The 208,644-nt window shown below is 35.2% G+C and overlaps 2 protein-coding genes across 8 annotated transcripts; both read right to left on the reverse strand.

The window, feature by feature from the left end:
• Positions 1–1,313: 1,313 nt before the first annotated feature.
• LOC140750197 (mannosyl-oligosaccharide alpha-1,2-mannosidase IA) lies at positions 1,314–98,600 on the reverse strand. 2 transcript variants are annotated; one of them, XM_073083610.1, is made up of 10 exons: positions 97,746–98,600; positions 15,439–15,657; positions 13,134–13,313; positions 6,403–6,505; positions 5,923–6,030; positions 5,200–5,427; positions 4,365–4,503; positions 3,331–3,475; positions 2,865–2,981; positions 1,314–2,167 (listed from the first exon to the last, which is right to left on the reverse strand). In XM_073083610.1, exons 1-10 carry the CDS (start codon positions 98,355–98,357, stop codon positions 2,012–2,014), a joined length of 2,007 nt encoding a protein of 668 aa, XP_072939711.1. In that variant the 5' UTR covers positions 98,358–98,600; the 3' UTR covers positions 1,314–2,011. The 2 variants fall into 2 exon arrangements, with proteins under 2 accessions (XP_072939711.1, XP_072939712.1); XM_073083611.1 differs by lacking the exon at positions 97,746–98,600 and adding an exon at positions 17,484–17,964.
• A 1,134-nt stretch (positions 98,601–99,734) lies between these two features.
• Positions 99,735–185,643, reverse strand: ec (ubiquitin specific peptidase echinus). Of its 6 annotated transcripts, none has more exons than XM_073083743.1 (5): positions 185,467–185,643; positions 132,126–132,218; positions 104,748–105,050; positions 104,519–104,638; positions 99,735–104,389 (listed from the first exon to the last, which is right to left on the reverse strand). In XM_073083743.1, exons 1-5 carry the CDS (start codon positions 185,626–185,628, stop codon positions 100,115–100,117), a joined length of 4,953 nt encoding a protein of 1,650 aa, XP_072939844.1. In that variant the 5' UTR covers positions 185,629–185,643; the 3' UTR covers positions 99,735–100,114. The 6 variants fall into 6 exon arrangements, with proteins under 6 accessions (XP_072939844.1, XP_072939849.1, XP_072939848.1 ...); XM_073083748.1 differs by lacking the exon at positions 185,467–185,643 and adding an exon at positions 142,238–142,463; XM_073083747.1 differs by lacking the exons at positions 132,126–132,218; positions 185,467–185,643 and adding exons at positions 108,231–108,603; positions 113,943–114,141.
• Between the last annotated feature and the right edge of the window lie 23,001 nt (positions 185,644–208,644).

Genomic DNA, 208,644 nt, shown 5'->3' on the forward strand with positions numbered 1-208,644 from the left:
AAGTACCTTGGAGAGAGTATGTACATTAGGTAGGTACATATTCTCCTCAAAAGTTATATAATTTTATAATTCACTCCAAAAAAGACATCGACTTGACGATATACGTTGACATATATATTTATTTGCTATATTTTCATAACAAATAAATGATAAGATATGTATAGCTATAGCATAATTCACTTTTACAAAAAACAAAACAGATTTTCCTATTAATAATATTCATTACGACACAACACACAAATGTCTATGTCGTTCAAAGCATTTATTATGACAATAACAAATAGTGATTATATTCAATAAATATTTATTCACTAAAACATCACATCACAAAAAATTTTAGAGTAACGTTAGATATATTTCATGTAACTAATGTCTAGCGTCGAAACCTATCGAGAACATTCGACCTAGCTTTGCTACCACAGCGGACGTTACCAAATCGAATAACTGTAAGGGTATCGTCACATAATCGATTGATGAGTTCGATCCCTCGGTCGATGAGATCGATCGATCAGTCGATGAGATCGATCGACGGCTGAATGAATCGTTCGACATCTGTCACCCGTTATTACTACAAAAATCGATCAATGTCGTCGATGGACGATATAATGGATCTGTCGACGTCGATCGTGTCCGCAGTTTGTTGATAGTTCTTCAAAGAACACGTCGTAAATGCAGTCATCGATCGATGTTCATTTACGCCTAATTTTAATAATCGATCTATCCATTTTTTTAACATATCAAAGATCTAAATATGACTATGTCTAATATAAGAAAATTTTATCCGTTCAGCAGCCAAAGATCGACAATCGATCGACGTCGATCAAATGTAACGATACCCAAACATACATTACATTACATTTGTATCTAAAAATCACTAGCAATAACAAACTCCGAACCGTAGCGTACAATCTGATATATACAGGGCAGTGGAATATCTGGCGTTTGAGTACAATCGCCGGTGTCCGTCTCAATGAGATCTACGTTGACTCTTACAGCAAAATGCATTTGATACGTTACTTACATTTTAAAGCCCGCTCCACATTCTCGCGAGAAAAGCACGAGATACGAGAATGCGAAGCGGATACGAATCGGGTTTTTCTCGCGATCTCGCGATATTCTCGCGAGAATGTGGAGTGAGCTTTAGATTTAAGGAGAGAAGATCTTACTTGATGTTAAGTTATTCCTGCTCCTAAACATCTGTAGTCAACTTCAAAGAGTAAGTAGAAGTCAGTTACTGGTACTGGTTACCTTTTACCAAAGAGTTTAGACTTAATTGAATCTTGCAAATTGCTAGAAGAGAGATCTTTTAATTAAAAAAACTGTCTTCATTACCAGCAAACTAATTGAGTAGATACGACACACGAGAATATCATAAGTATTTCCATGTGAATATAATTGTTTCGTGTTTTTATTCAATCGTAAAAGCCAAGTCTTTATGGGAAAATATAGTCGAAAAACTTATGTAATACGGTAACAAGTTTAAATTAAAATGAACATCTCAATGGAGAGATTAGCTTTTATCGTATGTCTCGTAATTACCATACATGAAAATTTAAAATTCCGAGATTTTAATACTTGACTTTATCTTACTCTCTAAGAGGAATGGCTTTTTACCTCTAAGTTATTCATTATTCAACACGATTACACTAGTCGAATATCAACAAATTTTAATGCCGATACTTGCGAAGAATCCAAATAAATACCTTGCAAATTTACCTGTACTGGGAGAGTACCTTAACATTGAATACCAATTTTACGTAATTATTACTAATCGAACTATCCATTTTGCCTACGAAAGATCGCAATTGACAATCACCTAATTACTTCAACCTTTGGTTGAAAAAAAGAACATATAGGTATATACGGTCGAATTGAGAAACATCCTCCTTTTTTGACGGTTAAAAGTATCATTAATCGATTTTAATAACGTAATTTAACGTATCGCATCTACTCAACCAGCCGTAGCACTCGTAGCACACGTAGCGCTCGTAACGCACGTAGCGCGTAGCGTCTACAGGTTCCGCGCGGCGGGGGCGGGGCGCTCGGGGGGCGTGGCCTCGCGGTAGAGCGGGTTGCGGCCGCGCACGGGCAGCGGGTGCGCCTCAGTGTTGAATACCCACTCGTCCAGGGGGAGTAGCGAGTCGTCGGAGAACAGCAGGTAGAGGTACTGGAATGGTTGAGATATATTATATAATAATTAATTATGACTGACGTAAGTAACGATGTACCTACTTGATTATAAATGTACCAATTAATCTGAAATTTTCTATAACTGACTATATTAACTAAATGTATAACAATTATTTTTTTCTTACTCTAACGCATTAGGTATAAATCTGTAATGTTAGCTGTAATTAAAGTTTAAATAAATAAATAAATAAATATTTATTTAAGGTTGTTGCTGTTGGTAAATTATTGATTTAATATATTTTTTGGTGGTATCTGATCGAATTGCAGGTGTATCGCATAGCAGACATCAACCATAGATATCTCTTCCTCCTGATTTACACTAACAGTAAGTAGTTTGGTTTGAAGGGTATTGTGAGAATAATTATATGAGGAGTTGCAACTTAATTCTAAAGGCCAGCATCAAATCTGTGATCACCTTCAGGAAGAAATGTAATCCTATTTGAGATTGATTTATATCTTGAGAATAGATAGCAGAGAGTATTTATCATCAATCTGATTTCATACTTGTGCTTATGTGTGCATATGTGAGTCTGCGTATATGTATGTGCGCGCGTGCGTTAATGTCTGTTATTGTATGTGTGCGTGCGTGTCTGCATGCTTGAGTATATATGTACGCGCGTGCATACTGGATGCATATATATGAGCGTGTGTGTGTGCGAGTGTGTGCGTGTAACCTTGAGCGTCTCGGCGAGGAAGTAGCTCTGCTGCACGTCGTCGCCCTGCGCGTTGGCGTGGTAAACGTTCACGATGCCCGTGTAGCCGCCCTCCACGCGGCAGTGCTTCTCGATCGCCTGAGATTCAACACATATACATGTTATATACAGATATAATACTAGTTATATTATACAGAGAAAAAAATACGAGAGGAAAAAACTATACTCTCAAATTTGTATGGGTGGTAAAACCCTTTGTAGTTCGACTCCGGCAACACCACCGCCACACCTATTTCTACCTAATAACAGCAGTGTTAAGCGCTGCTGTGTTCTGGTTTGAAGAGTGTGGTAGTGTAAGTGAGGCAGAAGTAAGTGTGGCAGTGGTGTCGCCGGAATCGAAGGGTTCTACCACCTTCAAACTTACACTTTTCTCACTTAGAGCGAACTTTCCTGCCCATCAGTGGGCCTTAATAGGTAGTCAACATACCTCAACAGCCTCCCAGCCCCAGTCGCGGTATTTCTGCTCCTTGGTAAGCCGCCACATGATGAAGTACGACTCGAAGGTCTCCGGCCGCAGCAGGTATACCTTTTCGTTGCTCTTCTGCGCGCGGGCTTCCACTGCGCCCGTGAACCTGTACAATGTTTGAGTTTATTGACGTGTCTGATTCGATTCCCGGGAGGACATTTGATTGATTCTCAATTTTAAAATAGATATCTTATCTATTTTAAAGTTGAGAATGTCTACTCGGAAATTGCAATCTTTTCTAAATAATAATCAGCATTTTAATGAAAAAGATAAACACTATAAAATATACATAATTATTATTTATTATTCTACGGGAGGTCCTGCGAGTTCTCTGTAATGATGTCTATATCATTTGGGATTGATTACAGATTAACTGCAAGACTCATTGCATGATCGTTTGCAATTTCCATTTTGCAAAAGAAAGGTTAGAGCGGTGACTGTGTCTAACCAAAACCTCCTGTTTATTCTAGTCCGAGGATTCATAAATGATTATTATTATTATTATTTACTTATTTAAATAGAATGGTTTATTATTTACCATTTACACAATTAATAATAGAGTTATACTAATCATAAAATAAATCATACGTCAAGCAATCATTTCACAATATCACAGACATTCTGACATAAACATAATCATCTTCCATTCGTCCACAAACAAATCGCATTCAGGTGCACTGCCTAGGAGAGCATTGATGTTAGCTTGAATGGTAGAACCTTCTGTGGTTCGACTCCGGCAGCACCACCACCACACCTATTTCTGCCTACTAACAGCAATCTTCAGTGCTACTATTTTCTGGTTTGAAGGGTGTGGTAAGAAAGACGTGCTTATCCAAAGCTTTTCAAGCAAAAAATTTCAGCTTAGTCCTCAGTGGTAGCGTCGTAAACGTATCTGGTGTTGAATACAGATGTCCAAGGGCGGCAGTAGCCACTTACCATTAGGTGGACTGCATGCTCGTCTGCTATTCTTGTTCTTGTATTATAAAAAAGCATACCTAAATGCCTCCGGTCCAAGCTTGGTCTCAGATCGGTCGTAGCTCTCGTGGCAGGTGTGGGTGAGTTTCCGAGCGACGTCCATGTAGCGGTCCGACAGCGAGTTAGACAGCGTCGTGGACGCCAGCGCAAACATACCACCTGGAATTACAAACATGGATTGGTTATGTTATTTTATTGGTTCTACAACTATCCATTTCCAATGCTAATTTTGGTTTTTAAGAACGCAGAAAAGGTCTCTTACATGTTACGAGTGTTAACTCACATCTTGTCAAAAACTCACCAGAGAAGCAGGAAAAATTATCCATCTTCTCCTCAAAGACCTGTCCGTAGTTCAGCTCAGCGAGGTAGCTCAGTAATTGCGAGTGTCCCCGTTTGGCCTGACAAGATGTTTCTTGTCAAAAACTTACCAGAGAAGTAGGAGAGATGATTCATCTTCTCCTCAAAGATACGTCTACACTTGAACTTAGCGAGATAGTTGAGCCCGTAGCAGATACTCTTAACACCTTGTCAAAAATGCACCGGAGCTTGCTTCTCGGAGGAGCTCTCCATCTTCTCTGCACACCCGAGTTCAGGGAGGTAGCTAAACCCGCAGTGAGAAACGTAGATTCTTGACAAAAACTCACCGAGAAGCACGACAGATGATCCATCTTCTCCTCAAGGATGCGTCCGTACTTGAGCTCGGCGAGGTAGCTGAGCTCGGACGGGGACACTCGCACCATCTTGTTAAAAACTCACCGGAGAAACACGAGAGGTTGTCCATCTTCTCTGCACACCCGAGTTCAGGAAGGCAGCTAAGCCGGTAGTGAGACACACATATTCTTCACATAAACTCACCGGAGAAGCACGACAGATGGTCCATCTTCTCCTCGAAGATCCGGCCGTACTTGAGCTCGGCGAGGTAGCTGAGGCCGGACGGGGACACGCGCAGCATCTTGTCGAGCGCGGCCTGCATGGCCTCGTCGAACATCACGCGCGCCTGCTCGTCGCCGCCGCCCGCCACCAGCCACGCCTTCAGCAGGTACTCGTAGAACGAGTCGCCCAGCGCGCCCAGGGACATGTGACCTGGGTCATATATACAGACACAATGAAAAATCTCTTTAGATGCAATGATGTTTTATATTAAAAAGGTGCGAACATGAAGCGGTTAAGATGCTACAATTGTTGCCTTTTGGCTCAGTCGCTGTTACGCGACGTTGTACTGTAAGTGTCCTTGTTCCTCATAGACTTTCGTTGTTCTTTGTTAAGTCTTAAAATCCTTCGTGTATATTGCGTATTGAGTATAATTATTATAGATCAACGCTTTACATTTGCATACATTTAAACGCAAATATCAAATACTAGCTATCTTTTAATGATATTGTTCTTATAGCTTTTACAATACATGGGAAATGTAATGAAATTTAAGTAAAATGAAAAATATTGCAGTGTGCTGCTAATATGGTTCGGGTCATTTTTGTCTGCCTCACAGATCCTTATCTCAATAAAGTAGAGGCCATCTATTGAATTCTGTTAGTACATTAGAAATATATATGTTTTATTTGAAGTATATAGACTTACGTTGTCCCCACTGTCCGGTGCGCGGGTTGATGTAGTTCGGGTAGAGCCCGTCCGGCTTCGATACGTTGTTCAACACGTCACGGATACGGTTCGCCTTCTGCCTGTAAACTGAGACACGAAAATTTGTATTAAAATATTGTTAACACAGCTTTATTATAATTAATTAATTGTTCTTTGGATAACTTTTCTTTTATGTCTTTATTCTTTGTACTATAAAATAATAATATGCTCACACTTAGGGGATCCACCCTTCAATCAATCGATCGATCGTAGAACGGTTTCATCGATCGATGGTAAAATCAATCATTTACTGTTAATTATAGTTTCATTGATCAGCAGTATCCGCAGAACAGCTAAGCAACCACACCAATCGATCGACATCGGCCAAGGGCATCAATTAACGATCGATCGAGTGATGTTTAGGAACAGTTCATAACATTGATCCGAAATATAAAAGGAATAAATTTTGGATATATTTACCTTCGTTGCCAGTGACGTCACTGAGGTACGTAAACTCCAAGTGCAGGGTGCCCACTTCGGACAGGATGCTGTTCGGGCCCGCCCAGTGGTACTGGCGGCTTGCCTGGAATTCATCAAAATATACATCTTAAAGGTGTAGTAATCATAATTTAGGTAGCATTTCTATTTTCTTCTCGCTGTGTATAACGACACTTTATGTGAACGAGAAACATACAAAATTGGTCAGTTTGTATTTCATTTATAGAAACTGGTTGTAATGCTAAATTGCAGTTTTTTGACAGTTTCTAACCATTTTAAACACGCTTTTCTTAGCTTGGGTTGTATGTAACAGAATCTTTGAACTCAATTTTTTACCCACTATGAACGGTCCGATTAATTTATAATTTTGACAATTATCAAGAACCGATGACAATACACAATTTTAATATTATGTGGATATAAAATAACGCGTACATACACAAGTTACAATATACAAAATAAAGTTTATCATCATGGTAATAGACCATCAAAGTTACGAAGTGCCTACTTTGTTCGTACGTAACTACGTAGTGTACCGCGACGTGTAATGAAATCAATTTACCAACAATAAAGTTGCGGTGACGGGCGGTAAAGTGCATATTTACTGTAACACAGTGCAGGTATATCTATAACGGCAATTTTAACATAGTACCGGCACAATAGGCACGGTTCTGATATACTATATAGCTGCTAAACAGTTTTCATTATTATATCACATCATATCATAACGATATAAAATACATATGATATCGATACTCTGAACTAGTTAACTGTTATATAAAACCAATGAATCGAATATATTATATGGTTCATTCCAAATTACTAAAAATAAAACTAAAACGGTTCTCAATGTGTTATATACGCTACCTCTCTATTCTTCTTTAAATACTTGATGAAGTGAGAAAGAGACAAAGCGAATATCTAGATGTTGAAACGAATTGGTATGTCAATCGAAATACTACCAACTTTACATCAGTAATAAACTGCTTAAAATATAGATATGAAAAACGGTTTTCCCATACGGATATGCAACCAAATATCGGCAACGTAACCGTTTTTAAACAGGACGACTATAGCTACAACGGTCACTTGTGCCCTCTCGTAATTGGCTTAACCTCCGCGCGTGCCACTGTTCATTAGTACCTACACGCTGTGTATACAACAAAGGTTGATGTTACAAAGCGCAAATAATCGGCCAACTGTGCAAATGCAAGGTATAATGATATGAGTAATTATTGCAATATCCACATAACGTAAGTTCATCGACACGACTGGTTAAAGAAAAAATATTTAATTTACTTCGTTGCACATGTTGTGCTAATAAACAATAATACATTAAAACATTTTAGAACTGGGCTTTAGAGTTAACAGCATTGAGGGCATTGAGTCTGATGGGTAAAATATAACACTTTATATTGTCCCTGTAGTTCCGGGACCAGAATAGGGCTACGGTATCCCCTGCCTGTCGTAAGAGGCGACTAAAAGCGGGCCGGGCGGTTCGAGCTCCCACTCTTGCCGTCCGCAACCCCGGGATGGACGGCAGTACGCGTGGTCGCATACCGTCGTGAACACCAGATGGTGTGGTGTCAAGCTCTCCTGGGCGGAGCCCGACGGGGCAACGCGCCAAGTGGACTCCGGTTGCGTTCCGTTGGAGATCCCGGAGTCCTCTACGCAGCGCCGAGGACGGCCACCGGGGGGGTTTTAGTGCGGTAAGAATCCCACATAACCCCGTGCCGCTCCCACGGCATAGGGAGGTACCCTAGTAGGTAAATTGAAGGTTTCCCCCTCGTCAACAAAAAAAAAGGGTAAAATATAACACTTAGGTATATTTTTGTCACTTATGTTTGTCTGTCTATCCATCTGTCTGTCTGTCTATGACATCCATGTCTAGAGGTATCTACTCTACTTATGGTGGGGGATGAAATAGAATAGTACATGTTAGTGTAACCGACGGTATTTTTACAAATACAATACAATACAAACTTTCAATACCTATGTTATGTTATTTTTTATTAAAATATGCAATAGTGATTAAACAAACTCCTACTTAATATTAGATATCATATCATAGCGGATCATTACCCTATTTCCATAAAAATCATGACAAATAATCATTTAAATAGTGCATATTTGACGACATTTTATAACTAAAACTACCCACCAGGTAGCTCTTTGCAAGTCAATGACAAATTAAACTAGTAAAAAACAACAAGAGATTGATGAACAAATTCTCAGTTAGGAACGAGCATTAGCGTTTGGAACGGCAGTTAAACCCAGATGCCGGCGGAAGCCAAACAAAACGAAACGCCGAAACAATGTCGAAACAATTAACATTTGCTTCGGGTCTTCTCTCAGTTCTCACAAAAAAGGGTGTCATTTTAAAAATTCTTGCTTGTGGTTGAACATCGTCTGTTTGTTACTTAGTAGCTTGATGTTCACCTTTTATTATATTAAAGTATCAATTTTCAGTGAGCATTTAAGCCAGCAGACCACCTAATGTTAAGAGTCTACTGCTGCCCATGGACATCTGTGATCAAACTTAAGATAAGATTAGATTATTTCCTGAGGTAGGCGACAGATACGTTGCTATCCCTGGGGATCACATCAGAACGCCTCGCATAAATATGCTTCTCTTACCACACCATTCTAAGCTGAACACAGCAGCGCTTAACACTGCTGTTATTACGCAAAAATAGGTGTTGCGTTAGTGCTCTGGTGTCGAAGCAGAGGGAATTGCGTAGTGTCTGTTCGTTGCATAAATATTGTTATTACCGGATTAACGATTTTAATAGCAGTTCGACCTCAAGTATTTTACGAAACTTATAAAAATATTATAAACAAAGAGTATAACGTTAAATCTTTACTTACAATTAAATAATACATTTTTAATAACTTTTATTTTTTTAAAACAGTTCTTGTGCATGAGACATATAATGCTAAAACATTTACATTAATTAGGACATCTATTATTTAATGGAGTGTAATTATCCACAACTGATTACAAACACGCCACCAATTACAAGAATTACAGTCTCCAAGGTTAACTGCATGATAAACCTTAATTTCCAATGATTCCAATTTATTATTGTATTGTCGTCATTTCCTTTTAAACTTAGTTCGTTATCATCGTTTTCTGTTAACTGCCCACTAATTACTGCCCCACTGCTGGGCATGCGTCTTCTCTCAGAATGACTAGTATTAAGCCTAGTTCACCCAAGCTAAGTGGGCATTGGTAGATTTCACATTCGTTTTACAACTTCTTTTTTATTCGCGATGTTTCTCATCGCCGTTAAAACATAATTAATGGATGTAATAATTAATTGTGAAATATCAGATATGCCTGGAATTTCAATTGGAAATGTATTCGATCGACGTAATTGATTTGACAGTTACTTGAACTTATGTTCTATGCATGTTTAATTATAGTCAAAAAATAAATGCGTACAGCGGAACAGCACTTCCTCCTTTTTCGCAGTCGGCAAAAAAAAAACTCAATGTTATTTCAACTTCACGAAACTTCCGTAATCTAATGCGAATATTAAGTTGTACATATCAAATACATCTTCAATACGGAACCATGTAACTAAATATGTAAGTTCTATCTATCGAAATCTAATACATCTGAACTAAATTGAACCCAGCAGTACCTTCTGCCGTCGTAATGAAGAACGCAGTATTTGCAAAAGTTCCGAGAAAACGCGTCTAAATTAAAGATTACTATCTGAAATACTATCATTTTTCGTTGCGATTTGACCGAGTTCCAATTGAAAACATTTTTTTCTACCTATCATAGTCTTCTGATGCTATTTCTGCAATACTCAATTGCGCCAAAATAGCAATTACCTACTGCGTTATTTATTACGAGGGCAGAGTACAGTCCCTTCAGTATTTCCATACCTTTGTTGTTCACATAATCCGTGGTCATCATAAAGACAGTGGGGTCTGCCACGTCGCGACTAATTAGTAACGTCCAACTCGGAATTATAACGAGCCTGTTTGCGGCACCTTTGTATTGATAGGCTTTAGCCGATATTGCGGCTTCGACCACAGAGTATGAATGAGTATTAATATTAATGTACTCTATTAATTATTTATACACATAGAATATTATGGTTTTGATGTAATTAAAATGGTTAGTATTTATTTTCGTTTCACATTGCCCTGAGAAGTTATGTGAGGTGTGTGAAATCGTATCCTCACTGGAAAGGCTAAAAGTCTAACATGCAAAGGGGCCACTTTGCGTGTTAGGCTTTAGCCTATCCATTGACGATATGTATAGCCAATTAAATCAAGTCCAAAATTTAGTCTATCATGAAATCTGACACATCATACCTAGTCTACTGCATTGACCAAGTGCGAATTGGTACACTTTATAAATATACACTTTGAGAACTTTTTAAAGAACACTCAGACTTGTGGGTTTTCCGATCGCTAAAGAAAGTGAAAATTAATTTCTAATTTACATATAATTTTCAAAAATCAGAGTCAGATTGAGTCTCGGATCCTCGCATTGAGAGGAGAGAGGTATTTTAAAACACCAGAATATAACTGCTTCAGGTTTACGTTCATATTAATCAATACTGAATTGTTGATATATTTATCGCGATTCAAATTTGCTTACATGTGCAAATATCACACTTACCGATAGTTATCAACGTGGGAATACGTAAGACGGATAAGAGATACCCAAACAGATACCCAGTATCAGTATTTTTCCTGGGGGCTACCAAGTTGACTAATTGTTTTGTCATTATCATGCAAAACATTAAATTAAGGTACCTACTCCAGGTCTTTAAACTTACTTAACTAGTAACAAAATGCAAATATAAAAAGGCTTGTAAAATTATATGAACCCAAGAAGCACTCTAAGTCTTTATTATAAGTATCCGAAACGAATAAACGAACACATTTGCACAACATTGAATATTTCTAAAATCAGACAGATGCTTGGGCTTTAGTGAGTATATTTGTCTCTCTATTTAAAAAGATTTATTCTAATATAATATTTAGGGATTCATTCACGTAGCACAAAGGCCGATATTATTGTTCACTGTATTTACGAATTCTATAATGATGCTTTATAATGGGCTGTAACAAAGAAAAGTCATTATGGCCGAATTCCCTTAAAGCGACTTTTAATTCCATTTTGCTGCGTTTGCTTTCAGAGTTCGTGTAGCAGAATAATTATAAACTATAATTAGAGCAAACGAATTTGGGTATGAACAGTGGACACAGGTGAGAACTACATTTTATGGGCGGTATCGGACCTAGCACACTTTTAGTATCTCATATTAGCGTCAATGATGCATCATATTTTGGGATTTGCTGCGTTTTAACATATAATTTTTCGCAAATAGGTAGTTATATCAAAACTAAGCGCTCAAAAGTGATATCTCTCAATTCTCGCCCGATACTGAAAGCAGCATGTCTGCTGGAGCTCTATTGGATGAACAGGCATATTTCAGGTTCATGTGTAGTTCGCAATTTCGTGGTTTTAATAGCAAATACATTATGTTAAAAGTGTATTATGAAAATTTTAGTTTTTAGCAGCAGTGTACATTACAATTTAAACGACTTTTCAACAACTATAGCTTACGATTCGTACAAAAATGACGTCATCGACGCACTCCATTTTAATTATTACTCTGAGGTTCGTATAGTTCGGAACAGTCGATTAAGTGTCGAGAGCAGGAAGGATTACGGGAATTCGTGTTTAAAAGTTTGTAAAACACCAAGTACCGACTCGACGCTCGACGGTTTAACAGCTAGGCTGGCCAATGCCGATGAAATATTCAGGCTTACGTAATGGACTTAGTGCTAAACTTCCACTTCCACTTCCACTTCCACTGGGTGAATATTACTTTTATTTAAAAGAGGTTAAGTGATTCAAATTTATATTGGTTTGTCTTCATGGATAAATTTTGGAAACGAGCTAATTATAGGAAGTCGCAAAGGCTATATTTGTGTCCTATTGTGTATGTGAGTACGTAATCCATCTGATAGTGTGGGGTGGTCAATACTTGGCCACCCATTGACTTTAATTAACCCCAGATAGCGTAACGGAGCAGCTTGATCGTATCCTGATACATAAGAAGGGTTGTAGTCAAGATGTGGTTCTGGTAGCTACAAAAGTTCTAAGTACATTAGACAACTTATGATTTTGGACTAATATTATCGCGGATTTGAGATTGATTGTCTTAGGGCTCGAACACAAAACTGCGATGCGACGCGATGCGAATTCGCAACGCAGAAAATTGCGACACGAATTTCTGCGATGCGATATCGTGCGGCGTAGCGTCTCCCAGGGTGACCAACAACAACAACCACTGCGTGATGCGAATCAATTCGCAAGTTCTTGCGATGCGTTGAGGGAGCTCGCAGATTGTTACGATGCGACGTCGCATCGCAGTTTTGTGTACGAGCACTTAACATTTACTGGGACATTGGCGAACTTAAGTTCAGTGCGTAAAGATACAGTTAGTGTTGTGTGTCGGGATATGGAATCTAAAAAAGCAAAACGAATTAGACCTTGGCTAAATAGATCAATCTACCAACGGTTTCTTCCCGCCACCGCAGTTCTGCCGTGACCACGACCCATGCAACTGGTTCACAAATATCCTCAAACGAAATTAAACTCCGCGTATCGTGAGTACCCGTTACATATGAAAATAACCTGAGTAGGTACCCGTTACATATGAAAATAGTTAACTTACCTTAGTGGATGGGTTGATCAGAGCGTACGGCAGGCCGGTTGGGGTTTCGAAGGCGGGCAGCAGCGCGTCCGCCACCTCTGCCGCCTTGTCCCTGAACAGGGTGTCTCCAGTCAGCGCGTAGCAGGACAGGAGCCCGCCCACGAAACGGATCGTCGTCTCGAACACAGACAGGTCGGAATCCTGGGGAAGTAAATAAAAAGGCATAGTAGATATGATTGAAGGTGGTAAACCCTTTGTGGTTCGACTCCAGCGGCACCACCGCCACACTTATTTCTGCCTATTAGCAGTAGTGTCAAGTGCTGCTGTGTTCTGGTTTGAAGGGTGTGATAAGGGAGCTTAGTCCTGAGGGGTAGCTGCGCAACTGTCGTTGACCTCAGTTCTCAATGTATGTAAAGTCTTCCAATCCACATTTATTTATTTATTTATTGAGTCGCCAATATACTGCAATCTTTACATATTAAACATATTACAGATATGGTTCTAAGTGACAATTATAAGCGACGACAACTTGCATTTGTCAGAGGGGTGGATTTTTGCCTAAATTATTTTCATTTTTAAAGGAGTCGCGTGCAGAGTAGGAAAGTACAAATAAGACAGTAGTAATAACTAAATAATTATAATCATAGTCATCGTCATCCAATTAGCTTTCCAATGTTGAGCACGGGTCATCTTTTAGAAGGATTTGGCCATAGCCATGCCCAACCATCGCTCTGGCCAACTGCGTATTCGTAGACTTCACACACCTTTGAGAACGCACATAATTAAAAAAAAATCAGAGGTACATAGATGGGATTCGAACGTCGGAATCGCCATCGAGCGTCTGAGTTCCAACCATTAGCCTCTCACTAGTATCACTGTAAAAGTACTAGTAATTAAAAGTATACTTTTATGCCGCACTCATGTAAGCCTTTAATAAATATTGTTTGCAACTGTGTGACGGCATTTACCTTTTATTTATATTAGCGAGATGTTAATGTTTCGCTATTAATTTGGTGTAACTTAAACAAACAAGGACAATAGTGTTATCAGTAAAGAACTGCCTATACGTAAATACCAGAACAGATTTCATACTAGTACATACTACGAAATGTATCAGTACACAAGGAAAATATTAAATTTCAACAAAACAGCTGTAGTATATTTATATTATTTATAGTTGATATCTAAGAATATTATAATTTTTTCAGTTTAATTTAAGAACGCTTTCTACACTCACAGCTACGTTATATTCGGAAATTTGTTTATATACTATACCTATACCTTGTAGTGAAATACGTTTTACATAAAACTTACTAACCAGTTATATATTTTTTTTAATATCATTTTATTAAATTTAGTTATACGAAATAGTTTTAATGGCATTAGTGGAGGACTAATAAAAGGCTTTTAAAATTATATTTGGAGATTCTGCGTGTGATCCTACGGGTGACACGTCGCCAAGTTCATATAAAATTACTATAGTAGATATTACCCATCTACATAAAAATTGCAATACATTAATTTTTCGATCAAATACATACGGTATTTCAATTACATTTTAATTAGTATTTCACAGAACGTTTGGTTCTTATCTAAATTGTCTTTGTATAAGTACGTAAATAAAATTACACGAGAAAATACATTCAATGGATTCAATTAATAATTAATTGATATTTGTCACATACGTATGAACGTGTATTTTTTATACCGTTGAAGTATTTAATGAGCATGTAGTCTACCTGATGGTACGGTCAACGGCAAAAGTAGATGATCAAAATCGGACATTCAATACTAATTACATATAATCGTAATTTGCGTTAATATAGTGTGATGATTACGATCATTAGTATTGAATGTCCGATTTTGATCATCTACTTTTGCCGTTGACTGTACTAGTAAATAGCTACTGCCATCCATTGACATCTGTAATGATCTTCAGATAACATTCGAGTCCTACAAGTACTATAGATCACAGATGCGTTATTATTCCTTAGGACGAAGTTTAAACGCCTCGACTTACCGATGTCTCACTACCACACCCTTCAATCCAGAACACGGCAGCGCTTACAGCTGCTGTTATACGGCAGCTGATGTTATATGTAGGTTATTTTTCAACGCCATATAAAATTACATTTCTACCAGAGGTCGGCCACTTGTCGACTAAGCTGGAACGCCTCGGAAAAGTATGTCTCCCTTATCCCACCCTTCAAATCCGAACTCGACAGCGCTTAACACTGTTATACGGCCGAAATAGGGTCGTTGGCGCCTGCTGAGACTATCCATATAAGATTCTACTGAATATATTGAAAATGTCATGTGATCTTACAATTTCGCTAATACGAAAGTGCTCCGCGATCCAGTCACGCCCCTCCCGGAACTCGTCCATCATGCCCATGATGTAGAGCGTGTCCAGGCCGTCCACGATGGTGGCGCCGAGGTCCCCGCCGCCGAACACGCTCGACAGGTGCGGCCGCTTCGATATCGGCTTCAGCTCGTTCTTGCCCCACGCGTACAGCTTGTAGTTGTTCCACGCGTGCCTCATCATCTGTAAAACGGGAATATATTAATATTCGAACGTAATATGTGAGGTAGTGACGTTATGGAGGTTTAGCACGATGGGTGGGATCCGTACCACCAAACTTTTATGTATTTTTTTTATTTTTGTAATTGGGTAAATGTGCAAGCCATAGAAGTAAACACATTGTGAAAATGTTAACTCTTTACCTATTAAGGTTCAATCTTCGATCAATAATTATTGATCGAACAGTTGAATATAATTATTGATCGAAGAGTTGAATATAATAAAGGAATACACCGAAGAAAGTAGTTTTTTTTATATGGCGACTCCCAAATATTTTTAATTTAGAATTTTTTATTTAGAATTAGAGATTTTTTTTATTTAGAATTTGTTGAAATGGCAGCCACCGTTATACATGTTCTGTAAAAAATTTCAATTGTCCATTACGGTTCAAGAGATAGACCCCTGTGGGCTGTGACAGACGGACAAACAGCGGATGTTTAGTAATAGGGTTCCCTTTTTACCTTTTGGGTACGGAACCCTAAAAAGATCGGGTAGAAAATAATTCACTTGTTTAATTTAAATAATAATAACACCATGAATAAAAGCGTATAACATTATTTCAACGTGTTAATCCATGCCTTAGTTACGTGGTATCGATCAGCAGCGGCAACTAGGTATGCATATACACGATATATCAATTTCGATGCGTCCGCAAATAAATCCGTACGCGTTGCAGATTCTCCATTATACCTAAGACGAGTTTTACTTGAGCAAACATTTTTCTATGACCACATTTCACGTTTCAAAGGCGTGTCGCAAGTCGTCTTTTTACAAGAGCTTGCAAAGCCTTCGCTCCGGGCGCAAGTTTTAATCTCGGCGGCTCTGTGTGGAGACCGAACAGTAATGAAAGGATATCGGACTTTCGTCGGGACCATTAATTATTATTAGGTCTCGGAAACTTTTCAAGAGACGCCAATGACTTGGAAAAACTGAGACTACGCCAATTACAGTTTAAATGGACCGCAGGAACATGAACGGTGATGTTGCGAAGGTTTACTCGTAGTAGGTATTTAGTTTCGTTTTATTAGTTGCTACTTAGTTTTCATACGCAACATAAGGAAATATAATAATACAATTATTAACTATATATAGAACAATAAACACGTAATTATAGGTTTTTTACTTTTAATGGGGTTACTTAAAAATTAAAATCTTTAAAAATATTTTGGAAACATTTTAAATATATCTATACTATATAATTATCTATAGTATATTAATCTCAGTTTTAAATAATAAGAAAGCCTCATGGTATCAAGCAAACGTTTTGATATTCGGATACAAAAAATCAATAAAAAAATAAAAAAAAGGTTTTTTGGACATAGACTACAAAGAATTAATGCAAAATAATCTGATTATTAAAATCCGAGTATGTTGTATACATCATTTTGAGTACACGTATATGTAGTTTACATCATTTTGAGTACATTACCGACATTAGTGGGATAAAATTGATATTGACCAAAACAGTATAATAGAAATGCTTCCATAATCAGTGTAATGACCCAAATGATTAAAATAATGCATTACATAATTAAAAACAATTCAAGGATATTTATCTAACGCCTGACATAATTATTACTTTTGATTAATTGAAAGGTTCCCATAGTTCATAATGTGTGAATTCAGCGATTTATTTATTATTTATAAAGTAGAAATAATTCTAAACAACCCATTTTAACGTCTAACAATAGGTACTCAGATTCAAGAGGCTAAAGCCCTTCAAAGTTGTTTAGTCTATAGTCAATGCATAGATTAGTCAATGATATATTTTATTTTTGATATAAGAATACCTCTTTGACTTTTATCCGCTTAGGTTCGATGATGGAACTCTTCCCTGATGGTGTTGGCTCACTCGAGGATCCTTGATTGAACACCCTGAAGGAAGGTTCCGCTTCTCGGACAACGCGAGACATCCGCTCTTCCTTATTAGAAGTCACCATCATGAGGAACAACACTGTTACCAGAAACGCCCCGGCACCGGTCAACAAACGCACCAATTTACGCATAATTGCCGGTATTACGTTAATTAGAACGACAGATACTGATATACGTTTTAAATTTCAAATTGATTATTGTTGTATATTTTTGCAAATATATTATTTATTGTGTTACATTTAACACATTTCCGCGATAACGTCCGCGTACGTACTCGAGAGGCCTGCGATTGATAACGTAGTGATCGCGCGATACACGGCAACAGCTACGTTTAGATTAAAAGAAGGGGTTAGGTATCGATAAGGAGTATTGGGCAACTACCCGAGCGATGTTCGCACGCGACGATCGGCCACACACTGACTCGACCGTAAACCAAACACATGATTAATCGATCAACAAGCGCACACGCTTGTAAACAGCTGAATTGTTGAACGTAGATGTTTTGCACATTGTAATGGTCATCTCATTACACATATATTTATCCAGGTTACGTGGCGTCCACATATGTACCGTATTAGTGTCGCTACGCTTTGTTAAATTTTTGCTAGCATAATATTATGCACATGTGCTACATATTACGTTACAGATAATGCGTTTAACATCTGTATGAAAATTCCACGTTCATTTTCTATACGTACATTTAAAAAAATGTAATGAATTAAACATACACATGCCCGTGTACTACTTACTACTTAAAAAAATTGTTTGAAAGAAGAGAAATAATTAACTGAACTATGGAGAATGGACATCTTGACATTTTTTTCGAATATATCATGAGGTAAATTTATGCCCCAATTACATATGATTCTGAAATAAAAATTAGGGCTTTATTTGGAGTAATTTTAGGACTGATTACACAGTAACTGGGTTACTTAATCGAAGATACGAGGGTTCAAGTTCAAATACGGGTGAGGCCACGCGTGGAGCTAAGTGGGGCTTAGGAAACATGTTAGCCGTATCTATCTGGCGAGGGATAACCTTTGTCAAAAGTTCGCCTATGACACAATTTCGTAACATTATATTGTAATACACTGATAAATAATATTACTTGTATTTAGATAAATATTGTCGTTTAGGTAAAAGTTATAATTTATACGTAATTATAATATTATAAATGTTTCTTTTTGAAAAACCTTTAAAAAAAGGAACAAGACTTTTTTCATATTCTTTAATTTATTTACACGTACAAATACACTGTGCACATATAACACTTCAAGCAGGGAAAACCAAATTTAAATAAAAATAAACTTATAATATTAGGTACATGGAATTTAAAATTCAAATTCGGATTATAATCGACTATTCTTAATTTAAAACTCTAAAAGATTTTTCTTAGCAGATTTCATTCGTCATTAAATCTAATGGTCGAGCCATTTGTTTCAGCGTGAAATAATGGATAATAAATCAAGACAAATTATGGGCGAATATTTAAAGGAGATATAAAATAGCGAAGATACACGAAGATGTCCATAAAATTAATGGATAAAATATGTTTGAACCATCCGCTGCGTTGGAAATAAGCAAGCGACGATAACTCTAGGTCTCTATTATCTTTTAGTTAGCCTTAATAATGTGCGTTTATATTTTTTTACTTGCACTTGGCCAGCGCGGTGGACTATGGCCTAATCCTTCTCATTCTGAGAGGAGACCCGTGCCCAGCAGTGGGACAGTAATGGGTTGATGATGATGATGATGATGATGATATTTTTTTAAGAAATTGAAGTACCAATGCAGGCCAACTGATGGTAAGGGTTTCTACAGTTAAAGCAATAAATCCGTAATAACATTAGTACTGTATGTCATGGTTTTGTATGAACAAAGCGGATAGTTACAAATATTTCTTAGTATAATTTAATTCAATTATTTGGGCTCATTTAAATCTATCAATCTATGTCTTAAGCCTATGAAGTTCTGGTGTATTGCGACCTGTACTTTTATTACCTATATAAATGTGGTCGCCAGTCTGGGTCTTGCCATATTCATCCCCATCGGTTGTCAGTCCTACGAGTGACGTGGCTCATTTAAATATTTATATCAATTTATTCTGCACTTTAAAATATTAGAAACGTAGACTTCTGTCTAGACAACATTTGGTCAAAAAGACTTAAAATAAAGCCTTTAACCGCGATATATATTTCAAAGTAGTTATATAAAGTGTCTACTGTCTATCGTTTCTATAGATTTAAACCAGTAACCGCAAGATCCTTAGAACGTGACCTTAGGAATATGGTTCCCATGAATGTCGAAGTAAATAATCAATACCACGGCGAGGTACCGACTAATAGATCTGAATATTTAATTCATAATAATTTTTGGCCTTGACAACGTTTGTATATTGTTGTGTATAATAAGCGCTATCTTAATAAGCAATCTCCAAAAACTCGGTCGGGCTTTTCCTACCTAGATTGTTTGAAGACTTGATGCGCAAAACCTTAGGTACGTTAGAATTCCCTGAATGAAGGAAAACTAATGTAACAAAACTACATTCTGATATTTAAATTTAGATTGGCCTAATCGAGAATCGAAGCCCCAACCTCCATGGCAGACCAGAACGAATAATCACCGTGCCATGGACCTAATTCTGATGTTTGGGCTAAGTTTGAAACATTTATGTTTATATCATACTTATATTATTATGGAATTAGAATTTTCGCAAAGAAGCTTGTTTATCTTATTTTATATTATACCGTGCAATGCATAAACATTAAGGATATAATTAGTATAATTACCTATCCCTTATTACGCTTAAGAATAGTTGGAATGGAAACTATTATAATTTGAGACAAAATCAAATACCTAAAGAAAAGAAGTAATTTTCATAATAAACGTGGAACACACCTATATACCTAACTACTACCAGAAAAACTCAACACAAGGAATATTCCACAGTAACATAGCGCAAACTAAACACGACTATCTATCCAACTGAGCAGTAAGTGGAAACCATTATCTTAATCCTCAAAGTTGCACATACAAATCGCCGGCGAAACAATTCTACCGAAAGCTTTTTATTTCTCTCCGTTGTGTGTTGGTATTTGTAGAGACGTCGGCGTACTGTAGAGGTATTCACGGATATTTTTTGTTTTAATAATATAGAAGTAACAAACGTGCATGTAGTCCACTTTATCGTATATAGCTACTGCCGTCCATGGACATATAATCAGCCCCATAATAGATTAAATTCCTCCCTGAGGTTTGTCAGATGCTACTCTGAGGACTAAGTTACAACGCGACGAATAAGTATGTGTCGCTTACCACAACACCCTTACAAGCGGATCACGGCGCTTAACACTGTTACCTACTAGGAAAAAATGGTGTGGAGGTGGTGCCTCCGGAGTAGAACTCAAAACGTTCTACCACCTTTAAATACTAGTTTAAGGAGATGCTAAGAAATGCGTGTTTGCGAATGAAATCTGTGACTTACAAAGTAAGCCGAATTTCATTCCACTAGGTTATCGATACTACGCTATCACTGTTTAAACAACACAAGATAACCTCCCATAACATCTAATACATAAGGTTTTATCTCGTTGGTGTAAACGTGTCGTGTGGAGCTGTAGAGGCCGATAGTTGTTGATAGGTAAAAATTAGCTGCGAGTGAAGCGGGGTTGGGTCGGTCGCGAGTAACATGTGCGAGCGAAGTAATCTCGGCGCGCGGTAATTAAGTGCCGCCGCCTGCACTCTGCTCCGCAGTAAATCCTCGCCTTCTTCAGATTTACTGTTATAGTCGAGCAGTCAACATGACTATGCCCGATTGACTCAGTTCTCGCTTTCCTCGGAATGTCTTACCGTCAATGTGGAAGAGAAACTGTAGTGGTCACTTTACAGATAGTTGTTGATAGTGAAGAATTAGCTGAGAGTGAACCGGGGTTGGGTCGGTCGCGAGTAACATGTGCGAGCGAAGTAATATCGGCGCGCGGTAATTAAGTGCCGCCGCCTGCACTTTGCTCCGCAGTAAATCCTCGCCTTCTTCAGATTTACTGTTATAGTCGAGCAGTCAACATGATTACCCCGACTGACTCGGGGTTGGTAATCTTCAGTGTGACTTATCGTTAATGTGGAAGACGATTACTATAGTTGCTTGTCATGTCAATGACATTGGTGACAAACTAAATCCCTCGAACCCCCGAGTGCGAGGTTTGATCCTACGCACAGGTATTTGAACCTCAGATTTTTTTAATTTTTATTATATTCGATGTTTGAAATTAATTATTATTTTCTTTAACGATGAAGCAAAACATTACTTGTATGAAGTCTACCAATTTACACTTGACACGTCAAACCGACATCTTAATGATTAATTTCTGATATAATATGGATAGTTAAAGGCTGTATATAATATGTGTATAATATGTTAAGGATGTATATATTATAAATATCCGTAATATAATAATACCTGTAATTAACTATTGCACGTAGTTCTCGAATAAAATGAAATATTTTGCCCATAAATTCATACAAATTAGACGAAATCAAAACATACAATCCTGTGATTGATGTTTGCTAGTGGAACATAACATAAACACGGCATATATTGAGCAAATGACAAATGGAGACAAACACGTAAGCGACAAGGGTACGACACGGTTATCTATCGTGACGGCGTAATGGCACGATGGGCGTCCGACACGACCGCCCACTGTCCGCTGGACGCGTTAAATCGAGCCTTCGACGTTAATGGATTGATGCTCCCCATTACAATCATCGTTTCACTACGAAACTGTATATATATTACTCGTATTATATCGCTAATTATCATTACAATATTATATATACGCTAGGCTTGCCTTCTAAACTTTTGCAGGTCCTTTGAAAGATATTCCATTAAAGATACAACAGTATATTGTATTTTCTATTTAACCAAAGAGAAACATATAACCTAGAGATTGATGTTTGCTAGTGAAACATAACATAAACACGGCATATATTAAGCAAATGACTAATGGAGAAAAATACGTAAGCGACAAGAGTACGACACGGTTATCTATCGTGACGGCGTAATGGCACGATGGGCGTCCGACACGACCGCCCACTGTCCGCTGGACGCGTTAAATCGAGCCTTCGACGTTAATGGATTGATGCTCCCCATTACAATCATCGTTTCACTACGAAACTGTATTGATATATTACTCGTATTATATAGATAATTATCATTACAATATTATATATACGCTAGGCTTGCCATTCTAAACTTTTGCGGGTTTTCTGAAAGAAATTCTAATAAAGATAAAACAGTATATTGCATTTTCTATTTAACCAAAGAGAAACATATAACCTAGAGATCGCCAGTCAAACAACATAAATACGACATACATTAAGCACATGACAAATGGAGACAAATACGTAAGCGACAAGGGTACGACACGGTTATCTATCGTGACGGCGTAATGGCACGATGGGCGTCCGACACGACCGCCCACTGTCCGCTGGACGCGTTAAATCGAGCCTTCGACGTTAATGGATTGAAGTGCTCCCCATAGCAAACATCGTTTCACGGCGAAACCGTATCGATATATTGTTATATCGATAATTATTATTAAGCTATTAAATATGCGGTTTGCCTTTAATCTCTTGCGGGTTGGTTGAATGAAATTCCTATGAAGATAACACAGTATATTATATTTTCTATTTAACACAAAAATATAGAATGTAGTGATTGATGTTTGCTCGTAAAACATAACATAAACACAGCATACAGTTAAATCGAGCCTTCCACGTTAATGTTTGAAAAGCTTCCAATGTACACATAACAACCATCGTTACACTGCAAAACTGTATCGATATTCCTATAATTATGCTTACGATGATAATTATAACGATAGTTATAATTACAGTAACAAATAATTATCAAAAGAGCATGCTATCCACCTAAGGGTAAATCGTCACTGTTGTCCATGAACATTCGTAATCGAGTGAAAATTCAACAGGGGTTCTTCCTGAAGCCGATCACTATTGCGTTGCATCTCTCGAGGACTAAGTTCGCCTCATTTGTATGTCAACCGGCATCCAAACCCCTCTACTGAAACGTAAGAATTAGGTTACGTTAGAAATAGGCGTGGTGGTGGTTCCTCCCTTGTCAAACCATACCGGTTCTACAATCTTTCGATTTCCTTTTAAATCTACCACCAGTATTGGGTTATTCTTTAGTTTTTCCTTTTCTTTCAACTCTCCTTTAAATATAACGGTGTACTAGCCTACAGTTTGGATGAGACCGAAACTTGACAAATCTTCGATGGATTTACACAGTAAACCTCCAGAGTTATGACAGACCTTTGGTACTCATATTATTAGTGTTATTAAGTTTTCTACAAAATACGAGTATAAACATGCATAATATTTAACAATTTTAATCAATTTAATATCCGATTCCATAATTTATCATTAACACTTACAAAATTATTAACACATGTGCATATAATACGTATGAAATGCATATAAATTTGAAAACGTGAAACGTGCGACATGTTTATCTGGACTCAGCTGTGACGGTACAATGGCTGTTTAACCGTCCACCGTCTGCCCGAAGCGTTAAATTGAGCCTCTGTCAGTGATCGATTGGAGTGTGTGCCAAACATGTGCCTATTTCAGCCTTCGCACTATGTTTCGCAATGCAAAGTTTGTCTTGTGCTCTGTTTAGATGGAAACAATGAATCGATACATTGAGATGTACTCTTACTCGACTTAATGGGCACTACAGCCCTTGCAATATATAATCAGATACATAGCATGCTCGTTTGTTACTTCAATATTATAAGAAATACACATGTAAAATAAACTTATTCTCAGTAACACAGTATTTCGATTTAGTACAGCCGCAAGTGTAGTACAACGTTCGAGATCAAAGTTGCAGAGGTTTATCTAGAAGTCTATACCTTTAACATATCTTTAAAATGTATACCTTACTTATATTTGTACCTATATAACTTACAAATAATTAGCGTACAGCACAGCAAAAGCACTTTCTGTTGTAAGCTAGCAATCATCGTAGAAAATGTTTCACAGCAGTGAAACCATGAGGACAAATTTGACTTAATCGACTGAATATAATAAATGCTACTACGTCTGCTCTCTGTTTACACTTTCTAAAGATTCTCTTTAATCCAAACCTTATAAAAACCGTGAAATCTCGTCAGAACATGATTGCAAGCGAAATATTATATCGTCAGCAATTTCGTAATAATACGTTTGTCTACGTCAAGGATGAAGATGTTAGGAGCGAGACGCGCGAACTAGCAATCCGTAAAATTAAAATTCACGAGGATAAGAATGAGAAGTACAAAAATTGCCTAAGAGCGACGCGACTCCCACACGGCGGGTTCCGTTCTTTCCGTTTCATTCATTTTTTGTCGAAAGTGTAGGATAATGTTTTTCGAGCGCACGTGTGTTCAATTCTTTGGCACTAATTACGATAGAACGAACCTAAAGCCAAACGGTTCGCTAGATTTTAAGTGCCAATGGACTCGTCTAAATTGTACGAGCGATATACTTACGCTATATTTTTAAATAATGAGATTTTTGTTTTAAAAATATTTCTGTAATAATGTTTGTTACAACGACGCCCATGTTTTTACGCACGTGTATTTAAAAAAAGGTCTCGTATGTTTGAAGGTTTAAGAGATAGAGGATTAAATAGATAATCCGAAAACGTTACGGACCCCTAAAAATGGCTCGAACGAGGGAACAAGCGACATCGATTATAAGACGTTTCATCTCGTTAACTTCGTTTGATAGGACTGCTTTAGTTGCTTCTTTTTAAACGAATTTTCGTAAACGTTGTATTATCATACTTAACGTTATTTTTTGAAAATATCACAATATAAAATAGGTAATGGACTCACATTTAAGGCTCTCGCTATTGTTCTGATTAATTAAGATGGATTCATAAAAGATTTCATGCTATATTATACAAAAAAGTCTATGAATACTACAGTATTATATCTAGCCCTAAACAAAATTAAGTAAAAGAAGTAGGATAGCACAATAACCTAGACCTAGAAAATGCATCTAAATTTATTATTAACGCATCTGGCAGGGAATGGAACTTGGAAGCCTTTGTCTGCCAGACGTACCTATATATTATCGTCAGCAAATAGATAATACCTAGATAAGATTAGTTCTACCTGGGTCGCTCACAGAGGTGTTGCTACCCCTGAAGTCTACATTGGAACTATTAAGTATCTATATCACTCTAGCCAAGTAACCACACAAACATAAGTGATGTCAACCTTGTCATACAGCCATCAATGTTTAGCTTAGTTCATGAACTTAAAGGGACATCAACTTTGATAGACGTCAATGTATTGACTAAGCTCGGAATTGGCAGCGCACGTCAGGACACTAAGGAACAAGTACACAGGCGAGGGATAAAGGCGAGTTTTTCGCTAATGGAAAATCTGCATAATGGGCCTCTTCCCCTCCTGATTCGATTTGTTCGGAAAATCTTATCCAAGACCCGTCCTCTAATGGACCGCCGCTATTTACTCACGGAGGAAACGAGGAGACGACTCCTCCCGATTTTTTATAAAGTGAAACTCAAGTGCCTTGTAAGTTAACTTCCTTTCACGGGACTCAAACGGTTGTTCGGTGGAGTGAGTATCGCTGACAAATATGGGCCCTTTGTAAACGATATCCAATAATAATGTAGAACCCTCGGGCCGCGCCGGGTCCCCAGTCCATTACATGGCCATTGAAATCAATAGGTACACGTATTATGATAAGATACCGAAGATTTTTTAAGTCATAATTTTTATCAAAACAAGTTTTCTTCATCTTAAGCACATCGTAGTGATAGCTGACAAGTTATTAATTTAAGATAATGCGGAATTGTAGTACCTAATTATGTATTCTGGGGAGATTTTGCAAACGTATTAGAATTTCTCATTTTACTTTACTTCCGATCAAACGCTACCTGAATAAATGGAATCATTTTTTCGTCATTCCAAAAAGAAATAAATAAAATAAATGGCGGATATACGTTAACCATGTTTCTATTACGGTTCGGACAATGCAAATCCAATTTCGTTTTGTATTCCGGCCAGGGCGGAGGGTGGACTCAAATAAATATTTTTGATGGAAGCAAACAGGCATCATTTATCATTATCATGTCGACGTCGTGGCAGGTCAACCGCCGCGCCTTTTTCCCTTCAAATATAAATTCGGCGACAAAATGAATATCGCAGAAATATGTAAAATCTAGAGCCAAGTTAAGCTGCATAAAGCTGGGAATGGTACAATGGTAATACTATTCCTACAAGTTCATAGTAACCGAAAGTATATATCTAGAATGCTTAAGAAACCCCTTTTTATTGAATTATTCATAGCTGCTGTGTTTTATATTCGAATGTGTAGAAGCTAATGTAGTAAACCTATAAATTTCAAACAAATTTAAATTATTACTTGATTATGAACAAAATATTAATAAATACCACAGGGATAATACTGTAGGTAGACCACATTAGTTTTCATTTTTGATATTATTATAATCCATTGGCCGACGTCCAAGCGATTCACACCCGTTACGAATATGTATATAATAGGAGTAGGTATACCATTTTAGGCTACGAATAAGGTTCTTTAACTACGTAAGACCTTTTACGTACATAGTAAACAAGGGTTTGAAAGGGTTAGGAATTCCAGTGAAATGGTAACAATCCATAAAGGCTCTGTTTAGGATATTTAGGCTAGACTTGAAGAGCAATGAGTATCTATCTCAACATGACTTCTTACGATCGCAAAATGGGATAAAAAAGGATAAGCTCTGAACAACGTTATCAGAATTTGGAATATTAGTCATATTGGATCAAATTAAATTAAAAGCATTGCACGACTTACGTACAAATGCTTACTTACTTAAATAATACTTTACATTTTAAATATGAGGGGCTTAAAATCACTAAATTGGGTACTTTCTTTGTGGAAGTCGCGAAAATATCTGCTGTAAAAAACAAACAGGAATTGTATATGACATATAAAATGTATTTTTTACTAAAAAAAGGTAGAGACAGAAAACGTTTTCAATTCTCACTGATAACATAAGAAAAAGTCTTATCGCGTGTTTAGTTGCTGCCAAGAATTTACTGAAGGTAACTCCTTCAGTTGTCCCTTCAGTTTGTAGGTGGCACAACACTTTTTTGTTGTGCAAATAAAACGGTTGTAACATAAACGCCATCGGAACATTTCAGTGGCGTACGAAAGAAACGTTGACTGTAGGGCAAGTAGTTAACGTGCGAGACGGCAGGTGTGAGAAGAAATATTTCCCCGCTACCCACCGACGGAATTCGACGCCGAGCGGGAAAATGTTGTACCTACAAGATAAATTCAGTTTATACAAGCCAATTTGTTATACCTACGAGGGATGATTTATGAGAAGAAAATGGTTCGTGAACAAATAAACACCTTGCAGACATTTTTATTGTTTGACTACGTAGTTTAAATATATAATGTTACAGTAAAGAATTTCTTAATTTAATATCTCTGCAACAGTCAACATTTTGTCGTGTATAATATGGCGTTAATATGAACATTATTTCAACTAAGGAAGTGAGAAAAACACCTATCTAAATCACTAACAAAATAAGTAACACTAAGGCATGAGTTGGCCGTCGCTAAGTATTAATCGGACAATTTCACTTAGTACAAGTCTTTTCTCCTGTGTGCCAATAAAACAGTTGTAAAATAAGCTAAATTGGAACATTTCAGTTGCGTATAAAAGAATTGTTGACGTACGAAAGAAACGTTGACTGGAGGGCATGTAGCTAACGTGCGAGCCGGCAGGTGCGAGAAGAAATATTTCCCCGCTACCCACCGACGGAATTCGACGCCGAGCGGGGAAAATGTTGTACAACATAAATTCAGTTTATACAAGCCAATTTGTTATACCTACGAGGGATGATTTATGAGAAGAAAATGGTTCGTGAACAAATAAACACCTTGCAGACATTTTTATTGCTTGCTTGGATTGAAGGTTTAAATAAATAAAGTCACTTGAATATTTGTATTAGAAACTTTTTTATACAAAATTGAACGAAGCGTGCCGATCGACTGATGGTAATTGGTTATTTCCTTGTCTTGCCTTTGAATCTTTGCAACGTCAGAGGCCAATCGATCGCTTTGAAGATTTCTTTTAGATCATTTCTAAAAGAGGTCTTTAAAAGTTCCTCACTGTTCTATCAGAGGCCTGTCATAAGCATAACTTACTTATAGTATCACGTTTGTAACCTTTCGGTGGGAATATAAATGTAGAAAATTTTATTAACTATTGTATGTATAATAAAGTATACTTGCTTTCGAGAATATGACGAGAATATCACTGACTTGCAGCTGTTTTCAAATTGCCTCGTGATCACCATCTGTTACTTTGCTCCGAGGAGCACTAAACGTTATTTTTGTTTGCTTTATCGATTTCACCTTATAAATTATATCACGCAAGACTTTATAGCGCAATTAAAGTTTCCAAACAGTACAATTGCAGCTAATCGTTTAATTTACATATAAATTCGGGAAAACCCGTTGCCAATATACGTTGCGAACAATTTACCGATAAATGTCGTTCAACTATTAACGTGAATGTGGGCTTCGTGTGTAATTGTGTTCGATTGAGCAATACGTTTAAATCGTCGTTGTAGGGGTGGGGCTAGGGCTGCCACTCGTATAGTATAAAAATAATATAGTACTATATTTTAGTCAATTGCATTCTAATTAATTAAAAATAAAAAAAAGTACGAATATCACTATATTTTCATCGGTAATTAAGATATCGTACGGTCCCCAATAATCGTTTCGGGAGCACCGGTTACCAATATTTCCAAAGTACGTTGTCTAAAAATTATCGCCTTGACCTATTACTATATTAAAGTGAATTATGTCAATGAAACAAGAGTCTCAGAGAAATTAATGTTCTACATTTTTGGAATGTTTTCGAATGTAATACTATTTCTTCGAAAACAAAGGTGGGAACCCTAGGTAGGGCAGTGAAGTGCTCGGTCTCGGTACATTGTGCCAGGGACGTTCATTTGAATTTATAAACGGTTGCATGTAAGCGCAGGCAATGAAACGCCCATTCATAGGCTGTGGCAGCACCGGTCTATTTGTTCAGGACAGCGCGCACGGAAGTTCGTGTGGGCGCGATCGCAACATTCACAACACTAGCGTTTCCGTAACGGGAGGTCGCCGTAGCCGCGACGCTCTATAAACGATATAAATTTTAAAATGCCGCGACAACGTTATACATTGTTTATATTTCAGAAAACGTTAGAAAAAAATAGAAAAAACGTTAATTCGGAATATGGTAACACACGCTGCTCCTGGATAAGTGGATTCAGGAATAAACGCTATTTTACACCATTGCTATTCATTAACGGAAGGCACTTTGCGGGGAACACAATTTATTCCTCTCAAAATTACAATGCAATACGTGCAAAATATAATTTAATTTTGATGCGTGGGTAACATATATACCATGTATACCTATTAACATACTCGCAAGATTATTTTGGGTTTCGAAATTCTACCCGTCGAAGAAACAAAAATGTTTGACTTATTGTAAATACAAAAACATTGTTATACAGCTATCACTGATTTGATTTCAATCCGAGACAGAAACAGGTCATAGAATTTCAGCCGAGAGGCCATTTTGCGACAAAATGTTCGGTGTGTACTGTATTCGGGACTTAGGAAGCAGTGATAAATCTATCTAGATAGGTGTAATCCCGGCGAACACTGCCTTTCTGTGGCCAAACTCACTAGCCTACCACTATATACACACCTAATCTTGAGCAGAACTCTGTTCACCACCAGCTAGCACTCAATTTGATGGAGTATTATGTTCTATTTCTCAAACCTAACTATAATTACTGCCGTCTTAGTTCAATTATACAACAAATTTGTCGATTGAACACTGTCTTATCTAATATTCTGTCAAAGATCGTAATTTGATAATGTTTGCCTACCTAAGCTGCTAAATTTTGAACTGTGTAGGCAAAAATTGGTTAAAATTAATTTGAAAATTACATATTAGGTCTCGTCTACAGACGTAGAGCATCAAATACGGGCCGTTGGACAACAAAACAGTATTTTTCTACAAAATATTTTGATAGGCACGGCTCGTATTAGCGTTTCCTTGCTACGGTAGATATAAATACGTGAATACAGATTGTACTACTATTTTGTGTGTTACGTTCACGCGTCTGCCACGTTCTACGTCTGATGTCAATAAACCCTCCGTCGTGAATTTGGATGTCTTGTAAGTAAAATCCTAGCGAGGGGTTGTAAGTGTAAAAGGTCTTTATTATAATATCCCATAAAGTTCCACCAACAGGCAGATTCGGGGAGAAGTGAAACACCTGCTGCACCGCGTAAATCACGGTGTCGGGTGTCGACTCACTCAAACGGAGGCATGGGCTTCACGTGTCTCGGGAGGAAACTTCCAAAAGTATTACATTTTACTTTTACGACTTACCAATGTTTCAATAGTAGGTATATTTTCAATTCGATGTGAGTACCATTTTTGTGTGACATAGTCCATAAAAAAATCCATGAGAATTTGAAATTATAAAGACTGAGCATCTTAACTATAGTAATGTAATTTTTATTCAATCAAAACAATAATTATGAAGTAACACATGAAGTTTCATTTTGTAAGCTCTACCCATTCATTACTCCTCCACAAAACAACAAAATAAAAGGTCTACTATACGCTCAAAACGTAAAAAGGAAACACCTGCTTGACGCGTAAAAAAAAAATCAATGCCCAAACATAAAAACGTAAGCTTTTTTTTTTTTATAATATACGAGTAGCAGACGAGCATGCAGTCCACCTGATGGTAAGTAGCTGCTGCCCATGGACATCTGTAATCAACTCCAGATAGGATTAGATATTCCTACCTTAGGTCGGCCACAGATGGGCCGCTACTCCTGAGCACTGAGCTGAAATGCCTCGGAAAAGTCTGTCTCCTTTACCACACCCTTCAAACTGGAACACAGCAACGCCTAACACTGCTGTTATTATGTAGAAATATGTGTGACTGTGGTGCCGTCGGAGTCGAACCACAAAAGGTTCTACCACCTGAGAAAGCTATTGAAGCTACTTGAAATGAAAATATTTACGCATACTTGTAATGTAGTGTTTCAATCTTTGCGTTTGGATGTACTACGAGTATATTAATTATCGCAACATTCCCGGGTTTTCCGTGAATGTAGCAGGATTAGGGATTTTGGAGATGAGTCACAGCATCTTACTGTGAAGTTATTCATCTATTGCTGTTACCAACAGTCAAGCCAGAGCACTTTCTATGAGACCTTTCAGTATTGAAATTGAAAAGGCTAATAGGGCTATGTTACAAATATAATTACAACTATATCAGAAAATTGGGAAAAAATCGTGAAAAATATCGTTTATATTTGAATGATTTTTCTTTTTTTTATAATACAAAATCAGTAAACTTTCAAAACTGGAAATCGTGACTCCAGCAACTTTAGTAGTGAATGCTTCAGGAGTCCCTAATATTTAAGAGCGCTACAATTACTCTTAGACATCAATACCTATGTATCGATATCCAACGTGAGGAAGTGTTCATACCATTTGATGAGTGTACGATTTTGTTGTATGTAATCGTATTATAGTGTTAGGGGCACAAGGGTGAGGGGTCAATTACGTTCAGCCTATATCCAGGGGTGAGCTGAAACACCTGTACCGTGCGTACCGTAAATTACGTGCCGGCTCGAAGCCAGCTTTAATAGATAGTTTCCCTTTGAAAAATGTTTGTTTGTTATGCTTTGTTATGTACATATTTTCTTTTATCGATTCTTAAGCCTGCATATTTCAAGTTTTCGACAACATATCTCAACATTCTCAACCATTATTGAAAACGTATATTTTAAACGACAGTAAAAAAGAATTTGGGCGACCGCTATGTATATAATGTACGCATGTTTGTACGTCCGCGATTTTCTCAAAAACTACTAATTCAATTTTCATGGAGCTTTGGCTATTATTGGTAACACTTAGTGAAAAACGATGATTATAACTTTTTTTAACACTTTCCTAGGAAATGACAGTAGGATATCCATTTGATACATATAAGTCAACAAAGTTTAAACCAACAACATATCAAAACAGCAATTTTATTTCACTTGTAACAGTAGTTAAGCTGTAGTGAGGTCGGGTTTGTCTTTTGCCGGTGCATTGAAGAAAGTGCGCCTTTTGTAGGGAGCGGGTCGCGTTCAACTGCGCTGAATTGGGGTTTATACGTGCATTAGTGCCTTCCTCCTAATATTATAAAGGCGAAAGTTTGTGATGATGGTTGGATGGAAGTTTATCGCTTCTTGTAGCAAAGACTGCATAACGAATTTGAATGAAACTTTCCAATACAATAGTTTGTACACCAGAATAACATATAGACTAAAATTTATAAAGATTTTGCGTGATTTGGCTTTAATATAACGATAAGTATCAAAAATGTTTGCCCCCTGAGAGCTGTCTGGGTGAACGCTACATAAACCGTTAGAGTTACACAAAAGTAATGTATGTCCAATGTATATCCATTTGATACATATAACTAAGTCAAAATTTAAGTTTGTTAGTTTAAACGTAAATTTTGACATCAAATTCACATTCACATCAAAACTGCAATTTTATTTCACTTGTACGAGTAGTTAAGCTGTAGTGAGGTCGGGTTTATCTTTTGTGTAAACTTCCATTCGCGGTGCTAAGTCGCCGGATTGCGGCTTAAGGCGCACGGTGTAAGCTCCGTAAGTGTGCCGGTGCATTGAAGAAAATGCGCCTTTTGTGGGGAGCGGGTCGCGTTCAACTGCGCTGAATTGGGGTCTATGAGTACCTACATACATTCTTGCTCAGGTATATTTTACAATAATGTATGTTTGAAAAAATGTGGCGTGTAATTATTAAAGTTTTTAAAGGGATTTATTGAGTATCCTAATTATTGAATTAATTGCCGAAAAGATTATTGTTATGTATCTCAATAAAATTAGGTTTGTCTGTTTGTCCGTATCAGCCAATTCGTTTAAGTGGACTAGAATGATTGGATGAAGTTGAAATTTGGTACACATGTTTTTTCTGACCCAAGCACAATGTGAACTGTAAATATTTTTTTTTTTGTAATGTGGCGGGTCCATTTAATTATTATATAACGACTGTTTTGGTGTTTAATCTTTATTTTTATTACTTATTACCTTAGATTTGTGAAGATTTCAGCTAATGAATCATTGACAACCCTATATCTGCGTTACAACAAGTAATGTTTACGCAGTTTGAATGATGTTGTATGAAAGGCCGCATTAGCAATTAGCAAGTGTATTCCAAGTAATCTTCTCGAAATCAAGGCCTATTGTGCGGTCTTATGGGTCCAGCCCCATTTGAGGTTAGTTTTAAGTATCCACAGATTATATTTACGACTTCGCGGGATGAACTCTATCCTACCCATACAATATGTAATCACCATAACTTTTATCAGTATGTAAATTACCCATTTCATATAGAAATTAGTAAGTGACGATTGTGTATAACCAGACTAGTGAACATTAAAGTTTTTATTAACTTGTTAAATTATCAAGTATGGATGTAGCAATCTTGCAATAAATTTTTAATTTTAAAAATTATTGAATTAAAAGAATGTGTGTAACTGTGTATATCACAAACGAACTATTACAAAATGACACGATACGACCTATCGTATCGTATACTAAAGGTATCACACATTTCTTAATAATTAAATTTCTGCAAAATTTGCAATTTTTACTAGGCAATTTAATGAAAACAATTTTTTAATATTTTTGCAAAAAAATTACTCTCATCATTTTCCCAACAGCCCTAAAAGAAGTATAACTTCAAAAATACAAGTCCTATATTATTAAAAACAACATAACATCGTTTTCCCGAAATTCATAGCTACTTTTGAAAATTTCGTGCTTCGGTAGGATTAGTATTGAGGGTGCATCGTGGTGTAAAAATGCAGACAGCGTCTCGCCCGGCCCAGCGTACAAGCGTAATTTGCAGTTCCCTTAATAGAGCCTTAAATTCTCGTTACTAGGATAAACTCATTTTCTAGCGTTGTAACACGAATTTTACACACGAAAAGAATGTCTGTTTCTACACAATAATACCTAATACTTTTAAATTTGTATGCAGACTTTATAAAAAAAAAAAAACTATTTATAACAAGTCAAATTAGGTAGAGAAAAAAACATTCAAACAAGAGTTATAGACAAAATATTTCAAAATCTTCAAGATATTTAACAACTTTTACAGATTAAGATGTAAATGGCTCGTAATTAGTTACAGAAAATATTTAGTAAAATAACATTACACAATGTCTATAATTGAAATACCTACACAATAATATGTGTCCTTATACCAAACATTTTCAAAATTGTAGGATTTCTTTATTATTAAATAATATTAATATAGCTCAATTGTATGAATTGTATAATTATACTGTAAATATTATGTAATTACATTAGTTACATTTTTATTCAGCATCTAAATAAACATTTATCTACATTTATAACGCATTATTTAATCAGAAAGATAATGTGACTTGTTTCAATATTTACATATGATAGACTGGTATGTTATACTACTGTGACCATAGATTATTACTGTGACTATGTATATTCATAGTATAACTTATCGTTTTTAGTTAACATAATAAAAATAATCTTAGATAAATAGTTTTCTACGTTGATCTACATGCGCTAGATTTAGTTTTATAAGATTGAAGAATTCAGGAGTGCCCAGTCCATCTGATTATAAGTAATCAGTACGCTTAGTATGAGTTTTTACAAAAATGACTGTTTTTGTATTTGTTTACGTATTTGCAATCAGCGCCCCTAGTGGACTGTATCAGAACTGATTGGAAATGTATGGGAATAAAAAAATACAAGATCAGTCATTTTTTCAAAAACGTACAGACTCATAAGGGTACAGTGCCGCCCATGGAAATTTACAACCAACTCTATTTATAATAGAGGATCTACGTGAAGCCGATTCTGCGTGAGGAGTAGCAACATATCTGTTTGCTTTGCCACTCTTGAGGATTAAGACAGTAGCCTCATATGGCAGTTAGGCGGCATCCACACCCTTCCACCTAAATGCAGAATTGCTTATCCCTAATAAAAGGCATGGTGGTATCTTCTGGGATCAAACCATGATAATTCTACCACTTTTCGAAAAAACAGCTCAACTCGAACGACGCCTTCTACTATTTTTCGAAAAAAACAGTAGACCTTATAAAAAGAGATGATACGAATATAATGAACCTTTGGAAAGGTGTTGCTGATGCAAAGCGCCAGTCTGCCAAGATAAGAAACATCGTTATCACTGTATCGAGAAAATCTGTTAAACAATCGCATTGGGAAATGAGAATATCGGAATGAGAAAAATAAGATAGCATCTTCTCCTATTCGTTTCTTCATTAAAAAAACTTATTACTATTTATTTCATTGTTTTACCGAGTTGGTTTATTATACGACATTTTTATTATTCACTTTTATATATTTGACATTGATTTATTACTGTTTAAGTGGAAATTTAACGATCTATTTATTGCCGATTAAAACATTACAAGCTACGATATTTAAGTTCTATTGTTATAAATGCAACATGCTGCCCATACATGGTAGTTTTGTTCAATATTAATAGTATGTATTTTCCTCTACTTGTCATTAGTGAATGTTAGATACATATTATATGTTTAATATACAGGGTGTCCCGTAAGTACCACGACAAACTTAGGGAGAACATAGGTGAGGGTCTGACCTCTCTGGGAAAAAAAAATTACCTTGGTAAAAGTGTCACCGTTTTTGCACTATCAATTGCTTTAGATTTTTTGAGAAATTCAGCCCTCTTCATCTTCTTTCGTTAACTGCGTGTACAAATTTGGTGTTGCAGTGTTAATTTTTTCTGATAAATACTATCAGATAGTTGGTCTATCATATTGAAATGTAAATTGGTTAAAAGATGTAAAGGAACCATGAAAAAAAGAGGGATGTTTTTAGTTTTTATTTTTTTTACTATTTTTCCCTCAACTTTGACTCGTCGCGGTGAAAAAAAAATGTACTGGACTACAAGTGTACGTTGCACCAAAAAATTTGTCCCGTTAATAGAAATTTTAAAAAGGTACCACACTTACTATTTAAAGTTGAAAACAAAAAAGTTAAGGCCGTTTTTGCATGAAAGGGACTGAAACCAACTAAAACGTAATGATAGAGTTTTTATTTAAATTACGGTTTCTACCGACGCACAACGTGTCAGGCAGTACTAAATTACATTATTACCTAGTTACACACTTAAAAATATCATTCTTCATTTGTAAAAAAACAATTTAGTAACTATCTAGCAAACAAAGTATTACAATTTATTAAGTCAATTTTTACCTACTTTGAACTGTCGTTTCGAAGTGAAACTTCGTACATGTATGTAATTTGAATGACAATACCATAATTTGACATCTTGGAACAGATCTGATATATATGATCTCTCCGGTATAACATACCTACACAGTGTGAACGTGTCCTAATGGGCAGCTCGTAAACACTCACGCACAGAGTCCATTAACAGGAGGATCTCCTTTCGGTGACGGTCAGTCGCCCGCTACACGGAAGGGGCGGGTAGAGAACCTCGCGAAATGGACGTTACGTTTTTATTTACCAATCCAAAAACTGTGACGTTTCAAAATTCATCATATGTCATACGGACGTACCTACAAACGTGAAAAATAGTATTTTTCATACATTTCCAATTAGTTCTGATACTGTCCGCTTGGGGCGCTGATTGGAAATGTAAGGGCAAATACGTAAACAAATACAAAAACAGTCATCTTTGTAAAAACGTAAAAGCTCATACTAAGGTTACTGTTGTATAGATGGTACTAGAAGCACTCCCTGGGAAATGTCAGACATCAGTTATGATTTGAATATAGATAAAAAAATACTTAATGAAAAATCTTACAAACGCACTAGTCGCCCCTACGATTTTTGAAAGTTCCCCTCGATTTCTTTGGTCTGTCATCATCAGACCCTGATTTCCTTATACTGGACCACCTTGGAAATATCTTTTTTCAAACAAAAAAAATCACCAAGATCAGTTCATAAACGACGAAGCTATCTCCGAACAAACATAAAAAATAAATAAAAAAGCATATATACGCTGTAGAATTGAGAAATCTCCTCCTTTTTTGAAGTCAGTTAAAAATGGTTTGAAAATATAAAAGGCGTTTTAAAAATATAAAACCCCAGATAGGATTAAATATTCCTACCTGAGGTCGGCCACAAATGCGCCGCTACCCTTGAGGACGAAGCTGAAACGCCTCGAAAAAGTACATATGTCACCCTTACCACACCCTTCAAACCAGAACACAGCGCTTCACACTGGTGTTATGAGACAGAAATATGTGTAGCGGTGGTGCAGCCGGAGTCGAACCACACCACGGGTTCTACCACCTTCAAAACTGATAGTATGTATGTGATCTTGAAGAAGATCTTTCGCAAAAGAATCGAAACGCTTAATTGCATTATGAAGCGCTTTGCAATGACGTTTTCGGGTACAAAAACAATCCCCGCGACACAATTATCAACAACAACAACATCACAATTATCAACAGTAGCAAGTACCAAGTTTCGAGGGCTCGTGTCAATGATTGCTCGTCACGCGCAACACGAAAAGGGTGGGTCACGGTGTCTAATACAAATTCTTCAATGACATTATTTTCCTTTTAACGTTGTATATACTACATACAAAATATATAGTTTTAAAAATATCCCCATAATTAAATTCTGAGGTACTTAACACATATTCGATAAAACGTATTTATCTTTGCTTGAAAGAAAACTACCTACATTTATTCTATAACAAGATTCACAATATGAATTAATTGGAAAATAGAAAAACCTACATTACTCGTAATAAATAAAATTCAAGTACCTACTTTCAAACGAAAAAAAATCTAAGTCTATGGTTTTCAAACATCAAATGTGTGCAATAAATATTATAAAGTAGATTTAATATTCGATTATGACGTTTACAGCGCAAGTACAGTCAGAAAAAAAATATAAATTTATATTATATTTTCCACGATCTCGCATTTCAAACATTTATTTAATCCCGAAGAAGAATCATATATCACGCTGGCACTTACGAGTCTACGGCTACTTGTCATAGTGTGAGCTACACTCACGACAAGGAGCCTATCCCTCTATGCCGGCCGCAGTCCCCGGCTACGAGGAAAGGGCGGGATTGAAATGTAGTAGTAAAACAAACGGCGAACATTGCGAGGATACATTTTTCTTCCGTTTGATAACGGTTGTTTTTTTTACGAATCAAGAAATTGCAAAGCTCGGAGATTTGCTTTTATCTCTCTTTCCTCTTCAATCTTAATCATCGCTAAGTATTTCTGAAAGCACGTCTTTCTATGTAGGTTATTTTTTATCGCTACTTTTGAAGATGTTATCATTATAAGGGAGGTAACACATGAGTGTTAGTGTTTATATTATCGCGACCGTTAGCGACAATGGCGATAATCGTCGTCATGAACTGTCGCTTTTTTTTTCACGAGGGGGAAACCTTCAAAAGGTACCCGATGCTGTGGGAGCGACACAGGGTTATCTGGGACTCTTACCGCACTAAAACCCCCCCGGTCGCCGTCCTCGGCGCTGCGTAGAGGACACCGGGATCTCCGAAGGAACGCAACCGGAGTCTTAGCGCGTTGCCCCGTCGGGCTCCGGCCAGGTGAGCTTAACGCTCGCCGCACCGTCCCGCTTAGGAGTGATTTTTAGGATTCACTCTAAGTCTATTACATCATAATCTTCTTTATTTACGATAGTGCGTTCATTGAGTAAATATACATATTGTACGTATGTAAACATCAATAAATTATCCATGCATGACGTGGCGGTCCCACGCCAATCACGAAAACATCTTATTGATATTAATCTCACTCAGGCGTGACGTGATCACGTGAGCTATACTTTACTCGCGTGATAAGATTTTTTTCATAATGCATGCAATTCACCTCACGATTAGTGGCTACTGCCGCATATGGACATCTGTAATCAACCTCACATAAGATTAGATTTCTATCTGAGGTTGGCCACAGATGCGTTGCTATCCCCAAGGACTAAGTTGGAACGCTTCGATTTAATAAGTCTCCCTTATCACACCCTTCAAAGCGGAACATAGCAGCACTTAACACTGATGTTATTAGGCAGAAATAGGTGTGGCAGCGCGGTGGTGCATTCAGCGTCAAATCACAAAGGGATCTATCCTATCTACCCTAAAATAAGAAAAAAAAACCTCATAAAGAGAGCATTACTCCATTTTACAAATCCTCAGATAATATATACGACGATCGTTCCTGCAGCCTTAATTTCGTCTGCAGTCCGCACCACAGAGATCGTGCATCGAATTGACTAACTCTAGAGAAATCGCCTTAAAGGAATACGAAATAGCTCTTTCAAAAGGTTTGGCGAAACGATGTTGTAGCTGAAATTTATTTAATCTGCCGAGGTTTGTAAAAGCGTGAAATGGTCGTTGCATTCCGGAAAACTTTTGAATTTTCATTATTTATTATTTCATAGTCATAGATTAATAAAGATTACTCACTCCTAACAAGAAAATGTACCCAGTTTTGAGAATAGAAACAGTTGCGTAAAAAAGTTTTGCGACGTCTTCGGGCTAAAATGTCCCTGAAATATTTGAAATAATTATTTATGTATTACGTAATTACTACGTAAATTAGTTATTTATTCGTAAATTTTCTCTAAAAAAGTTTTTATTTGTCTAGGATTAAAAAAAAGAGCTTACTAAAATAAGCCGTTTGTGGCTTCATTCAATTTCAAGGCGGCGAAGTATCTTTACTAATCTATGTTCATAGTTGGTACTATCTATTTGTGATTGATTCCTGAGACAGCGTCACACCAATTTCTGACTACTAACAGAAATGTTAAATATCGCTGTTCTTTAGTTAGCAAAATGTTGCAAGGGTGAGTACTTGTACGAGTTTCTAATTTAGCCTCATGGATAGCATGAAATTTATTAAATCTGCCGAGGTCTGTAAAAGCGTTTTTGTATTCCGTAAAATCTTTGAATCTTTATAGTATATTATTTCGAAAGTGATATAACTTTTGAGACTCTTGTGACAGTAGCGCAGTATTAAGCAGAAATGGTGTGAACCAATTTCTGCCTGATAATAGCAAAGTTAAATATTTCTGGGTTTTAGTTTGAAAAGTGTTGCATGCGAGACTTAGTCCTTATGGATAACAACGCATTTTCGGCCGACCTCAGGGTAGGACTTCAATCTTATCTGGTATTAATTACATACGTTGATGGCATTTATCAATTCGATTGCATGTCTGCAACTCTACATATATCTAATATATAAAATTCTCGTGTCACAGTTTTCGTTGCCATACTCCTCCGAAACGGCTTGACCGATTTTGATGATTTTTTTGTGCTTATCCGGTATCTATGAGAATCGGCCAACATCTATTTTTCATCCCCCTAAGTGATAAGGGTTGTTCACCCTTAACATTTTTTTATTTATATGGCAACACGACGTTTGTCGGGTCAGCTAGTATTATATATAACTTTCTGTGTATATATGACAGACCTTTCATTCAATTAACGCATTGATCAAGATATTGGTTTCGTATTGTCTACGCGTATTGTCCGTAGTCCCTACGTAAGTAAATATTTGAATGGCACACAAACTGGGACGACAAACATGCGGGTCGGAGCTTTCGAGTTGTTTCCAGATATATTTATCCCTTTTAAGAGGATTAAATATATAGTTAATCTGAGGGCACCGTAGTATTAAGTAAGTATAGTACGCATAAATCTGCTAGTCCGCTCTGAATATAGAAATAAATTACGTCACCATATCAAATTGTATGACTAACAGTTTGGCGCGGACTATACATCTATAAGTGTATTATGTTGCCTCTAACTATGATACTAAGGTTGACCCTAACTTTTAATTTACCTATTTATGCAAATTTTATTTAAAAATATTAATAGGAAAAATAAATAATACATGAACGTGCTTTTTTAATGTTTTGGCTTTTGGTTTATTTGGTTTATACCTAATTTGAACAAAAGACTTAAAAAACTTCCGTTGAATATAACTACCAAGTACTTAAAATACTACTTAAATAATATTTAGATATTGTTTCAGTCCACGTAAATATACAACAAATTACGAACTCGCGCAAGGCACACCTTGTTAAAGCAATTGTAATCCCACAAAATTTACATAACATCATAAAATACGGGTGTGTAATGCAAAACACATTTGGAAAAGTCCCTCTGTGGTTCCATAAGTCCACATAGGTAGCTTACAATTATAACGCGCACGAAGCTAATACGAGCTCGTATTCGTACGGCCGGAATATTTTAAAAACAAACTCGGCATTGTGAGAGTTTAATTAATTCCGCTAGTTCAAATGCAGCCCGCGTGTAAAATACAAAAGGATTAACTCGTCCCGTGCTAATCTAGGCGCTGTGGAGCTAACATTTTTTACAGTTTTTTTGAATAGCTGTCGACTATTTTTCGACTGTAGGGCAGAGTAGGAAAGAGCCTAGTCTGGGATAATGTTATATTTAAGTTAAAAATTACCGGCATTTCTTTTTACCCGACTGCGTAGGGTAATGTTTTTAAAGCATATGTTTGCATGTTTTTTTTTTATAATATAGGAGAAGTAGACGAGCATGCAGTCCACCTGATGGTAAGTGTTTACTGCCGTCCATGGACATATGTAATCCCAGATAGGATTAGATATTCCTACCTGAGGTCGGCCACAGATGCGCCGCTACCCCTGAGGACTAAGCTGGAACGCCTCGTAAAAGTATGTCTCCCTTACCGCACCCTTCAAACCAGAACACAGCAACCCGTAATGATGCTGTTATAAGGCGGAAATAGGTGTGGCGGTGGTGCCGCCGAAGTCGAACCACAAAGGGTTCTACCACCTTCATAATTTTTTATTATTTTTTTTTATATAATATAGGAGTAGCAGACGAGCATGCAGTCCATCTGATGTTAAGTGGCTACTGCCGCTCATGGACATCTACAATCAACCCCCGATAGGATGAGATATTCCTACCTGAGGTCGGCCACAGATGCGCCGCTACCCCTGAGGACTAAATTGGAACGCCTCGGAAAAGTATGTCTCCCTTACCACACCCTTCAAAACGGAACACAGCAGCACCTAACACTGCTGTTATTAGGTAGAAATAGGTGTGGTGGTGGTGCCGCCGGAGTCGAACCACAAAGGGTTCTACCACCTTCATAAATGTATGTTTCATTCTTTGACACAACCGTCAATGTAGTCCAAGCGGTTTCATGGAAATTAACATATGAAAAGTACCTACTTAAATCCGTCTAAATATTGAGAGCGACGTATTTCTTTTAAGCAATTGGTTTTGTGTTTTTACAGTAAATATTTGAATACAGACCTCATTATAAGCCCTAGTAATGTTACTTATAAGTGTCCTAATAAATATGAATGAGCAAATATTTGAACCGGGAATGAACACAAAACCCTCGAAACATTTACATTATAAGCGCCGCTTCCCTTACTAGCATCATTAAGCTAGTGTTTGTGTTTCAATTTAAAATTGAGATCTGTTTCTTCAAATTAGTGTTTATTTACCTAGTTAGTCTTCAGGCGACTCTGGATCAATTAAAATTGCAGTCGCTGAAAGTAAAATGTTTATGTAGCCAATTAACGACGATTAACGACTTTATTTAACTTTTAATTACCGTCCGTACTGCACGATAATGGCAAACGATATAATTATGTTGCAACATAAAGAAAGTTTTCATAGATTATTTTATTTAAAAATTATAGTGGGTAATTTTATAGTTTATTTTTAGGAATTAAAATTAAATTAAATGTACCTAAGTATTGAATTGAGCGACTGCAAATAAAATATATGCCAAAACCGTGTTAGAAAATGTGTTAGATAAGACAAACGAAAAACCCAAAATTATTATTGTCAACAATCGTCATTTGTTTCGAAAAGTGTAGTCGATAATTTGCGAGATACATTTACTTTTCAGGGCACATATACACCGAAAAATACCTACTTATTCGTTATTACTTACTTATACTATACATGTCCAAGGCAGTTGGGAAAACAAATCCATTTGTGTAATCCTATACTTGTCTATCACAAGTAGGTCCTATTAACAGTCCAACTTGTCAAACCGTCATTAAAACAACAATTATTAAATATTTATGACTGCAGCAGTGCTAAAAGTGTTACCAAAACAGTCACGTAAAGTTGTATTAATATGTTTCCACGAGAAAAGGTAAAGAAACGAGAAAAAGACCACAAACTTAATAGTTTTTCTAGAAGCGAAAGCAATGTTAGTTCGCAGACGACGCTGAGTTAATACGTTTTTGTCACTCCGAGAGTGGATTGAGGGAATAATATATCTTATATCCGCTTGACAGAACGAACTCACTTTACGTACTTTTTGTATAGATAAGTTAATATATATTTTACACATCTGACACTTCTGCCTAATAACGTCAGTGTTAAGCAATGACGTGTTCTGGTTTGAAGGGTGTAGTAGAGGAGATATACTTAATCGATCTAACTTAGAGTACAAGGGTATCAGCGCATCTATGGCCGATCTAAAATAATACTCTAATCTGATCTGGGGTTGATAATAGATGTCCATGCGGGCCAGTGGCCACTTACCATTAGATGGACGGCATGCTCCTTTACAAAATGAAATACTCAGTTCATGTTTGCGTAAATACTGAAAACGCTGACGTTTCAATGTTCCGTCACACATGAGGAAACCGAGCCACATGGACAAGGTACAGCTAATGGCACACCGCTGGCTAGGCACGGGTGTGCCCAATTGCCCAAGTTAGCATTTGGCACGTACATTATCCATTCTGCACCAATGAGGAGCGACCACGCTCTCGAGCACAGCCGCCACTCGACCCGCACCAGATACAATTCCTCTTTGCATGCAATTACCCGAGCCTCTTACCACGTTTTCGTTCGCCTACTAAAACTTACTAATTGTCTAATTTACAACGAAAATACACACAAAACACTACACCACGAACATTTCGCGTACAACTGCAATCCGTTTAGTGTAGTTCCGAAACAACTTCTCGCGAACGAGCGGCATAATTGTTTTACTTCGAGCCGTTCAGATAATCGGAGGCTGTATTTTCTAGTCGAGGTTACATAAATTATTGTTCGGCGGATAGATTCTCTTTCCGTATCGATACAATAAATATAAGGGGATTTATGTCAGCGTATTAATCTGAAGACAAAATCGCATCTGGAGTCACGAGTCGCATTGTTGTCGGGCAATACGGTTTTCACACGACTCTCGCGCGTGCAGCCTTGCAACCAATATCACAAATACATATTTCAACGATTTCATCTTGATAACAGTACGCCATTGTGAATTCTGATCGCCGAGGCATATCTAATAATGCTTTTAAGAACCGAATACCCGCAAGCTCGGTACTTCGGATCGCGTATACCACTATGATTGCGGGTGTATTGTTCGAAACTTTTGTGAACTATCGAGGAGGTTCGATTTACCGGTTTAATTAACAGTGCTCGTGAGCGGCTACAAAAGACCGCGAACGGAATGAAGAGCAAATAGCGCCAGCTAAGGTTGCACCCAATTCGGAAAAGACATCTCATTCGAGATCCAATTTGCGTCGGCGGGAGCAAACCGCACATAATCCAGTCACACAGTTGACTCCGCAAACAATTCATTTCAATTTCAATCCAAGTACGCCAGCTGCACTGTCCGCGGCCGCCATTTATGTGGTTAACGAGCTGCCCGCCTGTTTACAACGCTCACGGTGTATGTAAAGCGAAACGCGCCGACCACGCGTGTATTGTATGCGGTATAACGTTTTTTAATTTCAGTCGCCGCTGTAATTTGACTGTAGCTGAAAAATTACAAGCTTCGTGGCAGCTTACACAACGCCCTTTTGTTTTCCTCCTGACATGACGTTCGCAACGCGTAGGTTCAATGACTATAATTATAAAGCGATTAGTGGTCATGAAAGAAGGAAACATCGTAATTTTTCATAGCATTTCCTTTGAAATAAAATCAAAGTTCAAATTAAGCAATCAAACTTTTCCTAGAACGTGAAATTAAAGGTCAGAAGAGGTCGTGGAAAATGTTATTTGAATTCTACAAGATTTGGTTCTTTGACATCAAGTTTTAATGAAACTCAACCGGCGATTTTATATTTATCGTGGAAATACTTAAGAAACTGCCATAATTTTAATGTACTTATGTTACAAGTTTCAAATATGTACGTTGCTGATTTTTTTTTTTCATCTATACCACTTTTTGCACTAATAGCCATATGTCGTATATATCATGGATACACACATAGACGAAAACAGAAACACCTAGAGCTAGTAAAGAACCTAGTTTAATTATTTAAACTAGGGTCTTTACTGGCTTATTCAAAGGTGGTAGAACCCTTTGCGGTTCGACTTCGGCGGCACCACCGCCACACCTATTTCTACCTAATAACAGCAGTGTTAGGCGCTGCTGTGTTCCGGTTTGAAGGGTGTGGTAAGGGAGACAGACTTTTCGGAGGCGTTCCAGCTTAGTCCTCAGAGGTAGCGGCGCATCTGTGGCCGACCTCAGGTAAGAATATCTAATCCTATCTGGGGTTGATTACTAATGTCCATGGGCGGCAGTAACCACTTACCATCAGGTGGACTGCATGCTCATCTGCTACTCATATATTATAAAAAATGAAAAATAAAAATCTGTCTGGCCGGAAATTAAACTAGGATCCAACCACATGTCAGACTGGTATGGTCATCGCTTCGACATTTACGAGTGCAGTAAATTAAGTTAAAAGTGATATTATGCTTTCGTTTTTAAGCAGAAAAGTTGTATCTAAACTCACATACACGATATTATACAAAAAATACTCGTATATACCAACCTTTACACTCTTGACGAGTGGTGAACCTTAAAGATAGCGCTTATCACAAGATTCTCGACCTTGCAACGAGGGAGGGAGGAACTATAATTCGTAGTGTGTATTCACACGTACCTACCACAACAATACAGCGATGACAAAATGTCAGCAAGGTGTGGTTGTGTTGTGGTAACTAACTACAAATGTTTGTTTTAGTCGGTCTCTCATACGGTGTCTTTTCTGGTATTGTGTAATTTGATCAGTATTATTTATTAGAAAAATCTATGCATTTTCACCCGCCGTATTCGCATCCGCCAAAGCAGTTGTGCTGTGTTTGTTTTTTTTTATTATATAATATAGAAATAAAAAAACGATGATATTTCTGTCCACGGACTGTGGATAGTGTGTAAAGGATTTTTACCTGAGGTCGGGTGCAAATGCGCCGCTGCCCCTGAGGACTAAGTTAGCTTTTTTCAAACCAGAAAAACTCTGTTAATACTGATTTTATTAAGCAGAAATAAGATCCTTTGGAGGTCCTGGAGTCCTTTACGCAGTACCGAGGACGGCCACCGGGGTGGTTTTAGTGCGGTAAGAATCCCACATATCTTAAAAAATACCCGAGTACCTATAAAAGGTTTAGCCTCAGTAACAAAAAAATGGTATGATTATGATACGTGTGAATAGACACTGAGAGTGAATACAGCGCACTCGGAGGGCGCGGGGGTGCTCGTTTTATATGTAAATCTCCACGTTCTTATGAATATGAAAATTTTCTATTAGAGCGTGCCGTTGTCAGCGATCCCTCGGCGTACGTAAGCGATGCCTCCTTTCATAGTTCTTCACGTTTCAGCATTTTTCACATATGCAAATATGATAAGTGTGTTCTTGTCCCAGTTTTCTGTTGTATACAAATTGCATAATATGGTAACGGATGGGAACATTTTAAACTCTTTTGAATATGACGATATTGTGTCGTAATTGTCTAATACTAATTGTCTAATTTACAACGAAAATACACACAAAACACTACACCACGAACATTTCGCGTACAACTGCAATCCGTTTAGTGTAGTTCCGAAACAACTTCTCGCGAACGAGCGGCATAATTGTTTTACTTCGAGCCGTTCAGATAATCGGAGGCTGTATTTTCTAGTCGAGGTTACATAAATTATTGTTCGGCGGATAGATTCTCTTTCCGTATCGATACAATAAATATAAGGGGATTTATGTCAGCGTATTAATCTGAAGACAAAATCGCATCTGGAGTCACGAGTCGCATTGTTGTCGGGCAATACGGTTTTCACACGACTCTCGCGCGTGCAGCCTTGCAACCAATATCACAAATACATATTTCAACGATTTCATCTTGATAACAGTACGCCATTGTGAATTCTGATCGCCGAGGCATATCTAATAATGCTTTTAAGAACCGAATACCCGCAAGCTCGGTACTTCGGATCGCGTATACCACTATGATTGCGGGTGTATTGTTCGAAACTTTTGTGAACTATCGAGGAGGTTCGATTTACCGGTTTAATTAACAGTGCTCGTGAGCGGCTACAAAAGACCGCGAACGGAATGAAGAGCAAATAGCGCCAGCTAAGGTTGCACCCAATTCGGAAAAGACATCTCATTCGAGATCCAATTTGCGTCGGCGGGAGCAAACCGCACATAATCCAGTCACACAGTTGACTCCGCAAACAATTCATTTCAATTTCAATCCAAGTACGCCAGCTGCACTGTCCGCGGCCGCCATTTATGTGGTTAACGAGCTGCCCGCCTGTTTACAACGCTCACGGTGTATGTAAAGCGAAACGCGCCGACCACGCGTGTATTGTATGCGGTATAACGTTTTTTAATTTCAGTCGCCGCTGTAATTTGACTGTAGCTGAAAAATTACAAGCTTCGTGGCAGCTTACACAACGCCCTTTTGTTTTCCTCCTGACATGACGTTCGCAACGCGTAGGTTCAATGACTATAATTATAAAGCGATTAGTGGTCATGAAAGAAGGAAACATCGTAATTTTTCATAGCATTTCCTTTGAAATAAAATCAAAGTTCAAATTAAGCAATCAAACTTTTCCTAGAACGTGAAATTAAAGGTCAGAAGAGGTCGTGGAAAATGTTATTTGAATTCTACAAGATTTGGTTCTTTGACATCAAGTTTTAATGAAACTCAACCGGCGATTTTATATTTATCGTGGAAATACTTAAGAAACTGCCATAATTTTAATGTACTTATGTTACAAGTTTCAAATATGTACGTTGCTGATTTTTTTTTTTCATCTATACCACTTTTTGCACTAATAGCCATATGTCGTATATATCATGGATACACACATAGACGAAAACAGAAACACCTAGAGCTAGTAAAGAACCTAGTTTAATTATTTAAACTAGGGTCTTTACTGGCTTATTCAAAGGTGGTAGAACCCTTTGCGGTTCGACTTCGGCGGCACCACCGCCACACCTATTTCTACCTAATAACAGCAGTGTTAGGCGCTGCTGTGTTCCGGTTTGAAGGGTGTGGTAAGGGAGACAGACTTTTCGGAGGCGTTCCAGCTTAGTCCTCAGAGGTAGCGGCGCATCTGTGGCCGACCTCAGGTAAGAATATCTAATCCTATCTGGGGTTGATTACTAATGTCCATGGGCGGCAGTAACCACTTACCATCAGGTGGACTGCATGCTCATCTGCTACTCATATATTATAAAAAATGAAAAATAAAAATCTGTCTGGCCGGAAATTAAACTAGGATCCAACCACATGTCAGACTGGTATGGTCATCGCTTCGACATTTACGAGTGCAGTAAATTAAGTTAAAAGTGATATTATGCTTTCGTTTTTAAGCAGAAAAGTTGTATCTAAACTCACATACACGATATTATACAAAAAATACTCGTATATACCAACCTTTACACTCTTGACGAGTGGTGAACCTTAAAGATAGCGCTTATCACAAGATTCTCGACCTTGCAACGAGGGAGGGAGGAACTATAATTCGTAGTGTGTATTCACACGTACCTACCACAACAATACAGCGATGACAAAATGTCAGCAAGGTGTGGTTGTGTTGTGGTAACTAACTACAAATGTTTGTTTTAGTCGGTCTCTCATACGGTGTCTTTTCTGGTATTGTGTAATTTGATCAGTATTATTTATTAGAAAAATCTATGCATTTTCACCCGCCGTATTCGCATCCGCCAAAGCAGTTGTGCTGTGTTTGTTTTTTTTTATTATATAATATAGAAATAAAAAAACGATGATATTTCTGTCCACGGACTGTGGATAGTGTGTAAAGGATTTTTACCTGAGGTCGGGTGCAAATGCGCCGCTGCCCCTGAGGACTAAGTTAGCTTTTTTCAAACCAGAAAAACTCTGTTAATACTGATTTTATTAAGCAGAAATAAGATCCTTTGGAGGTCCTGGAGTCCTTTACGCAGTACCGAGGACGGCCACCGGGGTGGTTTTAGTGCGGTAAGAATCCCACATATCTTAAAAAATACCCGAGTACCTATAAAAGGTTTAGCCTCAGTAACAAAAAAATGGTATGATTATGATACGTGTGAATAGACACTGAGAGTGAATACAGCGCACTCGGAGGGCGCGGGGGTGCTCGTTTTATATGTAAATCTCCACGTTCTTATGAATATGAAAATTTTCTATTAGAGCGTGCCGTTGTCAGCGATCCCTCGGCGTACGTAAGCGATGCCTCCTTTCATAGTTCTTCACGTTTCAGCATTTTTCACATATGCAAATATGATAAGTGTGTTCTTGTCCCAGTTTTCTGTTGTATACAAATTGCATAATATGGTAACGGATGGGAACATTTTAAACTCTTTTGAATATGACGATATTGTGTCGTAAGGAACTAACTCGAATATTTGGTGAAATTATTTTTCATTGTAAAATTTATATTTCTTTCTACACGATGTTTTCCATCACCGTTAACCTACACAAATGTATATTATTTTATAATGCGCACATATCTTCGGAGAAAAAAAGTCGAACGTGCTTGAGTTCGAACCTCGGACCCATTACTAATATTAGACTGCCTTTGCCAAAAATCCAGGGCTGTCAAACAAATTTAAAAGCGTTAATATTATTTAAAAAAGAAGCGATTTTTACTCAGTATGATTCGTTAGTAAATAACCCAACGTATAAGATTTAACTTATCAAGCAGTAAACCTACTAAACAGTACATAAGGGAAAGTACGCCGAGAGCGCTTCGCCGCATAGCGTTCACGTTATACTCAATGCAGTGAGATTAAATATAAAGGTTGCTCGACGTTCGAACTCCGACGTAAGTTTGGTACGCTTGGGAGTTCCGCAAACTTTAAATGGTAGACGACTGTTAGGGACCGGAGCGCCTGTGAGCACGTAATCATACCCTGGGGGCTTCGGCGATTTTCACATACGAAGACCCCCGATAAAGGTCATACGTCCTTTATTATTTACATAGACGACCTGCGAAGTTGATACTTCGCTCTTTTTATTATTTATTACTACCCTACCAAGTGCCGTTAGACAGGTGATAAAGATTACGTGATAACGGTAAATTAGAAATTGTCACTTACTTAACAGTGAAGAAATATATTGTACGGGAATCTGTGGCTTCAGTAAAAAGTAAAGATTTTAAATGTGTGAAGTCCACTAATCCTCACTTGAGTAACTTAGAGGACTGTGGCCTACGTCTTTCTCATTCTGAGAGTAGACACGTCGGCCGAATTAACGTAGAAGGTTATCTGAAAAAACTTCAGTGACTGTGATTTTTTTGACATAATTTTTTTCTTTTATGGCGTACCTCTTAACTTTGGCCTCTTTTCCTGTCGTGCGTGTTTAGTGCCGCACGCTTGCCTCACACGCATGCGTGCCACTTGCACGCTATCGTTACACAAACACACGCATACGGTTCGCGAAGAGACTGCAGTGAGTTATTTCATGTGTGCAGGTAACACGCGCGTGAAAGCGTTAGGGGAAAATACGCGTTACAAGAAAGCGTCCATTATGTCGAATTGCCATGCGGGTAAGCTTGTATCAAATAAAATAACTATATATTGTTTAATTTATTGTTTTTACTTTCCCGTAATTTATTTTCCTGAATACATATAATTATTATACATGACATATATAAACACAGAGCAGACTTTACTTTGAAAATAATGATTAATCCGGTCTACGGTTCCGTCAATAAAATTAAATAAATTTCAATAACAAAGGAGATAAATGAATACAGCTGATACAATAAAAGATATTGAATAGTGATTGTTGTATTGAATAAGTCACCATAATACGTAGTCATTCCGGTAAAGTAAACAAAGACGGTACTCGTTAATAACAATTGAACATTGCTGAATTGTTTAATTACGATTGTACAGTGTAATGAATATTTGAATGCTCTGTAACGTGTATAATCTCTGAACTAACAGTATGAGTTTCGATCACGACAAATATTATTTTACGGATAAATTAAAATAGGGTTGCAGTTAGGTATTTATGCAAGTGTGAAATTACCGCGACTCTACCTTCAAGTATTTTTAATAAGGAAATCACTGCTACCCGTCATAATTTATTTATGTATAATAGTGGTGTAATATTATCCGAGGGCATTTAATTGACCCAAATAGGGAGTATTACAAGATTCTATCCGTTTTTTTTTCATGTATTGGAATTATTTGTGTGCTATCAACTAATTACTATGATCAATGCCGTTATAATTATAAAGAAAACGATTAATAATTGATAACAAAAGTCTCACAGAAAAATGATACTAAGAATAAAATAGAAACAAAACAATTTCATAACAGCAGAGACGTGCGTTGTGAATTGTGATGTAATCTTATCTTGCGCTACTTCAACTACCTAAACGAAATGCATTACCGAGCGGTGGTAACATAATACAGACAGTCTGAATTACTTCCGTACATAATCCGCTCGATGTGTTAATAATTTATTTTGATAAATAATTAGTGAAGAAGAATGGTGGTGTGTTACAGTCTATAATGAGAGCATTATACCAGTTATATAGTCCTAAATTGAAAATTATTTACTGATCCAATTTGACAGGACTATGTGGGAGGATTCTTTTTATTCGGAAAATATCTTAAGATTCCGGGCAAAAATAGTTATAATAGGAAATGAAAAATATAAAAAATATTTACCTTGCTACATATAGTGCGTTTTTTCTAAAAAAAACTAATGGAGCATCTTTATTACAGTCTTTAGGGAATAAGTGCCCGTGAAGCAATCTCAGCGGCTTCTTAAAGCTCACACATGCGCTGCAAACACCGACGTGAATTTTAATACAAACGTTATGATCATTACTTAATATAAGTGGAATTTTACTCTAAAATTATAAATGAAACAATCCTTATAACATTCATTTGGCAAGATGTATCCGTTAAGCAATCTCAGCAGCTTCCTAAAGTTCTGAAAAGCCTGCACGTATCAGACGCATTCAACGACGTGAATTTTAATACAAACGTTATGATCATTACTTAATACAAGTGGAATTTTACTCTAAAATTATAAATGAAACAATCCTTATAACATTCATTAGGCAAGATGTATCCGTTAAGCAATCTCAGCAGCTTCCTAAAGCGCTGAAAAGCCTGCACGTATCAGACGCATTTAACGACGTGAATTTTAATGCAGACGCCGTGATCGTTACTAAATACAAGTGGAATTATATCCTAAAATTATAAATGAAGCAATCCTTACAACATTCATTAGGGACAACGTATCCGTGAAGCAATCTCAGCGGCTTCCTAAAGCGCTGCAAAGCCTGCACGTTCCAGACGTATTCACTGACGTGAATTTTAATATGGACGTTGCGGTAGTCTGGACGCTAACATGATTTTTATTACATTATGTTAAAAGTCTAAGAAGCTTGTGAGCTCAAAGAAAAAGTAGTAGGTTTATGTAATTTAGAACATATTAAATAGTAGGTACTTATATTTCTATTGCTATAGCGGGAAAAAGTTTTCAACAAAACCTACAACAGATTGCATATCGCTGTAAAGTAACATAATTATGTTATTTTACAGCGATATGCGAAATGTCGCGAAACTGTTTTTTTTTTAAATAATATAAGAGTATTAGGTAGAAATAGGTGTGGCGCCGCCGGAGTCGAACCACAAAGGGTCCTACCACCTTCAATTTGTCAACATATTGTCACAACGTACATAGCCCGCTGACTTACGACGTAAACTGTACTGTGTCTAATACGATCGCAGACTTTTTACAGACAGATGAAATACATGCAACGAATAAATAAATAATTCTCCTGAGATATTACTTAAATTAAATTTAATATGATCACTGTTTGTAACAATAACATTACTATATTAATAAAGTAGTGCTGCAATGTTTACCATAGAAGTTAGGACTTTATAATATTCGCATATAGTAAAAGACGAAATTGATTTCGAGACGTAATACTTAATAACGATCCATAAATTCCTTAATGGTAATGTGCAACGAGTAGCCATAAATAGGCATTATGATCGAGAGGCATACAATCTGCAAGATTACCGTAGATAATGCCGCGCGATTGCAATATATGGCACGCTTGTACTTCTGCTTCAGAACACACTTCTAACGTATTGAACCGGAAGCAATATAGAGATTAAGTTTACATTTATCAATATTGTTGAAGGAAATATATTTTGTTAACGTTTATTTTCATTCTAATTTTAAATAAGATTTTAAAATCACCATGCAAAAAAATAGGAAATTGATTTCGAGACGTAATACTTACTAACGATCCATAAATTCCTTAATGGCAATGCAAGTATAGCCATAAATAGGCATTATGATCGAGAGGCATACAATCTGCAAGATTACCGTAGATAATGCCGCGCGATTGCAATATATGGCACGCTTGTACTTCTGCTTCAGAACACACTTCTAACGTATTGAACCGGAAGCAATATAGAGATTAAGTTTACATTTATCAATATTGTTGAAGGAAATATATTTTGTTAACGTTTATTTTCATTCTAATTTTAAATAAGATTTTAAAATCACCATGCAAAAAAATAGGAAATTGATTTCGAGACGTAATACTTACTAACGATCCATAAATTCCTTAATGGCAATGCAAGTATAGCCATAAATAGGCATTATGATCGAGAGGCATACAATCTGCTAGATTACCGTAGATAATGCCGCGCGATTGCAATATATGGCACGCTTGTACTTCTGCTTCAGAACACACTTCTAACCGGATGCAATATAGAGACTAAGTTAACAGTTATCAATATGCTTGAGAGAAATATAGTTTGTCATCGTCTCAACTAGGATCTTCTAATTACTAAGTTAGGAGTGTTTACTTTTATAATAGTTGAATATAAAATAAAAATATCCCTATATTGTCTTAAGTGACATTTCAATTATGTAAATTACGTTACAATTACACGTCTAGAATATTTTCGATGTACTATTAATTAATAATATAATATTAATAAAAAAGGGATCAAATAATTAATTTGAAGGTGGTAGAACCCTTTGTGGTTCGACTCCGGCGGCACCACCGCCACACCTATTTCTACCTAAAAACAGCAGTGTTAGGCGCTGCTGTGTTCCGGTTTGAAGGGTGTGGTAAGGGAGACAGACTTTTCCGAGGCGTTCCAGCTTAGTCCTCAGGGGTAGCGGCGCATCTGTGGCCGACCTCAGGTAGGAATATCTAATCCTATCTGGGGTTGATTACAGATGTCCATGGGCGGCAGTAGCCACTTACCATCAGGTGGACTGCATGCTCGTCTGCTACTCTTATATTATAAAAAAAAATTAAGTATCAACTGTTCCTTATAAAAGCATTAGTAGATTAATATATTGAGAAGCTGAAGATTCATATATTTGAGATACATTGTCATATTTTTTTTTATTTTTAATAACGAGTCAATTACACTGCCAAATTACAAAATGATTCCACCACATTACATCAAAATCTGTGTAGTTAGAGGACATTTAACTGGTTTTCACCCGTACAATGTGCTTGTAGCTCGCTCCAATTATGTCGAGGGTAGCTTTCGAGACTCTTCGATCGCGAGATATGGGTCGTGTTTTGCATCCCTTTTTTATATTTACATAGATTATACGTTTATAAGTAATTTTAATGGCTTATCGACAGAATGTTGTACAACAATAGGTGCTGAAAGCTCTCGTAAAATCGACTTCACGCCTTTGAGTTTATCATCAAAGAAAGTACGAAGATCCTTTCATTTTCCTTTACCTGATTTTCTGGAAAAACTTATGAATTCTATTGTGATTTTATGTTGACTTTGTTAATCCTAAATATTTTTAGCTTCTAATTTTTAAAATGATCTGTATAAAATAGCTTGAATTCTCAGATGTCCACTCCAAATAGAAATGTTTAACGACTATACTAGCGCTCACTTTAAAATAGTTAGAAAAGTTGCAAAGATTTCGAACAAAAACCCCGGGTACATGGAATCGTGCCCAAGATGCTAAAAGGGTTGCCTCCTTAGACAGCATGCTTAACTCGTTCGCTCTCTAAAATACGTGCCAGCTCCGGATTTCCATTCTCGAATCACGAGCCAGCCGATTCTCTAATTAAATGTTCCTTTAATTAGAGAACGTTTACTCTTTTCTTGGGTTCACGTAATTCGTTTTATTGTTTTGGTCTGAGACGAAATTTCGACAGATCTTTGCAAAAGATTTTTATGCAGGAATTATACATTACAGTAATATTTAGGATATTAATAAGTCTTATATAATTAAAATTTGCAGTTACATATGTTTAGCGACGAAGCGAAATATACTTATATCATTCTAAGATTTAAGAAATCCATACTTTATTTTTAGTGCACAAGAAAAGTATAAGAAAATCTTACGTACCTACGTACGAAAATAATGCTAATCGATATACGACGACGCATTGAAATGGCGAGGTGGGTACAGATGTCGCAGCCGAAGTCGCAATGGGACCAACAATTCGCCAAAACAGGCACCGTGCCAGAAAATGCCTCGCGTCCTGAACATTTAAGTTGCATTAACTTACAGAAATGCGCCCCCGCCGCTGGGGATTTTAAAATTGAGACATTCTAGTGTCAGTTTGTGTTGTCACATTCAGCAGCTATTGAGAAAACAAACCGACTTTCATACCCAATAATCCTCGTCTTTGAAAACCACTGCGCTTTTTTCCAAAAATAAATTTCTCTCTTTCAAAAAGTTTCGAAATGCAGAATAATATTTCATTCTTCCTTTCGACATGTAATTACGGCCTTTTGTACGAGATTAAAAGGCTGCATCGAGTCTAAAATTTTAAGAGCATTTCCAACTTTTCAAGACACGTATGAGAGAACTTTAGCAATAAAACGGGAAAAAGAGGCTTCCCGGGCCATAGCTTTTACCGAGTTAAAGTTGCTCAAAGTGGCGCACTCGGTGGGAGCTAAGTTAGCGGTGGTCAATAAACTTGACGCCACGCCCGCGATGAGTCTTTTAACAATAAACCACTTTTACAATGCTCTCAAACACTGATCATTTTATATGACTTTAGCCTTTAGAACTCTTCTATGTTTACTTACGTCAAAGAGTAAGAAATAAGAAACAGGTCTTATTTGTAAGATAGTATAAGGCGAGTATATGGTTACTTGGATGCGGATATAAGCCATGAAGTTTTATACATTCAAAATGCTACTTATACATAACGATGACCTGTCAAACCAGAAATCATAAAATAACCTTTGGGAATTTATTCTTCCACAGATTAGTTTGGCAAGAGCTCAACCGTGAACGAGCGGCGACGATTTGCTTTCAGAACCACCTGCAGCGGTTAATTGAGCTATTAACGTATCTGCACGAGTAATTAATGAAAGCAAATGGTACACCCGATTGCTATAAGAAGGTAATCGCTTACGGAGAACTATTTCATTTTGAAGCGCTCGTTCTATAAAGTACGCATTTTGATTCTTTATCATCAACCCATTATTGTTCCACTGCTGCGGGTCTCCTGTCAGAATGAGAATGATTAGGCCATAGTCCACCGCGCTGGCCAAGTGTGAATTGGTTGACTTTACATTTTTTGACCTTCGAGACCTTTGTAAACTTCTTTCATTTTAGGCTAGGTTTGCTTTTCAAATTTAGAAGTTATATTGCAAACAGACCAGTAAAAGGATTATCGAAGGATTATCCTAGGAGAAAATATAAAGTAAGATAAGAAAGGTTTAGTAACAGGAGAATTGAGAGCAAACGACACCAATGTGTACTGGAAGCCGCCTGAAGTGTTTAATTAAACCATCAACGTATCTGCACAAGTAATCTTGGAAGACAAATAGTACGTCCGCTTGCTCGAAAAGACGGTCGTTAATAGAAGAGCGTTTTAATTTGGACAGCCAGTTGGATCTTCTATCTAAATAGTTTTAATGAAAATCTTTCGGAAATAGTAAGATTGTTTTTTGTTGCCTTACCCCTATAAATTTTCGCAAATTTGAAACAATTTAATTATTTCCCTAGAAAGAAAATCTTGTGATAAAAGGGAGCAAACTAGAAGTAAAATCAGTAATCTCATTTGACAAACAGCAAGCCAAGCCGCACATTTGTATTATTGTTATGAGGGATCTGCGCCAGCATTACGAGGGACCGTGAATGTTGACAGCTGTTGAATAAGAAACTCGTCACGAGATTGGGAAAATCTCCGTTGAATCTGAGCTAGTAGGCGCAATTTAATTTTAAAATTCCCCAGATTATAAAATTGTTCCGACTTCAATCGAGATACATTTCCATATTACACCGCCACCTTGGAGAGTAGATTTTTTAAAATATTAAAAAATGTAATATTTTGATAGCTTTTAATTTTAAAAATATTACAACTACTTTGTCGGTCGCGTTAGTAATTACATATCTGCAGTTAGTTGGACTGAAACTCATTTTATTCTTATTTCCAGAAGCTTTTCGTTTTTTATCCTGAAAAAAAACGACAAATAAAAACATACACGAAATGAAAATGTTAGTACGAATTTAACCTGCTTGTGATATTTTAGACATAGTAAGTACATGCCATAAAAACTTAACAAAGTATGTAAAAGATTCTACTTTTTTTCACAAATAATTCAAAAGTATTTTCACTATTGACATACCATTTCGGTGTCTACGAAGAGACTTTTAAGGTATATTGCGTTAGAAAAGATACTTAAATGTAGCAGAATTTTCTATTCCATCTAAAACAATCAAATTCAGTTTCCTGAGTTTCCACATCTAAAACTAAACTAGCCGTCTTGAGTGCCACGTCGCCTGTTTAACTCACATAATCAATCAATGTTTTGAAGTTGCGACATGTACACTACACTAAGAGCTTATGTCATGGAATCTATTATTCTATTGAGCAAGTGGAACCATTATAATAGATTGATGTTTTCGATTTAAATTTTATAACAAATACTATTCTTCTGTTTAATCAATTTCTAAGAGTTTTCACATCAAAGATAATACTAAAAGAATAAATGTACTAATTAATAAGTTGATCTAATATGAAAGCATACTTCCGGATTAAAAATCGATAGTACCAATATCGATATCAAAAGTAATATAGATACGTGTAAAAGTTAGGACCTAATACCTTTTTAATGAGTTGCAGGCAGCGAATGGACAGCGCGATCGGTAAAAACGTTGGCGCACACTCACGCACGCCCTCTGTGACCGCGCTTCGATATTGTACGAGGCTGCGAGCCGCCACATCACCCAACAATACATGATTAATGCTCCAGTGTTCCTTTAAGCATGATTAATTTAACAACGCGACAGAAACGTTGTTTTAACAAGCACAAAAACCAACGCGACAAATTTAATCTGCAGCCACCATTACGGAAGAAGAGAATTCGAATGGATGTGTACAAAACTACAAAAGCGGGTCCGAGAATGAACGCGAAATCGCAAACGCTGACTTACTCGATATAGATGATTATGATAAACGAAAACACGGCCCGACGGGGGGTAATGTTTAATGTAACTCGACGGCAACGTACAGCGTATTTCATTAAGAATTTCTTATCAAAGGGACGGATTAACTTTAATCAGAGCGATGAGGGAGAATATTGTCTCGCTGAGTGCTTTATTTTTAGGAATATCAAGTAAGACAAAGTGAAGAATTCGGACTGAGGACGCGTTTAAACATTAATCAATTTGTACGGATGGAAGAAATTCTGTAACATTAAGTAAATTAAGGTTTTTTCGTTATCATGGAGTCTGTTTTAATTTTCCCACGCAGGCCATTACTAATTCAAAGCTCATGATTAAATCTTAAAATCTTGCTTAAACGCAGGTCATTGTGCGTTTGGGAATACGTTTTTGTAATTTTAGACTCTCATTTACGTTAAATATTCTGTATTGTCATGAAATTTAATTTATAAGACTTAATCGGCGTATAATAATTTACAACCACGCTAACAGTACCATCTGTCATTAGCATACAATGTAATAATTACCTTCCATTTAATTAGTATCTCCAAAAAGTCAACGAAAGCGTAATTAATTCTTTTAAAATGTATATTGATGACACCTATCAACACAAAATTGACAAGTGAACCTTTATCAAAATCATTACCAAAGTCTATATCACTACAAAACACTGCAGCTACGATAAAATATCACACAAAGGTACATCAACGCGGTTCAGGTAACGTATGACTACGGAATACCTAACCGCAAAAACAGAGCGAGTTATCAGACTCTCGTGGTATCTGTACCCTTACCATGAGTTTTCAAAACATCCCACAATTTTACGTTACGTTTGCTCAATCCATTATTCTGTTTCATTTGCTTAGTAGACTAAGTAAACGTAACAATAAGTAAGTGCTCAAGTCTTTTTGTCTACCTCACATGTTCCCAAAAAAGGGAGACAAAACATAAAGCGCCATTTGTCAATTTAGACATTTAATGTTACGTTACTGACACTATAGTTTGTTACAATCTGCTAGGGGCGCTGATTGGAAATCGTACGGGCAAATACGTAAACAAATACCAAAACAGTCATATTTGTCAAAACGTAAAAACTCGTGGTAAGGGTACAGACTCTCATGGCATCTGGCCGTTCGACATATCGGACGGCGGCCCACATCCATCACCGATGACCATCGCGCCGTGCTAACGACACAGCGACGCTTTCGTATGTGAAACGTATCCGATGACGTATTGCTTTGGAAAAATGACGTTTTTGTAAAATGCTCTGGTTCTACGAAGATGCATCGGCGTTGGTAATGCATGATGTAATAGTATAAGCAAAAAGCCAGTGATCCTTTGCAATATTCGACGTATAAGACGATGACATCGATCACCGATGAGTACCGAAGCGGTTGACTTGATAGCGTGACGCCAACGAGTGTTTTCACTCATGTAGCAGCGCTGGCAAACTTGGATACATATTAAAGTATAAAATATGAAGACGGTATTTCTTCAAAATCTTTTCCTGTACCAAAAAATTTGCATACACGTTTGGTTTGGATAACAAAGTATTTTTGGCTTTGTAACGGCTTTCTAAATTCAATATGGCGGACGCTCATGATGGTTAATTATTTTTTAAGCATCTTCCATTCCAGGATATGCTGAGAAATTAAACACTTTTCTCGGTAACATACGATAAGCTTGTTTTAAAAAACTCTTGTTAAATAAAATTATTTTGTACTTCGATGTTTTAATCATCACTTTACAGTCATAAACTCAGCATGTTTTACATGCCTAAACTGATTCGTAAATCAATTCGGTATGCTATAGCAATTAAATAACGATCGCTACAACGTATAATATCACTTGAGGCAAAATCAAAATCCATGGAATTTAATTAAAGAGGATTTTATGTTCAACTCTAATGGTATGTACTGCGGGCAGACCACAATATAATGTATTGATCACATCCACAAAACGAAACAGACCACAAAATCTGTTTCGTTTTGTGAGAGATTATTATATAATATAAGAGTAGCAGACGTCCTGCAGTCCACCTTATGGTAAGTGGCTACTGCCGCCCATGGACATCTGTAATCAACCCCAGATAGGATTAGATATTCCTACCTGAGGTCGGCCACAGATGCGCCGCTACCCCTGAGGACCAAGCTGGAACGCCACGGATGTCTCCCTTACCACACCAAACTAGAACACAGCAGCGGTAATTTTATGTTATCATTATTATGTCATCGCCGGAACATTTCGATGTTTCCGAAACCGCTCTCACCAACATTTGCGAGAGCATTGGAAACTCTAAGCGTCGATAAATGTCATTTGGAAACGTTTAATGTAGGTATTGCCGATGTCCGTTTGATAAATAAGCAATGTTTCGACAAACTCGGGGCTTTTGCTGACAGAAGGATCTGTTGCAAGATAGATTTCGGATTTATTTCGCTTCAAATGTATTCGGCACGGGTAAATTAAATTTGAGTAGATACAAATACAATCTTCTGATCACATTTATTATAATATAATAATTTGTATTACGATTGACATCTTGTGGTTAAAACTTGGTCTCTCAAGCGGATACAGTTTCAGGTACGCGCCTTGGACTTTTTAAAGTTCTCATAGATAATTTAAGTTGATCGATTTGCACTGACTCAACGGGGTGGACAAAGTGCCTCTAATTCTCTAGTGAATCCGAGCCCATCAGTGGGAAAGAAATATGTTGACGATGACGTAATACATGTCGTCACTGGAAAGGCAAAACACGAACACGCAAAACAATCTCTGTAACGTGTATATTATCGTATCTAACTTCCAACATTTTACAACAATTATTTATATGATAATACGCGCACCATTAAGATTCGCATCCAGCTGAACCGCATACAAAAACTAACAACCACAAACCCCGGGTTATTTAAGAACTCATTTGTGTTGATCATTAAACAGATGGAGAGCAACATCTCTTGCACAGAACGAGGTGTTTGAGAACAAATGGTGCATGCCCCGCGCTTATTGTTTCGTTTAACTTGATACATTTGGCCGCATGGAAATAACTAGCGTCATTACAAATAACGTTTAACTCAAATTGATATTAATTGCACTAACAATGGGAGCGAAGGATAAACTTTCGTGTTATGTGCAAATAAATGCTGTTGAAAATAAAATGCCTGGAAAGATGGAAAAAGTAAGGTTCGGTCACACTTATTTCTAATGTGAAGGAGTTCTGTTCCTCCGCTTCGGTGTACATGTCAGTTCACTTATACCAGCAGCTTCAAATACTTACTATCAGGTGGACTGCAAGGATCATTTGCTATTAAATGTAATTTAGTAAAATATTTATTTTTAAACTCTATAAACACGTTTCGTGTTAAGATTACATTTAAGTAGCGTTTAAATTGTTACAGATTTTAGATTCACAATACCAGACCAGTTACAGTTACAGAGACCTGTGCCCTGTGTCCCTTGATGTAACAATAGATAATTATAATCGGAATCGTGCGTAATTCCGGCCGCTTAACCACGCTCAAGCGGTCTTAATCGGTAAAATTAGTTCATTTAAGCTCTAATAGGGCCATTTTTCAATTATTACCACGTTAGTCATTACCCGCTTGTTACTTGTGATTCATACTCCAATTTATAAACAGCTTAAGAGCGGTAGGGTATAATTAATGGAATGTTCATTAAATCTTTTTACGTAACCGCCATTTACACTGCTATAAAGATAACGTTAAATTTATATTGTTATCGAAAATACGTACTGTCATTAATGATATTCGAGATAGCTTTTAGCCTTGATCTGCAGATTACTTGTTTCTTAGATGTTTAGGGTCACGAATGTTTACGTTAACCACGCTATCGAAAAGTGGAAAGTGACCAAACTATTATTGCGAGCGAAATATCCTTCTTAATAACCTACTACGCTGTTTTTATCATGGAAATGTTTTTATTATTAAATTGATACAACAGAAATTGTATGTTACGCTTCATTTTAACAAACAGTTTCATTTTTTATGAATTGATCTTTGTTTATGACCATTCACAGCTCCTTTTCGAAATATATAGCTATCTGTACCACTACACTCAGTTGTGGTCGTAATGCGTCACTGTAATAGCCAATCCTAGGCGTATCTCCAATGGACCACAATATCTTTGTTGTAGGTTAGCCCGCCGTAAATTCTAACTGAACGGCACATTACACATACCTACCCACTATCCACAGGATCGTAGTTATGTATACAGCTTTTGAAAACCACAACACGGATCACGATTGAAAATTTGACATATTATCACGTATATACGAACCCAAAATTATCGCGTATACGAAACAAACCGATCACATACATATCTTTATTGCGATCATGCTAACATAATAGCGGGAGGCAAATTAATTCATTGCACGGAGGCCGGTGCTATCGTCCGAGATAAGTTCGGGCCCCGGGACCTCGAATATGAGAACTATCGTAACGAGATCGCGATTTCTCGGAACATCACGTTGGATCCCTTGAATAGTGTCCACATGGCCGGGTGCGGTTATCACGATTTTCGCATCATCATTTTCGGGTCTAACGAACGGAGCTCGTTCGTTAGGAGTTCGTTCACGACAAAGAAACGTGAACGTCCTTTAACTTTTAAAATTTTCTATTTTAAATGAATTTGAAGTATATCGATATGTAGTTGGTAAGTTACGGAGTGATCGGAATGTGGTTAGCCCAATAACAATGCAAAATATTTACTTAGCTCAAGTAAGTTTGTTTTAGTATCGCTAACAAGGATCGGTTGGGTAGTAATAACATTTGTTCAAGACTTCAAGGGTACACGATTACGCAGACTTCATTGTCATAGAAGCTTCATGTCTCATTGATAATTCCCCAACTGTATGTGGTAAGCTAACGCACTAAGACCGGATTCCGGTCAAGACATATATTTGTTCCGGTCTGAGTTTCGTCTAGGAAGATAGTGAACTTAGCGTTTTGGTATGTTAGCTGTTGACTTATTTGTTATTTGGCGTATGTACAGTTTGTCCAATTTCAATATCATGCAAACATATTGAAAATTGTAAGTGTATGTCATATTAATAATGTCTAAAGTTTCTTATTTTAGTTTTATTTGCAAAATTCTGCCAAGTTCCCCACAACACTAAGCCGTGACTCTATTTTATCTAAATAAAAACTCCTGATATGAAAAACAATATTCTAATTACCTATTTCCGTGTCTGTCCGTATGTTACAGCCATTTTAACGAAAGACTTGTTACTACATAGGTTGTGAATACAAATAACTAATACGATTAGTAACAGAGAAAACTTTATTTTTCTGCGATATACTGAGTAGAAGGGAACCTAATAATTTAGTCTCCTACCAAAGTACCTACGTTCGTAAAGTTATAATAAATTCAGTACTTGTCAATTGCTAGACGCTGAACTTTCATGAAGCCATTTGTTTTCAACGTTCATTTTAGGCTCTACTCAAGATACATTATCAGAATACGTAAGAGATTCCGATGTCAAAGTGTGTTGAGACTATTTTATATTTATACAACGCTTAGAACTCTTAGAAGTCATCCTTCTTAGAAAAAATGCCCTGAACAAGTTTGCTATAAAACTAATTGGTTTTCAGCCGATTGCTCTAGAAAAGTATGTACATACTTTTCCGCCTATTGCATACTGTTTGACCTGTGTATATATTTTGCTATTATTTAAATTCAACTGTAAGTGTGCAATAAAGAGCATTCTATCTATCTATCTATCTATCTATCTATCTATCTATCTATCTATCTATCTATCTACATATATGTGTGTGTATGGAATGTGGCTTTATTTGTGACTGCTCGTAGCACTTTTTGGGACTTAATGAAATTTAAAAAACTTGACCTATCGTTGGTTTTGTGTTAATATCTGGAGTTTCCCTGAGAACTGGAGTACAGAAACTAGGAAACTGAATATAAGACAGTTGCCTATATCTTTTAATTCTTTTTATTATTTTATTTATTTCAAAAACATGGAGGATACCCGTTGGCGTCGAAGACAGGGTGATATAAGGTACTACAGATTTTGAAACGAATTGCTATTCGTAGCACCCGAGGTGGCGGCGGCAGCGCCCACACGTTGACAGGACAATTGGCGATTTATGCTTCCAAGATAGCCGCCAATATACGACTGGCACGCACCGCCCCGTTGGTACAAGATGTTTCTTATTCACACTTATTTATGTGTATAACCGCCGGCTATCCTATTCATGTAATTTTTGTGTCTTTTCTAAACAGAAGGTAGCAAATAAGTATGTAACCAATGTAATGTTACGTGACTGCTGTCGTATTATATGGACATCTCTAGATAGGATCAGAATCCTGTCTGAAATCGACCATTAACTTAACTCTGTTCAAAAATTGTCCAGACCAAGCAAGAAACGAAGGTGCCCTTACGTCATTGGTACATTTGACTATCAATCCTGTGAAGCGTTTCTACGATACTTCCCAATATCGAAAGCGGATTCAATGAATATCTTTTAAGGGCCCAACCACACTATCGTTCATTTGCGGCTCAATTACTTATGACTATAAAATATTAAAACCGAATTCCGTAATTTTAGGGTTTCGTAGGCAAAAAGTAAGAACCTTATCAAGCCTCCGATACTGGAAAAATATGTCAAACCGTGAACCCGATAACATAAAATACGAAAAATAGATAATGGGAATCGGGGTAAATGGGGACGCCATACCAGAAACCACTATTTTATTTTTCGCTTTATTTATTCAGCTTTAATAGTTCTAATTGTTCCTATGCATTTACTCTTATGGCTGCTATACCAAGAAATATTAATAAAAAATGTATGTGGTACGAAACCCTCCGTGTAAGACTACGACTCGCACTTCGTTAATTATTTTCACTCTTCAAGTTATTCTTCCGTCTAAAGCCATAATGTTAGCTGAAAACCTACTTACGCGTCAAACGCCCCAGATACGGTATAATCGATGACGCAATCTTGCACTGCATATTGCCAATTAGGTACACATATACACACTTTACATAATATATTATTATTGGTTCCGCGAATGTAATTGGCGAATATAAATATTTTTATTTACTCAAACGTAACATTTTTTTTATAATATATGAGTAGCAGACGAGCACGCAGTTCACCTGATGGTAAGTGATTACTGCCGCCCATGGACATCTGTAATCAACCCCAGATAGGATTAGATATTCCTACCTGAGAACGGCCACAGATGCGCCGCTATCCCTGAGGACTATGTTGGAACGCCTCGGGAAAGTATATCTCCCTTACCCTTCAAACCAGAACACAGTAGCGCTTAACACTGCTGTTATGATGGAGAAATAGGTGTCTGTCTGTGAAAATAGGCTGTGGTGTCGCCGGAGTGGAACCACGATGGGTTCTACCACCTTCAAACATTATCGCGTTACTTTAAATTCCTATTATACCAATAGTATTTGGCTCAACAATTTAAATCATCAAGGAAATTTTGATTTATATTGCCATTCACGCACATGCTTTCAAACAAACGGCATGAGAATATTTTACGACGATCAGTACCCTTAGTATGAGTTTCTACGTTTTGTCAAAATTGACTGTTTTTTGTTTACGTATTTCCCATATCTAATCAGTTGTGATACAATCCGCTAGGGGCGCTGACTAGAAAAGTATGGGCAAATACGTAAACAAATACCAAAACATTCATTTTTCTACTGAACTGACCGACCAACTGACAGTGGGGATAGATCCTTAAGCTTTCGATTATTTATGTTGGCCAAACGCGACCGCCGACCCTACCCTCCGCGTGTCACTTGTAAGGAGGAGTAATCGTTCGCGGCTGCTGGCTGAGTGAATTTTTCCATTCGGAAAATGGTCCGAGGAATTAGGTAACGGAGCGATTCATATTTCAAGGGAGGCTGGTCCGCGTTTCTCGAGCCCACTTTCTCAGCGTCCTAAAGCTCCGTTCACACCTACAAACATTACTTGACAGACATGTGGTATAGTACACAGTATAAACGCAATTTTCATGTGTAGGTAAATACTCATAGATAGCGGACAGATCTATCAGACAAAGGATACAGTTTATGCCCATAACTGGATTTGTTCGATAGAAGAAATGGTGCAACTGCACGCACACAAGTGTTGCCGAAAATACTACTAACTACGTGAGAAATGACAAAGCCATAGACAACAAATACAATATTATTTCATAGTTTTAGTCGCTGTATACGGTGCCTGTCAGTGTGAATAGAGCTTAGGCCGTATCCCTGAGAGGAACATCGCTTTAAATCGTTTTTTATGTACCTACTTTGTAAAATGTATACGAGAAAACGCCGCCGGAAGCGAGCACATCGTCAAGTGCTTCAATAATGTCGTACGAGACAGTGAAAAATGAGATTAGCTTACAAGTAAACGCCGACACTTTTAGGGTTCCGTACGGGTATAAACGAAACCCCTTTTACTAAGTATCAGCTGCCTGTCCACCTGTCCCAAGGCCCTATTTATTTAATCTTAAGAGACACTTGAATTTTTACAATGTATGTTTTATGGTGGCGCTGTAATAATGAATAAGCAAAACTTGACAATAAATGGGGGTCGCCATACAAGAAACCGCTATTTTTCGACTTTTTCGCTTTTCTATTGAACCGTGATAGGTAAACAGTTCAAATTTTCATAATGCATTTATGGCTGTCATAATAAAAAAATAATAAACGAAAACATGCTAGTACGGAACCCTTCAGGTACGAATTCAACTCGCACTTGATCAATTATTATTCATGCCGGCGATGTCCTAGGCTGCGGCTTAAATTTTGACCCACTTCGAACGCTTACCTGAAACAAGAAATATTTGCATGTTATTTTTGATATTTGGAACAATAGTAATGTTGGTTCCGTTTGTATTATATCAACATTCACATCACAATAGAAGGAACGAGTAAATCGTAGTGAAAAAAATACAGTGAGTGGTTCAACAATAGATTTTTTCATTTTACTAACTAAAGTTGAGTGTATTTTTTATCACGCATTTGTAAGGAAACGTTACAATCAACAATGCAGTGTTAAAATACTGTGAATCCGAAACTTAGTGTACAATATATGATTTTAGACTAAAATTATCGCGGAATTGAGACATTTTATTATGTAACGGGTACTCACGATATGCGTTTTTTACAGTGTACAATACTCGTATATAAAAATCGTTTTATTTTTGGTCGGTGATGTCATGGCATAGAGGATAATATTTCAAATACTATAATAGCGACATATTAAAAAAAAATACATTATAAGTTGTACGTGGCTACGAACAAGTTTGATACTTACATAGTCTCTTAAAGATCGTACCTAAATGTGTTAAGCATATGAATATATACGTTCATGTGTATGTGATAATTATGTTGGCAGAAGCAATAACAGCAGCTGCCGTTATCTTCTCCCCTTACAACATGAGACTAGACAAACGGCTTGTAATTAGCTTCAGACACATTTTCAGTACTGTGAGTAGGTATAACATTAGCAAATGAACTAGCACTTATTTTGGCCCTTATATTTACAGGCATAAGACACGAGAAACGTGTGTCGGGGCAGACGAAATAGTATTTTACTATAAAATGTGTATCAATTCTGTCAACGTATAATTTTATATACCTACTAACGAAACGTGACTCCGCAAATACCGACCGTGCCAATCAAAACATTGGTTAGAAAACTATGTGTGTCGAATATCTGCCATGAAATTCACCCTAAAACATAAAATCCAAATCCCCTGAAGGATAAGAACTTATTTTTTGTAATACCTGATAACTAACTTGCATTGAAGTAGCGTGCTAATATGCTCCAAGCATTCCCCAATAAATTGAAAATCATAACCATTGAAACCATTCGCCAACATTGAATATAAAGTGGGTCGCAGCCAACTTAATCAAATATTTTAAAGTAGATAAAAATAAATTTATAACCACACTGTGTATGTATTTTCCATATAGCAAGATGAGATCATCCTAATCTACAGTTTCAAATAACAATCGAGTAAACCACGAGAAGCGGTAAGCAGCTGATCACGAATTAGCGACGCATCATCTTCAATACGTCTCAAAAGGCCTTCACTCGGCTCAGTAACCCCAGAACATTGACCCCGAATCTATTGGCAAGTATCAGAATGAATGCACGAGCAGTGGCCAACACTGCCTTACTGGCTACCGATGACCGATTGACATAGTAACATTGACTCTTTGATCTGTATCTGTTTGATCAGTCTTATTTAGTACAAGACGCATATCGGGCCAAATAAATGTTGAGGAGTTGAACATTAGAAGGAAAACGGACAGGTATGTCGAATCAATCATAGTGTAGGGTGCAATGACAGCAAGAATAAGTTTTCATTTCATTATACTTCTCAAACACAGCGAAAATCCAATTTATTTTTGGGGTCGCTAAACTAAAATAAGGAACAACCAACAATATCCCACAAAAACATATCTTACACAAACCAATCTATCTTGAGTGTTTTTAAGTTCTATTTTTGTCAGAAATTTTCCAACCCCCAAACCATATATTTTACTGTACGACACGACGCATCTTTTGGGGTGAATTTGAGTAATGTTTTACTGAAGATTTTGAATAAAGTATTTTGATCATAGAAAACACTTGTTAAAAATGTTTTTGATATTTTGACGTGAACAGAATCCTATAATTTGGTGCCATGCCTATAGCGTTCCGTAATCTAGACATTTTAAAGGCAAGAAACCTCTTAGGCCGCAACCCCGGGACTCCGTATCGTAAGAGCTTCCCGGAGGACTAACGAGCCAGATAAGGCGAGAGTACTGCACTCCTCGCAAGCTATTCTCATTTAAAGCTCCATACAAATCGTTTACCTGGTATTAGGATGGATCGTAAAACATTTTATCCAGCGCAGATAAGGTAAGTGTATCGAGTGGAGCGTGCTATACTTTTTCATTTTCGTTATATTTCAGTTATAATTCAAGTATAAGAAAGGTAATTTAGTTACGATACTACTATTTTTATAAGATTAAAATAGCAGACGAGCACGACATTAACCTGATGGTAAGTTATTCCTACCCCCCATGGATATTTTAATCAACTTCATATACAACAATTGTTCTCTCTGAAGCATATCACATGAGTTGTCACTCCTGAGGGCTAAGATGGTCGCCTCATGTGTGTCAGCCGCCAATTACACCTTTTCAACGAAATAGGTCTTCTATTTCGTTGATGATCAACCTTTTTTTTCGTTTACGAGGGGGAACCTTCAAAAGGTACCCGACGAGGTTAGAGCGACGCCGGGTTATGAGGGATTTTTACCGCACTAACCCCCCAGGATGATCGTCCTCGGCGTTGCCAAGAGGACTCCGGGATCTACTACGGAACACAACCGGAGTCCTCTGAATGCGTTGCCTCTTCGGGCTCCGCCTAGATGAGCTTCAGGTCTCACCACACCGTCTGGTGTTTACGACGGTATGCGACCACACACACCGCCGCCCTTCCCGGAGTTGTTGGACGGCTCGACCTCCCAAACTTGCCGCCCGCAACCCCGGAAGCCCCCTTTGTGGCGATGGGTAAACTCTACTGATTTTATCACCTTTCGAACTACAGTAATTTTATTCTATAGGTTTTATTCGAGTGCTAGCACGCCCATCTAGGTCACACAAACCAAAAGTAGGTATATAAAATAAGCCGAGCTTAACCGTCTTTTCACTGAGAAAGTACACGAACCTTACACCTGCTTACTTTATTATTTTGTGATAAATGATGGCTTTATGATCTATAAGCATTGAGATTATTGCCATTTTGTACCTTATGCTGCTTATGAAAAATTGCCACTAATGGCCAATTTCTTTCATCCATTACCTTCACTAAATTACCCGAGTTCGTATGAATCCTTACAAACACTAAACTTTGAAAATATACCTAAATATAAGCGTTAATAGTAGACTTAACGACAAAGTAGAACCTATATTTTATAGATATATTTGAAATATACCCCCGACATAAAGTTTCGCGAAACTGCACATTGAAAGCTTGGAAGAAATAAAGAATTATATCGGGATATGGCTTCTGGGGCAGTTTCGAACTGAACTCTGTTTTCTACGAAGTGTACACAGTCGTAAAGGGGGTCGCTTTTATGACTTAGTGTACGTCGACGTTCTTTGTATACTAGTTTCATGTGGAAACAGCGAACAGCGGAGCACTATCTTTACTTAGCATACTTGTGCTATTCAATTAATAGTGTGTTGCCAACCGATTACTGTCTTACGGCACGGGCCTAAGAGAGCGGTTTTAAGACAGTCCATCGCGTTGATTAAATGCGAATTAGAAAACTTTACACATCCTTGAGATTTTTTAAACTCTTAAGCGTGCAAGTTTCCCTATGTTTTCTTTCAACTCACTTCAAAATTAGAGGGGAATACCCAGTTTTGTAACCTCGGACCCGATTAAGAAGCCCTATATCTAAACACTAGACTATTAGTGCTTCTAGTAATTCCATTAACAAATATAATTATTTACTTTAGATTTACAACAGAATATAATTTTCAGTCTGGAACTGATATAATAAATCAGTTTATAACACGTATCGGGCCGAGAAACATGATAATAGATCATAAGCGTTAATACCAGCTCGTGGAAGTAATGCCCTAAAAAGATTAACCTAAAAGCACTTAATGTAGGATGTAGGCAATGTTTTACGTGTTTATACTTGAGATCTGCCGATAGACATAATGGAACCTTTTGGTGTTATTTATAAAATTTAAATTGCAAACGAGTAAATATACTCAATGGTATATAACCTTTTGAAGGTTTTTTTTAGAAGGTGGTAGAACACTTTGTCGTTCTACTCCGGCGGCACCACCGCCACACCTATTTCTGCCTTATAACAGCAGTGTTAAGCACTGCTGTGTTCTGGTTTGAAGGGTGTGGTAGCTTAGTCTTCAGGTGTAGCGGCGCATCTGCGGCCGACCTCAGTATCTGGGGTTGATTTCAGATGTCCATGGGCGGCAGTAGCCACTTACCATCAGGTGGACAGCATGCTCGTCTGCTACTCCTATATTATAAAAAAAAAAAGTTAACCGCAATAGATTTGGAGTCCCACCAAAGTCACTCTGTTTCTACAGGCTAAGTTAGAACACTTCACGTAAGTATCCAACTTATAACTGTTACTAGTCTTCAAAAAAGAAGACACTATTTCTTAATTATGCTGTTTACTTCACAAGTAGGCGTGGTTGTAATACCACCGCTGTCAACCCACGGATCCAACCAGTTTTAAATGATCAAGAAACATACAAAATTAATAAAAATAGAGATATGCAGTGGGATAGTAATTGTTAGTGCCGTTTGTTGTGCATTCAATGCTGCGGATAATAATACCAACCATGTAATCTCTGCTCGTGATAACATAGTGTTGAGACAAAAGGTAATACACAGATAATAGTATCATATGCATACTTATTATTTGTCTTTGACATTGACCGGCTTCCGTAGAATCGTGGACTTCCAAGGTACATTTAAATCCATTCGAATGTAGAATAAATTAACATTAATAAACGGACCTACAACAAGTTAGTATTACCAGTTGGGCCAGCATAAAAATACTTAAAGTGACGTATAGCAACATCTGAAAATATCATTCTGAATATCTGCCTTTTTAGGGTTCCGTACCCAAAGGGTAGAAACGGAACCCTACTACTAAGACTTCGTTGTCTGTCCATCTATCCGTCTGCCACAGGGCTATATCTCCGGAACCGTAATAGATAGACACATGATTTTTTACAGAGGATGCATAACGGTGGCCCCTATAACAAGTAAAAAAAATAAAATAAAGTTGAATATTAAAGGGGGTCTCTCCATACAACAAACCGGATTTTTCGGCATTTTTCGATCTGACTGTTAAACCGTACTAAAAATAGATTGCGTTGGGTCAAATAATATTTAGGTATTATTGAAAATTTACGTATTATTCATCATCAGCTCAACGCCATCTATTGTTGTGTCATATAACTAAGTATTGTTGAAAATAATAAAATGAATAAAAATAAGTAAAAAATAATGAACATTTGGTGGTACGGAAGCCTTCATGTGCGAGTTCGACTCGTACTTGAATTATTTAAATCGTAATGCAGTTAACTACTACGAGGACAAACAATGCTAAGATTTCAGACAAGATTTTAATGTCTTCTGGTTGAAGACAGTGTAATAAACAACAACTTACTGGTAATTTATATATTTCACACATACATCGCGTTAAAACGGCAACTGCCATTTCCCCTCATTTTCATGTTTATTCCAGTTCGCCTTGGGGAGGACAGAAAATGCTCGGTGAGTTCTAAGCTAAAATTTAAAGCTAATTTAGACATGACATTCATATATGATACTTCGATAAGATGAAAGTACAAGGTATCCAATCTATATAAAATTCTCGTGTCACAATGTTAGTTACCGTATTCCTCCGAAACGGCTTTACCGATTTTCACGAAATTTTATATGCATATTCAGTAGGTATGAGAATCGGCTACTATCTATTTTTCATAACCCTAAGTGATAAGGGTTGTTCACCCTTAACATATTTTTATTTATATGGCAACACAACGTTTGCCGGGTTAGCTAGTATTACTCATACTTAGCTTAGATATAATCGTATTTATTACTGCATATGAATAAGAAGACAAAAAGAAAATTAAAATAAAAGATTTCTAATTAAATGTGAAAGCGTTAATTGCTAATTTGGAAATCACCGTTATTGTTATTTTTACAAAAAATAATGAACGTATAAATAAATGACATTCATTAAATGACGTATTATTCAATTAATTAAATTTAATTATTCATTATTCAGAGTTATGTATTGTTGGTGGATTTAGGTCTGAAAGAGGCTATTGTAAATTACGGACTATTATCTCGACATGACTTGGTTATGAGTCTCATGAGCAACAATCTTAGGAACGACCGGTAAACTTCATTAAACTCGGACAACAATGACGTAACGAGCAATAAAGCGGAGTGTGTCAAAGGGAGACACTATCAAAGGTCGTATTAACATTGAGAGAGATGTGCAAAATGGTCCGTGTGTCCCCACTTCAATTTTAATTATTCTACGGAAAAGTATCAAAAATGTATACCCCGAAAAAATACAAGTGTTAGTTTCATATTTATCGTTAGTGGTAACCCTGTCGTTGAAATTTGACCAATATATTTATTTCACAAAAAAAATACAATCTAAGGAATTCATGTGTTTCATGTATTCATTTTATTTCATTTCTTATTAGATAAAATATAGTTATAAATAAGGTATGACATAGGTCCTATTATAAATTACGGACTATTATCTCGACATGACTTGGTTATGAGTCTCATGAGCAACAATCTTAGGAACGACCGGTAAACTTCATTAAACTCGGACAACAATGACGTAACGAGCAATAAAGCGGAGTGTGTCAAAGGGAGACACTATCAAAGGTCGTATTAACATTTTTATGAAGCAACACAAGAGGGCCTGAATATAGAGATTTAAACCACGGAAAAAAAAAATTACAAGTGTTAGTTTCATATTTATCGTTAGTGGTTACCCTGTCGTTCAAATTTGAACAAAATATTGATTTCACAAAAATTTAAGGATCTAAGGAATTAATGTGGTTCATGTATTCATTTCATTGCAAATTAGATAAAATATAGTTATGATAAAGGTATGATATAGCTCCTTTTGTAAATTACAGACTCTTATTTCGACATCACTTTGTTATGAGACTCATGAGTAACAATCTTAGGAACGACCGGTAAACTTCATTAAACTCGGACAACGACGTATTATTCAATTAATTAAATTTAATTATTCATTATTCAAAATTATGTATTGTTGGTCATGTTGGACTGAAAGAGGCTATTGTAAATTACGGACTATTATTTTGACATGACTTAGTTATGAGTCTCATGAGCAACAATCTTAGGAACGACCGGTAAACTTCATTAAACTCGGACAACAATGACGTAACGAGCAATAAAGCGGAGTGTGTCAAAGGGAGACACTATCAAAGGTCGTATTAACATTTTTATGAAGCGACACAACGAGCGGGGGCTGAATATAGAGATGCGCAAAACGTTGCTATGTACTCGTACCTACACTACAAAGTTTTAATTATTTCACTGAAATATATCTAAAAGCTTTTAACAACACAAATCATATTCGTACTTACCCGCTACATGATCTTTATCACTATCGCCATGTCCAAACTATCTCCGAAACTAATATTGTGTTCAAAATGAAAAACCGTGGAATGAAAGGTGTAACAAAATGAAAGTGCTATGACAGCGTATCTTTATCTAAGCAATGGGTTAAATACCGATAAATAAAAAAATATCAATAAATAATGATTTTGTATGCATCCCCATGATATGGGCATCAAATAAAAGGGTTTCCTGAAATGAATACGAAAAACGTAAACAACTATTTTTTTTGCATAACGTCGTACGCACCAGACAGTGTGGCAAGCTCCAAGCTCACCTGAGCGAAGCCCGACGGAGTAACGCGCTAAGAGGACTCCGGTTGCGTTCCTTTGGAGATCCCGGAGCCCTCTACGCAGCGCCGAGGACGGCCACCGGGGGGGTTTAGTGCGGTAAGAATACACCGGGGAACCTTTTGAAGGTTTCCCCCTCGATAACAGGGATTGAGAACAAAAAGTTTATCAGCACGCTAATCAGTGTTGTTTACAATTATGACGTGCGTTAATTACATTAATTCCGGTTTATAAAAAAACAGTGGTATTTCATATGTGATTCATATGAAATACCATTGAAATTACCATGAAAATTATTTGCAACATCTAGGTAGATGTTTACACCTTTTTTTTATATGCTTCATACTGCTTGATTACATATGCACATAACTTCTACACGCTTTAAAAATAACAAATTGTGCATGAAATTGACATGTGCAATACCGTCATGGTTGGTAATTAATAAATAATTATCGTGAAGTGAAGTAAATGTAAAGCAAAAATATTATTTTACATAACGAATGAGCTTTCTTGTTAACAAATCAGTCTTAAATTTGATTATTTAATTATATACAAGATATGCCATAGATAAAAATATGAAAGAAAAATACCGAAGTTTAAAATTTGATAAAATGTATTTTTCTTACCCAATTTATTTTATTTATTTAAATATTCACATAAACGTTAACGTTTTCAGGTACATTTAAAAATGTACAGTGTGACCGTACGTACGTACGTAAGTCCGTACGACATCTGAATTTATACCTATAGATATAAATTTATTCACCTAAACAGAGGCCTCCGCCGATCTGTACGGATGTAGTGGGTATGTAGCGGGTTAGAGGACACTCGGGTCTCTCCCCACAGCTGGGGGAGGCCTGAACTTCCCAGCATTTTTTTCAGTCAGAGAACTCACAATTCAATACCATTGATCGGATCCTTTAAAGAGGTACATTCAATTTATAAAATTAAAAAACTTACATTAATATATTATGAATCGCTCAATACTATACGTATTGATTAGAAATAATAGATTCGTTTTAACTAACATAGATTTTCCGAACGTCGCACACGAAGTGAAACTAATGTAAAACAATTCGTTCAACCTCACGATTAGAATAAATTTCCAGCGGTGGTCCGCCTGCGACCTACAGACCCGCAGAATATAACAAACCAGGTGTATAAATTAATAATAATCAGCATTAATTCTGTCGTACTGGTAAAACGCTTAGCAAACGAACCACCTATTCTTATTCCATCGTGTGTTCAAAATATGTATTTGAATTGGAAAATAAGCAAAGGTTCTTATCTAAGCATAACCGCTTTCCACAGCTAATAAGCTATTAGTGATAAAAATATTGTAATGGCGTCATTTCTATTGCAAGTCTCTAAAATGATTGAGAATAATATATACGAGTACCAAGGGCGCCAATTTGGATTACATTTTTTAATGAAACAAGTTACATAGTAAGTTTTCTAGATGAACGTTTTTTCACACGAACTAGCCGAGGGGACACCTGATATATTTGTTTTTATAAAAACTTACAGCGTAAGGAAAAAATATGATTAATACAACAAAATATTGATTGCAGATAATTCATTTAATAAATTATTACTTCCTTGCAAGTTGCAAGACTACTATATAATTAGTTTAAAAACGAAAATAATCTGTGTAATAAATAGACGTCGTCGCGGCACAATCAATTATAACTATCAATTTTGCATTAAATTACAATTAGCATTTTTGCTATCAATATACATTTGCAATAAAAAAAAAGCGTACCGGTTTTATCGCCTTAAATAATTTTGATCACGTGCGTCAAAACCTCAAATTATTTAGTTTTTGACTCATTTAACAATTTACATATGAAAATGAAGTATAAGATTCCAATTATTTATTCTTTGTTAGTTATGATTTAACTCACGTCCTATTTTATGTTTTTACGGATTTTGCGAGGATTGATGACCGGATTAAAATGATTATAAACCAGAATTCAAACCTAAACTATCACTAGTGTTAGGAACGTCAATAGAAGAGAAAAGTAATTGTAAAATGAGGGTATTAACTAATAAGGGGCGTATAAAAGGGCACTGTAGATCGCCTTCTGGGCAGTTATTTTCAGACTATTGTAAAGAACGTTACTCTGTCACTTTTGTTGTCGAATCTATAATTTGTGTGCTTAGTTGTTATTTAGTTAACTTTGTAAAGTAAAATTGTGAAGTAAAATGTTCTCGGTTTATAAACGTTTGTTTTTAATAAATTCCTGACAAGTTTTCCTAATACTAGTTTATAACACAAGACTAAACGGAAAACTGTCTAGACAAACCTCGAGGATTGCAATATATAGAATTTTCTGTTTATGTGTCTGGCAGAAAGGAGTCTGTCATATTTTATCATATTAAACTGTTTTTAAAATGTCTATAAGTACGGATTAATTTTGGAAAATATTAAAATAAATTGTACCGGATTTTCAGGACTTTACAGGAAATAACTTATTTTTTTTACGATTCTCGGATTAATTTTATGTTTATGTTTCCGATCGAACCCAACACCACTGAATCCGGGTGAACGCATGCTTGAATGCGCAACGTTTCGCGCACACAATAAGTCAATAGAATTGTCGCTTAGTCGCAAACGGTATCAGGATGACTAACAATCTTCAATAGAGCCGTTATCAAGACAGAGATCTGTCATCCGTGTGAAAATAGGTTAACTGAATTAGGGGAGCGTAGAACGAGACAACAAGACAAGAATGCTTGTCGTTATCCAATTAGGCCAAAAACTGAGCAACAATCTTCCCCTGAAATGAGAGGACTTTAGACCACAGGATGTCACGCTGGCTAAGAGCATAGACTGACATATTTGAGAACTTATTTTTTAACCGTCAGGCGAGTAGTTTACACGTTTACATTTATTTTTTAACCACGAAATACAAGAGTCTTAGATTCGAACCCCGGATCATCAGATTCATCATCATCAACCCATTAATGTCCCACTGCTGGGCACGGGTCTCCTCTCAGAATGAGAAGGATTAGGCCATAGTCCACCCCGCTGGCCAAATTGGTAGACTTCACATACCTTTAAAAACTTTTTTCGTTTTAAAGATTTCTCAAGTATGCAGGTTTCCTCACGATGTTTTCCTTCACCGTTAATGCAAGTGATAATTAATTTCTAATACGCACATAACTTTGAAAAATCAGAGGTGCGTGCGGTGCCTGGGATTTGAACCTCGGACCACTCAATCAAGAGGCCGAGTTTCTTAACCGCTAGGCTATCACTGCTTGAATCAGCACCATCAGATTGAAAGACTAAATTTCGAATAACTAGTCTCTCACTTCTCATTAATTCCTTCATCGCAACTTATTTTTGTAATGTTGTCTTTAACATATTTTATTATATTACAATTAATATTCGTAAACATTACGAGTCATGTGCATGCCGTTAATAATATAATTACAATTATTATAATTATTGTAGATTTTAACTTTTTATTCTATTTACAGTTCTATCGCTGCAAGATTGGTTTATAATTTGAAAGCTAATTTATTTTAAATACCTTAGAAATCTTTAATGCAGTCGAGATCAGCAAAGTAATTAATTTAAGCAAACAGAACCAAATAGAACGTGTTTAATTAATTTATGCAGTATTGGCCCTAGTGGTAGCTACTAACTGTTAACGGTTGTAAATTTTCCTATTCCAGCAGGGTTTGCGATTAAAAGGAAACCAATAATAACATAAAATTTTTCGTTTTCTATTTCAATCTTAATTGTTCGTAGATTATAAATAATTGTCCTGCTGTAAATAATGAACTATTGAGCGGTGTATCAGATTAAAATAAATTTAAGTGACCTATTTTCCAATCGGATATTCCGGTTTGATTCATTCGATTCGATCCAATCTACTAACGCTTGTTATTAATATCTATCCGACTTTTGCCTACCAAAGTTCGAAATTTGACGATTATAAGGAGGCATAAATTATATATTGCAATATTTGCAATGTACAGAAAAACCCAACCAAAATAATTGATATTGCACCATTCTAAATATACATGTTACTCGCCATATATTCCGTTTTAATATTCATCACGTGGGTTTCGGGTTTCTTTGCACCCGACGGTTTTATTAATTGTTTTGACATGCGCCAGGTGTCCGGTAGCCCTAATCGAGGAGATCGGCGAGGGCTGCATAATTGGCGTCCACCGTCCACGACAAACGTTTATCGACGGCTCCGGCTTTTTGCTCGCGTCCCGTCCAGATATCTTCAATGACGCCGCCGTTCACTATGTATCGATGTAATGCAATTTCATTCAATTCAATTAAGGATAAGAATTTTTGATTTTGCGCCGGAGATAAAAGCCGCGCCGGATGCCCGGCCGTACTCCGTAGCCGGTGATGGATGAAGAAAAACAAACAAATTAAATCTACACCAATCTCCGTCGACGCGTACAATTTTTATCTGCTTTCATTTAAATTATTTGGTAATGGAACATCCATTATAGTACGTTATCTTATCTAACGAGAAATGTAATTCTATGCGGAACAACGTCATATTGATAGCTAAAGTGACAAGATTATTCTTTATTATTAACGAAGTCTTTATTTTTAAGGGTAATCCATCACCTATTATTAATTAGAAAGAGCATCCATAATAGAGAGAATCCACATTAATAAGACTGAAAGGTTTTAAATATATAAGAATTCTTCATTTTTTAAGATACACGGAATTTGTACATGTACAGGACCGTTCACTTAATACCAGTTCCAACGATACATTTAATATGAAATTCTTTCCTTATTCGCGATGTAAGCGGGTACATATCACGCATACAACTAAAATATATGAAACTGGCTTACATCTGTGACATCATCTGGGTTTATTGCATTGCTCCAATACTCTTCGTTTTAATGCCAAGTAACGGACGAAGTAGTACGCGTTCGATCGTATAAATCACAGGTTTAAATCTACAGACATTGAACGTGTCGGACACGTGTCGTAGCAGACAAAATGTGTTCTTCAATACAATGTTTCTTTTATTTCCGATACCCGCGCAAACACGAGCCTGGTCTTTTATTTTACCAGGGCACGTAACTGACAGATACTAACTGGGCCTAAGGGTTTCTTTACATCTACTGACATTGAACGTGTCAGACATATCTACTGGCAGAAAAAATAATATTTTTATACAATATACGTTCACATATTCTTATATCTATTGTAACTTCGTAACGGGAGAGTTCAAGCGACTATAGACGTTGTATTTAAAAATATTGGCACGTGTCTGACGCACTCAATATCTGTATATATTAATCTATCAGTAGATAGAAACGACACCTTTAATTCTTTAACAATATCGATTAAGTTATTCCTTTGTATCTTGTGACTATAATAATTTTATGTGCCCATTGTTGTATTGACTTTATTCAAATACTTGCGTGTCAAATCCTAATTTTCGAAACTACAGGTACTAAATATAACTCAAACGTTACGATAACACGAAGTTATACATATTATCGACGGAATGCAAAGTAGTGCGGAATAGTACTGACATAAAGAATGCTATAGCCTGTTCTGTTATGAAACTCATTTGTAGTACTCATTTGTAGTAAACAAAAAAAAAATAACAAAAAATACAACCGACTTCTATGTCACTACAAAGTAAAAAATAATTGAAATAAATGTTGGTTTAGTACATATTTCTGAAGTCTCTATACAATAAATAAAGAATTATTAAAATCGGTCCACTAACGGCGGAGTAATTCGTGCACATACATAAAAAAAAAAAGAAAAAAAGATACCGGCCGAATTGATAACCTCCTCATTTTTGAAGTCGGTTAATGAGTATGGTATGCACCATAGGTAACTACATAGATTGAAAAGCGCGGGAAATCTTGAAGACGGCGGGAGCATTTTCTAGCAGAAATTTTAAATTTTAAACATTGATCAGTGGAGTTTGTAAAATTATCTTTCTTAACTACTTCTATTAGCCTATTAGTTTCTTTTATTTCATTATATTCCTTGGTAAGTTTTTACATTATTTAGTTTCTTCATATTTTTATTTACTATGGACGAACCCCCGGACCCCGGGGGTTCAGTTCCTCCGGTTGCATGTAATATTACAATTTCCAACAATGATTCTAGTGTAGATACAGATGCCTCCATAAATGTAAGCTATCGCAAGCGTCCGAAACATAAGAAAATTTGTAAAAATTGTAATAAAAAAAGGAAAAGCAGTCATTCACAATCACATACAAAGAACGATTGTAACTGTGATAGTGATGAAAATTCATCACATCGTAACAAAACAGTTGAACCTGAATCTGGTACAATAGAAAAATCTGTAAATCCAAATCCTATACAGCCCACAACAATATATCGTGAAGTATTTTTAAATTCAGATATTTCACCATACATAGTTCATGTGCAACGTAATCTTCTGTCCCCTAATGATCCAACTACTTTTCATCCCGTTTCATTTGGAAGGTTCCTTCAAAAATTCTCCTTTAGAAATATTATCAATGGCAGCATTAAAAAGATTGGCAGGAACAAGATCTCCCTAGCATTCTCAAACCATGTTGATGCTAATACATTCCTACAACACTCCAGTTTAAATTCAAATAATTTAAAAGCTTTTATTCCAACATTTTGTATTACTAGAATGGGTTTGATTAGAGGTGTGCCAATAGAATGGTCGCCTGAAGATATTAAAGAATCTATAACAGTACCATTTGGTTGTGGAGAAATAATAAGAATTAGACGTCTTAATTATAAGGTAATGGTCGATGGCTCTCCTGTGTGGAAACCTTCACAAACTGTTGTGTTAACTTTTGATGGTCAAATTTTACCAAAACATATTTATATATGTTATAATGCCCTTGCTGTTGAACTGTACACCTACCCTACCATCCAGTGTTATCAGTGTTGTAGGTATGGTCATACAAAGACCCAGTGTCGCTCCAAGCCACGCTGCTTTAAGTGCGGTGAAGGCCACACTGGTGATTCGTGTGATATTGAGGATGATTGTGCGCTATGTTGTTCATGTACTGGTGCTCATTTTGCAACTGACAAGTCTTGTCCCGAATTTGTTAGACAAAAACAAATAAAATTAACTATGGCTCAAAGTTGTATATCATATGCAGAAGCATCAAAATTGCATCCTCCTATCCCAAAGTCTTACTCAGATGCTTTAAAAACACCTCAGCAACAATATGTTATCCAGGATTCAAATAAGTTAAGTCATGCCAATCATTCAACTGTCCAACAAAATAGATCTTCATATAAGAAAACAGTATTTTTAAAACCTCGCTCCCCTCCTAAACAACAGAAAGGATATGATCAAGTTACACATCAATCTATGATTAGAGAATATGATATTCCATTGCCCAGTAATGGCAGTTTAATTAACACAAATGTAGATGTAAATAAACAAACAAATGTAAATGAAATAATAGTATCTTTAATAAATCTTTTGTTACAAAATAATACATGTTCACCGAACAACGCTGCTGCTCTGGTTGAAATTATGAAACAAATCACAATTGATAATGGATCACAAATCCAAAATCCTGCAGTGGAACTGCAGAAGCATAATAAGCAAGAAAACTGATCTTGCTTATTTAATTAATAAATATGACCCACTACTTATATCCCTTTCGGAGACATGGTTGTCTCCGGGTAGTTTCTTTAAAATACCTGGGTACACATGTCTCCGAAAGGATAGATCAGATGGTTATGGTGGTATAGCCACCCTTGTCAAAAATTCTGTAAATTTCTCTTCTGTCTCTCTCCCTGTTAATGATGATATTCCAATTCTCGCAATATCTATAGATAATGTATGTTATGTGACAGTTTACATTGCTCATCCTTCCCTACTAGTATTTGATACAATTAAAGAAATATTACCAACCCTACCGCAACCAATTTTAATTTTAGGAGATTTTAACTGTCATCACCAAACATGGGGCAGCGCCATAAATAACTATTACGGCGAACAAATGTTAGAAATAATAGACAGTAATAATCTGTGTATTTTAAATACAGGTAAGCCTACACGCCGTACTAGTCCCGTTGAGAATATAAGTGCTGTTGATTTGTCCATATGTTCACCTAACCTTGCCTCGGTATTATCCTGGGATACACTTCCTCTTACATACGGCAGTGATCATTATCCAATTTTAATAAACATGCCTTTACCGTTTAGCCATAACTTGTCACAAAAACATATGATTCGGCCCAGATATAGATTAAATAAAACAAATTTGGCAGATTATCAAAATTATACAGATTCTAAATTCACGTTACTTCCTAAAGTATGTTATAATAACGAACCTCTTTGCAATGATGCTTTTGTAAGCACGTTGCAAGGGGCAGCTAATAAAATATTTCCCGAACGAAATGACATTACAAAAAATTGCCAAATTTCATCTCCGCCATGGTGGGATGAAGAATGTACGGAGGCCGTTAAAAAGCGAAAAGAGGCTGAAAAGCAATATAGCTGTGAAATGACACCTGAGAACTTCAAAATATTATCTGAAACTATTAATAATACACATAAATTTTTGAAAAAGAAAAAGTCTAACGGTTGGAGAACATTCTGCTCATTAGTTTCACCCGACACCCGATCTTCAGTTGTTTGGAAAAATATTAAACGATTCCGTTCAGTCTACAAAGAATCCAATTTCACTTATCTTTCGACAACACTTGCTTTTAATTTTATGGACAAGTTAGCTCCACCTTATGCTCCTGAAAAAGCGGAATGTTTTCAGCATCTTAATAGTTCAATCGATGAGCAAATCGGTCTTAATTCCCCATTTACAATGTCTGAATTAAATAATGTTTTATCAAATCTTAAGGACTCTGCCCCGGGTGAAGATCTTATACCCTATTCTTTTATTGTAAATCTTAATGAATCTATGCGTAGTTATTATTTAGATATCGTTAATTCTGTAATGTTATCAGGCACAATTCCGCCTTTATGGAAGTCACAGATAATTATTCCTATATTGAAACCGGGCAAACCCCCTGAACAACCTACATCATATAGACCTATAGCCTTATCATCCGTTTTAGCAAAAATAGCTGAACATTTAATAAAAAATCGTTTAGAATGGTTCATTGAACATAATAACTTCATTTCAAGCACTCAATTTGGTTTCAGAAAAGGTAAAAGTACATTAGATAGCATTGCTATATTTTGTACCGATATCCGACTTGCATTCACAAATAGTGAGTCACTTGTAGCTGTATTTTTAGACATTCAATCTGCATACGATAGTGTCCTTCTTCCAGTGTTACGCCAAAAGATGAATAATTTAGGTCTTCCGGAGATGCTCACAAACTTTGTTTTAAACCTCCTCACTGAGAGGAAAATTAAATTGTTTGTTAATGACGGCGCCTGTATTGAAAGACTTGTGTGGAAGGGACTCCCACAGGGGTCTGTTCTCAGTCCACTTTTGTACAATATTTATACATATGACATAGTACACTCCATCATAAGTCCCGTAAAAATGTTACAGTATGCAGATGATCTTCTTTTATACACCAATAATGCTTCAATTCCCATTGCTTGTGATTTACTTTCACATTCACTGGATTCATTAAAGTCTTGGTTAGTTTTAAATGGTTTAGACATATCTGCCCCCAAAAGTACTACAGTCATTTTTTCTAGAAAACGAAGCATCCCTGCGGTAAAAATTCTTTTTGACAACGATGAAATCCCGATAAAGTCAGAAACCAAATTTCTTGGTTTAGTTTTAGATTCGAAGCTTACTGGTCTTCCACACTGTGAATATATTGCTTCTAAGTGTGAACGTAATATTAATATTTTAAGGTGTCTCACGGGAGTTTGGTGGGGCGCTCACCCTTATTCATTAAAGCTATTATATAATGCATTAATTAGAAGCGTCCTTGACTATGGTACATTTCTATTAGAGCCTGGATGTTTACACGGTTGGAAAAAATTAGACAATATTCAATCAAAATGTCTGAGATTAATAACAGGTTGTATGAAGTCGAGTCCAATAAACGCCTTACAAGTTGAATGTAATGATCCTCCTCTGCGTTTAAGACGTCAGTACTTATCAGATCGTTTCATATTTAGATCTTTACAATTTTCTGAACATCCCTTATTTCCTATATTACAAATTTTGTCACAAAATGTTCATAAATCAACTTTTTGGAAACATAAAACCTGTATTGTTAATAGTTATCAAAAATTGAAATCTTTTTCATCTCCAACATTCCGGTCAGTTACTTTACCTGTTTATAAATACGACTATAAGTGTATAACCATATCTCCAAATATATGTTCCAATATTGGTGTAAATAAATACAGTAAAGAAATAGATAAACAAATTAATAACGTTCTGGCAACTAATTGGAATGGCTGGCATTCTATTTATACGGATGCATCAAAAAAGTCAAACGCTGGATGCGTGGGTGTGGGTGTGTATCATCAGCAGTATGAGATTGTACAGAAAGTTAAATTACCACCAGAATCTTCTGTTTTTACAGGCGAGTGTTTCGGTTTATTGAAGGCTTTGGAGTATGTATTACTCATGAAATTAAGGAGAGCCGTCATATTTACTGATTCTTTAAGTTCTTTACAAGCTTTAGCTAAATTTCCACTTAAAGCTAAAAATTGTCCTCCAATTATGGAAATTAGAAAATTACTTTTAAATTGTTCCATTAATCATACTGAGGTATCATTTGCATGGATACCTAGTCATTGCGGTATCAAAGGAAATGTTAGGGCTGACGAGATTGCGACTGATGCTATAGAATGTGGTGATATTTGTCCATACATCAATTATACTTATGATTTATTCACTTTGCCTAAGGTTTACCTTCGAGAATCATGGAATGAAATTTGGTTTCAAACTTGTAAATTTAAAGGTAGATTTTATGCACTTATTCAACCTAACATTCCAGCTAAACCGTGGTTCTCTAGGGTTAAACTTGGTAAAAAAGTTACATCTATTTTGATACGTTCACGACTGGGTCATGTCTGTTCTCCCAAACATCTAGCTAGAATTAGTATTGTTAATAACGCAATGTGTCCTTGTGGTGTTGATGAGGGGGATTTAAATCATATATTTTTTGCTTGTCCACTTTATGACCGCTCTTCCTTGTTGCAAAGCCTTATTTCTCTCCGTGTTCCTTTTCCTCTTTGTATTACTACCCTATTAATATTTGATAATCCACAAATATATTCAATCTTAGCATCTTATTTATCTACAAACAATATCAACCTTTGATAATTACTTAATACTTATATTCCTTTCCTATTTATCTATATTTTCCTAAACTTCCCTGATCCTTGTCCTTTTCCAAATTAATCGATCTTTACTTTTTTTATATTTTGAATTTCCCCGTTTTTAAACGTACATCAACTTGACATTGGCAAAATGGTCATAAGACCGAGAAGCCATCGCAAAAACAAAAAAAAAAAAAAACTACATAGATTGCTAATGCAATATTTTCTCTCCTGGCCTTAATACCAGGTAAACAACGACCAACATTTTTGGCGTCTTATCTTAAATTATACTTTTAATATTTGTATTACACTAACGAAGTTGTAACAAAACAAAATTATCTACGAAATTATTAAAAAAAAACTTGTATATACAATTTTTATTTGCAAAACACCGTGATTGCATTTTTCAATAGTTTTAATGCTTTGCTTTACATTGACTCTATCGTCGGCTATATTATAGGGGTGTGCGAATATCGTTCGAATCGAATATCAATATTCGATTCGAAATTCGAATCGAATAATTCGAATTATTCGAAATTCTTCGAATAATTCGAAAAATTTCGAATAATTCGAAAAATTTCGAATAATTCGTAAAAATTTCGAATAATTCGAAAGTTTTCGAATAATTCGAAAGTTTTCGAATAATTCGAAAGTTTTCGAATAATTCGCGAATTAAGGGGGTATTCTAGTCTAGAAGCATGAATTTCAGGTAATTTTTTGAAGTGCCGTAAAAAAAGGCAATCAATATTTTTATCATCCATTTTTTTATAAGTTATTTATTAACATTACAAGAATAGGATCATCCCCAAATTTCAATTTTTATTATTTCATTATTTAAAAAAAAACTATATTAATTGTTCTATTTGTGTAACTATATGGTTTAAATAAAATGTATATTGACTGTTAAATTTTTATTCGAAAATTGAAAATAAGAAACCCTGAAAAAATTCGACTTATTCAAAAATTTTCGGATTATTCGAAAATTTTCGAATTATTCGAAATTTTTCGAATAATTCGAAATTTTTCGAATTATTCGGGAACTTTCGAATAATTCGAATTTTCGAATTATTCGATTCGAGTTTCGAATCGAATATTAATATTCGATTCGGAACGAATAATTCGTAAGTTCGAATTATTCGCACACCCCTACTATATTACATATATTGACTAAGTTTAAATGAAGCAAGATATTATATATCATATTGATTAAAGGAAACAGATAAAATCGTAATCTTGTAACTCTTTAATTCGCCTTCTAGTTATAGCAGCAATAACTAAACATATAAATAAAACGGTATATACAAGACGGTCGCCTATGAATCATAGCATTCCTCGTGGCGTTATTGTTATAGATTCCACTAAGCATGACAAAAACACAATAAGCGTCGTGAGTCTTGGTAATATTTTCTCACGTATGTAGAACTTATGTGTTTATCATTTACTTATACATATCTATGACTATATAAATCTATTAAAATACATCGAAATTACGATGTAATTCACCAGAAGAGAGATATACAAATGTTCCAATAACATTTTAATAAAGAGAATAAACAATTAACCCTCTTATATTATTTGTGTCATTAAAAACTTGTCTGATAAATTACGAGCCTAAAAAATGGTATCTAAAATTGTCTTAAGATTTTAACTGTATTTTTAAATCGAAAATCTGAATAAAATATTAAGGGATCTTAGGAATGTATACCTACCTCCTATATGTACACTATATCTTTTAAGATGCATACCGAGCCAACTGTATTTCCTTCATAATCTCAAGTCAGATTGTTCACACTTGTGTGTGTGGGTGTCCCAAAATACAAGCAGAGCCCACTTACAGTGACGTCGGGATCGTCAACGACCCAGAGTTACTGACCGGTTAGAGCACCTAAGCTTGCTAAGGCGTTGGATCATCGTTTCTGTAGGAGCTCTACAATTATGAGCTTTAATGAACTATTTAAAACTATTGAAGGTGTGAGTACACGTTTATCACTCTATACTACACATACTCTTTAATTTTTGAAATAGTCGTACTAGGCCGAATACCTCAGTAAGTACTAGTGCTGAGTATGTGGTTAGTACAACTTGTATTGTGGAATAAAGATTGATTGCAGACTACATATAGAAAGACAAAGTTAATACATATATACGTCTACTTACAATGTAGTATATAATACCTGTACAATGTTTATTAACGTGTTTATATTTACCGTAAGACAACTGCACAAATATGCGCCGGACTTGTTAAAATCTTATATATAAAATTCTCGTGTCACAATGTTAGTTACCGTGCTCCTCTGAAACGGCTTTACCGATTTTCACCAAATTTTATACGCATATTTAGTAGGTCTGACAATCGGCTACTATCTATTTTTCATACCTCTATTTTTTATTTATATGACAACACAACGTTTGCCGGGTCAGCTAGTTTTATATAAAACGATCATTGTCTAGATATAAACGCTGGCCTATTGGTTATCTTTCCTAATAGCGATTTTCAAATCTGACGAAGCTAAGATACTTAGCTATGTCCAATTGTATAAATAATCATCTGATCCGAGTCCGATCATGTGTTTTCTGCATTGCCATCATGTGTGTTAATAAAATTTATGAAACAAGCAAAAGGACATAAAATATATGTTAAAAAGGAATTAAAAACTGCACTGAAATAAAAGTAGGTAATTAAAACTTCATTACAGAATCAACTTATCATAAAATAGTGGATATAACTACAAATAACTTTACAATATCGCTTACACATAGCAACTTATAGCTATAATTTTCGTGCCGAAGGACAAGGCAATTAACTTAATTGGCATCAGGCTTCGTTATCTTCCAAGAACAAGAATTAATAGATAAATGTACAATTGCTTTGACGTAAGGACAATGGCATTAGAATATAATGGTGTACTTAATTTAGAGCGTCAGTAAATTCGCTTTCTTGCGAAGAGTATTGAGTAGTTCTCCGCAATTTATGCTATAAAAATATTTTTTTCGTTTCTTATAGAAAAAGCAAACAATCACGCAGTCCACTTGATGATATGTTTGCTACAGCCTACACCTTATGAACCAGCATCAAATACACAAAAACGCTACCCCGAGGAGAGTCATAATGAGTTTTTATGACTACCGGAACAAAACAGAAGCTGTTAGATCTTAGATATACCACATAGATAAGACTGCCAAATTCACAATTAATGTGATGGACTACGATTAATCTCCTTTCATTAACGGATCTCCTTTCATTGCTCTTTTTATAGTGCTAATGAAAAAAATGTTCTACATCGTTTATAGACATTATACTACTGAATTCATTTAAACGTGCGGTTTTTAAGTAGTACTACCACAAACCAGTAACGTGCCACTATCCAGTAGCACTTTATTGCGTTATTTCCTTATGATTATGAGGCTTTACGTAACAGTAAGATGATACGTACGCACCAGAGGCATTCGTGTGCTGTATTTCTCAACAGAGAAAGTATCATCTAAAGTGGTTATGTTTTAATTAATAAATGTTTCGTACCTATTCGTAATATTTTTTTTATCTACTCTTTAAAATATATTATTTCTTTTGTTTTATACTCATACACATATTTTATGTAAGTAATGGAATTTTAATATCCTGGTAATTCTCTATTAAAATATGAACCAGTGTATACCATAGTGATCTATCTCAACTCATATCTCCGAATGTGGCCCGTCGCAGCTTAAGATCGGGCCTGAAATATTAAGAGACGGCAAAAGTATGAAACATCGTGAACAGTGTCTTTATTGTCAACGTATTTCCAAGGCGGCAAAAACCTCGCACCCGGGCGGCAACTTTTAGGGGACTGGCAAAAACCATATTTTCAGAAAACAGCTTGAAACTGTTACGCCTTTTTGTTTAAAACTTAAAAAAAGACTGCCCACACCCGATCAAATCTAAAATAGTTTCTACGAAAAAACGGTTTCAACCTCTGATCAATACTCATTTAGCTGCATAGTTGCTAACCAGTTATTTGGTGTGCGAAAGTGTCATACCCACTTGTGGGTGTTTATGGTGATGGGCCGGTAGTTTGTGGGTATGTGTGTCACCGGCTGCGACGCGAAGTGCCGTTACGTTCCTCACGTTACACCGTATCGACGCCCGATACAATATAAACTAGATCTTAACGTTTACCAAGAATACAAAGGCATTTTTCCACTCATTTAACGGTATACTACACAAAAAGCTATAAAAAACGTTTTAGAGATCCGCGTGTAAAAAAATTAAGGCAAAAAATAATCTTAAATTCTTGTTATCATCTGAATTATCAACATGATCGTTCCAACATTTTTGAATGGAGTGTAAAAAATAAAATTAAATAACCACAGTTCTTCATGGTATGGAAAAACACGTAGATCTAAAAATATTAACTAAACCCGTAATTAAGATTTGCCTGTGTGTGGATTTCCCTAAATCCATTTCTGTAGCATTATCAAGGTCGTCCATTCATATTAAAATTATCAAAATAATACAAGATACTGACTTCGTATTAAATATATTGTTTTATAAGGAAACAATACGTTAAAATACATTTTAAAAATTACACAACGAAGTAGTGTTTTATATAAAGCAATTGTTTCAGTACACCTGCGTCAACTGGTTACTTAGAATTGTCGCGCTCTGCACAATATACTTAATTATATGAATTATGTTTGCTCATATGGACGACAAAGCAAGCAATTAACGACAACAATGCTTTTAAATGTACAATCGCATGTGTGCCTACAGGTAAGGGCGCTACCACACTCACACAATCGATAAAGTTCAATCTTCGATCGTTTGTTTTTTCAAACCACATTCACCGAACCGTCCGTCATTGAGCCGATCAACGTCAATCGATTCGAACTTCGATGGTCGGTTACGTGGGTGTGGTGTCACCTTTAAATCAAATATTTACAGGGAGGCTTTCGTGCCCCCGAAATAATACGATACTGATTGGGTATTTGTTTTTGTTCACGCGTCTTTTATGTCAGATCTACTTTTTACTCGGTAATATTCGTGAAGTATTCGTATTGTGCCGTTTACGGTCATTGTAATTCGAATATACCCGAAACAAACATACGTGTGCATCCCTTTACGAGTTCGAACAATGGAATTGCAATAATAATATTCGTGGAACAAGGCAACATAAGCCATTGCAGTATATCGTATATTATCTTAATTAAGCTTATGCAGACACATAACAAAGGGAAGATCTCTCGAAATAGTAAAAGGAAAGGTAATTGAAGCTACCCTCAATATAGAACGAAAATATACAATAAACGCTTGCCATATAAGACGATATGAAACTTTATAGAGAATAACAGGTGCGCGTGAAAGTAGGGTGTAAAGTTTTATATTAAGGACATTGCACCTACAAATATAAAGTTGTAACTTAGAAGTTTGTCTCAGAATTCAGTTTATTTTATTTTTCCGATAAACCAATATCAATTATTACGTTCTAGTTCCACATTTTTATAATAATTACCTACAATTTATAGTTTCACATGTTTTCATTAACATTTATAACAACTATTGCGTGTTATCGGCCTTATTAATTGCATTACAGTCTTTTTACTGCAAAGCAATATGACGGGTGGTTTAGACTGTATTTTAAATTATTGACTGGTACCCAATCTTATTTGTATTCGTCATGAACTCATTAATAATCCCAGTGCTGGGAACAGGTGCCCTCTTAGAGTGAAAGGGGTTTAGGTAATAGTCCACCACGACGGTGGGTTACGCAGTGAAAATTAGCGGACTTCACTCTTAGAGAACTTTTTAGGGAACTCTCAGTCCTATGACTGAGTGTTCTGAGAGAAAGATTATCTCAATATGTTTTCATTCACCATTAAATACAAGTGATTATTAATTTTTAATACGTTTCAAACGTCAGACCCCCAGATCAAAAGGCCGAATTTCAAACCCACCTTGGGTCGTTGCTTTTCGTATCCACCATCGATTTAACGCTGATCGCTCGAGGTCAATGGGGAAAGCGTGACAGATACTAGACATCGTAACCGTGCTATCATGCATATAGGCACAATACCGGATCCTCGACACTAGACCATTGTTTTACAATGGAAACTATTTTAATGGCGCGATTACCTCGTAATCATTATAAATACAATCGTCATTTACTACGGTTAATATTTGCCGCCGTTTTTCCCTAGAAATGAGAATAGGGTAGAGTAGATATGTAACTAATGTTCGGGTTTTTTTTTAAGTAGAAGTAGCAAATGAGCGTGCAGTCCTCCTGGTATAGTTCACGTAAAACTGCTAGTCCCCTCTGAATATAGAAATTAATCGCGTTGCCATAGCAAATTGTATAGCTACACTTGCTCGCAACAACTTCAGAGCGGACTAGCAGTTTGGCGCGGACTATAAGTGGCTACTGCCGCGTCTTGTCGTGTATTCTACACTAAACACGATCGTATTCTTGGGAACTAAATAACTCGAACAATTATATTTATAGCTGTTCAAGTTATAATTATAGCTGTTCTCCATTAAGCCACGGACCATCATAGCCCATAACATACACGGAATGGAAATAACCAAAACCATCTAAGAGATTCAATAAATTTCGACACGTGAATGTTAAAACCCCATAGTTAAAATAACAAACAAGAAGTACAAGAAACTTTCCTTTGAAAGTGCTTAATGTTTGTTATACGTAGATCTTCAGCGTGTAATTGTTTCTAAAACATTTCCTTCCTCAACTTTTCCTTTATTTTTCAAAAACATAAAAGAGATCTTGAACAGGTGTGGCTAGGGTTGCCAATCTTACTGTAACTGTACTTACTGTACTGTATTATATTTACTTATATTTTGTACCCAATTTGTACCTAAGTTATATATAAATACCTACTAGTTTTTGCCCGCGGCTTCGCCCGCGTCTAAAAGAAAATAATATAACATACTAACATACATAAAACTGAATATTCGTACCTTCAACTTTGCTAAAGATCATCATAATTAACTTGATCAAATGCATAGTTTACGCAATTTATGCAATCCTTACTAATATCGATTAAAGTAATGGATGTTTTGGGTCCAAAAGATCGATTCTCCGATTTATCGATCTTAATAAAATATCCTATGTCCTTCCTCGGGTCGCAGACTATCTTTGTACAAAATTTCATTAAAATCGGTTCAGTGGTTTAGGCGTGAAGAAAAGACAACCAGACAGACAGACAGACAGAGTTACTTTCGGATTTATAATATTAGTAAGGATTATCATATCGAAATGCCTACGTAGCATTAATGCATTAAATGAACTAACTCCGTGGAGTACCTGAGCAATTTCACTTGATATGCATGCATGCATAATGTCACAAGCGTGTGGCGATGTCGCCGGCGCCTCGCGGTCATCGACCACGGTGAAATTAATGTCAAACGCGGCAGAGAACTTGAGAGAACATTGTAAAGGGTACAGCGTAATTAAGTACACAGAGTAGAACGGCAATATAGAGGATGTATTAGCTAAATACCTGTTTCAATGTATATTAATTATGACGGATATCACGCAAATATATTCAACATATTGATATTTGCCACTATTATAAATATAATGTCGACTATGGTACCTCTCAAATGTTACGTGGTCAAGGACATCTGCAACGAATCGTACACAAAACGGAAGATCCGTGTAAAAAGACTGACTGAGTTTTGTGAATTATGTTTTCCTTAACAGCAGTTTAAAGCACTTTTATAAGGGCGATAGACTGGTTTAAAGGATGTGGTATAAATGGGACATTTATACGAGGCATTCCAACTCATCCTCAAGGGTCGATATATAACTAGTAAAGTATCTGTACCCGACCTCACTATTTCTATACTTTTTACTACATCTACAACATAAAAAATTGTATCTAAGATTGAAAGCAACGGCGCACGAAGTAACTCTCGTAAAAATATCCAGTAAGATCAACAAGCTTATTAGGATGAAAAAATGGAGTGCGAAACAAGAGCAAAACAAGTAGGAGCGTCAGTACTAAAAACATCTCGGGAACGAAATAAAAGAGCTTGAAAGAAAGCAAGCGAAAGTAAGATAAGTAGCGTCGAAATGACCGGAGTGCTTTCTAGCAAGTAGCAACGGATCCGTTAATTAACTTCTGCCTTGAGTCATCGTACAAACACGTAACGTTCTCAAGTGTAACATTATGAGCTTACTTAACAGTTGAAACAATTATGAGGTCGTAATCATTAACAAATTACTGCCGTTTTTTTTTATGTTCATCAGTGTAACTTATTACCAGATTTTCGCCACTATGGATATTGTATATTGTTTTTACGTAATGTAAGCAGCTTCTACCAACACGCCCTCGCGATTTTAGTTATTAATGTTGTCAATGTACATCTACAACCTACGTCGAATAGTATAGAATTTCGATTTATGACGAACGCAAACGCAGTATGGCGGCGTCGCAGCCGTAACCGAATCCCAAAGAATTTCCTTTTGAGCTTAATGTGACTTTACATTTAGAGATATTGATATTTAATTTCATCTTCAATTATGGAATAGTACTCAGTGTAATCATAGACCTTTTTATACATTGTGTAGTTTTCCCTTTATTAAAGTAAATAGCTTTCTTTAAAGTGGTTTCACTATTAGTTGTTACATTAATGAGAGTATAACAACTAATCGAGAAAATGAACATTAGAGTAACTGCGTATTTGCGACAGTAAGATGATGAAATCATACACTTACATGAGTAAATATTGCGAATCCACGTTTCGCTACAACTAAATGGTACATTAGGAACGCACATAATAAGTAATATGGAAATATGGAATAAGTATAAATATGGAAATTTAATCAAAATAAACCTATAACTACACTGAAAAAAGCAAAACATTAAACTTTTTGTATAAATAAAGGTTTTCTTTGGAAAAGTTTAAAAAGAATCAGCGGAGAAGATCCATATTGGCTCTATTAGGTGAAGAGGAACAATTTTTTTAAATATTTCTTACTATCAGCTTACCATATTTCATTGAATTTGGATTAACTTGTTTATTGGGTAAACAATAAACAATAAACAACACACTATGGAAATATAAACCTTAAAACTACTAAAGACAAGTAATCTTAAAAGAACTATCGAAGTTTAATTTGTATACTAGTATATTTTGTGCTAAATCATAATGAAGAAAGGTGCACATCCGTTTTAGCATTTCATGTCCCATCTATCTGATCTGCTATTAATTCAAAATCAATCTTACACATTACTGCCCACAATTTGATTAGAAAACCATGCATTTTATGTTTTTTACGTATGATTTTACCTGTTAAGTTTATAGTGTGCTCTATAGTTTCGTAAAGCACAGGTTACAACGGATGAAATTAGGTTACATTAGGATGAAAACGGGAGAAAATGTTGTCTACTCACATTAGAAAAAACCCAAATATTTGCCGTATATTAAAGTTGGAAAGATTTAATATATGGAAAAAATTACACTTATATCAAGAGGATATTCTAAAGAATAATTGTAATTAAATTTTAGATGCTCTTTAGATGATATTCAAATTATTTTAAATAAAAAAGTATTCATATATGATAGTGCAAATAGGGGCCTTTTTTGTACCAGAATTCATTGCCAGAATAATTTATTTTATCATTATAATATACAATGAAGTATCAACCAAAGCTATTTTAAATTGTTGCATCATTCACATTGGATAACCCAAATAATTGAGATTACATGTGACAATATGGATACTGTCATAGGCAATTTAGTATTACTGGTGTACCTTAGTACGATATTGATCTATAAAACAAATAATATTGATATTCCTGTATGTATATTATTATTAGTCCAATGACTTTTGTGCATAGACTGTTAAATGAGCAATTTCTTTTATGTATATATTTTGGTTTCTCGAAAATATATCTTATGAACTTAAATATTTGTACAAATATTGTTTTCAGAGTATTGAACACATTGCTCATAGGTATTCAAGTTATGATTGTTTCAGAAGATTTTAATAAGAATATAACATAAGTATGCAACCTGAAGTTAACATGATCATTTTTACAGTAATTTTATGCCTGTAGTATTTTCTGTGGATTTTATCCAGATATAATTAATGAAAATATCTTCTTGTTTGTGAATTGATATATTATACATATTTAGCATATATATAATATTATTCAATCAACAAGTATGTTTAATAATAGAATTCTTTATAAGCACCACAGACTTGGACATCAAATAGTGAACCATTTATTCATTTAAAATGGAAGAAAACTAAAACTTTCATCTAGAACCTTCAAGAAAATTTCTAATTGTTTCATGTGCCTTCAAATTATTTCCACTTTCAGTAGTAATTTTTTAAGGATGTCTTACCACATGACACATCCAGGTATTACACAATGTCTTTAAAGTTAACAATATCACTGACAAATTATAAGAAGAAGTGTACAAATAATGTGCTAGGAGAATTAATAAGCACATACTTTGATTCTTAAATTAAACAATCATTTTATTTTTAAATAATAATAAACAAAACGTGGAATGCTTACCTCTTTAATGGTGTCCAACTTATGCTTGGTATCAATGTCAGTATCTGGAGGGATTGGTGCAATTACATACTTGTTCTCAGAGCCTTCTGCCTTGGGTCCAGCTGGGGACACATCTTTACTCAGAGCGTTATTCCCAGCTACAGGCATCTCTAATGCGTCCACTGGAGGCTTGCTAGGACCGCGAGAAGACGACACAGAAGGCGCTATATCGAACTGGGGCCTTTCTAAAACCTTCATGCTCATGTCTTCTTCAATCTTAGCCCGCAGGCGATTCCTATCTTCCAGCAAATGCGGATCATCACCCTCTTCACCGTGACGGACGATTCCCACCACGGGAAACTCACCGACTTCGTTCTGAGCGAGGGGAGGCGGCATGAGCAACTCTGGCCCAGCTTTCTGGATTCGCTTGTACACATTATAAACACTGTCGTTCACACTGGTTGAACTTTTAAATTCTGGCAAGTAAAACAGTGCGCCTAGCCACACGATTCCGAATGTCAAAAGTACAGAAACAATCAAATATTTCTCTCGAAGTCGAAACGACCTTCGGGATATGGACGGCACGGGGACCCCATTCACGAAGCGCTGGTAAGTAGGCAAAATCCCCGTCATGTTTACGTAAACACAATATTATCTATCTAATATTCTAAATAATAAACAGTGTCAATTTATGATTGACGACCGTCAGCCCGTCACGAGCGGTCGCCATTAAAGAACTGCCAACTTGATGTTTCCCAATCCGCCGTGAGAAACTGAAGAGGCTTGGGTTACCATGAAAATCATAAGTTTACCAATTTTCAATGAATAATAACGAAATAAAAATCCGTATTGTAATAAGATATTAACCTCATTTATTTGTTCAAGTGTTCATTTCAATCACTAGTAATATTAGTTGATCGGTGTCAGGTGTGTTACCTCATTCAAAATAAATATAACTTGTAGGTAGCGCCATCTAGAGCCAGTAGGTAAAACTGTTCTTTACGTTAGCAAAGTAAGGTACAAAGAAAATTACTTTGTAGATAGCAGATGGCAGTGATGGTAGTAATAGCTTGTCCTTAATTTCGTGTATTCATTTAAGGGTATTAGAAATACCGAATACTTAAGTATTCGGTATTTCTAATTTCTATCGAACCAACATAAGAAAGTAGTTTAAATAGTCTCTTTGATGCTTTACACAATCATGTAGAAAATACAAAATCAATTTGTATTTTCCCGATTATGGCTTCATTAAAAAAATACATAGTCCAATAAAGTTTTTTGTCCGTGTGGCAGTTTTCGGAAACAGCTTTGTTCCATTGCTTATGGGCCCTATGTTGTCAGCTTCATGAGCGAATTTTCAATTTTTCTTGGTAAAGTTTTTACGATAATTTAATAAATGTACGCTCATTAAAACTAGAAATTATGTTATTTGTTAATAAAAGCAATATTTTTAATAGAGATTCGTAATAAAATGTAAAAATGATTATTGTACTCATTAATATTATCCACCTTTTAGGTATTTTTAACAACCTAGCAATATTGTAATCACCAGTGGTACCACTGCCATACGCACAGAAAAGTTTGTTGAACTATATTTTTCAGTTGCTGGCCCATTTCTATATGATATCTTCATAGATATTTCAGTATATAATTTTTTTATATAGATAAATAATATGTAGGATATTACTTATTTACTTTAATCATTACAACTTTTGAACTAATATTCGTTAATAATACTTTTATTTTTATGGTAGGCCGTAGGTCTTGCACGAAGACCTCAGCAAAGGATTTTCCTTTGGGACAACTTGGATTCCCAAAGGATGGAGTAGAAGTAATAAATGGTTTCAAGAGTTGAAGATGGGGGTTTGAATCCCATTCCAGCACTTCGGTCATCACTTGTTGGTAGAGTTCTAAAATGCGTTAAAATATTCTTAAACTTCAGACATACTATATTAGGTGCGCTTGAAAACTCATGTTTTATAGGAAGAAGGTTTAAATAACAGACATAAATTAATTGAATTGTGTTTTTATTTTATATTCATTGTTTTCACTTTTATATTACAAAAATAAGTAGTTCATAATTATTTTATAAGCCTACGATTTAGATTCGAGTTCAGTATTACAGTGTATTATCAGGTAAAGGATAGTAGAGATTAAGTTTATGATTAATATCCTCAAATGAGATCATTTCATTCTTATTTATACAATAGTAATATAATTTACATAATTACGAGTAAATTCATTAAATAACTACATGCTTAAATTTAATAACTTCGATATCCCGGGCACCACATTCACTGAACTATTAAGTTCGTCAATGATCATTCATGACCGCTCTACACTATATAATATTTTTAAGTATGTACGTATCAACGTATTAAAAATTAGTGCTATGAACGAGGCTTAAACCTAGACATATAAAAATCGCAGTCGGGGCAATATATTGCCGGAGAATTAACAGTCTTTTTACGACACAAATTACATGGCAACTTTTGACTCGCCGATAGAACACTTTGACTATCGCCACTAGAATAGTTACTGTTCATCTGAGGCGGCACTGGGGATTCCGTTCCGCCCTTAGTGCCTGGTTCGAAAGATACTGACTTTTTCTGTTGAATATGTTTTGGCGGCGGTAAATGCTGGTATGTATTATAAGCATTTTGAGCATATTGATATTGGCCTACTTGTTCGTTGTTCGTTACGCCGTCGGGGTTTACATTTTGATTGTACATGGGACGCTGCTGTTGCTGCGAATTAGCATAATGCCTTACATCTGATACTCGACTAGGATTATTATTCTCTACGTAATAATTTCCAGCGATTTTTTGATAATTATTGTTACTGTAGTTGTCGGCGGACATGTCGCCGTGCGGCGGTGGAACTCTCTGGTACGGTGAATGGGCACTATATTGATTTGCACCATTGGCTTGGGGATATCGACTAGAATAATCGGAGTTAGCATAGCTTGTCGGTGGGTTATGGTAGCTCTGGTAAGCCAACGAATTGGTGGGCACACTTTGGTAAGGCGAAGAGTTATTATTCGATGTAGTTTGATTGTACTGACGGTTTGTACTATAATTATTTGTTGTTATCGTAGGAGTTGCTGAGTGTTGAGGAAGTCTGTGATAGTAAGCATTGTTAGGAGGCTGGTTTATTTGGTGAAGTTGGCTTGGTGGATGTGGATATGTATTAGGTACAGGCCTTTGCAGATTTGGAATGTGTTTTGACATGTAAGGAGGGTTATGAGCAGTAGGAGTTAATCGATTAGCCGGATTTTGGCTGAAGTTCGGGGGGCTTGCACTGTTTTGATTAGGATACGCGTTCGGTGGTTGAGTGTATGGGATAGGATTTGTTGCATTTTGTGGAGTATTAGCAGGAAGAGCTTGATATATCTGGCTGTTATTTGTACTATTTTGATTGATTTGAACCGGGGTACTTGCTCCGTGTGCAGCAGCTTTTTGTGGATTGTATTGCTGCTGTGGCCTTGTCTGTGCAACTGGGTATGTCGGGTATGAGTTTTGTACTCTGAAGTATTCGGCGGGATTAGCATCGTTCGGTACATATGATGTTTGTGATAAAGACGATATTGTAGAACGTGAAGACTGGCTATCAAAAGAATCCTGCCTTTGCAGTGAAGGCTTTTCTGTCTGCAGAGGAACTGTAGTCATTTCAGTTTTATTCATGGCCGATTTAAGAACACGTTCTAAAATTGGGTTTGGAATGTAACTATCATCTTCTTGATCTTCCGCAGTTGCTACCAATATTACTTGGTCGCAGAACGATACCGATTTCTTTTTCGGTTTTGTACGATCACCATATTGTACATTATTGTTGTTTAATTTTTGATCGCTGTATTCATCTTCTATTTGTTTAGTATCGATGGAAGAAGATGATGCACGCCGATTATACATACCCGCGTTTGACTGATTGGAACAATTTATCACATCTCTATTAGCGCTTATCCCTACATAACCAACATGAGATCGTTCATTATCAACAGATGCGTTTTGTGCAGTATTTTCAAATTTTGATGCAATATTTCTCACGTTATTATTATTTTCGTACGCTTTTTGGATATGGTTTTCATTTGGACTTGACAATTGTCCCTCCAAAGAACCAGATCTTTTCAGTTTTAAAGCTGCCTGTTTAGCCTGCAACTCTCTTAGCCAAGTATCACCAGAGGTGTTTATCATTTCTAAAGCGTTTAATTTTGCCTCTTCATGTCTCAAAATTTGATTTCTCTTTTCTTGCAACTGTGCCAATAGCGACCCTTTCGTAATTTCTATATGTTCTTGCTCAGCCCCCTGAATTCCATTATATTGTTGTATTTTATTTAATTCTTCTTGCAATGGTGTTAAGTCTATAGGTGGAGGAGGAGGTGGGAATTCTTCACTTGGCTGTCTTGAGTGATTTACAGAATTCATTGGACTTGGATAAGGAGGTAAATCAAATATTTGTGGTGATCTTCTTACCGGTAAGGCACAATCAACCACATCTACCCCATTATCAAATGCATTTGTAAGATTCTGAATGTTATTTTGTGATGGTTGAATGTTAGGCATTGGGTCTCTTTTGACTGGACTTTGTTCTTGATGAATCATCGCTTTAGTTACAACCGTATGGAAATTTTGAGATGGTGAATCATCTAGTCTGTCGTAATGATTAACCGAATCCCCATCGTATGATGGCAAGAAAGGTAATGATTGAGGCTCATCACCATACTGTTCGGAAAATCCACCGTCTTCTTCGTTATCCTGCACATAACCGTATTCATTACGAGTTGCAGGTAAAGGTTGCTGTGGTCTCATTTGTATGCCATGCTCGACTGCTTCTGATTCTAACTTAGGCCCGCTAAGCTGAGAAGTCGTTCGTAGCGGCGGTGGTGGAGGCACTTTTGCTGCAGTCAACATTTTGCCAGCACTCCCATGAAAACTTTTTCTCATTAGCTTACTTCTCTCCAGATTGGGATTCGTTCCACTCGGTACAGAATACTCTAAATGGCCTTCAGATAAGTAACCGCTCAAATTTGTCTTATCTTCACTCTTTCTTCGACCAACTTCGGCGTCATCAATAGACGATACTCGTTTGTCTTTGTTATTATTATCAGTGTTTGCATCCGCTCCTTCGGTCAAGTCCGGCATAGATCTATTTTTACGACGTATTAATCCACCCATTAATAATTTTCTCCGAATTTTGTGTTGTTTTTTGTTTGCTTTCTTATCTTCAACTGGTTCTTCTTTTTTCTCGTTAGCTACTGGCACTTCTTTCCGAGCACGTACACGATCCTCACTTCTCGAACGTTTTTCTCTAACTTTTTCTTCTTCACGAGATTTATGTCTGGGAGGACGTTCACGTGGTATATTATCAATGTCTTCCTCAACAGTTTTGGGTGATTTTTTAGATGATCCCTTTTTCTTAGGCAGTGTTGCGTAGATTTCAATTGTAGTGTTCTCGAGCCCACCTTTCGTATTTCTCACAGGAACAGTTTGAGGTATTTCAGCTATCCTATTCCCAGCCATACGTCTTTGAAGGCTGCGAGCCCGCATTACACAAGTATTATGCTTCATCCTTGCAAATGTCATCGTATGGGGGTTATTATATGGAGCATCCATTGCAGCACGAGCCTTTGACGCAGCAGCGTCACACAATACAAGTGCTGTTTCATAATCGGCAGCATCTTCTGCGTGACGAGATTTTTCAAGTAGTCTATCAGCTTCCAAACATAGGGCTTCACAGTCACCTCGGGTAGTTAACTCAGGGATCTGCGCTAATTGCAAATTATGTCGAAGACCTTGTTGTAGAGGTAGACTATCTGTCGAGGATAATGAATACGAGTCATATCCTGCATCACACGAACCACCGCTAGATAATTCTCCTTTCCGGGTTGGACTACTTGGGATACTTCCTGGTCCTCTACCACGTGAATACATGTAAGGACTTTCTGCTGTAGATGATGATGCAGATGATGCGCTATTTCTATCCCCACTCCAATTTCCGGAATCTCTTCTAGCTCTCGGCCGTTCTTGTGTATCAGAAGCAGAACTAGTGCTAAGACTGCGTGCCAATTGAGCACGGCGACTAGCTTGCACTTCTAACATATTCTCCACAGCTTTCCTACTAACGTAGTCATTCTCGTTATCAGGTCCTGGTGTAACAGCTCGCCTCGCAAAACCAGCCGCAGGACGTTCCGGCGCAGGAGTTACCGCACGCCTAGGTTCAGGTGCAGGGAATGGCACAACATCTTTAGGAGCATGGCGCGTGTCGCATGGCGTCCCGTCGATTGCCGCATACAGTAGCAATAACGGCTGAAATCGTCCTCTTCTGCATTTTTCAACAACATGTGACCATTCGGGTCCAATTTCTTTGACATCGGCGTCATCGAAGTATATCCATAAACGTAACTTACTATGGAAGAAGAAAGTGGAATAATGTTTGCCATAGTATGTTACGAGACCGACGAGACGATGAGTGGCGCGCGCTGCCCAGGCGCGGTCTACACATGCGTGGAAGGCGTCCGTGGGGCGCAGTTCAGTGCCCAGAGCTGCGTACACTGCTGCCACGTGTTCAGCTGGCGGTCGCTCGGAGTCCCAAACCATTCCAATGGAGACTACTTCTGGGCGATTCATTAGTGTTCGGCAGATCTGTATTTTCGCACCGCATGCATTCTAAAAAGATGAAAAAAATCACGTTATAATCATTATTTCTTAACTATATGTCTATTATTTTTGAGAATATTTATTGGAATTCACCGTTATATACTGTGTATAGTATTATAGTTAATAAATAATAATTACCGGACAATCCCTGATATCGCCCATTCCTCCTGCTTTTCGCAGCAGCAGGCCGAAACTATCGCCGTGCTCACCGAGCGCTGCTTGAGCAGTCAAAGCCGTCGCTGATACATAATGCACCATCTGTAATGACAAAAGACATTCATTAATTTACTACAACTAGTAAAAAACCTTCGCAGTTGCCATTGTGTCAAAACTATCAGAATAAAATGAAAAGTTCGGGAAGTTATACCTGAGTAAAAGGCAATGGTTCAGACGTAGCTTGACAGGCACCACAGACAGACTGTTCAACGAGCATCATGGCGAATTTCCGATGAGGCACACAATGTGGAGCTCTGCAAGCATCGTCGTCGCGCTTGTCTCCGGTACCAGCGGCCACATGAGCGTGGACCCTCAGCAGGAGGTGCTCGAAGCATTCGCTGGCGTCCGCCATGCAGCCCAGCTGAAAGCGAGCGCCGTTGCCGCCGAGAGCGCGCCGGAGACCGTCCGCTGCTGGTGCTCGTTCCGCAGACCATTGTAGTTGAGCGAAAAGTTCCTGGAAATAAAGAAAACAAAGACTTAATTAAAATAAATAGCAAACATTAAACTAGAATAGCTAGTACACCGTATATAAATGTTGCAGTACTTTAGTCAAGTTCTATCGAGGAAAATCAACTAAGCACCGTGTACGTACTATTACTTTCATTTACTAACTGTCTACTTTTAAAATAAAGTGCAAGTAGTTAGACCATACAAGTAAATCGTAAACGGGTCCTTTCTCTTTACTATAGAAGCATTGCACGACCAAAGCGAGAATTAGGACAGCGATTTCATTTCGCAGATGCTTTAAACTTAAAAGTTTGTTTCGAGGAAAGGCTCTCGAGGAAAAATTTAAAGTTCATTCCGGTCATCAACGAAAGCCGCAATCGTAAATCGACTTAATCAGAGTATTGGGCACGCGATAACAAGTTTTACCCGCCTGAGTGTAAGTTTGAATATCATTTTGAGTAACGGAACGGCTCGGGTTGGAACAAAACCAGTATAGCACGAGTATGATAGGTCACGAGCGCGCCGAGACCCAGCCACGCGGTGCGACGTAAGTCTGGTACGTTGTAGTATTCGTTTCGTAACAACAAAGCATAGTGACCAAGATCACATTGAACAAGGGGCTCAACGATAGAAAAGTTATAGATATCATTTTAGAAGGTCAACAATACTGCAACGCAATTGGCGGTGTATTTAAAAACTTGAATATGTCTTGCGTTCTATGGTTGTGCGTAGTGTTTATTTAATTTTTGTTTATCATTTTTAATTCAAGATGTATATGTATTTTATTTACGAATATTTCGGATACCCAAGCATACTTTTATCTTATTATTAATGTAATGTTGGGACTCGCTGATACAGATAAGCATGTATTTGAGAGTAGCGATAAATCCATATTCATTCAATATACCACAAAAGCCTAGAATCATATTACGAATGCCAAACTTCGTGACAATGCTAAAATTAAAATTGCGGATGCGACAATGATTAAAGATGTTAAAAAAGTTATCAATACGAGCAATCTAAGTGATGCCAAAATTCCTGACGATATTAAACTTTAATTTATTTCGGACGCGACAATCCTTGAAGATATTAAAAAAGTTGTCAATATGAGCAAGCGGTGCGTTATCCGGTGCATCAGCGGACGCAGCTTGCGTCGTGTCTTCCGTTACGTAGATGTTACATGTTACAAGCCAGGCAACGGATGAATAAGGAACATTTATGATCAAAACTTCATATTTTATATGAATAGACGGATAAGTGCATTAATAACATAGTAAGTCCAATAAACGGGTTCATCAACAAATAAATTATGTAGAGTTAGATTAGATATTATTATGAGACGCTTATACGACGAAATAATCTTCGCTAACACGTCACAGCTATTTCTTTTTATTCAAGTGTTTTAATAATTTAAAAAGATATATTTCTATAAACAAATACATATGTTTGAAACTGTTATAATATTAAATGTGTTTCTGGCTTAATTTTAATATATTGGTAGGCCACAGCCACCTGTTGGGCAAACAATCGGACCGATAGTAGGATTTATTTGGAATCTAAAATTTCTTGGGAACTATGTATTACATTTAAATCCAGTATTCAATTTTGATTGAACTTCAATGATTGACAAAACTGCTAAGATTTTTGATATTGATTAATTTATTAAATTTTCTTTTATATACAACTTTGTGATACTATTATTTATTCTTACAATTATTTCCTTCATTGCAATTTGTATTATAATTTGTTATACACCAAAATGTTAAAAATTGTCTCGAACAGTCTCCACATTATAATTAGTTTGAAAAAGATAGTGTTTGAAAGTTGGAGAGTTCATGCTCACGTTATCACATAAGAAAATTAAAACAACGGAACTAATGCATCACACGTTAGATGACAGTAGTGGCACAAGCGAACCGGGGTGATGTGAGAACTCGCGGTATCGGCCATTGTTGCGTGAGAATGGTGCGGTGAACGCTCCCAGCGCCACCGCTTGCTACTCGTGGTTTCTGATCTCCTAGTACCTACATTTATTTATTTATTTTATTTTATTTATTAACAAAACGGTAACATGTTTTTATATCTATTGCTATTATACAATTTTCTCCCGTTTTAACTCATATTACTTTACTTTGTTTCTAACGCGTTCAAACTTAAAGTTTTAAAGCTCACTTTATCACACACCATAAAACTTTACTACGCGTCCATAATTTATATTATAAGCTTACGGCTTATACGTCGCACGTGCTTAGAACTTAAATGGAAATTTACCAACCGATATTGTACCCATTGTCTTATTTCTATAGGAAACAATAGTTTATTCAAGGCGCGAGTTGCAGCAGCGGGCGGGCCGCGATTGGCCATACATACTACTGTCTTGTTTTAAATATTCCTCGGACAAATTGCCTTTAAAACGTCCACACAATAGGCTTTTAGAGGGACGGTAACAAGCAATGCATCATAATTTTTCAAACCTTCGTTGTAATTTGTCTGAAATAATAACCGTAACTTTCTACACAAATCTTCTTTTACGAGTCTCACCCCGAAAGTTGCAAATTTTCGAAGAATCTGGAAGTTATTGCTTCGATTCGACTTTCTTCTCTATTTGTATACACCCAATAAGTTTTAAATCAAATAAGTACATATTTATTTTATCATTGAAGCAGCAAATTACCAACATTTAGCAATTAACAAAACGTTATTCAATAGAGTCACGAATTGCATCGAGGTAATCGTCTAATGCCATTTAAGTACCTAATTGGTAAGCAAGATACTTACCTTATTTTACATAATGTTTTACATAATGAATAAAGCTTACTTTTAATAAAGATTAGGAACTGTAAGCAGTTCTAACGACATATTAGCAATGTAATACATTAAACAGTACCTGATTAGATTCAGTCTTCGGAAAGCATTTGTATGTTGTGTATAAATAATTAAACAAACTTTAGTAAGTATTCATTTCAATACATTAAACGCATTGCTCACTATTGGTGTCTAATGTGTATTATTAAACCTTCAAGTGTTCTTAAGTAATCAAATTTTACCGACCACAGAATTAGTCAGCAGTTTAACGCGAATATCCGCACAAACGGTTGAGCTGTCTTCAAATTACAAAAGATTCGCAATCAGCTTAAAGTATAGTTGCAAATAGTACTATATACAGGCACATTACACTTAAACTTACTCTGAATAGTGATAGAGTAGTTTGGCCCAACAAATTCTCTGGCGATTCTCGACGTGCGGCCGAGGGCGGGCGGGAGCGCGGCAGGGTGTTGTGCCGGACGCCGGCCAGCGAGCCCACCAGCATCATATCCTTAGGAGGCAGCAACTCCCGGTCCCTAAGACCCTCGATCTTCTGCTTCTGTATCGCCGTCCCAGTTTTGTTGGCTCCATCGCTCGCCTCCTTACGCTTGTACCGAAACTTTATCATTTCACCGGCTAGTCCGCATAGCTCGCACTGATTACACGATTAGCTCAGCGAATTAAATGAATTCGCCCTGAATCCTCATTTTGATTCCACATACATGCCGGTCGTGATCGAAGACAATGGCTGCGCGCTAAATATACATATCACAATCAGTGTCCGCGAACAACTTCGTATATGGCAATAAGTAAACTAACCACGTACGATTGAGAAACTTTTCATTAGAATTCCACTCGCCCGTCCAAGTTAGCTACGCTCAGCTATGTTCGGCCAATTCGCGTTTTATTAGATAAGCCGCGTCTATTTTGTGTCATGTGTGCACAAAAAAAACTAAAAGTTTCGGCGGGAAGACACCAGTTGCGAACGATCAGGTAGACCCCTCGCGTTAGGCAGGTGTTTCAATAATTAAAAGTTATTAAACAACTGCCGCATTACATCACTGTCTAAGGTAAAACACTGTAGAGTCAACGACACGATTATCACTCCTAATAAAGTTTTTAAAATTACGTAAATGAATAGAGCTTTCGCGGCGTGCGCTCGTCTCAGAGCAGGCTTTCAAGTAGACTGACTTAAGACTGAAGGCAGCGTGCGGGGGCGGGAAAGCCGAGCGCCTCTACCTTCCAGGTAGGTACTATTTTTTGTAGTCTATTGTTAACGTAACTCACGTGGGTTTAGTAAGTTCAGTTCCATCTCTTTCTAACAAGGGGGCCCGGATATAAACGCCTCTCTTTTCACCTCAGCGACACGATGCTTTGTTTATATTTCAATAGTGATAAGTTAAACTCGAAATCCACGGGCTTGGTGGATTTGTAGTTTAACATACAAAAGGTACAATGGAACACGTGCATTCAACGTTGCACGGTAGTGTTAATTTTTGAAAATTAGTTCAAAACTTTTAGCAACTTACGGATATATTAGCTTAGCGTCGAAAGTTTTTACAAAGCTCTCTGCGCGCTTTTATTTTACATGTTTATTTTGCATAAACTATTTTCTATTAAAATAATATGAAAGTAAATTACTTTCAATTACTGTAATTTAATAAAAATAATGTATAAATGTATTTACTTTTACATGACGTAGGTGTACCAACTTTTTTATTCTGTTTGTAATAAAAATCCTGTAACAAGTCCACTACAAAAAATATTATTTTTGTTTCCTCACTAATTTTAATTTCGTTACCAAATATTTATGATACTTAGAAAACAGTTACAAATATAAAAAAAAAAACATTCTTTATGACGTCATACTCTACGTTGTAACCAGAATTATTCTATGAGAAAAGGGTATCCCAATGAATCATCACAGGAATGTAAAGGGATGCATAAACAAATTACTCTCGCACGTCAAACTCGACGTGGACCCAAAATAAAATAACACCCCATAAAAATGTGACCCTTGTCATTACGTATTTTTCATACACACACTTTCTATATGAGTCAGAATGTAAGTATGTCGAAGTCGTAAAGTATGTGGTCAGCTTCCTTCTCCCAACTTCGATTAGGGTGTTGAAACAAACATTGTTACACGTTGCATAGATTCCAAAGTAGAGATGCTAATGAGTTACATTTGATAGTATTATAAGTCTGATGAGATGATATAGATCGCTTGGAGTTTATAATTATGGTACTTGGTGAGTTTTGAGATTTAGAAGATGACGAGGCCTCGGGATCAAAATGTGACAAATAATCATTATCAAAAGGTTGAGATAAATATGAACTTATATTTTTTAACGTTTGTTATTTATATCGGTAGTTACAATGCATTAATCAATGCTTTAAATAAATGAAAGTAATCAACTATTCAAATTATTTTGAGGGCTCAAGAGGGCCAAATAGTTGTATAGTTTTAGCAATAACAACTTTGGTCTACAATCCTAACGTTTCAATGTTAAATGCTCACACAAGTTTAACATAATGAGCTCATAAGTTAACACATAACATTTCTCAGAACTATGTAACTATCGTGACTAATAAAGCTTGCCACTTAAGGAATACATAAAAACAGCGCCCACAACTTTTAACTTTTATTCGGCATGCCCTCTTTAGGTAGTCTCATTTGTATCTTATTTGCAACAAGATAATTAGATGAGGTTTTAATGGCGATGAATTTTATTAGTGAAGCAACCATCATTATACCGTATAATCGAATTTATTGCTTTGATCTATATTATATTTCTTCCCTGAGCAGTGATTCTCAACTAAGTGTCGTGGAATTTAAAAATGCGGCGAGTAAGATTGATATGATCAAAAATGTTGAGGATCACTGGCTTTAGCCTATAAATAGTCTAATACAAGTGTCAGCATCGTATCCTAGAGTCATAAGTACCTGACAAGTCTTGAATTTAGTGCCCTAGTAAAATTGGAAATATACGACCCCGATACGATTCTCGAAAAATGTCTAATATTGTAAACGTTCACGACTTTTTTCGGAGACATAGATAACACAACATGATAATAATTACATAGTCTTTTGTCTTAAGTTATGTCTAGCCTCTAAGTCTATTTTAAGTACAAGTAAACCGATACTTCAACCCATCCAGAGCCCTGATCTAAAAATAGCGATTGATCGCGTATCTTTTACGAGTCAAGTTTTCCTAACGTCGAGTATCTGGTATTAATAATGCGATTCAACAATTTATTCAAGCAGTGTCCATATCCGTGAGACATTTCTCACACTACGATCCAGTTACAGTCTCAGTACTCCATGTATAACGGAGTGTGAGAAACTCTAATCGGTTACAAAATTGAAAATAACTTTCCATCCAATTAAGACTTTAATGAACTTTCTTTACTATGTACTAATTTTCTTTACAGGAACATTGTTTCTGTTTTTGTTGTCGTCTTCCATTCATCGGTGCAGTGTCACAGTTTTCTTACTAGAAAACTCTTACAGAATACCTATACCTACCTTAGTATGGTTGAGCTATTTAATGGAGCTATTTTGTTTAATGCTTTGTAGGCACGAAAGCTAATTCTTTTATCTACGAAATTAAATTTGACAAAGACAATGCAGTGCTTAAAGTTCTTTAGAATGAGATAATTTATAGAACCTTTTTTAATCATAATGAAAAAAACATTTTAAATATTATGAATACGTATAATAGTCGGTATGATATTATTTTAGTAATATTATGCATTGCCGAAATTTGCTAACGCACTCCATGCTTATTGATCATGTCAAGTTCATAATTACTTTTACTTATTTTTTTTTCTTATACATTGGTAAAAAGTAGCAAAATCTACCGTTGAACCGGATGAGGAAAATTCCGTACGTTACCTTTCCTTTAGGCCTTGTAAAAATTTCGTCATCGGTTCTTAGAACAAGGGTTATTCAAGAGGCGGAGCGGCGGCGCTTGCGCATATATCACTCACGATGCTTACCTCTTGCGAAGGCTTTTCATTGTACCCGATAAGATGGGAAAGATAGCTAAAGAAGGATTTTAGTAAAGCACTTGCGTCATATCGAAGCGCTATTGTTTTTGGTTAGAATGCTTTTGTGTTAAAGATAAGTCTGAGTTGCATGCGAAACCTTTAACCGTATCCAAAATATACCTATCAATTTTCATGTTAAAATTTCACTCATTCATTTTTCATTCATCATTCATTCATCAGTATTATGAAATTATAAATAAACAATTGCGGAGAAACGTGGAGCGACTCTACAGTACTTGCTTTCATAATAAATTTATCTTAAGCGACATAGTTTTAGAAAACAATTTTTTACTATAAAGAATTGATAACTCCTTAATTTAACTCATTGATACTTCTGTGAAAGAGAACATTAACACTATTATAGATATTATACATGAAGATAATATTTTTCTTCACGTCCAGAAGGTTAATTTAGAACGAGTTTGATAAGCTCGCGTGTATGTTTCAATTGATTGTACGGTGAATTGTAGTCACAATCAATTTGTTCTACTCACAACGTCTAATTCAATCACAAGAGAAACTGGCAATACTATTGTGCAAGATAAGGGGAAACTAGCAGACAGTTAGTATTGACATTTGAGCCAAGGAGAGTTAAATGTTTGAATCGGAGTTGCCAAACAAGTATACTATTATACCAGTAATGGTGTAAGCAAGCGGCAGATACTTAAATATTTTAAGTGTTTTAAGTTTATTTTTTATCAGATTTCGGCGATAAATAACTGCATTGATTCTATAACGTACAATAGGATTTTTGAAAGGAGCTTTGCTATTGGCAGGCTAGCTTCGTACCTCCAAAACGCAATAAGTGAAAATAACAATTTTAAGACAGAGATCATTGTTGTTGTCTTTTTCTCTCTGCAAGAAGTACGTATTTGAATTTCATTTAGGTATATTTGCATAATTAGTAGCATTAATTTATAAGAAGGAACACGTACTTAAATGCGACGAAAATAGTAGCCTACTAGGTAAAAAGTAATCAGCGCATTCATCCTAACACATATTTATTGGTAGATATTGCTAGAAACTTATTAGATTTTAATGTTGAAGTTAACTTTGGCATTATGCTGTTATATTTGCAGCTGTAAACATGATCATAATCTAGACAATCTAAGATTCTCCGTGGGACGAATTTGCAAACGACGAGGACAAATGGAGCATTTTATGACAAAGTTGTGGGACGATTGTTTGGCAAATGTTCTACAGCTGTACATATACGACGCAAGTGCACAAATATGTCACGCGAAGTGGGCGAACAATGGGCCCCGAATAATGACATGTAATTAGTGACATTACAACAACTGTTCGAAGAATCGATAAGTAACACTTAAACAGTAATTATGAGTGCGCCCAATGATAGAAAACATTTCGAAATACACACGCAACTTGATAGTTTACATATGCACTTACGCTCTGGTCAACGATAATATACGTAACTATTCAGTATATATAAAGCAATATGTTTGCCTGGTCGATTCAGACTGCCTTTGTAGTTTGCTTCTAAAATATTTTTGTTAGAATGATCGTGTGACTACGTATATATTTCGTTATAGTTTTATGTATTTATATTTATATGGCCAAAAATCATTTGTGTTCCATATGGATCGTGTATAAAACAACCATACAATCTAATCATGAAATTTCACGCATACGCACAATACTATACTAAACCTAGTATAGTCGTCGTTACCTATAAAACGGGTAGTATAGCCGAAGTCATTCGCTATTTTTAGCAAAACAAGACGCAAAAAAAGTTCATGAATTTTCATATTACGTCGTAGTTATAGTGGCAGAGGAATTTGGCCATGAAGGCGGCTACATTTATCTATTGCAATAATGAGTTGTCGCAGACACATTTAAATAAATTAACGCTACGGGCTATAAGAAGTACATTCGGCGCGCAGCTCTCGGAGTTGCACTTACAAGGCTAACGGCTAGCCACTGGAAATCACTTCCAATAAATACACTGTCACAATACCGTTCACTCGGTTATAACACTAATGAAAATGATAATGAACTTTGACACTCCATCACTTACACTTACGGGTATAATGCCACAAGTCACTCGCGATAAACTTGCGAAATATCGCGTAAACACTCGAAATCGGTATTACTTTGCGCGGGCACACTTAGCGTATACCAACGTAGCACGGTAGTGTACTATGCGTGTATAGCTGTATATTTTTAGTTTTAATTTATCACGATATAGATCTATACGTCTGCCCGCGGCGGTCGAGAAGCGGCGTGTACGCAAGCGCACAGTGACAGGGCACAGACGCTCGTGTGCATGACAAAGATAAGTGACGGAGGCTCTGGCGCCTAGTTCGCTGTGCCGCGAGAGCGAGCGAGACGCAAGAGAGGCTTTAGCGGGAGTCCGGTTACGTATCTTGTACTTGATATGGCTGAGATGAGGTCTTTGTAAGCACCAAGGAGCTTAATTATTTTTAAATACCCTTCTCTCCTTTAGTTTTCTTCTATGTAAGCGTCTAGCCAAAATATTACTAGATAGGGTGCTTATAGCGATGTATCTAAACTATTAGAGAGTTCGAAACTCTATTAAGGTGATTAGTTGGGTGAGCTTAGTTAATTACCCATTTTGTGTCTATCAGATCATCGACCGCGCGAACGTTAACGTTAGATCACAGATACAAATTTAATTAAGATACTATTACCTATTCTTTTTTGTTTATGCTAATTTAGATTTGGATGCAAAAGAGCAACCATTAATTCGAATGTGTACGTCGTGGTAGAGAACCGTTGTAGTAAACCTAGATCTAGATTTTCAAAAAGAGTAGGTTGTATAGATTTGAGCAGAATACAGATTTTGCGAAAGAGGTCGCCTGGCCACTTTCCAATGTTTATGTTAGAGATTGATAAATAACGTGTAGTATGAAAACATAGCAAAGGTAAATGTATGTAATTTTGTAAAATTGTCAAGTAAACTTTAAAACGCTTAATTTAGTTATATAAATTTTCCATAATTTTCTCTTTCTCAAAATCAATTAAATTTAGTGTTTCAATAACACTTAAAACAGCCTACTAACCTATTAGTAAATTATTTATTCTGATTAAATTTAAAATTCTAAAAAGTATTCTTGCGAAATGTATCCATCTCAAATGCAAGATGTCGCGTACCGGCAACGGTTTGTGTAACGATGCTCTTCTCAGAAGCCACGTATAGGTACTCAAACACATATAATACTGATAGCGTAATACGACGCTACCTTATCACTACGCACATGCATTTCATCATACAATATATTTTTTAACGATAACGGTTCTGCTTTCCTAATGTTTCCGCCAAAGATAAGTTAGCCCTTTATACGTGATTTAAGCCACTATGACCTTACTTCCCATTCAGATTAATTTACAAATAGACGAATAAAATGCCTTAACATCTCAAATAATCCATCTCACAAAGCGTTTAAATAATTCGTTAAAATTGTTTCATTTTCGTAAAACAAATACGACATCAGTAATTCTTCACAAAAATCAATCAATTCTATACAATTTTTTATCAGATAGAGTGGAAATAATAACGTGCTAGCCAAATAGGTAAGTTATTGTTACTTTTTGTATTGTCATTACTTATTTTTAATTTCATTTTATTTACTTTATAAGTTTCTCATACAAAAGTTTATTTTCTCTAATATAAAAGTTTATATAAGTTTCTCGAATAATTAACTGCTGGACGAGGCATGCCTAAAGAAGGCCTAGTAGGTATTCGCGATTGGCTGTGCTTATTGGTGACAACTGTAAATGGATAGGTTCGTAGAAACACAAATAGTTCTTGATTAATTCATTTATCATCACTATGCATCCATGAGAAAAGAAGCACTGGTGGTATTCTGTTACCTACTTCAACGATAGTTGACAGTATGGTTACTACAAGCTCGTGTGTTACTCCAATCTTACTAAAAATCTATATACACTGTGCAGTTTACTTCAAAATACTTTTACAAATACAGCGTGTATTTTAATTTATCACAACAATCGATAAGAACTAAGAAGATGCATAATTATAAGTGAATTTAATGACAATATAATTATTAGTCACATAAATATACTCTAAACTTCACTTCAGTAGGTCCATTTTCGTATTTCAATAAGAGGCAATATAATTTTAATTTGAAGCCACATTTACCCTATTGAAACATCTTCATAACTTCAAGTTACTTCATATTGACGTACTTTACCGCAATCACTTAAATGTCAGAAGTTTAACGTTTGCTTCTCATGTAAATTAAGGTAATATGAGTTATGGGCTAGTATTTTACCGCGATGTAATATTGATTTACATTTGCTTAAGTTTATATTTAAGTTGGCTTTGATAAATAACATGTCTATGATTTTTTGCAAGTGTAGCAAATGTAGAGACAGACCAACAATTGTGCGCTACCTTCTGAAGTCTTATTATTAACTAAGAGAACTAAAGTAGTAAGAACACCTAAATTACGTTGCTATTAATAAAATATAGGTACATAATTGTGTAATGTCAAATAACGACTCATATAAATAATGATAATTGAAGCATATATCTAATTATAGCCAAAGATAACGTGGTCTTATTCTCTGAATACAAAAATATAGAAAACCTTATTTATGTACAGATCGTTTGAAAAACACTCAGCATCAAGATGTTCATTCAAATTTTAAGCTTTTGTAGAATAAAAATCAATGGCTTTTGTACCAGAATGCGATTAGTTCAAACTATAAACGAAGCAGACGTTCACACGGCAATAAAGGCCTTGACAATAGCTAACTACTTGGAAATAGTCAAGAAAAATAGAGTAAAGTGACACATACTTAACTGATCATTTCTAATGCTTACCATAGAACTAGCTATACGTTTAGAATTTGTTTAATGTGAATTTGTTAATGTTAAAATTAGAAATGGGTAGTTAATGAAAGACTTTTCGAGTGACACGTTTACATCCGATCGTGTGGTCTTTTTTCAGAATGGCTAGCCATTTTGTAATACACTACTATTTTGTATACATCACTTAAAGCAATATTTATTTGCCAATTCTAATATTGCATTTAACCATGAACTATCGATGTCTTGTCTACTAAGATCAAAAATTGAAAATTGTAAATCTGTTCTTTTTCAAATTACCATAAAATCTTATCTTCATAGTATATCAGAACTTTTTTAATATCAGTAAAAATGAGAATAATTATGAGAAAAGTGATCATCGGGCACACCTTCACATTCTGTCACTCTCGCCGCCTCAATTGGTGACTCGAACATGTGTGTCAACGGCCTAATTTCCATACACTTGCTCATTTCACCCACTGACCCACGACAGCAAATAGAGCTAAAAAAGATTACCATTTGCAACGAAATTATCAGTATAATTACAACTTTACGTCTAACTGTACTACATTGAGCAATGTACAATAATATGTAGCGATTAAGTTTACGAGTATCATTTATCATTTGAAAATAATGTTTAATTAAATTATTTTCAAGACTTGTTATAATAATAAATACAACAAAAACATTATAATAATTAAAATAATATAAAAAAGAGAATAAATTAATTTAACCATATCAAATTAAATATAAAAATAAAACATAAATTAATAATTAAATATAGATTAAATATACTAAATTTGTCAGTATTTATCAAATACAATAAGTTTTTTGAACGATGAGATTTATAGTTTTGTTATTATATTGGATTTTGTTAATTATTTTTCCTCAGTATTTGGCTACTTTGTAATTCATGGTTGTTTATTTAAAAAATACTAATCTTCAATTAATGATTTGAGAGAGCGGAAGTAAAACGTAATCGAAAAGTAAAATTTCCAAACTAACAGAATTACATAAGAGCCCGTCTAAGGTGGTATGGGAGACCATAAACAAAACTTTCTTTATCGAATACACGTAAGCAATAACTCGTATTTGTACGGTGTTAATTTCTAGCTGTTTGTTGTAAGATCGAACAAGTGCTTTTTTTAGATCACATTTGCACTATATTCGGAAGATGATAATGATGTACTCGTATGGAACAGATTCATACGATAGATACTTGTAGATTCACACATCTCAAATTCTTAACAAAAAATATATTTTTCTCCCAGTGCGTCAGACTCCACAGTCGGGAAGTAGAGGTAATTATTTGACACAATTCCCTTTAAATATTGAAGAAGCATAGATAGTCCGCGCATAGAGTAGTAGAATAACGTATTTACAACTTTTATAACGTGAGATATTTATTAAAACTCTCACCTTCACATGCATATAACATTTGAGATTCGATTATGATTTTGTAAAAATAATTCACGTGTTTAGTTTCGATTACGTTGTAAAAATGTGTGATTAAATAGTTTCGCTTACATAAAAATATGATACGATCCATACGCAATGAAATATTGCAGTACCGAGAAGAATCAGCGATTCATTGTATCTCGGACTGCCTATAATATGTAGGTCTTAGGATTACGAAATAATCCTCCGAGACAGATTGTAATTACAGCCGATAACACCAGCCTGAGATAATGGTTAACAATTTCGCATTCTTGACTTGTGTACGGTTGTTATGTTGCCAGACTTTGGTATGTGCGGGACGTTCCCATATGTCTAATATGTTCTGAAGGAATTGTAACTTTTTTGAGTTACCGTAACAAAACATCTCTACCTAATTCAATATGAGTGTCATCTATCTGTAATATTTATTTTTTATTAATAATTCGAGCTTAGACTATTTTAATTTGGTATGCTAGTAAAACATATTTTGATACAACGAAGTAAATAAGCTTTCATAAATATATTTGTATAAAAAATAAATTAGGACAAACAAATTATATCATTATTCTTTGTTCACGTTTGTTGACACAGCAATTTAATCAATAAAATATAAATTGATTAATTTGTCTTTAAATCAATGTAACAATCCTACAATTTCTAATCGTTAAGTCTGGTAAAACTAGCGTCCAATCACTGTAGGTTGAAGGTTGAAGTGCATTAGAAATAGCTATTGTTCCCCACGGTTTATATTCAGTTATTACATTAGGTATACACGATAATAGATAAGATTTTCTTATTGCATTGAAACAATATGAAAAGTTTATTCATATAATTTTCATAATAGGTATATAAGCACATTCCTAATGTGAATGAACAAAATTCTAAAAAAATATTAAATGTAAAACGACAACAACAATTGCAATATTTACATATTTTTTTATTATTTATTTTGGAAATAGATAAATAAGATATAGGAAAAGACAATTAATGATTAGCTTAGTGACGTCATTCTAAATTCAATATGGTACAGTCCACAAGATGGCAGACCAATCATTTTTATCTACTTCATGATATAGATATTAAATGAAAGGGTTTTCTAAGAAGATACGATCAAAGCTTATTTTTTTCAATAGGTAAAAAAATCCGCATGAGTTACCTATGTTAAAACTTGGAAAAATACTGCAGAACCAGTTTTATAATACACAAGTTAATATTGTTGCAATAGAATTGCAAAAACCATGTGGTATTTATTCTTGCATACATATATTTAGGTATTTGTACAATGCCGTTCAACTAGTTATGTTACATTTATTATAAAGCCACGTTTATACCAATTAAAAACTTGATAATATAGCATTCTGATGAATCGACTTTATCGTAATTATCGTATATTAATATCGTAATATATAGTGTTTTTTATCTACTATTTGAACTAAAAATGTTTTTAAATACATTTTATTTCGTTGGATATTTATAGTTAAAACTTATCGTAAAGATATTAATTATTTATTTGTAATAAAATAGTGAAACTAAATAATGTACAAGTCCCGTGAATAGAATATATAATAAATAAAAGTAATTGAAAATAATTAAGTTTTTTTATATACAGCATGTTATTCTGTCAACAAAGACTACATTATAATTTTGTAAGACAAAAGAATCCGCAGCAGCATATGCGTAAATTGGTCCCGACATGCACAAACCACAGTAACCTTCAACATATGCGTGTGTAAGTCGGCAATGGCGGTCGGAATGATCGACGTGACTGCGCCACGCTGTAAGGTCTCATGCATCATGCACAGTGCACATGAAGCGCAGCATGGCTGAACATTAAATTTTACTACATTCACGAAAAAAGGTTGCAAACATTGTGTATGAAGTTACGTATCAATTCTATTGAGGTATTACTTGTAAAATACTCATTTTGCGTACATTAAGCGTACTGTAGATTTATAGCGTACTATAAAGCCCAAAAACTTACGCAGTCCGTCTGTCCTTAATATATTTTCATTCCTTTCTGTAGTAAACTGAACTGAATGAGAAATGAACTGAATTTTGGACGAAAAAAATAATTAATATTGTACTTTTAATTTTTTTTAAATATAAATGTACTACAATTAATAAAAATAAACTAGAACGGACATACAGAAGAACAAGATATGTTATGTTATATAGTTCTTATGTTGCTATTCTGTATACAAGCATTAATAACGACCATCTATGTCTAGATTCTACTGACATATATGTCAGTTTAAGATAGATGATTTTTTGAAGCCCACTGTTAACGAAACATGTATGTTTAATATATACATACTTCGATCACTAATAAGAACTATACATACGAGTACTCGCGAGATACATACGAGTCTACTCAATCGACTTACAACTAATATCGCGTGCTTAAAGGTAAAAGGGCCTATAGCTAAGGGTTAATAGGGATTTATGCTGAAAGGGCACATATTTTTTTTTTTTTTCTGAAACGTAAAAAATTTTTACGTTTCAGATAATTTCAAACCGAACTAAAATTTTTTTACGTTTCAGATAATTTCAAACCGAACTAAAAATTTTTTACGTTTCAGATGATTTCAAACCGAATGGCAAAAAAAAATTTTTTTATGTGCCCTTTCAGCATAAATCCCTATTAACCCTTAGCTATAGGCCCTTTTACCTTTAAGCACGCGATATGACACGTCCCAATACCGATACCACATGAAGCGACGCACGCTCCCCGTCCTGGCACTTGCGGTTAACAACCATATTCGATTACAGTATATGAAAATAAAACCAGTTACAGTAAATCACAGATTATAACGTAAAAATCTGCCCACGCGCCGCCTACAGCATGTCTGAACCTCCGATGAAGTAGCGATTGCAGCTTAATTACTAATGAAGTATTTGTTCCCCTATTTTTGTAGCAATTATCTATAATTACGCGATACTACCTTAATCTGTAGCTATTATAAAATGTATGGGTCGTGCAGAATTGAGGTAAAAATTAAAAAAAAAAACACCTCTGATAGTGTAATATAAGTGCTAGTACATACTAACAGTTTTAGTTTTCTGAAAGTTTATTTTTATTTGTACAAAATGTTTTATTTTTCCATATTTAAACCGGTTAACCTCAGCCGATTGATTTAAAATGTTGCATACAAGTTTGAGTTGGAAGACAATATACGAGTATGATTGACTTAGTCACGTCATTGTACCTACCTATATATTCTGCAACTACTCGAAGTATGTTTAAAACTACTTCCAAAGATAAAAAACATAGCATGTGAAATTTATTACGTGATTATTTGTAATCGATATTATAATATATGGATAGTAAGATTAGTAAGTTAAGGTTAAGTGAGCGGGGGCGGTAGGCGCCGACGCGTCGCTCTCAAGTCCACGACCGGTCGTAGCACCGAAGCTGTCTTCCCTCGAGAAAATACCATTTTATAACTTAAATTATTTGTATGCGAATGGGTATTGTAGCAACAAACTGCACGATGTATAAGGCTGTGTTATTAATGTGTCCAAACGTCATGGCTTGAACAGGACTGTCATGTTTTCAGCTTCTTTGTCCTGGTGTCCCGAAGAAATCAGGAACGTGAAAATGTCCTCTTTTAAGGAAAATTAATATTGCAATTAAGAGGACATTTTTTGGCGTCAAATTGCAGAGATTCACATTTAAGAGATTATTTTAAGAATTTAATCTCAGCGACCATTTTTTCCTCGACTAATTCCTTATTGGAGGCGCGAAAACATGCTACGCCGCCAAAAGAATGTTCCATTTACTTATTTCGAATTTTTATCCAAAATTGCGTACAAAACAAACTTGTCCTGTTTTAAAAATGGTCAGTATATTATGTATTTATCCGACCCACTCACATTTCATTCAAGTACTTCCTTATTCTTAAGATACTGGTATTGAATAAACAACGTGGATTCTTGGCAATTGAGCAAGTACCTACAGTAAATTCCATACGACATAATTTATACCGCTGCTATTATATTCCTGGAAAATAACGTATAAAATGTTTACTCGTGCAAAAGAAACGGAAAATTTATGTAAAGTTAAATTTTATTTTAGTCTGCGTAAACTGTAATTAATATTCTACAATAAGTAGCTGTATATTGTGAGGTTTATTTTTTTTACTAGACCTTAAAGCTTAAAAGACACTACATCGACGACAACTGAATACCATCCCATTGCTGGGCACGGGTCTTCTCTCATAGAGAGGAGGGAGGAAAGAAAGAAGTCCATCGCGCTGACCAAGTGCGTCTTGGATGACTTCCCTCGCATTTGAGGGTATTCTTTTCAAAAATGTCTCTGGTTGTGTGTAAGTTAGTTTTTTTTCGATTTGTGTAGTTACTGTTGGCCCTAGCGACATGTACAGCTTCACTGGGTTTAGGAGGCGAGCCTCAGGCTCAGCCGGGACAAGAAGACTATGGGCTGGAAGGGAGGGATAGCTTTGGTCACCGTTGCCGGTTCCCTAAGCTGTCCACCTTCGCTGCAGGGAGAGAAGGTTGCGGACCCAGCTACTGCCGGAAACCTGACCATCCACCTCTTGTAATATAGGGATTGCAGCTGACCCAAGGGTGAGGTTGTAAGTTAGTGATAATTTATTTTTAATATAAGCATATAAAATTCTACATTTCAGAGAGGCACCTGTTTTTTGACAGAACCCCGATTGAGCAGCCAAGTCCTGACCACTAGACAACATTACCATTGTCATCAAGGGCATAACAAACATTTTGGTTAGCATTATAGATATCAAATTCTTTATATATATTTCATTAACTTTAAAGCTGTTTATGATTAATAGCCGGGAACCGCGAACTTAACAGATATTGCGTAAAGATTTGATTTATAAACACGTATTAATAACTATGATCTCATCTGACAATATGCAACAACAGTAACTAACTAACTAAGAATAATATAACTACTAACTATATGACTAGGTAACTAAGAATAATAGCTGTTAAATCTATATGCATAAAAACGAATGTTTGTGCGTATGACCTTTTTAGAATCGTAAACTATGCATTTGATCATGTGTTGATCTTTAGCAAAGTTGTTGTGCATGACCTCACGCAGGTTTCTGAGTTGGTACGACCAATTTTCGACAGGTGGCGCCACTGTCATTCCAATAAAGAAAAAAATCAGTTACTTATATGTATGTCATACTATTTTTTTAAAGCGGGCGAAGCTGCGGGCAAGACTAGTTATATGCATAAGATATCAATAGTAGGTACAAAAGCTTTTTGTTGTTGTCTTCAAATGCCAATGTCACGTCATTCAAAACAGATTAACGTTTCTTATATTACTAGCTTTGAGCTGACTACTTTGCCAATGTATGACTATAATACTACAAACATATGACTGAGATCCAAATGAATGAGGTTTCTATATAAAGGTTAGGTTATATTTCTGTTTTTAGAAGTATCAGAATTTTGTTAGTACTTTATCGGTGTATATGGGAGGTAACAGTTAACACAAGAGCATCAGTAAGCTAATATAGGTACGTATAATAAATCGACTAAAAGACTATTACCCGAATATTTGACTCTCCTAATATGCCAAACCTGACCAAACACAAAAGTTTATTGGTGGTACGAAGTTATTTGTGTGTATCCATAGTATACCCATATGGATTCCCACTAATACTTTACTGTAAAAAACGAACAAACGTCTTAAATCCCTTGAATTTATTCCCAGCGAAAGTAACTGGTAGGTTTTTTACCATAGTTACGTTAAAACCTTTTCCAGAAGGTTAAGCTTTGCTACCAACTACTTTATATTCGAGTAGCAAGCAGTTAATCATAGATGCTCGTCGCCAAGTTAATTGTCCGATCGGTGGGTGGAGCCTTGATAACTAATGCCGTGGGAGTAAAGTGGGTACTCTAAAAGCTCTCTCTTTGTCATACAACATTATGATCTAGTTCAAATCGCTAGTGTTTTATTTCCTGGTTTAAAATTATAATTGATGTTTTCTTTATTCTGCCTATTGCAAGGGATTGATAAATTAAAATTAATTGTCACTTGTTTTGCCATTCTGAAATCTGCTTAATAATTCACCATAATAAAATATCTATAAAACTCAACATTAAATTGAGTTTTATAGATATTTTATTTGCCTTGATTATAAAATCAATTATCTTTGATTAAATGTATATTTGATTAAGGTAGGTAATTGATTTTATTTGTTTAATGTACAAAAACTTTGTATGTATACTGTATTACATTAAAAAAAACGTAATAAAACATAAAACATGCCCATGTGAAAACTTCTAGACAACGTCAACAAATGGGCAATTTCAAGAAAGACGTCGAATTCAAACAAACCTACTCCATTGTTGTCCCGTGATTCAATACACAGGATGCTGGGTTCATAAAGCAGGTAAACGGTCATTTTTTGCGATAACAATGCAAAGTACGGTGCTGTACTGCACTTCTTTATCTATACTTTTAGCGCTATTCAATACGATGTCCAATACAATTGTATAATAGGGTAATACACACATTGTTAGGAAAAAAGTACATGTAATGTGTATGATAGATTTTGTTTAAATAATAAAATAAGCGATGTGACGTCACTGCGTTAATAAACAGAAGTTTATTTCCATGTTTTAAGTTATCTAGACACGCGGCAGTCTGTCAGCCAAGTTTTCAAAACATGAAGTAGTGATTATAATGGATACCTAACGCAATGACGTGAACGTAATGAGATAAGCATTGCGAGTAACGTAACTCAAAATAATAAATTACAAGTTGTTTTAGCAATTTTCGTATTTATAAAATTTTACATAAAAGAACTAGCTGACCCGGCAAACGTTGTGTTGCCAAATAAATAAAAAATGTTAAGGGTGAACAACCCTTATCACTTAGGGGTATGAAAAATAGATAGTAGCTGATTAACAGACCTACTGAATATGCACATAAAATTTTGTGAAAATCGGTAAAGCCGTTTCGGAGGAGTACGGTAACTAACATTGTGACACGAGAATTTTATATACATAAAAAATAAGTATTTAATTATTACATTATCGATAATTTAAAACACTTTTACAAAAGACCACAGAATCTCATTGATAGTGTTGTATTGTTGACACAATGAATCATTCCAGAAAATGCGTTAATCATTTATTGTATGTTTATTTTTAGGTGGTGGAATGCACGTAAGACTCTTGATAATTTATTTTTAAAATCGAATACATGCCTTCATGCCTGATTGGATAACTTTTTTTTTGTTACAAATGAAATAGAGGAAACTCTGCAATTGCAGCAACATTCTGAGCCTGGATCATCAGATATGCTCTTCGATAGTCAGGATTGTTTTTTGTTCAGTTGTATGTACATATTTTTTTTCACTTCTCCGATGCCCTCCAGCCAGTCACAACGGATATTTTTTGGATTGAAAGTAACTTTTAAATATAATTTCTCCTCTTTTTTTGCACTTACCTATTCAAAGCTGAAACTGGCCGTATATACATTTCCTAAATCAAAAGATGTACTAACTACAAGAATAAATATAATGGCTTAGTCATGGTCCAGTGTTGATTAATTTTCATTATCTGGTCTACAACAGCAGGTGGTTTCTCATATTGAAAAGTATTTATAATTACATTTCATAACAGTCATCAAAAATTATGAATAAAAAATTGGCTTAATATATTTCAAACAATGAAAAGGTATCAAATCTTTACGTGAAAGAAATTATATGTAACATAAATCTTTGCGCTCATAGATTATAAATAAAACATTTCTTTTTTTTATTTGTAGCGTAGCCGTAATTGGTACATATAGACACCGCTGTTTTTCCTATATTAATAATTTTTTTCAGTTTAGTTTAACAGTAAACTTAAATAAAAGTATTTCTTCAAATGCAACGTACACTTACTAAAACATGATAAAAATTCAACCAACAGCACTCCAAACAAATTCGAAAAGCGGGCCGTTTAAATTCAAAACGTAAACCATAGACACAGCCATTACGTATAGAGTTAAGTGCATGACAGGGCAGAACCTGGTGTAAGCGAGAAGCCGAACCGGTCCTGCAGCTGCGCGTGCTATAGCTATGTACCGTATCCAGAGGGTTACTGTGGTCGTTTTGGTTTCGGGATGGCCGAGGTGCGATTGTCTAAACCTTTATAATACTGGTTTCTGTTACATTTAAAGTTAGAAGCTGTTTCTTGTGAGTTACGTAGCGAGGGTTTATTCGAGTATAGAAAATTAATCCTGTCAAATTTTGTGTGAAATTATGTGACTATTCTGCGTAACGTTTTTCTAAGTAATATTTTCGTAATAAGATAGTACTTACTGAATATTGTCAAGTGCCTGGCTGCGTAGCGATAAAATGTTCGCATCAAATGAGGAAACGACCTATTTATCAGATACTTATGATTAGTTAGTATAAATTTATGCGAGATTTTTTTTTTATTGTTTTAATTGTTTTAACCATGTTTGTTCTATCCTTTCGCGCAGTCTTCGTAAAAGGTGCCTGTTATTTTAAAATCACGTCACAAAATTTATTTATTTTTAATTTTTTAATTTTAAATGTTACATGTTAAGAATATCTACCACCTCCAACAATATATTAGTCAACCCTAAATATCGATTGTTAATGTACTCACATTAACAATGTAGCTATGATTCGATCATCGCGCCACACTCGCGTGATTTGGGCCCATGTATCTATCTCTAACCAATATCTCTAACCAATCGATGCCCACAATCGCTAGTTCACAAACAAAGAAATAACGTTACACGCATCGTTATGTAAAAGTGTTGCTATTAAATAAAGTTTATAGCTCTCATACAAGCTACCAATTACAGCGGGAAGTTACGTCGTAACTCGCGGATTCCTGTCTGAATTACTGTAACCTATTTACGAGTATGTTATTGCTTAACTAAATTAATACTTTTATCACTAAGGACTTTTTACTGGACTGTGGAGGGTATGTGTGTATTAATTCTGTACGTATACCTTACACGCATTGCAGCCCAAATGGCTTTACGGATTTTTTAAAAAAGAATATTTTTTTTAAAGAAAGTTGTTATTTAATAGAATCAAACACATGATTAACTTTACAGAACTGAACAACTGCACTACGTACGGAAGTCAACTGTAGGTACTGCACTGAATTATTGGATTACAGCACTTTTCTTGGTCATCATAAATCGACTCAGGGAATGAAACGAACTCCTTTTTAGAATGTATATTTACTGTTGGCCCTGGCGGCCTTTACAATCATACCGGGTTTTGGTGGTGTACCTAAAGCACAAGAAAACTGTGGACTGGAAGGGCTGGGCTTCGCGTCCAGCTTTTTCCGAAGTCCTGGCGAAGTCGATATCAAATTCATTCAGCCCCAAAACATAATTATAACATAACATTTATTATAAGAACCACATTGCATATTCGTTACAACTATAAATGATTTATTTTATGAAAAAAGTTTTTGCACTTTAAGAGCCTTAAAAGTCTCAAGAGGAAATTTATACATAAAGGTCAATCGCTTAAGGCACACAAAACATAAATTACTAGGAACTAGACTGCAACAAACCAAGGAACACATTTAGAACATTACATTACGTTACTAGGTAGTTAATATCGAGAATTGAATTCTGCGGTTGGAATTGAAGTCGGCGCAACTCTACACCGATTACGCGAGCGAAACCAGTATTTCTCACTTTTTACTAGAAAACATAGATTAGTAAAGATTACTCACTCCTAACAAGAAAATGTACCCAGTTTTAAGAATTGAAATAGTTGCGTAAAAAAGTTTTGCCACGTCTCCGTGCTAAAATGTCCCTAAAATAATTGAAATAATTATTTATTTATTATGTAAATTACGCAGTATTAGTTATTTATTCGTAAATTTTCTCTAAAAATGTTTTTATTTGTCAAGAATTCAAAAAAAGAACTTACTAATAAGCCTTTTGTGGCTTCATTCAATTTCAAGGCGGCGAAGTATCTTTACTAATCTATGCTAGAAAATAGTAATGTAAGAACACGAGCGAACGTAATTATAAACTTGATAAGATTCTGTCGCCATTCATATATTATTTATAGCAGACTTTGTTATAAAGAAACAACCATTTGCTGCGCTACATACTATAATATTTTATAATGATTTCTTGGACTCATAGTAAATAATGGGACAATTAAAATGATAATGTTAAAGATATCATCGCCTTGTACTTAAGAACATTTCTAGTTGAAATTAATAAGGTAGCTAGTAGCTACATTTTCAACTAGTCCATTACCTAAATGAGAGTAGATTTTTTTTCATTTAACAAAATTAATTATTTGAAGAGCTGGTATCGTGTAGTGGTCTTGAGAATCTCCTCAATTGCAACAACAAAGATAGTTGGCTATTATTTTTTGTTTTTTGTATCGCACTATAATACAATATCTACATTGTATATAGAATTCTGTTCGCTTTAAATACCTATTTTTTGTTCATACAATAACGCAACATGTTGCAATTCAAAAATGGGTCTGACTATACACGGCGACAACAAAATCACAAAAAAGCAGACAACTATATTAGAACCTAACATTATCATTTCCTAAACGTTCTTTATGAAACAAGGAATATGAGTGCATACCGTCAAAGTGTCGTAAATGGTAAATGGTGTAATAACACAACCATAATTGTGTGCCCCAGTTAGTACCGCGGTGGGAGCACGTAGCGAGCCACACGGTACTAGGAACGTGCCTAGATCATGGCTAATCTTGCTTCAGTCGTCCCCCAATAGAACTACTAGAACTAGGTTACTCAATCTTCGTTCCACAGGTAATTGAATTAGTAATAAGTTTAGTACAATTTGTACATTACTAGAAGTTATGACTTTAAATTTTGTTTTTAGATTAATTATCACTTATTTAAACAGTGAAGAAATACACGGTGAGGAAAGTACACGCCTGAGAGTAAAAAAATAAGTGTGTGTGAAGTCAACTCTTACTTGACCAGGGCAGTGGATTATGGCCTAAACCTCTTACTTTGAGAGAGACGCGTGGTAAGAAGTGTGACAGTAGTGGTTGACGAAGACTACGTACTGACGACATGACATTTAACATGTGGGAGGGACACACACAAAGCATTCCAATGTAGTCCTCAGGAACAGCAATGCATTTGTAGCCAACCTCAGATAGGGCTCCAATCTTATCTGTGGTTGATTGCAGATAACCAAGCGCGGTTGGCTACGCAACATCAAGTAAAGTCTATGCTCTGCTACTTGTATATTTAGATTAAAAGACACTTTATGAGGTAACGAAACACTATAAATTTTGTTTATATTCCTATTAAATACTGTAATTTGGATTATCAACGAATCACACCGCAATATGCACTAAACTACCGTTACGAGAAAGCGCACATCAAAGTAAAAGTTTATAATTAACTGATGATTGTAATACGTGAGAGTTGCATTGTATTTTATATGCTGTATAGCATTATATCTCATTTGCTTATTACGTGCAGTAATGTGAAATATTAAACAATAACATTGAATTAGTCTTATAATTAAATAATATCTAGTTTGCAATAAATTAATTTATTTAACTCTGACGCTTCAACACCCATCGTGTTATAAGTTTAAAGTGTGTATCCATGTGTGTTGAGCATCATAGCTCATAAGCGGATGAGCCGATTTTGATTTAATATTTTTTGTATGAAAGGTACCTTCATTGAGAGTATTCTTAGCAAGGTTCAAGAAAATTCGTTTATCTCTTTAAAGATCATCAGCTCTTTTCTTGTAGGCGTTTTCTTCATTTTAAATCACGTTTTATTTATCTTTAGATATCCTAAAGCACAGATCTACCATTATCTCCTTTCGTATTACGACTACTGTATTCCATTTTAGATCTTTTATTAAGTAGAGGTTGTTGGCAGAGGAACCTTGAACCCATGTACCCACTTTGTGCAAGATTTAATAAAGCAGTGTCAACTAACCACGACCGTGACTCTAAAGTCTACGGTACAATTGTTTCTTGTCCAAATTTCTCTCTTCCGGATCGTAACTTTAATTGTTCGAAACTTTAACTAGCCGAATTAGGAAATTAATTGACATCTTGAGTTAACTTTAAAATTAAACCATGATTAATTGGCCAGATTTTTGCGGTGGGCAGTGATAGCCGATACAAAAGTTTAATTGTGTCAATAAATAAAAATAACTGTAAAAATATAACTGTAATTTATGTAATCAAAAGGACGAATTATTATCTATTCACATTCCACATTCAAGGCGAATATGTTAGTCTGTATTTTATTTCTGATATTATTAGTTGTGTCAAACGACACAAAAATATAAAATAAACGACGTCGAACTCATTAACATTAATAATAACAAACAGAAAAATAAAGCAATGAATATATACAGTATCAGTTCATGTGGGTGGATGAGTGTTCGGAAACCTATGTAGCACAATAAAAGGAGTGAAGAAAGAAGGCTATATAGTTACATCAAAAGAGTGAAAGAGAGCAAAGGGATTTGATTCGTGAGCTATTTCTTGAAGTAACCTAACAAAAGTTAATATTCCTCAAAGTATCGGGCGTTATTTTGCGGAAATCCCTGGTATAAAGTTAGAGAAACCTTCTTATACATATTTTTTTTTGCATGCGCAGGTAACCTATCTAGGATAGATAGTGGTGCATGCGTCGTGGTTTAAAATATATACCATAATACATAGGTAGCGAATTGTTGCAAAGTAGTTGTATCCCAACTTTATAACCTAACAAAACTTACACCTAGCTAAATCACATCAGAACCAGCCCGGCTAGTAGATTAAGCTTTAATGCCCCATGAATCTCGTCTCGAGCGTAATAAAGTAGCTATTTTAAGCTGCAAACACGTTCATTGTAATTGCTTACATGAAAAACTTGATAACAGCAGAGTTTTTGCAACAATGTCTTCTCAAGCCGCGAAGATTATTTTATCGTTCTTTAAAAATGTAATTGAGGTTTTGTGATTAAGAAATACGAAAATTAAGAAAGATTAATTTAATTAATTTGTTTTACGTTCATAATATTCACACCAATACATTTTCAAATTTGGGTGAATAATATAATATAGCTCAATCCGAAAGGAAATCTAATCCAAAAACTACATTATTTCCAAGTCTGATTGTGACTTACAAAAACGACGCTTAAAGCTGCATGTTCTACATTTGAAAAATCAAAATTCGTTTTTTAATAAGATAGAAGTGTTGAAAGTCGAAACTCATTGCGTCTAGGCGGAGAATAGCGTCCATTGTTCAGAAAGGTCACGCCTGGGCCCGGGTCGCGGCCGAGGCTATGTCGTTTTCTTTTTGTTGCGTTTCGATTCTTGTGCTCGAAATGGCGTGATATTTACTTTGGGTCGTCGCTATTTGTTTTTGTGTAAAGACTTTTAAAAAAAGATATAGCGTTTTCTATACTTATAGACCCACATAAAAATAGACTGTGTGGTGAATATCATTGATAAACCTAGTCAGACGTAGAATATAAATTTATGATTATCTGCCTAACCGGAGATAGAACATCATAAGGAATAGCTGGCAAGAAATTTATTATTTTCAAAATTATTGTACATGTAAAATCAGAGGTAATTTTTACTTAAATTCGAAACAAGAGAAATAAAGATAGGTATTTATATGATATGTGATATTTTACGATCGGAAAGTATTATTTTTTCACAGACTTCGCAGCTGTCGACTAACAAACTTAACAAGTAGTTTAGGTGTTAGTTAAAAAGTGTAATGAGCTTACATCAAAGTTAAATTATTGAGTTTAGCAAGTTAACTTCAAGCAGATGTGTACTGCACCTTTGTTGCAAGTATTGCAAATAATCAATTATACTTTAAGCAGATGTGTTCGCTCTCCATAAGTGCGCGTACAATTACGGTACGTGCTAGGATATAACAACCGTTCAATAATTCAATACCCATTAAATATATAGACGTAGCCACCTGTGTGTTAAATACGGAATTAATTAAAACTTACCTTCAGGGCGCAAAAAATACACGAAGGACCCAAACAAGCGTGGCCGGTGAGCTCTCGGAAGCTGCGCCGGAATATGTCGAGATGCCACAACACCTGCAACAAGTAAACAATAATGTGATTACACGAAATTAGAGATAATTGAATGACATTATAATTGGATTTTTTGCGCCATTGACATCTAAATCGAATTCAATTAAGTGAATAAGTACAATTATTTATTAATTCACGCGAAGTAAAACTAACTTTGCAACAGAAATATAATTTTTATGATATCCATTTTATGTTACATCAACGCGTTTTTTCTTAATAACATTATCTTAATTAATATTGTCAATTAAAGCACCTTGGATTTTATTGGACGACAAAATTTTAAATTACTTCGCACTAATTGACTCTCACAAGCTTTTAATCACTATAGCGAGTACATATTAATATTCAATGTGATAAACGATCGATTTACATATTTATTACAGTAGTATAAATCTATTTAACATATAATGATCGTATAAATTACAAAGCTGAATAATTATTTTAAAACACTATGTTCCGGGGCGTAGCTGTGGGAAAGAGTCCTAACCAGCAATGGAACGCAAGAGTCTCAATCGCAGTTTAAATACTTAGTATATATAGTCTATAGCTTATATTAAATACATCAGCTCAGGGCCGGATTTAGAAGTAAGGAGCCTTTAGGGTAACAGAAGACTGGTGGCCTCAAATTACTTTACCAATTGAAAGAAATATTTTTCCGTCTAGTATTTTAGGAATCTACTGCATACAAATAAAATTACTTCAACACCTCAGAAAATTTTTGTTATGTCTTATTTTATTGTGAGGGGCCCCTCTCTTGTAGAGGTTCCAGGGCAGTAAACCCACTTGCCTTCCCTTAAATCCGGCCCTGCATCTACGTCATTCTTTTCATTCTCAGTATAACAGATTTTTGTTTTTAAAAGGCAATTCATTCCCATGCTACCTGAACGCCCACGTGCGAAAAAATAAGAACATACAAATATATGCACGACCTTTACGAAAACATTTGAATAACTCTAGTCTGTCATATTAGCATAAAATCATATTCAATGTGCGATTAAACATGAGATATATGTTTTACGCTTTTCTTGTTTTGCAAATATAATGAAGTTTTTCAATACTTATACCGTTTTAAAAAAAAATGGTATTTTTAAACATTGTACAATTTATTTATTTATTTATTGAATAAGGTTTGCCAGCACGAAATGTATTATAAATAATTACAAAACAATGGTCTTATGCTACGCGCAACGTAGTACAATAAATCTATTTATAGTACAGACGGTTATATTTTTTGTCTAGTTAGAACATTATATAATTTATATTCACTTTTTGCGAAAACATCAATGAATTTATTGATTTGCAATCGTAACTTCTTATTCTTGGGGCAAATGATATTTTTATGTATTAAATGATAATTTTTGAAGCCGTTGGCACATGGCAAGGTTTATGCGGTATTGTTTCGTGCACGTGGCGGCGTCAGGTGTGGCGACATGTGTTGTGGCAAAAACACGGGACGACGAAAAAGGAACTTGCTACATCCACGTCTGCAAGGATGGATAACGATGACGAGATCGTTTTTAATGTTAAAGGTTTTTTTTTATTTGCGTGGACTTTTTGATAAGACAAATAAAATGCAAACGAAGATGTTGAATTTAAGAACACTTAAAATCCTAATATTATTTAAAAACATCATCTAACTGTAGGTAACTGGAATATTAGAAAGTGAAAAAAATCAATGAAAAATGTCATTTGCACATAAATTAAGGTTAGATAATAAGCATAGGCATAAATTAAATAATTTTGTAATTAAATCTGTTAATTTGGATCCAAATATTACCTATTTAAAAAAAATAAATTACAAATCCACATAAAACTTAGAATTATGTTTAGTTATTTACATACTTAAAATGCAACCTAAAATATAAGAATAAATATTGAAAACAAGGTCGGTTAATTACATAACTAATCAATTTTATGCTAAATTTATTTGCAGTTTAACTTCAGATTACTCCAAATTAATTTCGTAGGCAGCAGTTACGTTTTCCTGAGGAACATTAAATACTAGAGCACTATAATTTGGTGACCAGCGGAATTATGTATTTAATCACAAACGCCAACACACTTCCTGTGCAACCTACAACATATTTTAAAACCGGACAATTTTGTAGAGCTTGTATAGAGTTTACTTAAGCAACGTAGGTGCCTACTTGTTTTTTTTAATCACTTAAATTGTTTAAACCACTTATTTTTTATATTACAGAAGTAGCAAACATAGGTATCTGATAGGTATGTGACAAATGCCATCCAATAATATCATCTATCAACAACCCCAGATTAGATTAGTGCCCTACTTGAGGTCATCCACAGGATCCTTTCACCTCTAGCGAATAAGTTTTAACGTCTCTCATAATTGTTTTATTACAATCATAACATACTATTCAATAAGAGCCTTAGTTAAGTTACCTTCTACTCTACAAAGTCACATTGTCATCTATTTACGTTCACATTTCCAAGGTATTTATCCTTAATAGCATCCAGTTGTAAACTAGTGAAATACTTTGACCCTACATGCGTCATGCGTCCTACGATTATGGGCACCACCTGCTGCATGCATATCGCAATTGTTTTCGGCGCAGGTGCATCTTAACCCGTTTGGGGCAGATGGCCAGACATTGATGCTGCTCCATAAACCGATCTATGGTTTATTCTATAACCTTGCTACGGTTATCTCCGAATATGAATTAGGTTCATTGATTACTGGTTATGCTGAGTTTAAGTGGTATGGAAATTTGGTTCTGGATCTGTAAGAAATACTAGGTAATTATACATGTTTCATGGAATAGCTTGAACACCTGTTTCTAAAATATCGGATTATAAGTAAATAATCCCTTTGCGAGCCTTGTCAATAAAACGTGTTTAAAGAAACTTTCTTAAGCATAAAAAAGTATAATCGCATTATAGGTATGTATTTCACTTTTGTACACTCTTAACATTGTTCGTATTTATTCCAAATTTCTTCTTTAAAACCTTCTATAGCCTTAATTAAATCGCTTTAAGTAATATTTCCACTGGATTTTGTACTATTTTTTTGTATAACTACTGTATACTATACGTCCTTTGTAAAATAAAATATAAACATAAAACATAAAACGCTTTCTACAATCACAGCCCCCACACTAGGATTCCCTGTGTCGTAGGTGCCGTAGACACACACAAAGACAAACACCCAGACCCAGAAACAGAAATCTAAATTCATCATTTAGAGGTCTGTCTGGCCGGGAATCGAACCCGGGATCCTCAGCGAGTCAGACCGATATGGCGATCGCTCCACCAGGCGGTCGTCAAATAATACAAATACATATAAAATAAAATAATACAAATACATATAAGAGCATTATCATTCTTAGATACAAAGTCCTTTATTTTCGCCAAGGTGACGTTAACCAACGGAAGGGCGACAGGTGCGGAACGCATCTCCGGTAGCCGGCAGCGCTCGCCACAGATTTTTCTAAGTCACGTATCAGGATACTGTTAGAATGGCGGATAAAGACTTGCGCGTAACGAATGGAAGTAAATAGGCAAAAACACGTTTCAACTTCGCTTGAATAATGATTTTGCTCTTCGTAACTTGACTGTTGTATTATAACGAATGATTGCGAAATGTTGATTAGTTGTACATGGATCGAAGCGTCTAAGCAGACTTGGTATCATTGAGTAAATCCTAACTAATATTATAAATGCGAAAATGACTTTTCACGTCTTAACTACCAAACTGATTGTCATGAAATTTCGTACTCACGTTGTTAGGGGTCCAAAATAGGACAGAAAGAAATTCTAATTCCTAAGAACACTGTTCCCGAAGAACACATAAAACAACAATCATCAACCTCTGACATCGAACGAAGCTGCACGAAAAAGCTACTATTGAAATGAAATACGTGCAGAGCGAAGTAATATTGAGTAATAAGAGGTTTTGGAGATTCCAGAAAGACGTGATATCAATCCCTAAATATTGAAACAAAATACGTGTTCAAGATAACCGTATCAATTGTTTGTTTTAATGAACCCAAAAAACTCAGGATTGCCCCATGACAGACACAAAGCGATCTTGTTTGAGCAGCTAATTTAAAGGTACGTTAACTGCCTCAAAGGTTTCATTGTATTTAAATAAAACCCACAAACAACCACAAAAACTTGACCCGAAACTTCGGTCGCCTTTTTGGATACTAAGTTTCCTCTGAAAGTTTGTTAAGTGACTGACAGATACATTGCATAAAAAGGCAAAGTTAAGGCTTATCGTTCATTAGGTATTCGGCTGGCAGGTTTAGCGATTATTAGAACTTGGTTCACGACAACTTAGTAGCTTATGCAGACGAAATAACGAAAAAAGTCTCTTTGGTTTAAGCCAAGGAAATAATATTGGACAAATTACGAATTTATCTGTCGGTTCTCTAGGTGGTACTAGGGCTTAAGATTAACAAGTGCTATGCTAATAACTTTTTATTAAATAATTAAGAGACGTGATGTATTCATTCTTTGAATATTACCCTTGAAACAAATTTCTATGAAATGAACGTTGTTTGTCAACTTTGTTTTATTTCAACAAAACATTTTAAAGAAATTAAATTTAATCATAAAACCAGACGTGAAAGAACATACCGTTATTGCTCAAAACATTTCGTAAGTAGATGACAATAAATATATATAGCACGGCTTTTTAATGATGGATCTACTTTAGTCCTAAGCACAATTGAATTTATTAACGATTAGCTGTAGGACCACCATATATCAGTCACGACTATTTTTATCGGTAGAGTATAGAGTGATTTGGTAGAGCGCACGTGCGCATAAAATAGAGAATAGATAGATACATGTATCTATCGAAGCCTTAACGAGTGCGGCGCCGGCGAACATAACGGGACAAAGGCTCTACCAGTCGAGTTATATCTAATAATATGTTTACGCTTACATCTAGCAAACAGCGAACAATATTACACGCTCGGTTTTGCACGTGGGTTTAAAATTTTTGTTATGAATAAAAATTGAATGGAAATACAACTGAGTTATTTTTCTTGCTTTGCTGGGGAACTATCGTAATAGACTTATTTATTTATTGATTTAGATTTAGATACACCGTCGACTTATCACTAGACATTCCTTAATTAATTAATTAATATTACAATATATTTGGTTCAGTGTGATTCATAGAACATACATAGAATACAACATATAATAAAACAAAATGAAAAAGAAAATATCAAATTAGTAATTTCACATCTAAGTTGGAATTAAAAAATGAAACAACTTATTGCCAATGCATGCAACAATGATTTATAAATTTATTTACGTTGTCAGTGTGGACTTGTATAGTATTAACAAATATGAATATTATTTGAAGTGTCATTTGTGTAATAATATAGAAACATATGAGGTGTTTCAATTAGTCTTCAAGGGTAGCAATGCATTTGTCTTCTTATATAAGTAAGAGTAATTTTAATTGGGATTGAAGATATCCGTGAGCAACAATAACCTTCGCATGGACTGCATCGGTGGTTGCGTGAATTTCTTAAAAAAAACTCATACGGATTATATAATAATATATGTGTAATTTCACACTCAATATCCGTAGTCGATTAGGTAAGAAACCTGCATTACTGCATCCGTTTGAACATGACACATCCTCTATAAGATATCATAAGAATAAACGAGTCATAAGAAATCTTACATAAGACATAACGCCTTCTTTCTTATCTTTTGTAAAGCAGTCCTATCCTCCAACTACATGTTGCTTATGCCAATGTAAGTTCTACATACGCTTTATTGTTAAATTATCCATAATAATAATTTCTAGACATGAGTCGTAATGAATTAATATCTTCTTAATGTAATATATAAAAAGGTGTAAAACGACGCCATAAGTGCTAATTCATGGGGCTCATCAATTCAACCATAAACAATAAACGACGTTATTGCATACGCATACTTTTCTCATTACATGTGCCTATTGCAAGAACAATAAATAAGATATTTATTTTTCACGATAAACAATCATTGGAATTTATTCGCTCAATAATTTACACAACAATAAATCTTTAGAGTAATATCTTTCAAGAACTTCAAGTAATTACTTACTCAACACAGTTTTTTTGTGGGAATCTCGAAAAGAAATGTATAATGTATGTAAGGGTCAGTTTACACACGTTTTTAAAAGCGGGGAGCGCAGTGAGGCATCAAACATATTGAATTTATAATCGCAGCAAGAAGCACGATTTGCCGGCTCTTGGTTCGCGTGGGAAGACATCGCACGACTAGCTTTATCGGAACAATTTGTTCGCGGCAAGTGTGCATCTGCCTCTATTTGAAATGTAAATGTAAATATTCGAATTTTAGAATAATCTTCGAAAAATTCAAATTTTAATACGTTGTATAGTCTACTATATTATTTGGCCCGGACATTATTCACTTAAAATAACGAATACCTATTAAATATGTTCTAGTAAATATTCACAGCAAGTAAATTTTAAATATAAGTACATACCTATTTATCAGAAAAATGCTAACGGTGAGCACATAATACATATATTAAACAAAAATTTTATAATAAAAAAAACTATATTCTTTACTTTTCAGAAATATTTTATTTCTAATCTGAGTTATTTTTATTATGTCATGCAAAGGATGCGTAATTCTGATGCATTTATTGTATGTGTCCTCGACCAAAACGGGCATGCGTGCAGGCGGAAGTAGATTTGAATCAAAATATAGAAGGACACTTCCCTTGCGGAAATGGAACGCCTAAAATTTTGTATTAATAACGTTGGACCCATTCGATTACCACTTTATTTTTCTACCATTGTATAGTTCAATCACATTTTTTAAAGAATACTTGTAATGAATAATTAACAAGTGCTCTTTTTATTGATGAATTCGATTACCACTTTATACTTGCACAATTATATAGTTCGATCACACTTTTAAATAAATACTAGTAATGAATCATTAACAAATGCTCTTTTTAATGACAAATAATGAATAATGAAGTTGATATATGTATGGTAATGTGTAATTAATAATCACTGATGTTCTATGAAGCGTTATAAGACAAATAATAATTTATTAAGTAACAATATATTCTTGTTTCTTTTTTTATAATTTATCTACTTTGAGTTTTATGTTCAATGTAAACTTAGGTACACTTACATTCAGATGATCACATGATAAATTATAATGTTGCGCAGTTATCTTCAGTTTCTTTGGCATGTCGCAGAATGTGAAAGAACATCTCGCAACGCCAGTAGGGCAGATGTGCAAAGAAATCTAGGAATTCTACAAGATGCCAACATAGTGACAAGATGACAACATAGGAATATAGGAATGGCTATATATACCTACAGCCATTGCGATATAGGCTCTATAATTATCGCAAAGTATTCTTATCATATTTACTTAAGAAATATCGTTATTATTAAAAAATTTAAAAACCATCATTTATGTTAATCAAACTAAAAAGTAATAATTGTTGCAATATAGTAACTCTGCTATGAACTTTCTCTAAGACGCTCGAACACTGCCTCGAAAAGCCATAATCCTGATGATCCTGATAAAGACAATGGAATAAAATTATTGAAATTGTGTATTGTCTTGTTCTTGACAATTTTTCAAAATTTTAAATTAAACTGTCCGTTTGACGTGGGTAAAAATCAAAGTTTTTGTTATATACATACAGGTCAAGCTAATAAAAGCGTGGTAATAATCTACACTTTATAAGTTCGTTGATTTATAGTATCAAATATTTTGTACCCTACTATTGACAATAACACTTTCTATGCGCGGACTGACATGTGGACTTGCATGTTAAGTGGTTTCTCCTATCCAAGTACATTTAACCAAGTCACTTATATAACAAGATTTTTACATTACATACCTAATATGCAAATGAATAAGGTTTAAATAATAGGCTATATGCGAATCGGAACTACACACAGAGGCTTCGGTAGCACAATATTTTTTTTACCTTGTATATTTTTTTATTAAACTAGTTGACTCGGCAAACGTTGTTGCAATATAGGTAAAAAAATGTTAAGGGTGAAAAACCCTTATCACTTAGGGGTATGAAAAATGGATAGTAGCTGATTCTCAGACCTACTGAATATGCACATAAAATTTGGGGAAAATCGGTAAAGCCGTTTCGGAGGAGTACGGTAACTAACATTGTGCCACGAGAATTTTATATGTACGATATAAATACTTTATTTAGTACATAAATTTAATTTAACCATTTAGATCTACGCCGACGAGGATTGAACCCGGACCTCTGCCGACCAAAGGACTATGGTGTCATCGCCCGCAAAGAAGATACCACACTTCTTGACAAAGAAAACCTTACAACTTCCTATTTAACGAATTTGCCATTTTATGCAAATGTGCTTTAAAAACGTTTTTAAAAAGATTAAAGCAAACAAAATATGAGGTGAAAGAGGTAATACCTCATTCGGTGCCGGCGACCATTAAGAACCGGTCAGTGTGCGCCAGATTCTGAGAACCTGAGATTCTGAGAACTCGCCATATTTCAACCAATTCGCTTTTTACTTTACACCTATCGTCCCAGTGTCACTCATTAAAAGGGAATTAGGACAGGTATAAAGTTTTGCTACCTTAACGACTTCTCAGAAATTGTAACTAGAATCCTAGAAAGAAACAAAACACGCTTATTACACTCAGAACCCTATATTATCTACCCTAGGATTAGCCAGAGGATTATCTGTGTAGTCAACACACAAACACCCAGACCCAGATAAGATATCTAAGTTTATTATTTTTTTGTCTGATTGGCCGGGGATCGAACCCGGAATCCATTGCGAGTCAGACCGGTATAATAACCGCTTCACCACGCCTTGTCAAAAACAACAAAATCTTCAAACCGTAAGTAAATGACGCGTCGTTTCAAACGATTCATGCATCATTAGTATTCAACGAAACGAAACGAAAGCAACCAAGGCCCTAAGTTTAAAAACCGATGCGTTGCATGGTCGAAACTGCCCTATTATAATGGAGCATCCCTTTTGAAATAGGGAGTCCATCCGACCATGCGACCCACTACCTGCAGTTAAACGTACCTGTACAAAATCCCAGTCCATATAATTACGTTCAAGCTATAAACAAAATTGCTATAGACACTTTTCATCTCACTTTCGCACACGAAAACAAGTATTCCTGTCTCACTCGTGCTCGTTGATGTCTTTTACTGCGGGCTTTGACCAATCCAATGTTTAAGTATGAATGTAGGTAGTAATAATAGAGACTGTTAACAAATATTCTGCACCAATTATGTTAATAATAAGATGTATTAACATACGAGGTTGAGAGTGAAATAAATACACATGTAGAAACCTCATTTGCGGTGACTCTACCTACTGAAATATCAAACGTCGAATTTAATTTATATTTAGAGCATAACAATTATATATTTAGTAGGCAAATATCATTATAGAATTTGTGTATTAAATACTATAGAAGTTGTGTATTGCATGCACGTACATATCGTTTAGTAACAAAGTTTAAAAGGTCATCAGATTTATTAGTCGTCTTATTTGTAGGTAAATAAATCCTTGCAAATAGACAATTCATAAACACACCTGCAAAACAAACTATAAAGTGAATTCAAAACCAATTTGTCGTTATTCCGTACAGGCGAGTCGTTTCGTTTAAATCAAAGGGAAGGCTCGGGAGCGCGAGAGGAGGTTCGAGATTCGAGATTCACGGAGGCCCTGCACGAACCGGCCTGGATCGAATTACCCTACACGGCGCTGCTTTATGCGGACATTCGGACAAATAATGAGCTTTCTTCTCTTATATCAAGCAGGTTTTGTATTACAGGTTTCACTAATCAAAAAACATAAAAGAGCTTATTTTTTCTATAAAGTATAGGACATTTACGTAACAACATGCTCTACATTAAGGAAATTTAACTAATGTAGCTATCATTGATATAATTTAAACATGCTCTTTACGTTTAATACCTAATTAACACATGGTTAAGTCATAAAATTGCACAAAAACAAACTTTATCGTATCGCACTTACCTTCGCGCTGTGAAAGAGAGCGCTGCCTTTCGTCAACTTCGTTTTCGTCATTTCGATATTCGTATAATCCTGTACGTCACAAACACAGTTCTTGTCACAACACTTTCAAGACCTTCATCTTGTCAACAATTCATTTAAGTCCAGAGAAAACTGAAAAGTTTGCACGCGGCGATTTCGAACAGTGTTTACAAAGGGAGATCGTACGTGGGAGTGTAGCGATGCGCGTACGCCGCCCGTGACGCCAGCGCCAATTCGAACAGCGGCGTAGTAAGGAACTAACCGACACCAGCGCCTCCAGTGGCTACGATATGAAACTGCCCTACGAGGAGGCTTTAGTTTTGGGACCGCCATTTTGTTTTAAATGAAGCTCGTCGCCCGCGGGAACACGGGAATAATACAAATAAAAAATTGTAACCGAAGATAGGGATGTACTGTCTAATAGTGATCGTACCACGTAATAAGAAAAATAAATAGGGATGTTTTGAAAGACATTTTATACTTAAAATTACTATTATATCTATCGTTATTTTTGTTGTACAATTGCTTGTATACGAAGTAGATAATAATTATTATTGTAATGTAGGTAGGTACTCTATATTATTATAATGGCTACTCAATTTTTATCTTTCATTACCTGCTAATTAAAATTATGAGAATGTATCATTAGATACACGAAACGTAGGCGGTATTGACAACAAAATTATTCGTGTCAATCATTAAAATTATGTTAATATAAAATATATGTAACGAAAATCTTTAAATTACGTAGGTTTTAGTTCGATATAAATTACCAATAAGCTTCTTACCGAAATCCGTAATCAGCGCGATGAAGCACGTCGAAGTTTAGAAAATAAACCGTATTACGTGCTTCGTTTTTTTTGGTGATCGAAGCAGGTGGACGAGAAAAAAGTGCGTCAAAACCTACGAGGGGAGGCTGTTCCGCCAACGATGTGTTATAGAGATATTGTGATGTTTTATCTTTTGTGTTAGACGCACCTTGCAGTTTTTTCACTAACAAAAACTCGCACATTTATGCTTCTTTATAAAGACATGATGTGAGATTTAAAGATATGGGACGAAATTTATACCCATTTTAGATAATACATGCATAAATGGAAACAGCTAGAGGAGGCCTAGGCCAAGAGTCACGTTGAAGTCAGAGACATTATATAGGAGAATTATTATATTTATATTTAATATATATATATATTATATTAAACATTTTTCATTAAATTTTGTAAGATTTTTGTATGTTCTCTACTTCTACGAATAAAGGCTATTTTTATTTTTATTTTATTTTATTTTTATTAGATAATACATATATATACATATGTATCGTATATATGTAGTTTCATTAAAATTAAAAATTAATGCAACTATTTTTATTAATACAAAATTAAAAATACGAACGATACTCATAGTAATTAGGTACATCTGACTTTATTTCCTTTACAGAAACAGTCACACCTAAAATTATAATTATATTGCCATTTCAAACCAGAATGCATCAAACAACGCATTCAACCAAAACTAGATTTTTCAAGGGCAATTGATTGCAACATCATATTTATTTGTAGCTTTACCTGAGCCACTAATAAAGGAATTATTATCACCCAAACAATAAATACATGAAAACTGTTCTTGCAAGCATTCCATTCATATTTATTACAAGTACAAATATTTACTGACCATTACAAAAACGTACATACGAGTATATCGTATAATAGTCCGTTTCAAATTTGATAGCAAAATAACGGTGCAAATACGGTAAAAACCAAAAAACAGAACAAAGACAGACGCCACCCGATTTATACATAGGTACTTCAATATGCCATGTTTGTATTCATAAAAAGTGAATAACTAATTTCTTTTTTAAATCTTACACCATAGATAAATATAGATTGTAATTGAAGGAAGCCATTAAATGGCTTAATCGGCTGACAATCTCTGCTCTGATGATCAACTCTGTTAGCTGTTTAATTTGTGTCATATTGTAATTTACGCAGAACAATAGCGACATGCACAGTTAAGTGGTGCAAAAACTCGAAATCGAAGAAAAAGTGCGGAGAAATATCGGTTAATTCGTAAATGATTTAAAAACTACATTACATTTCTAATATTTTTCAAACACAAAAATAGTTAACAATGACAATTTCAATTGTGAAAACTGGTTACATTTTCTTGTTTTTGAATCGTGAGCTGTCGGTAGAATCGTCTGAATTGAAGGAGACAAATAGGCTTTATTTTATCAGCAGGGTTTTCTTTTTTAATATAACTCTCGAGCTTATAACGCATACATACGCATTAAGTAAATCCATATAATTTACGTATTCTCAATAGACAAATTTTTAAATAGTAGTAATCTATACTAATATTATAAAGAGGAAAACTTTGTTTGTTTGTTTGATTGTAATGATTAAGCTCAAAAACTACTGGACAGATTTTAAAAATTCTTTCACCATTCGAAAGCTACATTATCCACGAGTAATATATATTTTATATGAAATATATTTGATAAATAGATTTTGAGGCGGTACAAAGTTTGACGGGTCAGCTAGTAGGTAATAAAATTAAGAAACTGTCATGCTTGTAGTAATTTATAATAGCCAATTCTTTGCATTAAAAAGAACCAGGACTTTCCAGTATATGAGTACATTCTAATTACTAGGTTCTCATAGTTTCGTCTAAGTACCTATACTACATAGTTATATTTTCCTAAATTAGTAAACAGTGCCTATGATATCATATCGAACCATTACTAGCGGCTAATGAGAACACGATCTAGCTACAATCACGTCGTGGCGCCATGAAACAAAGGTTGCGCGTTCCCTTTGTCTCGAAGACACGTGCAGACCCACGACTATATCTATACCAATAAAATTGAGGTATCTGTATGATGTTTAAAATAACTGTCAAGTTTAAGGTTACTTCCTTATTAACAATTGTCCAAAACTAAAAATAAATAAATGTATGTCATGTCGGAATGAATAGGTTCATTTTGTTACGTAAGTATTCACGAAAGTAATGTTTATCATGCCGATGTTCCAAACCAGAAATTCACCTAGGGTAGATAGATTAATATACCAACAATTTCTCCCCGCAAAACCGCAGTTTTGCCATGATCCCAATTTATGCACGTCGCTCAGTATATCGGCATTATAAAAACCACATCATGAGTAGCTACTCGTTACGTAATAAAAAGTCCAAAACAGGTACATTTTTTAGGTACACGACATAAAGTAAACAAGTAATTAATTTAAAAAATCAAAAACCCGACTGCACCAAAAAGGCTGAAGTAGAATTTCCAAAAGCAGTGAAATAGGCATTTCATTATTTTTATCCAGAAAGCCAAATACAAAGTTTCATAGTAGGTGTCTGCTTCAAAAACAAAAGATGTTCAAACAATATTATCCTATTTTATCCTCTTGTGTTCATTTACGCTATATAAAGAACCTATGTGTAAAATTCCAGCACGCTTAAGTTCAGCGGTTTCCCTTTGCGTTGATCTCTGGCACAGCAACTCTCTCATTTAGTCAGACAGTCATCTCGATGTGTATATACGAGTATATATGTACTAGCTGACCCGGCAAACGTTGTGTTGCCATATAAATAAAAAAAATGTTAAGGATGAACAACCCTTATCCTTAGGTGTAAAAAAAAGATAGTGACCGATTCTCAGACCAACTGAATATGTATATAAAATTTGGTGAAAATCGGTGAAGCCGTTTCGGAGGAGTATGGTAACTAACACGAGAAATTTATATATAAGCATTATATAAGATATATTATATAATGTATATGTAATCTACTAATCACCTCTTAATTTCCTTTATTTTGACACCCTACTCGATAGGTTTGGTTAACTTTTTTTAAAACGTGTTACTTTTTTGCGAAATAATTCACCATTTACGGTCTATAAAATATATAACTTCAGTAAATCAAAGTTTCGGTCATTATTTTACCTCGTTAGAGGTAGCATTTCATTATTTTTATCCAAAAAGCCTGATACAACATGTCATAGTGTTTGCTTCAAAATTGACGATTGTTCAAATGAACTTTTAACCCTTATTTTACCCTCTACGGGGTTGATTTTTCGGAGGGGGATAAATAAGTACGTCCTTGTTCCTATCCAGAAAGCCAAATACAAATTTTTATAGTAGTTGCTTCAAAATTAAAGGATTTCAAAAAAACTGTTTTCCCCTATTTTACCCTCTTAAGGGTAGAATTTCCAAAAGGACTTTCTTAGTACTCATTCAAGCTATATAGAGAACCTATGTGCAAAATTTCAGAACTGTAAGGTCCTTGGTTTAGGTTGTACGTTGATTTCTGAAAAATGAAAAAGTCATTTAGTTAGTCAGTCAGTCAGTCACCTTACTGTTTTATATATATACAAATATGTTTTTATAATCTCCGTTTAATTTCCTTTCATTTGATACCCTACTCGATAGGTTCGGTTAACTTTTAAATGTCTTACTATTTCGCGCCAAAAATCCGCCATTTTGATTTTTTTTTACTAACACCTATCTAAGGACACTCGGGTCGTTGAGACAAATATAATGACACTTTAACTGTTGAAATTCATCCAGCCGTTTGTTAGATCGGATCAAATAAAGAAAGACAAACATACAAGATACGCGCGAAAAACATAACCCTTCCTTGGCAGTCGGGTAAAAAGAGACAATAAGATTTCAGCAAAGATAAATAACATTAGAACCTACCTGCGTAAAAATTGAAACATTGGTTTTTGCAAGAAGAGCTACGACGTTCATTTAATTATGGAGCTAGTTGTGTTTAGCTACTTAGGTATATTTGAAACCTTAACCTGTTCATCTACTTTTCGAGCTGACTGTACATATGTTTTTAAATAACGAGTACCACTCTTCTCATAAAAACCATAGTTGTGCCCATAACATATTCATGGTATATTAATAGCCTGGTTTTGTAACACGAAATAAGTCTATGATTACATAATTAGTAGGCTTGTAGTAATTAAAATTATGTTCATTGTATTGGCTCATTCTCAAAGAACAATAGTATTTCGTCATTTTAACATGGCGTTTAAAAGTCAATCGACAATCGAATGCAAATTGTTACAAATTAAACCTTTGGAATCTCTACGAGAATTCATCGTCAACCCATTACTGACCTACTACTAGGCACGGGTTTCCTCTCAGAATGAGAAGAAGGCCATAGTCCACCGCGCTGGCCAAGTGCGTATTGGCAGACTTTACATACCTTTGAGAACCGTTAAAGTAAGTGATCATTAATTCATTGGTGCCTACTGCGGGTTCGAGCCTTAGCCCCCACAATCGAAAGGCTGAATTTCAACCACTGGACTATCACTGCGTTACAAGAATATTTTTCAAATTATTAAATATAATATTTTTTGTAACAACGTTATTTTTGGGAAAAGGAAATTAAGATAAAACTAATTGTGTCTCAAATAATAAAAGCATTTACTTCACAACAGAAATCCTACTAAGTAGTTAAGTACCCAGAATTATAATTGTTTCGATACAATCCTCGTATTCAATTCGATCCCAACCGGATACGGATTCCGTGCTAAGCCTTCATATAATCTGTATTGAATCATAATTTAATTTCACGCCCGCAATCCCTTAACGGTCGTAAAAAAACAACAGATAAGATGAAAATGGTCAGAGCTTTGAAACACTAGACGTTGAGTGGCCATCAATTTAGTGTTTTTGGGATAAAGCTTGAAAATCCTATTTTCAATTATGCTATTGGAAATGTGTGTAATATTGAATTATATTTTTTAAACGTAAGTCGCTAAGGAGTATGTAATCCCGATAGTAACTGACCTCTGACGCCCACGGACATCTATATTTAGTCCTAGATTTAACTTTCTTATCCGATTGAAATCCTATGCGATTACAATCACAGATGCGGTGCTACCCTGAGGACCAAGTTGAAAGGTTCGTATCAGTGTCCTTACAACGCCCTTCAAACCATAACACGGTAGTTCTTAAGTTTCCTGTTATAATACAAATGTATTGGTGATGTCTCCGAAGTGAAACTTGTCTCGACTCTACCACGTATTAATCCCAGAAATTATATATTTTTAGTTAGTATAGAAAATTTAGGAATCGATTAAAACTTTAAAACGCATACATTATTACAGTAATGGCCCAGGTAATTTGTAATTTGCATTTGTAAACACGGCAGTCATAACGAAGGTCGAAGCCTGAGGACTTTTCTGAATACCACGACATACCACCTTTTAAGGATCAGTATAAAGTATAAAAAAAATATGTTTGATTTGTAATTTGAGTTTGAGTTGATTATCATTAAACAAAAATATTTTACTTTAATTGTCAAACATATATCCAAAACAGGAAAATGTCCTACAAAATTCACAATACCTGGTCACTCGTAGTGATCAAGAGACGTGTTATTTCCATTCCTTAGTAATTGATGTTCCAATTACATACTCTTATATAAGTAGTTAACTGAGAAAAGTGTTACTAACTTGGTAACTCGAGATTCTCTTGCTCAATCATACTATTTCTGTAGTGTGTAGAAAATAACGGGGTTCGTTAGTATTAGACATAAATATTATGTTTTAACGTGTATCGACTTTTGTACTAAAGGACCGGGTTCGATTCTAGATTTTCCAAGAAGCTTTAATTTTTGAAAGTGATGGCTTAGCTCAATACCCAAAACTGGAGGACGCTAGAATCTTTTCCACCACGCTGCTCAAATGCGTATTAGTGGACGAGTACAGTATAAGTGATAAATGATAGATTTTATTATAACTTACAATATGAGTAAAAGTACATATCTGTAGCACTACCATGAGTTGGCATAGAAACGCCACTATAGAAATTGTAAATAGAAAACTATTGTCATTTTGCTAGTGAATAACATAACTACTATCGTTACGGTATTTCTTGACAACGTCTGTCAAATTAATGACTCATGGGACCGAATTTGTATGGCAATAGATCATAATGACATTTGCTAGCGATTTGATTTCGATAGGTTTCTTACGTTACGAGTGGCTCACACTACGGAATTTAGTTCTACGAGTAACCACCAGAGGCGCTGTACAATTTTTCATACCTTTATTTTACGCAGTCGCTAGCGAGTAATACTTTTGTAAACTCATGGCAGTGCTACTGGTATATTTTCCTTAAAGTTATGTGATAACGTGACGTACTACGATTTACTTTTAATCTGGCAATAAACTTAAGTCCAACATTATTTGTTGATAAACCTGAAAAACATGATATAATAATTATAAATTCTCATGCATACCATCACATGCTTTAATTAACACTGCTGTTGACGTTACTCCACGAATACGAAAACGCAAAAAAATAAAAATAAGTAAGTGCTTTACCGCCTTTAATTGTTTAAGTAATAGTATAAGTATAGATAGAAACTATTCAAATTAAATATTGCGTTAAAACTACGATGTTGAAGGCATTACAGCTTCTTTAATTCACGCGACGGAAGCCTTATTTTAATTGGCTCACAAGTTCATAATTTACATTCCTTGCACGAAACAACGTAGAAGGAAATTTATAAAAAACTACCTCCTGACATGACTAGCCAGGCAGGTCATTAACTTACGTAGCTGAGAGTGCAATTAGAAAAATGTGTTAATAACGTAGTACAATCAACCATTTATCAATGCGTAGTAGCTAACCACTCACCATGTCTATTTGGGCTGATGAGCTACTCAAAGAAAATGTAAACGCCACTTAAAAGAATTACTAATCTTATATATAAAATTCTCGTCTTACAATATTAGTTACTGTACACCTCCGAAACGGTTTTACCGATTTCACCAAATTTTATACGCATATTCACCCTTAACATTTTTTTTATTTTTATGGCAACACAAAGTTTGCCGAATCAGCTAGTAATATATAAGCCCTTGTTTATATCTATAGCCTACCTACAGACATTGAAAGTGTCAGACTCGGAGCGTGGCAGACATAATCATATTTTTCTATAAATTATTTTGACAGTGTCTGCGAAGCCGTGTTATGGTAGATATAACTACTAAAGGTTCAATAAGAGAATACTACTTTGTCTGACACGGAACGTGTCTGACACGCTTTATGTCTGCTGATGTACATGATCGCTTATAGCGAAAATATTTGCTTACAAACTGGTTTTTTGCATGGATTAAAATACTTAACTAGAAAATAATAGATAAGAAAATATTTCAAGTTTAGATCAACACAAGAAAAAACATTATTATACCCCTATCTATCCTATTATCCCTGGCAGACACATAGGTACCTAACTCTACTTATATTTGTATGCACAAGAATAGGATATTGTTGTTAAGGGCGCAACGTTTTTTGTTTCGTTCTTTTTACTAAACGTTGCTTTCGTGACAAGGAGTCGTGATGTTATGGGTTTAAAAATGCTTTTCACCCCTAACATGTATTTCACGATTCACGATCTGCGTCGTGTTGATTAAAAACTTATTTCACATTCATGATCAGTTTATACCCTATTGAAGAATCACAATTATCTTAGACAAAGGGTTAAGGACATATGTAGATCACAAAATTAAGCTAGCGCAAATTTGCATACATCTTTATAATCACACTATCTGACCCGGCAAACTTTGTACCGCATCAAAATCTATTTATCAAATATATTTTATATTAAATATAGCCTATGTTACTCGCGGATAATGTAGCTTTCGAAAGGTGAAAGAATTTTTAAAGTCGGTCCAGTAGTTTTTGAGCCTATTCATTACAAACAAACATACAAACAATGTTTTCCTCTTTATAATATTAATATTAGTGTAGATTTATTGGTGAAATGTTCGGCTTTATGCAAATTTACAATCCAATTATTAAATACGAAAAAGACAAGAAATTCTATGATTCGGTGTGTGTATTTTTGCTGAGCTTAAATGACCTTAACTGAAGCTTAGTAATGGTTAATTATTTAATTATTTATTTATTTAGACTTTATTGTACCATAAAAATCGGTACAAAAGGCGGACTTAATGCTAAAAGCATTCTGTACCAGTCAACCTTTGGGTAAAGCAGAAAATAAATAGGACGGTATTTATACGTTCAATAATAAACAATAATAAAATTAATTAGACGGCAATATAAATTTGGAGTTACCAAAAATGTAATTGTAAGCACAACTAATTCAAGTAACATATCTAAAAATATATAATCTAAATATATTTAACTCAAAGGTGACTGACGGACATAGTGATCTATCAACGCACAGGACACTGGACGGGTCAGGCTGAAATTTCGCATGCAGGTAGATGTTATGACGGAGGCATCCGATAAGAAAGGATTTCGATCAATTCTACCCCCAAGGGGATAAAATAGGGGATGAAAATATTACTTCGTAACTCGAGCGAAGCCGTGGGCAAAAGCTCGTCATACATACACTGTCCACAGTGTGTGTGATATGTGATATCTGAGTCTGTATTATATATAGTAAAGGTGGTAGAACCCTTTGTGGTTCGACTCCGGCGGCACCACCGCCACACCTATTTCTACCTAATAACAGCAGTGTTAAGCGCTGCTGTGTTCCGGTTTGAAGGGTGTGGTAAGGGAGACAGACTTTTCCGAGGCGTTCCAGCTTAGTCCTCAGGGGTAGCGGCGCATCTGTGGCCGACCTCAGGTAGGAATATGTAATCCTATCTGGGGTTGATTACAGATGTCCATGGGCGGCAGTAGCCACTTACCATCAGGTGGACTGCATGCTCGTCTGCTACTCTTATATTATAAAAAAAAATATAGTAATAACACAGGTTGTGGCTGTAGCCAGACATAACTTTTCAAACTACGTAGTAGGTGCTCACAGACATAACTTCTCAAAGTAAAGTGTCAAGCTAATGCTTATGGCGCCAGTCTGCCATAATGCGACGCGAAAGGACTTTAAACAACGCAAGATAGAGAATAGTAATGGTTTAAAAAATCCATAATTCGCATCTTAGACAATATGATTTGAATAAAAAAATAATTGTCTCTATGAGCACCACAATACACGTCTTAAAATTTAAATAATATACTGAATTAGTGCCATACAGTTATCTCATTCGGATATAATTTAATAATAATTATCATATTTTTAATATAAATACGCCCTACATATTTAAATTTAGAAATATGGCCTTCTATAGGGCCTTCTATAGGTACACGGTGAGGTAAAATCTGCCCTCAAGGGTCAGCGACGCTTTTGTGTTCGACTTTTTAAAAAATATTCAGTTAATTTCAATGTGATTTAGTTTAGAAGATTTATTTAGTATGATTGATTAGTATGACGTATAAATAATAAACCATTTACAGTATTTTTATTTAAAAAAATAATCACTTCTTATTTGATTTCATTCGGGTACTAACATTATTTCGTTTTGGGAACCATGCCTAACACGGCAATTTTAGATGGTTTATTTAATTAATTATTTCTCTTCTTTTTTTTACTCTTGATTGTATATATTGTAAATTTGTATAGATTTTTAGTTATAACTATTTTATCTATAATTAATATTAGTTAGAAAGTAACTATCTCTGTTTTAACATAATAAAGAATAGACTTTGTTAAGGTAAGGGAGTAATCTCAGAAACGTTTCTATATTAAAACCCACATTAGACCGCTCAAATCACATTATTTTCAATGGGAACATTAATCATACCATTAACCAAAGTAAAGAAAGTAAATTATAATTTACATTGACTATGACATACCTATTTATGTAATAAAGATAAATGTGACGCGGGAACAAATATTAATTTCCATTAAATTATAGTTAAAACACTGACACTGGAATATCAAGGTACCATAATATATGCAATGAGCTACAAATGTATGAGAGACGAGCTTTTGCCCGCGGCTTCGCTCGCGTTACGAAGTAATATTTTCATCCCCTATTTTATCCCCTTGGGGGTAGAATTGATCAAAATCCTTTCTTAGCGGATGCCTACGTCATAACATCTACCTGCATGCCAAATTTCAGCCCGATCCGTCCAGTGGTTTGGGCTGTGCGTTGATAGATCACTATGTCAGTCAGTCACCTTTGAGTTATATATATTTAGATATAAGTAAATCACAACAAAAACAGTAGTTTAAACGCCTACATCCTTCTCAAAATTACATTTTTTGTATAACAAAATTTGGCCCTTCACGCTTCCCTTTCAACCCTTCGCGCTAACAAAAAACCAATTAGTTCCAAGTCTTTTTATTTTATAGAGCTCGTTGCCTGTTTTACCTAATTCATAATTGGTAAGAGTAACGATCAAAAATCGATTTTATAGGTAGTGTTTTGAGTAAAATTATGGTAAGAATCTTAACGATTAGAGTACTTATACGAAGATTATAATATGGTTTTAATTAAGTTTGGATATCTTTAAAGACATGCTTTGGACGTTTTTAGGGTTCCGTACCCAAAGGGTAAAATCGGAACCCTATTACTAAGACTCCACTGTCTGTCCACTTGTCCATCTGTCACAGGGCTCTACCTCTGGAACCGTAATAGATATACAATTAAATTATACATACTTTAAAATTCCATGTAGTTCACGTATCAACAAGATAATAAAAATTAAATAAACAATTTTATTGCCGCACGATGTACGTGTTTTAAATTTAAGTAAGAAAAATAACCACCCAGCAAATTCAGGACGAACTTCTTTGTTCATTATTTATTATGGTCCAAAAATTATATTTGGATTGAAATTATTACTTAAAGATAGTCTATTTTTCCATAACCTTTGTGAGATTTCATAACCATAAGTTAACGTTCCAAGACATTGTGAAAATATAATATTAAATATATATGTATAAACCCATTTAATAAGTCTGATATCGGACCTTGAGGCAATAATTCTTAGGGATAGCTGACGCTGGATTGAAATAATCTATGAATTATAAATTATTCTGTGTACATTTTTTATACAATATATATACCTCCATAAGGCTAAAGCTTATAGAACATCAACAAAATCAAGTTACACAAACATGCTCACGTACACCTCCATAGTACCAATACTACCAAACCGGTTTCCTGTCCACTTAAAATACAACTATCTCCTTCACTCTTATGGATCGAAGCCTTTCTAGAGCGAAAAAAATATACTAAACTGTATAAACTTAGCGATAAGACGAATTTTCAAACTGACCGCGCGGTCTATGACGTTGTTTGAGTTGATAGTAAGCCGTAGTAAAACCAAACGAGTTTTGTGCTAAGAGGCACTAACTTCACTCAAAAAGTCGTTTACCGTTAAAGAAACTTCCAAATATAGGAAACAACAGAGCGAAGTACAATGTAAAACAAATTTACCTACGCGTAGGATCATGGTAATTCAAATTGGAACTATCAATTAGTCTGTTTTTATTTAGGGCATGTTTTGTAAAGAATAATATTGTTCTATTCCAAATAATAACAAGAATACGAAATATACGACAAATTTAGATTGACCGCAACAATACATACAATTTTAATGTGAAAAGACATATTAACATTTATATAACTTTTTACAAAATTTTCGGATTTTGTTTCGAGAATTTATTGGTAACTATAAAATAATATACGGATAAATCATCACATACAATTACATACAATTAACACATTCTGTTAAAGTTATTCTCATACGTCATATCTAAAGCACGAAATAAATAATAGTACGAGTACTAAAGTAAAAGTAGAGTAATGTAGAGTCTAAGTTTACTTCGAAGCTTTAACGCCTGCGAAAATGTAACGGCAATAGCACATTAGTGTTGCATTCACAAATTGTAGGCGAATGTTGGCGCTTACATTAAAAAATAATTTTATGTACAACCAAGCGAATTTTGAAGGCAAAACTTGCTCAGCAGTACAAGAAGTCGAAATATGAAGGCGCTAGTTAAGTTTTCGTTTAATGTTATTGTAATTTTACAGGCAAAACTTGCATTATGTAAATTGGACTTTATTGTTTTACTTTATACATAAGTATATAATAACTAAACTCTATAATTTTGATAAGTAAGTAAAATAGGTTAAAAAATTGTAGTAAGTAGAGCGAACTATTCAAAATAGAAGTATTAGTGTATTATTCAATAATTAATCTTTTCTTAGTAACAGTTAGTAATTTATCAACATCTCTACAATCAAATTTAGTTAGTATTTTTGGCATTTAATAGTAACAATATTTCACACTTACAGCTTCACATTGATTGTATACAAAACTCACTGTTTTCAAACACACGAACACTAACACGAGGGTATGTATGTTTACGGAGTATCCGTGTACATACACATCTCCATTGTTATCAATTTAGAGAAACCTGTCACCTTACAGTTACAGAGTTACCGACGATACATTTAATCACCTATCGTGGTGCTACCGGTCTATTGTTCAATCGCGATTTCTCAGATTAGCAAACTTCCTAGATTGATACCTAACACGCTTTTATAAGAGTCATTTATAGACAAACTGCTAAATGTTTCGGTTTGTGAAAATTAAGTGGGGCATTTTTTATAGATTGGTTTTAGTTTTTTATTTACATATATTTGTAGTGTAAATTAAAAGTATTTTTTACGTTTTAATTAAATGAGGTAAGTAAGTATATATTTTATGACTTTTGTAATAAGGATTTAGAAGATTATATAACTTTGGTACGGTCACTAGTTTAAGGATTTTTATGGATTAACTATTAAAGATCAAATGATAGATCGAACCGTGTGCTTCGTACGATTTCATAAAAAAAAAACACAATTTATATAAACTGTTACTATTTGTAAAGTTATGCCGATGTTTTATTTCAAAATATGACCGAAAGTTTCCTACAAAAGTGACTTACAGAAAATTCATCATTACGCCGGTAAATTCCAACCGGTTACGCTATAAACGCACCTTCGCGCCGCCCCGCGAATATGTAAACACCACGCGGTTCTCACGGTGCCAATCATTTACTATTTTCGTCAATAATTTCGCAACTATGATGTCTTACTTTCGTTATATAATCTTCATAGTTGGGTAATGAATTAAATATTTTATGATTATTAAAACAACCATATGATATAAATTCGTGCGTAAAATACTAAAAATAATAATATATATAAAGCTACTGAAAATAAAAATATTGTTGCAAATAAAATTTAGTTTCCCAGCCCCGAAAATCAAGAAGCATTCATTTATCCGGAGAACTCTACCTAAATGTAAGTAAATGTAGTTTTTTTGTATTATGCTGTATGAGAAAATATCTAGGAATAAATTTAATAATAAACACAATGGTATAGTTTTGATAAATTAGAAACATCTAAAGACCGAAAAAGAAAATATTTAATATGTGGGAAAACAATGAAAGTGGAATAAAAGAGAGCCATTTTTCGGGTTACAAATAATTATATCATGGGTGTTACATCATTTCCGTTATAGGTATGTAAGAAACATATACAACTATTACATATTTACAACTATTTTGATTTAGAGTTATTATGTAAATATAAACCTACTCATCTCTTAATTAAGCGCCAACTACTTTCACCGCGTCAAAGATCTCAAACGTGTATATGTGTGTATAAAATATATTTGATGCACGTCTAGACAACACGTAATAATTATGTATATTACGAAATAATGGATCCTGTAGTATAAAAAAATTGTTTTGCGGATTCCCTCAAAATTATATTTTAATTAACTATTTTACCTATATATTTTCAATTTATTATTATCATTTTTATAACAAAAAAGCAATGCATGCTATGCACCTGATGGTAAGTACCTACAGCTGTGCATGGAAATCTACAACCTTAGATAAGACTTGTCATACCTATATTGAGTATCCCTTACCACACCCTTCAAAACAAATCACAAAAATGCTTAAAACTGGTGTTATATGTCTACCTGATATAACTAATATCTAGTTGGTGGCGGTGCCTCCGGAGTGAAACCACATAGGATTCTACCACCTTCATTTAACAGGAAATATACGTGAAATTAACCATTTAAACGATTTGTTTACGAATTTATACGAATGTTTTTGAATATCGTGCACGACGTGTCCATCCGCGTAAGGGGCTCGTAGGAAGAAAGACCAGCCGAGTCCTGATTGGTCCGCTGCCATATCACGTCGCTTTCCAGTCGCCCTATTGGTTAAACATGACGTGATATTGTCGGTAACCAGTTTGTGGTAGCATTGCATTTTTGTTGATGGCATAAACAAATTAAAGTTACACTAGCATTGCATCGATGTACAATTCAATAATCGATACATTATTTTCATTATTTATATAATTTGTAAATAAGAAAATAATATAATTTGTTTAAAAAATGATATTAAACGACGCTTTTTTCATTCATAGAGCTCACAAAATTTTGCTAAGTTATAGTAGCCATTATAGTTACGATTTAAATCGATCGTTCGGGATCGAATCCTAAACCCAATGCGTATCAGACCGGTATGTTGACACCCGCTTCACATGGGTCATTAAAACTGATATTAAATAACAATAAAGTAGTCACAAAGAACACCGTAAAGTATCTAATAACAAATTAATACCTACTATATAGTACCTATTTAATTCGATAGGGTTATTAAGTTTACCTATTTGTAACAATGTTTATTGCTCACGAATTCTATCTCGGAGACAGGTTAACGCCAAAGCAATGGCCCTAAGAACTCATTTACATTTTATTATCAGACCCACTCAAATGATCGTTTATTTCCAATCAGATACTATAATGGGTCTCCATTGTTTTTAAGCCACTCAATACAAACAGATAAAACGTAACAGTACTGATGGTAAAATTCTCCTAAGTAGTATTGTCTATATATATTTTAAAGCTCCTTTCTATTTATCGTAATAAACTTAAATTATCGTATGGCTCCGATAGCCTTGATAGAAACGGCCTTTCGATCGGGGGTCCAAGGTTCGAAGCAAGCCTTTGATTTTGGTTTTTCAAAGATATGCGCGGCATGTGTTTATTAGAAATTTACTAGCTAACCCGACAAACGTTGTGTTGCCATATAAATAAAATTAAGGGTAAACACCCTTATCGCTTAGGGGTATGAAAAATAGATAGAAGACGATTCTCAGACCTACTGAATATGCATATAAAATTTGGTGAAAATCGGTAAAGCCGTTTCGGAGGAGTACGGTAACTAACATTGTGACACGACAATTTTATATATAAGACTAACATTTGCTTAAATGGTGAAGGAAAACATAGTGGAGAAACCTTAATGCCTTAGTTCTTGAAAAAAAACCTTAGGTGTGAATAGTCTATACCCCGAAACCCTTCTCTGATTGAGAGGATATCCCTGCACACCTTTGGGGCATTGATTAAATTCTCTATTAATTCTCTGATTAAACAATTGCTAGAAACATACATTATTAATAAAACCACTATTACCTTACTACTCTAGTCTATAACTAAGTATACTTTTATGTAGAGCCAATGTCATTAACCTCAATTTGAAAAAAAAAATTATATAGGGCCAATATTTTCCATTCAAAGTACCTAATTGCATGTAATAAATTGCAGTTAAGGGCGGTAACGTATAATTAGTAGTAATATGCATACTGGGTGCGAAAGAACCTACAAAAAGTTAACAATGCTTACAGATCTTTGATAAGTCCATTCAACTGAGAAAAATCTGTGAGAAAATTACGTGCTAATAAGACAAGCAGTCTCATAATATACTCAGATAATCTTATAGATGACTAGCTGACCCAGCAAACGTTGTGTTGCCATATAAATAAAAAAAATGTTAAGGGTGAACAACCCTTATAACTTAGGGGGATGAAAAATAGATGTTGGCCGATTCTCATAGATACCGGATAAGCACAAAAATTTCATCAAAATCGGTCAAGCCGTTTCGGAGGAGTATGGCAACGAAAACTGTGACACGAGAATTTTATATATTAGATATTAAAGTTATAAGTTAAGATAACATTAAATCTATAATTAAATTAATTGAGTTACATTTCCCATTTCCCTTATTCTATGAACATTATTCTCGTGAATTCAAGACTTGTTTAATATCTATAAAATACTACTTATGTATATTTTTATTGACATAGTAAACTGCAGTCCATCTGAAAGTGTAATCACGGCACGATACTGCATCACGTCCAACATATGTCATTAAATCTAAGTACGATAAAATTCTAATTGAGTTCCGACAATAATGCGTTTTCCCCTAAGCACTAAATTGTAACGTCTCGTGCCTTACCGACTTCGAAAAAGGACTACTATATTTTATAACCCAGACCTTAAAACTAAAACCACAACATAGTACCACTTAAAACTACAATTGTAAGGCAGAATTAGAATAATATACCCTATAACACTAGAACACAAAAAATATTGTAAAAAATATTTCCCGCTTCGCACTTAGGGTCTGTTCACACAGACCGAATCGTATACGCTTGGAATTGACCGGAGCGGAGCCGCCAACTATTTCACATAGACCGGCTGGTAAAGATCTGAAAGCGGATGCGCTCGCAATAGGAGCCGATCGGCTGCGCGAGGGAAAATGAGCACGCAGTCAGAGCCGGTCGGCTCCTCTTATTATTTCACACGAAGCGCGTTCAAGCATTCTCAATGACAAAAGAAGTGCACATGCAATAATAAACCCTAATACAATTCCTCAAAAATTTGTTTCCAACGTGATAAAAATCTGCTCTCCTCTCCGAGCCGGTCTGTGTGAACGGACCCTTAGTATTACCACTTGCGATATTTCATGCATCAACGCCACCCAACAGCTCATCACCGTTACACATATTAAATGATAATTCCGTAATGTATTACGTTACGTCAGTATTCCGTGAAGCGCGACTGTCCTGCACTTCTCACGGCGATCTGTGGTTCGCGCCCAGGGTGCAACCGTGGGAGATGCAACTTGCGTTTTCATCATCAAACAAACCACTCACAAATTTTGATAATAGGCTTAACATTAGCTGTTAATGATTTATGAATACACAAAAATGATAGAAAATATTTAACTGTCAATGATACGAATACATAAAAGTAACTATTTTTACTGGAATGAAATTCACCTATACCTACTGTAAAGAATTTACCACTTCGGCTGTACTTTTTCAAATTTTGTGATTATCTTTACAACTAATATCGTAAACCGATATCCAGACAAACTTTTTTTTAACCTGCTGAAAATAATAATGTAGTCCTAACAGCACGGTAGATAACACAGACACAGTATCCTCAGTATTTGTAACAAAATATGGTATTTATCGAAACGTGTATAATTTATCAAAGGTAGGTAGATACACCTACGACATTCCATGTGACAAAAATAATAAAAACATAGCAAATAATCAATAATCTAATTTGAATCGGACCAGTTGCTTCAAGATACCAATATAAGTATGTTAATATGCTTAGTCTTCATAATAAAATGTTGACGTGGGTTTAGAAATTCACACACAACGCTATGAAGGGAAATCGACGGATGTTGATGTACAATTTGAAGTGTTTATATTTCCTTATATCTTGCGATACTACATTTCGCGGATGTTTATGTAGCTCATCTGCTTATAGTTCTGGTAAATAGAAGTTATTACTTAATATTCAAAGATTGTGTAAAAATCCTGATGTTTTATGTATGATGTGTATGTATTATGTAACAATCTAGGTCTGTCTATATTAAGTAAATTTTCTATTTGCAAAGAAATAAATTTTAAAGAGTACAATTGAAAACATTCAGAGTGGGACAGTAATGGTTGATGATGACGAACAAAAATTACTAGGATCCTAATTATTAATATGCCCCCTTGTAAATCTAAAAATAATAAGAGCAATAAAACATTATCACACTTTGAAATGTACTGCAATACAATTAAAAACGATTGTTGGAATAACTGACATAATTTAATTATGATAACCATTTGTATTCATTCCACTTAGCAGTTCAATTCTAAAGAAATAAGGAAAACAAAATAATGTTTATTTTATTTTATTTAGGTGCAAGCAATGATATAATACATTCGGTCGCTACAATTATATCATTGCCTGCCCAAAATTATACGTTTAAAAATTAGGCTAAATTCACATGATATTATATTAACCGCAATATAGATAGATTAGAGCAACCGGGAAGGTGGAAGCAACCGCGATCCCACAGTTCTCCGCCGCCATAAACTGATACGATTGACCATGTCTTTCCATTTCTATAATACCGCCACTTATACAGGGTGCTCTAGATATAGACCGCTTAAGGCGTTTAGATCACTTTAGGGTCTGTCAGATTATTGATACTTTTGATAACAAATCTCTCGTTTTACGTATACATATTTTCATAATTAGTTAAATTTAACAATCTTGTTTAACAGTTACCTTCATTTTTGTTACTATCGCTAATTTTAATGTTATTGTACTTATTATTAATGAAACTGTTGAATAAGCTTAAACTTACCAACCAATTGCTCGATGAAATTCATATTTTTCGGGTGTAAGTATATTTTCATGTAAATTTCTGTGAGACTACTCAGCCTAACTTAAATAAATTAAGAGGCATAAGATGTCAAATTAATTGTATAAAACTCAGATATTTAAAATCCACAATAACAATCAGTTAACTTTTTAATTTTCAACTTGATGATTGATATGATGCACCCTGTATATCGAACTACCGGATTTTTTACACCATAGACATAAAATAGAACATGACGTAACTTAAAATAGTGCAACGTGTTATTTGTTTTGTAGTAAGCAATGTAGAGTTTGTACAGGTGGAACTCTACATTACGTGTTTTTATAATGCAATAATAATTAAAACGTGAGTCTGAAACGTAACGCCGGTTTGAACTATTGAAAAATTGAACCAGATTATTTCAATATTTTTTTAAATATAGGAGTAGCAGACGAGCATGCAGTCCACCTGATGGTAAGTTGCTACTGCCGCTCATGGACATGTGTAATCAACCCCAGATAGGATTAGATATTCCTACCTGAGGTTGGCCACAGATGCGTCGCTACCCCCGAGGACTAAGCTGGAACACCTCGGAAAAGTCTGTCTCCCTTACCACACCCTTCAAACCGGAACACGGCAGCCCCTAACACTGCAATATTTTTTATTACATACCTACTTGTTAACATTATTAGCATTTAGTATTGTTGATAAAGCAATCTTCTGTTTGAAGAGTTACTATATATTTATTTTTCTGTTTGATGCTTTGTTAACATTTTAGTATTGTAATAAAACAAAGTAGTAATATAATATAACTTCAAAAGTTCTCTATAAAACATTATATGTGTGCGAAACAGCCTCAATGACATATACAGTAGACACTAATGATACAGTGACCATCAATTACCACAAGTCCGTATCAATTACCACATCACAATAAAATTATATCCTGCAAACCTTTCCTTTGTAGCGAATGAGAAAACTGACGCTTCCTTATTATGCTATCATTATCAATTGTATGAAGAAGCCACGTTAATATGGCCTGTCACCGGTCACCTGTATAATGACCTGGGTATAGACACACACCGAACCACAATGAAATGATATCCTTTAAACCTTTTCTTCCTTGTGGATGAGAAAACTGAGAAACTGACTCTTCCTAATTATAGTATCGTTGTCAAATGATTAATGTAACACTGTTGTGCACGGATGGTTTTAAAGTGAAAAGTTTTTAGGTCATAGTCCACCGCAGTGGCCCAAATACAGATTGGTAGGCCTCAGATGCCACACACCTTTTAAACCTTTTTTTAAAAATAACTTTCAAGCGTGTTTCTGCCCCACGATGCCTTTTCCTTAGCCGTTTATGTAATTTATAATAATTTTCTAAAAGGCATATACTTTCTGACAGTTAGGGATTAGAACCTCAAACCCCGATAGGTAATTTTAAAACTGTTCGTAGAAGACAATCGATGGATCTAAACGATTTTTTTATAATATAGGAATAGCAGTCAACCGGATGGTAAGTGGCTACTGCTACACATGGACATACCTGTGTTGAACCCCAGATAAAATTGGACTCCTACCTGAGGTCGGATACAGACGCCGTTACCCCTGAGGACTGAGCTGGAAAGCCTCGGAAAACTATGTCTTCCTTACCACACCCTACAAACCATAGCACAGCGCTTAACGCTGCTGTTATTAGGCAGAAATAGGTAATAATATGAGGATCCTTTGACCGGTCACCTGCAGTAATTAGATCGCTGCGCGGCTGGCGTCTTGCTCCGCTAACTTTCCCACACGAACCGACTTAGATGATGAGATTAAAGGCGGTTACGCCAAATAAACTCGTGATAAAAACTTTTATTTAAAATATATTTTGTTTCGTTATTGAAAGGTGGAGCGTTTGATGACCACGGAAATAAAATATTCTATAACCTCTAAGTCATAAATAAAAATAAAGAGGGCAGTTTTTTTGTCTAAGTAATTTTTAAGTGTCTGTTTGTAATGTTAACATAAGCAATTTTTATTGAACACATATGCGGTACTTATAACAAAATATACCTAATAAACATTTTGTCCGTCTTGTTGTTCCGGCTAATCTCCGAAACGGAAGAACCAATTATAAAGAGACTTTCACTGGTAATTAGCTGATTTTATAGTTTAAAAATAATTACAGTTCCGCGCAAAAAAAAAATAATCCCATGTTTCCAGTGTGTCTATTATTCAATCGCGGATGAAACCGCTGGGCACAGCTCATCAAAATAAATTTTATTTGGCGACACTTTTCATGTCCCACTCTTGGGTTTCTTCACAGAACTGGAGATATCTGGCATATTTCACTGACTGACTGATGGCTGTGAAGTTTAGCTATATTACACCAAACTTTTCATGTTTCATCTTTATTTCATTTGGAGCTACGAAATTATTTTTAAATCCAACAAAAACATGTATAAACTGTTATGAATATTGCTCGTATCCGGTTTGAAAATGATTATGAAGAGTAATTTAATACTGTTAATACGCATGAATCATTACAATGGCATGTAGTGTTAAAATAAAGGTAAGCAGTGAGGCACAGTGGTAAAAAAATATGCCTCCCACTTTGAAGAATCTCGATTCGAATTTACTGGACATGCAGGGCAATATTTTATAAAATAATTATAGTTCAAAAAACTAAAAAACACGCTTTTATGATAAAATCAACTAAAAAGTAGAAAATAATTTTCAATCTAAGAATCAATTAAGGAACAGTAAATAGTATAATTGTGGAAAAAGTGTGGGGTGCTTTTCGAACCTGATAAATGGAGCACCCCACACTTTTTCCACAATTATACTATTTACTGTTCCTTAATTGATTCTTAGATTGAAAATTATTTTCTACTTTTTAGTTGATTTTATCATAAAAGCGTGTTTTTTAGTTTTTTGAACTATAATTATTTATTAATTTTTAGTATTTCTCGTTATAGCGACCACCATTATTCATCGTTTGTAAAAAAAATCAAGTGTCTATCTATTACGATTTAAGAGATAAAGCCCAACGACAGACGAACAGACCGCAGAGGGTTTCGTTTTAACCTTTGCGTACGGAATCCTAAAAATCATTCTACAAGAGCGCATTATAGATATGTTTCAGAACATTTGAGTTATAGGGAAATAAGTAACATTATTATTTTCTAAACTAAAAATCACGATATAAAAGTTACGCCTATTGAAACTAAATAGCAATAATTATTTGCAATCTAAAGTTGCGATGAACTTTGCTGAAGGTGTTTGAAAAATATCGCCTCGAAAATCGTTAATCCAGAGGATGTTGATAAGGACAATGGTACAAAACTATTAATGTTTAAAATATTGAATTGTCATCGGTCCTTAATAAGTATGCCAAATTTCGAGTTAATCCGACGTTTTGAAGGGGGTTAAAATCATGTTCAAAGATTCCGTTACATACTAACATACTAACATACCAACATACCAACATACATACGTCTGAAGCTAATAAAAGCGTGTTAAATATGTTCATTTGTACCTATTATAAATAAATTGTCGGTAATATGTATAAGTTGTGTCGGAATCTAACACGCCCTAAATGCCGTATTTAGTCTTTCGCATATGTACTAAGTAGCGTAACTACTGGTTAAGAAACTCGGTCTCTCGATCGAGGGGTCCGAGGTTCAAATCCCAGGCACCTCTGATTTTTCAAAGTTATGTGCGTATTAAAAATTAATTATCACTTGCTAAACGGTGAAGGAAAGAATCTCAAAGGTATGTGAAGTCTACCAATACGCACTTGGCCAGCGCGGTGGACTATGGCCTAACCCGTCTCATTCTGAGAGAAGACCCGTGGCCAACGTGGGATAGTAATGGGTTGATAATGATGATGATGATATGTACTAAGAAGAATGTGCGTGCCTAGTAGGTAACGAAATATGGTCATATTGGAAGGATTGATACTTCATCAGTAAGGTCAATTACAAGAAACAATAACTTTCAAGTGATGATTAACGACGTCAGAGTCATTTCGAATAATGAAAAAACTTTCAGCCTCACAAAGTATCCTTATTAAAAAACTCAGACAACAAAAGTTCAACAATTCTCTCTTCGACTCATAAAACGTGGAATTTCGAAATTGGCAGACGGTGACCCGAATGACGTTTAACCGAAACAGCCCGTTCAAAATTGGTATAAGGATACAATAAGCTTAACGTTCCTTCACGAGTTGGTTCTTCGGAACAATGGGTTTTTTCTGCGGTGGTCAGGAGGCCAAATCCTCGGTCAGGAAGGGTGAGTCATCAGCCGCGGGTCGCGGGCCACGGTTCAGCGAGCACTAAGTGTGCTCTACGTCTGTGGTTCTCAAATTGTAATGCGCGTAACAATCGTCGTCGATTTAAAGTGAGTCGCGCAAAACAGACTAATTTAACTCGAACAAACAAAAATTCTTATGTGCACGAAGATTTTTTTGCAGACGCGTCCTTGATAGGTCTAAAAAAATAAACCCCGAGAAACACGACTGAGTATCGTGGCGAGTAACAAATACACCTGAGTAGGATATTTCTATACTCGTACTCTTTTAAAAAAATTACGTAAATATTTATTAATATTTGCGTAATTTTATAATTGTAAATGTAATATAATCAATTGTTGTAAATATAATAATTGTAAAAAAATAACTTGTAAACTTTGAGTACCAACGACTTAATGATAGAGGCTATTAGGTTTCATTATTTACAAATTATCCAATACAAAAAATAAATGCAAATTTGAAACCTATAACAAAAACAAATGTAAACTTGAACATTAACCTTTAATTATGTCCTTAATTCGAAGTCCAGGCGATGTTCCTAGGCGTTATCTATATCTACATAATGAGCTAGGTTGATGCATGCATACAAATGCATGCAGATAAATGTCCTTAGTATTTGCATAAATTAAGTTAAACTGTCGTAGAATACCTTATCTAGTTGATACCTATTGCCATGGCTTTCACATATATCTGGACGACTTTATTTGAAATTTGAAATCTTTTTTGGAACTTAAGTCCACACAGGTCAAACAGCCCTTTTAGCATCGGCGATTCGCGTTGCGGTGAGTGCATGGTTGCTACGTCATTTTTTGGCGATATGTTGCGTTTGCTCGCGAAATCGAAAAAGCGCGTTGTTGGGGCCTTCATTTTTGCTGCAACGTGACTAAACGTTTGGCCGCTGCATCTAGCTGCCGAAAAGCAACTAAATCGCACGTTTTTGCGACCACATTCATACTGCAGCACGTTTTTAACGATCGATCGCTGCATGTATCTTCCGAAATGCAACTAAATCGTTACGTAACAATTTATAAGGACTAGATATACATAATTTATTCGGTCAATGAACTTATATCAACAAACTTATGATCTTACGTGTCTTTAAAATACATACCTAAAAGCAAGAAACAGTCATACATAAATGTAACAAGCTATATATCTTCTTTGCATATCTATGTAAGGGAGATATATACATAGATTACTTTTTAGCTTAAGTTTTTAATCCGCGAAGACAATAGGCTTCCCTTATACGAATCGTAAAAAGTTAAAGGAAGGTTCAATGAAGCATGCGATAACACGGCATATTCTATTGAAAGAGTGTGACCAAAGGGTCGCCGGAGCGGGTAATACGGCTTAAACGAATGTCGGATGTGGCGGCCACTAGCTTGAAACAATTGCCTCACTTAATTAGTAAGCTGATGGAAATAGTGAGCATTCAGATGTATTTTTACATAATACATATAAACGTAAATGCGGTTAAACTATCTTTACCGGCAACTTTGCAAGAATTACAGTGTATAAGATGGGCTACGGAAAATGGGGTGCTGCCCTGATAGTAGGGTTACGGAAAATGTTCGTGAGAAGTATAACAATAACGGAATTTAATGTCATTGACAGACTGTTGATAAATAAACTAAATCATAATTTTACTACATATGGTACAAAAGTGGTAAAATTTTCTGACACTCCATTGCTGCATCATTATGCACCCATTTCTGATTTAGTTTTCCTTTCGTAGTCCTTTCGTATGACAATTTATGAATAAATAAAAATGAGTACTAATAAATACAATAAGGAACACATCAGTTTATTCTTATCTACGATCACCCTACCATGAACATCAGGGCATACAATCAGGACATGAACAGTCCATGACGTAGACATCATATCGTCTGCGCCGTCTTAACGATCCAGATCGCAGTTTTCACACGTCTCATGTTTTCCAAGAGCCACAATGGATACATTTACACATGACACACAAAGGTTTCTCACAATTCATTCATGAAACAGATGTCTACAATAAAACGGACGAATAAACCGCTTATTCTCCTATTATTTTAACATTAGTTTTCGTATCACGGAAGGTATAGGAAGTTGGGTATTAGAAGATATTGCTTCCGGATACCCGTGGTGGTCTGATTGCATTAAATTATGTATGATGACGAAATCAAAGTTGACATTATGAGATGATTTCTTCATTTCCTCCCCAGATGGGACACGCTAAGAAAATAATGTCAATGATTAGACGGATTGCTTAAACGGTAGAATCGTGGTGGCGCAGACACGACCTTCTATTGAAATGTAGTAATTAGCTTGAATATCTCAATATTGTAATACGGACCTTTGAAATCAATTTATTTCATAAGTTTTTGAACGCTCCTGTAATAATTGACCTACTAGATAGTTCATGTTATTTAGAAGTCGATAAGACTAGCAGAGGAATATTGCTTGTGTTGTAAGATACAAAAAAACTTTTATTTTCATATGTATGTTAGTTTTTTTTATATTATTATTTAATAAATCTTATATATAAAATTCTCGTGTCACAATGTTAGTTACCGTACTCCTCCGAAACGGCTTTACCGATTTGTACCAAATTTTATATGCATATTCAGTAGGTCTGAGAATCGGCTACTATCTATTTTTCATACCCCTAAGTGATAAGGGTTGTTCACCCTTAACATTTTTTTATTTATATGGCAACACATTTTGCCGGATCAGCTAGTAAGAATATAAACATCAACCACGTATCTTATTTTCTATCAAGCAGATAGCAATGCACTTCATAATGTTTTTAAATTTCGCTCATATATTAAGGTGTTATAACTATCAAGTTTACGATTCATTAAATACCTTAACAAACTGATCATAAAAATGTGTTAAACAGAGGTAATTGCCAATTAGCTATAATTTTAATACTGAAATGGCGTCTATTATACTTTTATGGCGATCATTCGTACATTCATTACAATATTAATTTTATTTATAGTACAGTAAACAGATAACTGTTTCTTATAACCGAATTCATTTCAACTATTCTGTTTGTTCAGAATGAGAGTCTTAAAGTATTAAAGTAATATATTGTTTCTAAAATATATTTCCGCTAAGTACTGCTGAGCTTTCACAATTTTCTGTTGGAAGATAAGATGGAAATACATTAGTTTTCCTACGAATATGTAGCAAACGGGCATGTAGGCTACACTATAAAATAATAGTCATCATCAGAAGGATTGAGGTCATCTAAGGTTCGTCACATTTGCATTATTATTCCTAAGAACTAAGCTGGAACGCCTGATGTGTTGTTGAATTACCAACGCTACTCTACAAAGGCATCAGTTAACCCAACACCGTCAAACCACGAAGGAATTTGTACCTTCACAAAAACTTATTAATTTTTTTCATTCATAGATACGGATGCACTGTTAAACAATATAGTTATTTAACTTTATTCGTATGTTCAATTAACTAGAACAGTTATAAATAAATACGTATCGAATCCGTGACTAAAATCCGCCTACAGACACAGTCCCACGACCCACTGAATTGAATAACATGTCATAAATTACAACTATTATTGCTAAACACTTTTCTGAGACAAAACGCACGTGAACCGTGACGGATGCAACGAAGAGCTACGCGGTGGAAATGACCCAGAGCAGCGGTTCTCAACCTTTCTTAGTGGACCCCTAGAAAATAAAGCACAATTTCAAATACCCTTTAACAAAAACACACGAATGAATTTCAGACACTTTATTTTAGTATACGAGAAAAAAATTCAGATAAGTACTTTATTTTAATGTGATGGAAGAAGGCTTTGCCTTATTATTTAAAAACTAGCTGACCCGGCAAACGTTGTACCGCCTCAAAATCTATTTATCAAATATATTTCATATAAAATATAGCATATGTTACACGTGGATAATGTAGCTTTCGAATGGTGAAAGAATTTTTAAAATCTGTCCAGTACTTTTTGAGCCTATTCATTACAATCAAACAAACAAACAAAGAATTCCTCTTTATAATATTAGCATAGATATATTAATGTTAAGGTTTGTGCAGTTTTTTGCAACTAAATTAGTAATGTTTGGATTAATGTTATTACTGAAGTAGTTATTATCTCAAATCGGATTCCAATTGTAAACTGTTTTTATATTTGTTTTTGATACGCAAAAGTAACTTCTGGCATTTATCTATCGATTTAAATATCTGTAGATAAGACGGTGGACCCCACTAAAATCAAATCAAATCATTTTTTTTTATTCAAAATAGGTTCTTTACAGAGCACTTTTTGAATGTCAAAACAACTACCACCACTTCACAAGGTGTTTCGTTATGGAGAAGAAGTCAGACCATAAGTTAAGAAACACTGACCCAGAGATATAAAGCACCCATTCGGGTCGGACCGTGGGACCCACCGCCACAAGTATTAAAATGAAGGGCATTTACTTGTAATTAAAGCCTAAGAATCTGTTTTTTAGAATTTGGATTTCGTGGAATAAATACGTATGTAATGTAGTATGCACTATTTTTTGTCAGCTGCAAATAATTGTTAAATTGATACCTACTACATATTTTACTAATTGCTACTAAATTGGCATTTTATGGAACCATCATTTTTTTGTTTAAATTAATCAATGAAAGATAATTATGATAATAATAATGTCATATTTTGCTTTTAAGTACGATTATTATTAATGCCACGTGTAATAACTCATTTAAAAAACAAATATTGCTCAAATTGACATATATTTACCCTCCTAATAATCTTCATATCCCACAGATTACTTTAATAATTATTACAATAGCAATGATACTTCTTATTTAACATAACATGCCATTCAATATTTTGAATATCTCCTTCGACGTATTTTACTTTTCCAACTTTAGCTAGTAGGGAATGCTTCTAACAGGACGGGAGCATATACGGTGTAAGTAATAAAGTTATAAACAAGCCGCTAATTACTATTAATGTACGATGACGCAGGTGAGGGTGTCTCGGGTGTGTCTAGTTCCCACGGGGTACAGGCTGCGACCCGTGACGCCTGCCGTCTTGGCGTCATTGTTCACAGCTCCCAGACTGGGTTATTATTGAAGTGAAACCGGTGGGATCAGCGCGTTATTAAAGTTTTGTAGCAGTTTAGGCAAATACGGAAGATGTTTGGAGGATCAAGTTATTAATCTCCTTGGAATTTTGAAATATAGTAACCTAGCTCTACCCTCATCATGGTACGGTGGCATAACCACTACATGTACTATTTCTACCTAATAGTATGAAGGTGGTAGAACCCTTTGTGGATCGACTCCGGCGGCACCACCGCTACAACTATTTCTACCTAATGTTTACAGTGTTAGGCGCTGCTGTGTTCCGGTTTGCAGGGTGTGGTAAGAGAGAGAGACTTTTCCGAGGCGTTCCTCCAGCTTAGTCCTCAGGGATAGCGGTGCATCTGTGGCCGACCTCAGGTAGGAATATTTAATCCTATCTGGGGTTAATTACAGATGTCCATCGGCGGCAGTAGCCACTTACCATCAAAAAGATTAGCTATATATAGTACGCATACAATTTATTTTAATTTGACTTAAAACACTCATGTTTTTTTAGTTACATATGGATATTCATGTATTTACCGCGGATTTATCATAAGTTCCTAACGTGATAAAAATTAAATTAATTTCAACTGTAAGTGTGCAATAAAGATTATTCTATCTATCTATCATTAAATATCAGCACAAAATTGTTAATTATATTTCGCCTGCCCTTATACATAAGGGACACAAAATATATGACATGTTTGAGCAACTCAGCAAAATTTTTTTTATCGCCTAAATAGTATTTAAGATTCTTACTATAAAATGATATTGTACCTATAGAGCCCTCGAAAAATGCTTTTCCATTGAAAGTACACTATGAGAAATATATGCTAGACACTTAACTGTTCGATACTTCAGTAATAATGTCAGTATTTTACGTACCTATTCCTATAGTACATATCTCCATTGTATTACACCAAAGTAATAGTCATTCTTTAATATGCACGCCACAGCATCATCGTAAGGTTTCTTTTTGTCCGTGATATTTTTATTAACGTTTATTTATGCAATAAACAGCTTCAGGGACCGCATAATACCCAGAAGAATACCGCAGAATAAATACTTGTTAAAATAAAAATACTTTTATTTGCTGTAACAGAATAAATATCTATACAAATGAATTAAACCTAAAAGTTTGTCTGTGATCGCATCATGGACTTTTTACCCGATTACGAAGGGTAACGTTTAACGAGGGTATGTATGTTATATGTACTTATGTCTCATTCTTTAGCTTGCCCTACAGCCCGATCGATATTCACGAACTTAACATACATATGAGGTGGAGTTGGATTCGTTTAAATTGTGAAAGTGCCATAGGCTATTTTCCCCCTTTTTAGTTAGTTATTCTCAAACAGTTTTTTGTTTTTAATAATTATTATACTTAGCTGTATATTTAAGGTTATCTTCGTAAAGCTTGAATTTGAGCTAATTTTAACAAGACTGCCACGAAAACGTTGTGAATCTTAGACAGTTACCTACATACTCTCAACATCAATTCCCAAAATTAAATAAAATCCCGGATAAAAATTAAAAAAATACACAAATGTCACAAGTAAAGTCGCCGGGTAAGATCGTATAAAACATAAACACATCGACATATATACAGGTCCTTGTATTTATTGTATTTATTTATTGTCATTGGAATGTCCACAAAAAGGGTGTGTCGGAAATGGCTGGAGGGCCAGTCGGGACGGCACACGACGGAATGCCGCAGCGCAGATGATACCACAAAAACAACACGATTCATTATTGCAATTATCGTGAGTACTTACGAAAACAATGTCGAACACAACAACAATGAATCCGCGGTATGTTTGTTTACAATTCAAAAGGAATGGATTGGACTTGAAAGGATCGGAGTAAATGTTTATAGAGTGACATTTTTATGTATTTTAAGAACAATAATAAGAACGACGCTATGAATTTTACCGTGTTCTGGCTTATAAGTGTCTAGTAATTCTGATATACGAGACAGTTATACTTGCTCCTCAGAAATAGACACACAACCTGCATAACGGAGCATACCTGTCTGATGCGCAGAGAGTTCTGGGTTCGATCCCCGGCCAGACAGATCTCTGAATGATAAATTTAGATATCAGTTCTCGGTTTGAGGGTTTGTGTACTCGTCATTGTGTGTGTCATGGGACCCACGACACAGAGGATTTTAGTGAAGAGTGTAAAAAGCGTGGTTAAAGCTATTGGAACTCCTATTTTATTACTCTTTGGGTTGGTAAAAATAAATAGGAAGTTTACATTATAATTTTTGTAAAGAAGTCTGAAATAGATGCCTACTTCTTTTCAAATAATTGACATAGACGAAGCTGCGGACAAAACCTAGTATAAAATAAACAAAACATTACTTATTGCACTACTAGACACTACAATAACAGACAGGTGCTGAAAACAGGTGCCTGGATATAGTACAAACACGCTGACTTGGGATAATTATATTTTTATAAAACATTGCCCTAATTAGGCGCCATGTGCATGTGATGTGTAAACATTTACTTTCTGTACTTTTATTAGATCATACTCTAAATAAAACGGTCAAGTGCGAGTCGGATTCGCACAGAAAGGGTTCCCTACCGTTACACGTTTTTATATATTACAATTATTGCAATATTACAAGATAAGACAAAAACAGCGAAATGTGCCGAAAAAATATGTTTCTTGATTGCGCCACCTGATTTTCAATGTTATTAGTTTTACTTATAGCATCTACAATAGTATGTAGAAAACATTTACTAAATATTAACAAAATGCACTACTAACCTTTTACGATACAACCATGTGAACGACGAAAATATCGAAGCTTTCTAAAGTTTGTACGTAAATAAAGCTTTTTAATAACAATATGTACTAAGCACACAGAAAACATGATACAAGTATCAAAGATTTTGTTCGAATTTCGATATTGTCTATGCATCATGTATTTCTGAGGAAAATAAAGTTGCATATGCATGTGATGTTACATTGAATACGCTTAAGATATTCTACGACATCGCGAATTCCTGATAATTCATTAAGGGAGCTTTATATGCGTTGGTTTCTTCGTAAGCTATTTATTCCATTCGCACATAATGCTCATATAAGTCTTTATTGACATTTAAATTATGTAACTTCACACGGTAAATGGAAACGCACTTTACAATTGTTATTTCAATACCAATACCAATCTGAGAATCGATACAGTTGTCTTTATGGTAACTTGATTCGTGGAAAGTTGAATACTGGAACCATATTTGGATTAAGTGGTTGATGATGAATTTGTAATTAGTGTTTTTGCAGTTTTTACGCGGATCTGAGCTATAGAATCCTGCAAAGTTTCTTTACAATGGGTTTGATTAAGACCCTGAAGATTTCGGCAAGTAATGTTATTATTTTAACTTTTTAGGTACTTTAACTTTAACTTTTTTAGGAACTATTTATAAACCGTACTATATCAATACTTAATACAAATATAAAATATAACTGAAATTATACTGTAATAGGAATACTGCTTGATTTAGTCTGCATTCATTATGCTACTATTTTATTATTCACGATGCATGTATAAAATCTACAAACTATGAATATGTTATCAAAAACCGGAAAGTTAATCAAGCTGCACCTTTTTGCCTTATCATGTCACATTATTTATTAATATATCCAGTAAAATTGTATGAATTCGCTTAAGTGTATTCCCGCGTATAAACAAATCGTCACCAACACATTACTCTCTCACTACTGGGCAAGGGTCTCATGTCATAGTCTACCGCGCTACTTCATATACCTTCTTTATAGATCGTTAAATTTCCTTAAAGATCTTTATATTTTTAAAGATCTCTCAGGTTTGCAGATCATTACACGATGTTTTCCTTCACCGTTAAAACAAGTAATAATTGATTTGTCATACGCACGTAACTTTCAAAAATCAGAGGTGGGCCTGGGATGCGAACCTAGGACCCCTCGATCAATATTTCAACCAGTCTACCACTGCTTTACAAAACAAATCACGAAGAGTTTATGTTCAACTCGGCGTCTGGCGACATGGTAATTCCATACATAATATGCATGTTGTACGATCCATGTCACGAAATATACGCATCTTTATGTTGGATGTTTACGTGTTTCACATTGATAACTAAAGTACATGTAATAATGTTTAAAAGCGTATCTACTATCTCCCAGAGAATGTTAACTAGGGTTTGAACTACTTTTCGACCTTTAAATACGAAGTTAGAAACAAAGTATAGAATATTAAAATAAATATGGACTAGAAAATCTATAAAATACAAAATAAAAGCTGTTTATCGTTTTAGCTTTCGATTTAATTATTTATTATGAGTATTATTTAGTAGTATATTTATTAAGAATTATGATCTCATAACAACAGACTCGCTTATTATCTACGTACATTTTATATCACTCGTATTTTAGGTAATTAGTGTTATTAACTTCAGTTAAATAAAACAAAAAAAACACCCATTCAAATATAATACAAAACGCATAAAGTACTTAAAATATGTAATACAAAACGCCCCTATTGTGAAAGCAAAATTATGTTTAACGCTTTATACTCTGTGTATTAAATATATTATACACGAGCTTTTGCCCGCGGCTTCGCTCGCGTAACGAAGTAATATTATTAACTAAGAAAATTTATACAAACTTTCATCCCCTATTTTATCCCCTTGGGGGTACAATTGATTAAAATCCTTTCTTAGCGGATGCCTACGTCATAACATCTACCTGCATGCCAAATTTCAGCCCGATCCGTCTAGTGGTTTGGGCTGTGCGTTGATAGATCACTCAGTCAGTCAGTCACCTTTGAGTTATATATATTTAGATAGGTGGTACACATAATAAAATGCTACCGTTACGATGGACGCTAGCATTAATCTTAGACAAGATGCGCGCGCGCCTTCCATCTGACTAACGAGCACATTTATCAACACGTTAATGTTTACGAAGCTGGTTCACTACGTCACCGTATCACACAATACAACCTACAATCAGACGAATCCAATTATTGTATGAAATAAATGTGTGAGCTCGAAACAAACAACAGCATTCGTCTGTGAAGTTAATGGGAAAATTTTGATTTGAATTTCGAAAGAAAGTTGAACTGATTTTAAATAATTTGTTTATAAGTGTCTAGAAAAAATATCTTTGAAAAGTCTTGATATCTGAAATCCATAGAACACCTTAAAAAGGAAACAACAATATTATGTTATTTTCTCATTTTTTCTGATGCTGTCATGTTCCATAGAACAAGTAGAGTCTTCAAGCTCTATCGAAAGTCACGTCAGATATTATTATTAAGTACACTTTAATAAATGCTTGGAGTCACGAGTCGCAAAAGCCTTTTAAATAAATTAACTCGTTTTAGGATCCCGTACCTAAGGGTAAAAAGTAATCCTTTTACTAAGGTTCCGCTGTGTAATAGATAGACAGTTGAAATTGTTACAGAGTATGTGGCCGCGATAACAACAAATTCTGAAAATAAAAAAATAAAAAATAATCGGGTCGCCAACTCACCATATAAGAAACCACTATCTTTGAGCGTATTTCGCTTTATTTGTTGAACCGCAATAGTTAAGATAGTTCAAATTTTCATAATACACTTATTCCTATGGTTGCTACGATAAATACTAAAAATTAAAATTAATTCAAATTTTGTGGCATGGAACCCTTCGTGTGTGTGTTTGGTTCACACTTGGCCAATTATTTACACACAAAATCAATTAGCGTTTGGTTATGAAAAATATTGCCGCCGCAAGTTGAAGGGGTCGAATGTAAACATTGTAGGACGAACGTGAGTCGAACGGTAGATAGTTATTGAAATACCTTGTGTAAGCACGTGCACCTGTTCAAAGAGGATTGTTTAAAGACGCACTAGGCACGATCGTAGGCAAGCGTTTCTCAAACTTACAGCTCCACGTAACATCTATTCGATTTTCAAAATAACGGCGAAGCGTCATAAACACCTGGATGCATTTTTGTGGATAGAACAATATAGTGTATTTTAATACCACAGTCACTTTTGACGTAGTGGGCTTGATTCTCAAATATGTTGATTCTGAGAGCAATTTTCCTTTGATTTATTGAGCAAGCTACGCAGCCGCCACTATGTACATTTTGACGCGTACCCCCCACGATTAAGTGGTTAATGCCAAAGGGTACATCGGTACATGTATCCTACTTTGAGAAACCCTGTCATAGACCATTGCGCTTCAGGAACGCTCCTGCATTACCCCAATCATCTCGTTCGCGCTTACGCAACTTTCAGCTTATGCAAGCGGGATAGATATAAACAAAATATTGGTACTGATGCACATTACGCCAGCTCCGTTTCTTCAGTCTTGTGATGTGTAACTTTGAAATAGGTTTGTAGTTTCATGTTACGTACACGAACGAGGGCGCAGTCATAACAAAACTTTATTGAGAGAAACAGCAACCATGCCTAAATATACGAACTCTGTTAACAAACCGTCTTTGAAATCAAACAGCTATTCACGTCTAAATGTTTTTCGTATACTTTTCATCGAGGCAATTTAGCGATGGTTTCGAAATGCACTATGAAAGACTTTTATAAACACAACAATAAGTAGAAAACTACATTCCAATAATATTTAAACATATGTTTTAATACAGAGCTTGACTCTAGGGCCTCTATGTATGGCAAAGACTACTTTAGTAGTACTTTTTTATAAGCGCTATTTCATTAACATCATAGGAGATTACTGTGAGATTAAATTCAAGGCTTGCAATCCAATCAACACCTTCTATCAGCAAGATACTTATATATTGAATGTGCCATACAGTACAAGCTAGCTTGATTACGGTAAATGCTCACTTTATAGAGATACCCTACGCGTAGTAGTCAGTAGGAGTTTTCTAGGGGCATTCGATGGATAGAATAACCCTTCGAACCAGGTTACCACCACCACCACCACCAAGTAGATCAGTAAATGTGAATGTGATTATTGTTAAAATGACCAAAAAATATGATACATCTAATACAATATGCACCTAGGTAAACACAGTTAATCAATTCTAGGAAAATATCCAACGTACATACAACACTTAACTTAACCCCATTTGTTATCAAGAGCTTAAGCTTGTAGTACCTATTGCAACAAGTTGCGGAAGCGATAAGGGCAAAGTAAACAGGAGGGACCGAGATAAAAACGACATCAACTTCACTCATCTGTTCCGAGAACCACAAGAATGATGGACTCTGAGATGAGCGTGAGGCGTTATCTAATAATTATTATGATGTGAAGATTGCTTGTGTAACTACTTTATTTAACTCTTAACTAAAATAGGGACGTTTTTAAATACACAAAGCACATTATTCGTTTACCGTTTTTGCTTAGCGTTGCACAAAATTAGTTTTATTAGTTAGTTTAGATGTTATGTACTCTGTTTTTTTGTTGAATAAATAAATATTTAAAAAGTAAGAAACTGTGTTATAATGAATAAATACTGAAAAAATACAAATTGTTATATTCATATCTATAGTTTATTTCTAATTCGAGCAAATGGAAAAATAATCAAAAGTCGAAATCAATAATTCGAATCCGCAAACAAATACTTTTAAATTTCGCTTTTTCCAATTTTCTAATCATTCAATATGCTGCCATACAAAATATTAATGACTTTAACAATAATTAAAGAAGATTGATAGGACCATTGCGTGCACCAATTAAATCATGACCCATTGTGAGAACGGACGATATAACGTTAAGAATTAACGCGTCTGCCGCAGATCAATTTAAAGGCTAACAAATTCACAGGCGTTTTGTTTCGTTAATTATATTTTAAATTTTGAAACTAGTTGAACACGCTTAATAACAGTTTAGGTACCTACTTAGAGTAGATACGTGCATCAAGTCCATAATAAATGTGCATTTGAAGGTCATAGAGAATAAGAAAAGTCTATCGGTCAGTGACTTTACCAGTCAAACCTCTAAATTACCAGCGTTTAATTAAATGAAATGAAATGATAAAGATGATATAAAATTTTATATAATGTATTAACCGACCCGGCAAACGTTGTGTTGCCATATAAATAAAAAAATGTTAAGAGTGAACAACCCCCTACACTTACACTTTATACATTTAGGGGTATGAAATGAGATAAATAATAATAATAATAATAATAATAATAATATTCTTTATTGTACCCAAAAAAAGAACACAAAACAAAACATACAATTTTGGACGATACAAAAGGCGGTCTTATCGCTAAAACAGCGATCTCTTCCAGACAACCTTAGGATGAGGAGTTAAAGAAGAGATGACTTAAAATAATAGGGAGGGTGCAATTAAATGATAGATGCAGGACTAATATATAAAATTAAGTGTAAATATAGAGATAGCATACTATAGAACAAATAATAAATAAAGGGGAAAGAAGCTGAAAAAAAAAAAAAAAAAAAAAAAAAATATAAAATTACAAAAAGAAAGTTAACACAGTTTTATAGGTGAATAGCAAGAGCACAGATTTTGGGAGGAAAAATAGTTAGAGGTGAAGGTAGTGAGATTTTACGAGATTTTTGAAGGAGTATAAGGATTGGGAGTAACGAATAGATACAGGGAGGGAGTTCCAAAGACGGATAGCGGATACAGTGTAGGATTTTTTGTAAAAAGAAGTTGAGTGAGAGGGAGTACAGAGAGCAAGATTTTCTGAGGAACGAAGGGTTCGGTCATGGGACAAGTGGAGGAACTGGAAGCGTTGTTTGAGGTAAGGAGGAGCGGTTGGATTAAATAGTAAACAATAGAGAAGAGATAGAATATGAGCATTCCGGCGAAGGCGAATTGGGAGCCACTTGAGTTTAGCACGATATTCTGAAACGTGGTCATATTTTCTTAGGCCGAATATAAACCGTATACATAAGTTTTGGAGTCGCTCAAGCTTATTTAATTGCTCCTCGGTAATGTCGGGATAACACACATCAGCATAGTCAAGTATTGGTAAGAGGAGGGACTGTGCAAGCGTAATTTTAGTTGGAATGGGTAAAACATTTTTTAGCCTACGTAGCGAGCTCACTGCAGCAAAGAGCTTTCTACTGACCTCTGAGATCTGAGGTATCCATGAAAGGTGTTGGTCCATGTAGATACCCAGATTCTTGACCTTATTGCTATAGGGAATACGCACATCATCCAGTACGATTGGTGGTAACTGGTGCCAATCGATCCTAGAGATCAGACGCGAACTCCCTATGATAATAGCCTGAGACTTGGTAGCATTTAATTTTAGGCCAAAGGTTTTACTCCAAGTCGAGATACAATCCAAATCAGCATTAGTAATCCTGATGGCGTTGGGTAAGTTGTTCAAGCAAGCATGATTGTAGACTTGTAAATCATCTGCATATAGATGGTAGAGCGAAGTGAGATGAAGACTAATAGAATTTATGAAAATAGTAAACAGGAGAGGAGACAACACGCCACCTTGCGGTACACCGGCAACCGTATTCAACCAGTACGAAAATTTGTCATCAATTTGAATCCGCTGCCGGCGGCCATGCAAGTAACTATGAAACCAGTCAATAGCCGTCGGAGATATGTAGAGAGAACGCAAGACCCCCAAGAGGATATCGAAATCAACAGCATTGAACGCATTGCTGAAATCCAACAGCGTCAACACCGTCAGCTGTTGATTATCCATCCCCATGCGTATGTCGTCCGTGATTTTTAGCAATGCAGTAGCCGTACTATGACCAGGACGGAAACCGGATTGTAAAGGATTAAGTAGAGCATTAGCGGACAGAAAAGAGCTAAGCTGATGGTGGATGAGGCGCTCGAGGACTTTAGATAAGAAAGGAAGTATGGATATGGGTCTGAAGTCCCCAAATTCGGAAGGGTTGGACTTTTTGGGTAAAGGGATGACATGGGCATCTTTCCAAATGGAAGGGAAGGAATTATTACGGACGGAACTATTCAGCAAGGACGTAATGCAAGGGAGAAGTATGTCAAGGAGAGGGATGATCATTTTACGGCTAATGCAATCACTGCCGACCGCATTAGATGGTATGGAGAGTATTGCCCCCTCGACATCACGATCCGAAAATTGACTAAACGAAAATAAAGGAGAGGTTGGATTGGGAATATGTGACAGTTGATTTAGAGTTTTTGCTTTTGTTTCGCTATCAATGGAAGACGTGACAGAGAAGTGACGATTTAAATCGTTTAGGTCGAGATTGTGCGGAAGAGAATTATTTGGTGATTTCCCAATTCCTAAAGTTTTTAAAAATTTCCAGACCCTGCTAGGGTCTTCATTTTGAACAGACTTATGAATATGGCGTCGTTGTAGATCTCTACACATCATATTGCACCGATTTCTTGCGAACTTATACCGCTCAAGATTACCTTCGCTGGAATCTAGCTTGTACCTCGCTTTGGCTGAGTTTTTCTTATTAATTAAAGACCTCAAGTCGTCAGTGAGCCAAGGAGCTGGTGGATGTCGTATGCGGACTGGACGAACAGGGGCGTGCAAATCGTACAGTTGTACTAATAAGGAGTTAAAGAGTTCCACCTGTTCGTCGACAGTGCTTACACACTCAATGACACCCCAATCAATATTGGCAGCGTCTTGGCGAAGCTTTGCAATATCCATTCCACTGAAATTACGCTGAAGGAGAATCTTTGACTTAGCTTTTGGAGGACGGATTTTGTATGACATATAGATTATAATAGAGGAGGGAATATAAATAATATTATAGATAGAGGGCCGATTCTCAGACCTACTGAATAAAATTTGGTGAAAATCGATAAAGCCGTTTCGGAGGAGTACGGTAACTAACATTGTGACACGAGAATTTTAAGACAAGATTATTAAGAGGTTATTTTTACATTTAAATTAAGCAAGATGAAAAAGGCATTGTAATTTTTTTTTAAGAATTCGAAAATATCCCACTTCGTTTTATTCCTTCATTATTCAATCGGTAACGATGAAATGCGATTTTAATTCAAAGTTATAGTTCGTATTTTAATAAATTAAAGACATCAAAGCAAGACCTAGCTGTTGAATGGTTTCTCAGAATCATGAAGAGGCAATCCAAGGCTAGCAAAAACTTCCAAGATCTCGGCGCAAATAGTCCTTTCTATAAGCTTTCTTATAGAGTTAGTATAACGTATGTATACGTTGCATACGTTGAAACGTAATCAATCAAGTGTCTGACGAAGCAATCTTTTCCACGTCGCGTTCCCGCCAATTGCTCGAGGATACCAGAGACAATTTTACTTTTTCTAACATTCCAGGCTCGTGCCGATAATTCACGCTTTATATTTATTATTTAGCTATGGTTCTAGCGTTAAAATTTACTGTAGAAAAGCCACAATAAATAACTTCAATGCAGAACTGATTGATATAAGAAAGTAGTGTTCACTTTAAAAAATAATGGATAAGATAGATTTAAGATAAATCAAACAGATAATAGCGTACACGTAAAACTACTTTATTTCAACTTCTGTATATTGTTTATAAATAGCAATTAGTAAAACATGTACAAAATAGTAATTTAACTTGACGGCAGCTCAATTGACATGGCATAATAATTACATACCTTGATGCTACTTAAACTAAAACACATTCTGTAATAACATTTGTAACATCAACGTAAATTGGGCTACATCTGTCATCCGCATTCAACAAAGGAATTTAAATCATGCGTGTGTAAATGATTTTGTAATGACATCCCAGCGACTTGTTAGCCTTCAGAGCATAAATACATAATACAGAGTTGTATTTCATATTTACGCAACTTGATCGTTAGTGCCAATGCACTTTTGTGAAGGTACTTAAATTAATCATAGATTAGTAAAGATTACCTACTCACTCCTAACAAGAAAATTTACCCAGTTTTTAGAGTTGAAATAGTTGCGTAAAAAAGTTTTGCCACGTCTCCGTGCTGTGTCCCTAAAATATTTGAAATAATTATTTATTTATTATGTAAATTACGCAGTATTAGTTATTTATTCGCAAATTTTCTCTAAAAATGTTTATATTTGTCAAGAATTAAAAAAAAGAAACTTACTAATAAGCCGTTTGTGGCTTCATTCAATTTCAAGGCGGCGACGTATCTTTACTAATCTATGAAATTAATATTATGTTTACTAAAGAAGCAAATTTTACTGTTTGTGATCATCTATACATCAAATAAAATACTATTTTCTAAGCGTTTTTATTTCGACGATACTGAAACATGAAATAGAGTACCTATTCACAAAATATGTCTGTCTTTTATTTTTATTATAAGGACAATATACCCACTCCAATATAATAAACCAATTCAAAATGGATTTTCGAGAAAAGGTAATATAATCGTCGTTTATATCTATTTGTATCAAAAATATTTACTGCATTTTAAAACAATTTACATATATGACTTTGAATCCAAAATAGTTAATATAGATATTATTTCACATACTTAATACAAATAGTTTTATAAGTAACTTGAAACATCTTTACATTTCATCGGAGCACAAACAAGGCCAAGAATCTGTGACGGATCGAGGAATGTTGCGGTTAGAAACTGTGACATGTTACACATAATCCTATTTGCAACTCTGTGCAGATAAACATGATATCCCTGGAGTCTAACAAAGTTGATATTGTATCGGGTAAACCTAGAATATGTAAGAGCTATCTTGCGATTTACCAAAGATCGAAATCTGGCAATTTCTACTGAACAAATGTCGAACATTTTTTGGTATGGTTGCATACTTTTTTTAAGTTTTTGCATGCTATATTCATAACGATGGTACGTGAAAATAAAATATATTAATTATATGGTTTATATAATATTTCAAAATAGTAAATGTTTTCAAAATTCGGGCACAAATCTCATCTAAATAAATACATACGCTTTAATCGGTCTTCGCAAAACCAATAGTACTTCGGTCAAAATTTAAAACTAGACAAATCTTTAAAAATATGTTTAAACCGTTTTATTCGTAAAACTGTCTTCTTATACAATGTTTACTTAATACCAAATTAAGTTTGTTATTTTTTTCTCAGTTTATCAACATAAACAGTAGTTTCTTAGTGTAGGACAACTTAAGATTATGATCTGTGTGCAGGTCGGAACAATCACACGTGAATCTCCACAATAAATCGCAACTGTGCAGACACATCAAGTAGAAAAATGTTAGGTTACTAGAAAACTGTAAGACAGATTAAATCACTATTTAAATAGCGGCTAAAACAAAGTTCAAGATACAGTTTGGATAAATTCGATAAGACTTTCTTAAGCAGGTTTAAAGTTAGTAACAAAGTAGTCTTGAATGCGGCATTGAGCCAGTAATTTGAACTGCCGTTCTATCGAGGGGTTCGACGTTCGAATCCCAGGCTCTGTTTTTATAATAATTATGTAAGTATTATAAATTAGACGTTAATTATTATTTCTTGACTTAATTAGACATAAATTATTATTCTCTCAAAGGAAAGACCTGTGCCCAGCAATGTGCCAGTAAAATGGGTTCACGAGCCCTAAATCATTTTTTCTGTCAACCAACACAAAATATTAATGACAAAATCATAAAACTTTGACTTGTAATAAAAAATAATAAGTAAGCTATAGTTATTATGCCCAAAATGAGCTTTCACGCAATAAAATTCTAACGAAAACAGGTTTACGTTATTGGTACAAAAGTCACGTCATCGCTCGACCCTCGGTGGCCATAGGAAGCCATCATCACGTGCCGACATCACATATTCAACTTTGTGGATACTCAAGCAAGAATCACTTTAGTAAGTTGTAAAATGAAGAAGACTTGTGTAAATGAGCGCTCACCGTTATACAGATACGAATGTCACCAACCCATATTGTTGGCTTGCCGGCCATGTTTGCTAACCTTTTAGAAAAACACTTCACATGTGACTGTAACGTGATATTCTGCCACTTACAATAAGCCTGGTACGTATACCTCCTTGTTTTGATCACAATAGACTACGCTCAAAAGCTTTTACTTTTTGAGTAAAAGTAGAGTGAAAATGTTTTAGTTATAATAAATAGTGGCTGTAGTTAATTATTATCATACTCTAAAATATACTGTTGGGAACATTAAGAACTACAAAATTATATACATACTATGCTAGGATAGTGAGAAATTGGAAAATAATTATAATTTTACTTTTTGGTAACATCGTACTCGTAGCTACACGAGGTAATGGCGGGTTGAATTCGGATTAGTTTTTGAAATTTTGATGAAAAACCTATTCATCTAAAACCTAACTACTTAATATTATAAATGCGATAGTGCGTTTGTTTGTTACGCTTTCACACCTTAACTACCAAAGCGATTGTGCTGAAATTTTGTACACGCGTTATCAGAGGTCCAGAAATGGACATAGAATAATTTTTAATCCGAAAAAAAGTAGTGCTCAAGAGGAATAGATAAAGATAGTTGTGATTGACCTCTGACCGCGAGAGTAGACGGGTAAAAGGTATTACTATTATATATAAAAGAAAATTATCAATCTTACCTGCACCGCACTGTTCAAGAAGCAGTTGTTCTGTCCGGGCGCGTTCCAGAGTCCCTTAGTGGTGTGGAAGATCCCGGAGTCCCTGGAGTTGTCCCGCGAGTGCTGCGGCCGCAGCTCGCCGTCCCGGTACTCGTGCGCGGGGAGCGCCATCGCCGCAGCCATCACTACCACCGATCCGGGTTGAACAACACGCGAGCTACCGTCATTTTTGTACCTGAACAACAACAATTATTATGCTTTATAATACTCTCTTTTCCGCTCACGAGTGTGAAATTATTCACAAATTATGTAAAAATATATATTTTTCAGTATCTATTCGAAAATTATTTCAAAATTTGTCGAGGTCCTTTTCTTCGGAGACCTTTATTTGAAAAAAATAGTTGTTGTCAAGAATCGTTAAAGATTAAGGTAGAGTGTAACGCTCGACCGCATTTTTTTCATTAGACGACGCTTTTTTAAAATAGTGACTTCTCTAAAAAAATATTGGTTTTACTAACTTGTAATAACTTTTACTAACTTATAAATATTATTTTACTGACCTACCTACGTCAAATCTACTATTTTAAATGGACGCTAGCTTAAGCCAGTAAAACATAGAAATAAAATTCAAGAAATTTATATTTAACGTTTGTCTAGTTACGTGAGTGATATGTGGCAGTGATAGCCTAGTGGTTAAGAAACGCGGCCTCTCGATCGAGGGGTCCGAGGTTCAAATCCCAGGCACGCACCTCTGATTTTCAAATTTATGTGCGTATTAGAAATTAATTATCACTTGCTTAAACGGTGAAGGAAAACATCGTGAGGAAACCTGCATACCTGAGAGATATTAATCTTAAAGGTATGTGAAGTCTACCAATACGCACTTGGCCAGCGCGGTGGACTATGGCCTAATCTTTCTCATTCTGAGAGGAGACCCGTGCCCAGCAGTGGGACAGTAATGGGTTGATGATGATGATGATGATTTGTCTAGTTTATTTCTACGTTACAGTTTATAACTAAGTCATTTACTTTGAATAACGTTTATTCTTTATTTCACATCATTCAACTCACTCCATTAGATGATATGAGAAATTTTATTGTGAAAGTCTGTCTGCCAAGGCGTGCGGAATCGCGAACAAAAAGCTTCATATCTATTGATATATCAGTAGAAACTTAATTTAGGTATTAGTTCGTACTAAGTAAGTATATTATTCTTGCATTTTTGTTACTTATTTATTAAGTTTCTAGTTGTATTATCATATTTTCATACAATTTCCGCACTGTCAATGTACAACATTTTGTTAGAACTCTAATATATTAAAAATACCTTTGCATTGATAATTGCCACCCCATCAAACGTTCTAATTCATTGATTGCTACCTTGCAAACGACCAAAGAATTATCCGGACGTATTTGGATTTATCCTATAAAATAAAATACAGATGTGTATTTGTAGACACCAGCTGACTTAATGAGTCCGCTCAGTCTTCAAAACGACGACTAAAACTTTTTGTGCTTGATGTTCCTTTTCCAAGCTCAAAAGCGCCAAGTCCTGACTACATAAGTCCTAGCTATAACCGAAATAAGTTTAAAAATATGTCACGACACTGTTATGGTGTATCGTATTAATTGCACAATGCTAACAATCCTTTCACTGTTCAGCTATGAGTACCTATTGTTCGACATGATGGCTGTGACATCTGACTACAATGGATTTTTGTTCCGAGGTTGACTTTTAATATTAACAGATCTTAAGTAACCCGGATGACGTCTCGAAAGAAATTGGGAGCGTATTGTTTAGTCGTAATAATATACAGGCATATTTTTCTAACATTTTACTAACTCTTCCTCATAAAAAATATAATACGTCTAAAAGAAAACAAAATCCTGGCTGCTTATCGAAATTCATCGTTCTGATACTTGTTTTGCCGAGAATAAAAACTCTTGACGTGGCAGTTTGGTATCGAGACCTCTGGTCGTCAATTATTTATTGTTAACAACTTCGGAAAACTTGGAAAATGTGTAATAAAGTAATATAATAAAAAAGAATTATTAATAAGTATTAACAACACTTAAGAAACCTCATTTCAAAATGCATAATTGTGAAACATCAAATTGCGTGATCATTTTCTCACGATTTTAGAGAATGTCCATCAAAAATGTATAAAGAACACGAATGCAACGGTTAACGATTTCTATATAATACAGTGAAACTTGGTTAAGTGGGACCTGGATAAGTGAGAAACCTCCATAACTGGAACTCATGCTGAGGTCCCAACACTTTGGCACTGAATTACCTCTGTTAGTGGGACGAGGTAAACCTCTATATCTGGGATTTGTTCTTTCGATTTATCATCATAGTTACCTCTATAACTGAGACAGCGAGTAAATTTTATATGCATAAACCTCTGTAACTGAGATAACATTGTTTGTTTACTCATTCTTATTCTACCCACAAATTCCACACGTAATTCCAAGTACGTAAGTACAAATTTTGAGCTTCAATTACCTTCAGTTTTAGTTTCGCTTTATTATCATACAGATGTTTATTTGAAAAATGTCAAAACGAAAGCTACTATCGTTATCATTACGTGAAAAACTGAAGTTAATATCCGTTTATGAAATTGGGAAGAATGGAACCCTCTGTAAATGAGACCGATATTTATTTATACCTGTATATCTGAGACACTGGGTAAGTGGAATACCTCTATAAGTGAAACGACATTGCAGGTCCCTTGATGTCTCACTTAACCAGGTTTCACTGTAATACAATTTGCATAAGACACATAACCTACTGCAATGTTGTTGCTAAAAATCGAATAACAATTTTGTTATATAATAAAAATGACCGCGAAATTTTATGTGCTCTAACGTTAAAAACAAACATTAATATTACGTAAAAATGAGCTAAGTTTATTTTCTCTTTAATTCATGTTGTTCTTAAATTACCGAGCTTCGTCTACCCTTCCGTGGGATCAAGAAAGACGGGGACACGTAGCACTTAAAATAATGACAATCATTACATGATTATGGAATGTCCATGGTCACCCGTTATAAAATCAGAAGCAATCATAGCCTGTGACATCCTTAATGACTGCTACCTGGGGCCAAACAGACAAGAAACGATTCAACCCAAGGACTGCTAGCGAATTGCTAACTAAATTACCGTAGTCAAAAAAGATACAAGCAAACGTGATATCGGCAAACAAGAAATCTTTATTACGACAATCGTAAGATATTGCCAAATATGTATTTTAAAGTTTAAAACTATTTTTTTGTCCTTCTCTCTCTACACAATCTTAACCGATTTACGTCACGATGAGCCAGTGAAGTGTTAAAAAAAGTAGTTTCCAAGTAGATGTCACTACTGCAGCAACTTTAAAACTCGGAAATATTCCTGCTATTGCACGCGAGCACAGTTGAACAAAGGAAGAGATAAAAACTAAAGTTTATACTGAGTATAGCAAAATTTTAAAAATTCTTTCTCAAACAAAACAGTTCATATCCTGCTATTATTAAATTTAGTCACGGCATCAAAGTTCAAGCGACCGCGTGTTCGTTAATGAGTTACAGGGAGCAATCCGTGCTTAGCCGCATTCCTGGCTCGGCGCTTGATTATCCTCTTATATGGCGACACGCCGTGTCCTCAGTACGGAAGCATGTTACGTAGATAAAAAAAGAATTCCGAGGTGATGTCGCTACTGTCTGAGCATAAAATCTAATTAAAGGTATTTCTTGGCACGGTAACGTCTCAGCTAATTAGATAGTTTATTGAAGGTCTGTATTGCGGTTAAGTAAAGGTATGGATTTGTGCCAAGTTTTAAGTGTCTTTTTACTATACTGCGGAAGGTAATGTTTTTTGAGAGTATGTGTGTATGTCTCATTTTTTGATGCCTTACAGCCAAACCAGCTTGACGGATTGTAAAATGGACGTTAACGATGGATTAGCCTAACGATAACTTTTTATTTTTACAATAATTGGCTAGTAATTTGTAAAAATTCTGTTTCCTATTTGAGAGCATAAAGCTACAAAGAATAATAGCCATGACAAAACGTTTATGTGCGCCCAACTCAACATAAAATCGTAAGTTTATCTAAACGTTGTCCTAGAACAGTTTTATTAACCTGTATATATTTTACGGTAGAGTTAATTATAATCATATATTTATGTTTTAACATTAAAATGTCTCATGTAGGTCAATCCATTCACTAATATCATCATCATATTATGCCTACTATATTTATAATAGTGAATCACATAAAACAGTTTCATGGGAACAAAAAGCTAATGGTTAGTTGTATAATTTTCACAAAACTAAGTACCTATGCAAAAGATCATTAGAAGTCAGAAAAAAGGCAAAACAAATTTTCAAGACCGTTATGTTCTCACGCCGGCAACACACGAGTCACACTTGACTCTGTGTCGATAAATATTTTTTTGCAGAACGATCTCTTTGACAGACTTTATTACTTTGCCTTTGTACTCCATAGATTAGTAAAGATTACTCACTCCTAACAAGAAAATGTACCCAGTTTTGAGAATTGAAATAGTTGCGTAAAAAGTTTTGCCACGTCTCCGTGCTAAAATGTCCCTAAAATATTTGACATATTTATTTATTTATTATGTAAATTACGCAGTATTAGTTATTTATTCGTAAATTTTCTCTAAAAATGTTTTAATTGTCAAGAATTCAAAAAAAGAACTTACTAATAAGCCGTTTGTGGCTTCATTCAATTTCAAGGCGGCGAAGTATCTTTACTAATCTATGTTGTACTCGTAAAAGTTTCAGAGTGCAAATAAATATGCAAGTTTTTCTTTGAATTTGTAGATAAGTATAAGTAAGTAGTAAGATAAGTATTTAAAGGCGCTCTACATTTACAAAAAAAGTATGTAAATACATTACAAGAGGGTATATTTAAAAATAATTGTGTATGTTAATATTAATTATAAATATCGATATATTCGATATATTAGATTATTCATAAGATTGAAATAGGAAATGAGTGGACCATATGACCTTATATGCCTACCTAAGGCTGGCTAATGCCGCTCATAGACATTTGTAACGAATAAAAGAGGTTCTACCTTAAGCCTATTACAGGTAGGGCTGCCACCTTTTTTATACAGATAAAGTTTACTTTTATAAAAATACTAAATAAGAAATAAAAAAACTTCGTGTACTTTATTGTTGTTGTGTTGTAAAGTATAGAGTACAATTAGTTGAAATAACGTACAATACTTTATTATAAAGTACAGGTGGCAACCCTAATTACAGGGCCTACGTTGCCACTATTGAGCATTAAAATGGTCGCCTCATATATAAGTCAGCCAGCATCCATACCCTACCTCTAAAAGACAAGAACTGCTTCACGTGAGAAAAAGATGTTGCGGTGGTACCATACATTTCCAAACATAACGATTAGGTTGCAACATAAAAAATACATAAAAGGCATTTCATACAAATATAAAAATTCCTAATACGGTGACGCTCTATTCATAAGAAACGGAGTTTGCATTTTTATGAACGAACTTTACAACGAACTAAATAAGCGTAACCAGAAATCGAAACGTAAAAGGAAACGGACATCCATTTAGCAAACAACCGAATTCACGCGTCGGTATAAAGTATACTGTATTTCACTGTACAATGTACAGTCAGCTTCATAAGTTGATGCACAGATTAAGGTTTCAAAAATACCTATACACCCAAGCGTTCATAAGAAAACTAAACTAAACAAAACTAGCACCATAATTAGATGAACGTAATAAAGTTTCAAAAATAGAAGAACGGTACAGTGCCGAAAGAAGCTGAACAATGACATATCATATTAGTGACGTTAGCCATTTTGTACATACGGTGTTCAACGTATTGACGCATAAGTGTTCATGTAATTTTGGTGCTTTATTATGTTCATCTAATTATGAACTTTTGATTGTATAGGTATTTTTGTATTTTTGATCTGTTCACCTACTAATGAAGCTGACTGTACATCACAATGTTTACGTTCGCGTGTGTTTCTACATACAAAGCAAGCAAGCCGTGGTATTTTCGTTCGGTGCTGCCAACACTTCCGATCTAATACTGATCGATATTTCAACAAAAATTGAGGTTAATTCCTGGATATCACTTACGTAAATTGAACTATTCTGGTGCTAGGGATGCAGATATATCTAAAGATCGATTTTATCGATCCCAAAAAGTCGCTATTTTTAGTGATATTAGCCACTGTCAACATGTCAATTAATAAAATATCGATATGGAGGCAGTGAAACGAACATTTGCTTCTGCGTTGATAGTTTGGTATTTTTTTACGAAAAGATCAGAGAAAAAGGTAATCTTTTTTACATATCTTAAAGTTAATCTAAAGTTAAAGAAAAAAGTAATCATTTTTAAATTTTCGATATATTGCGTTGAATTGCTTTGAAATGTCTACATCGATAAACAGGTAAGTATCGAAAAAATCTCGTATATCGATAATTCACCAACTTGCATCCTTTTTTGCCGTGTTATTTATTTAAAGATTTTGTAGATTCAGTCTCAATGAACGAATTAAATTACGGAATGGCGTGCGTATTGCTAAAGCTTGCTTTTTCAGCATTCCAATATAAATAAATTGACACACATAAGTACGAGTTTGAACATATTTGTAGAATACTTTACGTAATTTTACCTACCTACTTTTGTGTATTACATTAGTATGCAAGTATTTTTATGTTGAGTAAAAAAAGTTCGTTCTCGCCAATATCAATCACTGAATTTCTTTTTGAATTACTTTAAGCCCTGCCCTTTATTACCTGCTAAAACTACAATATTTGTTTCAAAGAATGAGTATTAAATTATTCATTATTTTATTGTAGCAACAAATACAGCAGAGGTCGGGACAGATTGCTAATATATGTATTTGTGATTGTACTCGTATCAATAAATTTCCTGATGTAAAGGTACATTATTTTGGATTTCAGATACACAATTTTATTTGGTTTTTATTTGAGACTAGTTTACTCTAAGCATATAAGACTATGTGGCTACAATTGAGCTGCTGCATCAAATAGGTAATAAGCTGTAATGATAGTAATTACCGAAATGATCTGACGACCGCATTCCACACTCCTATGTTAGCTACGCTTAAAATTTCACTTTTTGTAGCCATGATAATAGAACAAGTGTATAGTCAAAGTATTAAAAATAAATATGTGATTATAAATTAAGAGTTTCAATGTAATAAAGCTAGCAGCTTGTCTATAAGGAAAAACTGATGTTAAATGTTTACTGTCACTTGTGAACTTTTGTAACAATTGGCAATACTATCCAAATGAAAGTAAGGTAGAAAATACTTTACAAATATTAAAGAATACTTTTTGTGTTATTTGGTCAATGATTTTATATTGGCATGCAGGTAGATATGACGTAGGCATCCGCTAAGAAAGGATTTTGATCAATTCTACCCCCAAGGGGATAAAATAGGGGATGAAAATATTACTTCGTAACGCGAGCGAAGCCGCGGGCATAAGCTCGTTGCCTAATTAAAGATGTACTTATTTCATTGCTGCTGCTTTTAAACACTGAAGTAGAAATTTAAGTTTTCATGTATACATTTGCTACATTTTAGTGTGGATGAAAAAAACTAAATTGTCCAAATAGTAAACTAATATTATATAATTTAACAGTTCAATCGCTGTCATCGTTAAACGTTTTTGTCGCCTTAGACATAGATTTAAATCGACTAAAAACATAATAACTAGTTTCTTGTTTTGACTCTAATCGAATGCTTTTTGATGGCCTGTCATGCTCGTTCTATAAAATGACTGGCGCTTTTGAACTCTTAACTAAATAATACAGACCCCGTTTATCCGTTTAGTCTACTTTTATTTTTTAAACGTCTACAGCGTTCTGCACAGTATTATTCTTGAAGAATTACTTTTATAATATGTGAAATTGTGTGAAAAACGGTAAATTAATACAATTACTAAAAGTAAATTCTATTGGAATTTACTTTTAGTAATTAGTTGATAAGCCCTAAATTTTAACTTTAAACCAACTTTGATAATTTTTTTTTGAGTTCTAAAAATCCAGCAATATGTATATTATATTAGGTAGGTACATTAATGAATTTATATAAAACTAAATAAGAAGGAACTAATGAATAACAAAAAGCTTTTACTCTACAAACACTTCAAACCTTACATAACGTCACAGAGTATGTGAAAAAAATAATAAAGCCCTCCTTTTCCTTGTCAGAAGTGTTTAAGCGAAATGGCTCGCAGAAAAAACAGTTACGAACGATCTCGAGTGCTCCCATATTTCACTGGGAACAAAAACGTGAAGTGTGATTTTCGTTTTGAAAAAAAGACGAACACTTGAAAGTTCCATTAGTAATAAATAATTTTGAGCGATAACCCTAAAAGCTTTCTCGTAGTTCAAGCACCAGATTAAAGTTCAAGGCAGCTACAGTGCCTTGCGCCGTAAACTTTTCATAGTCTCTTTGTATTCAGAGCAGTCGCTAGGCAGTATGGAGGTACTCAAGTTTGGGCTTTAAATAGTAAAGACAGAAACAACTTGTAGGTACACTCTACTAGCCTATGTTTATGGTAGATTTTTCAACGCCAAATAGCTTGGATAATAAGAACAGTTCTATAGCCTTTCTACGAAATAATTGTTGTAAAACGGTGCACAATATTACCAGTAGCTCGGCCTCCATATTAATATTTAATTCATAATTTTTAGGCATATGTGACAGCTTAAAAATAATATATGTCAGTACCACAATTTAGACGAATCCAACGACATCTCATATTCTAAAAATCCACCAAGCCGGGCAGGGCGTTTCAAAAATGAAACATACGTACTTACTTACATACATACATTTGCTCAAAAAAATCGAATAAAATATATTGTAAGCTTTTAAAACCCAAGTTATCCTGTCGAAGTACATTCGTCAAGATATTTATCTTGGAAGCTTGTATTCAACTGTATTGAAATCCATTTAGTATGTTCCATTCAACTGGACCAAGTATGCAAATGGTTCGCCATTTTGATACGTGTACCAACGCGGTATGCGGAGAATGGCAATGAAAGTGTAAAAACCGTGAAGATAAAAATATCTCCGAGCTATCTCAGGCTATAGGCCCCACTTTTTACACTACCAACAAAATCTCGCCCACATATTACTTTGTATTTAGTAATATTATCAGAGTTGGAAGTTGTGCAGTATTAAATGGAAACCCTTGTTTTCGATTTTAATTTGTATTGGCAACTACTTGGAATATAAATAAAAGGTGAACAACCAATTTCAGACCACATCATATTATTGAAATAATATATTCAACCCCGAAGACCTTCATACTATACCGACTTTACTACTACTACTACTACTACTACTACTACTACTATACTAAACCGAGTTCATATATATTTTTTAACATAAATATACTTCAATTTATGTTTAAAAATATATAAATTTAGGACAAAAACTACTACGCCACAATCCGCTACAAATATGTATTATGGTTATAATCATCGAAAGAAATCACATTATTTTTAAGCAGCTGCTATTGTCTTCGGCGGACAGTGTGGAAACATATCTACAAATACAAGAGTCCACGGTACGATTGTAAGTATTGTAACCGGCGCACGTGTATTCGAACACACAGCGACCGCTAACACACACAAGGTAACAGTTTGTTATACGTGACACAAAAGGAGCAAAACTGGAGGCTGCGCGTGCGCCGACCCGCAGACGGCACGAGTCAAATCGCCGTCTCTCGCATAATATTAGTCGTTATTATTACAACTCTACCGTACTCCAAACAACATATAAATCTATACATAACTCTATCGGATTGAGTCTAGATCTTAAATTAATGCATTTCGTAGACGACTCTATTGTTTCCTTAATTCTTTGGCCAGAAAAATATAGGTAATATTACGTATATTACCTATAGTTCAAATTTAAAGGCATACTGCCTTTGCGTGGTCTAGTTAAAGCATACTTGAACTGGAAAAAATATATGTTGCCGTGTCCTTAAACGTAAAGTCCTTAAGTTGACTAAATTTCAGTATACTTTTACTCGTACTACAGAATCAAATTATTACAATATTCCAACAGAACAATCTTTGCTGCTATAAAACACAAAAATATTTTTATGAAGTAACTAGGAACTTGAAAGCTTTTATCGGTTTATCATGGTTCAAAAGTTCTACTGACCAAACCAAATTATATAAAGGTTTCTCTAAAACTGCATTTAACCCCCCTAAAGTCAATTACAGTTACCTAGTGTATATTCCATTCTTTAATGTCACGGAACACATGTTGGTGAACTTAGCACAGCAGTTGCCAGCAGAGCACTAAAAAATGAGAGTTCTATTCGCATGCACATGAGTTCTATAGTTCCTGATATTTTTCAGGAATAGTTCTGGCGATTTCACGGAGATAAAGCAGAATGAAATAATGCTCTGCTAACTTCACACAGCAGAGCATTTTCTACAAAATTGAAAAAAAAAGCTATTGATTAGTGTAATTAGCTAATACCTGGAGTTCCTAATAGTTTTCAGTGATAGTTCTCGCGAAATAAACTTAAAAAATAATTTATTGATAAAATAAATTGACAAAAATTTAAACAAAAAAATCTGCAAAAAGGTTATTTAAGAGTGGAAACTCGTCGATTTTGCAAAGCCTAGTAATAAAATGATACATTTGTACAATAACTGACCCTGGAACTCTCACTAAAGTGCCAGCACAGCATACTAGAATAGTACAAATCGGAAAGATTTTCGACAAAACTTTTTTTAATATTATTTTCACGTACCCAGGGGGAAGGAACTCAGCGGTTTTACATAGGCTAGTAATATGGCTACAATTTAAAAATATAACCAATCCCAGAACTCACACTAAAGTGCCAGCAGAGCATACTAGAAAAACAAAAATCGGATGGAGTTTCGACAAATATTTTTTTTATATTATTTCCACGTCACCAGATAGCGGCAACTCATCGGTTTTATATAGACTAGTAATAAAGCTAAAATTTAAAAATATAACCAATCCCAGAACTCTCACTAAAGTGCCAGCAGAGCATACTAGAATAACAAAAATCGGATGGATTTTCGACAAATATTTTTTTTCAATCATGTCCACGTAACCAGATGGCGAGATCTCATCGGTTTTATGTAGACTAGTAACAAAGCTACAATTTAAAAATATAACTAATCCCAGAACTCACACTAAAGTGCCAGCAGAGCATGCTAGAATAACAAAAATCAGATGGATTTTCGACAAATATTTTTTTTCAATCATGTCCACGTAACCAGATGGCGGGAACTTATCGGTTTTATGTAGACCAGAAACATAGCTACAATTTAAAAATATAACCAATCCCAGAACTCACACTAAAGTGCCAGCAGAGCATACTAGAATAACAAAAATCGGATGGATTTTCGACAAATATTTTTTTTTCAATCATGTCTACGTAACCAGATGGCGGGAACTCATCGGTTTTATGTAGACTAGTAACATAGCTACAATTTAAAAATACAACCAATCCCAGAACTCACACTAAAGTGCCAGCAGAGCATGCTAGAATAACAAAAATCGGATGGATTTTCGACAAATATTTTTTTTTCAATCATGTCCACGTAACCAGATGGCAAGAACTCATCGGCTTTATGTAGAATAAAAACATAGCTACAATTTAAAAATATAACCAATCCCAGAACTCACACTAAAGTGCCAGCAGAGCATGCTAGAATAACAAAAATCGGATGGATTTTCGACAAATATTTTTTTTCAATCATGTCCACGTAACCAGATGGCGAGAACTCATCGGTTTTATGTAGACTAGTAACATAGCTACAATTTAAAAATATAACTAATCCCAGAACTCACACTAAAGTGCCAGCAGAGCATGCTAGAATAACAAAAATCAGATGGATTTTCGACAAATATTTTTTTTCAATCATGTCCACGTAACCAGATGGCGGAAACTCATCGGTTTTATGTAGACCAGAAACATAGCTACAATTTAAAAATATAACCAATCCCAAAACTCACACTAAAGTGCCAGCAGAGCATACTAGAATAACAAAAATCGGATGGATTTTCGACAAATATTTTTTTTTCAATCATGTCTACGTAACCAGATGGCGGGAACTCATCGGTTTTATGTAGACTAGTAACATAGCTACAATTTAAAAATACAACCAATCCCAGAACTCACACTAAAGTGCCAGCAGAGCATGCTAGAATAACAAAAATCGGATGGATTTTCGACAAATATTTTTTTTTCAATCATGTCCACGTAACCAGATGGCAAGAACTCATCGGCTTTATGTAGAATAAAAACATAGCTACAATTTAAAAATATAACCAATCCCAGAACTCACACTAAAGTGCCAGCAGAGCATGCTAGAATAACAAAAATCGGATGGATTTTCGACAAATATTTTTTTCAATCATGTCCACGTAACCAGATGGCAAGAACTCATAGGTTTTATGTAGACTAGTAACATAGCTACAATTTAAAAATATAACCAAACCCAGAACTCACACTAAAGTGCCAGCAGAGCATACTAGAATAACAAAAATCGGATGGATTTTCGACAAATATTTTTTTTCAATCATGTCCACGTAACCAGATGGCAGGAACTCATCGGTTTTATGTAGACTAGTAACATAGCTACAATTTAAAAATATAACTAATCCCAGAACTCACACTAAAGTGCCAGCAGAGCATGCTAGAATAACAAAAATCGGATGGATTTTCGACAAATATTTTATTTAAATTATTTACACGTAACCAGATGGCGGGAACTCATCGGTTTTATGTAGACTAAAAACATAGCTACAATTTAAAATTATAACTAATCCCAGAACTCACACTAAAGTGCCAGCAGAGCATGCTAGAATAACACAAATCGGATGGATTTTCGACAAATATTTTATTTAAATTATTTACACGTAACCAGATTACGGGAACTCATCGGCTTTATGTAGACTAAAAACATATCTACAATTTAAAAATATAACTTATCCCAGAAATCACACTAAAACGCCAGCAGAGCATACTAGAATAGCAAAAATCGGATAAATTTTCGACAAATATTTTATTTAAATTATTTACACGTAACCAGATGGCGGGAACTCATCGGTTTTATGTAGACTAGTAACATAGCTACAATTTAAAAATATAACTAATCCCAGAACTCACACTAAAGTGCCAGCAGAGTATGCTAGAATAACAAAAATCGGATGGATTTTCGACAAATATTTTATTTAAATTATTTACACGTAACCAGATGACGGGAACTCATCGGTTTTATGAAGACTAGTATCAAAGCTACAATTAAAAAATATAACCAATCCCAGAACTCACACAAAAGTGCCAGCAGAGCATACTAGAATAGCAAAAATCGGATGGATTTTCGACAAATATTTTTTTTTCAATCATGTCTACGTAACCAGATGGCGGGAACTCATCGGTTTTATGTAGACTAGAAACATAGCTACAATTTAAAAATATAACCAATCCCAGAACTCACACTAAAGTGCCAGCAGAGCATACTAGAATAGCAAAAATCGGATGGATTTTCGACAAATATTTTATTTAAATTATTTACACATAACCAGATGGCGGGAACTCATCGGTTTTATATAAACTAGTGACATATCTACAATTTAAAAATATAACCAATCCCAGAACTCACACTAAAACGCCAGCAGAGCATACTAGAATAGCAGAAATCGGATGGAATTTCGACAAATATTTTATTTAAATCATGTCTGCGTAACCAGATGGCGGGAACTCACCGGTTTTATGTAGACTAGTAACAAAGCTACAATTTAAAAATATAACAAATCCCAGAACTCACACTAAAGTGCCAGGAGAGCATACTAGAATAGCAAAAATCGGATGGATTTTCGACAAATATTTTATTTAAATTATTTACACGTAACCAGATGACGGGAACTCATCGGTTTTACGTAGACTAGTAAAAAAGCTACAGTGCCAGGAGAGAGCTGCACTATGCCTGCACGGTGCATAGAGTTATATGGAACAAAAAGCCCGAATACTTGTTTGAGAAGCTCCATTGGGTCAAGGATATTTCCAGTCGCAGCCTTCGTTCTCATATACAAAATCTCTTAATAACTCCTACACACAGTTCTAGACGATATCGAGGCTGTTTCAAGTTTGCTGCAGCAAGTATATGGAACGATCTACCACCGCCGTTGAGAAAGAAAATGAGTACAGAATCCTTTAAAGCTAAATACAGTTCAGCGCTACTAAGGAGACAGATTGCTGCAGAAAACTTGAAACATGCGCATTGGAAGTCTTTCCACCTAAGGGAGTTTTTTGCTTAAGTGTGAGTAATCCCTACAGGATGCAATATCTGTACACACAAACATACATACGGACTAGTTCATTAACACTACCACACAGCCACACCCACACCCACATGCACAAACACACACACACATATATACACACAAACACATATGCTTGCAAGAGTCACAAAAAAATATAATATAAGTAAAATAATTAATTATTTAAGTTCTTTTTTCTATTCAATGTATACTGGTCTATTCACTATGGATAAGTTTTTTTTTTGTATGTCGGCTGGGATTGGGGAACAGCGCTACTAGCTCCCGCACGAGACCTGAGGGAGCAAGGAGTGGCTGAAAAACAGCGCTGCTCGGGGCTTACGTCACGAGCCAGCATAATGCTGAGCCACTTCCTTTGCCCTTCCATTTATTGTTAATTTTGTTTGCTTTTGTTGGACATTATTTTGTATGTTATGTTTTGTATCTCTATTTATGTCTGATTATTGTCTGTAAATAATTTGTTTCTTGTGTTTGGGGCAATAAATCATATTATTATTATTATTATTATTATTACAATTAAAAAATATAACCAATCCCAGAACTCACACTAAAGTGCCAGCAGAGCATACTAGATTAGCAAAAATCGGATGGATTTTCGACAAATATTTTTTTTTCAATCAAGTCTGCGTAACCAGATGGCGGCAACTCACCGGTTTTATGTAGACTAGTAACATAGCTACAATTTAAAAATATAACTAATCCCAGAACTCACACTAAAGTGCCAGCAGAGCATGCTAGAATAACAAAAATCGGATGGATTTTCGACAAATATTTTTTTTCAATCATGTCCACGTAACCAGATGGCAGGAACTCATCGGTTTTATGTAGACTAGTAACATAGCTACAATTTAAAAATATAACTAATCCCAGAACTCACACTAAAGTGCCAGCAGAGCATGCTAGAATAACAAAAATCGGATGGATTTTCGACAAATATTTTTTTTCAATCATGTCCACGTAACCAGATGGCGGGAACTCATCGGTTTTATGTAGACCAGAAACATAGCTACAATTTAAAAATATAATCAATCCCAGAACTCACACTAAAGTGCCAGCAGAGCATACTAGAATAACAAAAATCGGATGGATTTTCAACAAATATTTTTTTTTCAATCATGTCTACGTAACCAGATGGCGGGAACTCATCGGTTTTATGTAGACTAGTATCATAGCTACAATTTAAAAATACAACCAATCCCAGAACTCACACTAAAGTGCCAGCAGAGCATGCTAGAATAACAAAAATCGGATGGATTTTCGACAAATATTTTATTTAAATTATTTACACGTAACCAGATTACGGGAACTCATCGGCTTTATGTAGACTAAAAACATATCTACAATTTAAAAATATAACTTATCCCAGATCTCACACTAAAACGCCAGCAGAGCATACTAGAATAGCAAAAATCGGATAAATTTTCGACAAATATTTTATTTTAATTATTTACACGTAACCAGATGGCGGGAACTCATCGGTTTTATGTAGACTAGTAACATAGCTACAATTTAAAAATATAACTTATCCCAGAACTCACACTAAAGTGCCAGCAGAGCATGCTAGAATAACAAAAATCGGATGGATTTTCGACAAATATTTTATTGAAATTATTTACACGTAACCAGATGACGGGAACTCATCGGTTTTATGAAGACTAGTATCAAAGCTACAATTAAAAAATATAACCAATCCCAGAACTCACACAAAAGTGCCAGCAGAGCATACTAGAATAGCAAAAATCGGATGGATTTTCGACAAATATTTTTTTTTTCAATCATGTCTACGTAACCAGATGGCGGGAACTCATCGGTTTTATGTAGACTAGAAACATAGCTACAATTAAAAAATATAACCAATCCCAGAACTCACACAAAAGTGCCAGCAGAGCATACTAGAATAGCAAAAATCGGATGGATTTTCGACAAATATTTTTTTTTTCAATCATGTCTACGTAACCAGATGGCGGGAACTCATCGGTTTTATGTAGACTAGAAACATAGCTACAATTTAAAAATATAACCAATCCCAGAACTCACACTAAAGTGCCAGCAGAGCATGCTAGAATAACAAAAATCGGATGGATTTTCGACAAATATTTTATTTAAATTATTTACACGTAACCAGATGACAGGAACTCATCGGTTTTATGTAGACTAATAACACAGCTACAATTTAAAAATATTAACCAATCCCAGAACTCACACTAAAGTGCCAGTAGAGCATGCTAGAATAACAAAAATCGGATGGATTTTCGACAAATATTTTATTTAAATTATTTCCACGTAACCAGATAACGGGAACTCATCGGTTTTATATACACTAGCAACAAAGCTACAATTTAAAAATATAACCAATCCCAGAACTCACACTAAAGTGCCAGCAGAGCATACTAGAATAGCCAAAATCGGATGGATTATCGCCAATTTGTTACTAGTCTACATAAAACCGATGAGTTCTCGCCATGTAGTTACGTGTACATGATTGAAAAAAAATATTTGTCGAAAATCCATCCAATTTTTGCTATTCTAGTATGCTCTGCTGGCGTTTTAGTGTGAGTTCTGGGATTAGTTATATTTTTAAATTGTAGATATGTTTTTAGTCTACATAAAGCCGATGAGTTCCCGTAATCTGGTTACGTGTAAATAATTTAAATAAAATATTTGTCGAAAATCCATCCGATTTGTGTTATTCTAGCATGCTCTGCTGGCACTTTAGTGTGAGTTCTGGGATTAGTTATATTTTTAAATTGTAGCTATGTTTTTAATCTACATAAAATCGATGAGTTCCCGCCATCTGGTTACGTGTAAATAATTTAAATAAAATATTTGTTGAAAATCCATCCGATTTTTGTTATTCTAGTATGCTCTGCTGGCACTTTAGTGTGAGTTCTGGGATTGGTTATATTTTTTAATTGTAGCTTTGTTACTAGTCTACATAAAACCTATGAGTTCTTGCCATCTGGTTACGTGGACATGATTGAAAAAAAATATTTGTCGAAAATCCATCCGATTTTTGTTATTCTAGCATGCTCTGCTGGCACTTTAGTGTGAGTTCTGGGATTGGTTATATTTTTAAATTGTAGCTATGTTTTTATTCTACATAAAGCCGATGAGTTCTTGCCATCTGGTTACGTGGACATGATTGAAAAAAAATATTTGTCGAAAATCCATCCGATTTTTGTTATTCTAGCATGCTCTGCTGGCACTTTAGTGTGAGTTCTGGGATTGGTTGTATTTTTAAATTGTAGCTATGTTACTAGTCTACATAAAACCGATGAGTTCCCGCCATCTGGTTACGTAGACATGATTGAAAAAAAAATATTTGTCGAAAATCCATCTGATTTTTGCTATTCTAGTATGCTCTGCTGGCACTTTAGTGTGAGTTCTGGGATTGGTTATATTTTTTAATTGTAGCTATGTTACTCATCTATATAAAACCGATGAGTTCATGCTATCTGGTCACTTGGACATGATTGTAAAAATATATTTGTCGAAAATCCATCCGATTTTTGTTATTCTAGTATGCTCTGCTGGCACTTTAGTGTGAGTTCTGGGATTGGTTATATTTTTAAATTGTAGCTATGTTACTAGTCTATATAAAACCGATGAGTTCCCGCCATCTGGTTACGTGGACATGATTGAAAAAAAAATATTTGTCGAAAATCCATCCGATTTTTGTTATTCTAGTATGCTCTGCTGGCACTTTAGTGTGAGTTCTGGGATTGGTTATATTTTTAAATTGTAGCTTTGTTTCTGGTCTACATAAAACCGATGAGTTCCCGCCATCTGGTTACGTGGACATGATTGAAAAAAAATATTTGTCGAAAATCTATCTGATTTTTGTTATTCTAGCATGCTCTGCTGGCACTTTAGTGTGAGTTCTGGGATTAAGTATATTTTTAAATTGTAGCTTTGTTACTAGTCTACATAAAACCGATGAGTTCTCGCCATCTGGTTACGTGGACATGATTGAAAAAAAATATTTGTCGAAAATCCATCCGATTTTTGTTATTCTAGTATGCTCTGCTGGCACTTTAGTGTGAGTTCCAGGGTCAGTTATTGTACAAATGTATCATTTTATTACTAGGCTTTGCAAAATCGACGAGTTTCCACTCTTAAATAACCTTTTTTCAGATTTTTTTTGTTTAAATTTTTGTCAATTTATTTTATCAATAAATTATTTTTTAAGTTTATTTCGCGAGAACTATCACTGAAAACTATTAGGAACTAATCTGTACTACTAATAACTAATCAATAGCTTTTTTTTTCAATTTTGTAGAAAATGCTCTGCTGTGTGAAGTTAGCAGAGCATTATTTCATTCTGCTTTATCTCCGTGAAATCGCCAGAACTATTCCTGAAAAATATCAGGAACTATAGAACTCATGTGCATGCGAATAGAACTCTCATTTTTTAGTGCTCTGCTGGCAAATGCTGTGCTAGTTTCACGGACACACGGAACACTACATGATTGGTCACATCTCTTTGAATCATAGACCACCAACGACCATGGGTAGTTCACGTTGTTATCAGAATACATTGAAAATAATTACCATATTAAAAGAACCGTGTCAGACCGAGGCGGGATGGATACAACTGCATTAAAATTTCATATTGAAAACAGAGATACAGTGACATTTAGTTGAAAAGCTTTGGTGACACTCTGACTCATTAATGGACATCATCAGTCAAAGTCAGGGTACAAAGACTGACGCAATCTTCGAGTGACCATCGGATTCGAGTCACTGTAGAGCTGTGTGAATGCATCGTGAATTTTGAAATCATAAGCTAACCATTACTAATAAGATCAATGTACCCAATGTTTTGCCTACCAAAGTTATTTGACAATTTCTTCATACTTTTTTCCAGTGTCGATCTTTTGGAGTAAATTGGACAAATATTATGCATCTAGTAATGATATTATGATGATATGATGCGCCTAGTACCTAATGATATCTACAAAGCCATTGTGTATCGTGTTTACTGTGCAAAATTGGAAAAAAGTTCCCAAATGCAAAGATCCAAAAAATTGTAATTAATTTTTAATTTTGTCATTTTAAAACAACTATCGGTGATAGACTTAGCTTAGCCTGTACCTACCCATACCATTTTGCGGTGAAATGAATGTAATGTAGAAAATTTAGCAAATTTTAAATTAATGTTTTTAATAGGAAAATCATTATTTAATAGTTTTTCGGTGTCTTTCAGAGTTTAAAAACAATATATTCTGGGTGAATTCTTACTAATAAAAGTAACAGACTTACACACAAGCTTACGCACTCACACACGATCCTATATTAGGTACGTTGCTGTTCCTCAGATCACAGTTCACCTTTGCGAAAACAAACCAACCCTTAAGGTTAAGTAGAGATACTTACACCAAGTGATAGAAAGGTAGAGTCGTGATGCGATTCTTATCTGGACGAACACAATCACGATCGTCGGCGGCGTCACGTGCGACATGCAGGATTGTCTAACTTACCATTTGATAAGAACTTATCACATGCGATCTATTTTATTGCAGGGGAATAAGGTTGTGCTCAATCTGATTTGCAAAGAAACTACCACGTAGGGAAGTGGACGCTTAGGACAAGTACCCAACTTGTTTTGTACCCAAATCTAAAGGTCTATGGATATTCTTATCACTGCCTTATTAGTTCCAATTACATTTGAACTTGGGGTTTATTAATTGGTAATTATAATTAATTGGTATTCAAAGTCAGGGTACAAAGACTGACGCAATCTTCGAGTGACCATCGGACTCGAGTCATTGTAGAGCTGTGTGAATGCATCGAGAATTTTGAACTCATAAGCTAACGTCCATTACTAATAAGATCAATGTACCGAATGTTTTGCCTACCAAAGTTATTTGACAATTTCTTCATATTTTCGTCCAATTTCGATCTTTGGGAGTAAATTGGACAAATATTATGCATCTAGTAATGATATTATGATGATATGATGCGCCTAGTACCTAATGATATCTACAAAGTCATTGTGTATCGTGTTTACTGTGCAAAATTGGAAAAAAGTTCCCAAATGCAAAGATCCAAAAATTGTAAGTAATTTTCAATTTTGTCATTTTAAAACAACTATCGGTGATAGACTTAGCTTAGCCTGTACCCATATACCATTTTGCGGTGAAATGAATGTAATGTAGAAAATTTAACAAATTTTAAATTAATGTTTTTAATAGGAAAATCATTATTTAATAGTTTTTAGGTGCCTTTCAAAGTTTAAGAACAATATATTCGGGGTGAATTCTTACTAATAAAAGTAACAGACTAACACACAAGCTTACGCACTCACACACGATCCTATATTAGGTACGTTGCTGTTCCTCAGATCACAGTTCACCTTTGCGAAAACAAACCAACCCTTAAGGTTAAGTAGAGATACTTACACCAAGTGATAGAAAGGTAGAGTCGTGATGCGATTCTTATCTGGACGAAGACAATCACGATCGTCGGCGGCGTCACGTGCGACATGCAGGATTGTCTAACTTACCATTTGATAAGAACTTATCACATGCGATCTATTTTATTGCAGGGGAATAAGGTTGTGCTTAATCTGATTTGCGAAGAAAGCACTACCACGCATAGAAGTTGACACTTAGGACAAGTTTTCTCACAGACCTGTATTTGTTTTGTACCCAAATCTAAAGGTATGTTCTTATCACGGCCTTATTAGTTCCAATAACTTTTGAACTTGGGGTCTATTAATTGGTAATCATAATTAATTGGTATTGCTAGGTATTGGACTATCTTTGAACAGTTCCACCTCTTCCAATGAATGTCGTAGAAGGCGATTAAGAGACCAATTCCAGATTGGAAATAGTATCTTCTTGCGGAGTAATTGATCCACTGCGATCACCAAATCATACGTATCGCAATTAGCAATGCGCAGTGACTGTAGCAAAACCTGAGTATTTGAAGATAAATCCAACTTATCCAGAGTTAATTTGTATAATGTCTTTGTTACAGAAAACAGACACGATGGAGGCAAATATACTTGATTTATAATACCGAAGTAGCAAATGAACATGCTCATAGAGATGTGTAATCGATCTCAAATAAGATACCTTACGACGACCTAAGGTCGGCCACTGAAGGGCTTAAAGAATACATAGAAGATAACTATGTTTCCTCACCACACCCCTCAAACCAGAACACATTAGCGCTATACAGCAGCTTAGGCAGAAATAAGTGTTAGGTTTGTGCCTCTGGAGTTGAATCAAAAAGGTTTCTTCCACCTTCAAACTGCTTGGATAACGAAATTACATAGCTTAACATTTAATAAGCATCTACTTATCTTCATTTACTTATTACCAACGGAAGTAAACCAATCATAATTTTATGAACAATCAACTCAAAGCTTCTCTACTGAGTAAGTATACCTACATTGATAGCTATTGAAGTTGAAAATAATTTCAAGTGGGCTCTTAAAGGGTTATGCTATGATGTAATGACTATGGAATTGTTTTCTATAAGGATATTTGTAATCGGTGCCCGTGAGTAACCAGTATTATTATAATAGGTTATTGTACATGTAGGTATATTACTACGTGATACATAGGTAACGTACCTACACGTAATCCTGAAGTTCAGTGTTTTGATTATAGGCACGTTTGATTAAATAAGATTTGCACTCTTAGGTATAAAGAGGTTATCTATGAATAGCGTTTTACATAAACATTTCGTGTACAAATCAAAAGATCCTATTATTGCATTAAGAACGACTTAAAACACTGCAAACCTCTATAATATTTGTTAGCTGCCAGCAAGTATTCGAACCTATAAAAATTACAGCCTTTGGTTTTTAGTGCTATCTTTTCGAAATTACTACCACAGATCCAACGGTACTTACTGCTAAACTGTCAGTTACAATTTATATGTTAAACTGACCGTGTATGTTTTCTGCACGTTTGACAACACGAAATAATTACATACGTGATTGAAATAACCGTAAAATTACACGATATGTCCAACGACGGTTTCAGTACGGTGAGTCGGTGGGCCCTAACGGTGTGACCTCGGCACGTAGGGTGCGGCGTCGCTGGACAGCATCCACGCCCGCTGTGCTTGTTTCCGAGTTAGAGATTCGGAACGAATCAAAGTCGTTGTTGTTATGATAACTAGTTTGACTCCGAAGTGGTTTTTATTTATAATCTAACAATTCACACTCGACTATGACCTTAAACCACTCTGTCTGCAAGGAGACCAGACTGAAGAGGAGGTCAGTAATAGCTTGGATTTTTTTTTGTAATATGGGAGTAGCAGAGTAGCATGCAGTCCACCTGATGGTAAGTGGCTACTGCAGCCCATGGACGTCTGTAATCAACCCCAGATAGGATTAGATATTCCTACCTGAGGTCGGCCACAGATGCGCCGCTATCCCTGAGGACTAAGCTGGAACGCCTCGTAAAAGTCTGTCTCCCTTACCACACCCTTCAAACCGGAACACAGCAGCGCCTAACACTGCTGTTATTAGGCAGAAATAGGTGTGGCAGTGGTGCCGCCGGAGTCGAACCACAAAGGGTTCTACCACCTTCAGCGTATAGTCCACCAAATAGACAATTTAGACTCACATAAGACATAGAAAGTCTTACGTAATGCTGTTGTTATGTCGCTACCACTTAAATATAACATACGCCTTGAAAATACTAGGACTATGATAAATAACAGGGACATTATCGCCAACAATTACAAGACACTGAATTAAAGCAGGTTTATTGAAGCCCTCAAGTATCAATTGAGAGTAGCTAGACTTCTAGTGAAGTTGTAAATAAAAATACATTAAAAGCTAAGCGTAGATAATGGGTGGGATAT

Source organism: Epargyreus clarus, unplaced genomic scaffold (genome assembly GCF_041222505.1).
Source record: "Epargyreus clarus isolate Ecla_fem2 unplaced genomic scaffold, WU_Ecla_fem_2.2 ptg000019l, whole genome shotgun sequence".
NCBI lineage: Eukaryota > Metazoa > Arthropoda > Insecta > Lepidoptera > Hesperiidae > Epargyreus > Epargyreus clarus.

Excerpts from the sequence above, each read along its gene's own strand:
- LOC140750197 (XM_073083610.1), bottom strand. The coding sequence starts at position 98,357 with ATGACGGGGATTTTGCCTACTTACCAGCGCTTCGTGAATGGGGTCCCC. Across the intron at positions 4,504-5,199 it reads CCATCTGTCGTGCTTCTCCG|GTGGTATGTTTGCGCTGGCG; the intron begins GTGAGTTTATGT and ends TTGTAATTCCAG. Across the intron at positions 2,168-2,864 it reads TCCTCGCCGAGACGCTCAAG|TACCTCTACCTGCTGTTCTC; the intron begins GTTACACGCACA and ends CAACCATTCCAG.
- ec (XM_073083743.1), bottom strand. The coding sequence starts at position 185,628 with ATGGCTGCGGCGATGGCGCTCCCCGCGCACGAGTACCGGGACGGCGAG. Across the intron at positions 132,219-185,466 it reads TCTTGAACAGTGCGGTGCAG|GTGTTGTGGCATCTCGACAT; the intron begins GTAAGATTGATA and ends TACTTGTTGCAG. Across the intron at positions 104,639-104,747 it reads AACCATTGCCTTTTACTCAG|ATGGTGCATTATGTATCAGC; the intron begins GTATAACTTCCC and ends TTGTCATTACAG.